The sequence below is a fragment of the Triturus cristatus genome, chromosome 7 (genome assembly GCF_964204655.1).
Source record: "Triturus cristatus chromosome 7, aTriCri1.1, whole genome shotgun sequence".
NCBI classification, from domain to species: Eukaryota; Metazoa; Chordata; class Amphibia; order Caudata; family Salamandridae; genus Triturus; species Triturus cristatus.
Genome location: NC_140590.1, coordinates 1,525,624,017 through 1,525,912,374, shown reverse-complemented (window position 1 = coordinate 1,525,912,374; position 288,358 = coordinate 1,525,624,017). Strand labels below are relative to the sequence as shown.

At 44.7% G+C, this 288,358-nt stretch overlaps 1 protein-coding gene across 2 annotated transcripts; it reads left to right on the top strand.

Annotated features, from left to right (window-relative positions):
- Window positions 1-71,464: 71,464 nt before the first annotated feature.
- Window positions 71,465-280,104, top strand: ZBP1 (Z-DNA binding protein 1). 2 transcript variants are annotated; one of them, XM_085619293.1, is made up of 8 exons: window positions 71,465-71,577; window positions 133,642-133,863; window positions 155,100-155,192; window positions 193,442-193,627; window positions 228,596-228,784; window positions 242,431-242,667; window positions 256,224-256,442; window positions 276,758-280,104. In XM_085619293.1, the coding sequence occupies exons 1-8, from the start codon at window positions 71,466-71,468 to the stop codon at window positions 276,955-276,957; spliced, it is 1,458 nt and encodes a 485-aa protein (XP_085475419.1). In that variant the 5' UTR covers window position 71,465; the 3' UTR covers window positions 276,958-280,104. The 2 variants fall into 2 exon arrangements, with proteins under 2 accessions (XP_085475419.1, XP_085475420.1); XM_085619294.1 differs by lacking the exons at window positions 228,596-228,784; window positions 242,431-242,667; window positions 256,224-256,442; window positions 276,758-280,104 and adding an exon at window positions 199,735-201,702 and having other exon boundaries at window positions 71,476-71,577.
- The last annotated feature ends 8,254 nt before the right edge of the window (window positions 280,105-288,358 follow it).

Genomic DNA, 288,358 nt, shown 5'->3' with positions numbered 1-288,358 from the left:
TGTATAGCTCGAACTTGACCCGAATCGCGTATCAGAGCCCTTTACATAGCACCAGTTTCGTTACATGAGGACACATTCATTTTTGGTAGGCATGGGGAGATTTAGGGGTATATTAACAAGGCGGCGGTAAAAAATTATCGCCGCTTTTGAGGCCGTTTTCGGCCGAAAAGCGGCAATGGTTTTATCGCAATATCAGCAAGGTCACGCTATCGCGTGAATCCTTGCCTTAGCGCCCTTTCCCGAAACACCCACCTTTGCATCTCTAATGAAATGGCAAAGTGGACGTTCCAGTTCAAAATTACTGGAGAAATGTCGCTAACCGACATTTCTCCAATTATCAATGGGCACGCTAACAAGCATAGCGATAACAAACGTAGCGCTAACCTTGGTTATCGCTACTTTCCGTACGCCTGCTTTTAGTTTGACTTAGCCATGATATCCAATGAAAGGTGGATATCATGGCTGAGTCTGCCCTGCCCTATCAGCAAGCTATCGTCAAACGTTGTGCGATTATCGCTGTATTTCCAGCGATAATCACACAATTGGCAGCTTGCGCCTGGAATTTTATCGCTTTTGAGATAAGCGTTGCTAATAGCACTCTATCTCGGCGATAAAATTCGGCGATAGCCGGCGATAATTATCCTAGCACTAAGTGCGCATAGCGATAATTATCACCGGTTGTTGCTGATATGCCCCTAAGTGATTTGCCCAGAATGACAGGATGTTCACAGCATCATTGCCGAGACTCTAACCCAGTTCCCCAGATTCTAGGTTGACCGCCCTAGCCGTTAGGCCAACTCTTCTCCTTCACACATTAAAGTTATTACCTTCTTTGTGGGTTGTTGTAAGGTAGGAGTAAGGAGTAGTTTCTAATGCATCACTTACCAAGGTCTAAAATTGGTAAAAAACTAGTGATTGTTCTTAAGGAAAAAAAGTAATTTTAAGGGCCCTACCTACCAGCTTGAGTCAAATCTCATAAGAGGTGACCAGGAGTTATGAGGCGGTATTGGCGCACTAATGCTGTCCCATGTGCTCCCAATACCAGGGTTATTAGTCAAACTGGGTCTGGGTATAAAAATTCTATTGCAAGTGGATTTTCTATAGCCCAATGTGGAATGGGGAATAACATGCTTGCACCGCTGTTTTTGTAATGATTCCTGCACATGAAACCATAATTCTAGATATTTTTATCATGGCATAAATGACTTGTGAAGCTGTCAAGAAGTTTTGTTCTCGTCTTTTAGCTGATCTTCTAAACTTCTATATGCATGGTTAATAAAAGTCCTTTCAAATATGAGCTCTCTGTCTACAACATGATTGATCAGCTTCAAAGGGACATATGGAAAACACTGTTGGGCTGGAGAGAGAGATGTCATGGGACCAGTAATTGAGCATCACAAGACTAAAACAATCTTAAACACAAAAGTAAACTAGTTTCTGTGGGGAATCGCTGGTTGGTTCGCCCTTGGTGGCTTGGCATAATCAGCTTGGCCTTCTTCAAAGAAAATGATTGTTTACAGGAGAAATAACTAGACACCACAACAATTCAGTTTAGAAATATAGAACATAGAGGGTTCAAAACAAGTTTATTAAATGTAATGAAAACGATGCAAAACAACTTAAGTGTTTAAAAATTAGGAATAAAAGAAAACTGACCTGTAGGAAAGCACTAAAACATATTCAATGCTCTCCTGTAGTAAATATATTAACGGGGAAAAAGTAGCAGATTGTACTCCATGTCCAAAGTTTTTCCACAAATTTTGGCGCCAGGACTACCTTAAAAAAATTCCTCAAATGTTCAGGGGTGATTCATGGTGATTCAGGGGTGATCAATTCCAAGATATCCAGTTGTTAGAAGCTCCACACAACCCTAATTTCAGGTTCAGAAGAAAATGTCTAATCCAGCTTGGACCATTTTCATCCTGTACAGCAGTCATCAGTTTCTTCCATCCCAGGGACCTTTTATAGCCTCCACTCCCAGGAGGGAAGTTCCACAGTGGCCAGTAGACAAATGTCCAGTCTCAAGTGATCAACTGGAGTTCTTCCAGGAAGGCAGCAGCTTCCTCTATCTTGAGACTGTCTACACTCTCCAATGACAGGTTCAACTTTCTATTAGGGCCAACAGGTGAAATGTCTAGTAGTAAATCATTAATTGGAAATGCTTAAGCCAACAGAGGGAACTTCCACAGAGGCAAGCAGGTTTTTCTGGCAGGACTCTTCCCCCTGTTAGTCAAAGGGAAGCTAGCCAACTCAGGGGACTGAAATAACTAATTTTGGTTCAGATTTCTTAAAGATACAAAGACAATTCAGATATAGAAAGTTACTTTAAAATTGTCTACTTTGAAGTTAAGTTTGTTAGGGGATTAAATTTAGTTCATGAGAATGATTTGAACTTGTCAGCACTGGCCAAGAGGAGGCGGGGGCCAGGTTGATCAGCATAAAGAAAGTTACTTCCTCTCAGAGGACCTGTCAATGCATCTAAATACAAAGAGCTGGGAAATGACAAAGCTGGGAAAGAGGAAGGAAAATAGGAATTACAGCTAATCGGGGAGGGTTGATTTGTGAAGGGGCATAGTGGACTTTTAACATCTATAGGGCCTAAATTAGAGTTCGGTGGACGAGTTACTCCATCACAAATGTGACAAATATCCTGTCCACTGTATTACAAGTGCCATAGGATGTAATGCACTTTTAATCAATCCAATGGTGCTTGCAATACTGCAGACAGGATATCCATCACGTTTGTGACAGAGTAAACCATCCGCCAAACTCCAAATCAGGCCTATAATGGATTAACTTGACAACAATGTATTACCTTAATGTTAATGGACAGTCCCGCGTCTGCAACGTAGTGGCTGACGATGTGTCAATATGAGTTGTATCTTGCCAGAAAAATTAGGAGACCGTTAGTTGACTTAGATGTGCTAAAACCAATTATTTAGATCAAGAAGATTAAAAGAATAATGCAAGCTTTCATGGCAGACACCTTTATTTGGTACAACTAGAAAGACTTACAAGCAGGACATGGAGAGTAAATTGATTCACAAGTATAGCTGTAGTCCTCAACTAAAATACATAAGGAGTGCAGTTAGAAATGTATTTCATTGTGTGCACTGTAAAAAGAGAATTACTTTATAAAGAATAGATTCAAGTGGACATCATCTGGTATACTCTGAAAAATCAGCAATCAGATAAAAAAATGCAACTCCAAACGGAAAAACACACTAAAGGGAGTGCCCCAAGAGTCCAACAATTGTACTGTAGAGTTTGTTCTCTTTGTTTCGTCTCTCCTACTTTCATGAAGTACACATAGTTCAATAGTGTCAACATCAATGTACTCTTCTCCAATATCAAAATAACGTGGGAGCTGTGGTATGAAGTCTCAAAACAATTCTCTTTATTATTCTTTAATACATAAAAGAAACAGCCCGGCCAACACATTTCGTCCTCCGAGAGGACTTCATCAAGGTTAATGTATTTCTTTACAGCAATGTCACAGTGAAATCTAAGTGTAAAATGGATCAATACTCCACAAAATTCTTAGAACACTCATATTGCTACTATATTGTTGTAGGGAAATACCTGGTGACCATAGATAAATATCACAGCTTAATATCCACACCCCATTGGGTTCTGTAAGCTCAGACCGGATAATACAACACTTCTCATTACATTGCTGTAAAGAAATACATTAACGCTAATTAAGTCCTCTCGGAGGACGAAACATGTTGGCCGAGCTGTTTCTTTGATGTATCGAAGAATAATAAAGAGAATTGTTTTGAGACTTCAAACCACAACTCCCATGTTATTTTGATATTGGAGAAGTACACATTGATATTGACACCATTGCACTATGTGTACTTCATGAAAGGAGGAGAGAAGAAACAAAGAGAACACACTCTACAGTACAATTGTTGGACTCTCGAGGCACTCCATTTTGGGTGTATTTTTTGTTTAAATGTTTTTATGGTTTTAGAGTAGTTTGATCATTGGAGGGTGACTGCAGACTACAATTACCTTGTGGAACTAGCAGCTGTCTTTATCCAGAACTACTCTTGCTTTGGAATTATTTGCAACTCCAAAAGGAATTTACAACATCATTAGAAGGTGGCAGGCACTGATAAACTTGGAATGCGTCCTGTGCTGTGAAGAGCTGGTAAAACCTGCTCTGCTATCACATACTCTAAACACAAGGCAACACTAAAGTAATAATTAAGTACAAACAAAAAGAAGAGCACTACCTTTTGTGTGAATGTGCTCCTTGTAAAAGAGCAAAATGCGGTCATTTATACTTAAGCTAGCCAGTGGCTGAAGTAGACTGACCCACTGCCCCTCACTGTATGCTGTAGTGGTTGTAAGCAACATGTTACTGACGCACAACAGACCAATGGTTGAAGAGAGCTGGCTGAATGCTTCATTAAGTAAGTATATTAGATATATATTTTTTGTGAAATCAAAAAGTATTGACTAATGTCAGACCTAAAAAAAAGAAGTTCTCTAAAAGCAAGCACTGGAAGACCCTAAAACAACCACTCAAAAAAGATGTAAACAGGCAATGCCCCAAGGCAGGCACAAATGCAAGATTGACAAGCTAGGAAACAATTAAGAAGCAAACAAATTAGAGTGACAAGGAAAGCCCACCAATGGAAGGCAATGGGCAGTCTCAAAGCCCCGAATGTTCTTGAAAAGCCACAATATGTCTTGCACTAGTAAGCTTTGACCTAAAAAGCACCGTAGCCTGACGGAAGAACAAGGAAAGAGTAATGAGTAGGCTTGGTTCCAAGTAAAGGGAAGAGGAATAGGTACAGTTCGGAGGTGTCTTCGCTACTGCGTACTTCGGCTAGTATGGAGGCAGCTTCTCTCCTGTATACATGTCCTGGTACAGAGCCACCTCTCTTCTGCTGGTACTGAGGCATCTTCTCTCCTACATACGTGTACTTGTAAGGAGGCATTTTCTCTCCTACATTCTTCTACCGGCATGGAGGCAGCTTCTCTCCTGCATATATGTGCTGGTGCAGAGGCATCTACTGAAGCATCTTCCCTCTGATGTATAAACTGGTACAGAGCATCTTCTCTCCTTGATACATGTGCTGGTTCAAAGGTATCTTCTTTCCTGTATGCATGTACTGGTCCAGAGCATTTTATCTTCTGCATATATATGCTGGTTGGGAAGTTCCTTCTTCCCTGCATGCATGTACTGGTACAATCACCCTCTTTCCTGCATACATGCCCTGGCACTGAAGCATCTTCCCTCCTGCATGTATGTGCTGGTACAAAGCTATCTTCTCTTTGGCATACATTTACTGGCACTGAGACATCATCTTTCCTATATACATGTACTGGTAATAATGTATTTTCTCTCCTGCTCACCTGTACTAGTACAGGGACATCTTCTCTCCAACATACATGACCTGGAAGAGAATCATCTTTTCTCTTTTGTACACATCCTATGCATCTTCTTTCCTTTATACATATGCTGGTACAGAGAATCTTCTCTCCTTTATACATGTTCAGGTATAAAAGCTTCTTCTCTGCTACATATACATTTCAGTACAGAGCCACCTTCTTTCCTACAACAACGTATTAGTATGGAGGCATCTACCATCCTTTATACATGTCCTGGTGTGGAGGCACCTTCTCTCCAAAATAGATGTGCTAGCACAGAGTTATCTTCTCTCCTGCATACATGTACCGGTATATAGGCATCTTCTCGCCTTTATACTTGTTCGTTAACATTCTGCTCTACCATCCCCCATATCCTGGGGATGGTAGAGCAGCATCTCCCCTCCTCTGTACACATAATGCTAGTGGAACAGCTTCTCCCCTATATCCTAGTGATGGTAGAGTAGCATCTCCTCTCCTTTGTACAAATACTGCTACTGAAGCAGCTTCTCCCCTATATCCTGGGGATGGTAGAGAAGCATCTCCTCTTCTCTGTAAAAGTATTGCTACTGAAGCAGCTTCTCTCCTATATCCTGGGGATGGTAGAGCAGCAGCTCCTCTTCTCTGTAAAAGTATTGCTACTGAAGCAGCTTCTCTCCTATATCCTAGTGATGGTAGAGCAGCAGCTCCTCTTCTCTGTAAAAGTACTGCTACTGAAGCAGCTTCTCTCCTATATCCTAGTGATGGTACAGCAGCATCTCCTCTTGTCTGTACAAATATTTATACTGAAACGGCTTCACCCCATATCCTAGTGATGGTGGAGCTGCATCTCCTCTCCTCTGTATAAATACTGGTACTGAAGTGGCTTTTCTCGTGTATCCTAGTGATGGTACAGCAGCATCTCCTCTCCTCTGTATAAATACTGCTTTTGAAGCTGCTTCTCTCCTATATCCTAGCGGTGGTACAGCAGCATCTCCCCTCCTCCGTACAAATAATGCTACTGAAGTGGCTTCTCTCCTGTATCCTGGTGATGGTAGAGCAGCTTCTCCTCTCCTCTGTACAAATACTGGTACTGATGTGGCTTTTCTCCTGTATCCTAGTGATACTGTACAGCAGCATGTCCTCTCCTTTGTACAAATACTTATATTGAAGCAGCTTTTCTCCTATATCCGAGCGATGATGGAGCAGCATCTCTTCTCCTCTGTACAAATAATGGTACTGAAGCGGGTTCTCTCCTATAGCCTAGTGATGGTACAGCTCCTCTCCTCTGTACAAATACTGGTACTGAAACGGCTTTTCTCCTGTATCCTAGTGATCGTGTACAGCAGCATCACCTCTCCTTTGTACAAATACTCATATTGAAGCAGCTTTTCTCCTATTTCGGAGCTATGGTGGCGCAGAATCTCCGCTCCTCTGTACAAATAATGTTACTGAAGCGGCTTCTCTCCTATATCCTAGTGATGGTAGAGCGGCATCTCCTCTCCTCTGTACAAATACTGGTACTAAAGCGGCTTCTCTCCTATATCTTAGTGATGGTAGAGCGGCATCTCCTCTCCTCTGTACAAATACTGGTACTAAAGCGGCTTCTCTCCTATATCTTAGTGATGGTAGAGCGGCATATCCTCTCCTCTGTACAAATACTGGTACTAAAGCGGCTTCTCTCCTATATCTTAGTGATGGTGTACAGCAGCATCTCCTCTCCTCTGTACAAATACTTCTATTGAAGCGGCTTCTCTCCTATAGCCTAGTAATGGTACAGCAGCATCTTCTCTGTATAAATACTGCTACTGAAGGGGCTCCTCGCCGATATCCTAGTGATGGTGGAGCAGCATCTCCTCTCCTCTGTACAAATTCCTGTTACTCAAGGGGCTTCTCTCCTATATCCTAGCGGTGGTACAGCTACTGCTACTAAAGCGGCTTTTCTTTGATATACTAGTGATGGTAGAGCAGCATCTCCTCTCCTCATACTGCTACCGAAGCGGCTTCTCTCCTGTATCTTAGTAACGGTAGAGCATACCTCCCCTTCTCTGTACTAATACTACTACTAAAGAAGCTTTACTCCTATACCCTACCGATGGTAGAGCCGCATCTCATCTGTACAAATACTGATATTGAAGCCGCTTTTCTCCTATATCCTAGTGATGGTACAGCAGCATCTCCCCTCCTCTGTACAAATACTGGTACTGAAGCAGCTTCTCTCCTATATCCTAGTGATGGTAGAGCAGCATCTCCTCTCCTCTGTACAAATACTGGTACTCAAGCAGCTTCTCTCCTATATCTTAGTGATGGTAGAGCAGCATCTCCTCTCCTCTGTACAAATATTGGTACTGAAGCAGCTTCTCTCCTATATCTTAGTGATGGTAGAGCAGTATCTCCTCTCCTTTGTACAAATACTGATATTGAAGCCGCTTTTCTCCTATATCTGAGCGATGGTAGAGCAGCATCTCCCTTCCTCTATACAAATACTGGCACTGAAGCGGCTTCTCTCCTATATCCGAGCGATAGTGGAGCAGCATGTCCTCTCCTCTGTACAAAGACTGGTCCTGAAGCGGCTTGTCTCCTATATCCTAGTAATGGTAGAGCAGCATCTCCTCTCCTCTGTACAAATGCTAGTACTGAAGCAGCTTCTCTCCTATATCTTAGTGATGGTAGAGCAGCATCTCCTCTCCTCTGTACAAATATTGTTACTGAAGCAGCTTCTCTCCTATATCTTAGTGATGGTAGAGCAGCATCTCCTCTCCTCTGTACAAATGCTGGTACTGAAGCAGCTTCTCTCCTATATCTTAGTGATGGTAGAGCAGCATCTCCTCTCCTCTGTACAAATATTGTTACTGAAGCAGCTTCTCTCCTATATCTGAGCGATGGTAGAGCAGCATCTCCCCTCCTCTATACAAATACTGGCACGAAGCGGCTTCTCTCCTATATCCGAGCGATAGTGGAGCAGCATGTCCTCTCCTCTGTACAAAGACTGGTCCTGAAGCGGCTTGACTCCTATATCCTAGTAATGGTAGAGCAGCATCTCCTCTCCTCTGTACAAATGCTGGTACTGAAGCAGCTTCACTCCTATATCCTAGTGATGGTAGAGCAACATCTTCTCTCCTCTATACAAATACTGGTACAGACGCATCTTCTCTCCACCCTAGAAGAACTATGTGCTCATCCAACCAGGGACTGCAGTAGGTCTCATTAAAGTTAAACCAGGATAAAATTCTCAGGTAGTGCCACGTTCTGTATATTGCTATTCCAGTTCAGTTTTTAACGTCTTTATTTCGAATATTCTTCATAAAAGACAAAATATTTACATACATATAAATAATAACAATATTACATAATCAATGACATTATATGAAAATTAAGCGTAAGGAACAATAGAACAAAAAGAATTAAGAATTGATTAAAACCTCAATTAAATTAAATATGTGCATAAAGACGACAAGAAAAGATTATTATTGAACAAATGAATATAAAAAGACACAACATCAATACTGGTCGGAGACACAATCTAGTAAAGTAACGTACTATATGGGTTTTTCATGACGGTATGTTACAAACTGTCTTAGACCTTAATAACCAAGCCCATCCAAGGAATTTGGCCAATCCAATGGAAAGACATTCAGAGGTGTTAGTTCTTAGAATGAGCAAGGCTTCACTGCTCGACCGGGTCTTTAATCTATAGCATATAGGCTTTAGCCACTTGTGGCGTGGTTCACGGTAAGCATTACAAACAAACAAGAAATGACCTATTGTTTCTTTATGGTCAGTACAACATGGACAAAGTGAAGTCGCCGGCTTCTGCCAACCACTGGTGAAGGCCCGTAATGGCAATGTACCTAGACGGAACTGAAAGTAAAGTTTCCTATCTAAGGTTTTGACAATTACATCCCAAAAGCACTCGGTATGAGGGACTATTTTATGTAGCAGAAACAGACCGGTCAGGTTCGGTTTCTCTGAAAGAGCAACGTGTTCATCTTTAACCATAGACCAGAAGAGAGATTTAAAATCTTTCTTAGAGGGAAAGATGTGAGAGCCCGGCTCAAACCACAACTGGGGGAGGCCCATTCCGATAAGAGTGTTTCTAATTGACTTAAACCATGGAATTTCACCTGCCCCCTGTTGTGATCTAACATCCTGAAGCTCTTGGGCAAACATGGCAAGTTCCGGTGTGGACCATATTCGTCTCCATAACGCCACCATCCTGTACTGGGCTTGATGTTTAATTGAATGGAACCCCATATCCATCAATAGTGGTAGAGCGGGTGTTGATGGAGGAAGACTGACTAGGTTTCGGAAAAATTTGTTCTGTATCCTATCAAGGACAGCCAGGTCCACACAACCCCATATATCAGCCCCGTATAATATGGCAGAGCTGATTTTTGCACTATATATTTTAAGAGCGGGCAATACCCTTTTGGTCAGAGAACTCCGCTGCTCCTTCACCAGACAACCGGACAGACGCGTAAATTTCAAGCTAAGCGCCGCTATTTGCTCTTTCCAGCGTAATCTATAGTCCATTGTCACACCAAGATAGGTCATAACTTCAACCTGTTCCAGACTAGACCCGTTCATCGTAACATTGCCCCTCTGTGGTTTTTTCTTTGTGAAGACCATAAATTTGGTTTTGTTGATGTTAATTTCTAAATCATTCTCATTGCAGAAATCCACAAATTTGTCTATAGCTACCTGCAGACCCTTCTGTGTTTTAGCCAATATGAGCGTGTCATCAGCAAAAATTAAAAGGGGGAATTTAGTCCCACCCAGTGATGGGGCATCGGTAGGGGTTTCTGAGAGAAACTTAACCACTTGATTAATAAAAAGTATGAAAAGGGTAGGGGCCAGGACGCAGCCCTGTCTCACTCCACGAGTCACAGGGAAGGGTTCTGTGACCTGGCCCTGGCGGCCCCACCTAACTCTAGCAAAATTTCCCTTGTGCATCCTGATGGTAAATTCTAGGAGCGCAGAAGGAACTCCCATCTTTCTTAATGCAGCCCACATCTTTCCTCTGGGGACCAAATCAAACGCTGATTTGAGGTCCACAAATGCAGCGTATATCGTGCCACCTCTCAAAAACACAGTTTTCCAGTAGATCATAACAAATCTTAAGATCTGATCTACAGTACTAATGTGAGCCCTAAAGCCAGCTTGTAATGGAGAGAGAATGTCAGCTTCGGTCATCCAGGTGTCGATTTTACCTAAAAGCATTCTAGCCACTACCTTTTGTAGGGCATCAATAAGACTGATGGGTCGGTAGTTTCCTGCATCAGTTTTGTCCCCTTTTTTATACACGGGCAGGATCTCTGCCCCTTTCCATGAATTTGGGATCCTGGTCCCTCTAGCTATCGCATTTGCTAGGGTAGTTATGTACGGAACCCAATGCACCTGGTCATACTTAAAAAGGTCCGCTGGGACACAGTCCATACCGGGGGCCTTACCGTTCTGGACTTGTTTAAGAGCAACTACAGTTTCTGTTTCTGTGAAGACAATGTGGTCAAGTATGGGCACCGCAGTCTGTACACTGGCATCTTCCCAAGTGTGGGAGATCCGTACCGTGTTACTAAACTGCGTCGCGTAGTGCTTGACCCATTGTTCTGCAGGCACATGGTTAACAGGGACTTTCGAGTCCCCAGTCCCACCCCACCTCACAACCTCCCAGAATTTTTGTTGGTTAGATGAGGTGCTAGCTTGGTATAAATCTAACCAGCGCTGTTCGTCCCAGTTGGTTTTTGCCTCTTTAAGTACTTTCTTGTAATTAACCCTAGCTAGCCTAATATCATTGGCTGACTTGGATTTAATAGCAGCTATTAGGGTGCTATGGGCAAGACGACAAGATTTATCATACCATTTGGTCCTAGTTGGTACTGGACCATTATTCCTTCCTTTTGTGGGTTCATTAAAAAAAGTTTTAATCTTGTTAAACAGAGACTCATGGATCGACCCTATTTCTTCCAGGGAAGTGCCTTCATTAACTATGGGTACCATCGAATTGGTGGCTGCTGAGACCTCCACCGCAACCCTTTCTAATACGGTAGGGTTGTCTATAAGCCTAGTCCAGCGTACCCTTCTACAGTCATTCGTGAGAACAGCCTCGGCTGTAACGGTAGTGGATGCAGAATCCAATCTGAGACCCTCATTCAGTAGTAATTTAATTGCCAGGGGATTATGGTCACTTTCAGGTCTTTGGACTACTTCCATATCCTCTAGGATTTTCCAAAACTCTATCTTTATTAAGAAGTAGTCAATACGGCTCGAATGCTGGGAATTGTCAAAAGTGACCTTTCCCATCGAATCTGATTTAGTTCTACCGTTAGCTGCGCGCAGATCCCATTCAAGGCAGAGGCCTAACAACTGCATTGCGGCCTCGGTAACTTTTTTAATTGGAGGGATGGATAATGGTGGAATATTCCAAATTTGATCGATTTCCCCATATCCTTCTTTGTCAAGACTAGGAAAAGGTTCAAAAGAACAATTAAAATCACCTGCCACCATTATACATTTGTCGCTAGTAATATTGTTTAATAGGGAATCTAAATCGCTAGCTGCTCTCGCAGGCTTCCCACCAGGTTGCCCTCTTGCATATATGTTAATCAGAAAAAAGTCCTCGTTATTTTTACCAGACAATTTCAAGGCAAGAATATCACTACTTAAGGTAGGAATGTCTATAATTTTAAAGGCTAGGGATTGTCTGATCCAAATAACCAGACCACCTGAAGGACGACCTTTAGGTCCTTTACAGGCTGGTTTATAGTAGTTAAGATAGCCAACCCGAAAGATGGCATCAGTTGACCAGCTTTCCTGTAAAATGATAACATCAAAAGAGTCCACATAAGAGCCCCAGTCATCCTCAGACAATTTCCCTTTTAATCCCGCTATATTCCAAGACAAAACTGTGAGGGTATTACTTGTTTCTTTCGGCAAGTTGTTAAATGGATTCACAGTCTCCTCAGGGACCAGGGGTCTATATGTGGGATTTGGAAGTTTTACCCTTTCTACCTCCCCTTGGGAATTACCACTCAGCCCTGTTACAATCTCAGCCCTGGGAGATGGAGTAGGGTTAGGGGATCCCATTTAGGATTACATTCAGCCGTGCCTTAGTAAAAAAGATGGCAAAATATCTCATTGGATAACCCTTGGTTTCAGCAGCTCTGCACCGTGTCAGAGCACCAGTGCTTTCCAGGCACCCCCTCACCCAGATAATGTCTATTCTATATGATGCACATGCCCTTCCTCCATGACTCAGTCTAACTGGCCGCTCAGCTCCTCACCCTGGGAGTTTGGCTTCTCTTTCCCAGTTGCGGCTGGTGCAAGTAAGCGCGGTGGGGGGGGCGGGGCAGGGGGGAAGTCGACAGAAAAAGGATTCGGTTTTATTTATTTATATAATTTGACCTATTCTGTCGTCTGTCGACTTCCCACCTCCTATCCCGCCCCACCCCACCGCACTTACCCGCATCCACCGACGCTGCTCTTTCATCATCCTGCTCTCAGACACCATCCCTGCCTCCTCAGACTTAAAAGTCGTAATACCTGTTCCCACCAACCTCGTCGTTTTCTTAGTGACACAGTTGTGCATTAGTTTTATCTCTCTCGCTGCTGTAGCCAACACCTGCAGTTTGTTGCTTGTGACTCATATGTGGAAGTGGCTCACCCCAGCTTTAGGGGGTGCTTTGCCATCGTATGCTTTTGAGGTGGGCGCATTACATTGTATGGGTACAAAGAAGGTACACTGTCAAACTACACCCTTCTTGCAGGATTGAGCTCTCATGCACGAGACACAATTTATTATTCTAAAAAACGGACAATAATTTAGGTTTTGTCCTTTGCTTGTTTTAAGACAATGTATGCTACAGCAGAATAGTTGGTGTAGTGGTGAAGGTTGTTGCTTAGTTAATACTTTTGACCTCTTGATGATGTTACATGTGAAAAATATTAACCAGTAATAGTTTATTACAACTTAGTTAATCCTTTTGAAGCAATGTTAGATTTTTATACACATTTCTTTATCTGAAGTTATAACATGTATAAGTATGGCTTAATTTTACTAGATTTTAAACTGTGCTGATCTCTGGATGCTGGATTCTTACAGCTGAAAACTTAATAAAAAGTGCTAAGAAACACAATTTATGTTGTTCTGTTAACTTGAACTGTGCCATGAAGTTGCAACTCACTATTATGTAGGTAAAATACATTTACCGATTCTTAAATACTGAATTTTACCGATTCGGTATTTATGAATCGGTAAATGTAATGTAGGTAAAAAAATACCGAATAGGTAAGTGTCGGTATTTTAGAATCGGTATTTACCGATTCTGTAATGGCAACTGGCTTCCCATTCATTCCTATGGACCTGGAGGCCCATAGGAATGAATGGGAAGCCAGTTGCCATTACCGAATCGGTAAATACTGATTCGGTAATGGGGGAGGCATCATCATGGGTGGCAGGGTGTCACATTGACACCCTGTTGCACCCCTGATTCGTCCATGTGTGCACATGTGGCGCACATACATGCCCTAAGGGCATGTATGTCTGCCACATTGCATACTTCAAAGTGCACAGAAATGCTTTTTTACACCTATTCGTCATTTACCACCAACTTTTAGTTGGTGGTAAATAACGAATCCCCACACCAACGACACACTCCCCCTACATCTCATTTCAGGATTCGGTATTTACCGAATCGGTAAAATTACCGATTCGGTAATTTTACCGATTCGGTAAATTACCGAAAACCTGAAATAATCCCCCTACATAGCAAAAGCCTAAATACCGGTCGGTAACGGTATATTTACCGAAAATCGGCCGTTACCGACCGGTATTAGGCTTCCTACATATGGCCCTATATCTTATACACGTTTTTATACTGGCTTTTCAGAAGTTATAACCAATTCGCACGAAAGAACAATTTGCATTGTTTTATTTCTAGAATACCTTTTAGAGGTTATATGGGCCATCCTCAACCACAATTTGCAGTAATATTGCCATTGCATTAGCACTCGCCTTCCGTAAAGAAAAAGCATCGACACAATCAATAGGTCTGATTTTAATGCACCAGTGCATAGAAGCAGTCCTTTACAAATAATGTGTGCAACAGGAATAAAATGCTGTTTATCGCATTAAAACCAGCAACTTTGACTTTGACTTTGATGGGAAATGTAGCAACAAAAGATTGCTTTGTGTATATAAAGCAAAGAGGAGATACATAATTGTCTGTGGCAAACAATGTGATGTAAAATAGGCACTCATGAATTCTAATGCGAGTACTTCCTGAAAGGAGGTTTTATACACCAGCCAGCAGCATAAAGTGACAGCAAAATACCCCCCCCCCCAAGTTGGAACCAAAGACCATTCTCTGAATATTTGAAAGAAATGGCAGTAGGTCTCGCATTCAGCTGCACAGCGAAGCCAGACCTAAAAATGATTAATTTATCAAGAGAAATTCAAGGTAGTTGACTTGTAATGTACAGATTCGAGTTCAGAGTTCTCAGATACCAGAGAAGGAAAGACGCTAACAAAGACCGGAGTCATTATTTCATTTTCTTTAATTCATCTCAGTGTAGCGCTGCACAAAAGTAAATATCTGAATTTGTCTTTCTGGGATCTCCTAATAAATTGGAGCTAGGATACCGGGTTTTTTTTTTTTTTTTTTTCCTTTTCCCCCGGGTCCGATGATTATGTCAACTAGGCTCCAGAAGATCCTGGGAAGCGGTCCCCCTCGCATGTAAGCTCTGGGTCTTGTTACTACTGACTGGTGCTTCTCCGTTTTTCTGCCTAATGAGGTAGTCTCCCGCCTTATTCAACAAATCCTGCCTGGAATACGATATGGCGGATAGACCGTCAAAATCAGTCTAAGGCAGACGTCTGGTGGTTGGCTCTCGTGGGTAGATGGAGGTATTGGCAAATGAGGACAAAAAAAAAAAAAAAAAAAAAAAGTAAATATCTGAAGACTAAGGAACACACTGCAACATAAGATTTGCAGATTGTGTATGTGTGTATACAGGGCCGGCTTTAGTGCTGGTGGCGCCTGGTGCGACAATCATTTTTGGTGCCCCGCCCCCCATGACCGCCTCCTCAGATTTTCTCACTGCCACCGGGCAAAAGTGCCCCATTATCTCTACTATCATAAGTAATTACTAAACACAGCATTTCCCCCCCCCCAGATCAGCACCCTCCCACAAGTTAGCATCCAATTCGGCTGCACCGGGCGCACTGCCCTAAAGCCCGACCTGTGTGTATACAATATCACCATAATCAGAATGTTAACAAATAGTCAAACATACGTGAGTCCCGCACACACTGTGCCACTGGAACCAGGCTGTTCCTAGCTGATGAGACCTAATGAGGGCGAAACCAGTCCTGGTTTGCTTTTGTTCCAGTTCAGGAAGGACCTGGCCTGGCAGTCTGGGCTGGACTATTCCCATTAGCCCAGGGCCAAGACTGATTTGTATATGGCTGGCTCCAAACCAACCGTGGCATGGTGAGCAAAATAACGATGGACTGGGATGCAGCACCGAGCGAAATTTACATTGTAGTGTCTTTACTGTGCATTTATCACCACGCACGTTTTTACCACGTATAGGCCTTTATCACACATACCTTTACCAGGCATTTATGGTAAGTATGGGGGTTCTCACCCACAAAGATATACATTCAATATATATTTACATATCTATATGTAAACTTACCTTACTAATACTTATCTTAGTTAGACTAATAATGCATGGTAATGGCATGCGCGTTAAAACCATATGCGTGCTAAAGAAATGCGGGGTAAAAATGTGTTGTAAAGGCATGCAATGTTTTTACCTGCATTGTTCCGTCATACAACCTGCACCGAGTAATTATCAGTGGCTGAGATTAATTCACGCATTCCATCCATTACGTTTTTGGATATGTAGGAGCTTAGATGCTGTCAGCAGTAGAATGGGACAGCATTTCACCAGGGACAAAAACTGAGGGGCATATTATCAAGCACGGCGTTAAAATTATCGCCGATGTAGCGGCAGAAAACTGCCGCTAAAGCAGTTTTCTGCCGCTTAAGCGGCGATAATTTGAACGCTGTTTCTTGATAATATGCCCCCAACAAGTTTGGCCAGAACCAGTGAAAAGGGAATCGTGGCTCAGCGACACAGTCCATCCGTTCCCCTGCATGGCTCTGTGCAGGAGCTGAAACGGTTTTCGGCTGCTGCTATGGACCACTGAACGAGCTTCTCAATTTCACAAGGTTTATTATCAAAATTTAAGAGGCAAGAATTCACAACTTCGCACTTCTTAAACACAAACTACTTGGCTATGAAAAAGGGTAAAAAGGTTACTGACACATTCGATAATTCATGCTCAGTGAAATCGCAAAAAAGAAGCGATAACTAAACTATCTCAGACTAAATACAATTCGGCCCTGATAGCAGGGCACTGGAACCAGGGGTGCAGAGGGAGCTACGGCACCCCCAGAATAGCCTGGTAGGACTTAAAAGGAGGAGCGATCAATAAAAAGACCTTTCAATTTGTTTTAATCTTGTAGCGGTTGCTATAGATTCAAAGACAGAGGTCAAATTTAGGGAAAAGTTTTCTAACATTCTGCTGTTTATGTTTTTTAGCACGGAGATTGGTGTTTACTTTTCTCTTACAGCAAAGAGAGTGAATGTTTTACTTTCAAGCTGAAAAGTGGCACAACCTTCGATGGACTTCTAGCTGGACAGTAGAATTCTGGCACCAGCTAAAAAAAGACATTTTTGACTGGTACTGGTTTATTCAGGAAGGGGTGGGAGCACACTGCAGAGATGCACCTGCACGCCTGTGAGAGGTACTGAGACCTGAAAGGATTGTGGCAGCCTGCTCAGCAACCCCAGATTACATTTGTTTTTATCTCTACTGATGACGGATGATATCCAGAAACACGGGTCTAGAGATTTACAGCACTAACCTGCACCAACTTCGGTGGAATACTCCAGGAAATATTCAAGTAAGCATGTAACATGAACTGCATTTACCACAATGCTAAGGGGTGAACTGTGCTGGGAGGTGAAGCAGTGTGCTCCAACCCCTTCCTGGAACTAGTTCATGTTCTGTGAAAAGTTAAGCACTGCTTGGTGCAAACTCTCTTTTTTGTTACATACATCTTTATTGAGTTTAGTCATAACAACCTGGTGTCTGGTAACACAGTTTGCATACAGGGAAATGCAACAATATTATGCAAATCCATAAGGTCAGATGGTAAAGCAGGTAAGGCAAACAGGTATGAGAATCTCCAGCAGTCTGCTCTAGGAGCCAGGAACCCAGGAAAAACGTGTAGACAACCAATACCAACCATGCAAGGGAACAAGAAAGTAAACTAAAGACCTATGATGGCTTAGCTGCTACTGTGGGCGTATGTAGGCATTAGGGAACATCTGGTGCGTTTTGGAGGATAGCAGTGAGGATATAGCAGAAGTGGTGATCTCGTACACACCATTGCTAGGGGTTCGGAGGGGGTTGCAACTGAGTAAAGGATGAGAGAGTGTTTGCAGGTGGAAGTACCAAATGTTGGTATTCAGGCTGGGCGTTCATCAGATTTGACATTGACTGCGGACAAGTGGCCCTCCCAGTCGATGGTCAGGGCAGAACTCCTAGTGACTGGGCTAAATTGACATGGTGCATCTAGTTTGACAGGGATGCCTACCTTCAGGGCCTTTAATGTAGAGTGTTATGGGGGACAGTAGTTGATTTCCAGGACATGGATAGGCAATACTAAGTAAGCACGAGGGCTAGATCATATGAATGTAGTCAATCCCTTGAGGTTCTGAGTGCGCTTTGTCTGTCCGAATAAACAGTGCACAGCCACCTTGCGTGAGTGCTTGACTGCTGTAACTGATATATGTGTTAGTATCTCGTCCCAATAAACACCAATAGTTGGACAAGTCCACACCATGTGGACAGAATCGGCTGCTGCTGTGAAACAACGTGGACAGGTGTCAGCAGCCCCCAGGAACATGTGACTTAGCTGTTCAGGAGACAAATAGGTGTGGTGCAAATAGTTAAATTGGGTACACCTCAATCTGGAGTTTATGGATAGGTTCTTGACCATGCCCAAGCACTGCTTCCATTGTGTGTCCGTGAAGTCCTGGCTTAGCCTTGTTTATCCCCTAAGTTCTTAATAATGTAAATGGTTGGTGCCTAGTTTGCCGTATGGCAGTGTACAGCATGGTCACTGTGCGCCTGGCAACACCATGTGTAAGGAGGGCCTACAGTAAAGCAGAAGTCGTGGGAGCGTCATAAGTCCTTTGCCAAGTCTGATATATCACATTAGTGAGGGGTGAGTAAAGAAGTAAGTTCCCCGGGGGTAAATTGCTGGCTTCCTCTAGATCTTCAAAAGGTCGGACCATTCCATCTGTTAATAAGTCCCACCATGTAGAGATGCCCACAGAGTCCAAAGGCTCACGTCGTGCACTGAACATGAGCTCGCGTATCTCCGTAGCGCCAAAAGCAGAAGTTCTGGTTTATATGGAATTGGACTGTCACGGAGGGTCGTATAGGTTTTCAAGCAGGCCTTTACTGTCTTCATTAATATATCCCCTTAGCGATCACCCCGGTGGAATCAGGGCCGCACTGGCTGCAGAGGGCACCAGGCGTTTTCCCGGTTGGCCAGAAGGGCGGGACAGGGTCAGACTGGCCGTAGCAGGCACCAAGCATTTCCCTGGTAGGCCTCCAGAGTGGGGGCCGGTTTTGAGCCGCTGGGGGGCGTTTTTGTTAATAGGGGCCATCAATATCAGCCCCCTGTAACAAAATCTGCCCAAACTGGCCCTAGCAAACAGCTCGGCCGCATCCCCCCTAACCCCCAGAGGGGCCAGCCGAGCAGTTTGCCATGTCCGGTTTGGTTCCCATTCCGGCCCGGGGTGTGGACCAGTTTTGGACCGGTGGGTGGCGTTTTTGTTACTGGGGCCGGTTTTGTAGCAGTGCTGCAATATCGGCCCACAGTAAAAAAAAGCGCAGCAGCAGTGTTTCCCACCAGCACCCCCAACCACCAACTCCCCCACCCTACCCCCCCACTCGGACGGTCCAAGGTCATTGCCAGGACTAGTTTGCGTTCCCAGTCCGGCCCTGGGTGGAACCCAGCATCTATTCCAGTATATCGGTTGGACAGGAGCCCTCGAACCACCTCCCCAACTCTAAGGTTCAATCTCCGTCCAGCCCGAGCTTTGGCCACTGAAGCTTGGCAGTGGGGTAGTAATATTCATAATTTGGGGCTCAGAGATAAATACCTTTTACCACAGTATTTTGAAAGCTGATTTCTAGCTGTTGCAAGGTATGACCAGAGCATTTGTGTACATTTGTGGTATGGCATTTTGTTGTAGTGGTGATGTATTCTGTTGTTTGTTGTGCTGCTTTGTTTTTTGAGGCCTTGTAACAACAGAATATAAAGCTGTGTTTTATTGTGATTGCTGTGTTGCGTTTACTGTGATGTTATGTCTAGGTAGTAAAATGGCTAAACTAAAGATACCAATCACCCCAATACTGTGGCAGGAACCGAGTCTTAGGGTTCCCAGATCTCGCTCAGGGCCGGACTGGGAACCAAAACCGGCCCTGGCAAAGTGCTCGGCTGGCCCACCCGGGCTTGGGGGTGCCGCCGAGCTCTTTGTCAGGGCCGGTTTTCGGACGATTTTGTTACAGGTCCGATTTTGCAGTTATGCTGCAAAAACGGCCCTGTAACAAAAACGACCCCCAGGGGCCCAAAACCGGCCCCCACCCGTGCGGCGCACCGGGGGATTGCCCGGTGCCCGCTACGGCCAGTCCGGCCCTGATCTCGCTTCACGGCCCCTCAGCTCTTAACACATGTTCGCACTCTTGAATCTACTGCCCTCTAGTGGCAATCCCACACACCTCTGAAATTAGTTAGGATATTAACTCAAAGTGCCACAACTTGTCTTCCCTGCAACAGTCCCTGAAACATGAGTCTGTTTCTTCTTTTCAAAATGATGCAAATGTCCTTGTAAGCGTGTTTACACCATGCCAGGCTGGGAGGGCACTTTCCTTCATGCAATTATTCTCATGGGAAAACCCTCATTGGTGACAGAAGGGGCGAATTCTCCACCTATTTTTTGTCTTTCTAGGACTTTTCCCCCCCCGAGTTCTCTGTATGATGAATGTCCATGAAAGTTGTTTTTACCCATCGGCCTTTTTTGTTTTAAATAATATTTAAACTTTTACATTGAACATCCAGTATTATACCCTACAACACTTAATTACTTTTTTAAATTACAAATTCAGTTTGTGTTACCGTTCCGTATGATGTTTTTTAAAACACACAATTTTAGTCCTTATCTCCATTCCTAATGCTCCCTCTAGTCTTTCTTCTCTTTTCTGCAGCACACATAGAAAGAGGAAATCACCTCTAATGATTGTTTTTGTTCAGGAAGGGTCCCTTCCTGCACATAAACAATCATTGAAACAATGCCGTTTTTCAACTTCTATGTGTGCAAATGCAGCACACATAGAAGTGGAAAAATTGCATTTCAGATTGTTTTTGTGCAGGAAGGGAATACTTCATGTATAAAAACAATCTCCCCACGATGCATCCTTGCACCAAGGTGCAAGGGTGCCTGTGCCGGCGCATGGCAGCAGTTTGTGCGCCAGTGCAAGGGGAAGCACAGAGATGCGACATATTGTTGTAAATATGTTGCATCCCTGTGCTTTGAAAGTGACTCAGTGCTGTGCAGCCAAATGGCTTGCAGCATGCACTGAGTCACTTTCATTGTAAATCTGCGCCATAGCATTTTTGTGTTTAGTGTAAGGGTGGGCGACAATTTCCGTTCCGCTCACGGAATTCGCGAAATTTTGACATTTTCGCGTTCCACACGGAACACGAAAATGTCGAAACTTCCGCGATCCGCGAGGGAACGGAAATAGTCGCCCACCCTTGGCTAGGCAGGTGTGCTTTCTCCCCATATCTACTGTCAGTAATTTGCTGTAAGGAGGTCTGTGCATCCATGGGTTTCTCGAGTGCAATCCCCGTGTAGTTCCTGAGGTTCTGTCTCCTCATCTGCTGCTCTGGTCGGTCTCTGACCCTTTAGAAACAAGAGGTATGTGAACTGCATAGAAGCACCACCCCACACACTGGCGGTGTGCAACGTCTTCCCGCCCTTTCCCCACTATGATGAACAGCTCACTCGAGTGACCCCGGCGCCCATCGGCGCGGTGGCAAAGTTATAGACACACATGGTCGCTGGAGACAACTCTTCTGGCCCTTTACGCAGCTGTAGTGTAGGAAAAGCACTATACATTTACCCAACGAGGTAGCACTTACTAATTAGCCAGTAGAAAGTACTCCAGTTGAGTAGAGGTATTGCACAAAACGGTGGCATCTTCTTGGGTAAATATGCAGGGCAGGATTCATTCTGGCACGATGCTCCTGTCACAAAAATTAAACCGTCCTCAACAGGAAGCACTTACAGATATAAATAAAGCAGGTGCCCGAGTTGAACTTGAAGCTCAAATTCAGTAACGCATTAATCAGCACAAAAAACATTTGTGAGCACGGTCGAGGCTTGGCAGGTGTGCTGTCTCCCCATATCTATCGTCAACAATTTGCTGTAATCCTTGATGGAGCTATGTGCATCCATGAGTTTCTCGAGCGCAATCCCCGTGTAGTTCCTGACACCAGGAGGTTCTGTCTCCTCATCTGCTGCTCTGATCGGTCTCTGCTCTCTGGCCCTTTATAAACAAGAGGCATGTGAACTGCCCATTGGAAGCCCCGCCTGTTTGGCCCCGGCCCACACACCAGCGGTGTGCAACGTCTTCCCGCCCTTTCCCCTACTAAGATGGACAGCTCACTCGAGGGACCCCGGCGCCCGTCTGCGCGGTGGCAACGTTACGGACACACATGGTCGCTGTAGACAACTCTTTTGGCCCTTTACGCAGCTGTAGTGTTGGAAAAGCACTATACATTTACCCAACGAGGTAGCACTTACTGATTAGCCAGTAGAAAGTACTCCAGTTGAGTAGAGGTATTGCACAAAACGGTGGCATCTTCTTGGATAATGCAGGGCAAGATTCATTCTGGCACGATGCTCCTGTCACAAAAATTAAACCTCAACAGGAAGCACTTATACTGAATTTGACCTTCAACTCGGGCACCTGCTTTATTTATATCTGTTACAGATATAAATAAAGCAGGTGCCCGAGTTGAAGGTCAAATTCAGAAACGCATTAATCAGCACAAAATCTCCGCGATCATGCGAAATTTCGCGTGATCGCAGAGATTTTTTGCCGTTTCGCGATATTTTGCGAAAGGCACTTTCGCAAATTCCGCCCACCCTTAGTTTCAGTGTGATTTCTTGTTTTAGGCATACCAGCATGCCTGGTACAGCACGACTATTTTTCTATACTCAGTAGTCAATATGGTAATATTTATTTCGATTGCATGTCATCTAGACATTTGAGCACATAAATGGGGATAATACACGTGGCACTTGTTACCGCGATAGATGTGTCAAAACGTGGCGATTTCAACGTAAACACTAGGGGGCTGCTAATACCCTTTTGCTACTTCTACATGCTTTAATCCTACATATCCAGCATACAGGAAAGATATCCGCATTCTGGAAACACACAAGTCTGGCCCTTTTTTTGAAGGCAAGGCCCCTATTGAGACCAGATCATATTAGCCAATTTCCTTAATTAATAGAGACACCAAAACGTATTGTAGAAACTTTGGTTTCCGCATTAACAAACCATCTCTGATGCTGTTAGGTCATAGCAGCACAGTTTAATCCCTGGTAGATATATATATTTGTTTTTTAATTTGTTCTGAGCACAAATCATCCCAGAGGGGATCTCTGGGCGCCAAAGCCACCTGAAACAGTTCATAGTTCTATACAATGATTAACCATGGATCATGTCGACAGGGCAGTCACCTTAGTCAGTGATGCTGCTGTTCAAGGCATTGCATTGCCAATCAGCCTGCCCAATGTGGACAAAGCCTTCAGTAGAGTGTCCTATTGCTATCTCTGGATGCTAATGGGTCAGAAGAAATCTGGCTTTCATTTTATAAGCTATATTACTGCACTATTTCATAAGATGATAGCCATAATAATAACGATGGGCAAGATACAGCTATCCAGGGGCACAGACCAACAGGGCCCCTGCTCATTACCCTTATTATTTGGCCTCTATTTGGAACCAACTCTAATAACATCTATAGATATCACCTCTAAATACCAAAGGCTTTCGGACAAAAGCGAGAGCATATACAGTCTAGATATCTTTATTAATTAAAATCTTACAATAAAACAAATTCATACAATAATCCATTATATACATGCATAGAGCATATACAGGCAATTTGCTATTTCAGAACCTGCAGTAATATTGCTATGCCCACCATTGAAGCTGCCAAATGCAAGCCAACAAGTAGTCCCTGTGCCCACTTATTTAGGGAGGGAGCCTATTTAGGGGTGTTCATCAATGCTGATGTGCATGTGAATAAGCTAGGATCAATTATTCCATGAGACTAAGGACCACATGAGGGGGTGGCATCGGATACTGTTTGGACTTTTCCGGTGCTCTAATATAATGAGGATTTTGGTGTTACCAACATTTTAATATCTGTTCGATGTAGTCCCGCTACCTGTTCCTTTCGAATGTTTTCAATCGATAAGACTCGGTGGTCCACATATTTCTCTGGAGTTATAAGCAATCAAGACACACTGTGTCTCAAAGTTCAGTTGAATGCATGCGCGGGAGGCTATCATTGCTGGATTTCAAATTATATTATTGATATTTCAAAATTCCCAAATTAAATAGGTACCCTCCTTTATGGCGTCGTGAATTATAACCAGAGATATATCATGATCCACGCTGCCAAAAAATTGAAAAATGTAAGTATTGGCTACCTAGGACATCCATTGCAAGAAAGGGCAGTTATTTATTTTATGCAGTTGCAAAAGATGTTTCAGGTGCCCAAATCTGCCTTTTTTTAACATCTACAATTGTGAGAATTTACTAGTGCAAAAGGCTTCGAGGAGATCCAGATGATTTGAGATTTCAGTTTGTGAGAGAGATTTGATTTTTTTTAAGTACTCAAATACCCGAATGCATCCAGACGCTGACGACTCAGTAGTTAAAATCGCGTTTTGCTATGGTTTCTAAACAGAAAATGGTCAAATATGAGCCGCAAGGAAAGGGGCGGAAGTTTCCATTACTAGGGGAAAGATCCGCCATCTTACCTAAAAGTTTTATTTTAGTTACATCTGCTAAGTGTAGTGGAGAGGAATGTGCTCTTACTAATGTAGCTAGTGGGGGAGCGGGGGCAAACAACTACCTAACCTGCCTCAGATAGAATTGAAACCATTTGAGCACTGTTTTATCTTCGCCAGTCATGACAGGAGAGTCGAGTGCAAGATGGTGTCCAACGCCGCGGACATGTCTAGTAAAACCAGAGCTGCGGTACCACCTTGATCCAAGAAACTTATGATGTCGGTGATCAACAGCAATACAGTCTTGATTCCATGTGGTGGTCTAAAACCGGACTGCGAGCCATCTAAGAGATTGTTGTTCTGTATACAGATAGCTGTCTTCTTACAGCCTTCTCAACAATTTTACTGGTACAGGCAGTAACAAGAACGGTCTGTAATTAGATGCCAAGGAAAGGACCGCTAAATGCTTTTTTAGTAATTGGATGTTGGGGAGAGGATGTTGCCTTATAGCTAGAGTGGGCGACCTTGAAGCTGGAGGAACCGGGTTCGAGTCTCGGCAACAACGTGCAACATCCTGTGATTCTGGGCAAATCACTAAATATCCCCTTGCCTAACAAAAATTAATATGTCCATCTGTAACGAAACTGGTGCTCATGTAAAGCGCTCTGATACCCGATGTCTCAGGGCTAGTTCGCGCTATATAAAACTCTACAGAAAAAAAAAATGTTGCATACTAGGTTGAAATAAACACCAGGAACCGAGAGCTATGAGCAATAACTCGAGGTTTATTCTGCAGAAGGACCCACGACCACTTTCCAGCAAGTAGCCTCACAGAATGACCACTAATTATCTCAACACATTCCATATGATGTTGTCATCAACTGTGACACATCTACATTCCATTAAATTCTTTACATGTTAAACCTAACTACAGTAATTCTACCAACTATGCATACACAACACCCTCTCCCTTTGCACAACACCACAAAACAAAAAACACACGAAAGATCTAAAGAACAAACTAAATGAACCAAATGCATTTTACAAGAAAAGAATGCAAATTACGTTACGTAGCAAAAAAAAAATGCAGATTACATTACATAACATAATCTAAGAATCTGACAGGGATCGACCGATCTCTTGCACTTCTATTAGCATCTTCACCATCACCACTACCACTCCTTTGTTTGTCATCATTGCCATTCTTTGGGATCACAACACCTACAATCTGTCCCGTTTCATCACTCAATTCCACTCGTGCATCACGAACACCATCCTTCCAACACATCCAGATGAAACCAATCGCTTTTACTTCCATCAACATCATATTCCACTCTGTCTTTGAGATTATTTCTAATAATACCCGTATGTTCCTGACCCAGAGAAATAGTAGCATTTTTATTCCGCCAACCTTTATTTTCCAAAAGCACAGCTCGTCTGGAAACTCTTTGGGGCCTATCTACAAGGCCAAGCGATAATTATCGCTCAGCGCTCTTAGTACGAGGATAATTATCGCCGGTCAACGATGAATTTTATCACGGAGATAGCATGCTATCAGCAACGCTTATCTCCAAACCGATAAAATTCAACGCGCAAACTGCCAACTGTGCGATTATCGCTGGAAATCCAGCGATAATCGCACAACGTTTGGCGAAAGCTTCCTGATAGGGAAAGGCAGACTTAGCCATTATATCCACCTTCCATAGGATATCATGGCTAAGTCAGTTGAAAAGCAGGCGTAAGGAAAGTAGCGATAACCATGGTTAGCGCTACATTTCTTATCGCTACGCTTGTTAGCGATTCCCTTGATAATAGGAGAAATGTCGGTTAGCGACATTTCTCCAGTTATTTCAGGAAGGAATGCCCACTTTGCATCTCATTAGAGATGCAAAGCTGGGCATTCAGAAAACAGGCGCTAAGGCAAGGATTCACGCGATAGCGTGACCTTGCTGATATAGCAATAAAATTATCGCCTCTTTTTGGCCGAAAACGGCCGCAAAAGCGGCGATAATTTTTTATCGCCGCCTTGCAGATATGCCCTTTTGTACTTTAGTGAGTTTGAAAAAGTTCGATTAACCTTTGATAACTTTCATGGGCTTTTTCGCTAATACCCAATCACCAGGCACAACATCATTTTCCTTAAAATGCTTTAGTTCAACAATGTTCTTTTTAACTACGTTCTGTTTATTTCTGACCCGTTCACGCACTTCTCTTAAATTCAGATCACAACCAACATCGCCAAGCTTTTCACTCAGCCACCCAGGATTGAGACTTAAAATGGGCTTCCTCCCTCTCAACAACACAAAAGAGCCATTCCTGTCTCCTGTCGTATAATGTGGCATGATATTATAACTCCAAACCTTCTGCTGTAGAAATTTACTGAAATTCAGTTTGCTTGCAACAGCTGTCTGCACTCCCTCTTTCAACAAATGGTTTTCCCTCTCAACAAGTCCATTGGAGGAAGGCCTATACACATGAAGCCTATCATGTTTTGCAGCCTGTTTCCTATAAAATACAGTTGTTTCCTTCTAAACAAAGTGTGTCTCGTTATCCGTGACAATTTCCGTAGGAGGTCCCTCTATTTGAAACAACCACTCCAAAAACTCAACAACAGCCAAAGAATCATTAAACCTAACAAACACAAAATACAACCATTTAGTAAAGTAGGTCACTGCAGCAATCAAATACTTATTCTCATGTCTTAAAATATTAAACCGTCCCACAAAATCTAAGCCTACTTTCTCCCATGTATTATTTGGCCACCCAACGGGACACAAAGGAGTGGTAACAACCCTCCAATGTTTATCAGAACATAAACATTAAGCACACTTATCAATATAAGCTCTGACTTGGCTATCAATTCCAGGCCACCAGTAATGTTGCTTGATTTGCTAGGCAGTGTCAGTTATACCCAGAGGTCCCTGATGGGACTGTCTTACCACGCAAACCAATACGTGGAACAAACACATCCTTTGTGCTTTGGATGCGTGGGTTCATATCCCATCCTTGTCACCAAATTTATGTTGCATACTAAGGTGAAATAAACACCAGGGACCAAGAGTTATGACCAGTAACTCAAGGTTTATTCTGCAGAAGGACCCGCAACCTCTCTCCAGCTAGTAGCCTCACAGAAGGACCACTGATTATGTCAACACATTCCATATAACTTTATCATCAACTGTGACACATCCTCATTCCATTATCTTCTTTAACTACAGTAATGCTACTAACTATACATATACAACTCGAGACAACCCAAAGTTTTTCCAAGTGATAGGAACAGTGGCATTGGAAAGCTATTTATTGCAGGTGGTCATCAGGCAAGAACAAACCTGAAGATCTGATAGCTAACTGAATAACTTTTGTAGGGCAAGGATTCAGTGGGGAACCACATCTGCTGTTGCTGAGCAGCCGATTAACATTGTCCTCAAATAGAGGTGAACATTCATACAGTGAGGAGCCAGAGCTGCATGCTACCAGGAGATCTGTTAAGGACTGATGACAGCTAATGAGCTAAAAGAGCATTTATATTCCTGATTTTATCGCTAAAGGATATGGTGAGTTCATAACTGGTGACTGGAAAGAGATATTGTGCAGCTGGTCACGTGAGGGTGTGAGAGAGTATGGAAAGCAGTTTTCGTGTGGTGTGCTGGGCTTTATTAAATTTGGATGAATAATAATCACCTTTTGTGAGTTTGATTTGCTCTTTGTAACTTCAGATTGTTTTCCTGTAGTTGAGCTTGGCTTTAGGGTCACCTGCCTGCCACCTGAGAGCTGCCAGCCACTCACAGCTACAGACAGAGGTTTTATTTTGGGACAGGAGAAAATTTACGCTATTAACCATTTATGTCCTCCTTAATGAACCTAGGCCAGATGATTTAGAAATGCAAGCTGCACGTTGGAGCAGAAAATTGAAATCTGAAGTGACGGGAAATTTGAAGCAATAGTCATTGAAGTGGAGCCAGTGCCTAATTTGAGCCAGTGGTTGCAGATGGGGCCCATCGCGTGCATTTTTAGGGACCAGTGTATATGTTTCCTCATGAGGCTTTGGCCCAAAGCAAAAAAAAGAGAAAAACAAAAAAAAATGGGGAAGGAGAAAGTGAAATATGGAAAAACAGTTACAAAGGGAGAAAGCAGGGACTGAAGCGATACTGCAAGAGTGCGAACAAGGTGCGTGAGTATCTTCTGGTGGATGAAAGATGCATGAGGTGGAATCAAGGAAGTCTGTATAGCTTGGGTATTCTGCACCTCCAACACTCAGTTGCGCCAGTCACAGGCCTTTGAGCAAAACATTAGGCTCTAATTATTTTACAAACTAAGCACTCAGTGGGGCATACAACTCTTAATCTTTTCAAAGCTTGAAGCTCCACTTGATAACACACTTTTTAGATTCAACTATATACCGGCCGTGCTGTTTAAGTGGGAATGTGGTAATCACTCAAAATGTTTCCACTGTCAGAGTGGGGAGGCATATAGTTACATATATTTGTAATTGTTTTTGTATTTATGTAGTGCTTTCTAACCCTGATAAGGTGTTGAAGCACTTTATGGCGAGGAACACGCTACTCCGGAACCCAAGGTTAGTAGTTATTCCAGTGGTTAAATGTTGGGTATTGCGATTAGTCATGTGCCCTCAAGAAAAAAATATTGCATGCATGTACTCCAGTTACTTTGTGATAGATTATTTTACTACCAGTGAGGTGTGGTCATTAGCGGGGGCTATGTGGTTTCAGGTGAATGGTTGATGATATAGATAGGCTGGCAGAGATTAAATAATGTGACGCTGCAGGGATAGGGTTGTAAACAGGACAGGTTGTGATCTATAAAATGAGGTTACAGCCTTTTGCAGAATTACATAAATGAGATTAAGGCAGACAGGCATGAGACTGAGAGGAGGCTATACTCAGAAATAGAAAGCATGCGGAGGATTGAAGAAGGTAAGAAGAGGGTCACTCTGAAGAAAGAAAGAGAGGAGTCAAGCTTAAAGGAGCCAAGTTCAGTTTTTCATGCAGGGTTTTAGGAATATAGAGGGAGACAGCTTTCTAAGCTAGCAAGCAATCACATGATATAAGCTGTAAATAGGAAAAAACATTATACATAGTGCTCCATAACTGGGCAGGCAGCTTAAAACATGTGAGTTCAAGTGACCACATTATTTAAACATTAGGAGTCTGGACTGCTGTGTGCCAACCCAAGGACAGACCTTTTAAACATAGTCTGTAGTATGCCAACCAGGGCTGGACTGGCCGTAGCGGGCACCGGGCATTTCCCAGGTGGGCCACCAGGGTGGGAGCCGGTTTTAGACCCCTAGGGGGGCTGTTTTGTTACAGGGCTGCTTTTGCAGCATAGCTGCAATATCGACCTATGTAACAAAATCAGCCGAAACCGGCCTCTGGCAAACAGCTGGGCCGCACCCCCAACCCCCGGGGGGCTGGCAGAGCACTTTGCCAGTCCAGCCCTGATGCCAACCTTGATACCAAGGCTGTGGGCTGCACAAGGGGAGTTGGCTCAGAAAAAAAGAAAAGGTCTAATTTAATGCTCTTTCCTCTGCACTTCAAGCATTTTGGAAGCAAGTATTCAATACATTAATCTTTATCTTTCACAATCATTTCAATCCCTCTTACCCTGCAATTTTCCTTGGAAATGATCAGTCCTCCTTCACAAGCCCATCCAGTTTTCAGGTTTCGCCTGCACAGCGCTTGCGCTGTGCTTGCGAAGTCTCATGAATTTAAAAAACAAATCTTAAAATAGGATGGAAGTCTGTCCTTACTTACCTTTACTTACCTTGGCTGGCTCCCGCATGGCTCCCACGTCGCTTTACTTACCAATGGCTGGCTCCCACGTCGCTTTACTTACCAATGGCTGGCTCCTACTTGGATCATACGTCACTTTGTTTCCTTGCTTCCGATTGGCAAGTGCTTCTTCCTCGTCGCCATCTTCCTCTGCTGGGGATCGAGTCTTTGTCCTGCCATGGAGCCTGCACCAAGTAATGTTTCCCGTGGTCAGTGTCCTTCCACTGCAGGTACTCTTTAATGTTCTAGGCTCGTGGTCTGAGGTTGAAAGGTGCGATGTTAATCTTCAGGTTCTTTCTGCGTAGTTGGAGTAGCTGTGGGAAAAGCTGGGGTTGTGGTAAGGCACCGGCACGCCCGTCTGAAGGCTTAATGTGGATGAAGGACACAAAAAAAGGCAGGTTTATTCGGGAGGCTAGTGCGGTTTTTGGATTTATTTATGTTCACACAGATATTTCGAAAGCCCTTCCTAATAAGATCCTGCTGCAGGCAGCCTTTCGATCCACATCCCTTTGGCCTGCGCGAGCAGGTGACAAAATCAGATCCTCCCCCTTACTCAGCTTCACCGCCCAGGGTATCTCATCGGTTCCTCACACACACATTTAATATCACCACTCTACCCTTTTGGATGCTTAGGGGAGCTGCAGTGAGTGCAGCCAATGCTGTGAGAGACTCTCTACCTCACACTGTGAGATTCTCCTCTCCTACTTTATGATGTGGTGCATTTTCTAAGTCCAGATGTCCCTCAGAGTTTCAGTTCTGTCTTTTCCTTCCTCATTTCCTACCCTGGTATGATCATACTTCTAACTCTACTCCAGCCGCTATTGTTCGTCCTCCCACCATCCTTATGCACTCTGCCACCTCTCACATTGTCCACGTGCCCCTCACCCTCCTTCCCTCTCGTTTCCCCTCACTCTCCTTTCACGTTGCTCTCCCCTAAACCACAAGTGTGTCTCTCTATGACTCTGTAACCTCCCACCTCTCCTGCCCTCTTCGTCCTCGGATCACTCTGGGCCCGATTCACAGAATTAACTTAAGACAAAATCCTAAACTTACTACTTTTGGTATTCACAGAATGCACTTACTACTTTTGGTATTCACAGAATGCACTTACTACTTTTGGTATTCACAGAATGGATTTACGACTACTAACTTTACGTCCGCGCTCGGGACGGAAATTCCGGCCCGGAGGCGGGGCATCTGGCCCGGAGGCGGGGCTTCTGGCCCAGAGGCGGGGCTTCCGGCCCAGAGGTGGCGATTTTGGCAATGGCTAAATCTCTGCCACTGGCTTGAATCCCCACCTCCGGGCCGGAAGCTCCGCCTCCGGCTGGAATTTCCGGCCCGAGTGCGGACGTAAAGTTAGTAGTCGTAAATCCATTCTGTGAATACCAAAAGTAGTAAGTGCATTCTGTGAATACCAAAAGTAGTAAGTGCATTCTGTGAATACCAAAAGTGGTAAGTTTAGGATTTTGTCTTAAGTTAATTCTGTGAATCGGGCCCTCTGTCTCTTTCCTCGCTCCACCTATCCCCAACGCCTTCCCTCCCTCTGTGCCCCTTTTTAGGTTTGCCTGCATAGCGCTGTGCTTGCAAAATCTCTTTTAAATAAAAAGCAAGCATTGGCAAAGCTAATAGGTTTTGTCTATTCAAGATTTTTTGGTTAAAGTGTTTTAGACATGATGCTGTGCAACATGGCTGAAAGTAAATGAAATAATAGCAATATGAGGCGGCCAATGCTGACCATGTAATAGCACCTTTTTTCTGTACTAGGCATTTTGCACTTAAGCTTGCGCTGCTGTGTAACATATCTAAAAAACATTGACACAGTCAATAGATCTTGCATAGATGAAGCGTATTGGCTTTGCCAATGCTTGTTCTGTCTGCTGCTATTACAGTGTGAGCTCATGAACGTCCACACAACGAGTCAATTCTAATCCACTTGCATACTGGCTATGGTAAGACAATATGTGGAGTGTTATCAATTAGAAGCCCCTTAGTATCAGGCAAAGGGTGGAACTAGAGGAAGAAAGCTCCAAAGGATTTGGGGGCTAACTATATCATCTGTTAGTACATAATCAAGGCTCACGGTTTTCCGTTTAAATGGGTTTTTACATATAAATACAGATGGGAAACAATTTTTCCTTTGGTAAAACACTGACAAATGGATTCCAAGAATTGTGTGTTGCAGTCATGCTCCAGCCCAGAGTTGCCTTGCCACGCCCCTCTTCCTTATTTAGGCTTGCGCCTGCCCATGGTGACACCTGCAGGACCTTAAATCAATGAATGAGAATGTGCCTGTGAAATGCTTTTCTGGCAGGGGAAGACATTATCCTGCCACCCGCGAAGGTACGTTTTGCTGCCCAGTGGGCACCAGCGGGGCAACGCGGACCGACAATTCAGCATACGAAGCTTCACCTTGTCCCTCAGAGTCCTCACCCCTGGGGTGCCTTCGGGTGGGACGATCTGCATCCCATTTAGATGGGGTCCCCATCCAGCCCCCGTTGTGTAATGCGCTCCCTCCACAGGCACACTGTGCCATATGTAAAGTGCGGCCTTAGTCTCGCTCATGTGTGTCTGCTGACACTGAAAAGAGCTGGGAAACAAGCGCACGATCCGCCCCCTTCTGCACCCACAAACCACCACTGCTGTGTGAGGTACAAACAATGGAAGGAGATCAGACCAGGCAGAATCATGCTAAGATTCGATGTTATCAGGCAGTTCCCCAACAGAGATGGGCATAGACAATCACAGTGACTGACTCATCCCCAGTCCTACCGGCCATTCAGAGACAAGGCTACGTCCGAACCCCAGGACACTTTTTGCCCATTATTTACACGGACATTGATGCAAAATGATTTTTTTTTTAAGTGGCAAGGCTGTTTTCTTTGAATAAGCAATCGCATCTGTTTGCGATGCCCACTGAAGCCCTTGGCACTTGGCACAATCGCCCCACCCATTCCTCATGCCCCCTCTAAATTAAGGGGTAGCAATTCACACCCATCCCCTCTACTACTGAGAAGTGTCTGGGAAACAGACAGCTGTCATGCTCCCCTGGCACAGTGTGCAACATTTCAAAGGTAGATTCAAAATGAGCTTGGCCTTGAGGCACTTCCAATGCTGTCTAGCTGGAGGGTGAACCAAAACACCAAGGACCACGCGCTCTTGCTTTCTTTCTGCAAGCACCAGCTGCCACTTGTGGAATAATGGAACAGCCCAAATGTACCTGCTATAAACTCAAATGGTGTAACTCACGGTACCCTGTTTGCCATTGCTACCTTAGCATGTCAAATAGAACCTGAAGCCCGTAGATAAAAGGGGGGGGGGGGTAGTGTAAAAAAAAAAAGTACGAGAAATGTGCGTTGTTGCCTTCTATCCCAGCTCTAACGCTGCAGGTAGTACGCACTTGGCAATAATTAAGGGGCGCAGATCACTGATCCACTTTCATTGGCAAATACTGAACGGGTTTGCAGTGGTCTTCATTTCATTTATAAACCAGAAGGAACCTCAGGGGGATATTTACAGAGAAGTGGTGGAATGAGGCGTTAGCCGTCATGGCTTAACGCCTCACTCCGCCACTTCAGAAACGCAAAGCTGCTCCATATTTACAAGGATGTGGTGCGGCATCGCGTTTGCCCCTGTGCTTTCGCTACATTTAGCAGTGTAGCACCAATGCAGACACCCTTGCACCATAGTGCAAGGGAGTCTGCGTGCAGGGGAGGATTGTTTATGTGTAGGAAGGTGTCCCTTCCTGTACATAAACAATCCTGAAATGCCATTTTGTCACTTCTATGTGTGCTGCTTAATGCAGCACACATGGAAGTAACAAAATGTCATCTTTTTATGGATTGTTTATGTGCAGGAAGGGACACCTTCCTACACATAAACAGTCCAAGCCGATTTTCTTTTTCCAGGTGTGCTGCACAAGGCAGAACAAATGGAAAAAGGAAAAACGAGGGGAAATAAAGCATTTGTCTTTGTTTCATAAAGTTAGACTAGGTTTTCCCTGGCCGTAATTTGGGCGCTGCCTCCTATTTGCGCTGCCCTTGTAAATAGGGGGCAAAATCAAAATCAATGGGTGTTGCGGTGGAACTCCCACTGCCCACCCCTTTCACGTTAAGCATAGTGTGAAAGGGGGCCTTATTTACAAGGCAGCGTTCCACGTTAAGTGGATTAACACTGCCTTGTAATTGAGGCAAAGACCCTATCACCACGGAAACGTCACTAAAAGTGACATTCTGTTGCGATAAGGGCTTGTACATATGCCGTTCAATGTCCTCAAAGTCTCTTGAAATGCACATGTGCTTGTACTACAAAGTTTTCATATGAATGTATTAATGTTTACTTAATTTGGCGTATATATAAATATTTCTAAACCCTTTAACAACCGAGTGCAAGCGTCCATTGTGGGTTTAAATAAATGTGACAAAATACAAAAATGTTAAAAAAAAATACCATTAAACCGGAAACCCTAGGCATAATCTTACAGAATGAATTGTCCTCTCATATTTGTTTTTTATATAAATTTGGGAGCTCTCTGTAGTAGATGTCGCTAAAATCATGTACTTTTTTATGTCACCCTCTGTATTTTTCATAAATGTAACTATGTGCCTGTTCTTTTTTTAAATCTTATATACACATATAAAAGTTTTAATAAATATGTTAGCGTCCAGATTCGTATGTACGATGCACAATTGAGTCATTTTCTTCCATAAGGAAAACTCAGATTATAGTTTCACCGCAAGAGAGTTGCCTGGCCAGTTTTCTTGGCTTCCACTGAAGTTTGTAACAGGCCATTGTTAACTTCTGTTCCAAAATTGTTACATAAGTCAGTAAGGATCATTTGACACACATTGGCAGCAAGCAGCGAGCGCCCTCTAGAGGCCTCTCTAAGAGTTTTTCGCCTCACATGGCCCTTCATTTAGGGAGGATAGATTTAATTTCGGAGATTGTTTCTCTATTTAATGTCAGATGGTAATCCTCTGACCTAACCTCAGGGTGCCTTTTCGTTCCACAAAGTCATGTCCAATAATGTCCACAATATTTCCTCTACACGGCGATATTTGGCCTTCACCATTTTTTGGTTGATTTAGTTTGATTCAAAACCTTTTCTCTTGTTTACAAGGTAACTATCTCCTTAATTGTTTTGGGAATTTGAAAAATTTCCAGGCTGGGATTTTCAACCTCATCCCTAATTATTCTGATAAAAATATATTTCACCTTTTCTTGTTTTGTTTTGATATCATCTGCATTTAAGAAGCCTTCCTCCTATAGGGCAATCTTACAGAGTTTTAAGTCTAGTAGCTCTCAGAGCCCCTAACAGGCCCGTGTGGTCCATATCCAAGCCTCTGGGCTGAACATGTTGCTAGAGGCTTGGCGCCCCCTGAATGCTGGGGCCCCAGGGCCGAGTCTGGTCACATTAGGACCTACGTTTGGTGCCACCTGAACGCTGGGGCCCAGGGCCGGGTCTGGTTACGTTAGGGCCTATCTTCGGTACTCCCTGAATACTGGGGCCCAAGTCGAATGTGGTAACATTAGGGCCTACCTGTGGTGCCCCCTGAATGCTAGGGCCCCAGGGCCGAGTGGTCCCTTTAGGGCCTACCTTTGGTGCCCCTTGAATGCCCTATTAGGGACTGCATTTTAGAAATTTCAGTTTTTAAAGAGGATATGTGGTATAGTTACGTTCACTAATTGATGGAAGTGTTACTATCGTGAAAGTGAAATGTTTCCAAAATAATTAAAGGCTTCCAGGTGTGTCAACGGAGGAACCACATATCCAAAAATGCTTTTCACCATTTATAAGGCATGGCAGTAAGAACATGAAAAAAAGACTGACCCCACCTGGATGAAGACGGAGGCCGAAACGTGTCGGGGGTTCTTTTTGAAATGCTGTATGCTTATTAAAGAATGTTGCTAAACTAAGTTTCTGGAAGTGCAGCGTTATCTCCAACTGTTGGACTATATATATATATATATATATATATATATATATATATATATATATATATATATATATATATATATATATATATATATATATATATATATAAAACGCTCCAAAGTTGCCCACAGGCGAGGACGCACTCGGGCTGCCGCAGATTCCCCAAATCACCACACCCAAGCCGGGATGTAGCCTGACGCGTTTCGGATAGATTCCTTCTTCATAGGCCGGTTCCAAAGAGTACACAGCGTTTCTGACCACACCTTTATTTAAACAATAAGCTGCCTTCCAATAGGCCAACTCTGCTCCAATGAACAGTCCCCCAAGGTGTTATGGGATATGTAGTGCGGTGATTCTACCCTGATGGGTGCTGCATGCTCAAGGTCCCCAATCAAAGCCCTCGGATGGGCCCCGAGTTGTGCGTGGTTCTTGGTGCTGCTGCCCCGTGATGTGAGCCTGACTTGATTCCAAGGTCCACGGCCCGCTCCTTATAGCGGTGGTGCATCCTCCACGGCCGGGCTGCCGTGTAAATATAACGCTCCAAAGTTGCCCACAGGCGAGGACGCACTCGGGCTGCCGCAGATTCCCCAAATCACCACACCCAAGCCGGGATGTAGCCTGACGCGTTTCGGATAGATTCCTTCTTCATAGGCCGGTTCCAAAGAGTACACAGCGTTTCTGACCACACCTTTATTTATGTTTAAATCTTTTATTGGCATTTCAAGACATTCCATAACAAATACCGCAGTCAGAAAAATGGACAGCACTCTGTGCAATCGCAGGTTGATGCTTAAGTCTCTCAGTTCTATAGTACACACTGCGGCAAGCGCACCACCACTATGGGAGTGTCATAGAGCTCTCCAGAAGGATGCCGTAGTACAAAAGGAAAAACAGTAAAACCCCCCCCACCCATTCCCCCCCTCCCCTTCCTCCGTTCCGCGTCTGTCAAACCAAGGTTCTCGTATTTCCAGTAGTGCCCTGTCTTCATTCTTCCCTCTGTGTCTCAGATAGCCTCAGTAATCGAAGGTAGCGAGGACAGGTAACTTCCCTAAACTCGGTGGCCAACAGGGACAGGAAGGGCCTCCACAATTCTCCATACCTGGATCCCTCCCCGGCTAGCGTCAATGTGAGTTTCTCCATGCCCAGGACATGCCACAGGCGATGTAGCCAACCTGTGAAGGTCGGTGAGGTGTGGGAGCGCCAGTGAGTAAGTATGTTCTGTGTCGCTGAACCCAGCGCTATGGCCATTAGCCTACCTCTGCGTGACTTGAGTGGGTATGTTAGAGGGTTAGGGAGACCCAGCAGCACATATGCCGGAAATCGCGGGATCGCAGTGTCGAGATGTTTATCGATTTCATCAAGCACCTGGGACCAGTACGCCCGGACTCCCTCGCAATCCCAAAGTAAATGAGTCAAGGTACCTATCTGCCCGCACCCCCTCCAACAATACGCCTCCCTCTTCTTATCCATTGCGTGTAAACGTTCTGGTGTGTAGTACCAATAGGTCGCCACTTATGTTAGGGTATCTGTGAGTCCCATATGGTACGCGGAATGCCGGGCCCTGTAAGATATGCCCTCCCACTCCTCATGAGACAACGATCTACCTAGTTCCCTCTCCCAGCGTAGCCGTCCTGCATTGTACGTGTGTGTGAAGCGGCGCTGAAGTGTTCTATAGAGGTCCGTAATCAATTGCTTGTCTGAGGTACGCGTTAGTAACCACCGCTCGTATGGAGAGAGTCGCCTGTCTGCCCCCGGTCGAACCCTCCCGTCCAGCGCCCAATGTCGAACCTGGAGATAGCGGATGCGTTCCTCCTCCGGCAAATCATATTCCTGCCGGAATTGCTGGAACGGACGTACCCCCTCCGCGTCGTACATGTGATATAAGCAGCGACACCCAGCCGGCTTCCATCTATGAAAGGCTGTCGAGACCATACCGGGGGAAAAGTCCGGATTGTCCAACAGAGGGGTAAACGGGGAAGGAAAAGTGGTGAGCTCGTGGGCCACGCTAGTTCGATCCCAGATTTCCATCAGAACGCGCGTAATATGGGAGGCATAGAGATTGGGGGGCCTGTGTTGTCTCCGCAGGAAGGGGATTTCCTGAAAAGGTCTAGCCGCCACCGCCTGGTCCTGAAACAACCAGTGCTTTTCTGACTCCCACCGACTCCACTCTACGAGGTAGCGTAGTTGCGTGGCTTGAAAATACAGTTGGAGATCCGGGATCCCAAGTCCCCCGTTCTCGGGGGTCAGAGTGGACAATCGCCTCTTCATGCGGGGCTTCCGTCCGTTCCAAATAAATTGGGCTAGCTCCGACTGCGTCTGTTGAATCCAGCCCGCTGGCGGGTACAGGGGTATGGTGCGGAAAAGGTACAGGATCTGCGGAAGGATGGTCATTTTGACCGCCGCAATCTTGCCCAGCCACGAGAGGGGATAGTGTTTCCACTGCCCAAGCTCTCTGCGGATCTTCTGTCGCAGAGCAGCATAATTGGAGGTCACCGTCCGTGAGAGCGTGGAGGCCAGCTTAATCCCCAGGTAGGGGATCGAGTCCGCAGCCCACTGAAAGGGGAGCGAAGCTTCCAAATACTGACGCGTGGGAGGAGTCAGCGAGAGGTCCAGCGCCATTGATTTGTCCGCATTAACCCTGAACCCCGCCACCCGTGCAAAGGCGTCTAGATCCGCAATGCACGCTGGTATCGCCTCCCTAGGGTTTGATAGTGAGAGCAACACATCGTCTGCGTATAGGCTGATGGTATGAGTGTATCCCCCGAACTTGATCCCGGAGATTCCCGGATTTTGCCTGATCTTCTGGGCCAAAGGCTCCATGTAGGCCGCGAAGAGCAGCGGCGACAGCGGGCATCCCTGTCTCGTGCCCCGCGTGATGGGGAAACTAGCAGACGTGTGGCCGTTGACCCGGACCATAGCTGACAGGAATCGATAGCAATTGAAGATGTGGGTGCGGAACTTCTCCTCCAACCCCATCCGCGACAGAACCTGCTCCAGGTAGGGCCAGTGGACCCGGTCAAACGCTTTTTCGGCGTCAATCGCCAGGAACATATATTCACCCGACGTGCGGGAGGCTTTCTCGACTAGATGCATAACCCGTTTCGTGTTGTCCGGGGCTTGCCGTTCCGGTATGAACCCCGCCTGATCCGGATCAATAAGATGTGGCATGCAGGGTGCCAATCTACTAGCCAGGATGCCCGAGTAGAGTTTAAGATCAACATTCAACAGGGAGATGGGCCGGTACGCTCCACAGCGGGTCCGGTCCTTCCCCGGTTTGGGGATCACCGCATTGTGTGCCCTCAAGAGGTCCGGGGGAATCGCTCCCGCCACCGAGAATGAATTGAAAAGCTGAGTGAGCACGGGGACCAGGAGGGCGCAGAATTTTTTATAGAAAATGGCGGTGAAGCCATCGGGCCCTGGGGCCTTCGCCAGCTTTAACCGGGAGATGGCGGCAATCACCTCCTCAGGGCGTATATCCCCATCTAGTCGGTCCGCCTGGGCCCCCGTCAGGGCGGGTAGCTCGACGGAGTCCAGAAAGGCCGCCCCATCGTCTCCCACCGACCCCGACCCGTCGTACAGGGCTGCATAATAGGCCCGGAACGAGTCAGCTATATCTCTGTCGTCTGTTACTCTCGTGCCATCCTCCCTGCAGATCTCGCGCACCCCCTGCCTCCTCCGGACCTCCCGGAGTTTGTGTGCAAGTAAGCGACCGCACCGATCGCCCCCGGTATAATAAGCATGTTTTAAACGGAGGGCAGCGTATTCCGCCCTATCTTGATCGAGAGCCGTCAACTACTGTCGGATGGCCCGCAGTTGGCGCCACGTCCTGGGGGCACCTGTCCTCTGATGCATTTGTTCCAGCTCCTTGGTTTGCTGTGTAAGCTCCTCCCGTTTTTTCCGCCGCTCAGCGTTATCGGCAGCCGCTATGGCAATAAACTCTCACCTGAGGACCGCTTTCAACGCCGCCCACTGCGTCGCAAGGGTCGTGTCAGCGTTGCCGTTATGCGTAAAGAAATCCTTGACCTTCCCGGTGATCTGCTGCATCACATCTTCCCGGTGCAGCAAAGAGTCCCGAAGACGCCATACCCTATCCGGCTGTACCAGCGGCGGTAGTGACAATTCGACATGCACCGGGGCATGGTCTGAGAGGGAGATCGCTCCTATTTCGACTGCCACGGCCATTTCTCGAACCGCGGCCGACGCTAGAAGATAGTCTAGCCGTGCATACGTTTTATGCGCGTGTGAGTAATAGGAATACTCCCGATCCTGCGGGTGAAAGCTACGCCATATATCCTCGAGCCCCAACTCATGCACTCTAGCAAGCCCGGCCGCGGAAATCGCCCCCGTTTGGTGTGTACGCTGGCAAGACCTGTCCCGCACGTTGTCGAAAACAAGATTGAGATCACCCCCTAAAAGAATGAGCCTATCTCTCGTCGTCGTTATCTCCGTGAGTGCGGATTGCAAAAATCGCTCTTGCCCTTCGTTGGGAGCATAGAGGGAGCCTATGGTGAAGGTCAGGGCCCCCAAGGCAAACCTGTATATCAAAAGCCGTCCTCTAACCTCGGCCTCCTTCTGCAGGACCTCCCCTCGAAAACGCTGGGCTACTAAGATCGCGACTCCCGCAGTTTTAGTAAGACTAGAGGAGAAGAGTTGGACCGGGAACCTGCGGGAACAAAGCCGGTGACAGTCCCGAGCGAGCAGGTGGGTCTCCTGAAGGAGACAGATGTCGGCCCGCGAGTTCTCAAGGCACGACAGTATCGCCTTGCGCTTAACGGGGTTGTTGAGGCCCCGAACATTGAGTGTTGGTACCTTAAGTGTAGGAGGCGCCATGTGATCCCACCCCGATTAGCAAGCTATGTCGTGCTGGGGATGCCGCTTGTGCCCGGAAACTGCCCACCGATCGCCGCTTCCCCGCCCCTCCCGCTGGCCTCCCGCTGCGTTCCCCTCCCCGACAGACGCGGAACCCCCATCCCCTGTGCAAACCCCCCCCCCAAACAGCCCAACATCATAACAACAAGAGTCCAGAACCAGTGTCCTCCACTTTCCAGTGGATGGTATCGAAAGGGCGTAAGGCACAATAGTACCACCAAGAGGCCCCTCTCCCACAGACAACCCCTTCAGGGGTCAAGCAGAATTGCCCGCAACAGACATTATACTGCCTCCCCAGGCAGAGAGCTGCACAAGCCGCCGGAGACAGTCTCTAATGCATCCTGCTGCCCTCTGAGGATCTCCGCCGCTGGATGTTTCTTCGTACGTTTACGACGGCCCTGTCGACGCCAGCCGGGTCCCGCCTTTGTGGCCACCGGCGGTTCTCCGTCCGCCTCACTGTCCTCCTGCGGTAAGGTCACCCCCAACAGCTGTGCTGCTTCCGACAGGGACTTCAGCTGATATAGAGTACTGTCAATGCGGAACACCAGTCGGAACGGGTGGCCCCAGCTGTATCGGATGTTGCGTTGTTGGAGGTGGGTTGTGATGGGCTTGAACAACCTGCGTTTATGGAGTGTAAGCGCCGACAAGTCTTGATATAGGACTGGTGCGTGGTCCCGAAACCTCACGGGATGCTGCCGGCGGGCATTACGCAGGATCTCTTCTTTGGTGCGGTAATCCTGAACACACACCAGGATATCTGCCGGGCCGGCCGCCGTGGCTCGCGGGGGGCCCACTCTATGCGCTCGGTCAATGTGCAGCTCCGTCTCCAGTGGGCGCTCCAAAATGTGATTGAAGAGTTCCCTCGTGAAGGTAAAGAGATCCTTCGAGTCCTCCGAGGTACGCACCCCTCGGATCCGGATATTATGGCACCGGGACCGGTTTTCGAGGTCTTCCACATGTGCCTGTAAGTCCACCTGCTGGTCGTGTATCCGGAGGATTTCCTGTTGGAGTGCCGCCAGCTCCGATTCGCGGCCGTCTCCTTTATCTTCCAGCACAGCTACCCGTTCCCCAATACTGTCCACCTCTCTGCGCACTTCCTTAAGCTCCGCAGCGAATTCCTTTTGGAGGTTCTGGATGTCCGTCCGCAGACCGGTGAACATTGATTCCAAAAACGACTTGGTGATGGGCTCGGACCCCTCCGGCTGTCCGGGCGGGCTGCCCGCCGTGTTCGACGCCATGGCGCCTGTCGAGGGCCTTGCCTGGGGCTTCGCGAATAACTCCTTCAGGGTCTTGTCACGGCGGCCCTTCGGGGGGACCATAACGGGCCTCAAATCCACCTTTCTCCCATCCGGGGGTCTCCGTACCTCTCGACCCCCAACCAAGGCCGGCCTCGTGTCCTCTCTCCTGGCTCTGCCGCCTCCAATGTCCGGGTAAGGCCGGCGCGCCCCACCGGTCCGGGGCACCCCAGGTCCACTGCTTCTTCAGTCCTCCTCTCCGCCCCTGCGCTCGAGGGGCCACGTGGTTCCGTCTCTCCCCCAGCAGCTCTGAGGCGCTCGGCCACTGGCGTCCGGAGGGGTTCAAGCGCCCCGAACAGCTCTCAGGCCCGCGCTCAGGCTCTCTTCTTCACGCCCGTCTCTGCCTGCGTCTCTTCCAGGGACTCTCCGAGGTGCCCCCAGCCGGAGGCCCCGCACCCACCACGCACCGCTCCAAGTTCACCTCCAGCACCGACCAGGCCTTGCTCCACCCCGGTCGTATCGCGCCCCGGGCCACCTCTCTGTCCCCGCGCGGCGGGTATCTCGCTCTCAGGGGGGGGGCGATCCGGGGGGCCCCCCACCTGCAGGGCCTCCGGCTCCGTCAGTCACCGGGCCCGGCCTGTACCGCCTCTGCAGGCCCGCCGGCGCGCACGTGGGAGGTCCTTTAAGAGTGTGCCTCGCGTCCCGGGGCAGCTGCCGCTCTGCTGTGGGCCTCTCGCCCTCGCTGGATCCGCCGTACGCCCCGTTGGCCCTCAAGGCTCCCCGGGCTTCCCTCTGTTGCTGCGCCTGGCGGCAGGCCTCTTGCCTTCCCCGGGGGGATGCCACACTTCTGCCCCGGGCCCCCACCGGCAGCACCAGCAGCGCGCTCACTTGCCTGCTTGGTGTCCGCCCCCCGGCAGGGGCCCCCGGCCTCCGCTTCGATCCGCTGCACCTCCGGGCCTCCGGCCCCCTCTCCTCCGTTGCCTGGGCTGTCGTGGTGGGTGCACCCGGGTATGCCGCTCTGCTCCGCTGGATCTGCTCGCCCCTCCGACGTCGCCGCCCGGGGTTAGGCGCCGGTCCCGCTCGCTTCTGGGCCGCCGAAGCTCGGCGACCGCGGGGCCGCTGTCCGCTCTCTGCTTCTTCCACCCGGAGTTTCTCAAGAGCCGTCCGTCCCCCTGCTCGGCAGTCCCCGCGTGCGTCGGGCCGTCCTCGGCTCCGCAACGCGGGCTCATCTGTATTCCGCCGGATAACACCGACACTCCCCCCTTCTCTGTCCGGCGGGCACTCTCTGGGCTATTTGCTGAGGTGCCGGCCAGCTGGAACCGGCCGTACACCGTGCTTTCTGCGAGGTGCCCGCGGGAGAGGGAAAACCACACGTCCACCTAGTCCGCCATCTTGGCCACGCCCCCACACCTTTATTTAAACAATAAGCTGCCTTCCAATAGGCCAACTCTGCTCCAATGAACAGTCCCCCAAGGTGTTATGGGATATGTAGTGCGGTGATTCTACCCTGATGGGTGCTGCATGCTCAAGGTCCCCAATCAAAGCCCTCGGATGGGCCCCGAGTTGTGCGTGGTTCTTGGTGCTGCTGCCCCGTGATGTGAGCCTGACTTGATTCCAAGCTCCACGGCCCGCTCCTTATAGCGGTGGTGCATCCTCCACGGCCGGGCCGCCGTGTAAATATAACGCTCCAAAGTTGCCCACAGGCGAGGACGCACTCGGGCTGCCGCAGATTCCCCAAATCACCACACCCAAGCCGGGATGTAGCCTGACGCGTTTCGGATAGATTCCTTCTTCATAGGCCGGTTCCAAAGAGTACACAGCGTTTCTGACCACACCTTTATTTAAACAATAAGCTGCCTTCCAATAGGCCAACTCTGCTCCAATGAACAGTCCCCCAAGGTGTAATGGGATATGTAGTGCGGTGATTCTGAGCTTGGAATCAAGTCAGGCTCACATCACGGGGCAGCAGCACCAAGAACCACGCACAACTCGGGGCCCATCCGAGGGCTTTGATTGGGGACCTTGAGCATGCAGCACCCATCAGGGTAGAATCACCGCACTACATATCCCATAACACCTTGGGGGACTGTTCATTGGAGCAGAGTTGGCCTATTGGAAGGCAGCTTATTGTTTAAATAAAGGTGTGGTCAGAAACGCTGTGTACTCTTTGGAACCGGCCTATGAAGAAGGAATCTATCCGAAACGCGTCAGGCTACATCCCGGCTTGGGTGTGGTGATTTGGGGAATCTGCGGCAGCCCGAGTGCGTCCTCGCCTGTGGGCAACTTTGGAGCGTTATATATATATATATATATATATTCACTGAAAAAACCATAGGTTTCACACACGTTATAGTTAGGAATTAGCATTTAAAAAACCTTACAAATTCACTGAAAAAACCATAGGTTTCACACACGTTATAGTTAGCTGGACATTTCTCTCATACAAAACCAATGAAATTCCCCGTTATAGTTAGTACAGCTAACTATAACTCGCGCGACCGCAATCCACTGCTGATGACGTCACATATTACATCACTCATGACATGGTCAGTCACATCACTCATGACATCACTGATGACATCTCAAATGACATCACTGACGATGTCACTGATGATGTCATCCAGTGAATGTTTATTTTTCTAAATTTTTTATAAATATAGGGAAAGGCCTGTTTAAGAATGAGTGGGTGTACAAGTGTGTAAAGGGTTGATTTTCTGTGTTGTGTAACTGACTCGACAAGTGAGTCCTTTAACTACATCTTACTTTAGACTAGTGCATAAACTGTATAAATGTTTTGGATGTGTCTGTGTGTTGAGGTATAAGTCGTGGCATGGTTTTGTGAATAGCTATATAAGTGTCTATATGGGTTTTTGATTGCTTGTCTCAGTATCTTTATGAGTTCCTACGTGTTTGTGTGGGTAAAGTGTGTGTGAGTGTGCATAGATGAGTGAGTGTGTGATTCTATGACTGGATGTTATTAAAAGTGCATCTCTGAAGGACTGTATGGTTGAGTGAGTGTATGTATGGCTGTATTATGGTTTGAATGTATGTCTCAGTGGTACATTTGTGACTAACTAAATATGAAAAAGGCATAATATATGTGTGTAAGAGTATATAAGTGGTTAGATGTGAGAGTGTGTAATTGTGACAGTGTCTGTATGGATGAATGTGTGCTTGTGTCAATGATTCTAATTGAGCATAAGAATATGATACTATTTTTGTGAGTGAGTGAACTTGAGTGTGTATAACTGCATTAATGAGTAAATGGCAGTGTGATTAATTGTTTGAATGACTAGGTGTGAGAGTACCTCTATGGATGATTGTTAGTGTGTGAGTGTCTATATAGATATATGTATAAATTTATATGATACTTTTTTATGGACTGAATGTAACTATGAGTGACTGTACAGGTGAGTGTGTGGAGGTGAACGAAGGTCTTAAAGTTTTTTTTTAGGTATGCAGTTATTAGTATAGCATTATTTATGGATTTGAGAATGGAACTGTGTAATTTTCAGTTGGTATATGAATGGTTTTATAAGGGTGTGAGAAGATGTGGTAATTTATCACATTGATGTCTTGAACAGTGACATCGTCAGTGATGTCATTTGAGATGTCATCAGTGATGTCATGAGTGATGTCACTGACCATGTCATGAGTGATGTAATATGTGACGTCATCAGCAGTGGATTGCGGTCGCGCGAGTTATACTTAGCTGTACTAACTATAACGGGGGAATTTCATTGGTTTTGTATGAGAGAAATGTCCAGCTAACTATAACGTGTGTGAAACCTATGGTTTTTTCAGTGAATTTGCAAGGTTTTTTAAATTCTAATTCCTAACTATAACGTGTGTGAAACCTATGGTTTTTTCAGTGAATTTGTACGTTTTTTTAAATGCTAATTTTTGAATTATTAAATTAAATATATATTTTTTTTTATTAAAAAAAAATTCCTATGTATTCATTTATATATTATCTGTATCCTTTTATTTGTTTTTGCTCTTTTTTTTAACTTTCAATTAGGATAAAGTTGAACAGTTTATTTTATTTTTGCAATTAATTTTTCTCCACTTTTTTTTTTTTATATATAAATTCTTGGGGTGCGCGCTCTGAGCGCGCACCTAGTACGTTTTCGGAAGTTTTTTATGAATACCGTCGTACGTTATTTACGTACGCATACATACGTTATAGTGCGCGCTGGGAGCGCGCACCCAGTACGTATGCGTACGTACGTACGCATGCGTGCGTGCGTCGTACGCGCTCCACGCGGTTCACTTCCGCATACGCTTAAATTACGCGCATCCAGATCTCCTTGGAAGATGTTCACAGTGTGGATTGTAGGTCACAGCTATGTCTTCTGGAGTGAAAAATTTGCAGAAAAAAGAGGTATGGTGAGAGACCTTGCTTTGCCAAATGTAGACATTAAATGGATTGGTCAGAGAGGGTTAAAGTGGCACCAATTAATGCCTTTGGTGAAAACCTTTCTACATCTCCCACAGCCTAACCTTATTATTTTGCACTGTGGTGTAATGACCTAGGCACTTTAACTGGGGTAGGTCTGGAAATGCTTATTAAGGACACCTTTGTGCAATTGATGTCGCTTTTTCCACAAACTGCCTTTGTATATTCTAACATATGCCAAAGGCAAAAGTGGAACTGGTCCAACCAATTTTGTCCGCAGATTGACAAAGCAAGGAAGCACGTCAACAAATCTATTTCTGCTTTCCTCAGAGACTATGGTATGGGTTCTATATACCACAACAACTTGCGTTACAACATGCAAGACATTTATAGATGGTGTACACTTCACTGATGAAGGCAACAGAGTCTTCCTCTTGAACTTTAGACTCTGCATCGGTACTTACTTGTAGGTACCAAAAAACACACAATAAACACAAGGGCTCTTTTTAGAGCCACCTTATATCTTTTCACTTAAATGCGATTTTTTATTCTTTTTTTGTTTTAAAAATTTTTTCGGGTGCCCGCTGGGTGCGCGCACTCGGCGATATTTTTTTTCAAAATATAAATATTTTTTTTTGCCCTACAAGGTCCTACTGTGACCCCATTACAATGCCTAGTGGGTCAATATCTCCCCACTCTGCCCCCTTTTCACGTTCTCCCCCTTTGTTTATCACCCCCTCTTTATGCGAGAGACAAAATGGAGGCCGCCGCTTCCTGATTTCCACCGATTCGAATGTTTACTGACATCTAACAACCAATCAGAAGTGCGCTCGCGCACGGCAGGGTGCGCGCACAGGACTTGCTCAGTGCGCGCACGCTGCGCGCTTACAGATATATATTGATTTAAATGCTAATTTCTCAGGAAATACTGAACAGATTTACACCAAACCTGCAAAAGGCACTTCATGGACCTTATGGCTACCTCTCTGCCAAATTTCACATAATTCTGTTCAGCCGTTCGGGCTGTAGCTGCGACTAAAGTCCCTATGGAAAAATCCATGGGGAAAACGTGTTTTGGGACCCCCCCTTTTTCTCGGCCCCCGTTTGATGAATCACCCCGAAACTTTCAGGGTAGGAGCTGAGCGGAGCGCCCCATTAGTTTTGAAAATTTTGCGAGGATTCGTCAACCGGCGCCAAAGTTATTCAAAATAGAATTTTGAGATTTCCTATGGATACACGGTCCTAACTATAACTACCTACTGGCGACGGCCAGTAGGTAATATATATATATATATATATATATATATATATATATATATATATATATATATATATATATATATATATATATATATATAATAGTATAATAATATATATATATATACACACACGTATATAAATAGTCATAAAAGTCACATAGAATAGATAAAAACATAAACAACACATAAAAAGTACAGTAGTTAAAATTGTCCTAAGACATCGTAGAGTTGCGCTGAAGCACAATAGATGAATTGAAGAAGATGAAGCTGATATTGTTACTATCAGGTAAAACATTTTGTTTGAGAAGAAGAACATCAGAAAAGTCGGATTTAGGTCCCTGAGGTCATGCATGAATGGCCTCATGCCTCATAATTAAAAAAGGCTAGATTAACTCTTGCGATTACATTTCATATTGAATCAGGTATGTAGACCAGGCAGATATGTAATAATGAATTTTTAAAAATCAATGATAGGTAGAGTTTATGTATTGCTCTGTTAACCCCACTTACCTTCCCCATTCCCAGCAACATGCTGGTTAGCCCCATTCTCCCTGTGCACTCTTCCTCCCCTGGCTTGTTGGTCCAGTAGGAGCACAGAGGGTCACTAGTATCAAAGACACCATTTCTTTCCAGCTGTTCCAAGGTTCCTGCTGTCTACTAGAACAGCTGCTACCTCTGTCCTTCCTTGTGGACTATGAGGACATGCAATCATGCAGATCCCAAAACAGACCTTCACTTGAGGTCTTAGTGCACAGCATATATTTTAATATATGTCATTGATAAACCTTTTGGCCTACATCACATTTAATTTCAATATTTCACACTGAGGCACTAAGTTACGAAGGCTTTGGGTGCACTGCATGCCTCACAAAGTGCCATGTCCTGTAAGTGTGATGTATGGACCTGAAAGAGGCAAGCGCTGGCATGGGTCGAAAAGAACGGGACTTGCCAATGAGTAACTTTGTGATTTTTTTTTTAGTTTGTGCGGTAGCACAGATCTCCACAGCTTCCTTAGTTTTTTTTGCTCTTGTGATTTCTGCGATCTCTGGAACTAAAAAAGGTACTAATTCCAATTGTTTTTTATTTTTTAATTCTTTACATTGGCCACCTAAGGAAACCCTTTCCAGCTACTTTGGGTCTGATGTGTCATTATGCTGGCTGCAAACAGTGGCTCCATGTTGCACACCATCTTTTTGAGACCTGTGTTAGAATATAAAAAATGTATTTGTCGTGTTGTTATAGATTGTTCTGCATAAGTTATCATTCGCTGCACCATTTTATGTTTAGCCGCCATTTTGACACATGAGCGAAATTAATCTCTCTCTGCCTCTGTGAGAAGCAGCTTTGGTAAATTTCCTTTTCTCCAAGGTTGGGCCCTACTGTACTAATGAATACTCTGTTCTTATTAGCGCATACCTTTCCCACTAGATAGAGGCCTACTCCCACTTGTCCAGTGATGGGCGCATGCAGAACGCCCTTGGCATAGAGATAGTCTGTGCCTGGTCTCAGGATTGAAACTTATCCTTCTGACCCTCCTTTGTGTAGCTGCCGCCATCTGGAAATTTCCAGTCTGGGCGTACCTTCATTGCTTCTGAATCGTACATAATGTATCACCATGTTTTCTGAAGTCAGTCCCCTCTGCAGCACCCTTAAGTGACTGGGCAGACTGGGCTCCGCTCGAGTGTATCTGAATAAAAATATACTTGGTTTGTATTCTCTACTGTCTGACCGACTCTTCATTTGTATGGAAGGCTGAGAGGTGGTCACAAGTCACCCGGGTGGCCCTAATCGGGTCACTTCCTTCACCTGTGCAGAATTTTGCATTATGACTGATGTATTAATCAGTCACACCAGAAAATGTGAGTTTGCAGAATATCGGTAAACCACTAAGCTAAAGAATAGTAATTCAGCAAGAGGCCTTCCTGAACCCTCTGAGAATGTCTACAAGTGCAAGGGACAGCAGACGTCAGACCTTCATCCCTGCATTTATGTTCCTGACAGCAATACCTTTTTACCCCCCAAAAAAGCTGCACATGTCCCATCAAGATAACTGTGCTGCTATTAAAAGTTTTCCTTCTAGGAATGAACTTGGTGGTTGTGGGGCGGGGAATGTGAGGGGGGAATGATCACGGGCTAGCTCCACCAACTTTGGCAGTCATAATTTTTAAAGTGGAAGCTATCCTTTTGCAAATCAGGTACCACCCTGTGTTCTCCATCAGTATCTGATCAATGGTTGCAGACTACAACTGCATAGCATTGATACTTGTAACTGCAACAGGAACCTGTAAACTGCAACTGTGATAAAACTGAAGTACTGATCTTCAGGAAGACCGCCTCCGCATAGGACCACAGCTGCTGGCCTGCAGAACTCAGACCCACACTGACCGACCACGCACGCAACCTCAGTATCATCTTCGACAGCCAACTGACCATGAAATGACAAGTCAACGCAATCCCCTTCTCCTGCTTCCACACACTTCGCATGCTCTGCAGAATCTTCAGGTACATCCCAACCAACACCAGAAAGACCATCACTCAGGTCCTCATCAGCACCTGATCAGCCACATAGTCATGGCAATGTCCTCTATGCCGGCATCTTCACCCAGCTCCTCAGAAGACTCCAGACCATACAGAACTCCGCAGCCAGACTCATTCTGAACCTCCCTAAATGAACCCACATCGCCCCCACCTGAGAGACCTCCACTGTCTCTTCATCCAGAAGAGATGCCAGTTCAAGATCCTCACACATGCCTACAAAGCCCTCCATGACCTAGGACCTGCCTACATTAACCATTGACAGAACTTTCACCAACCTTCTAGAAACCTGCGTTCCTCTTCACTCGTCGTCGGACACACCCCTTGCATCCGTCGCAGCACAGCGGTGGCTGCTCCTTCTCCTACATCACTGCCAAGACCTGGAACGACCTTCCCCTCCTGCTCCATACAACCCCTTCGCTGGCAGACTTCAGAAAGAGACTCGAGACCTGGCTCTTCGACGACGACACAGCACCCAGATACCCCTAGGAGTGACAGTGTTGCGCTTTACAAATGCTGTTTGATTGATTGATTGATTGATTGATTGATTGATTGATTGATTGAAATAGGAAGGGAGGGTGCCACTTACACGACCCCTCCTACCTGCGATTCGTATCTGGCTCCAACACCGTTTTTGTGAATCAGTAAGACTTCTCTGACTAGCAAAAGGGTTTTTATATAAAAATAAAACACTCATTGACAATCCAAATCCTTTGATTTTGTGAGTTGCAGATTCTTTCACCACACATGTGTGTTGTACATGAGGTCCAACTTCCTTTACTATATCTTTCTACAACAGAAACCCTTAAACCCCTCCACAGTGTGCAGCAGATTTATTAAGAGTGGCAGAACCGTGTTAGATGTATTAATGTAACACCAAGAAGCATCAATTATCACCTGCTTGTGTGATCACAGACATTTCTTGCTCGCCTTGAAACTGGTGCGCATCATTTTGCACCAAGGAACCAGTTAGGTGCAGCTATTTGCAGACATACTATGGTCTGACAAGGTGAGTGTGCAGACTTACAGTCAATGTATATAGTCATATAGAATGTACGGATTCACTATGCGTTTTCTGATGAAATGGATATCGAATCCATTTTTTTAAAAATCCTTCAATGTAGCTTTTAATTGCTGTATCTTATTAAATGGGAATCAGGGCCTGCTTTTGTGCTTTGTGGGCGGGGTTACTCGATCAAATCACAGTGCCACCCTGGCAAGTCAGGAAAACAGCAAATGTAGAAAGGAGAAGGTAAAAAATAGGGGGGGACGGACAATATTAATTGAAGATGCATATGTCCCCTTGAAGTCAAGTCGCAAATCAGTGTTCATGGTGGGTTGGTAGTCTCATGGTGGCGTCACTGTGATTTCCAGAAATGATGCTTCCTCCACTCAAACTGGGTTGAAGACTGTGATGCTACACAGTGGCGTAACGAAACTTGAGGGGGTCCCAACATAAAGTACATTGAGGGGGCCCCCCATTCTCTGCGCCAGTCAAGAGTTTGCAAGCCAGCGACCCGCCATACTGCAGGGGCTCACCCTGGCCATAAAAAATGGATTCTGGTTCCTCCATTGGTCACACCCGCCCTCTTATCGGGCGATTTACATACATCAGTTAATACTGCTGCTGCACCCACCAGCAAAGTTACATAACACTGCCTCCAGCCGGCCCACCAAACACATCCTCCTACTTGATGACCCACCTCCAAGCGAAGTCTGCTCAATTAACCACCTCCAAACATAGACCACTGCCCTCGTGCCTGCTACTAACGCATCTATTACACTATACTCTCACCGGCATGAAACCCGCAGTTATGCTTATCTGCCCACCTTTAAAACCACCCCTCAGATGTCACTGCGATCCCGTGACCACTGCCCACTGCTCCTCTGTCCACCAACGACAGAAAGACTGATGGCTGGTCCCCATCTAACCACTGCCTACCAGAACAGATAGAGCCTTTCAGCTGCTCCCTCCCCAATGCCACTGTGTTAGTTTAAAACATATTAAACAATCTCTTTAACTGACCACCCCGAAACACTCCTTCCTGCTAGCCTCCATGGCATCAAAGCCATTCCTGCTACTTTTCATCCTCTGCATGATGCACACAATAATATTAAATGTACAAAGGGTCCGATTTTTGTTTCCTCACACCAACATTAATTTACACTATGTACCTCACTAAACCATACCTCCCGTCAAAGGCAAACCTCATCCCATAAGTAGCACCAGTCAGCAAGTACCCCAAGGACAAACACCAGGGAGAATCTGCGATTCATGTAATTAAACCTACAGTGACAACGTAGCATTTCCCCACCCACTGTCAGCCCAGTGAAGTCTGCAACCGCTCAGTAGCCATCAATACCGGCAACGTCTAAGGTGGCAGCTCCTGATACATATACCTATTCCTTCTGGGTGGCATCTGCCACAGACCACATCATTCTTTGTCTACCTAAGACTAACCGAATGCTGTCAGTGAACTCTTCTCTTCCCCCTTCCCCACTAATAACTAATGGAGGATAACGAAAAAATATATATAGTATTTTCTTATGCAAATAGCGTATTAATCACTTGCTGCCCGCAGTCCTCACCAAATTCACACTGTAGGAAGGTAGGATCTGACTGGATAGTTACCCCTACTTTTTGCCTGGTCTTTTGCTGGTTTTTGACTAGTCTGGCTGGGATCCTGTTAATCAGGAACCCAGCCCATCTGCTTTCTCCCTAAATTGGTTGTGTTATGTACTTAGGTACACTCCAGATTGAATACTGGGGTACCCTTGTCAGTCCCTAGTATATGGCACACATGTACCCAGGGCATAGGTACCCCAGAGGCCTCCCATGGGCTGAGGCATGTATTATGCCACCCATGAGAGGTCATGCAAACTGGAACTACAGGCCTGCCATTGCAGCCTGTGTAAGATGGTGCATGCACCACTTCCGAAAGATATAGGTTTACCATATCTATAGGTCACTATACTTAAAACCTATCAGTCACCCCTCTAGCAGGCCTTGACAAACCTGATGGCAGGTTGCTGTGTTTTATGTGAGAGGGTGGGCCTGCATGAGCAGAGCACCCCTGCAGCCTTCGGAGACCATTCTTCCGGGTTGTCGGTGACGCAGCCAGACATATAGGTAGAGGTGCATTATATGCTCTCGTAAAATGCTATCTCGAAAACGGCTGCAACAAAACTTGGAATCATACCTTCACATCGGTAACCGGTGTGGGAGGTTCGATTCCACCCCTCAGAAGAAAGCTTTGTGGGTCCCCGGTCTTCCCGGTACCAGCCTTTTCGACCTGGAAAGCACAAAATGGATGCTGCCGACCAGAGGCACATTTCTGCCCTCCTGCTGCTGAGCCAAGCTCGAGCAGGGGAAGGCAGGACAATAGGCATCCTATCACAGGGAGGTGTGACTACCTTCCAGGCAGGATTTAGTGTATTGCGATTGGGTGGATGCATTTCCAAAGTGCCAGAAAGTCTGGACGAGGGGCACACTTGGTGTCCCTGTGCATAATCCAGTTTAAACTAGTCCTGGGAGCCTTTGGCTTCTGCTCTGGCACAAAACTGGACAAAGGATAGGGGAGTAACCTCCCCATTGTCCTGACCCTTCCCTGGGAGGGTCCCCTGAATCTGTCCAACCCTCTCCCGTGGGTACTTAAGGGCTTACCTAGACGTGGGACCCTAGAGTCGATGTGGACAAGATTCTGAACAAGAAACCACTGACCTTCGACCGTCTGGGCACTCTGGACTTTGACTGGGCCTGGCTTAATCTCCCTCTCCGTCCAAAGCTTTGTCTGTGCCCGTGCACCATACAGGCTCCGTGCAGGACCTGTGAAGCATCAAGGACAACCAAAGTATCTCCCTTGGAGTGAAGGAATCACTCCTCTGCATTTGCAGGCACTGTAATGCAACTGACCGGTCTGCTGATCCTGAGCTCATGCGGACTCCGAAGGCTCCAGCAACATAGGAGGTGGGTTCCTACAAGTCTGAGGACAGCATCCCTTGTGGGTTCCGCATAACCCGAACCCATGTGCACTGCGTACTTTTGCAAGTGCATATGCTTGTTGGCGCTCCCCAACTATGTGCATTGAACTATTGACAGCCACAAACTCTGCGCACATTTTGTACAAAGGACTTTGGCCTCCTCTCACTCGGTGCCCGGCTAGCTGTGTCTTTGTGAAACTGCTAGAGGTCCCCTCGCAACTCCTGTGCCTTCGGCCTGTGGGTCCGTTTGAGGGACAACACTGATTTTCTTGGGCTCCCCAGGTTGCTCCAGGCCTGCCCTGACTCCCCTTGCTGTGGTAAGTCCTCTGGTCTTTGCTGGGCCAGACCGTAACCTTTCTTGACCTTCTTCGTGGGTTGCCGCTGCCAAGGCTTGTTGGTGTCGCCGGACACCACCCCTCAGCACTCGACATTCTTCATGGCACACCTCGTATCCGGCTCCTGGTCATCCTCAACGTCTCCTGGACCCTGTAGCTGTAGAGTCAAGGTCTCCATCATCACACCTGAAGCACCCGACATCGGTGGGCATTTGTCTACGAGCCCCTGGTCACTCCTGAGTCACCCAGACTCTGTCCCCTCTGCTTTCAGGTACTCTTCATCAGGAATCCACCCTTGGATTCCATCTGACACTTTTCTTCCTTCCCGCAGTAGCATTTCCTTGAAGTCCTCCATTGAGATCGACTACTTTTTCCGACACCACTTCAGTCCTATGCACCCGGCTTCCCTGGGATAGGTAACTCTGGTACTACAGTATCCACAGGTGGGGTGGCTCTTTAACCTCCTCTGATCCAAAGAGCGTCTTTGTAATCCACTGGGAAGGGTCCTTAAAACTGCAACTGCGACTCTCCCATTGAATTGTACGTAGCACGCGGTCGTGTTCTCACACTGCACCCTTCCTCCACAGGATCCCTACTTACTCACCTTGGGTGGTTCCTTAGGGTCCCAGCGATTCTATATCCTCTAGACACTGATTTGACTCGAGTCGTGGCTCTTATACCACTATTTTAGTATATGGTTTGGTCACCCCCAGGAGCCCACTGTGTATTAGTGCTACTTACGATTGTTTCTGTGCTACAGTATTGAGTGATTTGTGTTTATCTGCGTGTAGCAGACACTGTGAGGTATTTAGTGTGTTATATTAATAAATACATATTTTTATAACTACTGTGTGGTTCTTCTTTCATTTACCCAATAAAATAGGGTTGCATTCTGGTAAAACAAGCTGCTTAACATTCCTTCAACACTAACCCTGAAGCTTGCTCTCCAAAGCTACCACTTGGATAGCTTTCTAAGGTTATCTTTGACCTCATAAATCACCATAAGGGTGGTTTGGACTGGTACAAGTTGCCCACTTTAATTAGTGGACAGCATATACCAGGCCAACTTCTCAAACACACGTATCAATATTCTGCTATTGCACCATCCCGTCAACTCTATTATTATTATCTGGAGATTTTTTTTATCCCTTCCGTGAACTGGGAAAGCAATACTTTGGAGGAAAACAAGTCTCTTTAAAACCTTTGCTACTTATACAGGCTGGCAAAGTACTTACTTGTTTTGCTAACTGTCGTTGTAAAGCAAACAGGTAACTCATTCTAGGATTGGAATTACTGCTTAGAATTATGGAAGTTAATACTGAGACGTAGGGTGATTTTTTGCATGTCTGCCAGACACTCATTCTTCCCTGAATGCGCACACAATGCAACAATACAATTTAGCTCAACAAATTGTTCAGAAATGTACCAGAATGTATAGAAACAGCATATATTATTTTTACAAAGAAAAATAGATAATCGTCAACCTTATACCCCATACCCCATGGCATGAAAGCCTTAGCGTGCACAGCTTGTCTAAATACACGCCACCTAATTCTACCATACACAGCACATTTGAACATCTCATAATTCCATGCCACACAATTTAACTATAAATAATTTAACTCTACAACATTCCATACCACATAATTACAATCCTAAAAAATAAAAAACACATATTCCCACTTCACTCCATACCACATAATTCCACATCACATAATAACATTCCACACAACTTAATACCACTCCAAACCACATAATTGCACTCCACAGAACACAATTCAACTACACATAATTCCACTTCAACCTATATAATTACACTTCACACAACATATATTCACTCAACTCCAAAACACATAATTACCCTCCACAAAATACAACTCTGCAACATGCTGCCCAATTCACCTCTGCACAATTATACACCACACCATGCCACATAATTCCACACGTCACACAATTCCACAATTCATCCCCACACAATTCATCACACAACATAGTTACACTCCACATAATACCACTCAGCACCACATAATTAAGCTATACTGCATAAATACACTCCACGTAAATCCAGTCTATGCCACGTAGCAACACTCCACATAACTACACTTCACATCATGCCTCAATATAATTTTCACTCAACACCGCACCCTTCCATGTCACGCAATTCAACTCTACACATTTCCATTCCACACCACATAATTCAACAACTAACTACATAATTCAAACCAACAACACAATTACACAATACACCACATACATCCAATCTACACCACAAAATTCCACATCATGGACTACATTATTGCACTGCACACCATGACACATTATTTCACTGCACAGATTCAATCCACACAACACAATTACACAACTAACAATTCCAATCCAAACCACATAAATCCACCTGACATCACCCACATTTACTCCACTCCTAACAGAAAACGTTTAGGTAAAATACATTGTCCTTTACAATGTCAATAGCTCTAACTCTCACAAATGCATGTTTACCTTGCAATGCGTCCCAGCGGAGTCCTGTTCCTGGAGCTGCAAACCAATGCTCTCTCTGAGGGCCCCCACCCTGTTTTCATGATCCTGAGCAGTGCCCTGTGGGGAATACTCTCTCAGAGGGCCCCCACCCCCATCCTTTTCCCAGGGCTGGCTCTGACTGAAGAGAAACAATGTAAGTTGTTACTTTGTTTCTCTTCAGTCCTGGGTCAACCCCGGAGCTCAGAGCAGGCTGCACACTGCTGCAGCTGCTTTAGAGCAAACCTTTCACAGCTCTCTACAGATAAGGTGAGGGGGCCCCCCACATGTACTGAAGACTGGGGGCCCCCTACACCGCGGGGGGCTGCGGGGGTGTCTGTTACGCCCCTGATGCTACAGAATCCTCCTCCCTTAGAGACAGCCCTAGGAGGTGCATGGACTCGTCCAGAGAGGAGAGTGCCATGGATCTGTGTTTGTGCTGAAAAAGAATGTTGAATGGTAAACTCCAGCGATAAGGGATGTTAAGGCTCTGGGGATGGTCTGTGATAGTCTTGAACAATTTATGTTTCAACTTGATTTGTGGGGATATGTCCTGGTATATTTGCAATGTCGAGCCTTGAAAGACCAATTTGTCTGGGTTCCTAGCTGCTCTAAGAATATCATACTTGATGTGATAGAATTGAATTCGAGCCAGAGCATACGAAGTGAGCTTTTTTTGAGAACTTGGTATGCAGTCATAACTCTATGGACTCTATCAAGTTCAAGCAGTTGGCTGGCTACTGACGGCAACAGGAAGTGGAACAAGCCTTGAACGTATTACAGCAGTTCGGAAGCAGTGATAGTCTCCAGAATACAACCAATTCAGACATTGTTTCTGCAGGATCTATTTTCCTTATCGTCCATTTTGTCCTGAAGAAATTCACAGTGCTTTTCCAATACATGAACTTTAGTGTCCCGGACATCCGTTTCATGTTTCTCCTCTTTCATGTTTCTCCTCGGCGATCACTATCTCAATCTCTTGCACCTTGCGATCCATCTTCTGTAAACCATGGTCCAGTTCAGTGACTGAGTTCTGAAATTCCTTCCTGACCCCTCTAGATCCTTCCAGAATTCGACCATCATATTACAGATGTCGACCTTGGTCGCCAGGGCAGTCGCATCAGGCGCCAGCAGTCGGGGGCGATCTAGAGTTGCCATTGTGAAAGTGTCACTAGGTTTAGGAGTTCACTGGAGGAGTTTCACAACGTTTGGGCCCCTGGGAAACTGTGCCTTCATAGCCACCATTGGACGGGGAAAAGGTTACTTAAGACTGTTTTAGTGAAGCATCGTGTGCCCTCAAGAGCCTATATCTCAGTCATCCGATCCAAACATGCGGTGCTAGCGAGGAAGTGACCCTATGGGCCTGTGACCCTGAGAAGCTAGAAATTGTCCCACGCGTGAGCAGCAGGACAATGTCCGTACCTGTAGTCATAGGGAGGAGACCCTCCAGTCCCCCAGTAAGCGAGAGGTGAGCTTCGACTGGTGGACCCAGCACCAGGTTCCCTGGTGGTCCTTCGCAGAATTACCATCATGGTCCCACCTTAAGCCGCTGCGGCCATTGTGCAGACCATTAGCCAGTACACTACTGGCTGGGCAACATCCAGCACCCAAGGCCGATGGTGCCAGGATGTCGCAAAATGAGTTGCTCTTCACTTCTATTGGAAGTATGAGGAAACTTAGGTCCAGAGAGCAGGAGTTATGCGCCTCTCAAGTTGGGTTCCATTCAGGCCTGCGCCTGGCACAGGCCACAGGCAGCTGTGTTCCTGTGTTACGTGCGAGGCTGGCTCGCACCTCCGACCACAGGCACCGGGTTGACCCGAGGCCATCATCGAAGGAGCCGCAGAGGCCCCGAACACGTCCTCTCGGAGTCTCCCGTCATCTTTGATTTCAATCCCCTCAACGTTATCAGGCGCTCCTGTTGCGTCACTGTTCCAGGCGTGGGGCCGCCATTTATTTGGGGGAGTGGCCGCACCCAGGGCTTGGAACTCGCATCAGCGTTCCTCAATCCTGGCACCTCAGGACTTCACGGAGCTCATAACAGGGTGGGAGAGGTTACTCTACACTATTCTTCGCTTCATTCATCTCCCCCTCTGTCAGCGCACCGTGTCAGGTGCACACCTTCACACAAAGGAAGCTCGGTGAGAACACGTCTACATGGGTCTTCTTTGTGGCCATGCCCCCCTTATTAATCTTTTTCTACTGAACTCATTCTCTGCCTCATTCAGCTCCTTAATATGATTAGACACAGTAGCAAGATTACCCCAACAATGACCAAGGTCCAGATTGCATCAAATCAAAAAGAAGTAAAAAACTCAAACCAATGTGCATTACATGTCCATTTCATTAATTAATCTAGATACAAAATTATACTTCAAAATTCTAGCAACAAGATTGGACACTCTCTTTCTGGGGTTAATTCATCCTGAACAATCAGGTTTATTGAAGCGAGGTAAACCCATGATAATATAAGTATCGATGTCCACCTGGTTGAAAAGGTGAATAAGAAGGCTACACCAGCGATACTGATATCTCTTGATGCAGAAAATTCCTTTGAGTGGAGGACTGGGGCTTCCTGGTTTTCACCATTGAGAAATTTGGCCGCCCACTCCCCATTCCTTTTTGCCTTAAGCATCGAAGTCTTTGCGGCTATAGTAAGAATCAGATGAGGAGATATACGACATTCCTTTCTCTTTCTACAAACATAAGATTAAATTATTTATGGATGAGATTCTCCTGTCCCGTACAAACCCTGCTGCTTCTGTGCCATAACTACTCTGAAAACTTCAAGAATATGAAGCAATATCTGTATTTAAAATAATTACTTGTAAATCTGAACCCCTAAATCTCACTCTGCCAGAACTTTCTGCGCTGCGTTGTGTGAAAGGTAGCGACCAGAAACGTGCCATATTTATTATGATATGGTGCACGGCTACTCTTGCTTTGCCATGGTGCACTTGTGGCAGCCTAACACCAAAGCAGGCACCCTTGCACGGATGTATGACGTAACAACTCGTGTGTTTACAACGCGTGCAGTTACATCGCGGTTTTTACAACGAACGCGATGTAACCACGCGATGCCATTACAACGCAAGTCTTTACATGGACTTGCGCTAGATGGCGTGCTAACATTAGAAAAGCGTAATTTACTATTCCAACTCCAGTCCACTTAACAGTAGGGAAGGTGTTGGGATAGTAAACTACACTATTTGTAATGTTAGCACGCCATCTAGCGCAAGTCGATGTAAAGACTTGCGTTGTAATGGCATCACGTGGTTACATCGTGTTCGTTGTAAAATCCGCGATGTAACTGCACGCGTTGTCAAAGTTTCGTTGTAAAGGTTGTTTACCCCCTTGCACCATTAGCGTACGGGTGCCTGAGTTGTGGTCAAGATTGTTTTTGTGCAAAACCAATCCTTAGAGGCTTTTCCTCTTTTTATGTGTGATGCAAATTGGAAGTAATGAAGAGAGATAAAGATATGTCTACTTGTTAAGCCAGCCTCGGGTAGGCGCACAATTGCAGGTTTGCTGACCTTAGTAAATCTGGGTTTGCATCAAAATGCATGGGAGGATGCATGGGATCACTCATATTTCACCCATGTAATGCCTTCCCGATGCAAGCTAACACGCTGAGCGTCCAGCACACCAGCATTCTGTCTAATTGATGATTCCATGGCCAGGGTGAAAAATAATGGCGAGAGAGGGGGCAGCCATGCTGGATGCTTCGGGTCAGCTTAAACGCACAGCAGAAGCGCCTATTGATTTTAAATCTCGCAGTAAGTGTGGAGTAATTAGCCAAGACAAATTTATAACCATCTGGGCAAAGCCACATTTTCAAAGGGCTGAGCAGAAACACAAGCCTTTGACATGGTAATGATTTTTCTGCATCCAGCAAGGGAAGAGAAGTTTGGCAATCTGATCCAGCCTCTTGTGATAAGTTGACAATCTCTATAGGCCCCCAAAGCAGTTCTACAAGCCGCAGCTCATGGGTCTAGTAATTCTGGAAGTTCGACAATATCACACTGATGCTGATTTCGCTAATGTGACTCCTGATCAAAGACGTACCCTGAAACTGTCTTGCACTGTCCATAAAGCACTAGACACAGACGGGCTTGTGTACAAGCCCCTATCGCCACCACAGCGTCACTTTTTCCGAAGTTGTGGTGGAGATAGGGGCTTCGCCTTATTTACAACGCAGCGTGAAGCCACTTGACGTGGCTTACCTCTGACTTGTAAATAAGGCCCCTTTCACGCTATGCTTAGAGTGAAAGGGGAGGGGAATGGGTGTTACTGTGGGCGTTCCACCGCAACACCCATTGATTTTGATGCTGCCCCCTATTTACAAGGGTGACGTAAATAGGAAGTAGCACCAAAATGAAGACCAGGGAAAACCTGGTCTTAAGTTGGTGAAAGGAGGAGAAGTGCATTATTTCTCCTCATTTTTGCTTTTTCCATGTGTGCTGCCTTGTGCAGCACTCATGGAAAAAGCAAAATGCCTTGGATTGTTTATGTACAGGAAGGTCCCCCTTCCTGTACATAAACAATCTTTTTTAAAAATGCCACTTTGTGACTTCTATGTGTGCTGCATTAAGCAGCACACATAGAAGTCACAAAATGGCATTTAAAGATTGTTTATGTACAGGAAGGGGGACCTTCCTGTACATGAACAATCTTTACCCTGCACACAGACACCCTTGCACTATGGTGCCTGCGTTGGCGCTACACTGCTAAGTGTATCACCAGCACAGGGGGAAACGCAAGGTTGCACCATATTATTGTAAATATGGTGCAGCCCTGCGTTTCTGAGGTGGCTGAGTGAGGCGTTAAGCCAAGAAGGATAACGCCTCACTCTGCCACTTCCTTGAACATATGCCCCAGAGGCTTCTATTTCCCTAGTGATTAAATTGATCATCTCAGGTAGAATATGTCAACGTATGAGCTCACACTCCCTTTTTCTTAAAACCCAGTCTGAAGAAAGAAAAGAATCCTCGAAGAATCCATCTCAGTAAATTTTGCTAAGCTGTGAAACTCCTTCCTGCTATCAGAAAGATTCCCCTCCAATGAAAGATTCAAGAGCAAAATGAAAAGCTACTTTCTCATGACACTTGCAGCCTGGTTTGACAGTCTAGTTCTATGGCTGAACTCCCCTAGAAGAGTTCCCATGCACAATGATGGCAGCTCCTTTAGATGGTTCATTTCTCTCCCTTTAATTTGGAAGCACTCGCGTTTCCAGTACAGTTCGTATAGAGCTAAGATTGTATTGGAATGTGCGTATATTAGATATGTCACCAATATATACTCTCTGTACCCTCACTTTTCTCGTCCATAAATGCTTTATATTTTTCCGACACAGCAGTATCTGAATGTCATATCCTTGGAAGTTTAGTGGGATATTTACAAAACAAATGTCTGAGCGCAATGTTACTTCAAAATTCCTAACACCGCACTGCGTCATTTTTTAAATGCAGGAATGCGCCCTAATAACACAAATATGGCACACCCCTGCATTTCCCCTAGCGCTGGCGCTAAAGAAGCTGCCTAGCGCCAGCGCAGGCAGCCTTGAGCCATGTTGCAAGGGTGCCTGCGCTGCAGGGGTGATTGTTTATGTGCAGGAAGGGACACCTTCCTGTACATAAATAATCTTTACAGGCGATTTGCTGTTTCCATGTGTACTGCAGAATGCAGCACACATGGAAAGAGCAAAATACGAGGATAAATAAAACATTTCTCCTTGTATCGCCTGTTTGAGACCAGGTATTTCCTGGTCTTATTTTCGTGGCTGCGCCATACCTTGTAAATATGGGGCTGCGTCAAAAAGCAATGGTAGTTGTGGTGGAACGCCTACAGCATGTTGTGGTGGAACGCCTACAGCAACACCCTTTGCTCGTCCCTTTGCTGCAGCAGACTGTTGCGGTAAGGAGCATATTTGCAAGATGTCGTTAAGCCATGTTAAGTGGTTTAACGCCAACTTGTAAATATTAGGTTGAGAGCAATGCCACCGGAGCGTCAGAAAAAGTGATGCTCTGGTGGCGTTAGGGGCTTGTAAATATGCCCCTTAGTTGTACCACATTTATATTGTAGGGCAGCAAGTCATCTTTTTTCGCTGTATTGTTCATGTTAAATGTATGCAAAGCACTGCCTCACCATTTGCATTCAGTCTGCACTCTACAAAATCACACATAAATAAATAAATATTTCCAAAGGTTTTTCAATGCCTCTTGAACCTTATCAGCTCAATGCTCATTATATATGAACAATATACTCTATTTGGAGTGGTAACCCCTTTCTATCAAATGTTTACATCATTATTTAACAAGATTATGAGCCTGTGGGATAAGTACTCCAACGGATCCATGATGGAATTTAATAAGGATTTGTAAAGCGCACAAAGGCCCATGGGCGTCAAGGCACTGTAGTGTAGCCCAAAATGCAGAAGGACCTAGAGGATATAGTGCCTATTATAAGGTAAACAACCAGGTTTTTAGTACTTTCCAGAAAGGGAAGGGCATTTTTAAGGATGTGAGATCGAGGGGGAGAGTATTCCAGAGCCTTGTTGCTGCAACTGAGAAGGCTTTGCTTCCCCATTTCTTCTTCCGAGTTCTGGGCAGTCACTTGATTTTGACGTGCTAATCGGAGAGTTCTAGGGGGCACACACCATTTAAACATGGCTTCAATATAGAATAGACTTACCGTGTACAGAGCATTGTGTACTGTACATAAAGCCTTAAAGCATATGTGTTTCTCAACCGGTTTCCAGTGTAGTTCCCGGACTCCTTTTGAAACAGATTGCTTTGCTGAGGATAACTAGAGGTTAGTGGTGCTGGGCGGAGCTGGCGGAGTTGCACTCCTTGGAATTCCATGGAGATACCGAAGAACTCCATCGAATCCCGTGTTGTTCCACGGGCAGACTAATAACTGGCACCTGCCAGGGCCCTGAGAAGCATTGGCGTGTGAAAGGCCGTGTGGTGGCTACGATGCTGAGGAATCACTCTGGCGGGCTGCAGAAGCCTTCACCTGGTCACTCCTCACTCATCTGGCACTGCTATGCTGCCCCAATCCCTCCCCATCAACAACCTGACAATAGGACAGTAGGGCAGACTTGAGGGCACTCACCAATCATGCTGCTGCTTCCTGGTACAGTTTGAGCCCTGGCTGCCGCCACACAGATCTTTTGTCCGGGGCCTCCTGGCAGAGAACCTCCCCCTGATCGCAGCATTGCTGGAAAAAGCTGCAGTGGCACCCGGTGTCCTGTGGTGTGATGGTCGTAAACAATATGGGCGCACAAAGCAGGGGCGCTCTAGGTAGCAGCACGCATCTCTCTGTTGGGTACGATGTAGGAGGCGGTGTTAAGCGGGCTAATTCGAAAGAGGAGGGATGCTACTCCCAACAACAACTCTTGGGGGGGGTCGCCGTAGTGATGTGTGCAAACAAACCCAATGGGCCTGCAATAACGGACGCTCACTCTGCTGCAATGCGTTCATTCAATTGCATGGGTACTGGGGCAGGCGGTCTACCTGACCCTGCCTGCCCGTCCCAACATATATTTACACTCCCACGTGATCACGGGACCACTCCACCAAGACCCACACTGCTCGTAACATTTTAAATCCCCCCCTTCACCATGGTCCATAGTCCAAATTTCCAGGGGCCAGTTACGTCACTGTCATGATGTAACAAGGTGGAGCAGTGGCTCCTGGAGCCGTTTAAAGCGACAGCAGCAGCACTCCTGCAGGTAGACAGGAGTGTGTAATAAATCCTGTGAGGAGAAAGGATTTAATGCTGCTCTCCTCGACACCCATGCACTGTCGGCCCCTGAATGCATATCCCTGGTTGATTTAGCGGTTCATTCACAGAGACTTCCTATGATTATTGTCAGGTCTCTAGCGGAGGCTAGAAGGCACTGGCCGTCTACACTGCTGCTTGTAAGGTCCAGCACAAGCGTTTTATATGAACAATAAACAAGAAGGACCTTTCACCCATCTGGTAAGAGATTGTATACTGCCTGGGTTCACTCAAGAAAGAGGTGTGCACATTATGTTCACTGCTGGCATAATGGTATAGTGCTTATGTTGTCCTTAGACTGCTTTAAATCACTGACACTTTACATGGACTGCTTATTAATGGACACCTCACTCTCTCAGGGTCTGGAAGTGCTTGGTTTTGTTGGTACACAACCAGTCAGTCCATCCCGGCATCTGATCACTCTATGCCCCCAAACCTTCTCTCATCTCCTCCATCTACGTGCAGTAGGAGTATGTCCCATCCCCACCTCCAAACCCTTGTGTCTCTTACAGACGCCATCCTTGTGTCGGATCCGCTTTACTTGCGCAGCATAAGCCGCTTCTGAACCCAGTATGCAGTACATAACAGGTGGTGCCCCGCCCCCACAAGCACCCCACACACACTGGCACCTCAGACTCATGTTTCCCCATCTCATTAATCTGGTCCTGTGGGGATTCACATAATGCACAGTTCTTGTAACTAGTGGAAGAACAGATGGACCAAAGGAGATGAGTTATCCTTTGGAGACAGGAATGAGGCTTCAAAGAAGAGAGGCTGTGGTCCATGAAATGAGGTGTAGGCAATCTTCGTACCTACAATTAGGGGTGGGAGCCAGTAATGAAATAAGCTCAGCTCCGCTGGCGGTTGACAGAGTTTTTTTGCAGAACTCCGCTCTCCTTCGGAGCGGAGATCACCACCCCACCTCTACTTGTTAGTCTCAAGGTAGATCTCATTGCAGTAATCCATCCTTGAAGACACCAAAGCTAGAGCAACGTGCTTACGAGATAAAAGGGCTAAAAATTGTAATATCTTCCTGAGCATGTTAATGGTCCAGCAACATCTGGAGACTGTGTGGTTGACCTGGCGATCCAGTGAGAGCTCACTGTCTAGGAAGACACTAAGATCTTTTGCATTGTTCACTGGAATTGGTGGAAGGGGGGGGGGCGACCACCAGTTATCATTCCAGATCGAGGTAGGGCCGCCAAAAGATAGCACCTCTGTATTTTCTCCAATCAGCTTGAGGTATTTTTTGATCATCCAAAGTGCACCAGGACTCAAAAAGAGATTGAAGCTGTGTGCAATACCCTGAGAGTCTTTGGAGATTGACACAATAATCTGAGTGTCATCAGCATATATATACTGTCTTGAAACCAAAGGAGAAGGCAAGTTTAGCCAATGGGGATGGGTAGAGATTAATTAAGATGGAGCTCATGAACGAGCCCCGAGGAACTCTGCATGGCAACACGAAAGGCTCAGAATGGAACTGGTTCATAGATACCTTTTGGGAGCTAACAGAGAGAAAGTAGGACAGCAAATTCAGAGCAGTTTTTCTAATGCCTAATTCATGCAAGCGCCCTTTCAGCAGGGTGGGGGAGATTGTATCAAAGGCAACGGAACGATTCAGCAAGATCAGTGCTGCTGTCTCCCCTATATCGACAAGATGCCCGATGCTGTCCGTAGCAACTAGCAGAGTCGTGTCCGTTCCATTGTTCTTACGGAAGCCATGTTTCGAAATGTTGAGGAATAGGGAACCTATTGCATTCTTTGTGGTGGATGTGACTATATTAGAGCTGAGAAATTTAACTTAGAGCCACATTATTCTCATTATAAATTCTACTAGTTCTATTTAGCTTTACAAACTAAGGTTTTGCCACTTACTGGCTAGAAATGTCCCAATTAGGGATGGATCAAATAGTTATCTCTGCTTGATCCGGTGTAATATCTGGTGCAACACTACACTCGTCTCTGAGGTTACTTACAATAGGTTACGGTGACTGTATATATTGATGATCCTCTTTTCCACCTGTTCCAGTTGATAGATTTTCCTATTGGGTCATTGAAGACCCTACTGCAACTTGGACCATCTTTTATCTTTTATGAAATAGGCCATTACTCTCTATGCCTTCAGTTAAAAAAAATCCATGATGTTCCCCTCGGCCCCATTGTCATCATCACTTCAAGTTCTTTGTTTCTTATTTATTTTTTTATTCTTTTTTTTAAATACCACAATTATGACTAAACGTCTTCTGCTCCACACAATACCTCTGCAGTTGCTCTTTCTTATAATGAAGCGGGCAGACCTTTGGTAAATTACTGAATAAACAGATTCCGACCTGAAGATTCTTGAGCAATTTCAGGTCACATCATATTCACTGCAAAACAGAATTGCGCCCATTTGACCTTGCGGCAAATGATGGTAAGCCACAACACACAACTGTGTTCAAATGGATATCCATTCCACTTCCTACAGTTCGTTTACTGACAAGGCAAAGCAACCCCACTTGTCTTCTTGTCTGTCTTCAACACACAGTCCTGAAGGCATGAGGTCTGAGGCAGTGTCTTAAAATTCCTGCCAGCCTTGAACACCTGACCACCTAATTTGAAGCTATCTGGACTCAGTTCCTGGCATTTCTTTCTGTGTGGTCCAGTTCTGATGGTCGCTTAGCGACACAGCTTCAGTGGGAGGCCTTGTTTTTTCCAGTTCAAAGCTAGTCTATACCTGATCAGGCTGATTATCATTACAAACTTCAATTGTGTCCCACACTTGTTTTTACCGGGTGATGCCTGGGTGGGCCAATGTGAGGCGATACCTCCTTCGACCAGCCCACAAATTCAGTCAGATATTGCACTACCTCAAACCAGAAACCCTGATCTCTATATATGGAATAAATCTGTTGACTGTATACCACATATTGGGCACGCCATAGGACTGGATAATTTCTATTCAGGCTGTAACTGTGATGCTGTGTATTTTTTTTTTTAAATAACATCTGTTCATTGAGTTTTTTGTTAAATTGTACCTGCATACGTGTTACATATATATAATTTGCACAATTTTACAGGAGCTTAACAGTCTTGATTTATTACAACTAGTTAGAACAGCCATGCTGTCCCCTTTTCCCAATTGGTCATGCAGTGCATTACAACAGCAAGGTTATCGGAGGCTCTATCCGGATTCCATCTGCCTTTACCTTTGCTGAGACCACCCATTAGACAATTGTGCAACAGATCTAAACATGAATAACAAGAACTTCTGAGTATACTAGTACAACCAAATTAGGTTTGTTGTTACCCCTTAGATTTACACAATACTGTAGTAAAAATGCGGGTGTGATGTGCGACATTACATGCATAGTACATTTCTGTCGGGCTTTTACAAGTGATTTGGATCTGAGAGGGGTACGAAGCACCTCATTTACATGCCTTGCCAATGTGTTATTTTGGCTTGTGATTGAGTATTGTGCGCATGTTTATATGCACTGTAATACTGTGTATACTCTTAGTATACACTTGTAATAAAAAGATATTAAAAGAAGTCTCATGTTTATGGAAAGTTTCATCTGCTTCCTTTCTGTGATAGACTGACCAGCCTTTGATGCACAACTTCTCAGTGCTGATCCAATGAGTTACCATCAAACTGGCTCCTGTGCTTGCTCTTGAGCCTCCAAGCACTATTGTCTCGTCACAAGAGCTAATCTTTCATATGTGGAGTACCATGAAGACACATTTTCTTCTAAATTCACCACCAACGTCATAGCGCTGATTCAAAGAGTTACATCGTCTGCTATAATCACGGTGATTTCTGTGGCTTTTCCTGAGGCCCCAGGCACCTTCACCTCCCTTCACGAGCCCACACTTATCTGTGGAGTGCCATAAAAGCAGCTTCTCTGAATTCACCACCTACTTCTTAGTTCCGACTCAAAGAGTTCCACCATCTGTCTCCATCATACAGGTGCTTGGGGTTGCTCTCAAGCCTTCGAGCACCCTTGTCTTTGCACAAGGGCCCCACCACACCTATGGAGTGCTGTGAAACCACATCCTCCTCTTCTGAGTTCACTATGAAATGAAATGAAATGAATGAAATGAAAAGAATTTTTGTTAAGCGCGAACAGCTGCCCTGAGGCGTCCAGGCGCTAGGGAATAGAAAGAACCTTCTACTGAAGTTGATCACAGGGAATAAGTTTGTTTTTAATTAAAAAGAAAAGTTTTTAATTGTTTACGAAAGGTTAGTAGATTGGAATTGGACCTTAGGTGTAAGGGAAGAGAGTTCCACAGTTTGGATGCATTATAGGAGAAAGATCGACCTCCTGCTCTGGATCTTCTTATCTGCGGGACCGCGGCCAGAAAGACTTGAGAGGAGCGAAGCTCTTTCTTGGGATGGTAGGGAGTGACCAGGGAATGGTTAATTACAGGGCCGGATTTCCAGAAGGCTTGGTGGATAATGCACATGGCCTTGAATTTAATTCTTTCCCTAACATATTAGCGCTGATCTGAAGAGTTGTACCATCACGTTGGTTTCTGTGGCTGCTAGCCGGCCTTCAGGGACACTCGTCACCTCACGAGAGCCCATTCCTTTTGAAGGACAATGCTGTCAGTTGGAGTGTATTTCTCTAGACTCCACCACTGCTATGTCGGTAAGTCCACTCCCAGACTTGATCATGATTATTAATTAACAAAATGTTCTCTTTGGTAATGAAAACATAAGTGCATATTTAACTTACATTGCTTCTATTGGATCTCATCCAAAGATTACCTCATATTCTACACTCATTGTGTGCAGCTCGGGAAGAAATGTAGAATTAATGATTCTAGTAGTATTTTTTTTCTCTTTTCTGCTTGCAGTATTGAATCTGAGTCTTTGTAATTCCGGGTGGTACACCTGGGGGCTAATCCTCACAGAGTCTGTTTGCATGTTCCAACTTGAGAAATTTCAACAGGCATCCTAGCTTAATTCATTAATATATTAGACTTTCTAAAAAACCCACATGATATTCTCATATTGATCCTTCACAAGTGTCCCGCAACCTTTGCTCTTCCTTTTAAGACTCCCATGGTCAGGATGAACGCAGCTATTTGATCCATTATGTTGACAATTAATTTTCTGTCTCAGGGACGGGATCTGTTAACCTCCACAAGGGCAGTTCCTACTAGAATTAAGTGACCATTGACCGTACTAATTTTGGTCTCAAATAAGATTCTTCCTTTGTTATTTCCTGCTAAAACATCTGTGATCTTCACAGTTGAGGGACTGCCCATGGGCTTCATGGCTCCGTCAATTCATTTCTCTACTCCAGACCACAGCTGTGTATTAGTTGGGCTGATTGCAAATAGCCTGGTTTTCTTTGCCGTGCATATTAATTTGTCTTGTCCTTTGTCATTATGATCCACTGTTTTATAGCGGGTATATGCCTGCTTTGCCCTTGCGCGATTGATGCTTCAACAGTTGTCCCGTTTGCTTTAGGCGAGATGCCTGTCACGCTGTACTCATAAACTCCTTTTGCCATGCTGATCCACTCTGGTACCAGTCGCTGAGGTCAGATGAGCCGTACTTCTTCCTTTCTGTTTGTGTCGGGTCTGGACCGAGCTGTTAATGGTCCTGCGGATGCCGTGGCCATGGTCCCAGGCTCGTGAGTGGACCACTGTACTCAGTTATGGCTGACTTTTTCTAACCAATAAAGATGTAGCCGGTCCACTTCCCTTGCTTGCATTAGAGGCGATTAAACCTTGGTATATACCATTCTGTCGGGCACACTTGCATCCGGCAATCCCTGGGGGGCACCTGGGAAGACGGACTCCCCATTGGTCACTTGATCAATAGGGCAGTCCTTCAGCTCAGCAAAAGGGTCTAATTAATGACTGTCGCGCTGGCATTTTATAAGTTCAGGTTAGTATCTATATGTCTCCTAATTTGTACATCCGCTCATGAATGAAGCCTTTTGTTAGTTTTGTCTGAAAGCACAAGTTTTTAAAATATAAATATTAAAACATAATATCATTTATTAAAAAAATAATTAACGAGATTTCGGAAGTAAAGGTTCAGTGTGATAAGAAGTTGGTAAGAAGCTGGTACTCACGGGTTAAAGGGACTCCGCATACATTCTTTACTCATATATTTACATAACGAGTAACTGTAAATAAAAGGGTGAAACCTCTTCCCACACTAGATACTAATTTGCTCACACCTTTTCTGACGTATTGTGTGCGGCTCTGGACCGTATCATGTTTCAGGATCTCTGATACTGGGAGTCTCCATTAGTTGAAAACAATTTTAGAGTTTCAGTTTCTATTACTCCGAATGACGACTGCCTGCCCTGCATGTTCTCGCGCGCAGCGTCACTGGAGGAGACGGGCTCTGGCACAGAGAGCCGCAGGGCGCTGGAGTAACATGGCAGCCGCCGCCGACACAGGTAACATTAGCATTTCCTAGAATGTGCTTCATGATCGCCTGGCACGAAGGGGGCTCGCCATTCCCCACGAACCCAGGCAGGTACAAATTATCAATTTAAGGCGTCACATTTTTTGTTTCCATGAAAAAAATATTTTCTGCCTGATGTGTTTCAATGGGGAGCTGGAACATGGCTCGAACTTGAGTGAGTGTGCATTCATAAGCGTCTCTAGTTCAATATCCCTCTAGGCGCCTTTGCACCAATGGTCTTTTTTCACTCTGGGCATCCCTTTCATGGATATTTATTTAGAGATAGCTAGGGTAGAACTGCTAATCCAGGTCCTAATGAAACAATGAGTTTTCTAGACTCTAGGCTGTCTTAAGTCCTTCATTAGAAATCTTGTTAAGTCTGTCTTAAGTCAGGAAAGACAATCGGAAGACCGTCTCGAGCCAAGGCAAAAAGCCTGCTTAAATCAGACCCCCTTACTTGGCTTTAGGAAGTTTTGAGGTGACTTAAGACGGACCCGAATAGAGCGATTGCAGTCCCTTGTTTCAATCAACCTGACCATTTTTTGTTTTGTTTTAGGTCTGGCTGTTTTGAGGCTGCTTTAGCTTTCTAGCCAGACCAATGTTTTACAAAATATCAAACATGATATACATACATGGAGGGGCATTTGGTGAACAGGTTTCATCATTGGTTTGTTGAAATGTCATTCACACTTTGCTTCCGCCCACCACAGCATAAAGCATAGGGCACCGGGTCAGCCCACTTTATCCATTGGCTCGCATCGCTTTGAGTGATTGCGCAATGCTGGTGCACTTTGTTCATATCCACTTAAATATAGTTTTTTTCAATTCTGTGACAATATCTTTTCAAAGTGTTTTATTTACTTTTATTTTTGCGTATTATCATTAAGAAACTGTATTCACTTTGCCTGCATTTCGGGTGCCAAATTATGTGGTGATTTACTTCCTGGCCCGTTTTTAAAGTTGCTGTAAAAAAATGTTTAAGTAACTATAGCTGCCTGCAGTTTGAGTGCATGGTTGAATGATGATTTCTACTTGTAGTCTTCACCAAAAATAATTGTAAACTGCATGGCACAATTGAAAGTGTTTTTTTTTGTGTGTGTTTTTTTATACTAGTAATTCATCCGATTCAATTAATGTTTTTGTAAACGTAATTTTTTCAGCCCAAGTATGTGGTGGCCACATTTATATGGCGACAAATGCAAAAACAACAATTGATGGACAGAATGCAGAACAATGTCATACATTCACCCCAGTACAGAGATCTGGGCCTAATTCCATCGTTTTTTTGCTCACCATGCCATTCCAGTTTGAACCCAGCCATATGCAAATCAGTCTTGACCCTGTGCCTCATGGGAACAGTCCAGCCCGAACTGCCAAGCCAGGTCCTCCCTGGACTGGAAACAAGCATCCTAGGACCGGTTTCGGGCTTTCAGCCCTCGTCAGCCAGGATAGCTTGATTCCAGTGGCATGGAGAGCAAGGGACTCACGTCTGAGCATACCCTTCCCACTCAGGGTGACAAATGCAAAAACAACAATTGATGGACAGAATGCAGAACAATGTCATACATTCACCCCAGTACAGAGATCTGGGCCTAAATCCATCGTTTTTTTGCTCACCATGCCATTCCAGTTTGAACCCAGCCATATGCAAATCAGTCTTGACCCTGTGCCTCATGGGAACAGTCCAGCCCGAACTGCCAAGCCAGGTCCTCCCTGGACTGGAAACAAGCATCCTAGGACCGGTTTCGGGCTTTCAGCCCTCGTCAGCCAGGATAGCTTGATTCCAGTGGCATGGAGAGCAAGGGACTCACGTCTGGCCATACCCTTCCCACTCAGGGTGACAAATGCAAAAACAACAATTGATGGACAGAATGCAGAACAATGTCATACATTCACCCCAGTACAGAGAAGACATGGCTTGGCTGTTCGGGCTGGACTGTTCCCATGAGGCACAGGGTCAAGTCTGATTTGCATATGGCCATGTCTAAACTGGGGTGGCGTAGTGGGCAAAAGAACGATGGATTTAACCCAGATCTCTTGACTGGGGGAGAATGTCTGCATTGTCAGCATTCCGTCCATCATTTGTTTGTTGTAACGCTTTTCGCCCTAAGTGGGATGGGTATTCCCAGACGTGGGACCCGTGCTCACTACGCCACTGGAGTCAAGCTATCCTGGCTGATGACGGCTGATAGCCAGAAACCGGTCCTAGGATGCTTGATTCCGGTCCAGGGAAGACATGGCTTGGCAGTTCGGGCTGGACTGTTCCCATGAGGCACAGGTTCAAGTCTGATTTGCATATGGCCATGTCTAAACTGGGGTGGCGTAGTGGGCAAAAGAACGATGGATTTAACCCAGATCTCTTGACTGGGGGAGAATGTCTGCATTGTCAGCATTCCGTCCATCATTTGTTTGTTGTAACGCTTTTCGCTCTAAGTGGGATGGGTATTCCCAGACGTGGGACCCGTGCTCACTACGCCACTGGAGTCAAGCTATCCTGGCTGATGACGGCTGATAGCCAGAAACCGGTCCTAGGATGCTTGATTCCGGTCCAGGGAAGACATGGCTTGGCAGTTCGGGCTGGACTGTTCCCATGAGGCACAGGGTCAAGTTTGATTTGCATATGGCCATGTCTAAACTGGGGTGGCGTAGTGGGCAAAAGAACGATGGATTTAACCCAGATCTCTTGACTGGGGGAGAATGTCTGCATTGTCAGCATTCCGTCCATCATTTGTTTGTTGTAACGCTTTTCGCCCTAAGTGGGATGGGTATTCCCAGACGTGGGACCCGTGCTCACTACGCCACTGGAGTCAAGCTATCCTGGCTGATGACGGCTGATAGCCAGAAACCGGTCCTAGGATGCTTGATTCCAGTCCAGGGAAGACATGGCTTGGCAGTTCGGGCTGGACTGTTCCCATGAGGCACAGGGTCAAGTCTGATTTGCATATGGCCATGTCTAAACTGGGGTGGCGTAGTGGGCAAAAGAACGATGGATTTAACCCAGATCTCTTGACTGGGGGAGAATGTCTGCATTGTCAGCATTCCGTCCATCATTTGTTTGTTGTAACGCTTTTCGCCCTAAGTGGGATGGGTATTCCCAGACGTGGGACCCGTGCTCACTACGCCACTGGAGTCAAGCTATCCTGGCTGATGACGGCTGATAGCCAGAAACCGGTCCTAGGATGCTTGATTCCGGTCCAGGGAAGACATGGCTTGGCAGTTCGGGCTGGACTGTTCCCATGAGGCACAGGGTCAAGTCTGATTTGCATATGGCCATGTCTAAACTGGGGTGGCGTAGTGGGCAAAAGAACGATGGATTTAACCCAGATCTCTTGACTGGGGGAGAATGTCTGCATTGTCAGCATTCCGTCCATCATTTGTTTGTTGTAACGCTTTTCGCCCTAAGTGGGATGGGTATTCCCAGACGTGGGACCCGTGCTCACTACGCCACTGGAGTCAAGCTATCCTGGCTGATGACGGCTGATAGCCAGAAACCGGTCCTAGGATGCTTGATTCCGGTCCAGGGAAGACATGGCTTGGCAGTTCGGGCTGGACTGTTCCCATGAGGCACAGGGTCAAGTCTGATTTGCATATGGCCATGTCTAAACTGGGGTGGCGTAGTGGGCAAAAGAATGATGGATTTAACCCAGATCTCTTGACTGGGGGAGAATGTCTGCATTGTCAGCATTCCGTCCATCATTTGTTTGTTGTAACGCTTTTCGCCCTAAGTGGGATGGGTATTCCCAGACGTGGGACCCGTGCTCACTACGCCACTGGAGTCAAGCTATCCTGGCTGATGACGGCTGATAGCCAGAAACCGGTCCTAGGATGCTTGATTCCGGTCCAGGGAAGACATGGCTTGGCAGTTCGGGCTGGACTGTTCCCATGAGGCACAGGGTCAAGTCTGATTTGCATATGGCCATGTCTAAACTGGGGTGGCGTAGTGGGCAAAAGAACGATGGATTTAACCCAGATCTCTTGACTGGGGGAGAATGTCTGCATTGTCAGCATTCCGTCCATCATTTGTTTGTTGTAACACATTTATATGGCAGCATGTGTTATTTTTTTTAAACATTTTTTGGGCACATCCTGGAAATCATTTTTAAATATTTTACCATTGCACCTACATGCCAATGCCAGACGCCTTGGCTTTGCCAAGGCTTGTTTTTCAATAGGTTTACATTCAACTTTGCTTGCTCTCGTTTTAGTGGATAGTTGGTTGTGCATTTGATTAAATCTCACTTTAGGAACATGATTACTGTAGCCTTTGGCTGTTTCAAAAATATCTAATGGGTTGCCAGCTGAGCAGAGAGTGATAACGGATTGCTACCCTTACCTCCTCATCACATTTTCGTTTCTTTTATCTGGTTGCAGCCAGAAACGATGCACACAATATTGTTGAAACCTACATTCAGCAGGTTACGCAGAGAACTTTGCAGAAGGTACTCAACCACTCAAGCGATCTCATTGAGACTTTAACCGGTCGCACTTTCGATGGCACGTCATCTCACCATTGTAATAATTGCCTGTTTCTCAGTCACTTTTTTGACAATACACAGATAACTCAATGCTTGGGTATATTGAATAGGCTTATCTCCTATAAATAAAATATATAAGAGTCGATAGCTGATGCTGCCTATAAGGAAAGGTGTCTAGATGAGGCCTTAGTCGCTTGGGCAATCACAGAATGCTCTCCAATAGCTCTAATGTTTGTGGAAAGCATCTATAAGCGGGCCCTCAACATGCAGAGGTCTTCAAACTGGGGAGCTAGTGGCCCTAATTGATCCCAGGGTGGGGACCAGGCACTGTCCAAGACCATCATCATGCTGATATCTGTGATTTGTTGTTATAGAAAGAAAACAGAGGGCCACATTACTAACTTTGTCATTTATATGCAGGCTGGGAATATGGTGTCAAAGGGGGCGGGCTACTGAATGAAACTTTTACACTTAAGTAAGACCTGACTGACCAGAATAGTATGTTGGCAATCATGTATTTGATTGCATTTTTTAAACAGATAACTGCAATGTTTAAATATGTTTATACATATGTAAAGATTGCCAATTGTATAGAATAATTAGAAAAAATCAAATTTCATTTGGGAAGGGGCGGCAATGATTTCTTTTTTACACCACAAGGGGTGCAGCAGTAAAAGGTTTGAAGACCTCAGCCCTACAGAGATGCTGTCCGTTTGCCTCTCGTCTCCTTAACTAACTCGCAAATGTCCCCTTGACATCAGGGTTCCTTCTTGGCTTCCTCACTCTAGCTTGAGATGGATATCTGCTTGGAGACCCCGCACACAATCACTTCATTGGGTGGATGAAGTGGAACTGGCCTATGGAAGTTCTACATGAAACAATACCCTCAACAAGCATTCATCAGTGAAAGCGGCAACACTTTTCCGTAAGCCAACACCTACGCCCACTCCTCTAGCTGGACACAGGATATTGGGAGGGGCTGAGTGGAGATGGCTGTATTTTGATACCTCCAGTGATCACGCAGGTGCTGTGGATAAGATAAAAGTCGTTTGTGATGCAGCATGCTAAATCCCTTCATATGATGAGAAGTGAGAAGATGATTTGGGATTATTTTCCTATAGCCTCCGATTTATTTGAAAGTTTTATACAGCACTAGCTAGACCAGGGGTATCAGAGTGTTTTAAAAGACAGAGTATAGAGAAGGATTGAAGGTTGACCCATTATAATCAGTAGTAGCAAAAACAGTGTAACATAACAAATGTATCACAAAGAGTAACAAATAATCCAACATTGTCCATCTGAGTCATTAGTGATAGATTAAATGCAGAATTGGGTTAGGCTACCGTATCGAGTGATCCTGTTGGTGTAACAAGCTCAGGGGGGCGACTTGCAGTATTTGTTCAGCAGTAGACTTTTGAGATTCCTTTTGAAACAAGTATATGAAGGATTAGGGGTGTGGCTACGTGCTAGACGGCGATGGCTGCGTAGTTGCTTGGCTCCCACAGCTTCACCCAAACTTTCGCCTATCCTGCATACATAATCCGCTCCTCCGTGCTGAGACACCCGCAACAAGACTCCCCTGGGTGCGGCGGTGAGAGTGATAACGGATTGCTACCTTTATCTCCTCCTCACATTTTGGTTTCTTTTATCTGGTTGCAGCCAGAAACGATGCACACAATATTGTTGAAACCTACATTCAGCAGGTTACACAGAGATCTTTGCAGAAGGTACTCAACCACTCAAGCCATCTCATTGAGACTTTAACCGGTCACACTTTCGATGGCACGTCATCTCACCAATGTAATAATTGCCTGTTTCTCAGTCACTTTTTTGACAATACACAGATAACTCAATGCTTGGGTATATTGAATAGGCTTAGCTCCTATAAATAAAATATATAACAGAGTCGATACCTGATGCGGCCTATAAGGAAAGGTGTCTAGATGAGGCCTTAGTCGCTGGGGTCTCCAAGCAGATATCCATCTCAAGCTAGAGTGAGGAAGTCAAGAAGGAACCCTGATGTCAAGGGGACATTTGCGAGTTAGTTAAGGAGACGAGAGGCAAACGGACAGCATCTCTGTAGGGCTGAGGTCTTCAAACCTTTTACTGCTGCACCCCTTGTGGTGTAAAAAATAAATCATTGCCGCCCCTTCCCAAATGAAATTAGATTTTTGCAAATTATTCTATACAATTGTCAATCTTTACATATGTATAAACATGTTTAAACATTGCAGTTATCTGTTTAAAAAATGCAATCAAATACATGATTGCCATTAGGAGGAGCCTAGCGCGCACCCAAGATGGCCGCGTAGGTGCGAGGCTCCCGAGGACCTCCGCGACCTCCTGCATAAATCCTGACCGAATCCTGTCCTAGGTGAGGGGACTGTGTTTCTGAACCCGAGCTGAGGTGACGCCCGTTTTCCGTTTTTAATTCGGACCTCGGACACCGGCGGGAGCACCGATTAAGGTTTGCGGCCTTCTCCACGCCGGCTCCCCGTACTGGAGTTGTGGGGCGATCCGGCGACAAAGTGAATAACAGCGGCGGGCAAGGCTGGGCGGCTCGCGCACCCCGCACTTTCACTTTCGCTTTTGCGCCCTCCTTGCTGCCAGGCGAGGTTGGGTTGCGAAGCGGTGTGCGGTGGTGTGGCCTCGTTGGGGTGCCCTGCCGGCCCGCCGGCTGCGGTCCGTCCTGCGGAGCGGTTGTCGCCCCCCCCCCCCGGAGCCCTTGAACGGGATTGTCTACCCCCTTTTTGAGGAGATTGGCTCGATTTGGGACCGCGACCATGGCCACAAAACAAGATGGCGACCGGGCTAAGGTGAAGTCGACCCGTCGTGGCGCGGCCCATCAATCCAACAATATGGACCGCTACACCCTCCAGAAGGGATCTCCAGAGGTGCTGCGTAGATCCCCTACGGGCCCGAATGACGCTCCTGCTCTGCCCACGGACCTGACCCTCCGGGATGTCATGGGCGCCATCGCCGAGATGAAGGCCTCGGTGGACCAGCGCTTTGACACTCTGGCGCAGAAGATCGACTCGGTCCTCGTGGACGTGGGCCTCGTGAGAGCCGATCTTTCAAAAACAAATGACCGGGTCGATTCTTTGGCCCACTCTACTTCGGGCCTCCAACAGGAGGTGCGCAGGCTTGGCCAGGCGAGCGCCCTGATGCATCGTCGACTGGAGGATTCCGAGGGTCGGGCCCGGAGGAATAATGTCCGCATTATCGGGGTGCCGGAGGGACGCGAGGCAGAGGCAGCGGATCTGTTCGTGGAGGAATTGGTCCTCACCCATCTCCAGCCTCGGGGGCTGAGTAAATTTTTTGCAGTGGAACGTGCCCACAGGGTCCCCGGGGGTAGGCCTAAGGTCGGAGCCCCTCCGAGGCCTCTCATCGCCCGGATTTTCAATTTTCGGGACAGGGACGCTATCCTGCAGACCTCCAGGCTACAAGGGCCGGTCAGACTTGACAATATGGATATCAATTTCTATCCTGACTTTACTCCGGCGGTCCAAAAGCAGCGCCTGAGTTTTCTCGGTGTCAAACGTCGCCTACGGGACCTGAATATCAAATATGCGATGCTTTTTCCGGCTAAGCTGAGGGTGGAGGTGGATGGCCGCACGCACTTTTTTGATCGTCCCGAGGCGGCCGGGGACTGGCTGGACACTCTGCCCGGAGATCGGGGCCGGGGAGGTGGGGGGGGAGCGGTTGGTGGGGAGGGCCCGCCGGATCAGGACTGAGGGACTAATGGTAGGCCTTGCTCTGGACTGTGTTATTGTCACCATTGACTGTTAGGGTAAGTTCCCCTCCTGCGGAGGTCGTGGGGGGTCTCTTGGGGGATCTCCCTCCTCCTCTGGGGGACTAGTTAGTTTTCTTTCCATGGGGCGACAGGCACACTGCACTTTGGGGGGGCTATTTGGGCTCATGCAGGGGTGCAGGGTGGGGGGAGTTCTGTTGGGATGGGTGGGTTGGGGTGGGGTGTGGTTCGTTTCTACCGCAAGGCAAACCCTTTATTGTATTGGATTTTTTGAGATGCTCTCGGGGGGACAAATGATGGCTTCTGTATGTGATGGGGGGTAGGGACCTGACTTTGTTGTCCTGGAATGTTAACGGACTGGGTGATAGGATTAAGCGGGGTGTGGTCCTGCAATATCTGAAACGGATTTCGCCTGATGTGGTCTTTTTGCAGGAGACACACCTCATTGGTAACTCCTATTGTGCCATGAATAGACGTGGTTATCGTTTGGTGGCCCACTCGGGCTTCACTTCGGGCTCGCGAGGGGTGGGCATTATGGTCAAGACCTCGCTCCCGCTAGAAATAGACGAGGTGCGCCATGATGAGAGGGGACGCTACACTGTCTTGGTGGGGAGAATGGAGGGCAAGGTAGTCGTCTTTGTCTCAGTGTACGTCCCACCGGGGTTACAGTCCACCACCTTTGCGGACCTGGGACGCCTCCTGCTTGACCTTCCGGGGGGGCTTCTGGTGGTTGGGGGGGACTTCAACGCGGTGGCTTTAGGGACTCTGGATCGCTATCCCCCTAGGGACCTCCCCCGGGCACAAGCGTGGCTGTCGGGCCTTTTGGACACGCTGGGATTGGTGGACTGCTGGCGTCTAAAGCATCCCACTCAGCTGCAGTACACCTTCCATTCGGGGGTCCATGGTAGCCTTTCGCGGCTTGATTATGTCCTTGTCCCAGCGGCCTATGCCGGGAGAGTGGGGGAGGTGCGCCACCTGGCGCGGGGTATTTCAGATCATTCCCCACTCCTGTTGCACTTTGATGTCTTCCCGAGGGGGGAGGGCAGGGTAGCTCCAATCAATGCCTGGTATCTGCGCGACCCCACTATTCGTGCTGACTTGATTAAATCCTTGCAACGGTACTTTGAGGAGAATGTGGGGTCTGTCCCTGTGGGAGGCTTTCAAGACTGTGCTTAGAGGGGAGGCCCTCTCCCTTATTTCCCATGCCCGGAGGCGCGCACAGGAGGAGGTGACCCGAGTGGAGGCCGAAATCACTGAACTGGAGGGTGGTCTGGGGAGTGGGGTGACTGACGCTGCGCTGCACGTTCTACACCTTAAGCAGGCGGCCTATAGGTCCCTCGTCACAGAGGCGGCCAGGGGCCTCAGCAGAGAGCAACAGGGGCGATTGTATGATGTGGGTGATAAGGCTGGTAAGTTGATTGCGTGGTTGGATAAGAAGGAGAGAGCTAGTCGTGTGGTCCCGCTGATTGAAAGAATGGATGGTGTACGTGTCACTGAGCCGGAAGGCATTGTCTCCTGCTTCGCGGATTATTTCCGCGAGGTATATTCCCCGGTTTCTCCCTGCCCGGAGGAGGACTCCCATGCCCTGCTGCGTGACATCGCGCTGCCCTCCCTCTCAATGGAGGACAGGGAATTGATGGATGCCGCCCCCACCTCGGACGAAATTGCCCTTGCCATCCGCTCGGTCGCTTCTGGCAAGGCCATGGGCCCGAACGGCATTCCTATCGAGCTGTATAAATTGCGACCGGATGTACTGGCACCCCACCTCCGCGCTATGTTCCTTGCGGCTCACTCGCGGGGCTCCCTCCCGCCGGACCAGCGTCTGGCTACCATCGTGGTTATCCACAAGGAGGGCAGACCGCGGGACCGGGTTACATCCTACCGGCCTATCTCGCTCTTAAACGCGGAGCCTAAAATCCTCGCCAAGGTGCTCGCTAACCGGCTGGTCGGCGTGGTGGGCGACTTGGTCCACCAAGACCAGTCCGGCTTCATTCCCCATCGCAATACGGCCCTTAATCTGCGGCGCTTGCACGGGGTGCTCGCGCGTGTTCCGTTCGTGCGGGAGCCGGCCATCTTGGCGTCCCTGGACGCCACCATGGCGTTCGACACGCTCGAGTGGCCCTACATCTGGGCGATGTTGGCGAAATTCGGATTTGGCCCGGGATTCATCAGTTGGGTCAAATTGTTGTACTCGGACCCATTGGCACAGGTGGTGGTGAATGGTCGAGTCTCGGCCCCATTCGTGCTGGGACGGGGCACGCGACAGGGTTGTCCCCTGTCGCCGCTCCTTTTTGCATTGGCCCTGGAACCCCTGGCGGAGTGGCTGCGGTGGCACCCTTCTATCCGAGGTCTCCGTTGGACCCCCGAGTATGAGGACCGCGTGTCCCTCTACGCTGACGATATCCTTTTGTACCTAGCCTCCCCGCGCAAATCACTGATTGTCCTGGTCGATGTTCTGCGCTCCTTTGGCCGTAATTCTGGCCTTGTCATCAACTGGGCTAAATCCTGTGTCTATGTGCTTTCCGGGGAGGCTCCTGTCCTCCCTCGGGGCTGTCCGATCCAGATTGCCTCGCAGGGATTTCGATACCTGGGGGTCTATATCACGCTGGACCCGGTGGCCCGCTACGAGCGAAACTTGCTTCCCCCCCTCCAGCGCTTGAAGGAGGACGTCGCGCGCTGGCGGCGCTTGCCGCTTTCGCCGCTCGGCCGGGCGGCATTGTTCAAGATGATGTCATTGTCGCGCTTTTTGTACGCTCTCCAGAACACTATGGACTTGGTCCCGGCGCGCTACTTCCGTGAGGTGGAAAGCTTACAGCGCCGTCTGTTTTGGGACGGGAGGCCGCGTATAGCCCTGGCAAAATTGACGCTTCCGTGGTATGACGGAGGGATTGCCCTCCCGGATATTAAGCGGTATTACTGGGCCTCCCAGTTAGCTGCAATTAATCACGGCCTCTATGGGCCCGCCCTAAACCCGGCATTTGAAATGGACAAAATGCTCCTGCCCGGTGGCGACTACAATCGAGCGCTCTACACTAGCGTGCCCGATTCCCGCTTGACGGGACCCACGCGTGTCATGGTGCGAGTATGGCACGCGGCTAATGTAGCTATGGGATGGAAGGACCGTTTGACCCGGGCGTCACCGTTGTATGCGTCGGAGAGGCTTGGCTCTTTGTGGACCTCGAAGGGCTTCGAGAGGTGGGACATGATAGGCATCAGTACAGTGGGAGATCTCTGGACGAGGGGAGGATTCAAGACATTCGAGACGCTGCAGGCGGAGTTTCAGCTGCAGGGCAGTGAATACTTTCGCTACCTGCAGGTCCGTCACGCACTGGGTTCCGTCTTCCCAGAGGTGGCCTCCATCCCGGAGTCCTCCCCCCTGGAGGATAGAGTGCTAGATGGTCACGTTCCGGACAGCACGATCTCCCTCATTTATAAGAAATTGATTAATGACCGCTCGGGCTTACTGACTGGCCTCCGCGAGGCTTGGGTTGCCGATGGGCTGGAGTTGGACGACGAGGACTGGATTTCCGCGGTGGCCTCTCCGAAGGAGGTGGCCATCCCGGCTCGCCTTCGCTTCGTCCAGCTTAAGATACTCCACCGGGTGTATATGACGGGGCCAAGGCTTCAACGTATGGGCTATTCTGAGGATGGATTGTGTAAGCGTGGGTGTGGTGCTTTGGCGACTTTTTTACACATTCTGTGGGAATGTCCGAGGGTGGAGCGATTCTGGCGTGGTGTGCATGAGGTCCTGCGAGCGGTTACACAGGTCGCGCTGTTGCCTGAAGCGAGGAGATGCCTGCTGAATGTGTGGGAACCGACTGATTACTCGGTTCCGCAGACGCGATGGGTGACTCTGGGATATATGATAGCTAAACGTGACATTGCTCAGCTGTGGGGATCTCAGAGACCCCCGGCGGTGTCGGCTTGGAAAGAACATATGGATTGGTGCATGTTCCGAGAAAAGGTGGTATACGTGGCGCGGGGTAAGCCTGGGGCATGGGTGAAGATATGGGGCCCCTGGAACGCTTACCGCGGGGGTATTTGCGAGCCGCCGTTGTTGCCTCCCGCTTCACCAGCTCCATCCCCATAGTTGACCCCCTCCCTCAGCCCTGGGCACATTGTTCTCCCAGTCCTGGATCAGTTTCCCTCCCCCCCTCTGGATTTCTTTAGATGGTTGGGGTTCCCCACTTGAGGGGCACATGTCGTAATTTTTGATCGTGGGTTGCCTTGCGGGTGTGGTTTTATGTTGTTGTGTTGTAGAAAACGAAACCGTATTGTGGGTTCAGAGTTATGTGGCCCACGTTGTTGATACCTCCTCCTTTATCGTCTATGCAAAGCCAAGTGCCTTATCGTATGTATGTCATGTGCTTTTGTCACTTTAACGGCCGGCCGGAAGGTTGTAGGCCCATACTTGTATATATTTGAGATTGCAATAAACGGTTTCAAAAAAAAAAAAAAAAAAAAAAAAAAATACATGATTGCCAACATACTATTCTGGTCAGTCAGGTCTTACTTAAGTGTAAAAGTTTCATTCAGTGGCCCGCCCCCTTTGACACCTCGCCTGAAGTGTTGCTTGCGGTCCCAACGCGGCCCGTCACTGGAGAGGCCTGAGCACTGCTCGTGGGCACGGGACTGTGGTGGCGGCCGTGCTGATGAGGACCATCGGAGCATGCGCGCGGCTGTGTGCTTAGCCGCCGGAAGATCTCCTCTGACCACCGGTGGGCGCTAGGTGCTGCGGGAGCACTTCCTCCGACTCCTGCCCTCCTCTTTCGCCCGCACCTGAATCAGACTCACGCAGGCCGGCTCCCTGATTGTGCCGAGCACATCCGCCATAGCTTCCGGGCCCGCCAGTGCTGGGACTCGCACTGAGTGGCGCTGAAACCGTGACTGTGCCCGCAGGCGGTGCTACCCACCGTAAAGCAGCCCACAAGCTCTGGGGCTCACTCCGTCTCCTGCCATCCTTTTTGCCCGCATCTGCTGTAAACTTGAGTCGGCCGGCTCCCTGGCTGTGCCGGGCGCGGCCGCCATTGCTTCCTTGCCCGCTGTTGTTGGGGTGCGCGTTGAGTGGCGCTGGAACAGTGGCTATACCCGCGCGTGGCGCTGACCGCCAAAGAGCAGCACACAAGATTTGGAGCCCTGGTGACATCTGCGTTTAGCGGGCTCAGGAGGCACCGGCCACTTAGACCACCATTGAAGGAGGGAATATCTCTGGCATATATGACACACTTCCACAACATTGAATGGCCTCTATTGCTCCGGATGCGCCTCCCAGAAGTGATCTACGCTGACCGCCTTTAGTGACTTGGGCAACTATGATATTGTCAGCAAGGAGTGCGCTGCGCACTGGGCGCAGTCGGTGGTTGGCGCAATGTTTAATCTCAAAAGCTCCAAGGTATCGTCACAGAACAAACTAGACCGTTTCACATATCAGAAAGCGAGCTCCCCTGACGCAGCGACCAAAGATAAATCGAGCACTGAGGCAGGGGGTCCACCGCCTGAGCACACCCTGAAAGACGTCATGGACGCCATCGCGGGAGTGCGCACCTCTATGGAACAACGCACCGACGCCATTACGGTGGAGATTACTCTTATCAGGGCGGACTTATCCAAGATGAGCGATAAGGTAAAGGAGCTCGAGGTCACTTCATCCAGTCTAGTCGACGACGTGTCACAGTTACAAACCGAACTCCGTGATCTCCGAGCCTTCAAGAAGCAAGCAGAGGATAAGCTGGATGATTATGAAGGGTGCGCCAGAAGAAACAACGTGCGCATAGTTGTGGTACCTGAAAAAGCGGAAGGGCAAGCAGTGGACCTGTTCGTCGAGGACCTCATCACTAAGCACCTCTGCCCCAAAGGCCTGTTGCGTCTATTTGTAGTCGAGAGGGCCCACAGAGTTCCGGGTGGTCGGCCTAAACCGGGGGCGCCTCCACGTCCCATCCTGGCTTGCCTGCTGAATTTCAGGGACCGTGATGTAATCTTGCAGAGAGCTAGAGTATCCCGCCGCTTAAATACGATAATGCCACAATCTCCTTTTTTCCTGATTTCACCCAGAATGTGCAGAAACTCCGACGTTCCTTCCTGGCAGTCAAGAAACAGCTCCGGGACAAGGGACTAAAGTACTCGATGCTCTTCCCGGCTCGTCTGCGGGTTGAATCCGATGGGAAGGCATGGTTCTTCGAACGCCCTGAGGACGTGATGGACTGGCTGGAGGGCTGGCGGGATGCGAGAGGCCATAATGCCCATTGATTTATCATAGCTGGTAGATCGGGGAGGGACTGTAATCGTTGACCTGGTAAGACACTTTTCTACCATTGCACTGATCAGAAAAGGGAGCCACTGATGGGGCACTGAGGACTGGTGCTCCCCCCTCGCGTATCCTGGTCGGAGAATGCTCACACTGAAGGCCAACGAGACTCTGGGGTGGCTTAGCTGGGGACATCATTTAGACTACTTGGGGTTTGGGCCGGCTGTGGGGGCGGTTACTCCCCATTGTTACCTTCTTTTATGGTTAGCAGGTTGGGTGACAGGCACTCTGCACAGTTCTAATGTCCGGGCAGTTCCAAGCTCAGACCACAGGGTAGCAAGGAGGGGGGTTTTGGGGTTGGGAGGGTGGGAAACGTTCGCTGTAATTTTTGTGTGCAGTTTAATTGGTTGATATTCAAGCAGTTCAAGTGGTTGAATTTTGAGACGAGACGGCTGGATATTTTGCACATGATACACACAAATGGTAATACCACATATGTCCGCGCAGTTAAAGCTCCTTAGCTGGAACGTCAATGGACTGGGAGATAGGCTAAAGCAAACATTGGTCCTCCAATATCTTAGGCGTCACTCCCCTAACGTAGTGCTTCTCCAAGAGACTCACTTAAAGGGTATCACCTGTAGGGCCCTCAACCGATGGGGCTATAAGATGATAGCTCATGCTGCCTTTACCACTAGCTCGCGAGGGGTGGGTATCCTCCTGAAAAACTTGTGGCCCTTTGTTCCGCAACATACACATACCGATGACGGGGGTAGATATGTGGCAGTCTCGGGGAGATGGGAGGGACGCACCCTTAATCTAATCTCAACATATGTTCCCCCCAGTCGCCAGCACTCGACATTTACTGACCTAGGCACACTTTTCTTGGGGCTCCCTGAGGGTCTCCTTCTGGTGGGCGGAGACTTCAATGCAGTAGTTTCGGTATCCATGGATCGATACCCTCCAAGAGACCTGACTATGTTGAACCGTTGGTTACTCAATTTTCTTGACTCCTTGGGGCTTACTGACACGTGGAGGCCAAACATCTAGCGAGGGGCATCTCAGATCATTCCCCCTGTGGGTGCAGATGGGGATGGGGGAGACACAGACGGATAGAATCGCGCCCATTAACCCGTGGTATCTGCGTAATCCGCAGGTTAAAAAAGCACTCCTAAAATCTATCCGGTTATATTTCCAGGAGAACCAGGGCTTGTCGATTCTCCGCAGACCCTTTGGGAGGCTTTTAAAACGGTTGTTCGGGGTAGTGCCATATCTCTCATAGCCGGAACCAAGAAAGAGAAACACAAAGAGTTGGAAAAAATTGAATCTGACATCCTAGGTCTTGAGAGGCTCTCAGCGGAGGATCCGTCACCTGACACTCTGCACCTCCTACACCTCAAGAGGGAAGAATACAAACACATTGCAACTGATAAAGCCAGGGAATGGGGCGCGGAAAAAGATGGTAGAATCTACGAATGGGGGGATGGGGCTGGCAAATTGATCGCCTGGCTTGACAAGAAAGAGAGAGCCTCTAGACTGGTTCCAGAATTAACATTGAGGACGGTACCACAATCAGTGACCCCGTGGCCATAACGGAATCGTTCGCAGAACACTACAGTACAATATACAAGTCCACATCGCCCTACAATATACAAGTCCACATCGCCCCTTGGGGAGAAGGACGCTGGAGCCCTTCTGCGAGATATCAGGCTGCCTACGCTTTCCCCGGATGACAAGTCGTATCTAGATAGTTCCCCAACGACTGAAGAGATAGCGCAGGCCATTAGGAATCTTAAATCAGGGAAGGCCATGGGTCCCAATGGACTCCCCATCGAATTATATAAGCTCTGTCCAGACCTGCTCTCCCCACACCTGAAGGCCATGTATGAAGAATGTAGAGAGGGGGGCGCACTCCCGCCGGACCAGCGTCTGGCCTCTCTGGTACTTATTCATAAAGAGGGCAAACCGAGGAACCTGTGCTCCGCGTACAGACCCTCTCCCTTCTCAACGCGGAACCCAAAACACTCGCTAAGTTATTGGCAACCAGACTAGTCAAGGTCATAAATAGCTTGATACATGCCGATCAATCGGGTTTCATGCCTCAGCGAAGTACGGCCCTTAATCTGCAGCGCATGCATAGTGTTCTGGGCAGGGCTACCACGATCCAGGAAGATGCCATTATACTGTCTCTAGATGCATCGATGGTCTTTGATACCATAGAATGGCCCTATCTCCTTGCGGTGCTTGAGAAACTGGGCTTCGGGCCTACATTTATGTCCTGGGTCAGGTTACTATATGCAACACCACAGGCACAGGTAATAGTGAACAACAAACGATCTGGGGCCTTCGAGTTGACCCGTCAAGGGTGTCCGCTGTCATCATTGTTATTTGCTCTGTCCCTCGAGCCTCTGGCAGCCTGGATCCGACAGGACCCTGTTATCCGTGGGCTGAAATGGACCGCGGAATGGGAGGATCGCATCTCGCTATACGCGGACGATATACTACTCTTTTTAGCCTCCCCCCGTAGGTCACTCAGGAGTGTCCTAGACATTTTTGCGGTATTTGGGCGACACTCTGGTTTCTCGATTAATTGGGATAAATCAATAATGTATGTGCTTCAGGGACCCCCCCGATTATTTGATGATTGCCCCATACAGACCACAGAAGGTGGATTTAGCTATCTGGGTATCTTTGTTACCCCCGACCCTAAACTGCACTATGCTAGAAACCTGCGCCCACCTTTACAAAGACTGCGGCGAGACGTTGCCACCTGGGGTGCACTGCCCCTCTCTCTCCTTGGACGGGCAGCTTTATCTAAAATGATGTCTTGACCCCGTTTTCTGTACGCTATTTTAAGGAAATAGAGAGCTTATAGCGTGAGCTGATCTGGAGTGGGAGACCTCGTATAGCGCACAAAAAACTAGTCCTCAACTGGTACGATGGTGGCATAAGCCTTCCGGATATCAGGAAATATTATTGGGCTGCCCACCTTGCAGCCATAAATCAAGCGACCTACAAGATCCGGGCTATGCCATAAATAGATAGCTCCTTCCAGGTGGAAACTTTAACGTGGCCCTGTTCTCCCCCAAGACCAAATTATCCCTCACTGGCCCAACCAACCATGCGGTGAGGATTTGGCACGACGTCCAGAAAAGTTTAGGCTGGAAAGATAGGCTAACCCTTGCTACCCCTTTGTGGAACGTGGAACAACTAGGTCGGCTGAGGTCATCTAAATGCTTTGATAAGTGGGACCTCACTGGCATTTCCCGCATAAGTGATCTCTGGTCCAGAGGAGAGGTAGTGCTGTTTTCGGAGTTGCAACGCCAATATGACATGGCAGACTCGGAATTCTTCTGATATTTGCAGATCCGTCACGTTCTTTACACGGCCATACCAAAGGGCACCTCGCTCCCTGACTCCTCCCCACTAGAGGATAGGCTCCTAGACGGGTACTTGCGTGAGAAAGCAGTCTCCCTTACCTAAAAGAAACTGTTGCATAGCACCTCAGATCCCCTAGAGCGACTTAGGGAACAATGGGTAACAGACGGCCTGGAAACAGATGACGAAGAGTGGCAGGAGGCGGTGGCGTCCCCCCGGGAGGTGGGTATCTCTGCTCGGTTACGGCTGGTCCAACTCAAGATCCTTCATAGGATCTATATAATTGGTGCATATGGGGAGTGCCAGTGGGAGTGAGTGTCGTAGGGGGTGCGGACTGACAGGTACATACATACACATACTCTGGGAATGCGACCATATTCAACACTTTTGGCAAGCGATACACCGGACCTTTCGAACAGTCCTAAATAAGAACTTATTCCCTGAGGCTAAACGTTGCCTCCTCAACATATGGGAGCCCACCGACCTGACCACCTCCCAAAAAATCTGGGTGACACTGGGCCTTACAGCGGCAAAGAAGAACATTGCACAAAACTGGGGATCTGCCACAACACCGACATTGTCAAAATGGAAACAAAATATCGACTGGTGCTTGTTTAGGGAAAAGACTATATACACTGCGTGGGGATGCCCCAAAAAATGGACCTCAATTTGGGGTGCTTGGAATGCCTATAGAGGGGATATATGTGAGGCACCCATTGTGCACGCAGGTGATTCGGACCTATCTTCCTGAGTCCATTGTTATGACGCTATCCTGCACTGTAATATTGAGGTTTGCGATATGTATATTGTGGAAGATTACTGTATGGTATTTCTTTGTTGTGATGCCGTGGTCTCTTGATTTTTTCTCAATAAAAAGAATTTATAAAAAAAAAAGTATAGGAAGGATTGCAGCGAAGGTCTTTGGGAAATGAGTTCTGAATCGATGGAGCATTACCTGAGAAAGAGGGTTTCTGGGATTTTTTTTCTTCAGTTTGGGACAAATGAGAAGGAATAAATTGGAGCTTCTTAGAGCCCGTGTTCTGCCTGCTGTTCCAGGCTGGACTGACCATCCGGGCAAGGGAGATGGTGGAGCCCCAGGAGGCCAGATTGACATTTAAAGGCTGGTTTCAGCCTCCAGGAATGGTGGTGCTCGTTACCAATCACGGCGGCAAATTGAAAGAGTTGCTCTGGTTCTAGCGCACATCTACTCGTCTGTCCATTGGGGCTGAATTTATACTTTTTGCCAGGGCTGTTTTAAGTTTACAATCTGGCCCTATTGCTTTAAGTCGTTTGTTTACTAAATATCTAGGGTTTGCAGTGTGGAGGGCTTTGTGGCTGACACAAGCAGTCTTGAAAATGCATCTTGGGAAACAGTTGAGACTCTTGAGAGCAGGTGAGATGTTGTTGAATCTTTTGGTACCTGTGAGGAGCCTAGCAGCTTCATTAAGTGTTGTTCTAAGAAGCACAGAGGGACTTTTTGGGGTTCCAGTGATTACAGCATTGCCATAGTCCACTTTGGAGAGCACAAGTGTTTGCACTACACTCTTTAGGTCATCAAGTGGGATAAACAGTTTAATTTTCTTGAGATGTTTTAGGGTGTGATGCGCCTCTTTGGCTAAATTGTAGATGTGTTCTTTCATTGACATATTTTTTTCTAAGTTAATTCCCAGGGACTTCACGGAGTAGGAGAGTGTATGGGAAAAGTTAAGTGCGGCCATGCTCTTGAGCCATTTTTAGGTCGAGGACCGTCCAGTCTGCCGAAGGCAGAACCGGAAGTCGGAGATTTAATGTTTCTGAGAGTGGCTCTTTAGCCCGCCTCTCTTTTTGCCTCTCCTCCATTGGCTGGCTTCCTAAACGGAGGCCAGCCATTGGAGGAGAGAGCCGTCCCTCCAAATAGGCTCCGTCTTTTTCAGATTCGGGGGCGTGTTCCGTGCTGTTCTTTCCACTTTTTAGCCACGCCCTTTCTCGAACAGCAGGAACACGCCCCCGAATCCGAAAAAGTTTCGAAGCTTCCATCCGCCATTTTTAGGTCTCGGCTCGAAGACTGGCTGCTGGGCTCGCTCGCCGCGGCAGTCTCAAGGAAGGTAGAGAGCAGGCAGCAGAGGCTTGGATTTTCCGCCGTCTTCCCTTTTTAGAGCCCCAAGCTCGCATCCAGCTCGCGCTCCGGGATCATGGTTCCATTGCAGGCTGGGAGAAGCCCCTCGCGATTTTTGGGGGCCCGTGACTCTTTGGTGAAAATGCCGATTCGGCACTACAGAGGCTCACTCCTCGTGATGAGAGAGGAAGCCGTTACTCGCAGGCGGACAGAAGCCAGATATAATTATTCTGGAATCAGGTTCGCTGCTGCCTGTTTTCTTTTTCGCCACCCGATGCCTCTCTGAAAATAAAGGGGGTGGGGGGTCGTGGGGTGGTTAAGGCGGGAGGGCCGGCGGAGATGGCTTCTGCAGAGCAGTGAAGGTTCCTTTGCACTTGCGGTGTGGAGGCGCTGGACTAGCGCCAACAAACACGCGCATTCATCAGCAGCTGGGTGTGACTTTTTTTTCCCCTTCATTTTCTTTACAGTGTTCCCATGCAGTCAATTGAGAGCAGAGGAGAGGGCGCAGGCTTAATTTAGGTCTATAAAATAACTGGGGGCGGGAAACAAAATGTTCCTTTCATGACCTCTTGAATAAATATGGCAAGTTCATGAAAGACGTCGGAGAATTCAGCGGAACCCGAGTCAGGGGCGCGAGTGTCTGAGGGTGAGAGATGTGCAGGGGAGTTTATATTTGGGAGTCCGGAGAGCGACGCGCCGTCAGAATCACTTTTCACCCTGGACGTGGTGCTTTTTAGGCCCCCCTGGGGATTCTGTGAAAGAAAACTGAGCGCTTTACTGCGCTGGTGAATGAATCGGAAGCAGTGTGCTCCTGCCACTTAATGAAGGTTTACTTCAGAGTCTGCAAATGCGTACCAGATGAGCGGCTGCTGCGGGCCCGGCTCCCCGGCCGTCTGTGTGTGTGTGGGGGGGGGGAGGGGAGGTGATGCTGCATGCCTACCCCTGCAAGCACGTGCACACAGAGGTGGAGGGGTGGAGGCACAGGGTGGTGCACATCCCTGAAAAACTGGCCGAGTCTCGGTGGCGGTTTGGATACGGACCTTACATTCCTATGGCAACCCGCATTCCAGGCGGTACAGTAGGAAGCGGCATCACATGCCAGGCAGGCCCCGCCCAGCGTGCGCATGGCCCCGACACATGGTATGGTGAATATTTGTACAGCACGTGGCGTGCTGAAGAGCAGCTACCCCGAACAGGGGCATAATTTCCACTGGTGCAGCAGGAGCAGTGACACCGGGACACAGGTCAGAGTAGCTCATTGCACTCGGAATATTGCTGTGTTTCCCAGTTCACACATCAGTCAATGGCGCGTTTCCTTACTTCGACTAGGGCCCATGACAAGCTGTCAACCCACTGATCCCAAACCCACTCTCTCCACCATCAGAGCTTTGGTCTGTCATAGACAGTTGTTAATTCCAAGCTGTTTGCGATTATCTTCCAGTACACAGTGCTGAATGTGGCACCCGCTTCAGGGCTTTAAGTGTGCCGGGTCTTGCCGGTGCTAAGCACCGGCGCTTCTTCAAAGCAGTTGCAGAGACGGGTCCCTATCGGGCTCTGCATTTCTGCCCTCACCCTCAGGGTGGGAAAGAAAATCTTAACTCTGCATCAGTACCCCTGCTCAAAGACTTTGATGTAACTTCAAAGAGACTCGTTTTAGTTCTTTCACAGTATCATCATTTTAAAAACTGAAACATTTTCAATATTATATACAACACAGCCATAGTCGTTGCTTATTTATTTTATGCAACTAACAACCATTGACAAAGCTGATAGCCCTGGCTTGTTGTAGGTGTAATGTTACTTGTTGTATTATATATCTGGATTAAAAAATTCAAACATATGTAAAAAAAAAAGCTAATGCCAATAGAAATGACAATGCCATTTATTTAGGGATACAAAAATGATAAAAAAAATAATGAGCAATACCAATAGCTCTACCTATAATATTGCCGAGACCATTGCATTGTAAATGCTTGTTGGATTGGCCATTTGGGGAAAAGAGTAAAAGTTCAGTTTTAGATGATTGGCGCTAAGCCAGGTTTGTATCTTGTTTAGAGTGTTATTCAGATGGCAGATGTCACTGTGGGATGATTGTCTACAGTAAAGTTGTGTGTCATAGTTATATAAGCTGTATTTCACACCTGCTTGTTTCATGATAATTGTGAGGGGTTCCATGTAAAGGTTGAAAATGGATGGGGAATGGACAGAGCCTTGTGGAATTCCTCGTGGAGCTGATGTAGGTTGTGAGCGGCAGATGCTGATTTTTATTTGTTGCGAGCAACGTTGGAGATAGGATGTAAGCCATCTCAGGAACGTGCCATTGATGCCAGTGCAATTTTTGAGGGATTCAAGTAGAGCTTGGTGGTTGACTGTGTCAAATGCCGCTGTTAGATGATCGAGTCGGATTAAGAGGCAAGAGTTGCCTTCATTTAAAGTTCTGAGAATGTCATCTGGTATATTGAGCATAGCAGTTTCAGTGCTGCACCCTTTTCTGAATCCTGATTGAAAGGTGCCATGCAGGTTGAATTTCGATATATGACATTGATGGATCTGTCCTCAGAGGAGGTTTCTTTTGGGGTGGGAGGTTTGGTCAACATTGCTAAAGTTGTCCCACATCAGCTGTGAGAAGCTCATCCTGTCCTTTGTGTTTGCATTTTAGTATGTGCCATTTTGCTTTCTCTACTGTAACTGAAGGTCTACCTGCTATGTGTATAGTTGTTAATTGCAACCTTTATCTCTGAGGCCAATTCGGGGGCCTTCTCATGGAGCAGACTAGAATTTTTAAACCCCTCTTAAACCTATATTCAACAAATTCAGGAAAAGCTATAAAGGTACACTCTATAATTTCTTACAAAAGTGGAGGAAGATTGGGGATGAAGAGGTGGTACCTTAAAATAAAGCCATTTTACTTTTTGCTTAACAAAAGTAAACCCAATTGGGCTCTCTGTTAACACAGAATGAAGCGCAATACAAACAACTGTATTGTGCATCGTCCCAGGGTTTCCTTGATCACAATCAATTTGCATATTTTTGTGATTCATGTGGATTTGTTAAGGTTATCAAATGAAATTTCCACATTTAAGGATCCAGAGTTTCTTTGGACTTCCCAGCCCTGGGTCTGGCAGGGATCAGTGGCGTAGGAAGGGGGGTGCGGTGAGTGCGGCCCGCCCCGGGTGTCATAACTGAAGGGGGTGACAAAATTGCAAAAATATGTGTTTTAAGCACATATTTCTGCCATTTTGTCAAGCCGGGGGGGGGGGGGGGGGACAAGAAACTTTCCGCACCAGGTACCACCTGACCTTGCTACACCACTGGCAGGGATCCCCTCATCTAAGAAGTGGAGAGTTCATCGCTAACATTTTCTAATTTTCCGAAAAGTCCTTCCTCGTATTGGCATACCTGCTACTAAATCCTTCACAGATAATGACCACCACAACCGATCTGCAGAACAAACGCCTGCCACTTCCCTCCTTCAGCTCTTCATCTTGATGTAGTGTTAAAATCTCCCACCTTTGTTGTATATACACCTAAGTGTTTGTCTTCCATGTCATGTCCAATGTACTCTGTCCTCCGGGCGTGTTTGGGACTTTGGTTCTTCCTTAGAACCCCAGGGAGTGTGCCTTAAAATGTTGGACAGTGAGGCTGAGGGAAGTTGGACATGGCTGTTGGGAATCTTTCTGATGAAATAAACCCACGTTTGAACCTCATAAATTATCTTTATTTACTTCATGTAGATTTGTCACTCATTTTTCATTTGAAAATTAAAAACTGTGCCACATCTGCTTCATGGCCAAGGGAAGGGGTAGTGGCTGACCACGCTTTTTCAAATGGCAGGAATTCCTACAGTGTAAACCCCTCTGGAAGTCTTCAGCGCGCACACACACACGCAAAATAAACCATACACACACGTACAAAAGTGTGCATCTTCAGACGGACCATATTTCTAACACTTGTCTATCTTGTTATTTCATAAATATACCTGCAGAGGTATTAACTCACGCAAGAGGTGAAGCAGGATGCATTTGAGGCTCTACCATGAACCTCACGCTTTCTCTCTATTCCCAAGGCCTAGGGGTTCAGCGGGAACACCACCCATGAGTGTTGTACAGAGCCAGACGATTTCCACCAAAATCGGGGAAGCAATATATACAAACTCTGCTATATGCAGATGAGCTTCCCATTTTTTAAAGGACCTTCATCGCGGTGGTCAGGTCAATGAAGTATATGAACCCAAGCCCTATAATGCTTTCAAAGTAAACATGTGAATCCTTGCACCCCTACTTATAGCTATCTGAGGAACTGGCTCAGTGACATTGGTTTTGCCTACTCCACCTAGCGGAAATGAAGAAGCAATGCACTTGTTTATAGTTTAAAAAAAAAAGAAATCCTGGTCCCATCCTAGATGCTGTAATAACAGCTGAGCGCAGTGCTTAATTTGAGTCGGTGGTTTCCGGTGCTCAGCACTGGCACTTAATTGTCAACACTGTTGTTTATGACTTCTGTCACATGGTGGTGCTGTCTGTCTAATTTACAGATGAGCACAACTGTTTTATATTAATTCAATATACATTCAAATTGAGGAATACATGACGCCCAACCATTCTTTTAGCTTTAGGGGCGTGGAATAGTCTGAACTATCAGACTTGTAGGAGTGTGATGCTTTGTAATTGTGCCGTTACTGTCATTGGCAGTGCTGGCAGGGGCAATAGGTAGTGTAAGGTGCAGGGGGATGCTGATGAGGGCCTTGGCACTTATTTTCTTTTTTACAAATTAATCACTAGCTGAGTTGATACCCCATGTGGCCCATCAACAGCTTTTTAGTATCAGTGGTGTAGCTAGACCTATTGTATCCCGGGGCGTCCCCTAAGTATGCTGCCCATTGCAGGTAAGAGCGGGATGTTGGCCGACGGACTACTTGTTCCCGGGAGGCGGGGGATGGTGGTAGTTGACAGACACAACTTGCTCACCTCCACCGTCCCGGAATTCTTACCCCCGTCTACTGCTAGCTACGCCACTGGTTAGTATGAAGAGCTTGGGGTGTGTTTATAGCGGAGGCACAGTAAGTAAAAAGAGTGTCTCGGCTGCTGTCAACGAACAACCAAAGTCAGTAAGACTGGAGTTTGCTTTAGCCAGGCAAAGACTGGAGGTTAAAGTACAGTACTGAAGGCTGTACAGACTACAGTACTACTTGGAGCTCTTGATAATTAGCAAGTTTGTTCATTCTTGCGCCCCGGCTCCTCCTGTACTGCATTCGAGGCGCATCTGTCCAAGCGATTAAAAATATTGTCAAAAGCATCTAGAGTTAAAAAAGAAATCAGGGTATGCTTTAGATTCATATTTCAACTCATCTAAACAAGATTATCGTTATCCTGCAGTATCCAAAAGGGCTTGACACAAAGTATCTGGTTATGCTTTTTACTGACTGACAAATTGAGACTCGCGTGTTCTTCATTTTGGAGCAAAACTTGGCCTGTGTGCTGTGCACATACAGGGTAAGCCCATTCAAGACATAAACAAAAAGCACTCTCCCGCTCTTTCTCAGGGAATGCCCCAAAAATCTGGAACTCTCTCCCTACCCCCATCAGGACTGATCCCTCGTTCACGAACTTCAAGAGACAACTAAAATAATTTCTCCTCAAGCCTCATCTCTATGCATCTGGTCAATAACCTCGATCTATGTGACCTCCAGTATTCTAGATGCTAGTCACTGTATTCTAATGTTTATGCTTCTATACATTTATGCTGTAAAGCGCTCTGATAGTGCTATATAAAATTTCAAAAAAACATACAAAAAAAATGTGTTGTGTTCTCAATCAGGATGCGAGCGGAAGTACTGGTTATGTCCTATTATGTATCATATAGTGTTAAAACTTGTAGGAATGTTGTAACTTTCAATTGTATAATACTTTAAAAACATATGGATACCTGAATCAACTGATGAGACTGCTTTACCCTTTGCAATTGTTTTAACTATAGATTTATTTCTGATGTAATGTTTTGATAATGGTTTTCATAAACAAGTCCATAAATTGGTTGGCCATTGAAGACATTTCCCAAAAGCTGCCAAGGTCAGGGCATCATGCTTAGAACTCCAAGACTGCAGAGTTGACCTTAAACTGCCCAAGTTACAGGTCTCTTGATGACATAAGTGGCCTGTGCCTGGCGAGGTATTTTGGTTTCTATTTTGGACAAATTGGCGGAAGATGAAGATGAAAGGTGCCTGTTCGAGCTGATCTGCTTCGGCACCTTCTGCCACTCCTACAGAAATATAGCGAGCTTTTATGCTTATTTCATTGCTGTGAACTCTAGCTTCAAAGTGCACACACACAGTGGCATAGCGTGGGTGGGGCCACCGGGGCGGTTGACCCATGCGCAAAATTCTTTGGGGCGCAGGGGCATTCTTAGGTGAGCAACATTTTAAAAGAAAAGTGGAAGGATACTACCTTGCCCCGGGCGCTGGCTGCCCATTCTATGCCGCTGCACAAACATGAATTATAGCATTCAACTTCTGTGTCATTGCATCCTCCATCAGGTTACAGTACACGCACATGATGAATTGCAAATATACACAATGGTGAGCAGTCTAAATATCGAGTTTTAAATTTCGACCTACAAGTATATCGAGTTGTAAATATCGTAGGTAAAGAATATCGAAGTCAAGAATATCGATGGACAGAATATCGACCCCAAGGTAAGTATTATCGAAGTCAATAATATCGAAGTCATTAATATAGATGTAAGTAATATCGTAATCAAAAATTTCGATGTCAAGAATATCGATATTTTATTAGTGTAATGTATTTTAATATGTATTTTATTTGTATGTTAAAGATTATTGTAATGTATTTTAATACATTTAAAAATAAATGTTTAGAGATTAATAATTATTTAAAATATAATTTAGCGTTTTAGTATCAGAGCGGGTTGTGGGTTTATAGGGGAATAGGGTGGGAAGTAATTTAATTAAAATTAATTAATTAATATGTATTGTTTAATTGGTATTTATGATTAATTAATTGTTAATTAATTACTAATTGTTAATTAAATATATTAATTGATTAATTAATTGGTAATTAATTATTAATTGTAAATTAATTTTATTAATTGGTTAATTATATAAGTTATAATTAGTTTAATATTCATATTTATTTATTGGTATTGTTACTTAATTAATTGTTAATTACTAATTAATTGGTGATTTAATTTTATTAAGTGATTAATTGATGATTAAATTAATTATGTGAATTTTTATGTGTAGTGGGTTGTGGGTTTATAGGGGAATAGGGTGGGATGTAATTAAATTCAAATAATTACTGATAATTTTTATTTATTTGTAATTAATAATAATTATTTGTCAATTAATTATTAATTGGTAATTAATTGTTATTAGTACGTTAAATATAGTAAATATAAATAATTTATTATTTCATGGTATTTGTTGTTATTGCTAATTAATGTATTGTTAATTAATAATTAATTTGTGAATAATTGTAATTTGGTAGTTAATATGTATAAATTTGTAAATAATAAGTATATTAATTATAAAGAATGTATTATTAATTGTAAATAATAGATAAACTGATATTTAAATGTATTGTGTATTTTGTATGTGTAGTGTGTTGTGTGTTAAAGAGGGAATAGTGTGGGATGTAATTTAAAGTTATTTATATAAATATTTATTTTAAATAATTGGTATTTAATAATACATACTTTGTAAATTAATTATTAATATGCTATTTTTTTATAACTAATTATTTAATTGGTTATTATGTTTATAGAATCCCTATGCTATCCAGTGCTTTCCCAACTGTTTTACTATCTGGAGGTGGAATAGTAATTTTTAACCCTACGCTATCCAGCGCTTTCCCTACTGTTTCACTTACTGGAGTGGGAATAGTAATTTGTACCCCTACGCTATCCAGCGTTTTCACTACTGTTGCACTCTCTGGAGTGGGAATAGTAATTTTTACTCCTACGCTATCCAACGCTTTCCCTTCTGTTGGACTCACTGTAGTGGGAATAGTAATTTTTACTCTTACGCTATCCAACGCTTTCCCTACTATTGCACTCTCTGGAGTTGGAATAGTAATTTTTACCCCTACGCTATCCAACGCTTTCCCTACTGTTGCACTCTTTGGAGTTGGAATAGTAACTTTTACCCCTACGCTATCCAGCGCTTTCCCTACTGTTTCACTTACTGGAGTGGGAATAGTAATTTGTACCCCTACGCTATCCAACGCTTTCCCTACTGTTGCACTCTCTGGAGTTGGAATAGTAATTCTTTTCCCTACGCTATCCAACACTTTCCCTACTGTTGCACTCTCTTGAGTGGGAATAGTAATTTTTACCCCTACGCTATCCAACACTTTCCCTACTGTTGCACTCTCTGGAGTTAGAATAGTAATTTTTACCCCTACGCAATCCAACACTTTCCCTGCTGTTGCACTCTCTGGAGTTGGAATAGTAATTTTTACCCTACGCTATCCAACACTTTCCCTACTGTTGCTCTCTCTGGAGTTGGAATAGTAATTTTTACCCCTACGCTATCCAACACTTTCCCTACTGTTGCACTCTCTGGAGTTGGAATAGTAATTTTTACCCCTACGCTATCCAACACTTTCCCTGCTGTTGCACTCTCTGGAGTTGGAATAGTAATTTTTACCCTACGCTATCCAACACTTTCCCTACTGTTGCTCTCTCTGGAGTTGGAATAGTAATTTTTACCCCTACGCTATCCAACACTTTCCCTACTGTTGCACTCTCTGGAGTTGGAATAGTAATTTTTACCCCTACGCTATCCAGCGCTTTCCCTACTGTTTCACTTACTGGAGTGGGATTAGTAATTTTTACCCCTACGCTATCCAGCGCTTTTCCTACTGTTTCACTTACTGGAGTGGGAATAGTAATTTGTACCCCTACGCTATCCAACACTTTCCCTACTGTTGCACTCTCTGGAGTGGGAATAGTAATTTTTACCCCTACGCTATCCAACACTTTCCCTACTGTTGCACTCTTTGGAGTTGGAATAGTAATTTTTACCCCTACGCTATCCAACACTTTCCCTGCTGTTGCACTCTATGGAGTTGGAATAGTAATTTTTACCCTACGCTATCCAACACTTTCCCTACTGTTGCTCTCTCTGGAGTTGGAATAGTAATTTTTACCCCTACGCTATCCAACACTTTCCCTACTGTTGCACTCTCTGGAGTTGGAATAGTAATTTTTACCCCTACGCTATCCAGCGCTTTCCCTACTGTTTCACTTACTGGAGTGGGATTAGTAATTTTTACCCCTACGCTATCCAGCGCTTTTCCTACTGTTTCACTTACTGGAGTGGGAATAGTAATTTGTACCCCTACGCTATCCAGCGTTTTCACTAATGTTGCACTCTCTGGAGTGGGAATAGTAATTTTTACCCCTACGCTATCCAACGCTTTCCCTATTGTTGGACTCAGTGGAGTGGGAATAGTAATTTTTACTCCTACGCTATCCAACGTTTTCCTTACTATTGCACTCTCTGGAGTTGGAATAGTAATTCTTTTCCCTACGCTATCCAACACTTTCCCTACTGTTGCACTCTCTGGAGTGGGAATAGTAATTTTTACCCCTACGCTATCCAACACTTTCCCTACTGTTGCACTCTCTGGAGTTAGAATAATAATTTTTACCCCTACGCAATCCAACAGTTTCCCTGCTGTTGCACTCTTTGGAGTTGGAATAGTAATTTTTACCCCTACGCTATCCAACACTTTCCCTGCTGTTGCAATCTCTGGAGTTGGAATAGTAATTTTTACCCTACGCTATCCAACACTTTCCCTACTGTTGCTCTCTCTGGAGTTAGAATAGTAATTTTTACCCCTACGCTATCCAACACTTTCCCTACTGTTGCACTCTCTGGAGTTGGAATAGTAATTTTTACCCCTACGCTATCCAACACTTTCCCTACTGTTGCACTCTCTGGAGTTGGAATAGTAATTTTTACCCCTACGCTATCCAACGCTTTCCCTACTGTTCCACTCTCTGGAGTGGGAATAGTAATTTTTACCCTTACGCTATCCAACACTTTCCTTTCTGTTGTTTTTTTTGGAGCTGGAGTAGTAGTTTTATTGTCTCTGCTATTTAATATTTGTTTTATCATTTTAGCTAATGTAGTATATAATTAATTTTAACAATATTAAAATTAAATGTAATTTTTTTAATTTGTTATACATAATTATTTAATTTTTATTTATGTTATTGTTTTATGTGTGTAATGTTTTTGCAATTGTTAACATTTTTAAATAATTTATAATTTATTAAAATAATTATTAAAACATTATTAAGTAAGTATATATATTATATATTATATGTCTATGTTTAATAATTTTTTTATTAAATTATATTTATTAATTATTAATTGTTAACACTGTGAAATATATTTAATTATGTTTATTTTATTTATAAGAATTATTATGTTTATTTTACATATTTTTTATCACTAAAAAAAACGATATTTTTAAAAACGATATTTTTGACATCTATATTTTATTTTCGATATTTTTGCACTTACCATGTTGTAGATAGGATGTCGATATTCTTGACATCGATATTAGTGTTGCGATATTTTTGTAGGTCGAATTTCTGACCTTCGAAATTTTGTCAGAGAACCATACACAATATATCTTTAATAGCGTAACTGTATTCTTTATCCAGATACTGTATAACAAAACCGTTGACATACTTGTGTTACAGTTAAACAAATGAGTTACTGTCAGGGCCACTGGAATTATGTGGCAAGAGAGGGCCAAATTATGCGGCAGGGCTGAGTAAATTATGCGGCAAGAAAAGGCAAAACTTGGTAACACTGTATGGGCATTGGTTGCACCTCATTAGTACCAGTTTAACACCCAAATATAGCAATAGGCACCAGAAGGGTGACCAGTCCTGCTTTACAAAGGGCCTTCCACTGCGCAACAACATGTGTTGCTGCATTTTTAGTAACTTTTGACCCATTTGAGCTATAAACAATTTTGTTTTGTTAACATCTTCCGATTACTTGGCAGATGATGGATTATGTGGCTAATGCGACAAATCTGTAATAATGCCATGGCCATACAATAGCATAATTCCAGTGGTAATGGTTACAGTATAAATCCTCGGGTATCTGTAACCACAGTCAGGTTACTGTCCACAAGATTTGTTTCTTTATTTATTGTTGGTTTGTTAAGTGCCACAGTCTTCATGTACAGGTGCTTCAGTGGTGTACAACCTGGATGTATAGTTTGTGTGGTTCTGCTTTTCCAGATAATTATAGATTTTCCCAAATTGTTATATAATCTATCAACGGCTGCATTTTTAGCAGATTTCACCAAAGAAATTCTTTCTCACTCAAACGGATCTACAGCTGCTAAAAAGGTGCCGCACTTGGGGCAGTGCAGAATTAGGCTCTCATGAAAGTTTAACTTGTCACCTTTCCTGTTGTGATTAATGTATTCAGGTGTTAGAATGGTACTAATGAGCAGAAACCTTAGCCGAGGTAGAGTTAATGTGTGTTAAATTGACATAATTCCAAAATAATACTGCTTGACAATGTGCTGTATTATGCTGCGTAATTTACCTTTTTGTCTTATAATTTAGTCAACACTGATGGATAATTATTGACCTCTGTTGCTGCATATTTCCAGTGGCACTGGCTTTAGTAAAAACACTTTTGATACGGTACCGACTCTTTCACTATTATATGCATAATTTAGTTCTCTTAATACACACAGGGTTGATTTGCAATACACAAATTAGTAAGAAATAAATGCCTTTGTTACAGAATCCACAGTCAAGGCACGGTACACTCATTTGGGTTCCTGTACACAAATTTGGTAAAATGCATTTGTTACCGACACTTTCTTGTACTATGACGCATGCGCATGTAGAGTGCGGTCATCTTGGTTCTCCACTTGTGCCATGTCTGACTTGTACCCTGCCCATAATGTGTGGTTCAACAGACAGAAGAAGTGTTCGAAAAGTTGTGTGGGGCTAGGTGGAGAATCTTGGGACCACCGAAGAAACTCTATTTTTTAGAGGAAGTCTTTATTTTGATTAATCTTATTTCACACCCTGATTTTTTAGGATTCAGGACACAAATGATGTGATTTCTCATTCTTACTTACTTACTAAAGTAATTTATAAAGCACAGATCCAGCCACAGGTGCAACAGAGCACTGTACATTTACAAGGAAGCGAACTAATGATTAGCACGCAGAGCGGACCCTCTATGACATTGTAAAACATAGATTTGGCCTATTGCCCATTTCTGGGTTGAGGAGCTCCTTCTGTGTTCTAAAAGGCATAGGGAGACTCAACATTTAAGCGGCGAAGCCTTTGCTGAGTAAAACGGAATGCCACAGAATGCCTCAGCGGGGCCGTTACCCTCTGCATCTCACGGTGTGGCTTGATGACACTGGCTGGCCAATGCACTGGTAAACATTGCTCATCATGCCTGTTCCAGACCACTGTACAGTCTCTTGTCCTCTCATACCGTATTTCTCAACCTATATCTCTCTCAATATATCCTCTACCTCCACTCTCTGGCTCATCCCAAGCCCCATTCTATTTCTATGATCCCCCTTTCTAGACTCTTCCCTCCTTTACCTGTCCTTGCATCATCTCAAACCTCCTTTACTAGTCAGATCCACCAAACAAGCCTTTCTAAACCCTTCCCTCTAACTCTTCCCCCTCCACCTCCCCTTCACTCATTTCATACCTCCTCCTACTGCTATGACCCCGCCCAAAAAAACGCTTTCTAGACCTTTATCTCTTCTATCCCTCCACTATCTTTTTCAATACATCTAACACTCTCAGTGCATATACAGCTCAGTTGCCTTGCGATATGCTCTTCTCTTGACCTCTACCAGCGTATGCCAATCTGGGCTTCCTTGATGTAGCCTATGCAATGTCTTGTATCATGGTTGTTACTATTTCCTTTTGCGTGATTCGTACTTGTCTGTCACTTTATGGGGCAGAGTCTGATGCTGTACAATCTGTCTCTGTTAGCGCTAATGTTTGTTTTTCTATTCCCTCTCATTGCAATATCCTGTTTATCACGGCAAAACGTCCACATGTTTTCGTCTGTTCTGAACTTTTGTAAATATCTTGCTTAGCCTTGTAAAGCGCCCTGATACCCTAACCGGTCACGTTTACGCTCTGTAAAACACTAAATACATAAATAAATAAATCTTAACAGGCTCACATGTTCACCGCCCAAATGAATTTCATATTTCCCTATCCTAATCCCGTTTGAGGTCCGGAGTAGCGTGCTACCTGCTGAAAAGCACTTCAACACCTTATCAGGGGTAGCAAGCGCTATATAAATACAAACATTTCCCTCTTCTATCCCTCCACTATCCTTTTTGAATCCAAATAACAAACTCACTTGTCCACCGCTCAAATTAATTTCATATCTCCCTATACTAATTCACCACTAATCCTCTTTGGGTTCCGGAGTAGCGTGCTACTCGCCGAAAAGCGATTTGCTGCCTCGTCAGGGGCAGTAAGGGCTATATAAATACAATTAGAATACAATATAATACAATACAATATGATCTCCGTAACAATTCAAAATATGCAGGGCACACCAAACCTTACCTAACTTTATGTAAGTAGGTGCCTTCCTGGCGTTCCTTAAGCTTTTTCCAATACATTGTCACTCTTGACTTAGGCAGAAAATCATATTTCAGAGAACAATAACTGTTCTCAATATTTAGGATGAAAATCAATTGACACTTATTTTATCTGAACTCCCTAGGATGGGACGCACTTACTAACATTCCATGAGACAATAATGCAGTCGTCCCCACACCATCCCTACTGGCGCACCATCACCTCACTCACCCTACAGGACCGCACTAATATCCTCGTCTCCCTCAAAACCACCACTTCCAATGACAACGAACTACCCACTGTGATCATTACATACCTTTCCAAACCAAATATAAATATTTTTAGGATGCTAAATTAAAATACAATATAAATTATTGAACAAACGTTTTGATTATGCAAAGTAGTAAATAGAAAACAATCACACTTTTCTTGAAGGTAATTCAATGAGCTAAAAGAAAATCTAATTATTAGAAATGTTAAAATAGCGGTTTACGAGAGACCAGAAGTTCAATACTGATAATTCTGTTTTGGATGAGAATGCCAATCCTGATCAATTAAATCATCATACGTATGACGATTCGGTCGATATCCATGAGTAAACCCGAAAAACTCAGATGTACATCAAGTTGAAGTTCTCATCAGAAATGGAAATCCGTCATTTCAGGCTCTGTCTCGACCCAATCCACCCAAAGATGCTAATGAATATGGTGTCCAAGAATATTGACAACAAGAATACGGTGGACAGAAAATTGCTTGACAAAATATTGAAAGGTAAGTGCATATACGGAAGTATAGATTTACTATTCCTAACTGAACATCTACATACCTTAAAGCTATATATATCATATGGTAAAAATATGTGGAGTTAGGTATAAGAAATATATACTTATTTACCTTTCAGTATTTTGGGTTCAATATTTTGACTTCGATATTTGCATGCGTCAATATTCTGTATTCAATACACACCCTAAAAATTAATCTAATAAACTAGATTTATTTTTTGATACAGGAGCCAACAAGAAATGTACCTAGCATTTGGGCGGCTTGCAGCCTCACTCACTCAATGATCCTGGACTCGTCGGTGCATATTTACAAGAGCTTATCGCCACCAGAACGTCACTTTTGTTGACGTTCTGGTGACGATAAGTCCTTCGTCTTATTTACAAGGTGGAGTTATGTCACTTAACGTGGCTTAATGCCGTCTCGTATATAATACCCCTTTGACGCAGCACTTAGCGTGAAAGGGGCGGGCAATGGGTGTTGCAGTGGGCGGTCCGCCACAACAAACATTGCTTTTTGACGCTGCCTCTTATTTACAAGGCTGGCGTAAATATATGGCAGCGCCAAAAATCAGCCCAGGAAAAACCTGGTCTTAAACTGGCCCAACGAGGAGAAGTATTTAATTTCTCCTTGCTTTTGCTGTTTCTATGTGTGCTGCATTCTGAAGCACACATAGAAAGAGCAAATCGCCATTAGTGATTGTTCATGTGCAGGAAGGGACACCTTCCTGCACATAAACAATCATTAAATAATGACGAGTTGTAACTTCTATATGTGCTGTATTCTGCAGCACACATAGAAGCTATAAATCGCCATTAGTGATTGTTCATTTGCAGGAAGGGACACCTTCCTGCACATGAACAATCATTCCCTGCAACGCAGGCACACTTTCCCTATGGTGCAAGGGTGCTTGCGATGGCGCTAGGCAGCTAAAGTTAGCACCAGTTCTAGGGGAAACACAGGGGTGCGCCGTATTATTTTAAATACAGCTTATCTCTGTGTTTTCAAAATTTTGGAGCGCTTCGTTGCCAATTGTGGTGTAACACCGTGCTCCGTTATTCTGTTGTAAATATGCCCCATAGATTCTGTATTTACTATGATCAAACTCTTTTTCTAGGACTATGTGAAGGAATAGGCAGAGAGCCCAGACTCTTTTTAATTTTTTTAACCATGTAAAACTAGTCCTTCCCTACATTTTAGGGGGCAGTGCACTACTAACTGTCTGGCCAACCAAAGTCTACTCTTTCTAAACTAGTGGGCGAGCTGCATGTGTCACAAGAGAGAATGAGACCACGTCACCGCTGCCCTAGACTCAAAGACTTGTTACACCCCTACAGTTTGGTCCTCTCCTCCCAAAAAATCTATCTTGCAATAAGCAGTCTATTTTTGGTTGCCAGAGTGGAGCACACAAGCACTCTCCGGCACATCACACTTCAGCACATCTAGTGTGGGTTGTATGATGGTACAACACATGCCTGAACAACGCATGCCTGTACCATGTGGTATTAACCACGCATGCCTTTACCACGCATGCCTTTACCAAGCAAACACAAGGAGATGATGGACGGAGTGCTGAATCTTTTCAAACACTGACCCCCAGTCACAGATCTGGGTAGAATCCATCATAGTTCTTTAACTCACTTCGCCACCCCAGTTCAGACACAGCTATATGAAAATCAGTATTGACCCTGTGCCTCAAGGGAACAGTCCAGCCCGAACTGCCAAGCCATGTCTTCCCTGGACCGGAAAAAAGCATCCTGGGACCAGTTTTGGGGTAATACCCCTCATCAGACAGGCTAACTTGAATCTAGTGGCAAAGTGACCAGGGTATGCCTGGGCATACCCTGCCAACTTGGGGTGAAACAAGCAAACACAAGGAGATAATGTACGGAGTGCTGAAACTTTTCAAACAATCACCTCCAGTCACAGATCTGGGTTGAATCCATCATCGTTCTTTAGAACACTTTGCCACCCCAGTTCAGACACAGCTATATGCAAATCAGTCTTGACCCTGTGCCTCAAGGGAACAGTCCAGCCCAAGCATGCCTTTACCACGCAATTTTGTGGTAAAGACATGATGGGTAAAGAGACATGCGTACTAAAGATTATACTGCTGCCCCCTTCCCGGTAAACTGTCCCTTTTCCCTCTGCCCTATCCGAGCCCTAAACTTTTACCCACGCTAAAAAAAAAGAAACCCCGACCCCAGCCTCCCCTGCCCTGAGCCCTAAAAACTGTCCCCTACTTACTCAAAGTCCCCCGACCCAGCCCCTGAGACCCAAAACTGCCACTTCTCCTGATCCTTCCTCTTCCTTTCTTCCTGTGCCCGCACATCCGCTCTGCAACTAGACCCCGCATTGCCTTAACCATGCATATGCGTGGTTAAGGCATATGCGCAGTTAAGGCATGTGTGGTTCGGCTTGCGGGGAAACGGCATGCTTGTCTGAGCCCGCATTCTTAAGGCTGTTTCCCCTAGTGTGACCACCAGCTTTTGTAGTTCAGCTTCCTCTGCTGTACTCAGGTTGCGCTTAGGGGTCAGGTATGAGCTTTACCAACCCGCCCAGACAAAATGATATAAGTTTATTGATACGGGTGCGGCCCACCAATATTTATAGCAACAACTTGTTTAATGTAGCACTTGCTGCAACATTACTGCTTCACAGCGCTGTAAAAGCAGGCGTTGCCAGTATTAACTAACCCAATGGTAGTCCTCAGGCAAAACAAAACCAATAGACTGCACAGTGACATCATCCAGTAGGCGCTTTAACACATTTATCTATCGTACTAGTTAATAATTCGATATATAAAAGATACCATTAAGGGACTAAGCAAAATACCAAAATAAACCATCTATCCAAAATGTGGGGGCAAAGCAGGACAAATAAAAATCAAAAGATAATGTTCACATTTTTGGCTTTAAAACCTGCAACTGATTTGTGTTAAAAAAAAAAAAACGGGACACATCTAGAAAATGTGGTAGGGCAGCCCTCTTCAGCTGCTGAGCTCAGACAGGAAAAGGCTGTGTAACAACAGGGCTTTTTGCAGACCCAGAATTTGATTTTCATTGTAAACATTTGTACAGAAATTAATGTTTCTGAACTAATGTTTCGCCTCAACAAATGTGTCCAGAAACAATTTACTCTCACTAATTGATTGTGCAGTGTAGCTCGGGTGCACAAGCAGGCAATTATCGCGGCTTAATTGAAAATGCCCTCTTTCGAGCAGGTATTTGCTCAGCTTCGGGGCTCCCGCCTCGGTGGCTCTCAGCCCCGCCTCGGAGCATGCTCTCTGCGAGTCTCCATCTTAATTTATGCTGCGGGATCTGACGAGAATTTAAAAGAGTGCGTGGAAGGCATTGGAGAATCGAACCCGCAGGGCATAGGATGAGTATCATGCAAAAGTGAACACTATTTAAAAAGAAAATTGAGGACCTCAAAAATAATATATATATAGCCCAAAGAAAGATTTTTTAATGCATTAAATGAAGAGATTAAAAAATGAAATTCATTTGCGTATTGTGATCTTCAATTTTCATTTTAAAAGTGTTCAGCTTGGTACTTATGACCCCTCTCGACCCCCTTGTATCAGGGGCATAGCTTCCGTTGGTGCATCAGGTGCAGTGGCACCGGGCCAAGAGGCCGGAGGGGCCCACTGAACTCTGATTATTGCTGTATTTTATCATTCAAGCATCAGCCAAAGGACGCCTCCCCTTCCTTGCACTAGGGTCAATGACACGCTGGCTACCACACTGCCACGTACAGCATGTGGGGAGTGGGCAGTGCTCCCCCCGGCAGCATCTGAGCCTGCTCTGCTTCCAGATGCTCCACCTCTTGACCAGGGTTGGACTGGCCGTAGTGGGCGTTGGGCGTTTTCCCGGTGGGCCGGAAGGGTTTGGTTTTTGACCGCTGAGGGCCGTTTTTTTTACTGAGGTCGATTTTGCAGCAGCGCTGCAGTATCGTCCCCTGTAACAAAAGCGCAGCAGCAGTGTTTCCCACCAGCACAACCCCCTGAAGAGCCGGTCCGATGTAATCGCCAGGGCTGGTTTGCCTTCCCAGTCCGGCCCTGCTCTCGACAGACCCCACAGAGGGGTTGGCGGGGAAGAGGGACCAATGGGCATGTTTGTTTGAGGATGTTTCGTTTCCTGAAGAGAAAGTGCGCAGTGCGTGAACTGGCGTTTGTCCGGAGAGGAGTATTGTTGGAATTTAGTCATAAGGGTAACAGAGGGCTGTGCGGGAGGAACAAGCAGCACAATAGAGCTACACAAACTAATGTTTACCTGGGTCAGGTGTATATACTGGGCCATTAAGAGGTTTGAGGTCACATAGTTGGGTACATAACTATGGATTTGCCACATAATCCGTCATCTGGTGCAAAATCATCAGATTTTAAGTAGTAAAATTGGTTCTAGATCAAAAGTTACTAAAAGCGCAGCAACACATGTTGCTGCGCAGTGGAAGGCTTGTTGCAATAAATGACATCCACCTTCCTGTTCCTTATTCTTTTGTTTGGGTGTTAAACTGGTACTAATGAGGTTAAACCCTTACCCAGGCAGTGTAAACGTGTAAAAATGGTAAAATAAAGGATTAATGTCACACAATGTACTGCACAATTTCTCATTTCTTGCCGCAAAATTTTATTCTTTCCTTCTGTATACGTTTGTCCTCCCCCATCGCATACTTCCAGTGGCCCTGCGTATATAGTAAGTAGAGTAGTGGTAAAGCTGGAGACAGCTTAGGGTTTTCTTGTCAAGACTAGGCAAGGAAAATGTATTCATCATAAAAATCACAGGACATTCAGGCAGTGGTCTTGATGAAGACAAGAAGAATCTGAAAAGGTGCTTTCCTGAGTTTTTAGAATACCTTCAATGCGGAGACGTTGCAAGGCTATTGAAGCTGTTGGCAGACCGCTGAGGGACAATGTAGCAACAATCCTCTTGGCCTCTGTAGAATCTGGCCTGGAATGACCAACCTTTCCACCATCCTAGAAATGTCCTTCCAGGAGGCTTTTTGTTGAGTGTCTGCAAAACTGTAACTTAGAGAAAAGTTTACAACTCTGCCAGTTGTCAAAGATTTCCTTAAAGCACATTTTGCTGTAGAATATTTTCAGCAAAAGGTTTTAGTTTTACTTATAATAAATAAGGCTGCTCCTCATAGAACCTAGAATGGAGAGCTGAGCACGACACTTCATCAGTGGTGCTGCTTTTCATGAACTATCATAAACTGGGCAATTGACCAGACCAGGGCCGGACTGGCTACCGGGCATTTTGGCATGCTGCCGAGCTGGGGGCTGATTTCGTTGAGGGGGACCTGCGTGTGCTGAACGAAATTCGTTTTGCTTTGTTTATTTCGAAATTAGCCCCCACCTCAGTGACACCGGCCCCCAGCTCGGCAGCATGCCAAAACGCCCGGTAGCCAGTCCGGTCCTGGACCAGACCACACATCAACAGGAAAGTTTTGTGGTGTTCAGTTCTGCCCTTGACGGTGCTTGAGGTGGGCATAGAATAAAAAAGTCAGGACTATATTTCCCAGGGTCCAACTTGATTTGTATCATGGCATCTAGAGTGCATTTAAATCTCTTTTTTGACAATTAAGTCTCGTGAAAGCTCTGCGAGCCGAGTGGAAATCAGTGGAGTTAGAAGGGGTTTGTAGTCTTTTTTTTAAAATTTTGTTTTACTTTATTTATTTATTTTTGACTGAAAAGCAAAACATACAATTGGGAAAAGGAGTCGTTAATGCATGAAGTATGTCTAAATGTGGGCAGTGAGTTACATCAATGGGCAGTAAATATTGCAGCTGACTCTTCAATGAGAGACACCGAGTCACATCAACATCACAGACATGCAAGTACATAGGTCACATCTCTTACAATCTTAAAAGGGGTTTGTTGTCTTAGACGAGGGGCCGTGGAATGTGGCCTGCTGCTTCTTGTTTACCCTTGAGATATTAACCCCTTCAGCGCGGCGCGGATTTCCGCGCCACGCTGAAGGTTCCGTGCGCGGGCGGGGCCATGACGGAACGGTTCCGTCATGCGCACAGCGCAACCGACGTGCATGACGGAACCGTTCCGTCATGCGCGTCGAAGGGGTTAAGTTGTGAAGTCGCATCTCCTCAAATATTGAGGTCACATATTCACTTACGCCATCAGTGAACAGAAAAAAAAGTAAAATAATCTCTTGGCCAACAGCCCATTGTCCAGGTTTATCAAGAAATTAAATTTGAAAAAAACACACATATCTGTTTCCCTTTTTCAAAAGTAAAGCATCATCCCTTAACCCTGTCTTGTGTTACTTTGATTCGGGTAAGTGTTACATGGGTGAAGCATGGGCATTCCCGAGCATCCACACATGTTTTTGCCCCTAAATGGTCCACCAACCCCATAGAGGCATAGGGGCCTACTAGGAAGTCCTCACGCCACCCTAGCGGTGCTGGGACCGGCCGCCAGTGGTGCGGCGGTCCCGCACCTGCAATTAGGATGCCACTGTGGCGGTGGAATCCTCCATTCCCAGCATTGTGGCGGGCGGTGCTCACAGCACAGCCCGCCACAATGCTGGGAATGACGTTGTGCATTGTCAGGCACAAGGTGACAGGCACCGCATGGTGCCTGCCACCTTGTCCATGACAATGTAGGGGGGTACCATAGTTACCCCCCCATGTGCACCCCCATACCCCCAATACCCTGGAGGCCTGCAACGGGCCCCCAAAAGCACAATCCGCATGCCTTTCTGTGGCAAAGGCTGCTTCCCGGTGCCTTCCTAATATGGATGGCGGTGTCTAGCAAACACCACCACCATATCAGGCCCCTGTTCTGCCTGGTCACCTGTGTGACCGGCGGAAAACCGGCGGACGGTCTTTCCGTCCGCCGGGGTCCCCCCGCCATACTAATATGGCGGGGGGGGGAAATAGACCCCATAATGAGGAGAACTATCTTCATTTCTCCTCGTTACTACTCCTTTCTCTGCATGATGCATTCTGTAACACACTTAGAAAGAGGAATCTGCCTTTTAGGATTGTTTCTGTGCAGGAAGGTATTCCTTCCTGCACAAAAATAGTCCTGCCCGTAACTCAGACACCCTTGCACCATGGTGGCAGGGAGGCTGCGTTAGCACAAGGCAGCACATAGTGCACCAGTGCTAAGCGAAAGCAGAACTTCACCTTATCTTAGCAGTCATGGTGCATTTCTGCTCTCTCCTTTTCACGCAAACACAGCATAAAGTTGCCTTGCTGCGTTGTGTTGCATGAAAGTTTAGTAAATCTGGCCTTATGTCCACATTATTGAAAACAACTAAATAGATAACAAATTTAACCAGATACATCTGGGACCATTAAAATAATGTATTTAATATTGATGACAACTGTGTGTTTCGTATATTTGCATTACTGCATGATGGGTATTTGTGAAGTATGTTCTGCTTAGCAAACGGCAATGTCCTGTGTGGTTGACGTTTCCTTGTGTGGTCTGGCAGGCTTGTGTCCTGTAGCCTGTAATGTCTTATGATGATATAGCATAGGTAAAGGTAAGATCTGTACCACACTTCATCTGAACGTACACTGGCTAGGTTATTTTCTTGTTGCAAAACATGCCCTGTTTGCCCTTTGGTAGTACCAGTAGTACATGGGTACACCTGTGGGCATGGTGAAGCTGGCAATAGCATAAGGACAGCTTTAAATAACATTGGTAGTGTTAAATGGTCGCGGCAATTTCAGTCGATAACCCTTCAAGTATTGCCCGGCGGTAATCGCCTCTCATACCACTCGACAATTTACCAATGAAAGAGGCAGGCGCCGGAGACTGGAAGGCAGGAAACAAAGTTTTATTCCGTCGGAGCAGAACACATCAGATCAGACAGCAAGGTATCGTCACGAGGTGCTCTAACTGCATCTCTGAGGCCTGGCCTCTTATACACAGGTTTATTGCTTTATTACACATGGTACATTCTTATTGAGACTTTGATGTACGGAAAGACATCCTTGGAACCCCCACTTCAAGCTCGTTCCCACACATATCTACAGTAGAAGTCCCCACCCCATCTACAGTAGGAGATGGCTATCACGCAGCTGGACATTCCGCCAATTCCCGGGGGTGTGTGCAACCGGCCGGGTCTCAGGGGGGTAGGGGCTTTGATCCACTGTAATCCCTTTGATGTGGGGTGTTTCCCTTACAGTAGGGGCAATAAACTGCATCCGCAGGGCTAGGTGATGGCCTGGGATCGGTTCGGACAATGGGGCGCAGAGGAAGGGGGTTTATCAAAGAGAGGCATGACCATGTATGGGATGTCGGTCAGGTGTGGGATGTGGTTCCATGGCAGGGTCGCGCAGAATGAGAGGGTTTATGGCCCGTGTATGAGAGAGCGGGGGTGGCCGGCGCGCGGGGGATGCTCGCAGCGCCAGGGGAACGCACTGGCGATCGAAAATGAGCGGGGAGAGAGTGGGGTGCCTAAAATGGCGGCCGTGCATTCGCTGTGCGTGGCGCTGGGGAGAGGCAAGATGGTGCAGATAATGTTCAGTTACAAGCTAAATTTCCACAGTCCTCCCTTTTAACATATCTCGCCAGCTTGCCTGGCCGACATTCACCTTCGTTAACCTTCAGCTATAATATCGTTAATGTCTGTCGTACATTCCTTAAAGATACAGAGTTTTTTTTTTTTTTTTTTGGGCAGGCAGGAGTAATCTGACACATTTGTACATAGTTACATACAGGTGATAAAGTAGGCGAGGAGGTAGTACATACAAAGTTACATCAGTTGCGCCGCATGTCAGGCCCAGGGGTAGGAAGATGTGAGCTTGTTTGAGCACAAATAGGATACTGTAAAGCAAAAATGTTTCTGGCAAAGCAAGGGATATTTCGTACATTACATAAGGCCCAGACTTCGTGTGGATCAAAAAGATAGTCAGTATAGTCGTGTGCATGGCTGGTGTTGTATGAATGTCATTATACAAAGTTAGATTTTCTAAACTTCTCAGTGTGCAGTCGGAAGTGACTGATGCAACATCATGAAAACTCGATAGGAAGATAGTTAATATAAAAAGGTGGTTGGGAGAGGATTTTCGACTTAACATGGGTTCTTCTTTCCAGTGTCCTTTTATAAAGAGCCATCACTGGTAAGCTCTTATTGTTGTTCTTCTTTCGTTGGCACTGTTGAGCACCGGCGGTGGAGCTAAGGTCCAGCTCAAATCCAATTTCTCACGTGGCAGGGTGTGACCATTCGCTGTTCTCCGATCATAGTCCTGTTCCTTAACACAGTTCATCATAGGTACTTTGAGACAGGGTACCTGTTTTTTGTTCTTCTGTAGTTAAGTCAATATTCATAATCCATATAAAAGGGGGAGAGGGAGAGAGAAGGGTGCGACGTGCTTCGGGATGCCGAGGGAAGAGGGGGTGGAGTGGGATCGGATCAAAATGCGGACCAAGGAGAGCAGAATCTTCCAGCACTGGGCCCATCAATCGGGCCCGATGGGTTGGGACTTCAGGCACGCTGGTCAGTGAGCAGGGGGCCTTGATATAGCTCTTCGTTCTATCACTTATCATCCTGATATTGGTGCCTCGTCTCACGCCCTTTTTGCTTCGATGCTTCCCCCTTGGTCGATGCCATAGATGTTCCATGGTCCGCAGCCAGGCTGTGCGCCACGTCCGACCCCTCTCTTCCGATGGCCGCAGGTTATCTTTGAATGGGTACAAGAAACAAAAATCTTAGAGAGTTGGCAGGGAAGACATTTACATACTTCATCCTCTCTCCCAACCACCGAGTAGTTGCGGACATGCTTTTATCGGTTGCTGTATGATTGGTGTCTATTAACTCTGATGTTAGTGTGTGCGTTACTAATCTATTAATCATTGCTGTGGTGCAAGTTTCTGTGGGTGTCCCTGTCCATCGTCTGGCTCTCTAGGTGCCGATTCCTGCGCCCGATACTGGTTGCAGGAAGCCTGACATCTGTCAACCTTCTAGTCTATTAAAAATTCGAACCGGCTTCTCCGGCAGAGACTCGTTCGTCTCAACACAAGTTTTGTTAATACATATTTCCTTCCGAGGACTGCTAAGTTTATGAAAAAAAAGTGCGAGGTGCTACTGTCACGGGTTCACGAGTATCCATTTCGGGGAGGAACATAAGCTAAGCATTATTTTTGCTGGCGACAATAGGTAACCCTTTATCAGTTTAGGCGATGTATTATTAGAGAATAAGGTCATCAGCTGTTTCGTTCGAAATACTCTGAGGCGGCTAGTATAGGGCTGGGGTTATTTTGGGAGAACGGGGTGCTTTAGACATTCTATTTCGGGGTAATTGGGCGGGGGTGATTCTGGGCGGTGGAGATGGTGTTGTTAAAGCTCTGAAAAAATGGAAACCACTGACATATAGTCCCCGTGATGAGGGCCAAATTGGGAGACATCAGTCGTCTTACCTGTCCTTTCTTTCCTCAGCCAATTAAGCTCAATATTTGTAGAAAGGAGAGGTAGTAACGTGGCAAAGTATGGTCGTTTTGTTTCAGTCAATTTGTTCGAACACCACCGTGCTCCAGGCCAATTATACACTTACCGAGGAGGTATGTGTCGTTAAGTTGTTCAAAAAGAAAGAGGGTAAGAAGGCTTTTTAGTGAGGGAGGGAGTGAGAGAGAGAGAGAGAGAGAGAGAGAGAGAGAGAAAGAGAGAGAGAGAGAGAGAGAGAGAGAGAGAGAGAGAGAGAGAGAGAGAGAGAGAGAGAGCCGTGTGCATCAAGTGGGCTATTTGGCATATGTACGACACAAAACGAGAGAGACATGGGTACGAAAATAGGCCACTTGGTGCACACACAACATGGAGTAGCATGGGTCTGTTCTATGTAAGGAAACACAAGCGGGGGAAAGACATAAATTCGGTGATCACGTACACACAAATACCGGATAGGGTGCAACAGCACATGCATCAAGCGCAGAGACTTAAGACGAAGACTCAGGGCTACGCTGAGTATGGGGACCTCTCCTTTCCTGTCCTCTTTCCTAAGCATGCTGCGTATATTCAGTATTTTTGTAGTTTATCTTGGGGGGGGGGGGTGTTGGACCTTTTTACTCTCCTCCCTTTTGGTCGATGGACGAGCACTTCAATCATACGGTGACGCTCTCTTCAAGTGACCCAAGCATGAAATGCATACACAGTCATACCGTATAATCGTAGCACACACGCACAGTCATATCATACAGTTTTTCATGTTCCCAATGGTGGTCTGCACTTTACGCACTATCTCACAACGTTTGTCTATGTTTTCCCTGATATTGAACTCGGTGCGGTCCATGTCCACTCCACTCTTCAGTCGGAACTTCGTCGTGACCTATAGAGGGAAAAAAAGAGGGGAGGGGATGTGCAGTATTCAAAGTACCCTAGCGCGCGCAGACACGAAAAAGTTCTACTTACCACGTACCAGGCTAGTCGCAGGAATGGGTAATACCACAGACTTATTATTCTTTTTGTCCGAGGCAAAGATGTTCTATTTCCTTCATCCCCTAAATTCGTGTTCCCTGGTCGCGCATGCCTTTCTCAATCGGTCGTGTACTATGGTGCAAGATATCATACCTTGCGTTCGGCCTACACCTTAAGCTATAGTTGACCATCGATTTGACAACTCTTGGAAAAGGACAGGTGTGATGGGTACAAATTCCGTTAATCAAAAAGATTCAGGCAAATGGGGTCTGCATTATCTGTATTCTATTGCTTGGGCGTAACAATCATTTATTCAAAAGAAGAAATCTTTATCAACCTATGTGATTAGTCATGACACTGATTCCGTAATTCTTTCAAGAGGCCCTTTATTTAAAGCAATGTCAGTATACAAATACGGGCCTACAACCGTTCAGGCCGGCCACGGCATGAGAGGCGTCGAATATCATGAGCAATACTATCTTTAGCTAAAAATAAAAATGGGTAGGTCAGCAATCAGTAAGGTTGTACGTATGCTCGGTCAGTACCCTTCCCGTCCCTCTGCTCATCATGTGTGGGAACATCACATTCATATCCTTTTAACACAAATGCCACGTGACTGGAACGCCACAAGGAGTTGTAGGCCTCTCCTACATCGGCGCCATTTTGGGGCGAGGTTGGGCCAGTGTACAGTCTAAGTCTTTCCATGAATTAGCTGTTGGACCAGAATTCCTTTCGGTAGTTCGAGAACTTTCGTTAGCGTCAGCTTGCGTCAACATGGCGTCACCGCGATCCTGTAGCAATGTCGTGGCCCGTTCTTGGGGCGGGGCAGCAGGCGGGTTCTTCCGCCGACGTCTTGAATCAGTCTTTCTAACTGCACCAAGCGGAGGCAAGGTGGCTGCTGTCCGGTGCAAAGGACGATGGCAGCGGTTTGTTCTTACTGGAAGTCCGCGGGAGTCGAGTGCCAATGACTCCCGCAGACCCTGCAAAGCTGAGGGGGCGCCTTGTCAAGGGTGGGGCCCACGCCCGAGCAGACAAGCTTTCGAGTCCAGAATCACCTCACGGTGGGCTAGGCCTGGATCCGGAGAACCGACCGCCGGAGTCCAGGGGCAGCAGTAGCAGCAGCTCTTCGGTACGGCCATCGGAGAGGAGCCAATAGTAGCAACAACAGCAGTTCAGATGGTATCGCCACCGGAGTGGGTCCAGTAGCAGCAACGACAGCAGTTCGGATGGTATCGCCACCGGAGTGGGTCCCCGATTACTTGGCTGCGGGGGCCCACTCCTCGCGACGCGTGCTAGCGGCAGTCCTGGTGAACCCTGTGCTTGGGTGGTTGTCCGGCTGCCGCGTGCAGGGGCGCCAACTCGGCTGGCCGGTGAAAGAGACGGTTGGGGTGCCCTCATCTGCTGGTGAGCCTCCACCTGGGGAGGTGGGGGAGGCCCGTCCGCGTCGCCTCCCCCTGTCAGGGCACCCTCCGTTATTGAAGGAAGAAGAGAATGGGAAGATCCGCACAGCGTGTCAGGGTGCAACTCAGCAGACCGATGAAAAAGACGGCTGGGGTGCCCTCATCTGCTGGTGAGCCTCCACCTGGGGAGGCGGGGGAGGCCCGTCCGCGTCGCCTCCCCCCCCACCAGGGCACCCGCCGTTATTGAAGAAAGAAGAAGAAAATGGGAAGGTCCGCACAGCGTGGCAGACTCCGCCTTGGCGCTGCCAGAACTTCGGCGCTTCGTGTAGCCTCCGGCCTATTCGCACAGTCGTCCGCCACTGATGTCAATGGGTTTTTGCATGGCTTTTATAGCCCAAAGTTGACTAAAAGGACCGCCCAAAACAGGCCAATGTTGCAATTTCGAGGAAGGAGAGGCGAGGACGGTGTCACGTGGACGTTAAGGCTTTGAGATGGAGGTTGCAGCAGACTGTCATGTAAATAGTTGTTTAAAAACGTGTTTTAACCTGTTTACCCTGTTGGTGTGTTTGTTATATCTATAAGTTATTAAAATGTTATAACTATACTACTTCGTTGGAGTGTTTGTATATATTTGCAATCTGGCAACGAGCACAAGGATGTTACTGTGTAATTGGAGAAATAACATAGCCCAATTGAGCGCGATCTAGCCCTAGTTTGGTGACGTCGATGGTGGGTGTCAGCAGGCTTCCGTTTGTGCAGGATTTTGTCATGCTTATTGGGCAGGGTGGGCAGTAGGGCAGACATGTTTAGGTAGCGAGAGTAATGGAGTCGGGCTACCCCGTGGCCGTCTCGTCCGTGAGCTTGGCTCCTTCCCTTGGTTTCATATATCCCACAAAGGGCTATCTTCTAGCGCTACTTTAGTTTTGTAAGGTCAAAAAGGATCTCACCAGTGCCTTTACTATTTTGTCGATTCCTGCTCGTTCATCCTTCGTTAGTCGATTCATTCTGGTGGAATCTTTCTTTCTTATCTCAGGGTCATCCAACGTCGTTGCCGACGTTGTGTTCAGTACAAGAGGCTCAGCCGGCGCAGAGGCCGTGAGGACCGAGGCCCCTGTACTGCTGTCGCTCGTGTTTGTGTTTGGGGGTTGTGGGTGTTGCACTACCGATTGGGAGGGTGCGTATGGAGGGGGCATGTAAATGATTGGGGGACCTAATAGTAATTCGTCATTCGTTCGTTGCTTAGAGGACAACTCAGGGTAGAGCATAGAGGGGGTCCTAACAGCGTACTGGCCTGAGGTTTCGGGCTCCTGTCTTAGTTTAGTTTCCCTTCTCTCCTTTATTTCTTCTTCTAACTTTCTAGCGGCAAGGTGAGCTGCCTTTCGTAATTCCTTTTTCTGCTTTTACTTCTTCCCTCTTTTTCCGTTGCGTTGCTTCTTTGCGCCACATGCCGATACTGTCAAGCATAGTAGGCGTCGTCTTATTGCTACGCAGAGCCATTTCTAGCACTTCTATCTTATGGTCGTCGAAGGATCCAATCAGTGGCCACTGACTCTCGGGGTCCTTCCTTGTATATTTATGCCATAGCTTGCTATAAGCTACGGCGACTAGTCCATATTTAGTGAACATGTCCTTATTAGGGGTGCATTCCAGTGGAGCCGGATGGTCCACCTCTAATAAGCGGTCCGGGCAGAACCAACTACCAATCAGTGGGGAGAAGATAGGCATGACGGGTTTCAATGGGGACAAAAGTCAGCACTACCTATCTTTTCACTGCTTGCAAAGACTAGACAGAATATCTCTATTCCTCGTTATTTGTAAGCAGAGAATACCTCCAAAGAACCAATATCGAACAACTAGTGTTCGGACAATCAATCAATCAATCAATGGGGAGATAAAAATAGGCACGACGGGTTACAACGGGGACAAAAGTCTGCGTTACCTACCCTTCACTATCTGCAAAGGGAGAGAGAGAGAGAGTATTTCTACTCCTCCCCGTTTGTAGACAGCGAATATCTCAAAGAGAACAATCAATGAGCAATACTAGTATTTTCAAAACTTCAAACAATCAATCAATTATTTCGCAATTTGTCGTGTATCACGACCTTACCCGGACCGCGTGGACAGTTTCTCGTCTTCCGCCTCCAGCGCCCGATCGTCCTCTACTCTCCGTTATTGCTGCGGCACTCCTGATGGTTCCCAGTCAGGACCGTAGATCACTCGAGAGAGGTCTGCTCGGAACCAGTGAAGTTCGGATGATCGGCTGCCAGACGAGGGTCTATTGGGCAGGAGCTCTCCCGATCGTTGCAGTCGTTCACTCTGTCGTTAGGACCTCTCCCACTGGATCCACGTGTCTCTGATGGGCCCCACGCTTGGGACGCCAATTGTTAAATGGTCGCGGCAATTTCAGTCGATAACCCTTCAAGTATTGCCCGGCGGTAATCGCCTCTCATACCACTCGATAATTTACCAATGAAAGAGGCAGGCGCCGGAGACTGGAAGGCAGGAAACAAAGTTTTATTCCGTCGGAGCAGAACACATCAGATCAGACAGCAAGGTATCGTCACGAGGTGCTCTAACTGCATCTCTGAGGCCTGGCCTCTTATACACAGGTTTATTGCTTTATTACACATGGTACATTCTTATTGAGACTTTGATGTACGGAAAGACATCCTTGGAACCCCCACTTCAAGCTCGTTCCCACACATATCTACAGTAGAAGTCCCCACCCCATCTACAGTAGGAGATGGCTATCACGCAGCTGGACATTCCGCCAATTCCCGGGGGTGTGTGCAACCGGCCGGGTCTCAGGGGGGTAGGGGCTTTGATCCACTGTAATCCCTTTGATGTGGGGTGTTTTCCTTACAGTAGGGGCAATAAACTGCATCCGCAGGGCTAGGTGATGGCCTGGGATCGGTTCGGACAATGGGGCGCAGAGGAAGGGGGTTTATCAAAGAGAGGCATGACCATGTATGGGATGTCGGTCAGGTGTGGGATGTGGTTCCATGGCAGGGTCGCGCAGAATGAGAGGGTTTATGGCCCGTGTATGAGAGAGCGGGGGTGGCCGGCGCGCGGGGGATGCTCGCAGCGCCAGGGGAACGCACTGGCGATCGAAAATGAGCGGGGAGAGAGTGGGGTGCCTAAAATGGCGGCCGTGCATTCGCTGTGCGTGGCGCTGGGGAGAGGCAAGATGGTGCAGATAATGTTCAGTTACAAGCTAAATTTCCACAGTAGTGTGTCTGTCAGTTTGTACACGATGCTGCACACCCTTAAAGGGCATTTTTGCAGTTATGTAGCCTGATTGTGCCCTGAGGGTGTTGCAACACTTTACAAGAGAACCGGACATTCATTACTTAGGTCCGGGTTACAAATGACGTCTTAAATTCCTGTGCAAATGTCCATTTGTGCAGGGTTGTTATTCCAAGTTGTCTGGGCTTTATTGCACCGTATCCCGTGATAGATTTCGGCCAGATCAAAACGGGCCAAATTTAATGGGGGCAAAAGGCCCGCTATTTACTGCAACATGTATATTTTAGTGCGGTAAGCACCACAATCTATCATATTCCCGATTACCCCAGGATAAGGTATTTACCACATACCTCCTATTCTGAGTTTTCATTTTCAAAATTAGTTATAACATGCAAAATCTGTATTTATCACACGGAATTCCTGATGATTTGCCTTTCTTATAAAAAATTTTCCCCTGATAAATGTTGGCAGGACCTGCCGAAATTTATCGTGTGAGAACTGCAAGGGTCTGTTGATAATCACACAACTCTTAATTACAATCCCTTTGCAAATGTTTGCATGCACAGGGATCACAATTTATATCACTTGCATAGAGGACCTTGGGTCCTCACTATAAGTCGGGCAGAAATGGGTGAGTTATATACCGCACGTGGAAACCCTAAAGTAAGGTATCTATCACATGTGGTAATTACCTCCTATTCTGAGTTTTTAACTCGAAAATGAGGCATAACGTGCTGAATTGGTATTTAGCTCACCGAATTCCAGATATGACATTTTAGCAGATTTGACCGTCCCGTATTTATCAGAAGAAAACTGAATGGATATGATATCGCACAACTCCAAATTACGGTCCACGGAGCCCATAGCTTGGAATGACTTCCTTAGGTCGTCATTACAAGTTAGGCAGAATAGGGTGAGGCATTTGCCACACATGTAAAATACTATTACCCCAGAGTGAGGTATTTACTGTGTGTGATAAATACCTCCAATTCAGACCTTTTCTATTTGCCCATGAGGCATAGGGTGCTGAATTGGTATTTAACACACCAAATTCTCTGTGTTTTGTCTTTTTATGGTCCTTTTTCCCTGATAAATTTTGGCAGGTTTGACCTGCTGGATTTTTTCACAGGGAAACCATACAACCTGCAATTCCGATCGGGATTTTAGGCCAAATGTATTATTATCTGGTCACAAAATACTGGTCCCAAATTGCAAGCAGTGTTTTTGAGGCATTAAAGGTTTTTAGGAATCGTCTTATGTACTAATAGATCAGACCTTAAAAATCTGAATCGTCGTGGGCCGCAATCTGACCTACATCATGAATATTAATGAGGAAGGTAACAAATTGCGGCTCACTACAATTGGAAGCCTTCACTGGAATCTTGCACTTATGTGGCTGGTAGACCTCCATGTCTGTGATTGCTTTTAATTAAACCAAACAGCTTTTTTTTTAATACCGCCTGTTTTTGTTTTTTTAAGTGTGGTTACGAGAGGGCAGTGGTCCTATGGCTCCTCTTAAACAAACAGACTTTTTTTACATTCAGAATGGGGAAGTGGTCCCAAGGTGGCTACTTCCTTTTTGTGAATAGGTTGCCACCTCTTTTGAAGTGTCAGTAAAATGTTCGCAACTGGATTTCGGTTGCAAAACACTGATACATTAGATACTAATTCTGTATTTGAAATGGACACCTAACAACACACCCTTTCCAGATACCGAACTAGAGTTGAAAAATGTGTATGACTCCTAAAATGGAATTAGTACATAAAACAGAACATTTTAACAGTTGGAAATGTGGAATTAGAGCATTTCCAACTGTTAAAATATCTGACCCTTAGCCCTACTGATGAGGGCCGTTGGAGTGAAACAGAAAACCAGGGTTTTACTGTTTCTCAGGATAAACGATTTAAACATATTTTAAATGGTCTAAATTGTCAAAGCATGTTAACTAAGTTAAATGTTTTTTACAGAGACTTCTTTTATTTAACACCAATGGTTTTATTTGATTTTTTCCTACATAAACATTTTTTCCGACAGGCTAGACTATATATTTTTTGGTTATCTGTTCAGCCTTATTCGACATTACCACTGCATGATATCAGTTGTAGTATTTTCTGGCGCCAACTTTTAGAATATGAAGGTAAGTATCCTAAGCATTAGTTATAAGAGAGTTATAACGCATCAGGTGCCTTCCTTTTTAAGACCGTTAAGGCAGCCTGTATGTATTGAAGTAAACAGTATACTATACCATTTACTTTACTGACCTTTGTGTGTAAGAGCTTCTGGGTTTAGTACCAGGCTGTATCAGTTATATTTTGGATCAAACATCCAAGGCCCACTGAGTGCTGAAACATGTATGATAATAGATGGCAACTGAGTTATTAAATACAGTGCCTTATGGGGTTATTTGTGATATTTGTATCACCTGCACATGCTCTTGGTATAGCATCCTTTCCCGAGCTTGCAGGTATGGTTGGAAAGTAGATTAAATGGAGGGTGCAGTGGTACTTGGTACGGCACCCCTCTTGCCTTAATGGGAATTCATCGCCTGTGCCAGAAATTGTCTGGAGGCATGATGGCAAACTCTTCTTGCCAATGCTAAGCTATGTTGACAAGGTTGTATGTTACAATATGGAGTGAGAAAACATCGTCGTGCAGGAACATTGAATGTAGAATATTGACTGTCGTCAAGACAAGTAAAAAAAGGCAAGTGTAGATTTAATACTCTTATCACCACCTTTGCTTACCTTGAAGGAATATACATAGATTTGGATTTAAGAACAGTAAATCTTGACTTACCTATATATGCTTGCCTTCACAATATAAGGGTAGTCCATTACTTGCACTCCATTCTTGTAAAATGATATTAATTACTCAATATTGTGGCACCACACCACTGACAGAAATAGTGTCAATGTGGTGCTTGACTAATAAAGAGCCATAACATTGGGGAAAGGTGTCCGGGTGGGTAGATTTGTGTGATGACTAGGGATTTGTTCCAATTGTACAGCAGCAAACTTGATGCTGTCTCCAGGCTGTCATAAAGTAATGTAGTATATTGTTACAGGTTGTGTTCATTTCAAAAGTGCACTGGTGATGTCTCCAGGAGGGTTAACATAACTTCAGTACTTAATTTGAGACGCTGAATGAAGGTGGAGCCCACCACACTTATTTTTGGGGCCAGCACTCATTTTTCCTGATAAGAGTTTGACCCGACCCAGAGCAAGAGAGAGAAAAACACTGAAAGATGACAAAGGAGACAGACGGAAAAACAGTGGCAAAGTGAGAAAGCAGGGATCAAAAAGAACTTGCAAGAGTTAGATAAAGGGATTGAGAGTGTCTGATGGTGGATTAAAGAGGCATGAGGTGGAATTGAACACTATGGAACCTTGATATTCGTCAGCACGACAAGCGATAGCGCTGTCCGCTGATTCTAAGCAAAACTTTGGTCTGACACTTATTCTTTTACAAATTAAGCACTGCATACCATGCATTGTAGAGTACAACGTTCTCCCACAGGGAGGTCTCCTGGCAGACAACATATGTTTATTGATATCCAGCTCCATGGTACTCTTTTTATTGACCACTGAAGGATCAGTGGATCTTAAGGGAAGGGATCCTGTGACCAGGGGATCAAGCACTGATTCCTGGAGTGATGCAGTTGTCCACCAGGTAACCAGGGCTCCTGTCTGCGGTAGATGTAGTGTTGAGGGTTGCAAAGTACAGGTATTGAAGGGCATAGATGTCATTTAAGAGTTAGCTCAACCCTTGCTACCTCTGGCACTACCCTTGCAACCCCTGGCTTCCGATATCACAATGCCATTGTCAAAAATGGAAGAATCCACAAAGTGAGAGGTGGCACAGCACTGCACTTTTAAAATAGATAAAAACATTTCATGCTGCTCGCTGGTTTGCCATGGGACACATGCACATGCATTCTACAAAATTCTCTCTCTTCATTTTCTAACAGGGAAGGAGCAGGAGGAGGCATGGCATCCAGCACGTTAACAACACCCTCAGGTTCTAGAACGGTGACCTCGGCACTGCGTGGAGGGGGAATTTAAAGTACGCACGTGCTGCTGGCAGAATCGGCCAGGTGAACGTGTGTCCTTCAAAGTCCATGTTTAGAGCTCAGGCGAATATAGAAGCGTGGCTCATGTTTCCATGTAGTGGCACAGAGTTTGCCCAGAGACAACCTGAAAGTCCTAATGCCGCTGATTCTACATTGCACCATTAGAAATGGCTGATAGTGTCCGGACAGACGCATTGCACTCTACTGCGTCAACATAGCAGGATCTCGCTGTCGATCGTACAGACTATGCCCGCGCCACAATATGGAGGTGGGTAAAACATACAGTTTTTTTGGAGCGATAATTGAGACTCAGGCCGATGGGCCATTATCTTCTTGAAGACTCCGACTTTCGACTGGTAATGATAGCTTGCGCTGTGAAATTAAATGAAAACCTTCTGGCTTTGCACAGTTTCTGCAATGTGTGTGGGTCTCAAAACACTGAAGGAAATGTAGTTATGTAGTAGACCTGTCTTTTCATTTCCATTTCTATGCTGGTCAGGGCATTGATATGCTACTCTATAGTTCTGGAATCGGGAGGCCAGGTAGCGTGAAAGCATGGCGGTGAGAGTTGGGCTCTGTACAGATCTGTGGTGTGGCCTAAGAGCCTGTCTGGTATTTTTTAAGGCAACCAATACAACAGCTCACACATTGACCACTTACGCAAGGAAGGAATACTATAGAAACAGCTTCTAATTTATCTGCTGAGAGTATAGTGTAGCTAACAGTCCATCTTCAGCTTGCAACACCACCCTTAGCACAAAACCCTGCTGCTCTTTTAGATGCCAGACAAGTAGAGCCAAGATTTGGGGGGGGGATTAGGCTGCCATTTGAAGTAAAAGTGTGTGTGTGTGTTTGGATTTTTTGTTAGTTACTTTTAGGACAATATGGGTAAATTCCCACTGGCGTACAAATGCGCAAGGCATGTTTTTATTCAGACTTGTCTAATTCGGATGTGTTAATTAACTTCCCACTGAAATTAAGATTTGCTGTTGAAAGAATTAGAAATTTCAAGTCACAGAGACTCATGATGCACCAGCACAGGCCCAGCATAAGAGTCCTGACTAGAAACTAAGGTATTAGAAGTTAATAACAACTTAGCAGGGCCAGGTATGTGCATTTAGCTACTGAATCTAAACTGAACCATTAGCTGGATCTGGTGGCTCAATAGTGTAATGTATGCTCTACAAGAACAATTGTTTTACCCCCGTGGCCACTAGTTAAAATCCAGATTGGCTCACTCAGCCTTTCATCCTTCCCAGGGCGATAAAGTGAATACTATTAACTTGTGGTAAAACACATGAACCTTTGCTTTGCACACTCATTATTTTGCGTGCTATCGACAAGTCCTTTGGCAGAATTATCATTCAATCACCTGGAGAGAGCTACGTTATCCTTAGACCTTGGAGCACACCGATTTCACGGTTGACGGGTGAACCCGCCCGACACCCCGTGGTTCCTAGTTTCAGCAAGCCACTACTGGCCTTTGCCATTTACATTGAACCCGACCAGGCCGGGTTGGAAGTATCACCGGCCTCATGATCCTTATAATCTTGATCCATATTCAGCCCTGAAGAGTCACGGGTACACTGCCCGCTTGACGAAACACATGTCGGCTGTTTTTTTCTTTGATATTCTCCTTCTGAAGAAGGAGTTTCAAATATATTGCGACTTGAAAAGAACCGAAAAACTTGTGTCGACCTTGTCTCCATTTTGTGCCGTCATATCATGTTTCTTTAAAAAGACACTTACGTTTATTTATCTTGAAACATGTGCACAGGACTGTTGTTAGAATTATTATTGCCTGTGTGTGAAATTCACAAGCCTGCGTATGAGAAGGTCCAATATATACTCTTGAAAGGAATAGCCAAGAGTAACAGCGGTTTACATTTATGGGCATATTAATGGCTCCTATGAGTGCAGACTTATCAGGGTTTTTGATGAGCATAACAATAGAAATCCCTAATGGGACAGTGTGCTCATAATCACAATAATTGTCTTGCACATTGTACACATGCCCGTTTACACAAATCCTCGTGTACACATACCTACGGGCTACCACCCTCTGTTTGTTGACAAATACTTACTCCTTGTGGGCAGGGTCCAAATAATTACCAATGTAGCAGTTTTTCTTCCTTGAAAATAATGGTCTCTAATTGCCTTATGGGATTTCTAAGGGGCGGATTCACAGAACTAATGTGAGAAAAAATCCTAAACGTACTACTTTTGGTATTCACAGGGGGCATTTAGTAGTAGTAAAGTTAGGATTTTGTCTTAAGTTTGACTTAAGATAGGCTTAAGACAGACTTAAGACAGACTTAAGACAAACTTAAGACAAATTTAGGACAGACTTAAGACAGACTTAAGACAAAATCCTAACTTTACTACTACTAAATGCCTTCTGTGAATACCAAAAGTAGTAAGTTTAGGATTTTGTCTCAGATTAGTTCTGTGAATCGGGCCCTAAGAGTTTATGTCAATAATCCAGTTTCCTTACAGCATGTATATATATTCCTCATGTTATTGTTATTTATGTGTAGCTGCAGAGATTTATCTCCAGAAGCAGTTCGGGGCCCACGGGGCCAGATGGGGCTACTGTGCCACAGCCCTGGGGAGTTGAGGTTTTTTGCCTGTGATGTCCTGGGATCCTTTCCACTGTGGCTCTGCAAACTGAGCCAAGTACAACCCTTTCAGCACGTGACTCTAAGCGGTAGCGATGGTGCCCGTCCCTGAAATGAGAAGCCTAGAACTTTGTTTGTGTGCTGGGCACAGGGATGGACATGCTGGCCACCTCAGTGGCTGATGCACAAGCCAGCTGACAGTATAAGACAATCTTTGCACCTCCACTTGCCTTCTGTGCGTGCATGGTATTCGTAAGTCCCCACAGGAGCGGCCCTTGTAGGTAAGAGTGGTGGGGCCGGGTTGGGGTTCGACAGACAACCACTAGGAAAAATTAAATAAATAATTTTCCCTTGTCCTCTGTTGAAATCCCCCCGCCCCCCACCCGGCCCCACCAGTCTTACCTGCACAGGCCACACTAGTTTTACTGGGCTTGACATTCATGACGAGGCCTGAATCCACTTAGGAAGTGGAAGTAAAATCAGACTTATAGAGTTTCCTGATGCATTTATCTACTAGACATGAGATGTGAAGGGAACAGCCAGAGGAAAAGACTCAGATAAAACTAGTACCAACATTTAGAAGGCCCTTTTCATGTTGTCCATTCATTAAGTATTTCTATTAAAAAAGCCTCATAACTGATTTCACATTTATACTGACTGGTGGAATGATAGTTACAGTGACGCACTCCAGCTGAGGGTTTCTAAGCACCGGCATGTGGGCTCTTGATTTAATGCACAATAGGAGCAGAAAGGGAGCTAATATTTCATGGAAGACATAGTTATGTGCACATACAGTATGGTTTTAGAAAGAAGGAATGTTTACAATGTTGACAATATACGTTTTGTTGTCTCATACTCTAAATCATAACATGTATTATGTAAAGGTTTTAAATATGTGTAAAGTTTATCCCTTCCCAGTATGTATATGTATGTGTTATTTGTACAGCAAACATGTAGCCGAAGGGCAGTTTAGGGCTGTGTAGAGCCGAAGGCGGAGATACAGAGATTGATTCTGGAGTGTGTGCTGGGTTCTGGGAGGGGTGTGTAGACTATCTACTGTATAATGGTGTAAATAGTCCACCAACTGCTATAAATGGGAGGCACATTCAATGAACTAAGCACTATTTTAGACAGGGAAGTGTTGGTCATGTTTCTGTTTCACTTCCTATTATTCATATGGCAGCTCTGCTGAAAGGTGCTAGTAATATAGCCTTATAGCCCGCCGTAGCGGGCTATACCAGCTATTAAAGGCCCGCTGCAGTGTTAAAGGCCCGAGCCGAGGGCGAGGGACTTTAACAAAGCAGCTCGACTTTAATAGCCGGTGAAGCCCTGCTACGAAGGGCTATAAGGCCATTAGAACATTCTGCCACTAGAGGGCAGAATGTTCTAACAAATAAAACAAAGCCTTCAGGGAGCGTGAGGGGATTGACATCCCCCCAGGCTCCCTGAAGCCTTTGTTCACAGCCAGAGCTGTGAACAAAGAAACATTGGAATGTTGGAGCTCCGGGCTTATACCAGCCATTATAAGCCCGGAGCACTCCATTGTTTTCAATGGAGCGTCCAACATTCCAATGTTCTAATATAGCCTTATAGCCCGCCGTAGCGGGCTATACCGGCTATTAAGGGCCCGCTGCAGCGTTAAAGGCCCGAGCCGAAGGCGAGGGACTTTAACAAAAGCAGCGGGACTTTAATAGCGGTATAGCCCTGCTACGAAGAACTATAAGGCTATTAGAACATTCTGCCACTAGAGGGCAGAATGTTCTAGCAAATTAAACAAAGGCTTCTCAAAGCTTCGAGGAGATTTAAATCCCCTCGAGCTTCGAGAGGCTTTTGTAAAACATTGGAATGTTGCTCTGCGGGACTTTACTGGCCCGTAGAAGCACGGAGCACTCCATTGTCTACAATGGAGTGCTCCACATTCCAATGTTCTAATATGTCATAAAAGGTGCATGAGGCGTACTGGGAAGATCTGGCTTTGTCCATCACTAGTATAACATCTTTGCTAAGAAGTGCCAGTGCTGGGTGCTGCTGGTACTTCCCATTACTAGAATTGTAATCCTGCTAAGACGTGTTGCCACTGCGCGTTGCTATAAACAAGAGCTGGTGGTTCTGAAGACTAAGGCTGGCTCCACAGGGATCTGTGTTTCATCGCCATGCACATACACTTGAATCCCAGCAAACCCTCTCAGTCGTTCATCCTGCGGAAGTGAATTAAATCAATGCCATTTAATTTGGCAAAATGGGAGACTTGATCACCTCAAGCAGAAAATCAAATTGCAGTACGCTCACCGACAAATATGTATTGGAAGCACTGGAGGCTGTAGCATTGCTGGGAGATATCAGATGCGGTGCCAGTGTGGTTGTGTGCTCAGCCGCGGCTCGTGCAGCTAAGAGCGGTGGGGCCAGGTAGGGGGGATTCCGACAGACGAGGAGGACAGAAAATTAAAGAAAAAATTAATTTTCCCTCTTCGACGTCTGTCGAATCCCTCCCCTCATCCCCCAACCTGGCCCCACCGCTCTTACCTATACGAGCCGCGGCTGTGGCTGAGCACTGGAGTTTGCACTGACAAACAAAGGGTGGGACTGTACCCGAGGATGTTGGTCTGGGTAATGGAAGCAGGGTGTGCACATTGCACTCTTCTGGTCTAGACATCATTAGCATTCATCATTCCGTCAGAGCAAGAAGAAGCTCTATGTGATATGTGGTACTGTGTGGTACTGTATAAGATCCTACAATTATAGCAATTTCATATTGTTTAATAAAGTATTTATTATATATAGCAAAGCGTTTATACTTCCACTTTCACTTTCAGATTATCATAGAACATGGCAACAATTTTTCATACAATAGATGTGTTCTGAATTCTTTGTTTAAAATATTGTCATTCACTCTTTGAGCCTGGGTATTTTAGGTTATGGCTGTTTATGACTGTATTCGCATATGCAATTGCAACTGTTTGCAAATGGGTAGGAAGTGGGTGTACTCTTGTCATAGTATGACTGTATATTAGTTAAAATATTTTTGATAACTAAACTAGGCATGTATCTGCTTTAGAATGGATGAATGAATGATAACATTTATAAAGTGCAGGCTTTCACTTCAAAGGAGCATCTTGACGCTGAGGGCTAGTGTCAGAGAAGAGTCGTCTCTAATGTCACAGTGTTGGAGGGTTTAAATAAGAGAAAGGGCCAAACTATCTGGGGCTGTAAATATCCAAGTTTTAAATGTTTTCTTAAACATAGATTCTGACTGTATAAGTCTCAGGTAAGAGGGTAAATAGTTCCAGGCTTTAGTTCCAAGGACAGCCATGGACTTTCCTCCTCTTGACTTCAAATGGAAATGTGGGGGTACTAGCCGGTTGTCTTTAGATGATCTCAGATTATGAACAGGTACATGAACTTTTAATCTGGACCTGAGATAATTAGGGCCACTTTGTTCTACAGCTCTAAAGGTTTTTAAAAATAATTCTCTTGTGTATGGGTAACCAGTGAAGGGTTTGGAGAGCCTCAGATGATGAAGACCCTTTAGGTAAATTCAGTACCATTCGAGCCGCTGCATTTTGCACAGTCTGCAGCCTTTTCTTAATGCCTGCATAGAGACTGTTGCAATAGTCCAATCGTGAGAGAATTGTGGCCACTGCCACGGACTTGCGGACGGACGGAATTTCTTCAGAGTCTTTATCCAATAAAAACAAGTTCCTGCAACCGATGTGGCCTGCTGATGAAAAGAGAGAGAGGTATCAAATCGTATTCCGAGTTTTTTTGCCGTGTCCACAGTATTAGAGGGGGGGGGGGCTGCGTCAGTTGGCCACCACATTTTGGGTGAGAAAATATTGCATTTTCCCAACAGCAGAATCTCCGATTTTTGGCTATTACATTTTAAGTGGTTGATGTTCATCCATTTAAAGACAGCCGAAGGGCAGTGTTGGAAGTTTTCCTCAGCTACAGTAGATTCTTTGTCCAGGGTGAGGATAAGCTGTGTATCATCAGCATAAGATACCGTCTCAATATCAAAGGATGATATAAGCTCAAGCAGGGGTACCATATAAATATTAAAAAGTGTGGGGCTCAGAATCGAGCCCTGAGGTACCCCCGAACACAGCTGCCTCTCAGTAGAGATATAGCTACCTAGTGTAACTGATTGTCTTCTATTTTCCAAGAAAGACAATAACCAGGCCAAAGCCCTCTGCGAGATCCCTACTTTTCCTAGCTGTTTACCCAAGACCGCGTGGGAGACAGTATCGAATGCGGCTGAGAGATCCAACAGAATCAGCACCGCCATTTTTCCCTGATCAAGTGCGAATTTTAACATCTCCGTAGTATGTAGCAGCGCTGATTCTGTTGAGAACCCAGCCCTGAAACCTGATTGCCTGGGGTGTAGCACATTATTTAGTAGGAAGAACTCGTTTAATTGCTTGTTTACCAGTTTCTCTGTAATCTTACTTAGGCAGGGTAATAATGAGATAGGTCTGAGGTTTGTCAGAACGGTTGGATCCGTAAGATGCTTCTTTTGAAGAGGTTTGACCGATGCAACCTTCCAGTTGTCTGGTACTACGGCCTGTCTAAGTGAGGAATTAACAATCTGATTGATAATAGGATTAACAGTTTCGATCAGTGCATGTAAAACTTTAGGAGGGCAACTGTCAAATATTTTTTTTTTAATCTTGCAATTAGTGTAGGGTTCTTAACTTTAGAAATGTAATTCAGGTGATGTCATCAGGGTCACATGTCATGTGACATCACCTGTTGGTTAGACATCGGGTCTTATGATGTCACTTCCTAACACCACTGGAATGAAAAGGGTTGGAATGTCACTTCTGCCACACCTGTCATTTTGGTGAATTGACGTACATGCTGGAGGGGGGCAGACACCAAGGCCTTTAAGGTTCTCAAATCATACAATTATAAATAAAAGCTCACAGTTTACAAACATTGAATGCAATCTATTTTTTTCACCAGATTTATAATGTGGTTGTTTCCTTCTAGAGACACATGTGAGAATTCTGGAATTTTTAAAGAATGGTTCCTCTCCCAAAAAAGCCCTTGACGTTGCTGAACACCTGTCTATTTCAAAGAGTGAAGCAAACAAACATCTGTACACAATGGAAAAAAAGAAAAAGGTGAAAAAACGAGGTTCGAACCACTGGGAAGTGTGTTGTGAAAGTGCCAGCGAGGAACAGTGCCAAGAAACCTCACCACTCAAAAATGGTAAACATCTCAAAAAATGCACTAATCACAATTTAACACGTTTGATGCTCAACTTCAGTAAAATACACATATCACCCTCACTAGCAGGGGAGTAGGGGAGTAATAATATTGGAAATATGCATCTACTAGGAGGCCCGTTTCAAGTTTTTGGAGTGGGATTTCTGCGGGAGATGCCACACCACATGATTTTACGTTTTACCAGTTGCATATAAAACGCATATTTTTGTTCCAGCTGAAAGCAGCAGGAAAATGTGCGTGGAAAGGGCCCAGAGTCAGGAATCACATGCGATAACTGACTTAGTAATTCCAAGGCTAAGGTGTTATTCCCCATTCGGGTCTAGGACTCTTGAGATTGCCTGTATCTAGTTTAAAAATGCCTGAAGAAGTAACTCCATGCCCAGGATCACCCCTCCAGTTATTTGCCATCATGGAAGGTGCTCCTCCAATGTGGAGATGTTAATATCTTTTCCACGTAATGATCTACACACTAGAACTCCTGCAGGCCACTGTGGAAGGCTTCTCCACAGAACTAAGTCCCAGGAATGGTGTGGGTATCCGATAGTTTATGTTGCTGCTGATGCTAGGTAAGCAGGGGCAGTTTCTCTTCTTGGGGAGAAGGGCGTCGCCCCTCTTGCTACGAGCGCAGTGGTGAACACGGAATAATAAAATGGCTCATTACCATTTTATTATCCTGTGTTCCGCTGACAGCGGCGAGAAGGCATGTCAGATTGGCCGGCTGCCTAAAGCCGGCCAATCTAACATGCGTACTTCAAAGCCAGCAATCCGAGCACTGTAAAACAGCCGAGGGAGCGCAGGCGCAGGCCCCTGCCCCAAAATAGGCACTGGGTTAGCCTGCTCCAACCTATCCTGGAGTGATTGGTTGAATTCTGTGGCACCAGGTAGGAAGTCCCTCCCTTTCCTTGCTACTCCTCATCACCTTCAGGATCAGTGGAGAGAATAGTACCTGTTTTGCGGCAGCATTTATGGTGAGTGCCTCACCATTCATTAATATTGCCAGCCGCCACTGTAAATAAGGGGTGTTCATCAGCAAGGATACCATCCTTTGATATTTGGATTCAAGAGCTGATTTCACTAGCTGGTTAGGAGGTTTCCTACAGAAAAGAAAAGAGCACCCGCAAATTTGTTGACGATTGAATGTAATCAAGTTATGGGTTTACTCTTGGAAACTGTAGTAGCTCAATTGGACATAAGTTTGTTTCCTGTCCACTCCTTATCCTATGCCCCTCTCCACTCTCTTTTTCCAAATTTCTTGTACTTCTATCAATGCTTTTTTTTTGGTTGCAAGAAAGTATATCTAAGGGATTTATAAACTAATGTACCTCATTTGTATGTTATCAGGATATTGCAAGCCACCTTGAAAAGTTCATGACCATATGGAGGCACAATGCTTCAGGCCATGTACCTTTATAAGGTCAGGGAATTATGAGTTAGCTGAAATATTTTCATTATATTTGTCATGGGTATTTTATTCCTTATAATGCATAACCCCATAAATATTTTACACATAGATGGAAATAAATAGACAAATGAAATATGTGGTTTCTCTTGCAAAACCACTGATATATTTGAGCAGCTTCTGCATAGCATCAGGAAGAGCAAGGAAGGAAAGGGTGTTAGTTATAAAGTATTACATTATATAAGGTTAGCATCTTGTACTTTTAAACACCACTGAGAATCTGTGCAAGCATTTACGAACAAATTGCTTAATTTAGAATTGTATCTTCAGCTGTTTGCAGTTAGGCTGCTAGGCATTTTCTGCTGGAACCAGTCTCCTGCTGAAAATAATGTGCAAAATGATGCAAAATTTCATAGCTGTAAATTTCACGGGAGTGATAAAAATTCCACACACGCATGTTCAGCTTTGTAGCCAGTAGTTTCTACAGCACTGTCTCCAAAAAGGAAAAGCAAACTCTGCATTTTGCCTCTCTTTCCCATGTTTCCTCTTCAGCCTTATGAGCAGTCTGCCTGTTTGACCAGTGTGCTCCAGCTTGACTTGCATAGGAGCAAACTGCATTTTAACAGCAGAGTTTCAATGCTAACACTGCCTAGCATTTTGCTTTGTTTCTGTACAGGATGTTTTCAGCATCTGCAAATGAAAGCTCGGGGACCACTAGCACGACAGCCCCCTGTCTGTCATCTCTCAACTAGTGAAAGATTACAGGAGGGAGCTGTATGCTGCTGGTGCCTGCAGGGAGCAATGTGATGTACTGAAGTGTCACTAATAAATGTTATAGATGTTTTTATTCTTGTCAGAACTCACTGATAATAAGAAAATATCTGTTGAGAAAACGAGTTATAATTCCCTACGTGACAACTGAATTGTATGAAAAGTTCATAACAAATAGTTGTGATAGTTTCTTCTTAATGGAAAGACTTAGTGGCAGATGTACGAAATTGTAGCGCAAAGCAGCGCAGAAACCAAAGTTGCTGCATTGTGCTAAGGGAAGAGAGTAGCGTAGCGCTATAATTGCTAAATATGACCCGCCGCTGCTTCCTCTTGCTGCACTGGAGTATAAAACCACTGGGCTTATTTATGAAGACTGGCAACACTTTTACGCCACTTTTTGTGATACAGCAGCAACGTAAATAATGCGCCTCGTTGCGCTACATTTACAAAGTGACATATCTAAGCAGGTACGTCACTTTGTAAATGCCTGCACTACATTATACATGCATTAAGTATGATGTATGCAGGATGGGCGTTCCCACGTTAAAAAGCCTCGCAGGAGTGGCGTAGTGAAATCTATCAGATTTCACTGCGCCACTTCTATAACGCTGCTGCCGCACAACCTTACGCTTACCTCACAGCAGGCATAAGGGTGACGCAGTGCAATGGGAATAGGCCTCCCCCATGCATTGCTGGAGGTGTGTCATGCTTACGACGCAACTCCAGCTATGTGTGGGTTTTACGCCGACAGATATGTCAGGATTCCAGCATCCATCGTGTCGCAAGGACGGCGCACTGAAAAGTGTTGTATCGCTGCTTTCACGCAGGGATGCAACACTTTTAATAAATGAGGTCCACTGCCTTTGAACATATACATTCTTTTGCACCACAGTGCAAAGTGGCTCAGTGATGTCCAGCATTCGAGTGGCCCTAGAAGGCATCTTTACAGTCCTGGATGAGGTATTGGTGTGATGTGAGGGCCCCCCCTGCAAAGTACATGGAGGGCCACTCCCCGCCCCCCTCACCCAGTCATGATCTCTCATGTCAGGGGCACACCACCCATGCACAGTGCTGAAGGGGGCTCCCTGGAGCTCAGCAGCGCCCAAGCATCGTGAGGGCTAATGCTACACAACTGGGACGAGTACCCTTCCAGTACAAACTCCTATGCTTAGATGAACTTTAAAACAGTTCATAAATTGGATGTGTGTTGTACAGTGCAGTATATATGCAATGTGTGACATTTTACAAGGAATAAAAAAAAACTCCAACTTTGTGCCTGCCTCATGGAGGCTTTATGTTTTTTTATTCCAAGCCCAGTCGAATAATATTAGGAGGTAGGGCTTTGCATCAAAAGCCAAGGGTGGCTGTGCTGGAAAAACCAAAGTACTAGAACACACAGTTGACACAAAGTAGTGCAAAGCAGAGCAAATCACTATTTGCTCCATAAAAAGGCTCTTTTCCAACACAAAAACGGTTTGCACTGGGAAGTAGGTACTCCATCAAGACTTTACACCTCTTTGCATCACTTCACCTGAGTTTGTTGTGGTGCAAAGTTTTGACAAGCCTGCCTGTTAGAGGCTCGATGCAAGCTGTTTGGTGCTGGTGGCACAGGAATACTGAGTTCAGAATTAAAGTCCGCAGCTGGTATTCCTGGAATTATTCTGCCCATTTCTACAAGTTCTTTCTGGAATTCTGGGTTTTTGGGTGTCAAATTTAGGAAGAATTAGTCAACGAAAATGAAGGAGCACTTACTGGGTCCAAGTCCATACCCGATAAACAGTTAGTTATGTCACTCTGTTCAACTAGTGTTCGGTTCCTTCCTATTATCAGTCTCAAAATCTCTGCAATGGTAAGAATTTCTTAAAACCATGGAAACGAGCATTCTGAATGGATCTTGGTTTCAGAGATGTATTTAGTGCACATGTTGAGCATTTTGAAGGCCACCTCTTACATAGGCTGACCTCTCCAAAAATGCTGAGGAGTGCCGAGCGACTTAGATGTCTCTGCAATTACGACAAGAACATCATACATCATATTCTTTATTGTGCAGAAACTTGTAATTTGGGGAAAGGGCAAGTGCTTTCTCACACAGCCGGTACAGGGAGAGTGAGAGTTAAGTGGGGACACTTCAACTAAAATACAGTTTTGCAAAAATTGCAATTTTGGAGAATGTGACATGTATTATTGGAGTATGACTGAGGTTTAAGCTGTACCATGCAGATGAAATATTGGGATCTTATAAGAATTATAGATGACTGTCTGTGGCTGCTTCTGTTAGTGTGTTAGAATTACAAAGTGGCCGCAAGTGAATCCCTACAGGTTTCTGATGGTTCCTTTAGTTATTGAATCACAGAAGTCTACAATATGGGAACAGCAGAGTCTACAGTGCACCATCCCAAAGCATTGTATCACATGAGGTACAGTAAGGCTTGATTTTTTTGGCAAGACAAGAAGCTAGCATTATGCATTAACCTTTTGTTTACCACTTCTAAGCAGCAAACATTTCAAAGTTCAAAGAAAAGAACACTGTACGACTCATAAACCAAACCGAACACTTCAATCCATATAATCCCAAAACTTTTGCTTCTGAGCAGATAAGTACATGCTGTTTATTTGGGGTATTTAATTTTTTCTGTGAGAGTTGTCAAGTGATAAAGTTCAATTCAAAGTATGAATTCGTATGAGTGACATTTTTGTAGGGGATAGTATGTGTGGTGTACAGTTATTATGTGTTTAAAATAATGGTTACGTTTTTTCCTGTTAATTAGGAAGGTCGATTATCGTCTATTTAAAAAGACCATCTAGAGTTTAATATGTATATTCAGACTCAGGTAAGGTTTTAAGTTAAAAATATGTATATTTTAGAAAGATACCAGTTTAAGGGTTGTTGGTAACGATCCTCGGCTTCAGAGCTGGCTTTGAAATGTGTCTCGAGCTCTACAGTTTGTGCATTCAGGAGAGGGCAAAGTTGCCCTGACAGGCTTGAAACATGTGTGTACAGCAGGTGGCTATCTTTTGTTTGGGCACACCCCGCGTAGCAGATCTTTCTAGAGAAATTTGGCCTCTGCACTGACACAAGTCGAGCTCTCTCAAGTTTGCGCGTTTCAGTAAGGGCAAAGTAGCCCTTGCAGGCTACAGCCATTTGAAAACAGTGGGATGCCATCTTTGTATTGGGCACTGTTGTATACCTAGACGTGATGAAGTATACTGTATTAGGCTTCATCAAATTGGTCGATACACCCTACGTCATTTGGAACCCTGAATCCTTATTTAACTCACGTCACTGTTAAGGCGTGACATTCGTCTTCCCACTGGCTGTTACTTCACTTCTTCTTACTCCCAGCTGTTTGTGGGCCTTCGTAATTATAATAAATGCTTAGTGACAAATTCATGTGTATGGTGTTTTGTTTCCGGCACCATGACACTTTAATTGGCGACGAGGATGGGATGCTGTATGATGGTGAAAGGCCTGCATCAACTGACGTTTCTGGCCGGTAGCAGTTATGATGTCCACAGAAAATTATTTTCAGGCAAGTTACTAAGTAATTTGTACATTTAACAGAAATAGTAAAACCAGAAATAGAGTATTTAGGCCACGTTATTAGTGGTGAGGGTATTAAACCAAAACTCGATTTAATTAAAGCCATTACTGATGCTCCTGTACCAAATGAAAAAGAATCTCTAAGATCCTTTTTGGGTCTCAGTGAATTCTATTCACGTTTTATTGAAAACTACTCCGAGGTTGTCGAACCTTTGCGCATATTGTTACGCAAAGGGGAAAGGTTTTTGTGGACTGAATTTCAAGATGATGCATTTGCTAATATCAAAAATGCTATTGTCTCTGCTCCTTCATTAAAACCTTATGATCCTGAAGGTATCAACATTGTTACAGTTGACGCAAGTTCAGTTGGCATTGGTGCTGTGTTCACACAGAAGGTTAAAGGTAATGTACACACTATAGCCTTCATTTCTAGACGATTGCAAGAAGCAGAAGTTCATTATAGTACAATAGAAAGGGAAGCTGTGGCTTGTGTATGGGCCGTAGAAAAACTCAAAATGTACTTATGGGGAAAACGGTTTGAGTTGATTACTGATCATAAACCATTAACATTCTTAATGGATGGTTATGGCAGGAGAAATGGCAATTTATCAGCAAGGTTGGTAAGGTTATTAGCAAAACTGCAAGAGTACAATTTTTCAATACAACATATTTCCGGTAAATGCAATGTAAGAGCTGACTTCTTGTCTCGCTTACCTTTGAACATTACTGAACCCAGAGTCGATGAAAACACTGAATGGGTTGTGTCTTGTGTTAGTGATTTCAATCAATCAGTACAAGTTTGTAATGAAGCTGAATGGTTGAATGTATTAGATTATGATCCAGTGCTTATCAAAGTTAAGGAATATATATTGAGTAAATGGCCTCCAATTAGAAATGTATCTGCTGATCTCAAAACGTATGTTCAAGTTGCAGATGAACTATGTATTGAAAATGGTTTTCTCCTAAGGGGGGATTTATTAGTTCCACCAACAAAAATAAGAAGAAATTTAATAGATCAGGCACACAAAAGCAATTTAGGTTCAACTATGACTAAAAAATTGTTAAAGCATCATTATTGGTGGCCAGGTTTGGACTCTGATGTTAACATGTTTGTAGTTAGTTGTGCAATTTGTCTTAGATCTGACGAACATTGGAAGCCTCGTGTTCAAGAAATGCAATTAGTTCAAATTCCGAATTCTCCTTGGACGAACCCTAAGTTCACAATTCAAAGTGAAATAAATTCTAAAGTGGTTGAAGTGCAGGATTCTCAGCTTAAAGTAAAAGAAAGAATATTAGAACATCAGTTAAAGTCTAAGGAGTACCATGATAAGATTCATAGAGCAACCATAAAGGACATTCAAATTGGTGACTGGGTGATTATCAAGAAACCTTTTGTAAAATTTAAAGGAGAATCTAAATATTATGAGCCTCAAGAAGTGATGGATGTATCTAATAGTTCTGTTCATTTGCAAAAGTTAGGATGGAGGCACAAATCCGATGTCATCAAACTCAAAGAAAACCAGAAAGACTTGATACTCAAAGAAGGCAGTGTAGGTTCGAACAGTGAACACAGCAACATATGGTATAACTTTGGTGAAAGGGAAAATGAGGTATTTGGATCTGTTGTTCATTCGAAAAATGAGAAACAGAAATCCGGTCCTTCCAAAGTTAGTGAAAGTGCAAGGCCACTAGCACATCACGGTTCTGAGGAGGAGTGTAAGGGCAATAGTCAAAATGTATCCCAAGATGAGATGCAAGGGGCAATCGTCCTGAATGACGAAGACACAAGTAACAGTATTGCATTAAAGAGTGAGGCTCCTTCTTCTAAAATAGATGGGGGTACATGCGCCACCTCTGGAAGAGTATCTAGTTTTCCAAACTTGTATAAAGATTATATTGTTTATTAATTTAGAATTTGGATGTAATGGAGGATAGAGGTTACCACCTCTATAATATTATGCGTTTTCAAAATGTTTGTTGAGGTTATATTGCATTTCAATTTTATTGTTTTAGAAAGGGAGATGTTGTATACCTAGACGTGATGAAGTATACTGTATTAGGCTTCATCTAATTGGTCGATACACCCTACGTCATTTGGAACCCTGAATCCTTATTTAACTCACGTCACTGTTAAGGCGTGACATTCGTCTTCCCACTGGCTGTTACTTCACTTCTTCTTACTCCCAGCTGTTTGTGGGCCTTCGTAATTATAATAAATGCTTAGTGACAAATTCATGTGTATGGTGTTTTGTGTCCGGCACCATGACACTTTAGGCACGCACCATGTTGCAGGTGTTTTTAAAGGAATTTTGACTCGTGCTTTTGACGTGTGCTCTGAGGTTAGAGGAAAGACTGTTGAAGATTATCAAACAAACATCCCTGACAGAATTTGAGCGTGCTAAGGAGCGTTTTGTTTAACAACTTTATTTGGCATTTTCAAGTAAACAAAAGGAATTGCATATGATCATTGTACGCAATACATCAGGCCCACATCCAATGAGGCGAGCATGTCACACATAGTAATATACAATAGAAAGCAGAGGCTAACAGACACCATCCCAAATTCACACAAAATGTTCACATTTCGACAGTCGGCATCTGAAGCAGAATGGCTAAGAAGCATTTTAATGGTGAAGTTTACATTTGAGGAAAATTGTGTGGATGGAGAGTAAAGTTGCGGGTTAGAGTAAGGTTACTTAGGTTTTAAGAAGAAAATATTTATTATTCACTTTCGTCATAAGAATGGTGGAGAATAGTGAGTGCAATCAAGTGGTCAGAGTAAAACAGATTGTCAGAAAAGAATTAAAAGAGGCTGTTAAGGAAACAGTGAGATTGGTTTTGAAAGATGATAGCCAAAGAAGGGCTATTATCAATGATGAATTTTGGTCTTTATCAGATGATGAGGAACTTTTAAATAGAGGTCTAGGAGGTAAGTATAAAAGGAATGAGAGACATCTATCAGTGGATGCGATACCAGGAAGTACTGGATTTGGGGGCAGATGTACGACAGTTTTTGCAGGCGCAAGTGGGAATTCGTCCCGTTTGCAATCGCAAAATTGGGTCTGCCCTATGCACAAACCATATTTTGAGAGTCGGTAACCTGTTACCGAATCGCAAAATATGGTTTGCGACTCTCTATTAGGAAGGGGCATGCCAAGGGCGTCCCTTCCTAATAGGGAGTGCCAATAGTATGTGTTGGACTTGGCCCTTCTGGCAGGTTCACCCCTGAACTTTTTTTCTTTTTACTGATGACTTGGTGTGGTAATTGTTTGGTCTCTGCGCACTTTCCCTGTGTCCCAGGGTAAAGTGCGTGCGTGCTCTGAGTGCATGTGGTGAGATAGGCCTGCCCTCCCATAGGAATGCATGGGGAATGTATGTGTCCCTAGTAGTTCCTGATGCGTGGGGTGTGCAGGCCCGAGTTTGGTATGTGCGGACTCGTGGGAGTGAATGCTGCGCGATGATGTGTGCGGCGTGCATGTACCTAGTGTGGAAGTGCCACTTCTAGAAGTGGGCACTTCTGTGTGCAGTGTGTCTGTCGCGTGATTGGCTGGTCGTGTCATGTGACGGGCTAGGGATTCCCCAGAGTCAGGATGAGTCACCCAGTGGTGAATGGGGAGATCAGCAGCTAGATGGGTGGGAGGAGTACACCTGGGTCCTGAATAGGACAGGGTTTTCCACACACAATGCTGGCCCCGCCCCCTGTGGTGCGACTGACGACCCTAGCCCTGCCAGTGAATAGAGTGAGGGGCTGAGCACATCAAGGGTGCTCCCCAACCAGCTGCGACTGGTTTTCCCCCTCACCCTGAACCCAGAACAAAGGGTTTGCCTGTATAAAAATGGGGCTGTGTCCCCACAGAAACTGTTCTCTGCCAGGATCTTACCTGAGGGGGGCTGCTGCTGCTGCTGGACCAGAGGACCGCCACTTGGATTACCTCCCTGCCTGGAGGCCCAGTGAGCTGGCTCTGGGTCCAGCCTTGCCCCCCTGCTCTTGAAGGACCTTATTGCTGGACTTTGGGCTTATTCTCCCTAGAGCGTCTGGGAGCTTTTATTGGCCTCTAGCGCTGAGAGCGCTCTACTTTTTATCCTTAGCGCTAGGAGCGCTTTAATTCTACAAACCGGTGCCCACCCGGCATTTGCCCCGTGCTTTGGCGATCCTGAAGTCCCCTGGCAGGTGCCCACCCTACCAGGGACATTGTGGTGGTCGTTGGAGGGTGCCCACCCCGCTTATTTAATTATTTAGTTATCGGGTGCCCACCCCGTTTATTCACCTCAAGTAAGAGGGAGCCTACCCCTCGTTGTCCCCGCTTCACCGCCGCCGGCCCGAGCCACGAACGCGGCGAACCAGGAAGTCAGGCAGCCTCGGAAGGGACAGGGGCGTGGCCTAACACAGGAAGCGGACGGGAGCCTACCCCGTGCTTCCCCGAGAGAAGCGGAACGACGCAGAGATGACCGGGGCTCCCGTGAGCTGAGGGAGCCCCGCGCGGTTGCAGCCAAAGTCCTCAAGTGCCGATGCATCCAGGCGGGAGCCCACCCCGCGCTGGATCCTGACGGGAGGAGTGCGGCCGGAGCGGGAGCGGAGGGGGCGCGAGGCACATTGTCGGTGCCTGCCCCTCCGCGCTACGAAGAGCCTGGAGTCCTCCCTTGGAACCCGGTGAGTGGAGGGGGGCTCTCGTAGTGGTACCAGAGCGGCCCCGTAACTGACAGCGGGCCGCTCCAGCATTCGGGGCCAAAATCTGTTAAGGAGCCCACGAGGCTCCCACATTGCTTTGGGGGCATATTTGTTTAGAGTCTAGAGGACTCCAACGACTGGGCATTGCTATTTAAGAGTCCCCCGAGTGGCGCTCCAACGTTGAGGGCACATCGTTCTAGAGCCCACGAGGCTCCCACGCTGTCTAGGGGGCATGAGTATTTAGAGCGCTAGGTGCTCCAACGTTGAGGGCACATCGTTCTAGAGCCCACGAGGCTCCCACGCTGTCTAGGGGGCATGAGTATTTAGAGCGCTAGGCGCTCCAACGTTGAGGGCACATCGTTCTAGAGCCCACGAGGCTCCCACGCTGTCTAGGGGGCATTTCATTGTTTTAGAGCCCAGAGAGGCTCCAAGGGCGACAGATTGTTCGAAGGGCCCAGAGGTGCCCAGGCCCCAGTCCCTACAGCTGCCCAGCACTTAGTGGGCAGCTGCCACGTTTAGGTTGTGCCTTGTGCGCCTGGCTTGCGCAGCCTGCATAGTCGCTCCCTGATATCGCTGTATATTGGGTATTTCTGCATCCTGAGAGGCCAGTTGGCCTGCGGACAGTTTTTCTGTATTGTGCCCTCCCTTAGGGTACCTGGTGATTTTTATATATGTACTTTTGCGTCTGCGCAATGTCTTTATGATATTCTCCTTCCTAAACTGTGTTTATGCATTGGAGATTGTTTTACTAGTAGTAATTATACTAGTGTGTTCTTGTTTCCTTTCCTGCACCTCTGAATGTGTTTATGCGTCATGTGCTTTACACCTCTAAATGTATTTTATGCATCCTGTGTTTATGTGCTTAGACCCCTACAGGTAGAGTGATACTTAGGTGGTTGTTTTTCCCCTAGTACAGGTGGTACTAGTGAGGTCCTAGTTCCCTGCGTGGTATTCCTAAAGGTGGTTAGGGTTGCGTAGGTGGTACGTTCTGATACCAGTAGTTACTGGTTGTGTGCTACATGTTCTATTTTTAGTGCTACAGTGATTGTGTGCTATGTTCTCAAATATTATTCCTACGTTCTAAGTGCTATTCCTACAAAGTGCTAATTCCTGACAGTGGTCCATGTGGCCCTGTCCCCTGTATATATAATCCCTTGTAAATTCTGCCCGTGCCTGTTGGCACATTGTAAAGTGTGTGTTTTTATCTAATGTGTTGTGTATAATACAAAGGTTATTTTTATAGAATACCTTGTGTGGAGTTTCCTTTGTGGTGGGCCTTGGGTGTTGTTGCTGGGTGCGCGCGCAAACGCTTTACACATCGCCTCAGGGATAAGCCTGTCTGCTCGTGCCAAGCTACCAAGGGGGTGAGCAGGGGTTATCTTTGGCGTGTAACTTCCTTGCCCTGACTAGAGTGGTGGTTTCTGCCTGACTTTGGCGCAAGCCTTAGCCAACCAGAAATCCCATTTCTAACAGTATGTACCATTGTTTTGTGACTGCATTTGCGGTCGCTAAAAACTCACAGTTTACCACCTACTTCAAGTAGGTGGTAAATCACTCACAAACGGTAAGGGGTCGCCAGGAAACCCTTTTCCCTATGTGAATGGGTGCGAAAATATTTTTTAAGAGCAGGCAGTGGTCCCAGGGACCACTGCCTGCCCTAAAAAAAGAAACTGAAAAGTTTCATTTTTCTTTTTTAAATGCGTCCTGTTTTCCTTTAAGGAAAACGGGATGCATTTAAAAAAAAAATGCTTTATTTAAAAGCAGGTCTAGACATGGTTTTCTGCTGACCACAGCAGTCCACCATCCCTGTGAGTGCTAGCCATTCCCAATGGGGTCGCAAATTGCGCTTGCCTCATGATGAGGCATGCAATTTGCGACCTCAATGTGAATCGCAAACAGTGTCTGAGACACTATTGTATATTCCCTTTTGCAAGTCGCAAATTGTGAGACGCTATTGGATGCAATTTGCGACTCGCAAAAGTAGATGGTCTTACATCTGGCCCTTGGAGTCTAAAGGAGATCACAGAAGGGAGGTGCCTGAAGTGGTATACAAGAGAGGTAGGTGGATCTTGTAAAAAATTGGGCTTTTACTCATGCCAATACAGGAGGAAAAGTTCATGAAGGGGATAAATATGTCTTTGATCTAGATGCTAATTATTATTCTGGAAATTAATTTTGAAATTTGGATGACATAAAAGTAATGTATGAGAAGACTGAATAGGATCCTTTTTGCCAAACGTTATTTGATTGAGATTGGTGGCCGTTGAAATATGTCTCTGAGTACAAAAGGCAGCGAATTAAAAGACCATTGAAGAGAGACGAAAGGAATGTTATGGGAGCTGAATGCTGCAGATAAGTTGTGGAGGAGAAAGAGACGATGACCACAACTCTGGCCCCAGAACGAATTACTTAGTTGTTTAAAATGGGGAGAGATTCTAACAAAGGTTTAGAATGGGCTCTGAAGCAATGTGAGGACAAGTTGTTGGATGTCTTGAGACAACTGGCAGAGATTTTTGATCTCTTAGAGAAGGCTATTTGAAGAGATGAGATATTAATATTGAGATTCTAAGGGACTGGATCCAGAGTGCTCTATGCTTACTGGGCAATGCAAATACAGTTCTATTTGCAGAAAGGAGAAAAGCTGTTTTGATGCGCATCAGTGGAGAGGTGTGGCTCACTGGTTAGAGGCGGCAGACCCGTAAGCAGAGGACGGCCCGGGACCAGGGTTCGATTCCCGACGCGGCAGGGTCGTGGACCAGGGTCAGCGGGCTCGATAATTCTCGCCTCGGTGCCTACTCCAGTCAGGGACCACACTCGGCAACTCTGGGCATTAGCTTGCCTCATCTTCACAACGGCCCCCCCAGACCGCCGGGGATGCTTGGTCGCACCTTAGAGATACCCATTAGGGACCATCTCTCAGGGTGAGCCAGGACGGGTTCCCCAGCGGTCGAAGCGCGGAGATACTCCTCCGGGAGTCGATTCTAGCGCTATATAAACCCACAATTAAATTAAATTAAATTAAATCAGTCCTGAGTTGGGTGATTTAGCAAAAACAAAATCCTCTGAAGAGGCAAAAGGTCTATTATTTGGAGAGGGGATGATAAAGTCCATTGGAAAGCATGTATCGACTTTTCCAGCTTTGGATAAAGATCAAAATTCGATGAGGAAGGTGTTATTTGAGGGAGCCATTTATACTGTATGGCCAGAAGGTGGAGACACGCTTTCGTCCGTGGATACTTTAAAGCCTACTATAATCAAGGAAGAGGAAGCTACAGAGGCTATCAGTCCGGAGGGTTTTTTTTCCAGAGAGAGATAGAGGTTTTAGAAGCAGTGCCTTGAGTAGAAGCAGTCATCAAACATCATTGGCACAAGGTGAGTGTTAGAAATGGGGATCTCTAGTTGGCAGCGGCTGGCACCAATGTCCAAATAGGGATCCTTCTTCCTAAGTCAGATTAAGGGGGCTACACCCTTTGATAACCCCTGTGGTGACGTAGCACGAGCAGACAGGCCTATCTGAGAGGCAGTGTGTGAAGCATTTATGACCATACACAATAACGCAGTGAAGACACTACAAAGGGACACCACACAAGTAGCTATAGAAAAATGAGTATCTTTATATAGGCTTAACACAAGGCTCAAAAGCGATCAAGAAGCCACAATGCACGTAAATATAGATTCACTTAAAAAGCAATAAAAGCACTCAAAAGCGCGTGAAACGAACTTAGTTTGAGGCCGGGGTCTAGGCGACCCGGTGATGCACAATGTACCTGAGGTTTAAAGGGGCACGGCACGCAGCTTCGTGAGGAAGCCGCAATGATGACAGGCAGACTCGCAGCGGCCACAGCTCCCAGCTGTAGCGGTCCGCAGCGTGCACTCACGATGATCCTGGGATGGTGATTAAAGGCGGGCACCCAGTGGCAACAGTGCTCGGTGGCCCACGCAGGTGATAACAACGATCCTCGATGCAGTGACCAGTGCGGGCACTTAGCGGTACAGCTCCTCAGCTGCAGCGGCCCACAATAGCGATAGCCATGATTCTCGTAGCACAGAGCATGAGCAATTTGCTGACATGGGGATGGCTGCCTGCTAAGCGTACATCCAGATGCAGCATGTAAAACCAGCTACGGTTGGTTCCCCCACCCCCGGCTGGTGTCAAGGTGGGTGTTGTGCACCCCAAGGGGAAGGGGTCTCAGGTCCAATTGCTTATCAGGAGAGGGTATAGCCGCCGCCCCGCCCTGCCCTCACTTGCCGTTCAACGACTGCCTTGCCTCAGACGGTCCTTGCTGGGAAGGCCAAGGAGCCAGATGCTCGAAACTTTGTCCGCTGCTTTCTAGGCTCAGTGCTGTGGGAGATCTGGAGTGCTGTTGGTAGTTAATGTGTGCATTCCACAGGATGTCTTCAGAATAGTTAGAGGTGAGGCCAGAGCACTAGGAAATTGCCACCGCCAGATTCGCTGGTTAAGCAACATCCCCTTATAATTCACATATTACCTGTTTATAAGTTTATGATGTGTAAAGCCCCCCCTAATCTTCTGCCCATGCCTCCAACAAATAAGCATGGGCAAATGAATAATCATAGAGCCATTTATAGCATGTAAAGAAATGTTAAAAATACCCTGCCATTCCCCACCAACCTCAAGATACCCTTAATCTCCACCAAATAAAAAAATAAATGCCTGACTTCCTACCACTCACCCCCCCCCCCTCTGAGTAACCAATACCCTTCCCAAATCCAACTATAAAAAATACATGTTCCCTTGTGAAACTTTGTGCAATACCCTCTCTCAGCAGGAAAAAAACTGGGCCTTCTGCTACATAGCCCACATCAGCCTCTGAAGAAAACCATGAAAAATAATTACAACCCACCTCCCTGTCTGGGGGCCTCAAATTTCTCCTGGCCCGGGCTCTTATTCAGCAGCAACACTAGGGCCTCATGGTAGAGTGCCCACCCTGCTTGCAACCCCCTGGTCTCATAGCCTCCTTTCGGCACTTGCAGGGCACCTGTGTCTGTCAACGTCAGTCCCCTCCTCCTTTTGTAGGTCTCATTTCTTTAGACCAGTCCAAAGCAGATAGGCACCTCTACCCAATCATAGGGTGACATCATCACTCCACCCCTGAGTCAGCCCTCCTCCACAGCATTTTGAGATCTTCCAAGAAGACTCATTCAAGTGATGTGTTGAAAGACCTTCCATAAGAGCATAAGTCCCGTACCTAATTGCCACAGTTGACTTGGTCTCTTCTCTCCAAACATTTAAAGGGGAGCCTTTCCTGTGACTGACTCCAAAGGTTTCGTTAGCATCCTATGTTCCTGTGAGGTTTAGCCGTCTCATGCCAGGTGTAGTTTTAAAAGTAATTAACACATGCAGATTCTGTCACCACCTTCCCTCTCCCAGGATCAAGTATAACCACGGTCAAATGGACCTATTGTATTGAGAAGCCTTTGATCCTCCTGCTGGCCAGCATATCAGTTAACTTGGCCCAGCAGTGTGATTCAAAGGCCATAATCTAATTAGGAGCAGAGAAAAACGATCTGTCTTCAAGTTCCAGAATCATTGCAGATATGGGAACAAAGGAGGAGGCCAGATCTCAGGTGGGCTCATCTTCGAAATTTTGGTAGGAAGGAATCAGGCAACTGTGTCGGGTAAGGGTGGAGCTGGGGCTTTCAGGGGAGGTCTTTCCTCAGGCAATTTGAAGTTGTTATATTGAATTGTCCCTGGATGCTGTCCATGAGGGTTGGGACAGGGTTTGAGTGATGATTCAGCCTCCTAGGATTGACCAGGGGTGCCTGACTTCTACAACTTTCCATCTGCACATAAAAACCCCTGCACAAGGGAGAGACAGATGAGGAGACACTGGACGTGGGAGCAACGACAATGAATACATAGCTGAAAGGAAAAGCCACCTGATGCGGTGCAAGGATGGACTTTGGGGTTTGACTCCAGATGACTCCCAGAACTAGGATGTGTCTCTCCATGGCAAGTGGAACTGCATCCTTTGCGCCCCCAGAGTATCAGTTGGGGATATAGATCAGCTAGGGGACCCTAGATAGTTCCCTCAAACCCTCTGTGGACTGGCCCTTGACTCTGACACACAGTTGCCCTTCAAGAGGCCAGGGGGCTCTCGTACCTGGAGAGTGTGGCAGGGAGGGCTGTCTGCTGTGGGGCTGCGCAATATGGCCCCACAAGCAAGAGAGAGCACCAAGAGGACATATCTGGCACAGAGGGTCAGCAAATCCAGCTCCACATGAAAAGCACACCCCTAGTGGCCAGGAGGCCTGAAAATAATGCTCTTGGTAGCAGCAGGGTAAATAAGCCACAAATCATGAAAATCAACCCCAGGGGGCCTGAGAAACGTGCCTGTGACATCTGCCACCCCCTTGGGGAAAGGAAGAAATCGAACGCATAGCACTTTGCAGTATTCTCTACAATAACTCCCTGGGTTTGGTGCATAGTTATTTTTATAATTTCCCTAGGGGAGGAGGCATGTGTGTATCCCCCTCCTGGAGCCAAATTGTGGCCAAGGGGACCACATTGTCCAGTGACAGAACAAGGCAGCCTGAGTTCGAAAGTGATCCCTAATCATGCGGTATGCCTCCCCATCTCCCTGTGCCTGTGTCAAGCAGTGAGCGGGAGCACACTGTCGCCGTCTCAGTGTGGGAGACAGGAAAACAGGGTTGGCTCCCGTGAGGTGCACAAGAATGCAGCACATGCGGGTAACCGGCTGGGCCATGGGGGCCTTGGGCTTCTCCCGAAGCCTTCAAAGACCCTTACCAGCTGTGGGTGTCCCGGGTGGGACCAGAACACCTGAGAAAAACAAAAAGGAAAAGAAACAAAAACACTGCTGCTCCCTGTCTTAGGCAAGCAGGAAGCAGTTCATCAAGAATACATTAATCGGGCCACGGAGTGCCCCATAATGCACCATAAATTGATGCTTGTGGTAGCCGAGGATGGGCTGTGGCACCGCCAACATTTTACCAATGTGTTGTGTGGGGGCTGCAGGAGGTGCAGCAGTCACAAGCAATGTTTTAAAAACATCATCCCTACCTCTCCCAGATGATTGAATCCCTGACCCTGGGTAAAGGTTGGTCTGATGTTTTAAGCACTCCTGGAGTTGGAGCTTTTGCATTTGATCTCTGAAATGCTTAGAGGGTAGTCCTTGGTGGGTAGTTTTATGACTGCAGTACAATTTAATTAGGACTCTGACGTGTTTTGAATTTAAATTGTTTTATTACTTTTCTTGATGTTGACAATACATCATTTACCATTATAATGAACGCTTTTGACTATTGGTACTGTGCCAGTTGATTTTAATGGTGGTGTAATGTCGAATGATGATTTTGCTGTTTTTACCAATGTGGTGACAGCCTGACAAAGCCAGTAGGTCTGCCCTATTGATAACACTCCTTTATATTGAGATTTTGCAACTGGTATAAGTGGGGGGTATTGAGGTTACAGAGTTCAGGACCCACTAAGGTTGTAATGTAATACGGGGGTATTTGTAAATTAATAAATAGTTTTTAGAGAGTGTGTGTGTGTCATGTGTGTATTGTTGCATCCTAGTGGACTCTGGTTAATAGTCCACACCACCTCCACTGAGTAAGCCTCGGGTTGCTCTGCTTTGCCACCTTGAGAGAGGCAAGGGATAGAATGGGATACTTGGTTCCCAATAAAAAGACTATTGTGGACTTATTACTTGTGAAGGACTCACATCCTGTGCATCTAATAACCCAATTTCTTACAACACCCCTTGCTAGACACACTTGCAGATTGTCTTACCTGGCGGTTGGTTACGCTAGTAGCATCTATTTAGTTTCTCTGTCACTGGTTCAAAACTCATAAAAGTTGTCAGTACCCGATGGCCACAGTCCATCCAGCCTCTTCCAACTGTTTGGTGCCCTAGATAGAAAAAGGTTGCAGTCTCGATTCAATTTCAGTTTGTTATCTTTGTCAGAACATTTCAATTGAAGCACCATGACCAATAGCATCCTGGCCACCGCAGACACCCCAGTACTATAGGGGAATGCAGAATTAACTACACCAACGTATGGCTTTTAATGAGCTGAATAGAGGTGCCTTCAAATGTAGGGCTTTAGAACTTAGGCTGCTTCAGAGAATTCCCTGGGTTCTTTACTTAAGGTTGAGCGTGCGCTTGCAAAATGCAGTGAAATTTAGGGCCATTCTGTTTTATGGGTTGCAAATTGCGATTTTTTGCATCTCGCAATTTGCGACTCGCAAAACAGAGTGTACTAATGTGTCTTAATTCACATTTAGTGATTCCCAAAGGAGACTCAAATTACCTGCCTCGTTAATATTCATGAAGCTGGTCGTAATTTGTGACCCATTGGGAATGGGCAAGAACACAGGGATGGTGGCCTGCTGGGGACAGAAGACTACAATGTCTGTGTTTGCTTATTAAATCAAGCAATTATTTTTTCAAATGCAGCCCGTTTAACTCAAAAGAAAAAGGGATGCGTTTAAAAGAAAAAAAAATAACATGTTTCTTTTCATTTTTACTTACCACTGCCTGCTCTTAAAAAATATTTCCACATACATTCACAAAGGGGAATGGGTTTAAACAATTGTACATACCAGTGCTACTCCCTATTAGCAAGGGACGCCCTTGGCACGCCCGTTCCTAATAGCGACTTGCAAACCCCATTTCGCGAGTCGGTAATAGGTTACAGACTCACAAAATAGGGTTTGTTCATACTACAACCCTTTTTAGGCCCAATTTTCCAATGGCGACCACTAAAAACAGTCGTACATCTGGCACACTTAATTCTGTGCCCACAGGTCTTTAAAATGGTTAGAAATTGACGCTCCGTTTTGTGTCGTGTTACATTGTGTGCCATACTGTGCAAAATGTTAACAAATAAGTCCTTCAGCTTTAGGAGCTCCCATTGTGAGTGGAACTTTTCTTCATCATGAACTCATATTAGAGATTCTCTCTTGTGGCTTGCAAATTTTGACCAATTATACCCTTATGCCAATAATCTACCTGCTGTAGGTGCCCGATAGCTGGAAATGGCTTTCCTTGGACTCCTTTTGCTGTTCCTTGTTAACCACACAATACTAACAAGAGAGCCATGGCTAAGGTTGGCTGCATGGTCCCACTGTAGGCATCATTTAGTCAACACTCGGCCACATGTGGGTGCCGGTGAAGTTTCTGTGTGCTTGCACTTTTTGTTTGCCACCTAGGGGCATATTTGCAATAAAGTGGCGAAGCGTTTCGTTAAACCAAGAAGGCTAATGACACGCCTCGTCACTTTAGAAACGCAGGGCTGCACCATATTTACTAGAATATGGTGCAACCCTGTGTTTCCCCCTGCGATGGCGCTAACTGTAACTGCTTAGCACCAACGCAGGCACACTTGAACCACAGTGCAAGGGTGCCTGTGTTGAGTGGAAGATTGTTGATGAACAGGACGGTCCCCCTTCCTGCACATAAACAATCTTTAAATGCTGTTTTGTAACTTATATGGGTGCTGCGTAATGCAGCACACATAGAAGTTGTAAAACTGCTTTTTTTTTTGTAAATGATTGTTTATGTGCAGGAAGGGGGATTTTCCTGCACATAAACAATCATAGGCAGTTTGCTATTTCTATGTGTGCTTCACAAGGCAGCACACATGGAAACAGCAAAAACGAGGAGAAATAAAAGCATTTCTCCTCATTTTGCCTGTTTAAGACCAGGTTTTCCCTGCTCTTAACTTTGGCGCTGCGCCCTGTTTACTCTGCCCTTGTAAATCGGGGGGTATCGTCAAAATCAAAAGCTGTTGCGGCGGAACGGCTACCACAACACCCATTGCCCTCTCCTTTCACACTAAACACAGTGTGAAAGGGGGCCTTATTTACAAGTGAGCGTTGCCTTGTAAATAAGGCGAGGCCCCTATCGCCATCACAACATCACTGAAAGTGACGCTGTGGTGTCGATATGGGCTTGTAAATATGCCCCTTAATGGTTCTGGCTATTAGAAAATCATGGAACTAGAACATTCTTAACTTTTTCAAAGGGAGTGCCAATTTTCTCACAACCCCTTAATTCTTGGGTCTGTCTTTGGATTATTGTCCAGAAACTCAGACACCTTCCTTTAGCTCCTGCCACCACACCTCGTACCAGTTTAAGAAGCGAGTTTGACTGAAGAAATTTCTTCAGTGCAAGCTTTTCTGAATCATAAAATATGACTGTCTTTAAAAAACTGCCCTTGTTGAGGAATATTATTAGCATGAGCCTTACAGGTGTTCGTTTGGCACTCAGGTGTTTTACGCATCACTGATTAAATCTGCGTTCCCGTCTCCTAGACACACAGACATTGCAGCCAAAATGCTTTTTTAAATTGTTTTCGTTCTTTATGATGGCTGCAGACAGCTCTGCTGTCGTGGGGGCCGGCATGGCATCAGCAAACTGACAGCCAACACGCTCCGCTGCCAGGCGAGGCGCGAATCCGCAACCAGGGCCAGAACAAAAACATCAAATTAAAGCAAACTGCCACCTTTTACGCGCGCGCTTATAGTTCATACATTTCAGAGGATTGGCTGGGTGAGAACATCGACTGTTCTTGCGCGCGCGTGGCGCGCGAGAACAAGACCCACTTATGGATTGAAACAGAAATGCTTTATTTTTATTCTGACCACCTGCTGGAATTAACTCTTTGCCAGGTGTGTTGAATAATGCAGGTCGATCTCAGCAGCAAAGCTCTTTGTAAATTCGGGAGCTCTCAAGCATGTGTTTCCTTTGAACGAGCGCCATTAACGATCGAAGACTTTGCTCTTGGCTTGCTTTTCCGTATAACAAAGGCACCTGACAGCGTTTTTTTCCCCTGTGTTTTTTGTATTTCAGCCAACACTTCCCTAGTCCCTGTAGGATGTACAGCTCTGATCGAAAAAAAAGTGTCTTCTGTGATGACCCTGAATTTTCAACTCACTGAGCTTGGTAAGTATGGGATTTTACATCATGTTTAATTGGATTAATTTAGGCCCTTTCCAATCGCTCACCTACAATATCACCGCCAGACTGTTTGTCATATTAATTTTTAGAACACATTTTGGTCCTTCCATTTCACATTAAAGTCCCACTGCTGAGCAGGATTCTAGAGATAATGTTGTGAGGTAAATGGAGGGGTTTGGGGCTATACATAGCATAACAAGCTCTTTTATCTTTTGTTCTAAAACATAGGGCCTCATAACAATGTCGGTCGGAAAGCATTCTGACCGACTCCTTGTCAGAATGGTTTCTGACCGACTCTGGTCCGGGGAGTACGGCCAACCGATTATGATGGTTCCGAACACCGTTCAGTCAGACTCCCATTGACTTCAATGGGAGCCTGTGTTCCGACCGACTACACAGGCTCCCATTGAAAATATGGGTGGGTGCGGAAAACCCTGTGCATGGTTGGAAAGAGGGGACTCATGGGTACCCCCACAGGCCCCACCTGGAGGCCTCCGAGTGAAGGCGCGCCTGCTACGGGCCCCCAAAGTCAGCCTCTGGCAGCCAATACGTGTCAGACAGACTGAGTCGGAATGGCTGTCGGAATCTGACATCGTAATCGGTTGGTCGGAAACGTGGCCCTTAGAGCTCTACGATTCCGCTCCGACCGACCCAGACTCTCAGAATGCAGGTCGGAACCGATTCGGAATGACCTACTGACTACCTTATATCGTAATCGATCGGTCTGAAATGTTTCCAAGTCGGTCGGAAACATGGCTTCCGACACGGATTGGGTCAAACCGAATGGCATTCGGAGCCTTTCCGACCGATAACGTAATGAGGCTCATAATTGTAACTCTGTATATATACGTCGAGCTGGTTTCCGGTCTTCAATAAAAAAAATAGTTAAAACATGAAATTTACTAGTCATAGTGGTAGCATGTGAAACATAGAAGTAAAGCAGATTTCAAAACGTAGGCTACCAGAATATCTACCTAACATAAATATAACCCTACAAAAAATGGACTTACAACTATGAATGAATATTAGATTTCTACAACGCAAACTTAGCCCAGAGGCGTCAACGCGCTGCAGAAGGGACTGTCATACAGAGAGAAAAGAAGAGCTCGAACTGCCGTCTCTGTAAAGAGCCAGGTCTTAAAAGCCTTGCGGAAAAGAGAGTGAGACATTTGTCCAGGGAGGGAGTTCCATAGCCTGGCAGCGGCAATGGAAACGCCCTGCCTCCCCATCTGGTCTTCTTAAACCTTGGAACTACCAACAGATTTTTACTAGCTGACCTAAGCTGCTTGGCAGGGACATACCACCAGAAGTGCCTTTAATAGAATTCGGGCCTAGGCCATAAATAGCCTTGTGGGTAAGACATAGTGCTTTAAACTAAATTCTTCGATTTAAAGGAAGCCAATGCAGCTTTCTGAGGGAGGTTGAGACTGAGTGGTATTTTGGAAGATCCATCACCAGCCTTGCTGCTGCGTTCTGCACCAGCTGCAGACGACGAACCAGGCTCTTGTTAATGCCCAAATAGAGGGCATTACAATAGTCCAGTCTGGACATCACTAAGGCAATCACCGCCTGCTTTCGGGAGACAAAAGAGAGGAAATGGGAGATTTTCCTGAGAATCCTAATGATCCCAAAACATGTGGAAACCGTTCTATTAATCTGCCGACTCAGAGAGATAGAGTTGTCCACTATGACCCCTAGATTTTTACCATGGGATACAGGGTAAGGACAGCAACCAAGCGTATCTGGCTACCAGTCACTAGACCAGATATTCTGTTGGTTTCCAAAGATCAGGACCTCTGTTTTTTCCCCATTAAGTTTAAGGTAGTTCCCAACCATCCAAGAGGAGACCGCCTGCATGCAATTTTTAAAATTCGTAGCAGATTCCCTAATGCTGTGAGTAATAGACACCATGATTTGCGTGTCGTCAGCATAGGACAGTACCTCCAATCCAAATGATCTTACAACCCTTGCCAGTGGGGCGACATAAATATTAAAAAGGGTCGGGCTCAGAGAGGAGCCTTGCGGGACTCCGCATACCAAGGGGCAGATTTACAAGCCCCTTGCTCCAATTTTGCGTCATTTTTACTATGTTAAAAATGACGCAAAAGTGGCGCAAGGGGCTTGTAAATCTGCCCCCAAATGATTAGGAGCTGAGTAAAATTGACCTATTTTCACAATCTGAGCACGATCACGGAGGAAGAAGGTAAGTAGCTTGAGGGCCATGCCCCCAATCCCTATCTCCTTGAGCCGTTCCACCAGTCTCAAATGAGAAAGGCTATCAAAGGCTGCGGTCAGTTCAAGGAGAACCAACAGCGTGGTGTGTCTTGCATCAACCTGAAGACGAATGTTGTCAAATACCGAGGTTAACACTGTCTCCATACTATGTTCACATCTAAAGCCATGCTGTGAGACATCAAGCAGCTGGTACTCCCTGAAATAGGAACTGAGGTGAGAATTAAAATATTTCTCCAAAAGTTTGGCTGGAACTGGTAACAGGGAGATGGGGCGATAATTCTTTAGTTCCGCTGAATCCAGAGAAGATTTTTTTAGAAGAGGACTAACCACTGCAGTCTTCCAGGGGATGGGGTACTGCCCCACTGGAATACCTGTATTAAGTGCTAAGGTAAGGTGGGGGACAATAACTTCTCTTCCTATTTTCAGGATCTTCAAAGGGCATGACTCCACCGGGGACCCGGAAGTCATCCCCCCTAAGAGGTACTCTGGAGACAGGGGGGGAAGGTGAGAAGCTTAGGTAACTCCTCCGTCGTTGCGGAGTCGTTAGAATAAAGGTGAGAGGGATTTATGAAAACTGATGGGGCCCTCTCAACATTAGCAATTTCCAACAAGGAGTATATATCCATGATTTTAGTGCGGAAAAAATGAGCCATTTTATCGCAGAGCTCCTGAGATGTGTCCATCAAATCAGAGACAGGAGGAGAAACAAGCGAATCAATAACATTAAAAAGCTCTCTAGGAGATTTAGTGAGTTCAGTAGCCTTTGAGTAAAATACTACCTTTTCCTCCATAATGGCCATTTTATATTCCCTCAGGCGTAGTTTGTGTAGCTCTCTACCCGCAGGACTGAGGTCTGAATGCCATAACCTTTCCTGCTTACGACAGGACTGCCTCAAATGTCTAAGTCTTTCGGAGAACCATGGGGCAAACGGCTTTTTCCCTGCTGCGTAATGCTCCTTAAGGGCCGCTAAGGTATCCATGGCTGCTAAAAGCCAATTAGAGAGATCACCAGCCACTGAGTTAGCATCAGAATACATGGGAGCCTGATAGTCTTTTAAAAAGTTAAGAAGAGCCTCTTTACTGACAAGATTAAGATTTCTCTTTTTCTCTATTACCCTGCTTTTGGCGGGGACAGCACTAAGGGCCGTATTAGGATGGCGGGCACCCTAGCGGTGCTGGGACCGTCCGGCAGTGGTGCGGCGGTCACGCACCATCAATTAGGGTGGCGGTCGCATTCACATCTTTAACATTGCGGCGGACAGTGCTGTAGGCAGCACTAGCCGCAATGCCAAAGATGCACGCCTTGCATTGCCATGCACAACGTGGCAGTCACTGCACGGTGCCTGCCACCTTGGGCATGGCAATGTAGGGGGGGGTACCTATAGTCCAGTCCACCACCCCCTGGGGGCCCGCAACGGGCCCCGTGGCAAAAGACCATATGCCTTTCCATGGTGACATCGCAGCCATGGAAACACTGTCTTTACTGCCATCAAATCTGGTGGACGGTGTCTGCTAGGCACCGCCACCATTTTGGGCTCCCTGGGCCGTCTGCCAGGCAATCGGGACGATTGCTGGTGACGGACGGTCTTTGCGTCTGCAGGGGATGCATTCCTGTTCCCACCGAGATCCTAATCTGGCGGTGGAAAATATTCATTTGACGGAGGAAGGACCGCCACCGCAGGGCAGGCGGTTGCCACTGCTGGCCCTGCGGTGGCGGTCTTTCCGCCATCATAATCAGCCCCCTAGTACCGAAGTCTGGAAATTAAAAGGAATGGCATAATGGTCTGACCAGGAGAGGGGTACGGGCTCTCCTACTTTGACTCGTAAATCGTTAGAAAATATGCCATCTAATATATGTCCTGCCACATGGGTGGGGCTCAAGACCAGCTGTGACAATCCACAACAACCCAGAGTTTCCAAGAGGGTTTGAGTATCTTTACATGAGGCTTTATCCAGATGAAAATTAAAATCACCCAACAGGGTGAGATTGGGTTTTGCCAAATACAGTTCTAAAAGATTGCTAAAGTCCTGACTAAAAGATGATCGCGGTCCGGTTTGCCAATAAGTAACAACACCAGTAAAGCTTTCAGTCGGGTGAATTTTTATTGACAAATAGAATGCCTGGTACGTATCAGAAGATGTAGTAAGTGGCTCAGTACGACAGGTATAGGCATCCTTGTAAAGAATGCCCATGCCCCCTCCCATTCTGCCTACCCTATCGAATCTAGCTAGGGCATATCCAGCTGGAATTGCATCCACAAGATCAGGACCTGAACAATCTCTTGCCCAAGTCTCGGTAACAAACACCCAATCTGCCTTGCGAAGTGAGACAAAGTCCCTGAAAGCAATCTTATTTTTAATGAGGGATCTAGCGTTAATGAGAAAACCCAAAAGTGCGTGGTCATGATGAGGGGACACGTAAGCGACGCTCTCTACGAAACACTGCCAGCGTCTAACTGAGGCAGACGGAAATTACAGGAGGGACAAAAATAGAACTGAAAATCAGCAGGGGCCTCCAGGTCCACAAAAAGGCAGCGAGGAGATCCCACCGTTGTAGATCTAAGAGCTCTTTCCTTGTGTAGATATCATTTTTATTCTCATTTACCCTAAAAAGGCCAGGGTTCCTGGCGCAAGGCGCAGTCAGGCGCAGACGGGTGCAGATGGGCTTGCCTTTGGTGCGCCGGCGGCACGCCCGCTGCGTGTGTCCGCTGCGCGTCCGACCCAGCATGCCCTGAAATAGACTGGGTCAGAAATAAACTAGAGCACATCCTACCCCCTGCGACCGAAAGAGAGTCTTGGGAGAATGCAAAGAATCCTCACTTCCCTTGGCAACAAACGGCAAAGCCGCAGCAGACCAACAAAGTGAGGGAAAGCCACCAAGAACAATGGAGAATAAGATGCTGCAACGAAGGAAGGTACATCTTAAAAAAGGTTTAAAAATTCTAAAAAGGTTAAAAGATAATGGCTACAACGTTTAAAACATAGTACCTACACAACAATAAAATCAAGGGCTCATAGCAGCGAGTTAAACAAAAGAGAAGCACAAGGTGATTCTGTCAGAAACAGTCCACTCACCGCTGCGCGTCCCACCCAGCATGTCCTGAAATAGGCTGGGTCGGAAATCAACTAGAGCGCAGCCTACACCATTCCACCAGAAGAGAGTCTTGGGAGAATACAAAGAAACCTCACTTCCCTCCGCAGCAAACGTCAAAGCTGTGGCGGACCGAGGAAGTGAGGGAAAGCCACCAAGAACTATGGAGAATAAGGTGCTGCAACGAAGGAAGGTACATTTTAAACAAGCATTGGCATAGCTAACAGGTCTCGCTTTTGGGACCTTATAAGTATTTAGTTATGCAGCACAATATTCTTTGTGCAACAACATCAACTGTTGCATGGCTAAACACTTATAAGGTCCCAAAAGCAAGACCTATTGGCTGTGCCAATGCTTGTTCCTTTTTCAAATTGGTAATTCTTGCTGATGCGTTTTAAAAATCAAATGTTTTTATACTGAGTACTTTCTGTCTTGGAATGTTTATTTTATTACTGACTTTGACACTTCCCCACAGAAACATGTCACAGGGGAAATATTATTACGCAACCCCAACAACGCACCCTGTGTGAGAGCTCAGCTGCAAAGCAGTGCTCTTATTTAATGTGTAGTGTAATTAGCTGTAGCTGCCGCCCTTTAGAAAGAGAGCTGGAAATGCCTGCGGCTATTTTACAATGATATGCACAGTCCGGGGTGGGAAGTGTTGTTGGGGGAAGGTACAGGGAGATTGTGAAGTGAAAGCAGCGCTACGGTGAGAAAAGGGTGGCAAGGAAAACAAACATGCTGACAGGCAGTGCTCTTATTTAAATAGTAAAGTCACTTACTTGTAGCATGTAGCTGCTGCCCTTTACACAAACAGCTCGACATGGCTGTGGCTCTGGAGTGAGAAGTATAGTTGGGGGAAGGCGCAGGGTGATTAAATGAAGTTGAAGCAACCCCCCCCCGCCCCCTGAAAGGACCATGCTTTAAAATGAACCGCGGTTTGCTGCGCTGATCTTTTGGCAAAGTAAAAAGATGCAGGGGCAGATTTACAAGCCCCTTGTGCCACTTTTGCGTCTGGGAAAAGTGACGGAAAAGTGGCGCAAGGGGCTTGTAAATCTGGCCCGCAGAGTCCAAGATGATGTTAAAGAAGAAGCCACCTGAGCAGTGCTCTTACTAAGTAATTTAGGGGCATATCAACAACAACCGGCGATAATTATAGCAAAGCGCACTTAGCGCTTGGATAATTATCGCCGGCTAGCGTGAAATTTTATCGCTGAGATAGCGTGCTATTAGCAACGCTTATCTCAATAGCGATAAAAATCTACACGCTAACAGGCTAACGTGAGATTATCGCTGGATACCCAGCGATAATCACACGTTTCCTTGTTGATAGGGACAGGCAAACTTAGCCATGATATCCTCCTTCCATAGGATATCATGGCTAAGTCTGAAAATTAGCAGACGTAAAAAAGTAGCTTTAACCGCGGTTAGCGCTGCTTTTTTTGTCTCTAACAGGGTTAGCGACATTCTTGATAATAGGAGAAATGTCGCTTAGCGACATTTCTCCTATTATTTTACTCTGGAACGCCCCCTTTGCATCTCATTAGAGATGCAAGGGAAAGCGTAGAGTAAAAGGGTGCTAACATGCAAATTTGCGTGTTAGCACCCTGTTGTTGATAGGGCGCTAGTTTTATCTCTGCTTTTTTGGCTTTTGAAGCCAAAAAAGCAGAGATAAAGCCCTTGTTGATATGCCCCATAATTAGGTGAAGCTGCGCCCTTTCTAAATAGAGCTGGGAACGCCTGTGGCTATTTAAATGCACAGTCCTGGGTGGGAAGTGTTGTTGGGGGATGCCGGGGAGATTAAGTGAAGTGCAAGCAGTGCCATGTGCTACAGCATTGAGAGGGCGGAAATTAAACACGGCGTGCCACGCTGATCCTTGGCAAAGCAAAACAAGTGTTCAATATGGCAGTGAGCACATAATCACACCAGCTGTGTCAAAATAATCTTATGATAACGACAGCCTGCGATTAGTGCTACTGCGATTAGTGCTATGACTTGCACAGTTTAGAGGGTATCCACAGAATCCTCGCACACAGCTGCCATATCCATTATGTGGCTTGTAGAAACTACAAGCCAATAAACGCTGACTTGCTCTGCGAAGAAATAAGCTAGGCTCCTGAACGCCATCTGCAGCAGTGTAAGAGCTATCCTCTAAGCAGAGCCTAGATCACTGACACAGAAGAAGCACGAGGTGTATGATCGGAGTCAAACGGGTTCAGCTGCCATCTTTAGATACCATAACCACTAGTAAACGAGATGGAAATCAGAAAATAGCTAACATACCTGCTGTGTGTAGAAGTGCGGCAGACAGCCACTCCTTAAATTGAAAGCGGAGCGGAGATAAAATAAAATGAAAGGCGCGGCGAGATGGAAATCAGTAAATAACTAACATACCTGCTGTGTGTAGAAGTGCGGGAAAAACAACACCAAATGCCAATACTGATGAAAAATTCACATCATACTTCAGCCAGGTGGAAAAACTCGAAGTCAATCTGCACCGTTACTAATCAATAGTGTTTATTCTTCGAACCTTATTTTAGTTCATTTTTGACTTTTTTGTCTGAAGACCACAATATTTTTTGTACAAATCACCACAAACGTCTATATGGAATAAAATTCAAAAAAAGAATTATACCGCAATCTAACAATGACCTGCCAAAACTTTTGGCTTACCTACCATTCATACTTGTATCTCATCTATCATACCTCATACCCCATTCATCAACAACTTGCACAAACCCCACAGATTCATTCAACGTCCTTAATGAAGCAAAACATTAAAAAATAATAAAGCAAAACCCAAACAAAGAAAAAAATTACAAATCCAATTTAGTTGTGCATATCAAATGAACAAATCCAATAAATAAATATGCACAATAATGCCCAATTTTGCTAGCACTTTTTATCAAAAACCATGTATATAAACAATTGTTTGGCAAGTAACAGCTGGTCTACGCATTTCGAAACCTCGTATCTCTGTGGTTCTCATCAGGACCAAAACAACTGCAAAAACAAGAAAAAAGAAGAGGAGGGGAAATGTTTTAGTTAACAAGACCTAAACTCTATAATTTGCAAGCGCTTCAACACCGTTGTTTCCACTACAAACATCTTACCAGTATACAGCGTCGTATATAAATGGCTTACAAAGCGTCAATCCACAGGTGGCTCTAAAGCGGAACAAACCACAAGACAAGGCAAATAACTGTCAACTTAAAATAAGGTGTCATGTCTTCAGTCCATTGTTGATAAAATATGACATTTTACAGTAAAACTTACTCAGTGCGATCTTTCGCTGGGGGTTCGCGGTGTACAAAAGAACGTGTCTTGCGTCCTTACTAGTAAGCAAACAGTGGGGAGCCGTCTCTAAAAAACAGTGGTCGATCATTAGTAACGTTCGTACTGTAAGATCTACAAGATCCGCTTGATAAAGAATGTGGGCGTACCTTTACGGGAGCGCGTTTTGCTCCATGTTTGCCCGAAAGTGGTGAAAAACTGTGTTCAGAAAATGATTAGCTGTAACGAGACAGAAAGCGTCTGTTAGATGAGATATTTAATCTAACTTTTCACAATCACGCATCGTGCTGAAAAAAGCCTACCTTCTCTGTTGTCTCTGTACCACCATGTGTGTACTCGCTCGCTCACTGCCGGCCCCGACTGGAAGGTGATTCTCCCGGCGGCCATCATGTAGGTACATATTCCTCGCTCAGTATGCTGGGAATAGCTAGCTTGAATTATGGGAGATGTAGTCTAAAGCTGGCTCAATGCTCAAGATGTGTAAATAAACCCATTTGAGACTCAGAAAAAGGTCCGAAAGAGCGTTTCTACAGTTTGAAAATTTCTGATAATTCATTGAGGCCTGTAGAGGCCGTATCACATTTCAAAATAAGCAGTGCTTCTCGTTGTGATAGTTTCAAATCAAGGTCTCCTCCTCTGAAGTCTCTCTCTACTTTTGAGATGACCGTCCAACGTAAATCTCTTTCTGAATGTAATTTTGTGTGCCAATGATTGACTAGTGGAGCAGTTTCAATTTTTTTTCTGATCCGTGATTTATGTTGAGTGATTCGTTGTCGGAACTCTTGATTGGTTTTTCCTATGTATAACATAGGACATGGACATACAATTCCATAGACAACGTTTTTTGTTTTGCAGTTCGTAAATTGCTCATGTTTCCGATGGATTCCTTGGTAGGAAAACAAGGAACCTTCAATAGTTTGATCGCAGCACATACATGTGCCGCACTTATGATGACCTACGACAGGTGTAAACCCCATAAGTTCTCTTAATGTGGGTTTTGGAGGTTTTCTTAAGGCTGCACTGACTATAGAATTCGATAGACTTCTTTCTTTTCTGAATGCAAATAAAGGCACATCTGCAAAAGATGAATGAAGTTTTTGAATCAAATGCCAATTCTGAATGATAGTCTTTTTAAGAAGATTAGAGTTGGGACAAAAAGTGGTGACAAACACTTGTCGTTGTCAAGGCTGTTTTTCTTTTTTCTTTAACAGTGTTTCCCTGGGAGTCCACCATGCTCTCTTCATGGAGGATTTGACCAATTTTTTGGGATATCCTCGATCAAGTAATCTTTCAAGAAGACTGTTGGCATGTAGTTGGTATTCGTCTTTGTGAGAACAATTACGACGGATTCTAAGAAATTGTCCGTACGGCAAATTTTCTTTTAAACTTCTCGGATGATTACTGGAAAACAATAAAGCTTTGTTCCTGTCTGTGGCTTTCTCGTATAACGTTGTGACCAAACCCCCATCTGATGGATATACTTAAACATCCAGAAAAGGCATTCTATGTAGTGACTGGTTTTTACAAAACTTGATGTCAGGTGATCATTGATTGAGCCACTCGTAGAAGAACTCTTGTAATTATTCATCACTTCCGGTCCAAATCAGAAAGATATCATCGATGAAACGCATCCATGATGAAATGAATTGACTGAAAGGATTGTTGTTTTATAGGAACTTCTCTTCGTACATTGACATAAACAGAACCGCTAGCTCAGGGGCAAATGAACATCCCATCGCTACTCCTTTTATCTGGTAAAATAATTAATTTCCAAAGGAGAAATAGATTTTTTGAAGTGCAAACGCAGCCAGTTCCAAGATAAAATCCGTAGGAACCCTCACAGGTTTTGTCCTTTGTTCCAAAAAATGGGATAGAACAGCCAACCCCTCGTCTTGTGGAATCTGAGTATACAATGAAGTAACATCTAGTGTTACCATTATATCTTTATTTGTTTGAAACGAAACATCATGTAGTTTGTTGATAAAATTGGTAGTGTCTTGTAGGTATGATCGAACATCCATCATAAATGGCATAAAAAAATGATCAACATACCTGGAAATCGGTTCGATTAAAGAATCACACCCGGAAACGATTGGTCTTCCCGGGGGACAGGTTTCACTTTTGTGGACTTTGGGCAAAACGTAGAACACTGGTATCCTAGGGTGTTTATTCTACAGATAGTTATATTCCTTAGGGCCAAGAAACCCTTGATCAAAGCCTGTTTTCAATAAGGAAAATAAATGCCCTTGGAGTTGAATTGTAGGATCACTTGCAATACGCTTGTAGCAAGTTGGATCATTGAGTTTTTTCAATGCTTCCAATGTATATTCAGGGGTACCCCATACAACAATGGAGCCCTCTTTATCCGCCTGTTTGATAGTAACTGAAGAATCATTTTTGAGTGAGACTATAGCTTCTCTTTCAGCTTTTGAGATATTGTGTTTAACATATTTGGTCTTTCTTTCCATATTTGAAATGGCAGACAAAATAGTTCTTTCAAAAGTAATAATTTCCTTAGGGATCTTGTTAGCGGGAGGACAGAAGTTTGATTTTTTACGAAGCCCTGTGACTTCAGCAGAGAAAGTCGTTTAGTCTACCACATTCAATTCTATATAGACTTTTGTCGTGTTTTGTCCAAAAAATATTGTGGTCTGTAGACAAAAAAGTAAAAAAAAAAACTAAAATAAGGTTCGAAGAATAAACACTATTGATTAGTAACGGTGCATATTGATTTCGAGTTTTTCCACCTGGCTGAAGTATGATGTGAATTTTCATCAGTATTGGCATTTGGTGTTGTTTTTCCTGATAAGGGGCTCAGCCTTACTGATTAGAGACATACCCATTATAGTTGCTTGGTTATTTGGCGGGTGCTGACTCGCGAGGTTTTGTCTCTTTAAAACTAGGAGAAACGGATGCTTTTGGATCCCTAGTATATGGGTGTCATTTATGTGATGTGTGGTACATAAAATTGTTTTTCTGATTCAACTTCCTTTTTTCCTTTTTCTTTCTATTTTTATTTTTTGACAATGACTGAAAATGACACTTTCGCGTATAGTGAAGAACACATACAAAAACTTATAAGCGCTCCACCGTTGTTTGCCTCAGCTTCTTTAAGTGCAACTTCCAAAACACAAACAAATCGGACAAACTATTGCGGCTAAAGAAAAAACAAATTAGGACAGACTTGCATGGGCATTTCCTATTGGAACATCTTAAAGCAGGGACAATCCCTGGAGGATTACAGATATGCAACATTCCAGTTATTTTCACTGAAGATCCACTTTACAAAAAGGGTTATAGTTGTATTGAAACAAAATGCAGTAGGGACCTGATGGTCCTCACTGTAGGAACAGCATTAGGAATCTCGCAACAACAACTTGATGAAATAGCTCTTTAGAGACAGAAATTAAGAACAATCAATCTATTACAGACTCAAAAACATTGTTAGATAAGGTTGAAAAGGAAATCTTGGAATTTAAAGATTGCACTGTAAATCAGAAAGGCAATAAATTTGAGAAAGATAAAAAAAGTTTTGTATTGGACACTGTCTATCCATATTTACAGGCAGACTTCTATACTCGAGTAGAATCACGTAGATTTCTGCCAGAATTTCAAGGAAGATCAAAAAAACAGTTCATTTCATTTTCCGAAACTTCATCATCTTCGGGAGGAGAAACTGAGAGTAGTGAAGGACAATCTAATACAAATAGAAGATGGAATGTTCAACAACAATCAGGACCGTCTTTTTTAGGGAGAGGTCAGCGCAAACCAAGAGGACGGACCAGATTCAACAACCAGCCCTGATAAATGACCACCAGGAGACAGCATTACAAGAATTGAGTCCATCACCAATCTTCAAACTTTCTGGACGTCTGCTCACAAATGCTGAAGAAAGCATTTTAAAGAAAGGTTTAACGTTTGTCCCTACAAAACATACAGATTTTATCAAATTAAAAACTGAAACCATTGAATTTTGTCGGAAGATCCGGCTCAAAATGTTTTTTGTGGGAGACGAAAACGACTTTCTCTGATGAAGTCACAGGGCTTTGTAAAAAATCAAACTTCTGTCCTCCCGCTAACAAGATCCCTAAGGAAATTATTACTTTTGAAAGAACTATTTTGTCTGCCATTTCAAATTTGGAAAGAAAGACCAAATATGTTAAACACAATATCACAAAAGCTGAAAGAGAAGCTATAGTCTCACTCAAAAATGATTCTTCAGTTACTATCAAACAGGCGGATAAAGGGGGCTCCATTGTTGTATGGGGTACCCCTGAATATACATTGGAAGCATTGAAACAACTCAGTGATCCAACTTGCTATAAGCGTATTGCAAGTGATCCTACAATTGAACTCCAAGGGCATATATTTTCCTTATTGAAAACAGGCTTTGATCAAGGGTTTCTTGGCCCTAAGGAATATAACTATCTGCAGAATAAACACCCTAGGATACCAGTTTTCTACGTTTTGCCCAAAGTCCACAAAGGTGAAACTTGTCCCCCGGGAAGACCAATCGTTTCCAGGTGTGATTCTTTAATCAAACCGATTTCCAAGTATGTTGATCATTTTTTGAAGCCATTTATGATGGATGTTTGATCATACCTACAAGACACTACCAATTTTATCAACAAACTACATGCTGTTCCGTTTCAAACAAATAAATATATAATGGTAACACTAGATGTTACTTAATTGTATACTCAGATTCCACAAGACGAGGGGTTGGCTGTTCTATCCCATTTTTTGGAACAAAGGACAAAACCTGTGAGGGTTCCTACGGATTTTATCTTGGAACTGGCTGCGTTTGCACTTCAAAAAAACTATTTCTCCTTTGGAAATTAATTCTTTTACCAGATAAAAGGAGTAGCGATGGGATGTCCATTTGCTCCTGAGCTAGCGGTTTTGTTTATGTCAATGTACGAAGAGAAGTTCCTATACAACAACAATCCTTTCAGTCAATTCATTTCATTATGGATGCGTTTCATCGATGATATCTTTCTGATTTGGACCGGAAGTGATAAACAATTACAAGAGTTTTACGAGTGGCTCAATCAAAGATTACTTGTAAATGTAAATGTTGTAGACTTGTAAAGCGCACAGCTACCCCAGCAACGGGGTGTCCCGGCGCTGTAGACCGCTGGGGAACCCGTCCTGGCTATCCCTGTGAGATGGTCCCTTTCTGGGTATCTCCAAGGTGAAACCAGGCATCCCCGGCGTCTGTGGGGGGCCGTTGTAGAGATGAGGCAAGCTTAATGCCCAGAGTTGCCGAGTGTGTTCCTGGTTAGAGTAGGTACCGAGGCGAGAATTATCGAGTCCATTTTGACCCTGGTCCACAACCCTGCCGCGTCAGGAATTGAACCCTGGTCCCTGGCCGATTCTCTGCTTACGGGTCTGCCGCCTCTAACTAGTGAGCCACACCTCTCCACTGACATCAAGTTTTGTAAAAATCAGTCACTACATAGAATGCCTTTTCTGGATGTTGAAGTATATCCATCATATGGAGGTTTGGTCACAACGTTATACAAGAAAGCCACAGACAGGAACAAGGCTTTATTGTTTTCCAGTAATCATCCGAGAAGTTTAAAAGAAAATTTGCCGTACGGACAATTTCTTAGAATTCGTCGTAATTGTTCTCACAAAGACAAATACCAACTACATGCCAACAGTCTTTTTGAAAGATTACTTGAGTTAGGATATCCCAAAAAATTGGTCAAATCCTCCATGAAGAGAGCATGGTGGACTCCCAGGGAAACACTGTTAAAGAAAAAAGAAAAACAGCCTTGACAACGACAAGTGTTTGTCACCACTTTTTGTCCCAACTCTAATCTTCTTAAAAAGACTATCATTCAGAATTGGCATTTGATTCAAAAACTTCATTCATCTTTTGCAGATGTGCCTTTATTTGCATTCAGAAAAGAAAGAAGTCTATCGAATTCTATAGTCAGTGCAGCCTTAAAAAAACCTCCAAAACCCACATTAAGAGAACTTATGGGGTTTACACCTGTCGTAGGTCATCATAAGTGCGGCACATGTATGTTCTGCGATCAAACTATTGAAGGTTCCTTGTTTTCCTATCAAGGAATCCATTGGAAACATGAGCAATTTACGAACTGCAAAACAAAAAACGTTGTCTATGGAATTTTATGTCCGTGCCCTATGTTATACATAGGAAAAACCATATAAAGAGGTCCTACAACAAATCACTCAACATAAATCACGGATCAGAATTTTTTTTTAAACTGCTCCTCTAGTCAATCATTGGCACAAAAAATTACATTCAGAAAGAGATTTACGTTGGACGGTCATCTCAAAAGTAGAGAGAGACTTCAGAGGAGGAGACCTTGATTTGAAACTATCACAACGAGAAGCACTGCTTATTTTGAAATTTGATACAGCCTCTACAGGTCTCAATGAACTATCAGAAATTTTCAAACTGTAGAAACGCTCTTTCTGACCTTTTTCTGAGTCTCAAATGGGTTTATTTACACATCATGAGCATTGAGCCAGCTTTAGACTACATCTCCCATAATTCAAGCTAGCTATTCCCAGCATACTGAGCGAGGAATATGTACCTACATGATGGCCACCGGGAGAATCACCTTCCAGTCGGGGCCGGCAGTGAGCAAGCGAGTACACACATGGTGGTACAGAGACAACAGAGAAGTTAGGCTTTTTTCAGCGCGATGCGTGATTGTGAAAAGTTATATCAAATATCTCATCTAACAGACGCTTGCAAAACATTTTCTGAACACGGTTTTTCACCGCTTTCGGCCAAACATGGAGCAAGACGCGCTCCCGTAAAGGTACGCCCACATTCTTTATCAAAGCGGTACAAAAGTGGGTGATGATGGACGGAGCATCAGAACCAATCAAATACTCACACCCAGTCAACAGATCTGGGTTTGATCCATCACCGTTCTTTAGCCCACTCTGCCACCCCAGTTCAGACATGGCCAAATGCAAATCAGTCTGACCCTGTGTCTCATGGGAACAGTCCAGCACCGAACTGCCAAGCCATGCCTTCCCTGGACCGGAAACAAGCTTCCTAGGACCGGTTTCTGGCATTTCAGCCGTCTTCAGCCAGGCTTGCTTGAATCCAGTGGCAAAGTGAGCAAGGGACTCACGTCTGAGCATACCCTGCCAACTTATGGCGAACAAAGCGGTACAAAAGAGGGTGGTAATGGACGGAGCATCAGAACCAATCAAATACTCACACCCACTCAACAGATCTGGGTTTGATCCATCACCGTTCTTTAGCCCACTCTGCCACCCCAGTTCAGACATGGCCATATGCAAATCAGTCTGATTCTGTGCCTCATGGGAACAGTCCAGCACCGAACTGCCAAGCCATGCCTTCCCTGGACCGGAAACAAGCTTCCTAGGACCGGTTTCTGGCATTTCAGCTGTCTTCAGCCAGGCTTGCTTGAATCCAGTGGCAAAGTGAGCAAGGGACTCACGTCTGAGCATACCCTGCCAACTTATGGCGAACAAAGCGGTACAAAAGAGGGTGGTGATGGATGGAGCATCAGAGCAAATCAAATACTCACACCCAGTCAACAGATCTGGGTTTGATCCATCACCGTTCTTTAGCCCACTCTGCCACCCCAGTTCAGACATGGCCATATGCAAATCAGTCTGACCCTGTGCCTCATGGGAACAGTCCAGCACCGAACTGCCAAGCCATGCCTTCCCTGGACCGGAAACAAGCTTCCTAGGACCGGTTTCTGGCATTTCAGCCATCTTCAGCCAGGCTTGCTTGAATCCAGTGGCAAAGTGAGCAAGGGACTCACGTCTGAGCATACCCTGCCAACTTATGGCGAACAAAGCGGTACAAAAGAGGGTGGGGATGGACATTCTTTATCAAGCGGATCTTGTAGATCTTACAGTACGAACTTTACTAATGGTCGACCACTAGAATCAGCTCCTCACTGTTTGCTTACTAGTAAGGATGTAAGACACGTTCTTTTGTACACCGCGAACCCCCAGCGAAAGATCGCACTGAGTAAGTTTTACTGTAAAATGTCATATTTTATCAACAATGGACTGAAGACATGACACCTTATTTTAAGTTGACAGTTATTTGCCTTGTCTTGTGGTTTGTTCCGCTTTAGAGCCACCTGTGGATTGACGCTTTGTAAGCCATTTATATACGACGCTGTATACTGGTAAGATGTTTGTAGTGGAAACAACGGTGTTGAAGAGCTTGCAAATTATAGAGTTTAGGTCTTGTTAACTAAAACATTTCCCCTCTTCTCCTTTTTTTTGTTTTTGCCGTTGTTTTGGTCCTGATGAGAACCACAGAGATACGAGGATTCGAAATGCGTAGACCAGCTGTTATTTGCCAAACAATTGTTTATATACATGGTTTTTGATAAAATGTGCTAGCAAAATTGGGCATTATTGTGCATATTTATTTATTGGATTTGTTTATTTGATAAGCACAACTAAATTGGATTTGTAATTTTTTTCTTTGTTTGGGTTTTGCTTTATTATTTTATCATTTTTTGCTTCAGTTAGGACGTTGAATAAATCTGTGTGGTTTGTGCAAGTTGTTGATGAATGGGGTATGAAGTATGATAAATGAGATACGAGTATGAATGGTCGATATGCAAAACGTTTTGGCAGGTCATTGTTAGATTGTGGTATAATTCTTATTTAGAATTTTATTCTATATAGACGTTTGGGGTGTTTTGTACCAAACATATTGTGGTCTTTAGACAAAAAAGTAAAAAATGAACTAAAATAAGGTTAGAAGAATAAACACTATTGATTAGTAACGGTGCAGATTGACTTCGAGTTTTTCCACCTGGCTGAAGTATGATGTGAATTTTTCATCAGTATTGCATTTGGTGTTGTTTTTCCTGATAAGGGGCTCAGCCTTACTGATTAGAGCCATACCCATTATAGTTGTTTGGTGTGTAGAAGTGCAGCTGACAGCCACTCCTTAAATTGAAAGCGGAGCTGCGCTAAAATAAAATGAAAGGCGCTGGTAAAAAAACAGCACGCAAGTCAATTAACAGCATGCAAGTACAAAGGAAAGTGAAAGCGGGCGCCGTGACAACCTCAGACAGGCATCACCACCGTACAGCAACGAACAACGACGTCAAGCACCCTCGCGCTACTACTCACCTCCTTTCGACACAATCAATGATTCGAACCACAGTACGCAGCAGCTTACAAGACCTTATTCAAATCCGTGGCGCGTGAAGGTGAAACCTAAAAACAAGTATTGGCCGTGCGGCCGTGAAAGTGACAAGGTAGCGCGGCCCGCGAAAGTGAAAGTGATCGCGATCAAGCGCGGCGAGCAAAGCGATCTGTGGTGGGGGAGGGGGAGAAGCGGGAGTTGTGTGACGGAGGAAAGACAGATGGCGGCTGTGCACGTGCACGCTCGGGTGCACGCAAGCTTGAGGCCACCAAAAGCCTGTGGCAGCACTTTGAAAACCCACACACTAAATGTCTCGCAGGGCAGCCCATGCGCTGGCTCAGCGAGACCTAAAAAGGTTTAAAAAATGTTAAAAAGGTTAAAAGATGATGCCTACAACTATATAGCACTTGCCCTCAAATATGTTATGACGAGTTAGAATAGTAAATTAAATTAGCCCTAAAATGTCTGGTACGAAGTTTGGCTGTATTTATGAATTAAAGGCAGGTTGATATATATGTAGGGAAATCTTGATGTAATGTTTATATTTGTGCAATGTTGGAATCCATAATTTTGAAAAAGATGTAGCTGCAGTCTACATTTTCACGTGTAACCGTGTAGGGGTCCATAATTCTCAGTGTCATAATCCACTGCTCTAGACCTTTGCACCGTGGGACTTACCCTTTCCCTCTGCAGTGTCACGGTTCTGGACTCTCACACGGCTCTCGTCTAAGGTGGTAAGCCACCTCCAGGTTCCAAGACCTTGAAACGTAGCTCTTCTGTTGTTGTCAGCACTTTCAGCATCTCTTTCTTTGCCCCTCGTCCCAAAAAATATTGCATCCCTGCCAAAAGCTAGAAGGCTGCAAAAAGCATGTAATACCTCGTGGAGATGGTGCCCATGTCAGTGAAAGATGAACAGATTGCATTCTTATCATATCTTATGCCAAGCCCATAGCACTGTATTATTTTTATTAAGTGCAATGTGCATAACGATGATAAATTAATAAATGTAGTAAATGCTCTGGTGAAGAACAACTTAGAGATCAAACAACTTTTATGAAGTGAGCGGGTGCAAGAGACATGCCTGCCTTTAACAAAAACTCCGACCGTACAAAATAGAAACCACGTTGCCATACGATTTGGTAATACTATTAGGTTGGATCAGAATGACCACATGAGGTATTGGACTTGCATACTATGAAAAGCAACACATTTAAGCTCTGCCCTGGTGCAGTAAACACTGTCACTGGAAAGACCTCTGTATGGTCCACACTTTTTATTTGCCTGGAAGTCCCAATTCCAGGCGTAGAGGATCTGAGCCTGTTCGGAGGCAAAACTCTATTATTCTTCAAAAACAGTGGTAAGAAAGTTTGGACCATTAAACTGGAGACATTTCTTCAGAGAAAGCGCAAGGCGTCTTTGAGGAAAACCATATTCAAGAATGGACCAAAGCTGGTGCGTGGAATTATGGTGCAGTGCACAAAAATTGATTTATATAAGGAACACCAGTGCCATTCACCACCAGAAAGACAGATTTGGTCTGCTATAATGAGGACTTAGACAACAAACCATTCAAATCAAAGACAAATTCACCCTATGGGTGCCAGACATACAAAAACAACTAAAAACAGATGCATAAAAATCTACATCAATGCATCGGCCTTGACACATTCAAACATGTTGGTGCTATTATCTTTGAAATAAACAAAATCATGTCCAATGACTGGGCTTGACCTGATGCAAGGCAACAAACCAACCATTTAACTTGAGTTGACGACCCAGCGTATTCACCATCCCGGCTTCGAAACACAGTTCTTGCTCTCTGAACGAGGACTCACCTCGAGCTGAAAACAGGCTCCATTCAAAGGTATCATCTCACAGAAAGGAGCATAAGAGGGAAAAAGAACCAGGGCGCACTCCGCTCATGAATTTCAACAACAAAGCCCTGGTTACATATTAAGACATATCTATCTGATTTTCAAATGAGCATCACACCCTTCTCCAGTGAGACAAGGCTTACTATCTAGTCATGCCCACCCATATGTGTTATTTAGGTTTATAAAATCAACCATCCCAGATCAGGGCGGGAGCTCACCATTCTATAGTCCCTAGAAAGGACTAACAAGGTCTCAAAAAGTGTGAGGTGGGTCAGAAAGTGCCTCACGTAAGCAACACCCATGGAGCTACTGGTAGGTACTCACCAGTTGACTCACTCTGTCATCATTGGCACTTTCTGACAGAAAAGAACGTGACCTAACTCTAAATTATGTGAAAAGTGAAAGTGAAAGGTGTATTAATTAAAGTGATATCTATCGGGCTTCTATTTAAAGCTAGACACACACTTATAATGCTAGTGGGTCAGACTTGACCCCAAATAAGTTCATGTATAGATCCTGCAACAGCCCTCATAACTGCTGCTCCATGTTTCGACAGCAGGATGACAAAAGATGGCTTCCAGGTTCCAAAAATATTACATTTGAAGAGAATATTTCAACATCCTGAAGCACAAAAAGACCACAGATACATCAGCAAGGAGGCCATAGGTGCTGGTGTCACTCCTTTCTCATGGAGAGGAGCAAGGAGACACCACATCTACGCTTTCCTCTCTTCCGCGTACAATTCATCCACGACCTATTGTCCTTCATTCTTATCCTCCCGACACGGATCAAGATGGCCTGTTTGATGACAGTCAAGTTGCTGATCAGCGACCTGTTGGCTAAAACATGTGATCACTGGAAACATAATATTGATTCCCCTTACCAAGGATAATTAGATTACTAACCTATTAGAACATTGCAACCAAGCATTACATCTGATACGAGGTGTGGCACGCCCTCATGGTGTTGTAATGCAAGGGGACAGTTTTTTCATCAAGGCACTGACAAGAAAAGAGCAAATCAGTTCCTACATATGGTGAAAACTAACCTGAAGGCAAAGAATGTGTATTTCACAATCCTGGTAAAGAAGACAGTAGGGATGGAAAGAATGCAGTGACAGAGATTCTACACAAAGCCTGTTATACATAGTGTGCCATGGGTACCCTGATTTCGTTGTGGCTCCATACAGTCCACACAGGCTCACTGAATTATGCCAGTGTAGAAGGGCAGTCACTAGATAAAGAGAATAAAATGATTGAATGCTTGGAGTAAGCTCCTTAATGAATGGCCATATGGACAGTAGCTCAGTGGCAAAGGGACAATTCTCAATTTCCACTAACCTAATATGAAGCAGAGTTAATGCAACTTACTTCAGAAGCACACTGAAACAAACATTGTTAAACCCAAAAGCTCGTGTGTTGGCTGCCAGCATTCTGGTAATTCTTGTTTTGTCATGATTTTTGCATAATTGTATTGTTCAAGAAGCTGTCAGGCCCTCGTCAATCTTAAAAAAACATTGGCTAAAGGCAAAAATGTTTTTTGTCTGAAAAAAGCAGATCTTACTATTTTTACTCCTTGTCACTGGAGAGAACTACTTTGTGAGCCCCTTGTGAAAAAGCAGCATGCCATAAGTCATAGTGAAGTCAGCCAAAGACTGAAATGGAGTGATGCATTTCCACTTAATGCATGCTGGAGTTGGCGAAAGAAAAATGTGAATGATGCAACAAAAGACTAATGGATGAAGTCTGTCTGAAAAGCCCTACAAGTAAGTATGTTATACATGGAAGTTAAGTAAAATCCAAAGGTCTTGGCCAATACAGACCTAAAAAACCTAATTGGTCTAGCATTGCCTGTGAGTTTCATACCATTGAGAACGAAGTAAAGAGAGTAAGGGAAAAGGCAAAAAAGAACACAGACCTAAAAAAGTAATTGGTCTAGCCTTGCCTGTGAGTTTCACGCCATTGAGAAAGAAGTCAAGAGAGTAAGGAAAAAAGCAGAAAAGAAAGAAACAAATGAAGAAAATCAAAAAAGAAAGAAAGAAATACAGGGTTGTAAAGATGGATGGAGCACTTTGATTAACGTACATTCAGAGTTCATGTGAGCTGAAGGCAAGCGAGAAAGAAGGAAGGAAAGAAGGACATAAGGAAAGAAAGAATTAAAGGAAGAAAAAAGAAAAAGAAGGAAAGAATGAAAGGAGGAGAAAAGAAGGAAAGTAAAAATGAAAGAAGGTAAGAAGGAAAGAAAGAAGGAGAGGAGTGAAAAAGAATTAAAAGAAGGAAGGAAGGGAAAAGAAGGAAGGAAAAAAGAAGGAAACAAAGGAAGGGAAGAAGGACAAAGGAGAAAAAGAAATAGAAAGGAATGACTATGAAAAGGAAAGAATACAAAAGAAAGAAGAAAGGAAGGAAAAGAGAAATGAGGAAAAATAAAGAAAAAGAGAAAGCAGGAAAAAGATAGAAGGGAAACAGAAGGAAAACAAGAAAAAGAAAAGAAGGGAAAAGGAATGAGAAGGAAATAATGCAAGAAGGAAAGAAAGAAAGACTGCATCAAAGAAGGAAATCAATAAAGAAATAAAGAAAAAAGTAAATAATTGACGAGAAAAGGTAAGAGGAAGGGGGTAAGAAAGAAGGAAGTAGGAAAGAAAAAGGAAACACAGAAAGAGGGTTGCAATGATAAATAGAGCACACTGATTAGCTTATATTCAGAGTTCATGTGAGCTGATGTGAAATAGCAGCAGTCAGAAAAACAAGGCCACTCTAAAGGAATTTGCAACAGCATTAGCAGCAAATGGAATCTGACGAAGCTGGAATGTGCTCTGTGCCTCCTGCTATCACATTAGGCTCTAAACACAAGGACAACACTAAAGACCACATTTTCAGAGTTACGAGACTTTCGGCGATAGCAACAACAGAAGTAGGATTTTTAGTATCAACAATGTAACCCTTGGCCTACATACAAACACAGACCCAATGCCTATCATCCCTGACCATGTGATACTTGTAGGGCGAAGACTACAGTATTTCCTCCCCATTCAATGGAAATAACTAGGTTAATAAAGTTGAATATGATCACCAATAAGTTATTTCTTCCAGCTCAATCAACTGCCCGTCATCATCTGCCATGCAATGCAAATTCTTAGAGGAGACCATTTACCCCCTTTTCTCCAGGAAAAACCGGTGTTACTTTTCCCACAGCAGAAAGAGACATTACATGGTTTAAGGAGGCCACCTGACTGCTGCAGGAGGGAAACTTCAAGGGTACATGCAGCTTACTGACAATTACAGTTACTTAAGAATTGGGGTATGAGCAAACACTCTCAGGTCCCACTGCTCCCATTCAGCATGAAACCTGCTACAAGCCTAGTGACAAAGAACCATTTTATTGCCCTTGCCTCGCGCATGGTGTTGCAAGGGCAACACAATACTTTAGTCTGATTTACCAAGCAACGCAAGGCCACCTTGTACGGCCCTGCATTGCTTGGTAAATCTGGAGTAACGCAAGGCCACCTTGTGCGGCCCTGAATTGCTTGGTAAATCCGGAGCGATGCAAGGCCACCTTGTGCAGCCCTGCATTGCCTGGTAAATCTGGAGTAGCGCAATGCCACCGTGTGCGGCCCTGAATTGCTTGGTAAATCTGGAGTAACGCAAGGCCCCCTTGTGCAGCCCTGAATTGCTTGGTGAATCTGGAATAACGCAGGACCAGCTTGTGCAGCCCTGAATTGCTTGGTAAATCTGGAGCGAAGCAAGGCCACCTTGTGCGGCCCTGAATTGCTTTGTAAATCTGGAGTAACGCAATGCCACCTTGTGCAGCCCTGAATTGCTTGGTAAATCTGGAGTAACGCAAGGCCCCCTTGTGCAGCCCTGAATTGCTTGGTGAATCTGGAGTAACCCAAGGCCACCTAGCGCCGCCCTGCATTGCTTGGTAAATCTGGAGTAAGAAGGCAACAGAAGTCGCTGCTTTGTGTTCATCTTCCCAGTCAAGGCATTCCATGGGTGGAGCATGGGTATTCCCAGGCAGCCACCCATGGATTTTGGCGCATTACCAGATTTACCAAGATGGGTAAACCTGGGAATGTGTCAAAATGCTACGCCAACCCAGGGGAGGCGCAACGAGGAGAAATATCTTTATTTTTCCTTGTTGTTTCCTCTTTCTAAGTGTCCTTCATTCTGCAGGACACTTAGAAGGAGGGAAACGCCTCTAAGGATTGTTTTTGTCCAGGTAAGTGTCTTTTACCTGCTCAAAAACAATCCTGCCAGCACTCGAAGGCACCCTTGCACAATGGCACAAGGGTGTCTGCATTGGCGCTAAGCTGCAGAGTGTGCACCAGCGTAGGCAGGGAGCAGGAATGCACCATATCTTGGTAAATATGGCACATTCCTGCTCTCGCCCTTTCGCACAGTGCAGCACAGGAAAATGTCTTGTTGTGTTGCGTTAAATATTGAAAGATCTGGGTCAAATGACCATGAGCCGTAGCACCACTCTTGCTCCACTAGCCCAGCGATGTGTATCCAGATCTATGTGTCCGGCTGGTGAAGAGAAAGTCATTACAGGAATGCCAGCATCATATCAAGCATACTATTGATTTGCTGCACAAACAACTATTCAGTGCCAAAGTCACATCTCTGACCAGGGCATCGTGACGCCCCCGCTTTAGCAGCTACAGCGGGTGGGATTCTTTATAAGCCTCTTCTGTCTGCAACTCGGCAGATTAAAGCTCATCATTAATGCTGTAGCGACAATAGAAGAGCAGCAGGAGCGAAGGAAAACAACAGCCGGGTAAATAAAACAGGTAAAGAAAGAAGGAATATTGGAAGTATGGATGTATGAGTGGGTGGATATATGAAAATGTGGATGGACGAGTGAGTGAAAGAATGAGTGAATGATAGGTGGATAAAGAGGTTGAAGGATGGCAAAGTAAAGGGATGGGTGGATGGAGGAGTGAGTGAGTGAATTGATAGGCAGATGGACAGGTGAACGGATAGCGGAGTAATCTGATGGGTGGATGGCTGGATGAATGTATAGGTGGATGAAGAGGTGAAAAGATGGCAGTGTAAATGGATGGATGGATGGATGGATGGAGAAGCGAAAGGATAGCATAGTGAAGGGATTGATGGATTAGTGGGTGAAAAGATGAGTGGATGGATGGTAGAGTGGATGGATGGATGACAGGGTAGATGAATGGCAAAGTGGATGGATATAGGCAGAGTTGATGAATGGATGGATGGCAAAGTGGATTGATGAATGGCAGAGTGGATGAATGGCAGAGTGGATGGATGGTAAAGTGGACAGGAGGATGGAGAATAGAATGGGTGGATGTCAGAGTGAATGGATAAGTGGATGGGGGGATGGATAAACAAGTGGATGGCAGAGTAAATGATGGACTGTAGAGTAGATGAATGGATGGCAGAGTGTATTGATGGATGGCTGCGTGAATGGGTGGATGGCAGAGTGGATGAACGGGTGGATAAATGGCATGGCAGATGGATGATGGTAAAGTGGATGGGTGACAGAGGGGATGTGTGGGTAGATGGAGGAGTGGATGGATGGATGGAAAAGTTGATCAGATGGCAGTGTGGATGGATTGATGGATGGACTAGAGGCTGGCAGAGTGAATGAATGGAACTTACCTTGTCTAACGCCGCCACCGCCAGGAGTCATTCAAACGCCGTAAGCAGCGCCGCCACCGCCAGGAGTCACCAGCAGCCACAAACAGCGTCGCCGCCACCACGGGACTTCGATTCCCTGCAGCCCCAGCGGTGGCGCGCTCCATCGACGCAGCACCAGGAGGCGCATTTAAGCAGCATTGAGGCCGGCGGAGCGGGGGGAACTTACCTTGTCTAACGCCGCCACCGCCAGGAGTCATTCAAACGCCGTAAGCAGCGCGGCCACCGCCAGGAGTCACCAGCAGCCACAAACAGCGTCGCCGCCACCACGGGACTTCGATTCCCGGCAGCCCCAGCGGCGGCGCGCTCCATCGACGCAGCGCCAGCGCCAGGAGGCGCATTTTAGCAGCATTGAGCCCCGCTTCGCGGGACGCGCGCGGGCAGCGCCGGGCTAAGTTTGGGCAAAGGGCGGGCCGTCTGTGGTTGTCAGGGGCTGGAAGAGGCCGGGCTGGGCCACCCCTCCGACATTGACGGTGAGTTAAGGTTCTGCTGTTGTGGATAGTGAGTTGACAATGGTGAAAAGGAAAGTCGCCGTACCTAAGCATAATGGGGGGACAGGGGCAAAGGCCCTTGATTGTTCTCCCAGAGGATTTGTCTAATGTCGTTCCCTCCCCAACTGCACCTACCTTAGGCAGGCGCACAAGAAGGGGGGGGGGGGGTGGTACCAGCTACGAAAAAGCAACAATTGGGAAAGGCCTCTAAAGTTGGGACGGCATCTTCATCATGCCCCGAGGTCTTATCTAAAAAACTCTGGGCAAGCATCAAAGAGAAAATTGACACTATCATGGCACCATGGATTAGTAGACTGGACTCTATTGTTGACACGGTTATTGTATTAGAAAAAAAAATCAACCGTATTTTTCCATCTGCCCAACCTCCTATAGATCCTTTGGTTACTTCTAGTGCTTCTGTTCAGTCGGGGTTGTTAGAGCCTACATTGACCACGGAGCCATCTCTTATCAGTAACGCTACATTGATACCTCCTATAGCGGGCTGTTCCAGTGATGTCCTAAAAGCTAATCGTCCTGCTCGAGAATTTAATTCTCCAAATGCTTTTGCCCCTAAGATAGATAACACGATCACTGCTCTAAAACCTGATACCGGGATTTGCTATGAACCAATTCCAGGTAAAAGTTTCACACTGGTAAAGGAAGCCTCGCCCTTGGTTCTTGTCCTCGCTAATGTCCCTCGCTTGAGACCAGATCAAGTAGAGACATCTTCTACCCTGATGGATAAAGTTCTACATTGGTTAACCAATAAAATGAATATCAATGAATGGGGTGGTTTTCAACTAGCTAAAGAGATTATCATGGCTAGACGTGTTCCATGGGTGGGCGTTGGTGTGAAGAAGTTCAATGGGGATTGCATTGTTGTCAACTTTTCCAATGTGAATGTGCTTCCTAATGTACTAGCCAACTTGCTGCCCCCCCAGAAGAGGGCTCCTGGTATAATCCCTCTAACGATGGGTTTCTTTCAACCTAGTCCCATTAAACCAAATGCGAGCTCTAAGTTTGCTTACACACGGAATGGTCCGCCACATAGGAGGGTATTACCAGGTTATGCGAGTGAACTTAGTCTAGACAACAGATTCACAGCTCTCACTGATCTGGAGGAGTGCGATTGACACAGGGAGGTTGGCAGGGTTTTAGTGGTGGACCCCCCTGTAAGCACTTCATTGATTAAGGACCCATTAAAAAATCCACCTAGAAGCAGTTCATTATCCACCCTTCTACTGGATAAAGGGAACTTAGTCTCACTAACACTATTAGGTCATAGCACAGGTCGTGAGATCACTAGTCCCCCCATGCTCGTAAAAGCAAATCCTTCCTTCACTAGCACTAGCAGAGAAAGTAAACTGTCTCTATTATCTTGGAATATTGCAGGTATTGGGCAAAAATCTGTGTCAGAGAATTGGGGTAACTTCATAGACAAATATGATATATGCCTGTTTCAAGAGACCTGGGCAGTGGACCCAGTTCATCGGGTGGGGTATCTTAACTTCTATATCCCCGCCATTAAAAAAAACCAAGGGCGACCCGCTGGTGGGCTGGTGGTATGGGTTCGTCATAATTTATGCTGTGGTATTGTCCCCATACTATTCCCGAATAACGATATCTTAGCTATTAAACTTGTTTGGCCTCATGGGCTAACATTGGCCCTATTTAATGTCTATGCTAGAGGCAGCAGGGGTGGTACAAGGTCAAAGGTAGTAGCCGCCCTGGATACCCAGCTGGATGCCCTCCCTAATTCTATTTCGTCAATTGTGGGGGGGGATTTTTATACCACCTTCGAACCATTAGGGGTCGAGGAGCAGGAGATAGCAGCGGAACAGGATTTGATATGGGGCATTCACAAGCTCGAGATCCCAGCTGTTAAAAAATGGACCGACGCTGCCATCCAGTTCAAGGTATTGTGTCTAGAAAGAGGTCTTAGAGCTGCTAATAGGCGCACTAGATCGGACCCTTCAGGAGCCAATACCTTTGATAACGGATGCAACTCCAGCCGGATCGACTACCTATTGGTAGACGTAAGACTCTGGCGGTGCCTCGAGGATATGGAGATTATATGGCGCATGGTAAGTGATCACAAACCTCTCTGTTCGGTCTTCTTAACATCACCCACAGAGAGGGTTGTGAATCCGACTGAGGGTCTTGTATCATGTAACTTGGTACTATCTAATAATAAGCGCCAGGTGAAATGGAACAAGATCTGTGAATTTCCTATAAAGTTGGCCGCTCTTAAAACAGAGGTTACAGAACAAACGGCCTCTATAGGGTCCAGAGTTAATAGCCCAGACTTCCCACTAATCATGTATGAATCTCATTTATCCTTATTTGCCAAGTTAAAAACCTATTTTTTGCAAGATGCTAGGTCCAGTAAGCAGTCCCATAAATCGAATAGGGCTGGCTGGTTCAATGCCAAATGCAAAATGGCTCGTAAAAAACTGTGTGAAGCGCTTAAATCCAAAGATCTCTTTGGGGTAAGGGAGGCCAGGGATTCCTATAGGCGGGAGCAAAGGGTGGCAAAAAGAGAATGGGACAACGACAAGTGGCAAGATCTAAGAAGAGCCTGTGCAGCCAAAGATTCCAAGCAATTTTGGAACATTGTTAACTGGGACCGGGGAGGGAGCCCAGATACTCCTCAAAACAATGTAGCACAGACACAATGGCTTGCCTTCTTTAAACCACAATATGCGTGTGCCCCCTTGGAAGAAGTTCCACCTTTGTTTCCTTTTAAATTTTATCAAGGTACGGTGTTCTCCCCCAAAGATGTAGATACAGCACTCGATTGTGTGTTGGGAGGGAAGGCCCCTGGAATGGATGGCATTCCAGCCAATGTCTTTTTAAGTGACAGACTAACTTGGTGCCAGTATATTGCCTTTTTGGCCAACGCAGTGGCTAATGGGTCCCCAGTGCCACCTTCTTGGCAGGGAGCGGAGATTATCCCCGTATTTAAGAAGGGAGACAAATCTCTCCCATGTAATTACAGGCCCATTAGCCTCATAGATTCGATACAGAAGGTAGTGGGCCATTTGGTGCGTAACAAAGTTCAAATGTGGGCGGAGCAAGCAAAAATCTTGTCCCCATTTCAAGCTGGGTTCCGTCCCTGCATTAGCATCATAGACCAGGTTTTCCGGTTTATTACAATTTACTGGAAAACCGTGGTCTTGGGGGAAGGTTCATTATATGCTGTCTTCGTTGACCTTAAGTCGGCGTTTGATTTAGTACCACGTGGGAAATTATGGGGAGTGCTAGGGGACATGGGGATTGAGCAGGAATTGCTAACCTTACTCGTCCGCTTACATGAGGACAATTTTGCCAGGATCAGATGGGGGATGCAGGGTGAGGTTACCGACACCTTCCCAGTCGAGCGTGGTGTTCGACAGGGATGTGTGCTGGCCCCCACCCTGTTTTCGCTGTACATCAACGGAGTGGTAGAGTACCTCTCTCGAACGCCATCTGATGCCCCCACACTGGCGGGAACTTATGTCCCAGTCCTCATGTTTGCGGACGACACACTGATTATCTCCAGGACCCCGAGCGGGTTACAAAAGGCTGTGAACGCATTCGGTAATTTCTGTACTCAGCGAGGACTTGAGATTAATACCTCAAAAACCAAGTTTCTTTCTTTCAATCAGCATAAGTCCTTTAAGGGAAGGATATTTTTAAATAATATCCCCCTGGAACAGGTGGATGTTTTCATGTATCTAGGCATCTCCCTCCAAAAAGATATGGGCTGGAAAAATCATCTGAACCTTACAGTTCTAAAACATCACCAGCATATAGGTGCCCTGCTGATGAAACACAAAACGTCGTTTACTAAACCTGTAACTCCGGCCCTGGAAATTTATGACATCAAAGTGGTGAGCTCAGCTCTATATGGAGTTGAGCTATGGGGATTTAGTGATTTAAGACGTCTAGCCGTGGCAGAAAATAAGTTTCTTCGCAGCCTGGTCGGGGTTCCTCAAAGCACACCGATGACCCCACTTCGTTTAGATCTAAGTAGGAAGAAAATTGAGGATTTGGCAAAGTTACGTCCACTGTTATACTGGAGGCGACTATGGTCCACTCCGGAGCTCTCACATTTTGTTCAGGGCCTAAAAGATGTGATTGCTCTGGATCGCTTTCACAAAATAGGTTGGCTCAAAGAGATTAGAACCACACTCACTAAACTTGATTTATTGTGTTTATGGGATTCCCCAGATACTTCTGCCTTTCCAACCAAGTCGGAACTAAAGAAAAAATATTGGGACATGCTATTTACGTCATCATCTAGTGTGATCACAGCCACTAGCTTGTCAGGCCAGTTTTTGGATTTCAAAACCAGGCCCGTTTGTGAGTTGTTTTGGGATCTAATAGAGAAGCCACTTGATCGGAAACTATATTTCCAATTCAGGATAGGCTCCCTCCCTACCAAATCCTTCACATGCAAATGGGATTTATCTATGAGTAGTAAGTGCCACCATTGTCGGGCTGAGGACGAAACTATTCCTCACATATTTTTTGTATGTCCGCTATATCTGGCTCCACGCCGTAAATGGCTGAGACCAGCTTGTTCCTCCTTGGGCACACAGAGCTGTATGTCTGCTTTAAGAATTTTAGGTTCCGACTGTGCTCCTATCTTAGCTATTGCTGTTGCTAAGTTTTTGGGTTGGTCATGGGCCATTCGCACTTGCACTTTAAAATCCCCTGCTGTTGATCAAACTTAAACATTGATATTTTACCTATGCTGTTACGTGAGTCTTATAACTTTTTTACTAAGGTTTTATCACTGTTTTGGAGCTGTATTGGAATTTAATACTATTTTATATTGTCTAGTGTAAAGGTTTTATTTATATTGTCTTGTGTTGTATGTTGTACGTGTTTTTTTCTGCTTTTATGACAATTGTCGAAATAAAGCTTCTGAAACTGAAACTGAATGGATAGATGGCAGAGTGGATGGATGGATGGCAGAGTGGATGGTTGGAAGAGTAGATTGATGAATGGAAGGGTGGATGAATGAATGGCAGAGATGATGGGTGGATGGGAATGTGGATGGCAGAGTGGATGGATGGATGGCAGAATGAATGAATGGCAAAGTTGATGAATGGCAGAGTGGATAGATAGATGGATTAATGGATGGCAGAATGGATGGACGGCAGAGTGTCTAGAGATATGGATCATAGAGCAGCAGGATGGATGGCAGAGTGAATGGACCAAAGGGTGACAGAATGGATGAATGGATGGCAGATTGAATGGATGGATGGATGGATGAATAGATGGATCAATTGATGGAATGGAGAAAGATTGAATGATAGATGAAAAATGAATGGATGGCAGAATGGAAAGGTGAATGGAAGGTGAATGGAAAGGTGAAAGAATGAATGGATAGATGAATGGATTGATGGATGGAAAAGGCAAGGAAGCTGTTTTAGCGAGAGTTCGGCTCACTTGCTTCGCTTGCTTGGTGGTATCAAGGCTTCAGTTCAAAGTGGGGGCTATTTGAATATTCTGGCTTCTGGCTTCTCCCATGTCTCTGACCACAAATGATGTGCAAATAATAAAAGTGGAGACAGAAGCACACTGCCATAACTAGTGCCTGAGAATGAGAACACATATAGCTTAGTAATATTATATTTTCTTATACTAGCACACAACAAATTTACAGTCACGGCCGGGATAGTTTTTGGCTGGTGTGGCGGGTGCTGGTGCTTGCGCGCGGGGGTGAACGGTGGGCAATTAAAAAAAGAATATATAATTTTAAAAAACACCTTGTCGCGCCGGGTCCTGCATCTTCTCTCCTTGTCAGACAGGGACAGGAAGTACAGCCTGGCTCCCCTGACCAATCACAACGCTCAGCGTTGTGATTGGTTTTGAGCATTCTCAACCAGGGAATGGATGCCTGGTTAAAGGGGGCATGACTAGTTTGGACCCCGAGAGGGCCGACCAAACAGTCATTGCACACTTTGGAGTGGGCAAACCACTCCTCCCCTGTCCTGCTCTGTGAGCAGGGCAGCCCCACCCACCCACCTGCGGCCTGCAAAGAGGCAGGAAATATAAAATGATAATAACTCTAAGTTATCATTTTATGTTTCTTATTCCTCGCACTGCTTAAAAGCCCCAGCAAATTTAGTGCGAAGTAACCTTTCCCCGTCCCAAACACCAGCAGTGCATGTTTTTTTCCCATGCAGACGCAAAACACAGGTACAGCATCAATACCAAACTGGCACATTATTGAAAAAGCATTGCAAGCGTTGCTTCTGAGCAAAACAAGCATAGCATGAGTGGCAGCCACGCCTTGCAGACCACGTGCATACACACAAACATATCTTTCAGGTCACACACACATACACAAATACACACCACAAACACGCACATACACACCCACACACGTGGACCAGATCTCCAAGTTGTTAGCCACTCCCCTGTTCCTGGGTTAGGTGTTTTTTGTGCTGTATGCTCGAGCCTCTTCGGCCAGTCCCTAATTGAGAGGGTGAGAGTGGTCCAATATTCTCGCCTGTGGACAGTGACCTTGATGCTTAATTGTGGAGTCCGTGGGATGAAATTCCTATTTTTTGTTTTTTGTTCTTGTTGCAAATTTATATAGCCGAAGGTATCAGAGCGCTTTACACGAGGACCAGTTGCATTACAGATGGACATATTAATTTTAGGCATGGGAGATGAAGTGAATTGCCCAGAATCACAGGATGGTTGTGCCTCCCGCCAGACTCGAACCTGGGGGCATATCAGCAACAACCAGCGCTAATTATCGCTAAGCGCACTTACCGCTAGGATAATTATCACTGGCTAGAGGGGATTTTTATCGCTGAGATAGCGTGCTATTAGCAACGCTTATCTCAAAAGCGATAAAAATCCTAGCACTAACTGCCTAACGTGAGATTATCGCTGGAAACCCAGCGATAATCTCACGAAATGTGGCGTTAGCTTGTTGATAGGGCCCCACAAACTTAGCCATGATATCCACCTTCCATAGGATATCATGGCTAATTCAGTCCTGAAGCAGGCGTAAGGAAAGTAGCGATAACAGGGGTTATCGCTACTTTTCTTGCCGCTATGCTTCATAGTGTGGGGCTTGATGATAGGAGAAATGTTGCTTAGCGACATTTCTCCTGTCATGTTAGGTCAGGAAGGCCCACTTGGCATCTCATTAGAGATGCAAAGCTGGGCGTTAAGACGTGCGCTACTGCAAGGTTTCACTCGTTAGCGTGACCTTGCTAATTAGGCGATAAAATTATCGCCGATTTTTCGGCCGAAGACGGCCGCAAAAGCGGCGATAATTTTCTATCGCCGCCTTGCTGATATGCCCCGTGGTTCCTCAGCTTCAAGGTCTGCTGCCCTAGCCGTTGAGCCACACCCTCTCCACAACCTAGCCCTGTGACTGGAGTGCAGGTCAAAACACTGTGCACTCTCCGCCTCCCAGTTTTAATTCCTTGAAAACCGGCCCAATGTTGCTGGGCCTAATGGAGAAAATAGTTTGAGCCACTCCAAATGTGCCTTCTTCCCTCCCCTTTGGTCCTTCACAGATGGGGGAGAAAAACAAAGGCAAACGATGGACCTATTGCCCACCAGTGTGCGCGATCCATTCACTAATGTGGCTTGGGGCCACAATGTAATTGGATTTTCTTGCATCACTGTGAACCGATGCTGAGGTGGGAAAAGATCAGTCTATCACCTAGGATGCAGTTCGCACTGATAGATGGGGTCAGCTGGATGGGGGAGCTGCAGCTAAGGGCCCTTTTAATAAAACAGGGCAAAATCAATCTGCTTATTAGAGGAGTATGATTCATGGTAATATTTGTGACATGCATGCACTTGTTGCTGAAGGCAAAGCATGTAAAGCTCTAAGTCACTGTAACAGCAGAGCAAAATTGTCCCCCTTGTAACCTGGTAGGCTTATTACACCACAGTAATGAAGGCTATTACAAGCCACTTAACGTTCTCTAACATTGTAATAGAAAGCGGGACTGCCACAGTCGCAGCTGCCTCTTGAACGGAGAAATCCATATGAAGTACCGAAGGGGGTACCACTCGTTGTATATAGTATATGGAACCTTGCAAACTTTGCGTAGAAATCTGCCTCTACTTTCCTTACTAAGGGCCAGATTTTCGAAGATCTTATGCCGTTTTTGCATCACAAAAGTGGCACAAACCAGCGCAAATCTTCTTTTTGGATTTACCTACCAGCGTTAAACTTGTTAAGCGCTGGAAATAACGTGAAAGTAACGCAAAGCAGCACATAGCGCTGCTTTGCATTACTTAGCGCCAAGGGGGCGTACCATGGGTGGTTCATGTGTATCTCCCATGCAACCACCCAAGGTTTCTGACGCTAAACCCAATTTACCAAAAAAAGTAGACCGGGCTTAGCGTCAGAAAACAGCGCACACTTGAACCAGGCGCTATGAAGGAGAAATGCTTTTTTCTCCTTTATTTTCTGATTTCGCTTGTGTGCTGTACGGTACAGGTCACATACAAAGTGGGAACATGTTTAAAATTAGTCTAAGCGTAGTATTTTGTACTGAAAGGGTTCCCTTCCAGTACAAAACCCATGCTTGACTGACAGAGACACCCTTGCACTATGGCGCAAAGGTGTCTCCGTGGCACACTGCAGCTAATTTCAGCACCGGCAATAGGGAAAGGGGAGGAAAGTGCCAAATTTCTGTAAACATGGTGCTCTCATGCTCTCTCCTTCTCACGGAGCGCAGCATTTGCCGCTGCTGCATTACGCTGCGTGAGATACTGGTAAATCTGGCCCTAAGGCTCTTTGTGGCACCTCTACTCAAATTTACTAAGGAGATTACATCACTTCTCTGCTGTAAACAGTTTTGCAGTTAAGGCCATCAGTATGTAAAGCAAATCTTTGAGCATAAAATGAGCCCCCTTAAACACATAAATAGTTAACTTGCTTCACCATTTCATCTAAATTGTCTGTGCTAAAATACACAATCATTATCCCATTAAAGAAGGTTTATGATACACAGTATTGCACTACTGGAGTTAAACACAGCTACTTTGCAGGACTGTGTATTACCACACACTCTAAATTAGGAAATTATCTGTTACTCTGATATGAATTCACTTGCTTACAATATGTGCTTGCAAGAAATAGTGTCTTACATATTGGCGTGTCCAATTTCTCAATATAGATTCAGGGGTACATTTACTTACATTTCACGCAACACAGGGCAGCAAGCAAAGTTGCTGTGCTGCATTGCGTGAAACGGAGACAACAGAAAAGCTCCATATCTATCAAGAAATGGTACGTTTCCGCTGTCTCCTACCTCTGTCGCAATGTGTGCTTTTTAGTGCCAGATCAGACACCCTGCACCATGGTGTATGGGCACCTGTGTTACAGGCACGATTGCTTTTGTGCAAGAAGGGATACCTTCCGCCACAAAAATAATCCTTAGAGGCATCTTCATCTTTCTATGTGCGCTGCAGAATGCACCACACATAGAAAGAGGAAGTAACCAGCAGAAATAAAGACATTTCTCCTTGTTACTCCTGGTTGAAGGAGGCATAGCATTTTGATGCATTCTCAGGTCTACTTAACTTTGTAAACCTGGGAATGCGTTAAAATCCATGGTCGATGCATAGGAACGCCCATGTTCCACCAATGGAACTTCTCCCTGAACCAAAGTAACGCAAGCCAGCAATGTGCTAATTTTTTTGCATTACTTTGTATTTACTAAACCACACAATCCTTGCAAAGTGGCTTTGAGTGGCTTAGTAAATGTCAAAAATTATTTTGCATCGGGTCTGCACCACAAAAGTGACGCAACCCAGACACAAAACCTTAGTAAATCTACCCAATTGTATTTATTTTGTATTATCTGCGACCAGTGAATATATTTTGTCTGAAAAGTAAAGAGAACAATTATTGGAAGGGGTTGGAGTATGATGGTGTGACCATGAAATACCTGCTACTATACTTAAAAGCAGTATTAAAAGTCACTTCCTAGTTTTGTGTCCTTTCAAAAGAACTCTGTCTTTACTATTATTCCTCTAATTTATCACAAAACTTTTCAGTAACTTGTGATATGTGGGAGGAAGCACCTTTCACCTACATTACATGTCACTGAGGAGTTCCTTGGTCATAGAGGAATGAGGCTGAAGGCCGATATTGCTTAGTAAGGTCGCGGAACTCCAAGGTGACTTGCAATATCCTTTTTGCATATGGTGAGGGGTTATTTTTTCCTTATGATACATGGTTGCATTATTACCCTTTCTCCAAAAAGTCAAATTCCCTAGTCTGTTACTATTTCGCGTGCAAGAGGTGCTATGGCTGCAGCTATGTAGAATAAATGTAGAAAACATGTAAATGTAATATATAGTGTGAAGTTTAACCCACCAAAATGTGCCTAACAATTTGTTGTGAAAACATGTATGCAGATTATTGTAGTTAATTTTTAAAAACTTTGTAGTTCATAATATGCGATGAGGTACAGTGATTTTCCTGCTTTCATAAAAAAAACTAGCTGTGAAAAAAATAAAAAATAAACAAACTTCCAGGAATGCCTCCTTTCTGCTAATGCCTATTTATTTCATGAAAATACTGCTGAAAACTGGTAAAGATAGCTATCACATTTTAAACAGCAGTATCTGGTTTTGACTTTGTAAGCAGGCATTGTACCATCACAACTCAATTATAATAAATTATAACAGTAGAGTAGTTACTTCATTTTCCTCTTATGGGAAACTGGTAGATTGCAATAAGAAAATAAGAGACAGGTTTTTTTATATGGGATACAGTACCTCCTGCTGTAGATTATAAGTATATTGTAAGTCACCGAGGAGTTCCAAGGCCATATAGAGGAATGAGGCCAAAGGTTATGGAACTCCGAGGTGACATGCAATATCCTTATTATGTATGGCTAGGGGTACTTTATTCCTTATAATGCATGGTCACCCGTCACCTTTCCCATAAGCCAATTACATTCTTGGTGCATTGCTCTTTCATATGAAAGAAAGAGCATGTTTATAAACATGAAGAATACACATAGAATCGCGGGTGTACAGCAAAATTAAACACATCAAAAAAGTGGTTAGCTAGTGTTGAAAAACAATATTAGAAGCAGTTGAATAGAAGTCATTTTAAAAAAACAAAATACGCAGCAGAAACAGCCAGAAAGATTCTAGCTTTTCTTTGATTTTCCAAGGAGTACAAAAAATAAACATGTTGCTATATATATCTACTTTCTGCTTGGCACTGTAGAGTTAAAAAAAAAAACAGAGCAGGAGAAAAGCAATGTTTCATTTTTGTTGCTTTTAACAGCTGCTCCATGACCCGACCTGCCTTTTACCTGGCTCTTACAACAGGCTTTGTGTTGTCAGAATTCAACTGTAATTAGCTATTACAGTTGACTTCTGACATCTCTCCTTTATAATCTGCGACTGAGGGGCTTATTTACAATAAAATGTCTGAGCTCGGAGTTGCCCTAAATTTGGCAGCACCGCACTCTGATATATTCTAAAACGCAGGGGTGCGCCGTATTCACAAGAATACAGTGCAACCCTGTGTTTCCCTTAGCGCTGGCGCAAAAAAAGCTAATGCCAGCTCCGGCAGCCCGTCGCAATGTTGCAAGGGTGCCTACACTGCAGGGAAGGTTGTTTATGTTTAGGAAGAGACACCTTCCTGCAGACAAACAATCAATAATGGTGATTTGCATCTTCTATGTGTGCTCCAGAATGCATTACACATGGAAAGAGCAAAAAACGAGGAGAAATTAATAATTTCTCCTCGTATCGCCATTCTAACGCCTGGTAATCCATGGCATTCGTTTTTGGCGCTGCCTTAGCCTTGTAAATTTGGTGCAGCATCAAAAAGCAATGGGTGTTGCAGTGGAACGCCTACAACAATACCCATTGCAGGCCCCTTTGCCGCAGAGGACTGCGGCAAAGGGGCATATTTACAAGTTGGCATTAAGCCACGCGAAGGGGCTTAGCGCTACCTTGTAAATATAGGAAATGGCGCTGCTCCACCTGAGTGTCAAACAAAGTGCCGCTCCGGTGGCGGTGAGGGCTTGTAAATATGTCCCTGAGTGCGTCAGAAGTCATCGATTATAAAAAATGTTTTAGAGACAGGTGTTTTTTACAGGGCTTGCAGAATCCCTTGTATTATAAATTCATTACAGGCTTACATATGTTATATTATTATTTTATGCAGTAGGGATACTCCCATGTGTAATGTACTTTATTGTGATTGTAGTTCTTACATTGAACTTATTCTCCTCTGCATTTGAAACTGCTTTACAATATGATTTATTCATTAGAATTGAATTATGTTAAACGTAGCAGTATTTGAGTTGGTAACATTGTGATTTCGTCAATGTTATAGATAATTTACAGCACAATAAAATGTGCTTTCTTGATTTGTAGGCTAATAAGGCTTTTCATATATTTAAGTGGCAATAATCATCTGTAATGTTGTTTTGCAGAGCAACTGATTTTGAACTATCTGAAAGAAAATGGAAAAAGCAGAAGTCTCGAAATTGCAAGAGGTGTTGGGATGCAGACTAGAAGTGATGTGAACAGCAGTTTATATTCACTGAAGGAGAAGCGATACCTTATCCAAGAGAATACAAACTGGTTCATAGAAGGAGCAAAAGAAGCAACAGCTTCAGGTACATCGAATCTTGTAAACCTTTTTCTTCCTCTGGGAATTTAAATGTGGATACAAATAAACACAGATCAGCAAATTTAGGGCCCAATTTGAGTTGGGGGGACGTTTACTCTGTCACAAAATTAGGGTTATCCCAGCTGTTAGATGCACATTATATCTTAATCCACTCGCAATAAGGCAGACGGGATATCTGTCACGTTTGTGATGGAGTACTCTACTTCCAGACGCTACATCAGGCCCTCAGTGTCAATCTTTAACAACTGGGCTCTCGAAAGGCAACACTACAGCATTACATAGCACTGCAATCGACTCAAAGTCAAAGGTGCTTCCATCTAGAAGCATTGCCGCTGCACGGAGGTGCAATCAGCCAATTTCAACGGAGGCGGTCACTGCTGGAGAAACTTCAGGGTTTGTCTTCATATCACGTATTTCAAAGTCATACCATACTATATCATTGAAAATACATCATAAGAGCCTTATGATTTTTACCTCTCTCTCCCCCTGTTGTTTTCATGAAGATGTTTGGTAGAGGACACAGGAGAGTACTTCAAAGAAAAGAAGAAATAAGGCTCACTTGGGGGTGCGGTGTAGCAAGGTTGTTGACTCATTGTGATGGACACGCAGCCATAGAAATACTCAAGCAATGGCTCGTCATACCTTTCAATGGGCTATGATGTAAGAAACCATGGCTCTTCGAACACTCATTGATTTATGAAAGTTACATTCTGGCCATATAAAGATGAAAACCATGCCCTCTCAAATGGGAGCCTATATCAATAGTTATTTGATCTGACGTTTAAACCCGTGTTTGATTATCAACTCTGGCTTTCCTTTTTACCTAGTTTTTACAACATTGTCTATTATTTTCAGTGAGTCGTCAACTTCTTTTAGAATACTTCTTATGCATGTATGAAAATCATAATGTCACCTCTCTGCTTTGAATGGCAAAGCTATCAAGTTATTTTAACATTTCTGCTTGCTTTATTGGTTTGTTTGAAAGCTTATGTTAAAAGTCAACTCTAAAACTGCAATTCAAACAATTAAATCACATTTGAAGTGAATCTTAATTTTATGCGAATTTTGCATGTCTGATCCTCAGACATGCTAATCAACTTGAAAAATTCAAGTACTATCTGAATCAAATTTGTACTTATTAACAATGTCCATTTAGTAGCCAGGGATTGGTGGCCCAGCAAATCAAAAACAAGTGGTGGCAATTTTGCACTTACCAGCAGTCTCCCGGTTTGATCCAGGAATTGTCATGTCTTCAAGTAGGGTATGTTGAAACATGATCACGAGTGTTTTGTTTGAATAGGTTAAGTTCCTGAAATGCAAATTTCTAGTGATAGACCTTCAAGGTCTGAGCCATGTAAAATAAAACGGGGAAAACATATTTAAGAACTAATATACTGCAATTTCATTCTTAAGAAGTCTATATCGTATGCTAAGGTTTCCCACGGCTTACTTTATTTCCTCTCACTAACGCACCAAATAGAAGATCTACAGTGAACATTATTTGAATGGAGTACTTGCCAAGCCATTGACCTGCCTTCTCCCGATCCCGGCATTGACTACATCCTCTACTTTGTTGTCTGTGCCGGTCTAAGAGAACTGCAAAAATTGAGGTGATCAGTGGACAATCAGTCTTCCCTCCCATCTCCTTCTTTCCGACTTTGAATTGCTTACTCCACAGAGTTCTACCTTTTTATCCTTCATTAATTCTCCATTCTTTTTTATATCATTGTATAGCTGTCCCATACCTTTTTTAAATATATCGTTACATCTGTCTCCTGTATATATTTTACTTTGATAGTATATTTCACCATAATGAGTTGAGTTTTCTTTTGTCATTCTCTCCCTCTCTCATTAGTGATCAACATGACACCATGTCACCATTTTTCTTTTTCTTGCCTTACTCTCTTTCTCTCTGCGTAGCTCTTCCTGTGCAGTTTTCCTTCACTTTGTTTTTCTTTAAATCTCTCATTTTTGTGTTGTCTTTTTTACTTATTTGTTTGTTATCTGCTTCTACAGCATCTTGTTCTCCCCGGAGACTTATACTTTTTGTGGCTTCCCACAAGCCACATTCTTCCTACCGGGCACCAGTATTTGGGAATTTTACAATAGGAAATGTTACTGTTAATAACTTTAACAATGCTACCATTCGTGATGAGTGTTCCCTGCAGGTAATATAAGTGCTTTAATACAATAACACAGTTGCCAAAGAGTGCCTCAACCTTTGTTGAAATCATTGCACTCTCATATGAAGTGTTTTTTTTTAAAATTTGAACATTTTATTGGACAAGATGACTATTTTGGAGTGCTACGGTCGGAATATTTAAACGGATATTTTACTTTCCCTACAATTACGACCGGACTCCTCAAATGAGTTCTAATTAAGAGATAGGATTGCAGCCCCACTTTTAACCCCATTTAATCTCCTTCACTAACAGGTTAGACCAAAGCTAACCTGACCACACTCACCCCAGGAGTCCCCTCTCTTCAGACAGGGGTGAAAGTAATGCAACATTTATGTGAACTGAATAAAGTTTTAGTAAAAATAATTAACAATGATATGATCAAATTACAAATCTTCCATTTAATATAAAGATATAGCACATCTTTTTCTGCTAATGTGTGCACACATTTAAGAAGCACATCACTCAAAAGAGGCGCAGGTTCAAAACAAGAAATCAGATGAAAGGAAATAATCAGATTCCTAGGTTGCTACATCCTCTTGCGAGCCCCTGCCCCGGAAGTGATCTTCTATACGACTTCTCGTAACTTTCCAGACTGGAGAGTTGTTGCTGCAGCAAATCACGCATCTGGGGCAAAGACTGGGGGGCTTATTTATGAGAGCCCTGCATAATTTTTGCATCACGTAAAGTGGTATATGCATGCCGCAGAGCTCTCATTTCAATTTCAGAACCCACGCAAAGCCACCCTGTGGAGCTTTGAGTGGCCTCATAAATCATGAGTGAAGCGACGCAGCGCAGATCACTGCTTCGCCTTACTCTGCTCCCGAAAGGCATTTTATGGGCGTTGCGATGGGTTTTGCCACTCAGCACCCATGGAATTTGATGCTGCCCCAGATTTACAAAGTGATGCAAACCTGGGTACGTGCCAAATCCGTGCGCATCCCGAGGTGAGGCGTAATGAGGAGAAATATGCGTATTTCTCCTCCTTCTATTTGTGCTGCATTCTGCAGCACAAATAGAAAGAGGAAAATGCCTCTTAGGATTGCTTTTGTGCAGGAATGTGCCCCTTCCTGCAAGAACAAAAACAGTTCTGCATGCAACGGAGGCACCCTTGCACCATGGTGTATGAATACCTACTTTGGCAGTAGGCTGCCGAAACTGCGCTAGCACAGGGAGAAAGGACAGGAATGCACAATATTGCTTAAATACGGTGCATTCCTGCTCTTTCACTTTGGCGTAGGGCAGGGTAGCAAGGTTGCCCTGTGCCAAAATCCCATAAATAAGCCCCTGGGTACGTTGGAAAATTGCACAGAATATGGGCAGATCTTGTGGCTAGATCCAAGTTTATGCCACTTTGATCTCTGTTTGATCTCTGTTTCCCTAGAAATGCTATTCAAAGAACATATTCCATGTATATTTTCAGATCCTGCTCAATTCTTTGATAGATACAAAAAAGCTCATGAAGGTACATTTGATTAATGTATTATTCTTATCCATATCTAGCCATGCCTTTTATGTAACAATAAGTCTCTGATTTGTTAATACGTCTAACAAGATCCTATGAAGGACACAACTCTCATGTCTTTTCCTGCCACCCCTGTAGCACCATTAGTGAGCCCGTGTGGCCTTTTCCAAATTTCACCAAAACCTAATGAAAATAGATCCCTTTATTTGGGAATGTTTGTTGACCGCGGTTAGCAGTCAACACATTGAAACTCATTAAGAGTAAGAAGTTTGGTATGTATTGCGATTAAGAGGATTGGAGCTGGCACCCACTCCTCAATGGATTAGTTCTTTCAGGTATCCCAGATAATTAACAAATAGACTGAAAAGAATAGGGGCGTTCACACCACTTTGCCTTACTCCTTTTAGAACATCAAAAGATGGTACGAGCTATCTGGGGGCAGCGTTATGTAGTTAATTCCTTTATTAAAACTAAGCAATTTTATGAACTTAGATTTGTTATGCTTTTTCAAAGAGAACCACGCACTCTCTCTATTTACCAGGTTAAAGTCTATTTTTAAGTCTATAAAAGTAGTGTAAATTTTAACTTTTTCAATTTAGAGAATGTTGCACAGATGAGATATAGTCGGAAACCTTGTTCACGTGTGAGTTTGCGGAACCTTACCTTTGCACTGCTCAGTATGCTCTTGCCATCCACTCATCCCGAGATCCTGTTTAAATTAAGAGTGTACCTACTGCATCTAAGAGTGTAGTTGGTTTATAATTATCAGTTTCTCTCTTATTGCCATGTTATTTATTGCCGTTTCTATTGCCCTTATTATGTATGGGTGAGTGCGGCTATCGGCATCTTTTCTTCTTATTACCTCTTGTAGTCAACAACAGCACAATACTAATCCATGAGCCAAGGTTATCTCCACAACTTGCCGTTTCAGTCTTCCCTCTCTTATCATTCTTTTGTTTGTCTTTTTTTCTCTTTTTGTGAGCTAGGCCTTGTCGATTATGACTATCTTGAATGTGCTTGTATTTATCTCCACTCTCTGGTGGTTCTCACTTGTTCTTCACTGCTACAATTGTCTGTCTTAAGGCATCATTTATTAGTTCATCCATCGTTTACTAATCTGACGAGTACCTTCTTTTGGCACCTTCTCTCAATTGTTCATCTTGTCTTTTGTATTCTTTTCACATTGCCATTTAGAAGTATATGTTGGTTAGAAAATATCTAGTATATAAAATGAGTGCTGTATTATTTTACCCGTTTAACTGTTCTCTCGATTGGAAAGTGCAATGTGGTGCTTCGGCCAGAGCGGCTGACTCCAGAGTGCGTAGCCCGCAGTTCGATCGCCGGCGGCAGCTCAGCTCAGCATCATGTGCAATAGCTCTCCTAGGGCCAAATGTACGACCGCTTAATTTTGCGACCATAATTTGCAATAAATTGCGACTCGCATGTTGCGAGTCGCAAATTGGAACCTACGAACAGGAGACAACACATGATTCCAAGTCGGTAATGACTCGCAATGCATTTCGGGTCCCGTTAATTTGCAGTTGCAACAGTAAGGCAAATAGTGACCGACACCAAAAATCACTTTCTTGCCTACGCAAATAGCGCGTGTGGCAGAAACAGGCCAAAATTCCACTCGCAAATTACGAGTTTGAAAAAACACATGGAAAACACTTCCTGCCAGAGCTGAAGGACCCCAAGGATACTCTTGATCAAAATCCTAAGCACATGTCCAGGTGCAGCAGGTCAGTACAGCACTGCTGTGTGAGCATGACTGACAGCATGAGCAGCAAGGCCAGCACAAAGGATGCTAAGGAGAGGCTGAGGAAGCTGAAGTTTGCCGAAAAGGAGCTGGACATCCTAACTGAGGAATGCTGCAACCACCATGAGGAGCTATTTTGGAGTGCCTCACACCGTGTGACAGAGTCAGACAAACGCAAGATTTGGCGTTTTATACAGCAGCGCATAAATGCCCTTGGAGTGGCACACAGGTCCATTGACGACATTAGGAAGAGCTGGTACGATCTGCGCTCCAGGGCCAAGGAGAGGGTGGCAGCATGTCTGCTAGAGGCACAAGGGACCAGAGGTGGGCCATCCTCTGCATCGGCACCTCCAGCTGCTAAATCCATGGTGAAAAGTACCCTTGAGAGGGCGGTTGTTGTAGGCTTAGGGGGCCTTGACACATCACATCCAGCAAAAAAATCCTGGTAAGTGAGAAATGTGTTTGTGATGTGTGAATTCCCACTAAAGCCTATTCTGTGTACGCATACTAATCTTCCACAACCAAACATCCCTTCCCAAACAACAAGCAACACTAAGGTTGCATCACGGGAGATGTAGTCTGTGACATATACAGTGTAGTAAGGACTGACTTGAGCTGATAAACATCGCAACACCACTGAAACAGTGACTCACATATTTTATTTTCTTCTTTCATCTTTTGGCACATAGACACACCACTGGGAGGAGAGCAGAGTTCTGATGACACTGCAGGTAACCCGGAGCTGGCCGAGATGGAGGAAGGGCAGGATGTGGGAGAGACAAGTGGGCCCAGTTCTTCAGAAGTCCCACCAACTACATCACAGGCCACAACCAGTGTCACACCAGCCTCAAAGCCGACACCAACATCCCGACGGTCTCTGGCCACCAGGGTGCGGATGTCACAACCAACCCAGCAGTCCCTTAGGTGGCTGCAAAGTGTGTCCTCTGCTGGAGCAGCCAGTCAGGTCATGTCTGGAGCACTGGATCGGGCAATGTTGCAAATACAGCGCCTGCAACAGAAGACACAGAGGCAGATGAATGAGAGGATGACACAGGGCTTCAGCATGATTTCTGACAAACTTACTGAAAATCACACCCGGCTGGAAGCAAAACTGGATGCCCTCACAAACACAGTTGCTGACCTAGCCAAAGATTGGGCAGAGGAAAGGGCACAGCTTAGGCGCATGGAGCGCAGCAGGGGGCACAAATTGGACACCCTGAGCAGGGCCATCTGCAGGCTTGCTCATGCAACAAGCCAACACAGCAAGCGCACCCTGGGGCTCCAGGTGGCGATGGGCCACTACAGTGGGGATGTTGCTCGTGGCCTGGAGAAGATCACTGCAACAGTGGAAACACTGCAGACAAATTTTATTGTTGGCGAAGGTGCCATGGGTGGCACAGATAGTGAGGTGTGATGCCACAGTAGCGTCTCTGCTACGGAGACACCTGTGATGCACCGTAGCAGCAGCCGGCACCTTGGATTGGGAAGTGGCAGCTCTGAGCAGGCTGGGCGGAGTGGCAAAAAATTATCTGTGTAGGTTCACTGCACAATATTTTTGCCACATATCCTTTCAATGTTGTGGTGATATAACCACACTGGAGTTACTTTGTAGTTTAGGCCTACATTTTCTGATGGGCAGGTTGTCCTTAGTTTGTTTGTGGATGCTTGTACAATAAAGCACGAATTGATAGTCACAATTTGTTCTGTCTTATGTACAGGTGAGTGGGTAAATAATGTGCACGGACCGTTAAAAATAGTTGTTGACAATCTGGTCCCTGCGCCTTCTCCCCTCTGCAGCAGCGCTTCCATCCCTTTGCTGTTGGGCAGGTGGTCCTGGGTCCTCATCCACAGAATTAGTGTCAGAAACATCCATGGGCAATCCACCCCTGCAGGCCATGTTGTGCAGCATGGCACATATTGCCATGATTTTACAGACTGTCTCTGGTGCATACTGCAGAGCTCTGCCACTCTTGTGTAGGCACCTGCAGTGCGATTTCAAGATCCCAATAGTGCGCTCAATCACAGTCCTGGAGCATCTGTTTGCCCTAGGGCATTGGCTCTGTGAAGGCCTGGGATGTGGGGAATCTTGGTGTCAGTTGTCCTGAGAGGTTGATCAGCAACCTGATGAAAGACAGAACTATGCACTGTTTATTACTTGATGTGATGATTCTGGCATATGTGTCAAGTCAAAAGCTTTGACTGGGTTATTATGAATGGTAAATAACACACGTGTATTTTCTGCTACTAATAAGCAGGTGTTTTTTAGTAATCTGATTGTGATTTCCAAAGGCTGATGGCATGATGTTTTTAGGGTAAATAGGTACCATTAGAGGTAACAGGTCTGATATTTTGGTATTGGATAGTAAATGTTAACTATGTTTAATAAAACTACATTTTATGGGATTCTAAGAACATAACAGTAGGCTTTCATTAGTGATTGTTAGCAGAAAGGACACTGTCTGTAGGCCTGACTTTCATTGGGCATGTACAAGTCCCTCTGTAACTGGGCTTTTAATGTTTTATTCCCACCTTCATTGATGTTACTGTTTGGTCTACTATTGTGCCAACTGTTCACTGGATGTATATTTGTGATTCTGTGCCTAGCATTTTCCTTTCTTCCATTAAAGTACATTTTTCTTTTTTTCAAAGAAAAAGCACTGGCTGGAGAATGATGTGTGTTATTATATGTATTACTGAGTTCTGAGTCTCAAACTCACATCACCTCCCTGACGGAGCATTGGACTGCTCTGCCCTTGCTATCTTGAGCATCAACTGCAGAAGGGGTGTGCTGGGTTTTCAATTTAGGGTGACAATAGTACAGGACCCCTTAACGTCGATGGTTAACAACCTCAATAGATACAACCGGGGCCAAATAACCGGTGCATGTCCTTGGCACCCCAAAATGTCCTGAGAGCAGGGATACAATTGAAGGGAGCACAGACTAGTGCTAGCTAATCTGAATTTGTTGCCTGTTTTGTAAGCCCTGTCATCAGTAACTGCTGTATGCTCAGCATATAATGGGCACTAGGTTGCTACATAGTGCAACTATGTTCATTGAAGCTTCGGAAGCAGGTACTTAAAGTTGGAGGAGGAGAGCAGAGGTGAGCAGGGCCAAGAAGAGTTACACCAGTGTGAAGGCAAGCAACCCTTTCAGACATACCTGCCAATAAATGTGTCTCTGGGCTGGCCACAAGGCAATAGTATCACCTCTGTGTCATTAGTTGTGAAAACATAGCCCGCATATTGCCCAAGAACTTCTGCACTTAATGATTTTTATTTGTAAAGCGCAAACATATCACCCCTCAAGGGTTTCATGGCACTGGGGGCCGTTGGGGAGATTAAGGGCCAGATGTACAACCATTTTGCATGCGCAAAATCGTTCGCAAACTGATTTGCGCTTGCAAAAATGGCTGTACGCAATGTACGAAATGCACTCACAAATGTCAAATTTGCACTGTGATAGAATAGCGACTACAATAAAAAGCGCCCGTTACTTGCGCCCCCAAAATAGTGAATCACAAAATGCATCTTGCAAAAATAAATGTAAGGACCAGTCGCAAATTGCGACTTTGTGCAAATAGGCTCATTTGTGCATGCAATTTACCACTAACCAGAAACAGGTGGTAACCAGGCCCATACCTATAAAAATAACCCCAGAATGCATCAGAAACCTTTCTACAATGGCTGCCCTGTACGTGATAGCAAGGACGAGGTAGATATTGGCTGAGGAGGAGACAGGAGAGGATATTCAGAGTCAGGCTAACATTGCCGGATAAGACAGAGGAGGAGATTTATGACCAGTACAGGCGGAGTAGCACTGTTATTCTAGACCTCATAGACACCTTGAAGCCACAACTTGAGAGCAGATCCCTGCACAGCAATGCAATTCCCACACCTGCACAGGTTAGCCTGACTCTGAATATCCTCTCCTGTCTCCTCCTCAGCCAATATCTACCTCGTCCCAATGCCCTATGGATTCTTAAAGTTGACCCTACCTTCTCCTGGGGTTACTAATTCGTAACCCTGAAAGATGCAGAGCTCTGTTTTCTCCCTACAAATGGAAAGGATTGTAGAGGAGAGGGGCTGCATTGGACCAGGTAGCTCCCACAACAACAGAACTATCCTAGTGGTGCCCCTGTCCTTTTGAGGCAACGCCACAGCAAATATACACATTAGAAAACGTTTATTTGCCTTATGGGGTGCACCTTCTCCATAAGGGCTTTTCTTTGTTGCAGCCTTTGAGCTCTGTCAGCTTTATCTTTCTTTCTTTTTTAAGATGGTGCCTCTTGTTCACCCACACTAGTCCACACTACTTCCCACTAGTCCGGCCAAAGCACATGGAATTGTGTGGCAATCTCGTTTGAGCCACTAATCCCCCGGCTTTCACCTCCACTTATCTCTCTCCTTGCTGAAGAAGTGCTGGTAAGCCACTTTATACCGCTCTTGACTTGGGGAGCAGAGAAGTGTGGGTGATGGCAATTTTCATGCTTGGGTGGCTGCACCCATTTACAAAGGACAACTTGAGTAAGTTGAAAGGTTCCCAGGACTGGATGATGGTTGTACTGTTTGCCCTTTCCTTAAATGGTGGTAATAGTAGATTGAAAAGACTTTTTGGTATATTTAATTTCTGGTTACATTTTAATTTTAATTAGAGAGATAGTATATAGGCTACGTATGATTTCCTACGATGGACACAAACAACAGACGTTTACACTGCCTGGGGCTAGCAATGGACATTGCAGAAAGACTTCAGGCTTTGGTGAGAATACTACATTAGATTAGATGAATTTGAAAAGGTAAGCATGAGTTTGTTTGTGCACCAGTGCTTGCCTCATAGAGAGCTAGAACAATCACAAAAGGTTTAATTGAGGGAGGAAGATCCATTGTGGTGGGAACTCCCCCCGGCACACTGACAAAGCTACAGACCCTAGATGAGATGAGAAGCACAAAGGTGTGAATGGAGAGCAGAGATTGCAAATAACTCAAGGGGCTATACTAGGCCAGAGAATAGTTACTTATTTTTCATTTAATGTTTCCTGCAAAGTACAATGGGCCAGAGTGCAACAGAACCTTTTACAGTAATAGATTACAGCCATTGAGTAGAATGACTGTCAAGCAAAGTCAGAACTAACCGAGACTGAAGTGTTGAGATGTGCCATCCTTGATAAACCTCTCTGGCCATGTTGGGTACGGGGCGCTTCATGTGTGCTCACATAGCTTAATTGAGAGTTATCCCCTTGTACTAAACCTCCTCAACAGCCTCATTTCTCAATCCATGCCAGTACATGTGTCTTCTTCAAGTAGGTTTGGTTACCTGTGCTTGAGTCTTAGTGAACATGATTTGTGCACACTGGTGGATTCTAGGCAAACCTAGGCCAGTAGTAATCTTGAGACAGCATGGCAGTGGGTATTTTAGATGTAGCAACCCCCAGCAATGTACTACAATTGAAATGTAGTCTGCAAAGCTACGTAGAATTACAGGTGTTCCCTTGGTACTTATCACAAAACCAACAAAATGTACAACTCATCTCCTTTACCATGCCTTTAAGAGCCTATGACCTGTTCATTATTTAGATCCTTTCAGTCTGCTGATCAGACAGGAAGTGTCAACAAGTTCTCACTTCGATGTGTGACAGAAGGTAGCAAACCACACACCCAATTATTTGTCGTATTACATGCAGCATGGGCTTGGTGCAATATCTGGATAAAAACATTGTCCTTATAGGACTTCCGGTGCTCCTCCTTATGAGGTGCTAAGGTGCCAAAAATATGTTCAGGAGGGGCTGGCGTAGTACTCATCCAAGCATGCACAGGGTATTTCTCTTTTAGGAAAAACATCACCCCAAGTACCAATATCAGGGAAAGCAAAATTATTGCAACAAACACTATTTTACTCTTAGTGGACCAAGAGGGCCAAACAGGCCCATCTGAAGTGGGACGTGGAGCCGCAAAGGGCTGGTCCTCGTCATGGATAGGGCGACCAAAAGGATACATTTATAAAACTTTAAAAGCAGCTTATATGTATCAGATGGAAAAATTCACAAACTGGAGCCACTAATGCTACAACAGTACCAGAGGGGAAACAAGTTAGCCAGTGTCCTTCAGAGCTTCACTGGTAGATTCCTATTGTTCATCAACGACAGTGCTATGAAGCACTCCCTCAGAGGAGCTGCGCGATCGCAGCCCCTGCTGGGAAACAAATCCTCTTCTTTCAGGATAGGGCACCCTCCCTCCTTGGAAGATACCCTCAGCTTATAGTGTCCAGGTCAGTGCACCAATCTCTGTTCCCTACTCTTATCACCGGTACCTTAGGCAGGGTACCTACAACCTGGTCTTAAGTCCTTCCCTAACTCCTAGACTGTCCATCTGATGCACTGAACTTTCGTCGATGGCGTAGATATCTGGTGACTCCAGGCTCTGTCTCATTGGCAAAAAGGGGTAGAAACTCAGGGTCAGGTGGGCATTGAGACTCAGATTCTGGTGTATTGGAAACGGGGTTATCCGGGGTGGCCCTTATCTCTGGTGAGACCGCCTCCAACAAGGCTGCGTCATTTTCTTCGTCCGTCTGCGCCCACCTCAATCGGGCGTCAGAGAAGGGAACGAAGCAGGGCACCCGCTCTCCTTCCTGGTCAGCAATGCCATCGATGACCCACTGATCATAAGGAAGTGGGAGAGGTACCTTCTTGACATGCGTTCCATGGACCCGATGCTTCCGGCCTTCAAGCTTGACTACAGTGCGGATGGCGAGGAGGACAAGCAGTGGCCCCTTCCACCTAGGCTCCAGGCAGTTCTTCCATTGAAAAAATTTCACCAACACGTTGTTACCGGGCTGTAGCTGATGCCCGAGCCCCTCTGGTACTGGTCACAGCGTGTCTTGGTTCTGTTGATGAATAGAACGAAGATCTTTAGACAATTCATACAGATAATCTATAAGCAGGGGGTACTCTATCTCTGAAAAGCGCTTAGGTCTTGGAACGCCCCAGACATTAGCGGGGCGTCCGAAGACCACCTCATACGAGGACAACCCTGTTCTAGAATGCGTTGTCGCCCTGGTAGATAACAAAGCCAAAGGTAACGCATCCGCCATCGCAATCCTGTGCTTTCTTGGATCTTCACTAACTTCAGTTTGAGAGTACCATTGTACTTCTCAACCTGGCCTGCTGACTGGTGATGGTTCGCTGCATGAAACTTCTACTTAATATGCAAGCCTTTGCAAACCAATTCAATGACTTTTGAATTGAAGTAACTTCCGATGTCACTCCAGATCACACGTGGCAATCCATAGCGCGGGAAGAACTCTTTTAAGAGTGCTTTTGCCCTTCTTTTCCCATCTGTAAATATTTATTTTCAGTGAAAAAAATAAAAAATAAAGTTTAAAAAAAAAAAAGAGTTGTTTTGCCGTCACCATAGTTGCATTCTCCTTAGTGGGGTAAGCCTTAATCCATTTACTGAATGCACAAATCACTTCTAGCACATACTTTAAATTGTTAACTCGTTCCATTTCAATGAAATCCATCTGGAGGACCTCGAAAGGGAAGGAAGGCGGTGCAAAGTTACCTGCGGGTGTAGGAGTGCCTTTCCCAGGATTATGTGTCATACAAATAATGCAGTACTTCACTAGGTGTGTGGCTACCTTAGAGATATTATCGTTCTGCCATACTTAGTCCAGTAGTTTACATATTCCTTTGGCACTAAAGTGTGCTGGGCCGTGGGCCATGGTAACAACAGGGAGCACGTAGGCATTAGGCAGCAACCATCTCTGTTTCCCAGACAAGTCAGTCCAGCACCCATCCTCATCCAAATGCCCTGTACTCTCCTCCCATATCGCCAATTCTTCTAGGGACGCCTCACCCTGAATTTCCCTGACATTTTCCAATGTGTCCTTGAACATTCCATTGTCTGGCGCCCACCTAGCGGGACCTGCCACAAACATCTTTTTCATCTTTGATCGAGTTGTCTCCTTAGCTGTCTGGTCTGCGAACGCATTTCCCCTCCCAACATTGTCTGTGATGGCTTTGTGAGCGCTACATTTTATTATTGCCAACTTATCAGGAAGTGTCAATGCTGACAACAGCCTATGTATCAATGGACCATGCTGTATTCGCAACCAATGCGAGGTCAAGAACCCTCTCTCCGCCCAGAGGCGCCCACAATTATGGGCCACCCCAAAGGCATACTGGCTGTCGGTGTAGACATTGACAGTCAGTCTCTCACTCAACTCACACGCCCTAAGGAGGGCAACCAACTCTGCAGCTTGTGCCGATTGGTATGGGATACGGGATGTCTCAACTACAGTGTATAATGTTGTGATTGCACAAGCTGCGGTTTTAGTGCCATCTGGTAGTTTGAAACAAGAGCCATCGACATATAGTTCCCCTTGCGGGTCAGGTAGGGGAACATCAGTCAGGTCTACCCGTCCTTTAGTTTCTTCCTCAGTCTGAAATAAACAATCATGGACATCATTGTCCTTTTCTTCCAAAGGGAGGGGTAGTAACGTGGCTGGGTTCAGAGTTGCACATCGTTTGATAGTAATGTGCAGAGCAAACAAGGTTAATTCATATCCAGTCAGACGCGCACTAGTAAGGTGCTGTGTCTTTGTCTTATTCAATAGCGTATCCACAGCATGAGGTACCATTACTGTGAGATCAGTATCAAGGACGAGCCATGCCAATTGTCTGATAGAAACTGCCACCGCCGCAACAGCTCTCAAACAGCTCAGGAGAGATCTGGCGCCGTTATCAAGAATAGCAGAAAAATAAGAGCAGGGTCTCTGCTTACCACCGAAAACCTGTGTTAGAACAGAAAGCGTGCAACCATCTGTCTCATGTACATAGAGCACATAAGGCTTTCTTGTAATCAGGAGTACCAAGCACAGGAGCAGAGCAAATCGCACCCTTTAGTTGCTCAAAAGCTTGCTGGCATGCAGATGTCCAAGGCAAGGGTTCATGCACCTCTTTGGTGGTGAGGTAAAGGAGGGGTTTTGTTAGTAAGGAATAATTAGGGATCCAGTGACGACAATACGAAGTTATACCAATGAAAGCACGCACTTCGCGCTGGGTCTTGGGAACAGGCATATTTGTATTAGCAGCTATGCTTTCAGGTGTTAGTCTGCGACTCTCCTTCGACAGCAGGTGACCTAAATAGGGGACCTCCTGTTGACAATATTGAAATTTGGTAAGTGACACCTTGTGTCCATGGTGTGCCAAAAGCAACAATAATTTAACTGTGGCTTCTTTGCAACCATCCTCAGTGTCCAAAGCCACAAGGAGGCCGTCAATGTACTGCAACAGCACATTACCAGGGGTAAGCTCTAAAGAATCCAATTGAGCTTTCAAAGCTTGGCTATAGATACTAGGACTTTCTGTATAGCCTTATAAAGCACAGCAGAATCTAAAACTCCTTCCGGCTATTACAAATCCAAACAGATATCTGCTATCTGTATCGAATGGAATGCTGAAGAAAGCATTCTTCAAATCGATCACTGAAAATAATTTAGCTGATGGAGGAATCCTTGTCAAGATCATGGTAATGTCTGGAACCACAGGGTACTGGGGAACCACTATTTTCTCTAAGGTCCATGACAAAGCGGTAAACATCAGGGTGGGCCTCAGAAGAATCCAAGAGTGTCTTTTCAAGAATAGGAAGAATAGGAGTATTAAACACATTCGCCACTGTCTCTTCAACCACACCAGACTTAATCAAATCCTGAATTATTTGCAATAAGGCCTTTTCTCCTGCCTGGTATATCTTGTTCTGGGGAATAAGCGGCAAGACAGCATTGTCTTTGATCTGCATAGAGACCGGTGGGATCTGGAGTAAAACCACATCTGTGTCTCCTGTTGCCCATAATGTGCATGGCACATCGTTGAACTCAGCAGAGAGGGGTGCATCCTTTGCAAAGCATTGCTTAGCACAGGCCACTTGTGGTACAATAGTCATATAAACGCCGTCTGGAGAGCAAAAAATTGTGGCATGCAACCTTTTTAACCAATCCAATCCCAACAAATTCTCCCCACAATTTGACGTTAATAAAAATGGTGAATCAACCGTGAAGGGACCAATAGTCAAAGCAAGAGGTTTGGAAATGGGGCTAAAAACCGGCATGCCTGAAAAACCTATCAATACATTATTTTGGCCAGACAGATCTGCCCCCGGGACCAGTGAACGGTAAACAGAGCTACTCATAGCCCCTGTATCAACGAAAACTTTCTTGGTCGTACCTTGCAAATTCGCAGTGACATAGGGTTCGTGCTGATCTACACCAGAACTGGTCCCTCACACTGTCCCTGGCTGTCCTAGCTATGAGACATCCCTGTCACGTCGTCCATGTCATAGTCGTCATGATAGTACTGCCGCCCTCAGGGGTCGTCAAAATAGTTCCCTCTCTGTCGCTTAGACGATGTATTCTCTGACCGCATCTCCCCTCGGCCTCCTCCTCCTCTTCCACATCCTCTAAAACCCCGACCTCTCGGGGTCTCACCTTTCTGCAATAACTTCGGGCACTCGTTCCGCCAATGTCCCTCCAGCTTGCAATATGCACATTGGTTGAACCCAGTGGGTGCACTCGAAGTCACCCCTGTTAGGCTGGGGCAGCTGCTGGGCGAACCCGAACCTCTTCCACTTCTCCTCGCAACTTGCTGCATCAACACACTTGTCTTCAAACCCTTTTACTTTTTCTCCACCTTTTCTTTGTCCTCATTCTCTCTATGCTCATAGTACTGTGCCATACTCAAAATCACTGATGGGAATGAGGTCGTCCAAGTACTTTCCGAAGCCTGCAACTTGGTTGCAATCTCGGGAAGCAAGTTAGTGACAAATCTGTTAACAAACAAACAAACACCACCCTCCTGTGACAGATCTTGACCACTAAAGTCTAAAAACACCCCTTCAAATCTGGTAAAGAAATCGGACACGCTTTCATCCTTCTTCCGATGACACGTAGTCAACTTATCCCAATCCACTCGCCTCGATGGGTTAAGGGAGTGCATGTAAATGATAATACGCCCCGGCAGAGCTAGGAGCTCCGTTTTCGGCTTCTCGCCGGGCTTACGCTCCTTATCCCTGGCCCTGATCTCATCTCATGTGCCACCCAACTCCAGTGCATGATCCTGCATATGAACCTGCCTCCATATGTCTACCGGTACCAGCAGGCCGAAAAATAACTCTATATCAGCTAATGTCATCACTGTGGAGGAGGCCGCCTCCGTCAATTCTTTATAATATGCTGTAGGGTTTTTCCGAGGGTCTGGCTCTTTAGGGATCGGACCTCACTCCTCTTCCAAGGAGTATAGATCCACTGTTCCTGAAACCGAGCGTATTTCAGGATAGTAAATGGGATGGACCTCTCTCATGGGGCACTGAGTCACCATCGTCGGGACCTTTTGGAGCAATCTGCCTCGGTAACCCACCAATGTTGTTACATTGCTAAAAACCTCATTGGGAGCCATACCTGTAGCATATACCCTGTCCCGTATGTCATAGATGATCTGCGGTGAAACATCCTGTCCTATTAGTGCGGCCGACATGTGCTTAAAAGCATGCTGCTGTATGAAGGGCTCATAATCTTTCATCACGCTCCACACATCTTCCACACTATAGATCGCATTCCAGGCCCACCGAGCTGCTTGATTCACCACCATTTGCTTTTCCTCATCACCCACAGCAGAACGCACCAACACTTTCTCCATGTGGTCTTGCGCTGCTGCCCAATACACTTCATGTATCCCACGTACATTCTGCTGTGCTTGGGGTGTCATACTTGACGGAGAAAGAGCAGACGAAGAGACAGGTATCATCCTGAAAGGAGACAGTGTTGTAGGAGTGAAAGGGGGTGTAGCGACGGATACGGAGTCAGTAGACGGAACAGGAGAGCTAACGGCTCCCGCCTCTGCTACTTGCGTGAGCAGAGAGGAAGCAGGCGGGGCTGGGGCCGAAGCAGTTTGGCCAGAGGCGGAAATAATAGGGAGAGCGGCATCAGGGGCCGGGGACTGAGGTGTGGGGACCTTTGGGTATATCCACTGAGGAGCATAAGGTGGAGGAGGATGAGAATCCAATAGCTCTTCAACAAAAACATCACCTTCCTCTCTAGTAACATAACATTTATCAGTCTGCAATCAGAACTTTCTATCTGCACATTCTATGCCTTTTTCTATCTTTTCTCTTTCATAGGCCACTGCATGCTGCGTTATTGTTTGCATCTGTCTCTTCCGGGACTCTTTCTCTGCTTTCATACACCTTTGCTTTGCTTCTTTCTGCCATACTCTTAGAGAATCAAACATCGACTGCCTGCTCTTTTTTTAGCTAACAATTTGTCCTGGAGAAATTCAATTTTAGTTCATCAAACGAGCCAGTGAGTGGCCATTGTAACTTAGCATTGTCCCTCGTATATTTATTCCACAATGTGCTAAACATAACAGGGCCAATACCATGCTTCATGTATACGCCAAAATTTGGGGTACCCTCCGAAGGCGCAGGCTGGCTCTCTTCCAGTCGAGCCTCGGTAGAACAACACCGACATCCAAAACATCCCAGTTTACTTCGACAAGGCATCTTAATATAAGACACATGCGCTGTCCCCAATGGACAAGTATAACACCAACAAACACAATGAAAGGAAAAATAAATAGGAACACTTGTTTAAGAACCGAACCAAAACGGTCCGAAGACCACTCCCTGCAGTCCAGAGACTGTACCAAGTTCAAGAAGACAGTTCGGAGACTGTACTAACTTCAAGAAGACAGGCTCTAGCCCCAGACCTTTTTAAGAGTAGACCAAATTTCCAGTTGGCCTGGCAGATTGTTCACAGGGCACGCCTTAATCTTCTGAGTTCACCTGCTTTGTTGAACAGAGACACAGGACATTCTGTTGAGCGTAGAAGATCAGGTTTATTAGCTGCAGCTAAGTACAGTTGTCCCAGAAGTACACTCAGTATGTTCTTAGGAGACTGCCACTTTACTCTGTGGCGCACAATCTTTTATAGCACATAGATTCACCAAGAACACTCTCAATGCATACATGGTTATCAAATGAGAAGAGTTTGAAAACAAGATATAACCAATGAGAAAAGTTTGAAAACAAGATATCAAGTAACCCAAATAAACCTCTCTTCCAACTGTTTTTGTCACCCCTCCCCACAAGTTAATCAGTGGTAGTGTCTACAACTCAACTTGCAGGTGGCAGGACATTTGTATGCTTTGGAGGACAGTTGTGAAATGAGAGAATACAAGTAGAGAATAGCGAAGGCCAGAAGATAATATAAAGTCAGGAAAGAATGGTGTGAACCGACAGACAGTTGAAACAGGGTTTAGTCAAACCAGACGAGGATTAGTGGACTCAGCCAGTCCCTGACATCAGTCTTGTAAACAGAGGCAGGAGGTTATTTGACACGTTGCAGTAAGATCAGCAGAAAAACTTCGTTCATTGTGCTGCCTGAGTGAGGGAAACACAAAATGGCGGTGGAACACAAAATGGTGGCTGAATACAAGCGAGATCGAAAATCGAATTTCCTCAGACCCTCCTTTTGCCATAACTCAGGCAAAACACACAGATTCACGTTAATCTGAATCAATGTCAATAGCCATGAGGTTGTCAAACTGTTGCTGCAACATCATTTTAATGTTCTCTGTTTTCTGTGACTCAGGTCTTGGGACACACAGAGTGGCACAAAGACCGCAGATGGCGGGCCACACTGTATACAGAGACAACAGGAAAAAATGATGGACAAAACAATTCCAAGGAAGGTTAGTACCTTCCATCCCCATTTAGATAGTAATCCCCAAAACCATCCTAATAAAGACCAATCTCCTTCGTCTTGATGAATCGATTCGGAGATCATGTGTAATTTGGAGATGGCTTGGTATACCGTAGAGGCGTCGTCAGGTATATAAATACAACAGCTAGATCCGATCAATTTACAGACTCCACCACGATCTGCAAGAAAAACATCTAGTGCAATCCGGTTCTGCAAAGTCATGAGACGATCCGCCTGAAGTTCAGCTGTGAGATTACTCAAGGCTCCCACAGTGACATCTATGGTAGTCTCAACAACACGAACCAGCTGTCTCATGTTTCTGCTGTTGGTCATTGGGCCCCAAAAAGGAATAAATCCTTTGAGGAAATCACTTCCCTCTTGTCCTGACGTGTCTTTAGAATCAATAATCCCTCTGCCATATCTGTTTCTATGATGGCCTGAAGGAGCAGTGTATGTAGGAGGGAGAAGAAAAGCTATATAGCATGTTCCTGAAAAATCCGTTGGTAGCCACGTGTAAGCTCTATTGTGCAGACAAAATATGTGCCCTGGGATGGCACTAACGGCGGTGAATTCTGGGACGTGTAGATGTATGTATGGGAACAAAAGCTTTTTCTTTGTCCAGTGTCAGTAGTCTGGCCATTCATTTGTAAACAGAAATTACCTTGATGAGGGACAGTCCAAATTGGTGGAGATTTTCCCTGTTTAGTTTTATCTGTAAGGCTAGTAATGTAACGAGGCACGTTCCAATTAGTATATGTTTGTCTCTCGTCAACAGGAACCTTATTATTCTCCACAATTTTAGTCATAGCCACCATTCCCTTTATCAGAGAATTATGACTAAAATCTGGCTTACTACCATAGGAACCAACTGGACGTCTAAATCGGCTCTGATATGCATTTGAAAATATTACAAAATAGGCCCAAGCGGAACCTTCATAAGAAATTGGAAGGACTAAATATGGCATCCCTTTATCTGTGGTATGAGGAATAAGTCCACACACCCAACAGTCGGTTGTGTTGACTACCAATTGGTGTTGGTGCAACAATTGGATAAATGAATTATTAAAATATTCTGTTCTCCTGATTAGTTCATGTTGGGGAAGTGTATATAATTGATGTGGGGAGATAGTAGAATGAAGAGGCAAGGAGATAGAATTAGGCACAACTCTTTGCTGCATAGCTTGAATAACCCAACCTACACAAGCCAATAAGATACACAAAAATATAGAAACACACAATGTTACGCCACATCGACTGTACAATATTTTACAATATTTCTTTCTCATCTCTTCCTTATTATCCTTCTTTCCTAATTTAACATCCATCCTCTAAAATTGTTGCTCACAGCAATCTTCCTTACTCAATTGGCTGTGATTATTAGCCGTCCTATGACACTGCAAGTCCTGGGGGCCTAGCCACTATACAGGTCACAAACCAAGACTTCTGCCGTGACCCTGCAACCTGGACAGATGATAAATGTAGCAGAAGAGATGGAAATCTCAGGTGTCCTTGACCAATCTAGGTCTTAAATTGTATCTAGTCCTTGTTGGTACAGTTTGGTCTTGAAATAGGGTCTGTGGCTCTGTAGTGTTTAATCGGAGATGGGAAGGTACGGCTTCTTGTAGAATGTCGTCATCTACTTTCTCCGATCGAGTTCCATCCAGGTGTGCACTACTGAAAGGTATGAATCGGGGGACTTTTTCTCCTTCAGAATCATCTATACCCTTACGAACCTACTGACCAAAAGGCAAGGGCAAGGGCACTTTCTTGCAGTGCACGCCGTGGATCCAGTTCTTTTTCCCTTCGACTTTTACTGCTGTGCGAGTTGTCAGGAGAACTTGTCGAGGCATCTTCCAGCGAGGTTCCAAATTCTTTGTCCTCTGAAAATTTTTCACACAGACCCAGTCTCCAGGTTGGATAGAATGACCTGGGTCTGTGGAGGCTTCTGGTAAAGCGTTTTGAACCTGTTGGTGAAGAACACGTAATTTAGTGGGGAGGTCATGTAAATAGTCAATCAGCATTGGATACTGTATATCAGAATACTTTCTAGGGCGAGGGACTCCCCATACATTAGCTGGGCGCCCGAAAACAATCTCGTATGGGCTGAGTCCCAAACGAGAATGTACAGCTGTTCTAGTGGACAGGAGAGCCAAAGGTAAAGCATCGGGCCAATTAAGACCTGTGCTGGCTTGTACTTTTGCAAGCTTAAGTTTGAGAGTGCCATTATAGCACTCTACCAAACCCGCGGACTGAGGATGATTTGTCGCATGAAACTTCTGCCTTATACCAAGACCGGTACACACCTTTTGGATAATTTGGCCTACAAATTCACTTCCATTGTCACTCCAGACAATGCGCGGCAAACCAAACCTAGGGAAGAACTCTTTTATAAGAACCTTGGCAGTGGACAAAGCAGTGTTGTCTTTCAGGGGATAAGCCTCTATCCATCTGGAAAAGGCACATACCACTACCAGAACATATTTAAGATTGTTACATCGATCCATGTGAATGTAGTCGATTTGCAACACCTCAAAAGGATATGTTGGGGGAGCAAAATAACCTGCCGGAGTTGGGGTTCCCTTTCCCGGATTGTACATCAAGCAAATTATACAATGCTTCACCACATTATCTGCACATTTTGGAATCCCTTCGTTCAGCCACACTGGAGCCAGAAGTTTACATATTCCTTTTGCACTGATGTGGGCTGGACCATGCGCCATAGTAACTACAGGCAGTACGTAGGCGTCTGGTAACAGCCAACGCTGGTGTTCTGACAATTCTATCCAACATCCTGTTGCGTCTAACATTCCTGTACTCTCTTTCCACTTTCTCAACTCTTTCTCTGTAGCGTCTCCCTGAATCGATCTCACACTTTCTATTGTGTCCTCACACATCCCTCTTTCCCTTACCCAATTCGCAGGGCCCGCAACATACATGCGACTTGTAGCATTTCTGCCTGTCCTTTTTGCTACCTCATCTGCAAAAGCATTTCCGCGACCAACATCATCAGTAATCTTCTTATGTGCACTACATTTCACAATTGCTATCTGGGTAGGCAAAACAAGTGACTCAAGAAGATCAGTTACCAATTGACCATGCTGTATTTTAGTACCGTGGGAGGTAAGGAACCCTCTTTCCTTCCACAAACGACCGAAGCTATGCGCCACACCGAACGCATACTGGCTGTCGGTATACACATTCACTCTCTTTCCTTTAGATAACACACACGCTCTGGTCAAAGCTTCAGTTCAGCTGCCTGAGCTGAATTATGTCTGATGCGTGCTGTCTCCACGATTGTATATAAGGTGGTAACAGCATAAGCTGAAGTTGTCTCACCATTTGGAGTTTGAAACAAGACCCGTCCACCCATAGGATCCCATCCGGATCCATTAACGGCGTATCTTTCAAATCAATCCTGCCTTTTGTCTCCTCCTCAGTATGGAGAAAACTATCATGTTGTTTCCGAATATCTTTCTCTTCTGGAAGAGGTAACAGTGTGGCTGGATTTAAAATATTACATCGTTTGATGTGCACATGACTAGCCAAGAGCGTCAGCTCATATCCAGACAATCGAGCACTTGTAAGATGTTGTGTTTTCGTCCTATTTAGCAAGGTATCCACTGCATGTGGTACCATAACAATGAGAGTATTATCTAGCACCACTCCAGCAGACTGACGAATAGTAATCGCTGCTGCTGCTGTAGCTTTAAGACAACTAGGCAATGCCTTGGCTACTGGGTCTAACGTAGCTGAAAAATAGGCACATTGCCGCTGTTTGTCTCCAAATCGTTGTGTTAAGACTGACAACGCACAACCCTCTCTTTCATGGACATAGAGCGTGAAGGGCTTACTGTAATCTGGAGTACCCAACACAGGAGCGGAACACAGAGCAGTACGTAAATCAGAAAAACTCTTCTGACATTTGTCAGTCCAAGGAAGGGGTTGGGGTGTGTCTTTCAAAGTGAGTGCTAACAAAAGTTTGGCCAACAAAGAAAAATTCGGAATCCATTGTCTACAATAAGAAGTGATGCCCAGAAAGGCGCGCACCTCTCTTTGTGTAGATGGCACAGACATTTGCGCAATTGCTTGAATTCGTTCTGGGGTTAATCGCCTTCCCTCCTTTGATTAGAGATGACCCAAATAGGTAACCTCTCGACGGACATATTGTATTTTAGAAGGCGAAACCTTATGATTAAGGTCAGACAAGTGACATAACAGTGCAACAGTCACATTCTTGCAGACATCCTCTGAATCAGCAGCAATCAACAAATCATCCATATATTGAATAAGAGTAGCACCTGGGGGCAAAGGAAAAACATCGAGCTGACATTTCAGAGCTTGACTATAAATGGAGGGGCTTTCACAATAGCCTTGGGGTGCACGCTTGAACCGGAAACTTAGGCCTCCTAGAGAGAAACCAAAAATATCCCTACTCTCTTTGGCAATGGGAATGCTAAAGAAATCATTTTTCAGATCAATAACAGAAAATCAAGCCGCTGAGGCAGGTATCATAGTTAACAGGGCAGTGATATCTGGAACAACAGGAAACTGTGGTACAACAATTTTATTGACCTCCCGAAGATCAATCACAACACGATAAACAGGAGGCTTAGAAGGATCAGTGCGTTTAAGAACAGGAAGAATAGGACTATTACATACATTTCCTCTCATTTCCTCAATCACACCCTTCTGAACCAAATCATAAATGATATCCAAAAGCGCTCTTTCACCTTCATTGGAAATTCTGTATTGAGGAATGCGTGACAATTTAGCATTGGGCTTGAGAGTAACAACATAAGGCGGGATCTCAAGACAACCAACATCATTTGGACCCGTAGCCCAGAGCGTTGCAGGAAGAGAGAGCAATTCAGGTGGGAATTGATCTTTAGACAAATACATTGAAGAAGTCAATTTCTGCCCTAAAGTAAGATGCACACCAGAAGGAGAACAATATATCGTTGCATGCATCCTTTTCAATAGATCCAAACCCACCAGATTCTCGCCGCAACCAGTCGTTAAAAGAAGAGGAGCTTCCATATCATAAGGGCCAATTGAAATAAGCAAAGGACAGGAGACCGGGTTACGAACTGGGTCACCAGAAAATCCTACCGATACATTTGTTAAGCCAGACAAAGGTGCCCCAGGGAGTTTAGAGTGAATGATAGAACTTCTCATCGTACCAGTATCTAAAAGAAATGGCTCTGAAACACCCATTATAGTGACATTGACATAAGGCCCATCCTGATTTACTGGAAACGATACAACTCCCTCACTTTGTCTATGGCTGTCCTAGTTAGAGTGAAGGCTTTCATTTTCACCTTCAACATTATAATCATCATTGTAATACTGTGTAGACTGAGTATTCTGCTGATCGAAGTAGTTCGTAGAATTTGGAGGGGGTAAGGAACGCAGTTCTTGAGGCATCACACCTCGACCTCTACCCCTGTATATTATCTGGAAACCACCACGGCCTTGTGGAGCAGATAGTTCTCCCTTACGTTGCAATAAAACCGGGCAGCTATTATTAAAATTACCTTCCTCTCTACAATAGGCACATTGGTTAGGACCTAATAAAGGTCGCGGAATAAAGGGCTCAGGCTTTTGATACACCCTCTGAAACTGTGGAGGCTGTTGAAACTGGCGCTGAGTATAACGAGGAGGATAAGCTTGTTGCAGAAGAACCTTCCTTTTTAATTCTTTCGTCTTCTTCTCTTGCTTATCTTTCTCCTCTTTATCCCTGTTCTCATAATATTGAGCAGTAGCCAACATCTGGTTAGAAGAAGAAACAGCCCATGAACTCTCGGAGTCTTTCAACTTATGTGACAGTTCGGGAAGCAAATTAAATACGAATTTATCTACAAATAATCGCTGTCCACCCTCCGTAGTCATATCCTGACCACTGTGATCAATAAACGTCTCCTCAAAATGAGTGAAGAAATCAGAGACATTCTCATCTTTCTTCTGCTTACACGCAGCTAATTTATCCCAATTAACTCGCAAGGCGGGCATCATCGTTTTCATTAAAGTAATAATCCTACCAGGGAGTTCTGAAATCAAAACATCAGGCTTAGCACCACCCACTTGGGCTGCATCCGCGGCAGTTATAGCAGCCCAATCGCCACCCAATGCTTGGGCGTGATCCTCCCTACGAATCCGAGCCCATAATGCTTGTGGGACTACATTTCCCATCAACATATCAATATCGGCTAAATTCATAATACAGGCATCAACAGTCTGGGACAACTCCTTATAATAGCCAGCAGGGTTTTTACGGGGATCCGGTAGAGACTGTTTAAGAGCCAAAACTTCAGATCTCTTCCAGGGGAGATGTACCCATATACGCTGGAAGTGCGCGGGAACAGCTGGATTAGCACCTGCTTGTGCAACCGCTTCTCTCCACACTGGAGGAACCTCTCTCATGGGATAATGTTTGGATGTCAGCCTAACAGCAGGATCGGAATCAAAAAAAGTCTGTGAGGAAAATAAGGATCTAAAAGTGAAAGTGACAAGTGTCCTTACGGCATCCTCAACCTTAGAACCCACAATGAGTCCCTTATCGAAATTAGCCTAAACATCTAACAAACCCTGAGGAAGTAAACCCAAATCCATATCCTCCCATTCTTTAGCGAGAGTGTCACACATAACATTAAATACATATCTCTGCGTGGGCGCCTCCCACTGATGAAAGGTGGTCATGATATCTTTCACACTATACTGGGGACCCTTCTCGATCCATTTGCGAGCGAGAGAGTCCAATACCACCTGTTCATCGGAACCTGGGAGTTGACTACGAGACTGTCTTCGAGAAAAAGCCGGAGACATATTCAAAGTCTCAAAGAAAGGAGACAGAAACCCAGAGACAGTATCTGTGATTCGTTTGCGCACAGTAGGATAATTAGACATAAGAACAGGGGACAAGGTATTAGGCGAACTAATAGAAGAATTAACAGTTATAAGGGGAGCCGAAGGCAAAGGAGATTGATGTTCAGGAAACGGAGGCAAAGAAGTCGGTGGCGGAAGAGGTGGGGGTGGCACTACCGGAAGGGGCAAATGCGAAAGAGCCGGAGCAGACGGAGGCGCAACTAATGGTTGTAACAATGGGGGTGCATTAGCACCTTGTACATAGGGAGGAGGCAATCTCAATAAGTGAGACATCAAAGGGTCTTCCTTCGGATCCTTACTTTTATCAGAAGGGGAAATAGGCAACACCGGATAGCATTTATCTATCGCCATACGATGCTGTCTCTCTGAAATTTCCATTTCATGATTAATCTCATTATCTTTAAACTGCTGGGCAGCCTGTATAATCGTCATACTTTGTGTTTTCTTATCTCGTTTTGCCTGTTTAATTTCTCTCTGTTTGGCTTCCTTACGCCAGAGGTGGAAAGAGTCAAACATTGCCGGCCGGGCTTTTCTTTTAAACAAAATTGCTTCCAAATTATCTAATATGTCAGGCTCAAAGCTACCATTCTGTGGCCACTGTAGAACACCATCGTTCTTTGTGTATCGGATCCATGCCTCATTAAAGGCAATGGGGCCAACACCATGTTTAGAATAAAGCTCATAAGTGGGAGTTCCAACCGGAGGAATTGGACAAGAGTCCTCCAGCCGGGAATCCCTATCACAACCAAAACAACAAAACTTTCTAAACTTACTCAGACCAGGCATCGTTATTTCACTGGACTGTTCACAAACATCAAGGGGTTAAATCAAATAATATAGCACAAACGTACTCACCCCTCGGCTTCGGCTTTTGCAATAGCCGAATCAAAGACCCAAATCAAAACAAAAATAGTGGGAGCTACCCACCAATACTTAACTAAGTGTCTTCTTACGCCAACAGAGGCCCGTCTAACGTCTCGCGATACCATACATCTCCAAAAGGGGCCAAAGCAAGGCAGCAGTCAGGGCAGCAGTCGTCAGCAGCCGTCAGGAAGGAGAAACCGCGCTGAAAAAGACATTCGGACCACTTCGACATACAGGGGTCGCTTGACGTGGTTCGCGATTCCTCCAGAATTTTCTTGCGGGGTTCCATACGACCCTCAGGCAAAATCGCTACCTCTGAAGCCGCGTCACAGAGGGCACCAATTGAAGAACCAGGGCCTTATGGCGCAGGGCACGCCTTAATCTTCTGAGTTCACCTGCTTTGTTGAACAGAGACACAGGACATTCTGTTGAGCGTAGAAGATCAGGTTTATTAGCTGCAGCTAAGTACAGTTGTCCCAGAAGTACACTCAGTATGTTCTTAGGAGACTGCCACTTTACTCCGTGGCGCACAATCTTTTATAGCACATAGATTCACCAAGAACACTCCCAATGCATACATGGTTATCCAATGAGAAGAGTTTGAAAACAAGATATCAAGTAACCCAAATAAACCTCTCTTCCAACTGTTTTTGTCACCCCTCCCCACAAGTTAATCAGTGGTAGTGTCTACAACTCAACTTGCAGGTGGCAGGACATTTGTATGCTTTGGAGGACAGTTGTGAAATGAGAGAATACAAGTAGAGAATAGCGAAGGCCAGAAGATAAGATAAAGTCAGGAAAGAATGGTGTGAACCGACAGACAGTTGAGACAGGGTTTAGTCAAACCAGACGAGGATTAGTGGACTCAGCCAGTCCCTGACATCAGTCTTGTAAACAGAGGCAGGAGGTTATTTGACACGTTGCAGTAAGATCAGCAGAAAAACTTTGTTCATTGTGCTGCCTGAGTGAGGTCGACACAAAATGGCGGTGGAACACAAAATGGTGGCTAAATACAAGCGAGATCGAAAATCGAATTTCCTCACCGCGCTGAGTCTCAGCGTCTCCTAACATGGGAGCAGAACTACACACTCAGGTAGGTATGAGAAGGCAGAATGGCCTATTCATTAGTAAGTCGGAAAGCAGCCTTGAACAGAAGAGAAATTAATAGTGAAATACAGTGTGTTTCTGAGGCAAGCAATGTGAATAATGAGGCCTAGTTCAGACACAGTCTAAGTAGCCTAATAGGGATTACGAAATACAAACTAGAGTCACACTCGCTAACTAAAGCTTTGCACGTTACGGGGATAACTCAGTGGGTTGCATAACGTAAATATACATGAAATGTCATTTTGCCTCACACTGCTAACCTACTATGGCACGAAATATGTATATAATAAGAATGGGGTTTCTCAAACCTAACAAGGCAACTGCTATTTTAAAAGTTTCCTGGAACCTCCCATGGGCTACCCTGAGAGGGGTCCATGGTTACAGATATCACCCAGTGTGTTTTACTGAACCAACTTCCCTCCCTCGCATAAGTTAGACATGGATGAAAAGAGGACCATAAAATAGCTTACATTCCTGGTGACCCACCAGGATTCACAACATTGTCAGGATGTAGCTTTGAGGTAAAAAAAGATTGTCCTTGGATTGCCTAGACACATTACTGAAAATGTTGGATGTGACTGACATGTTGTTGCAGGAAGTGTTATAGCTGATGGGAACATGGCAGGAAGAAAACCACTGAAGTTTGTGCTCTTTGATGACCAGATCAACGCGCAGCTGACTATGGTAGTATAACATTGGAATGTCAGTATCTGTCATTGATCACCATGCTCATTGGTCGAAAAACTAGCATCTAGATGTCAACGACAGCCCAAAGACAGAGAGTGCCACTCTCACCGCACTCAGTCTTAAATCTGTACGGTCAGGATAGGAATAGAGATGTCATAGAGCTAGATACATTTTTGTTGAATTAAATATAATAGAGCATATTTCAGCAGGTAGTTCCCTAATAAAGGGAAAAGGTAGTGATTGACTAATAATCACACCTCTTATTTATGCACAAATTATAAAGGGAGTACAGTAATACATACAAAGCACAGTTAATAGTGAGGGGGGCAGCTTCTGAGGTCATCCCACACCCTACTACCAAAGGTGTAAGTTACAGCAGGACCAAGGATCCAATGCAATACTTTAATGACAAGGAAGCCAAAGCACTCGATTGCGTATTAGCAAAAAACGTATAGAGTCCAGACGGTCAGGACTTATGTTGATCTCACCTCAACATAAGTCTTGACTGTCTGGATTCTATGGGGCAGATTTGCAAGCCCCTTGCGCCACTTTTTACATGGGAAAAGTGACGCAAAAGTGGCACAAGAGGCTTGTAAATCTTCCCCTATAGCTTTTTTGCTAATACGCAATTGAGTGCTTTGGGTGTCTTTGTTATAAAAATCATCCATAATAAAGGGCGACATATCCTCTGGAGTCTCATGGTTAATGCACTGAAGGAAATCTGTTGGATGCAGTTTACCTTTTGAACACCTATTTGCATATCATGGCGACATGGATCCTCACACATTAACTTCACCTTCATCCAACATGTAGTTTATTTAAGGGAAGGGCTATACCTCTATTCATAGTGCAGTACCTTTCCTACTTGCAGGCACACACATCAAGCTAGGATTTTGCAAGTCCTTAATTGCGAATATTAAGGATTCGCAGTTAAGGACTTGCAAAATCCTATGCATGTAGGAATCGCTATAATAATAACGATTCCTACATATTCCTTATTTCCGACTCGCAAATAAGGAATAACTTCTCATTCATTCCTATGGGCCTACAGGCCCATAGGAATGAATGGGAAATTGCAAGCGCAATTTTCGAGTACCAATTGGTACTCGCAAATTGCTCATGCAATTTCAAGGGTGCAAGGGTGCAAGGGTGTCAAAAGGACACAGTTGCACCTCTGAAATTGATCTGTGCACAAATGTTGCACACACACATGTCCCAGGGACATGTGTGTGTGTAACCTACAAAGTTTTTGCAAATTACCATGAAGTTCAACTTCATGGTAATTTGCGCCCCCTAGTAGCGAAATCACTGCTTCAAATTGGTTCTTTAAATGCAATCGCAATTTGAGAACTCGCAATTAATTGCGAATTCTCAAATTGTGAGGGCCTTGACCCTTGATGCATCGCAAAAGCTAATTTTGCGATTGCAAACGGCCGATTTTTGTGAATCACACCGTTTGCGATCGCAAAAAGCTTTGATGCATGTGCCAGTTAGTCTTCTATCCATAAAATCATCAGCATTACGTTCTCACATATTCTAGATAAAACTTGATTTCTTTGCCATAGGTATTTTCTCAAGAAAGTTGGATTTTCTGAGTTACAGTCCAAAGCCTCTTTTAAACATTATATTTGGGCTTTAGCCACTGTCTGCTCAGCTGCACTGAGAGGGCGAGAACAGAAGCGTCATAGGCGTATGATTCCCAAGCAAAGTTGGGTGTTTTTCATTTGTGCGGGCCATTTTTAGCATATCAGAAAATCTGTAATAAATGATGAAAACACTATGGGCCTCATTAACAAAACAATTGCGTTGGGGAGAGACACAAGTCCTGTTGCTGTGTTGCCCTGTGCCAATTTGAAAGGGCAGGAATGCACCATATTTACGAGACACAGTGCATTCCTGTCCTTTCAAACCAGCACACAATATGATGCCTAGCGCCAATGCAGGCACACTTGCACCATTGTGCAAGAGTGTCTGCATTGTTGGCAAGATTATTTTGTGCAGGAAGGGGCCCCCTCCTTCATAAAAACAATCCAGAAATGCCTTTTCCTCGTTCTATGTGTGCTGCAGATTGCAAGTAAGGTAAGGTAATGCGTAAGATTTTGGCGCTGCCCCAGGTTTACGTGATTTTGAAAATCTGGGGTAGCATCAAAATCCATTGGTGTTGCGTAGGAACACCCACCGCAACGCCATGGAACGCCCTCTTGACACAGTGCTGCCTTGCTTTACTCCATATCTATGAGGTCATTCAAAACCATGCAGGGTGGCTTTGCTTCTCCTCAAAGATATGATTGAAAGTCCTGCACCACCGGAGCATCAAAGAAAGTGATGTTGCAGCGTCGCAGGCCTCTTGTAAATAAGCCCATGTGAGTTTAGTCGACTATTCTCACAAACTGCTTCAATGACGCTCATCTACTTTTGTCTCTAAGACAGGTTTCTTATGGACTATCCCTTCGTTAAGCTCAGTCATGCTCAGTCGTGTCTGATTGGTGTTTTAGAGGGCAGTCTACTTGGCATGTGATATCCAACATTGTGCGCCCTGTAGCCTTAAAAGTCAATCCTAGGTTATGAAGTCTAATGATGTCCATCAGATTCCTGACTTCTGAGGGAAGCTAGGTAGTCAGGGCCTATCCTCTCCAGCTATTTTTCGAAAGGATTTTTTATTCATGTGATCCAAACATGTCCATGTTTACATTCCACCCAGATTTATGAGGTAAACGATCTTCTATAGGTCCAATCATGTATAGTACTGTGTTTTAAACAGGTTTCTGATGTGCTTTCAAAGCACGTGATGTGCAGTCTAACTTTCAGAAGTAACCCTCTTTGATGCCATCCCATCATGTTGTGGTCTGTTTCCATCCCACATTTAATAGCATACCCTCCTTTGTAGTGTTCATACACATCTAGCTAAGTTTTCGAGGAAAACCTCCATGTCCGATTCAACTGTGTCCAAGCATGTGACAAACCAAAATATCAGAGAGACCTTCTTCATTGTGTACCTGTGCTGGGCAGACGTCTGGTCATTATTTAGTTGTTTATTTATTGAGGGTTTTAATGTAGAGCCGCTTCGACCCCAAGGTGTGCCAGAGAGCTTTATAAAGTACAGAGTATAAAGAACAAGCCATTAAATATAGTAAAGGCATATTGTGTCAGGTAGGTCAAAAAACATATGGCACACAACAATGTACAAATTACATTAGCATAATCTAGACAGTTTATCATATTGGGTCATATTACTTAATATACAGAGGGGGCAGATTTACAAGAAACTGACGCATCTCTACGTTAGAGCAGAGATGCGTCAGTTTCCCTGCGCCTGCGTGTTAAACTCTTGCGCCACCATGGATGCGTCATATTTACAATATGGCGCACAATGGCGCAAGGATTGACAGCTGCGTCAGAAATTCTGATGCATCTGTAGGAGCAAAAGTCATGCATTGCTGGAGTTGTGTCGCAAGCCCAACACAACTCCAGCAATGCATGGGGAGGCCTATACATTTTGTGCTGCGTCACTCCTTACACCTGCTCCAAGCAGGCGTAAGGTTTTGACGCAGTGGCATCCTGGAAGTGACGCAGTGAAATCATGTAGATTTCACTGCATCACTTCTACGAGGCTTTCCTGTGTGGGAACGCCCACCCTGCATACATTATACCTGACTTAGGTAAAATGTGCTGCAGGGCTTTACAACGTGAACCATCTCCCTAGATGCATCACGTTGTAAATGGGCCGCAACGTCGCTCATTGTTTACCCTGCCGCAGCGTCACAAAAAGTGACGCAACGGCGGTGCAAAAGTGACGCATGGGGCTTGTAAATCTGCCCCAGAGTATTCAGAACAAAACCATATAAGACAGATAATTCTATTTAGTACATGATGGGTTGATAAAGTGGAAGGAGTATAGGTAAAAATAGGCTATTGTTGAATTACGAGTATGGCAATTACATTAAAGCCTGTACTGACGTGTTTGATTAGCAGGTCTTTAGACAATAAAGAAATATAAATGGAGGCACCCAAAGGTGGGTTCCAAAGGTTCAGTGGCAAAGGTTGAATATGATCGCATTCTTATCAAGTCCTTCCAGAGGGATGGGTAGGTATTAATATATTTTCTTTAATCCAAAATATTTCTGTTTGCTGGCTAAAGGGCGAAGAAAGTAATCCATTTAAGAGGACTTTTTGGATGAGTAAAGTCTTCATTTCCGGTTTCGCCACCAAGGCAGGGCTTAGATCTGATTGACAATGGAATGGTGTTCCACAACCTGGGAGCATATCCTGAGAAGGCTTGTTTGAGTGTTCTTTTTTTTGGCAGGAGGGATCTTCAAGTATTGGTTATTGGAACTACATAGGAGTTATTGACCTTTTGGAGATAACCAGCTTCTCAGAGAACTAGATTGGGGTCTTTGTGCGAAGAGCTTTATGAATAATATACCAATAATGGACTGAAGCACACACACTTCAATATCTTTCTGATCCTTGATAAGAAAGTCCAATTAGGTTGTGGATGATGATGAATTCTATCTTTTAATTTTTGAATGAGTTCTGTACACGTACAATTCCAACAAGCAGCAGACGTACAATTCCAACAAGAAGCAGCCGACATGTGTTTAGTCCACATGGACTTTTTCAAGGCTGCAAAACTATATGTCCTAATTAATACATGGATAATTTACACCTATTTGTTAAACCCAACCGTGTGCCCATGTGCCATCAAAAAAGAAAAAGAACAGAAGGCTCCACTAGAGGGAAAAGTGTTGAGGCGCCATCACCAATCATGTCTGAGGATAAAAAAAGTCAAACAATACATGATGCTGACTGTGACGATCTGTCAAATGAAACCAAGTGTGTCCACCCATGGGATCGTATAAAACACCAATCCGAGTTTCCCACATCGTGACTTCATCAATTGTGCATTAAAAAGTATTATTGAAGAATGCATGCCAGGTTGAAGATACTTATAGCTTCAATTGGTAGCCAGTGCGTTGAAATCAAGATGGCAGTAATGTGATCGTGTTTCTTTGAGCCTAATACTAGTCTAGCAGCAGGATGGAGAGATTATGCATATGCATGATTGCATAATACTTTTAGTGAATTATAGAGTGATATATTTTTTTTTTTTTACAAATTTCCCCTTTCATATAATCCTTTTATGATGCACATTTCTTTATTCATAAATGGTCTGTGCTTGTTACTCAATAATGAAAGCAGATGTCAGAGGTACAGTTAAAAACCATCAGGAAGAATTATAATACTCGGAAGGAATCTTTCGTTTTCAAGACTTGTGCTGTCTCTTTGTTTTGAAGTGTAACTTCCCGATTGTTGTTTTATTTACAGGTTTTCATGCATGTAATGAGGGCACTTTGCATCCAAGTGAGAGTCAATTGATTTTGTGCTACATGCCAGACATCTTTAAGGAGAACCATGCATAGATTCACCCATCCTGAGCACCTCCATGAAATTTGCAGATTGATAAAAGTAGTCTCCATTTTGGGCTTTTTTTAGTATCTGACATACACTGTTACACCAATGTCAAGCGGTTGGTTGTAGAGATGCATTCCAACTGATGTCCAAGCCAAGAGAATATTCTAATGGAACATCAGGCAATACACAGATCTGGAGAATTTACATAGACCAAGTGGTGGTAGCGGAATTTGATAAAATTGATGTTGTGTATCATTAAAACATATTACATATCTAATGTAAAAACACTGGTCATTTACAGGCTATGGCTATATATATACACATTTACATTATGTAGTTTTATACCGAGTGAACATGGAAACTGTTGTTGGTTTTGAGCGAAAGGCGATAATTTTTGAAGTTTATTTGGACCTCCTGTAAATAGGGGTTACCCATGACGGCAGGTGGAAGGGCCAGAATCAGGAACCCACACATGCGGTTGTGGATATTGTAAAGAGGTGCTCATAGGCAGTTCTTGGGTTGCATATGTCATTTTAAAATATCAAAGAGGTAACTTGGGGATATGATGTTATTTTTTGTAAACAAAGGGTATGGAATCGCATAAGGCCCTATTTTTTGCAACTATCCAGCCTGGTGGTAATAATGAGAAGTGGTTGTGTGCTTATTGATATTTATAGTTCAGTGGGATAGATAAGGCCAGCATATCATCAAACTTTGGCCTTCTCTGGAGGTTTTTTCTTAGCTTTTCAGTTAGGCAATCATTATTACCCAATGACCATGCACAATTTTTCTGCATATGTCTTCATTTGCTGTGGCGGTATTTTCTGATCTGTGTGATTCTTTTTCAGCCCCCACCATAATCAACAATATATACATGCAGAACAATCCCACAAACTTCATCTGTCAGCAAGGGCCAAACAACACCATTAGTATTTTGGAGTCTCAACATACTCAGATCGGAAGCAACAATACCATGAATACTTCTACAAGCGATGTTGTGAACGAAAGATGCTTACCTTCACTGTTCGGTGTACATGGCAAGTATCGAGTATGAGCAAAGTTGTGGTCATTTGTTGATAAACAGAGCCTAATTAGGCAAGGACGACTGAGCACACATCCAAGACATCTATCAAGCATGTGACACCTTTACATGATGTTATTGGTAATTAACCCTTGTATAGCTCATATTCTTTCATTAATATTGCACGGTAGTGCCTTCCAGTAGTCCGGGGTGTCACTTTCTAAACATTTTCGATGTTGACCAGGGTATGATTTGGTGTTGTGGAGATTCTGTCAGTAGAGTAAGCATGCCAGATTTAATTAGTTTTAGGCTTCTTAGTGTGTAGGAATAGAGGTGGTGTGGTATTGCTTGGTGGGCTGTGCGTTAGTGAGTGCGAAGACACCTAATTGCATGACTGTGTTCTTATAAAGTGTTCTCTAGTGGACAACTGCAATGCTTAGGCAGCTTTGTAATGTTTAAATGGAGAAATGTAGAAAAATAGCAAACTACATTATTGCTCAATTTTAAACAGAGTAGAGATTCTCCTTTGTATTGGAAACAGATTGTAAAATCTTAGCACACCAACTTACAGCAAGACATCTTCACTACAATGATCATATTTTCATTTCACAATGTTCCCTGGGCAAATCACAAGGGTATTCTAACTGTGTTAATCGGTGGTAGAGGTCCATCCATGTGTATCGAGAGACTAGCTGATGAAAGGGAATTCACCAAGCCAATGTCAGAAAGACTTGATGAAGACTTTGTTGCATCAGCTGGGGATGACCTTTAGCATGGAAAACATCTTACAATCGTGTAGGTCGACCGACTTCCAAGTGCTGAGGCCGACACCACCAACAAAATACTTGCTTATGTTTCTCGCGAAAGATTTCACAGATGCCCAGTTAGCTGGAGTTACATGTGACAGGTTAGTTATTTGTACAGAGTTTGCTGTCACTGGTCTTGTGCTATATACTTTTCGGAGCTTAACTGCAGTTGCCTGCATCAGCTTTTATATCTTGTTGCAATACTGCATGAATAAAGTGTGTCCATTGTGGGAAGAGATATGCAGAAAGTTGAGAATGCTGAAGTTATCAGTCAGTCAAACAAGCTTTATTCGATTTAACATAAATCATAAAAGCACATCGTACAAGTATTCATCATAAGAACGTATTTAAAATACATATAAAAAGAGAAATATAAAAATACATCACAGTAGATAATAACAAAATAGCAGCACACCCATTTGTTCAATGCACCTTTAAAATCAGAAATTAAACAGACTAATGCAGAATACACAGACCCTCCCTTATCCATATGTCTTTCTTTTTGCAATCGCACCTCTGATAAAATGTAAAACTGCACAGCAAATGTTCATAGAGTCCAAAGAGAGGAGAAACCGTTAACCTTCTATATCAGAACAGGGCAGTAAAGACTTCAGCATTGGGAGTAAGTATTTAACTCTTGCCGACTTATAAAAAGGGCAAAAGAGAGTAAAGTTCAAAGTGCTTTGTTTTGTCAAGTTATCACATGGGCTACGATTATTAGACCAACTATATTGCTGTGAAAAAGTCACCAAAATGTGCACCAGGGACAGACGAAATCTAGTCAGATAAAATCTATGTTGAGGATAAGATCAGATAGGCAAGGTAAAACGCGGTTGATTAGTCACAACAGTTGAAGCTAAATCACTCACTAATTTCTGCTTAATCAGTACCTGCAGGTGAAGTAAATTAGCCCTAGTTACAAACAAGGTTATAATGACAGCTTTGGCTTGATGGGACATATTTGTACGATTATTAAAAAACTTCAATTAAACCCAATTGCTGGAACGTACACTTAAGGTAATGAAAACATGGGATAGATTCAGCATTGGTCAAAGAAAGTTGTCACCACAAGCATTTCAATAGGGGTTGTCATGGTTGTGTGGACAAACGTGCTAGATTAATATGCTTTCACCTTGAAATACTAGCTTCTTTAAAATCTCCTGTCTGGCCCTTCATGAATGGTTCGCGTAGTGTTCGGAGGATGCCGCAAAGATGGCACAGTAGGTAAAGGTGGAGGATATGGTTGGAGGCTAGCGCATGCACTTCACATGTACCCTTGTTGTACCACACAATTGCTGCAGTGATAGATCGAGGTTTTCACAGGTGATGCAAGAGCCATTTTTTTATTGCTCTGTGGAAAAAGAGATTATCTGTGAGTTTTTGATTCAGCCTAGGTGAGGTGAATGTGAGCTATCACTCGTGTAGTGTTTAGACAACTTATGAATGTAACTTAAGGATCCCACTGTTGGCATCATGCTCCTCCTTGGTCTGTAGGTTTGAATAGTTAGCTGAAGCAAAGGAGGAATGATGCCAATGATTGATCGATGTGTCTTGCGAAATGCTTTAAAGTGCATTTTTCTAGCCACTAGAAGCAGTGCAACTCATATAGGATGTGTGATGAGCCCCCAAGAATGGAACATTTTAGCCACGAAGTGAGAGAGTGTTATGACTCGGTGTTATTTGTTTGGCTGATCAATGGAGAACTAACAATGTCACCCACAGCCTATTAAACATAAGATGAGGCATGTTCTGCTGAATATCCAAAACAAATCATCGAAATTATTAAAGAAGATGTACAAGTAAGATGTTTAACCAATAGAATCTTCATTATGGTTATCACATATGGTAGCGCAACAGAAGAATAAGGAACCTAGAATATGCGTAGATTTATGCAGTCTCAATAAATCCATCTAGATAGATGGATATCCTCGACCCCGAATTGATGATATGATTACAACTTCGAGTGTTTCAAAGTTTTTCCCATAACTTGATCTTAGATGAGCGTATCATCAGGCTGTACTTGTAAAAGAATCATTTGATGGCTTTTGCTACACCAGATGGTGTTTTCCAGTGGCTTAGTATCCAGAGCAACTGATTTTCAAAGACTAATGAGTCAAGTGTTGTGTGGTTTGAATAGTGTTTTGGCTTTTCAGGACAATGTTTATATATTTCGGAAGCACAAAGAACAACATTTGGAATTACTGCAGGATGTGCTAGAAGCCTTTAAACAGAAAGGAATAAGACTTAAGAGAGACAAATGTGTTTTTGGATTAAACAGAGTAGAATATTTAGGCCATTCGAATACAGGATGTGGAATTAATTTCAGACCTGGGTTGTTAGAAGGTATGAAAAAGTACTGGCACAAGAGAGTCGCGACCAATTGTTGCCATTCACGGGGATGTATGGGTTTCACATGCAATCTGTTGAAAATGTTGCCACTATTGCTGAACGCATGTATAGTTTGTTGAAGAAGAAGGCACAATTTGTATGTGGCCATGAGCAAGAACAATCGTTTTCATCTATTAAGTATATGCTCATGCTAGCACCATTATTAAGTCCATATGTTTCTGGGAAAAAGCTAAGAATTACTTTTAATGCCAGCAGTGTAGGTTGGGAGCTGTAATGTCAGAAGGGATAGCAATGATCACACAATTGCTTTTCCACACAGCATGTTAAAGACTCATGAACTTTAGTATTTGGTCATTGAGAAACAAATGCTTGCCTGTACTAGGGTTGTCAATAAGTTTGAAGCTTATGTTTGGGGTTCAAAGTTTATATTACACACAGGCCACACTCCTTTGGTCTCCATTCTGAATGGTTATGTTAATCCTACAAAGACAACTGCTAGATTGCTACATCTTACTTCCAAACTATGAGAGCATCATCTTGAAGTTGAACATATATGAGGGGGAAAATAAGACATTTCCTTTTTCAATTACGTATTTCTGATGATTTTACACATACGAAAATGGAGAATGATGGAGACAGAGAATTTTTGGTTGCTAGGATATGTTGGTCTGGGAGAAAGCGTATAAGTGAGACAGAATGGAGAGATGAACTTACCAATGATTGAAAACTGATAAAGCAATGACATTTGTTGTTAAAAGTTGGCCACATGAGAATCCTTTTTCACCTGATAGTCAACCATTTTTTTAAAGGTTTGTTTATATTAATTTTTAATACGAGGATATAAAACAATGAGTCAGAGTGTCCTGTGCAGCCAGTTCACAAGTATTACATATACAGTTTCGCCTGCCTCTCCCCTTGCCCATCTCACCCTTTATTCCACTATTTACTCAGCTAATGCCTATATGCACTTATCCCCCCCATGCCTCTTGCTGTGGCCTATCAACTGGAACGTCCACTATTTTCAAAATAATTTCCCCCCAGGTAGCCAGATGCTCCATCACTCTTTCATCTTTGCTGCTTATATGCCAACGCCCACTCCTGCAGATCCAATCTCCAAGCAAGACCTTTGGCTCTTGGGGCACTTGCGAGCCAATGTCTGAGCCTCACTAAGACCTTCCCTAGTATCAAAACTCAGGCTGGTATTTTCAGTATGTTACCTCCCTGTGGGAGCAGCCCCAGCAAGCACGTTTTCACTGTCTTCGCCAGGATGATTCCAAATGTATGTGACAATGCGCCAACCACCTCTGTCTAGAAATCCACCAGTCGTCCACAGGAGCATCTCATGTATGCAAAGCCAATAGAAGACTGGTCACATCTGCCACATCTGGAAGGAAATTCAGAATATTTCTTAGAGAGCTTCTTGTGGGTTATGTGAGTCTGGTGCAGAAAGTTACACTGTATGAGTTTGAAGTGGGCATTGAGGGACACTAACCAGTCCTGCTTGCAAGCGCTTTGACATTCATCATCTGACAGTGCATCCCCACAGTCTGTCCTTAGCGTGCGCTGTTTCCTCCCTCTTATATGTGAGTAGGGATACATGTAGGTGTGTAATGAGTCATCCGAAACTTGCCAGGTCCCCCAATTGTTGCAGTACTGGGTGTACCTGGGTTCATTTGGTAACATGGTTTAGACTCTCCCGAGCATTGTGTGCCATTCTAGCATACTACAAGAACTGACCCGGAGTGATCCCAAACTCCTCTGGGGCCAGGTCAAAGGTAATAAATCACTTATTGAGGTAGATATCCCCTGCAAGTCCTGCAGCTGCCCTCCCGCCACCTCGCAAAGGACATGTTCCGTAAGAGAGCCGCAAACGGTCTTAGCGCCTAGAGGGGCAGATCCCTCGCATATGGAGCCCTGCACAGGACCACTGTCACCACTCTGTGCCACTCTCGACCCATCTGCTGCATCAAATATGGTAGGGAGTCAGGGACTGTATTTTTCCATCATAATGACCTCTGGCAGTTTATATGGGTCGTACGTTCCTGCTAGGTGGTCCCGAGGCCTCCATTCCATCAAGAGAGCTTGAGCGTGTCAAGCTTGACTCCTCTCCGAACCCCCGCTAAAGCCAATTCTCCAAGTAGTTTATCCAGCTGCACGAACATAGAGATCGGGCACACTGCGTTCTGCAATATGCAGAGGCATCGCAGCAGGTTTCTTTCTGAACTCCTGTCTGATAATAGGGTTCAAATTATATCAGGTTAAATGAGAGAGTTTCTTGAGAATGCAGGTAGCAAACATAAAATATGTAGTCTATATCATCCCTTAAGCAACAGTCATGTAGAAAGGATAAACAGGTTTGTGAGTTCTGGAATGATGAGCCTGGATCAAGTCAGATACAGTGGTTAGGAACTGGATGGGAGCTCTGTGTTGCTATTGCCTTTTTGCTCCTTTTTTATTTTACTAATAAAACATACAGTTCAAGTGAAGTGCCCTGGGCAAGTCTTCCTTCAGATGTTTGAGAGAGTTGGCAAAAGTACAAAGACTTATGGTGCCGTGCATTTATCTCTACCCAATGCGAGATTGCTCATGGTGACTCTTCCCTAGTAGTTAGACATCCAATGGATGCAAGCTCGCTGAAATTAGGAAGATCTACTTGTTGTGCCACTAAGCAGAATAAAGTCCCTGCTTTTGTCTAATAAATGCAGTTGATTTGAGCGAGGTATTCACAGAACCATTACAACAGATACATCCACCATGATGTGGTGGAGGTCACAATTTATTTTTTATTAAATTTATTTGGACAGGTGCAGCAGGGCACTTTACAGAAAAACGTTAGATACAACAGAACATCAGATAACAGACAAATAACATAACTATATTTAGTGTCAACTCTGTTAAGCTCATATGGGCGAACTATCGAAGGTCAGTTTTGAACAGGTGAGTTTTGAGATTTTTGTGGAATATCAAAAGGGGTTTTCTCATGTCTTTGGGAATTTGGTTCCACAGTTTAGGTGCACAGAATGAAAAGTTCTGTTTGGCAGTTTTCTTTTCAATGATGAGGGGATTTTTAAGGTTAGCCTTACTTTCTCTCTTGATATACTTTGGCCCCCAGAGGTGCATAGTTTTTCTTCGCAGGTACCCTAACAGTCCTCAGAGTTTAGCTGCTTTTTTGCATTCTGAGTGTGACTTTAAAAGGTGCACAGATGTTATGCAGCGGAGTTTACCAGCTCTACACATTAATACACACAACACTCATTTGGGCCCATATACATTCATACAGTCAATGAGCTAGTAAATATATACTGGTCATCAATTTTGTTTTACCCTAGGAAACCTTTACACCAGTATTCTTACCATTCCTGTCTCCTGAGTAAATGTGCCTCCGAAAGATCTAGTAGTAGATTAGAATAGGGAGGAAATAATATAATTCATTTATCTTTATTCAAAGAACCACAGACTCAGAAGGAGTTTTAAAAGTTTATCTGAATTAATAATTTTGTGAGTCAAATCTGAATAACAGATATACCAGAATTCTCCATCAGGAAAAATAGTACAGTTAGCTTATAATCAGTTTGCATTAATTAGTACCTGAGGAGAGAAAGAATTTAGAGCAAGTACGGAGCATTTGTTATGTTATGTTATGTTATATGACTTTTGTATAGCGCAAATCACCTCAGGTCTCTAAGCGATTCTAGAGAAAAAGTGAGCCAGTCACTGGTGCAGATGTAGAATAGCAGCGGCGGAGGCAGATGATTACGTGGTGGTAGACGCTTCTTTAAAAAGGAAGGTTTTTAAATGCTTCCTAAAAGTGAGGAGATCCGGTTCCCTGCGTAGGTGTTCCGGCAGATCATTCCAGATCTGCGGGAGAAGAACAGAGAACGCTCTGCCCCCCTTTGATTTAGAGATATACCTAGGGGGAGCTAACCTGCATGCCTCAGAAGATCGTAGAGTCCGGCGGGGAACGTATTTCTTCAGGCGATCTTTTATATACTTAGTTGCCTGGCCGTAGATTGCTTTGTGGGCAATGCATAGACCCTTGAACTGCGCTCTCTGTTTGATAGGAAGCCAGTGTAACTTGTGTAGCAGGGGGGTGGCATTTGTCTTTCTAGGAAGTCCAAAAATAAGCCTGGCCGCATCGTTCTGAACCACCTGCAGTCTCCCAATGAGCTTTTGAGGGAGGCCGATGTAAAGGGCATTCCCCCGTAATCCAACCTAGAGATGAGAGTGGCGGATACAATTGATTGTAGTGACGATGTTGACAGGAGAGAGGCAAGTTTCCGCAGTTGCCTGAGTAGGCCAATGCAGGTTTCTACAACCGTGGTGACCTGGCAAGACATGGATAGGTCAGAGTCAATTTAACCCTACAACTATATTTACCTAGAATGGTGCGAGGACCTCGACATCAGAGTGTCAAGGATTCAGGACCAGTTCAGGACTGGGAAGGTGACCTCTTCTAGTGTAACGCCAGCGTTACACCCCTCTCTGGTGCTACTCGCCGGACCCCTTCCTAGATGTGCCTCCTCGGTTGTTCCGCAAATTTCCCTAGTGTAAGATTCTTCAGTCAGAACGCAGCAAAATCAGGCATCTCAGCATAGCATCGGCATCTCAGCATCAAGTGTGTCTAAGTATCTAGAACTTACCTCTGTTATACCAATTCAAATGTATGATTCACCCCCAAATGTTTCAATTCCATGTTCACCCGCAATTTTGATTGGGCCAGGCAGTGGGGTGAGGCCATCACACCATACTAAGTGCAATATTTTTCTTTAGTCTATTGTCTAATTCTCCGCCCCTGAATTTTAATACTCACAAGCTTTATTCCCACAAGCATTTCATATGTGGATCGATGTCTGTAATACAATGTTGCGTCTTCTTCCTCTCGTAGGGTCAAGAGTTGTTGCTGGGCTTAGGGTTTGGCAGCCATTCAATGAGTTCATTGGTTTCAGGACAAGAAGATGTCGCGCAGGTGTAGTTGCCACAAGGAAACAAAGACGTTGTCACCCTCCAAGGCTTAAATATGAACAATTAATAAAGTTAGAGAAGAACATGTTAGAATACAGAATTAAATGAATTCACTGTATACCACTTACTTCTCCTCTAACTCCATTTACTTAATACATCTTTTGCATTAATAGCTTAGTAAAACTTGCATAGGTTAGTTTCAGCACAGCATGTGCGTTAGTGCGTTACTTTAAAGCAGCCATATTAAAAGCTATTGCGCAGCTGCAAAGATTTCCCCCAAGCGACAGAAGACGTCATACTACGTAGCTGTAGTAGACGCATGCGCAGAAGAGTTCCCGTGTTTTTAGCGGCCATTTTAGGACACTCAGGTTATTGATTAGTGAAGCACATAGAAAAGCTTCCCCTAGATTCAATATACAATATGTGGTGCAGAATTAGTTTTTAAGAACAGGTTGATTACAATGTTAAAGGTTATTCGAGAGGTTTGCCTACAAGCAAGTTTCTTCTTATACGAAACCTTGCTCCATCAGATGTCTTCAGGTCGTCTTGGGTGATCGAAGCTTTGATTTTCTTCAGCAGGTGAAATGAATAGCTTGTTGCCTTCAGGAGATTTATGATATTATCATTCAAGTTTAAGAAGATGTCAACTGAAAACCCAAGGAATTTATCTGTGGATGCTGGTTAGGGGCGATCCCTAAGAGGATAATTATTTATCATTTTTGATTGGTGGTTAAGGATGTTTGGAATGGGGGAGAATGAATTTGGTCTTTGGTCTTGTTTGAATTAAGTGTCACAGAGGAGACAGATGTCCACTTAATCTTTAGAAGGAAGGTTTTCATGATGCTTATTTCCAGTGGGTTGGAAACTGTGAAATATTGCTGCACATCATTACAATATTGGTGATGTGTAATGTTCTCATCTTGTATTATTACTGCCAAGGGTATCAGGTAAAGATTAAATAAGTGTTGGGATAGTGATGATCCTCGTGGCACCCCTCAGTATAAAGTATAACATAACAATTTGAATGAGTTTAGTTTAATGGAATGTCTTCTCCTTGACATAAAGGACTGGAACCAACTAAGTACTGAGCCTTCTCTGCCCATTCTGGTTGAAAGAATTGTTCAGCAGTGTTGTGTGGCTTGCAGTATCAAATGCTGCTGATAGATCAAGTAACACTAGTATTTAAGCATCACTGTATTTTAAGATTTTGAGGCTGTTACCTAACATCTGGAGAGTGACTGAATTAAATCCTGAATTTAAATGCTTTAAATCCTGATTAAGTTTTGTTAAGGAGGTTGTTATTGGATATGTGCTCAGTAATTTGGAGGATGACTGCAGTTTTCAGTGATTTATACCAATGAAACATAATACAGTCACTAGTCATAAGTTTTTATCATTCTTCTGGATTTTACTAAAAAAAAGTTCCTCTATCTTATAAGCCTTACCTTTGGAACTTGGATTTCTTTGCTTTTGGATTTGGTTGGAGAGGAAAATATTGGTTTGAAAGATGAGTCTTGATCAGTTGATATTCTCCTTTCATCTTGAGAATTGAGACCCGAATTAAAGTTTGGTAGACAGGGTGCAGTACTCTCTTCACCACAATGATGCTCCACCCACTCTATTTAGAATTGGGTTTCTGCTGGCGGTGCCCCTGCAGGTGCGCCTGCGAAAACCTCACATCGAGTGCCCAACGGACACAGGGCCATTGGTGTAAGTACATCAGACCATTGACCCTATTTAGAGCTGAAGGTCTGATGTATTTTGTTTTCTTTTTGGCAACACCAGTAAAAGCCTAGCAGTCCTGATGAGAACCTAAAGAAAGAAATTATTCCCCACACTCGGCCCCATCAGGGACATTCATTTTTTGTTGTACAGATACTAGCTCCCACTTTGAATCATGGCAGCCGCTCATCAGATAAATAATGCTTTCAGAGGAACTGTTGAGGGGCAAAGGATGTTGAGCTTGAAGGGAGGGATCAGTGTGAGTGAATCCATATGAGATTGTTCCAATGGATCTTTTGCAGGGATTCTGCACATATACAGAACTATGCACAGAAAAATGCGACCTCAGTGAATAGGGGTGTACCAACCTACCACATTACTACCCAAAATCCCAAACCGACTAGCTGTAGTGTCTCATTCTTTCTCCGACTAACAGCGAAGCTACCAATGATTAGACAACCCAGAACATGTCATTCTCTCTTGGGAATCACGGGTGCCAGACACTCTTTTGCGCACTCACTCATACTTGTCCACAATGAAAGTAATCAGAGACGCAGTATAGTTTAAAATGTTTATTTTAACTAACATGCTCTATGGTACAGTACATGTGCCATTACTAGCCGCAAAATGCATAAACACAATATAGTCAGCATTGTCACAATTCCATAGAATATAAACGGGGATATCATTTTATAAAGACAGTGGAATAGGGCTACAATACCTTACCACCCTCCCCGTGGTAAGAAATAGTTTATTATAAAAAAGAAGACCTCTGGGCTTTGTCAGCAGACCCCATACCTCAAGGCCAAGATGAAAGGTTTGCATCTCAGGACAAGCACAGCTCTTCTCTCTGGAAAGGTGTCTCTCCAAGTACGTGAACAACACGCTTAGCTTGCAATATTAAAGCATACGAGTTCCAGTAGTGCAGCTGTGTGTGTCATGTTATGTCTAGGTGCAAGGGATTGACCAGAACAGAATAACAAGTGGCATTATTGATCGACCTTGTACATCGTGTGCAGACTAAACTTTAGCGCTCAGCAGAGAACATGAAAAGCAGACAATTCTCATGTGAAAAGGGCACAAATAAAGTCTTGCAAAAATAACGAATGTGGCGTCGTGCGCAAAAGCAGCCTCATGGCAGCGAAGCTCATGCTAACTTAGCAGATGTTGACAATGGACCCACGATCTATACTACAGATCTAGGGTGCCATGGTTAGGTTCGGAGGTGTCTGTGTGGAGTGTTTGAGTATGGGAATCGCAGATGCATGATCTTTATGGAATCACATAGTGAAAGGCATAGGAGTTAGGGGTTAAAGCGTTTGAAGAGACCGAGCTGGTGTGGACATGGAAACGCTTGGCTGAGAGAGTTGGAAGGAGGCCCCAAGAGAGAGGATTTATAGTAGGATGCTTACTGAAGGAGTGGAAACCATTATAGGAGAACAGAATCTTAGTTAAGTTGCTGTTAGAGGGAGGATGTTTGTGGAGGAGCGTCTAAAAAATTAATTGTATTGGACCAGCAGTGCTGGTCTAGACAGGGTGGAATCATCAAATGCTGTAAAGTGGCATGGGAACCTTAAGGAGAGGTAGAGAGAAGGTGGTCATCAGAAGGGGTCCATAAACGGAATAACACATATACTCAGTCCGTTGTTGAATAGGGATATCTATTGAACCAAATGTTGAACTAGTTGCTGATGCAAAGTTGAGACCGGTATTGAAGACCAAAGTGGAAGACATTGTGGAGGCTTTTACTTCCTGGGAGCAAGGACGATGTGTAACCAGAAGTGCAGAGGGAGGTATTGGTTATACATGTCTACATACCTTGTAGTACATGTCTGGATGTTTAGAGCTGAAGCGTAAGTTTATTTCTGGTCACCTGTTGTGTTGGCATTCCCTCAAGTAACATATGAGGATTGGACGGCAGACTCAGGTACTAATCCCAGTGAAATGGAATTGCTGCATACGAAGGTTGAAAGTCTATCTTGTAAGGCTACTGCGACTCCTTTGTTTCAGAAAGATCTTAGACAGGGATGAGGACTTCGTCGAGTGGTGGTCTAGTCATTGAAGACCCATGACCCATCCGCACTAGGCGTAAGTGAGGCAGGCTGACACAGATTAGCTCTATGTGGTCTTCCTTTAGGTGGATGAAGCTCCTGCCCCTCCATGGGCAAGTTAAGAGGATGTGCCATCAGCTTGGCGATCGTGGTCTAGCTCTTGGAGGTGGGCAGAACTGTTGTGTTGGTTTTTTAATGTAAAAGCTTACATTCCATCATCAGGTCTGTATTTTAAAGCCTTGATAGAAGCTTTTCAAGCTGTCTCTTCTTCTCTGCTTATTTGGAAAGGACTGGTTGCTTGAGTATTTCAGTATCGCAATGTGAACAATGTCGAGAAGAAGATTGCTCCAAATTCAATAAGCGTAGTTCTCCAGGACTGGGCTTAGACATTAAGGCATTTAGTAGTAGGTGCCAGCAACTGAATTGAAATTCTTCCTATCCTTGGATGTTTATTCAGATAATTTGAACAAGTGAGACTTGTGGTTCTTCTTGATTTAATCCAGAAGTGTAGCTCTGTCTTTAATAGTAACTTGATCTGGAGATGGTCTCCATTGAGATGTCCCGGAGAGACAAGGAAAAGCGCTAAACTTAATTTTCGGGTTACTCAATAAAAGACCCTGAAGCAATGATGCTTGCGGGAGCCAGTGATCCTAGCAGCTGGATGTAGAAAGATTGATGGTAGCAATAGTATTACAAGGTATTTGATGGACTGAGTCCAGAAAAAAGAGGTTGGTGTTTGGGAATGCTGATGAAGATAGCGCCTGCGTGTAGGATATAACAGCAGCAGATAACATCAGAAGGTATCAGATGGATAGAATCTTCTAGGAGGATAAAAGAAAATTCATGAAATTCTGAAAAAGTCGACCTGGATGGGCGAGGAACTGAATAGTATTGCTCCTGGAAGGCTACCATTTTTTCCAGTATATCACATGCAGTAATCACATGACAATGCTATCATGGTTCTTGTTCAGGCTATAAAAAACAGTAGTTATAAAAAAACTAAACACTTTCATCAGAGAAAGGTGATCACATGCTTGATTCATCAATTCTTTATTTAACCTGGACTTGGATGCTAATCAGTGCCAACTTATTATGCCTCACGGTGCCACACTGTTCATGCCACATAAATTGCAGGATATGCTCAAGGCAGTGCTGTATAGCACTCCTTACACAGTAATCAGTTATAGCAATAAATACATCTCACATTTTGTGCATGGGTACCATACCTGGAGCAGTGTTCCAGGCAACTAAGTAACAAGCTCTCATGGCAGCTTAGTAGTATTCAATGGTTTTTGAACAGTTGTCAAGGAACTATAAAGAACACCCCCTGTGATGACACAGATCAAGGGTATATACATGTAAACAAATCCAAGTACTGTCATATTTAGATAATATAAAGGTGCCATATGCTGGCAAATTAATCTTCTGCTGTTAATGTGTACCTGCCTCCTTCATCTAGGGATCTGCAATCCAAGGTGGAATAGAATATCCCCAAACTTTTCTGATTTTCCGAATGACCAAGAATTATATAATTAACCTCCACTGAATCTAAATATATGCACATTTCTGTCACACATACTCATTTTGTATTGGTTAAAAAAATGAGGGCATTTTTCCTATTTATATCAACCCCTATTGTTAGGGAAACTAGCCCAAACATTGGGCTATGTTGATAGATGCTCACATGTTTCTATTTTCTTTCTGTTCTGCTTAGAAGAGTTTGATGTGACAAAATGCAAGAACTGATGAACATTGCTTTCATTATTGATCAGGAGATGCTTCTCACAATGCCCCTGAGTATCAGTCTTCATCAGTAGACGCGGAGGAGGCCGTGCCAGAGAAGGTGACCTCCCGCACTCCATCGCAGGAAGTGAATATTACCCAATCACAGCTTCAGAATTCCATGATTGGCAATAGCAATATAATGGTAGTCAACTATAATATTGACGGTCCAAGGAGAAAAGAGAACAGCATGGAAAGTGATGAGAATTTGACAAGGAATAATTCAGGTAAGAAACCGTTTGACAAGTTGCATGTTTTCATGAACATTAGTGTGAAATCTTAGAGGAGAAACTTCAGCAGATTTGTGTTTCTGAGTACCTTGTCACCAAAGACTCTTTCAGCAAAATCTTCAGTGTTTATGGTGGTTTTGCTCCACATGTCCACCCACATTGTGGCATATTATCCAGTAGGAATATAAAGGCCAAATTACAGTAGAAATGCAAATGTGTGTGCAAGTTGTTCCTCCAGTTACTTGCTTTAGCATGGAATACACTAATCAGCTGGTGTGCAATTTGCCCTTGATTCTAGTATTACACATAGAAGTAGGGAATTCCAAGTAGTAAGTAGCATGTTATTTCCAAAGAATGAAAATTGCACATGCTGACTATTTGCTCCCACAAACTGTGGCAGATTTTGTCCTGAAACGCTATATATGTTCCCGTTAAAGGGATTGTTGATTCCCAATTATCAAGACCGAGTTGAGAGTGAGACACCCTTCACTATTTCCCATTCATTCGATAAATGGCCTGGTGTTGTTTCGCTTTTTCTCTTGAATACATAGACAGTCTACATGCAGGGTATGGAATTAAAAATTAAGTAAACTTACCTACCCCATGCATCCAACATTTTATCTAATCCAAACACTAGTGAGCTACCTGGTTCCTTCAATAAAATTGCCCGTTTACAATTTTCCACTGTTCACTATTCAAGTCTAAGAAAGTACGCTAATGCTCTTTCTTCAGCGTAGTGGAAAGTAGCAAATCCCTGTGTGTCTAACTTGGGTGCATCGTAATGCCAATCGGTCTCCCGACAAGGAGGTACGCAGTGTAGTTCAGATATAGTACTGGGGCCAAAGAACAAGCGTACATCACCATTGTTATCATTAAAGGAGACAGTTGCATCCCTCTCCCCTCATAGCTATGTGGTGCAGTAGTATCTGCATATAAAGGTGCTATTAAAATATAAATTGGCCCATTGCAAACCTGGTCAAATCTGCAACAGGCTCTGTTTTGCTGAATCAAAGGTTTGTCCATGGTCGACGAAAGGTATGGCGGAAGGCTGTCCCACAACCTGACATAGTTCTAGATCAGCATCCTCAGTGCCAGAGGTCAATGCTAGAGAACCTTTCATAATCCAGCCCAGTTAAAATCAGTAATCTCATGTGTTTCTGCCCATTCCTCAACATTGCTATTAGGTTCCTACAGTACAGTTTGATGGGGGGCATCTAATAATGTGTTTAGTCTACAGGACCCTTGGTCATCTTTCCGAAAGAATGGTAGGCCATAAGGGCAATGCACATTTCCAGGTATCATTACCTTGATTTGCTTTGCAAAATTTAACACAGAACGTACTGAAAGGAATTCAGATTAAGAACCCTCCATCAAAAATACCATGTAAAGATGATCCGGCCATCTACTTTGCAGCAGTTTGTAGGATTCAGTATTAGTGCTTGTGGGGATCCTTGATCCAGCTATTAGTTCATCCTTACTTTTCACTACATCAAACATACATTTCAGTCTTGCATGTATTAATGATCCACCCCTCAACACTCCATGGAACTGTCTGTCTATTGTGCACATTTGAATCAGTGCATACCCCTTCCAAAACTCCACTGCGAGGACCCCAAAGGATTCAATAACAGCACTTGGGATGGCGTAAGGTTTGGGATAGCGTAAGGTGGGTTCTGTTATTGTTTTAGTGTTTTAAATGTTTCTGGTGCACCTTCAACCACCATCAAGGCAGCTATTTGATTTCAACTGATATCTTTTTTTAAGTACAAATTCTCTCACTGGACATCCTCAGATGTAACTCTGCAACCTGCTGCTTATTCCATGATGCCTCCCCTGCGAATGTAGACTTTAGGGCATAAAACCTGTGATTGTGTTCCGCCTGCGCTAATATTCTGAATAATTAATTTGACCAGGACACTAATAGACCTGCCAGTTGTAGTCAATTACAGAAGCAGTGCTTCATTTCATAAGTCTGGACTTGCCGCACCTCTTCCCATAAGCCCAATTTTCAAGTCTTTCAACGTGGTTTGTACCAGAATTTTTTTAAATATTTTTTTTATAATTACAAGATTGTTGAGGGCTTCATTACTGTCAGGATTCTGATTATTTTCTGGGCTTTAAAAGTCGGCTTCTTGTTTTTCTAGCTACATTAATTTGATCAAGATCAATGTCTTTGATTGTTACACTAATGGCAACTTCCCTTGTCCGCAGCCCATATATCACATTTACATGCTGTAAGTAAAGCCCTCACTTTAAACTTCCTTCTTGGCACAATTGCCTTTTCAGGGTTATGGACATTATTAAAATTTTGTGCCACAAATAATTAGTGTGCCAAGACGCTTGATAAAATGGCCGTATTTCAATACACACTTGAAAAATATTATATCGAAGACTGCTTTTAAGCTGTGCATATTTGATCCTATGTACATATGAGAATTGGTACATTTATTTTAATAATGATTTAGAAAACAGGGACAGTGGGCCTTTAGAGAATTGGAAACGTAGGATAATGTAGAGATAGCTAATGGAGACCGCATAATAGACCTCTGGAAACAGGAAAGAAAAATGGAAATAGTTGAGGAAAATGGGGAGGAAATTGTAAAGGAAACTCGAAGAGAGAAAAAGATCCAAAATAGAAGGAGAATTATGGAAGTGTTAAATAGTATTGCTTTGTGTGTCACATTACATGCTTGGTCATTTAATGTTATCTAGACAAGTCTCCTTTAATGGTGACTTTAGACTTAACACATGCTTAAAATCAATATTATGTATCAACTGGCTATTTTCTGAAACAGACACAAACATATCTTAGCAAATCATGGAATAATTAATTTTTTAACAGCATTAGATTTTTAGATACATGAATTATAGATCAGAAAACATCCCACCCACAACGCTGTGGGCCTTTTATTTTTTTTAGAGTTTGGCAGATGGAATACTCCGTCACAGATGTGGAGATGTGCCTCCGCTGTATTTCAGTTGCATTAGAGCCTGTGGCACTTTTAAGGCAAACAGGATATCTGCCATATTTGAAGGACTATTCTGTCCACTTTACTCGAAATATGGGCCTATAAGGCAACCTTCAAAAATAAAAAAGACTAGAAGGGAAAACTATTGTCAAAGTAATGTTGATTTCCGAATTTACATAAATAATCTATAATCTGGGGGTACAACGTGTTCTTGTGTAAATAAACCTTAATCAAGAACTCTGGCCCTTATTGATGACATTGTGCATGTGTAGTGAGTGCTCAGCCACATACTGTGGTTTCCTTCTGCACATTCCTTCAAGTACAGTTCTTTACACCCAAGAGATAGATGTCATAGCTGACAGTCAGAGGCTGACTGGCTAGCCTCTGGTGGCCTTGTGTGATGCGTCTGGCAGCTCAGCGGGATGTCCGTTAAGCAAACATATACACTGTGAAGAATGGCCTGTAAATGGTTAGTGTTTGCTCCCAGCATGTCTGAAAAGGAGATAAAAGGTGTGCTTCCCAACACAACTTTTAAAACATGTTTTTACATTAAGAGAAGCTAATAAGGCTGGATGTGAACTCCTACGCTGAAGTGATCGTAAAGAATCAGGGACCAACCCCAAAGCCTTTAGTGCAGTCGAACAATTCAGCATTAGTGAGTGAGCTAATGGTCAGTCTGCTCCTACTGGCAGATGCCTTGCTCTGTTTTAGGCAGTAGTTAAGGAATACAGATGTGCAAACTTTGGGGCATATTCTCAAGCCCCTATCGCCATGGCAATGTCACTTTTTCGTCACTTTTTCTGACGTTCCCGTAGCGATAGGGTCAGCGCCTTATTCTCAAGGCAGCGTTAACCCACTTCACCCACTTAACGTGGCTTTAAGCCACATCAAGTGGCTTAACGCTGCCTTGAGAATAAGGCCCTTTTCACGAAAAATCCTGGTGTTAAGTTGGGGAAACGAGGAGAAATGCTTCATTTCTTCTCGTTTTTAGGTCTCGTTGAGCCAGCGCATACGCTGCTCTGCGAGAAATTTAGTGTGTGGGTTTCGAAAGTGCTGCCACAGGCTTTTGGTGGCCTAGTGCTTGCGTTCACGCGAGCGTGCATGGGCACAGCCGCCATCGGTCTTTGATCGCGATCACTTTCACTTTCGCGGGCCGCGCTGCCATGTCACTTTCACGGCCGCGCGGCCAATGCTTGTTTAGAGTCAGGAGTTGGATTGGTTAAGGATAGCGAAGTCGGAGTATTCGACTTCCTACTTTAAAACCAAGGAAGTGGAGCGGAGTTTTCTGCAGATAACACACACCGTGGTCATAAGCCGGACCTTATTTTGCTGTACATAACATTCTAGTAGTTTGCCTATCAAATGTTGCCCCCATCTGCAGGCCTGCGTAGGGCCAGATATCCAGCGCCCCTGGCTGCTTAAGGGAGCCTTGCTTGTGTCTCCAGGCTTAATTGAATGAAGCGTTTCGCTTCTAGCCGACCCTAGCTTGCGCTGACTGTCGATGTTTCATTCCTGATGTGCCTCCTTTCTATATCTTGCGGATTAATCGCATTGAGTTCTGATTTTTAAGCCAACAGGACTAAACACACTGGGACTTGCAGATTCATACCTGCGCTACGTGGATTGTGAAACTACATGTCCCAGCATGCCGAGTGCTGTAGACTGGAAAGAAGACTGACAAAGAGCCACTCTCTGGCATTGGCCAGTTAATAGCTATGAGAATTATGCAAATATTTTTTTCAACTCTCATGAAAATGTGCTCAGTCGGTACATGAGTTTTAGACTGCGCAATACAAGTCATTTTGAATTTTCCTTTTTTCAATTCTTAAATAAGCGACGTCTGTGTTGTCACTTTTACTACCTTGATAAGAATGTACGGAGATACAGAATGGTAGGTGGTGCAGTAGGGAGGAATCTGGTTAAGAGTTAAGGCAGTTGAATAGACAGGCCACTTGAGTGACTGGCCTGCTCAGGATTTCCAACTAGTACCAAGTCTTTAGGAGACTTTTCATTCCTAGGCTTACATCTTGCAAACCAGGACTAAAACTTTCAGAGTGCATTAGGTTGGCAAATGAATGCCAGGGCCCGCAAACTAGGTGTGCAGTTGGCAAGCATGTAGGTGGAAATCTGATATATTCTTCTTTTCAGTCTCTTTGTGTCAAGTCAAAAGTGACGGAACACTTTGAAACATCTACATCATTATGTAGTAGTTTAAGAATATGCCTTTACCCTTTGTATCATAATACCGGATATAGATTTTGGAAATAGCAGTATGTACGTACTAGACTCATTGCTATGTACATGGGTTTAAGAGTCACGGGGCATACAGGGATCACCTACGTGTCACAAAGAGATTAAAATATTACTGTAAAATACAAATAATTTATTCTGGAGAAAATATGAAATCTGAAAAAATGCAAATGCTTAATTATTGTACACTAAATTGTGCACCAACATTATTGGTAATTAATTACATGCATGGTCACTAAACCAACAAAAGGGTCAGTGCATAGAGTGCTCCGTAGATGCCATTGCAGGGCTTTCCCTGAGTGATAACCGCAAATACTACTATAGCAGCAGTACATGTGCATAGCTCCAAGAGATGCGCCATTCGGCTACCACTGTACAGATACTTTATGTATTTTTGCCGCCCCTCTTTGTGGATGCAAACCCACTCTTGCTTATGTGTCTGCGCCCAAGCAGTCTATGGATGGTCATATAGATGATTATGGAAGGGTAATGCCTTATGGTATAGAACTGGGCAAACTGCAGTACCCATTGACCGCTTCAATCCATTGCACCTCCCAGCCCACCTGTTGGGATTATTGATGCACACCTATAGGAGATGCTTAGAGCACAACACTCTAGTGCTGAATTTGTAAGCTTTTAAGTACAGGGCCAAAAGTGTTTCCTAGCAGACCTGCCACGATTGGTGCAGAATTCTGGGGTTGCTGAATACCCAAGACTTCTTAGTCTTGGTTCCATCTCATGCCTCTTCTTCCAGTCCTTTTATCATACTCCTACTACTTTTTTTTAGTCCATGCTTTCTTCCTCTATTACTGTTTTTCTATATTTTGTTTCCCCTTCCTTCTTCAGGCGTGTGGAATTTTATAATACATCTAACTGCCCTTGGGCCGCAATTTGTCAGAGAACTACAGACCCTGTAATAAAAAGAAATCCACTTGTCCCTGCTGGTGCCAAGTAGTGAGGTGACAAATTATGGCAGCATTCTCAATATGGACGAACCCAGATATGTTGGTACGATCACTGTCAGACAGTGCTTGGGAACCCACTAGGTAAGTTAAAAGACCCCTCACACACCAACCTAGTTGGTGTCATGCTTCATCATTGGGGTCCCAACCGGGTGGCCGAATGCCCCCCGGTTGTACTACGATGCTTGACTACAGCGAAATACAAGCCACGGAAACTCACTTTAAAGCCACACTCTCCTCATTCAAAAAAGACTGGATGAAACCAATAAAGAAATCAACGAATACAAAGAGGGCCTCACTCAAAGCAAAATTACCAAATTCCAGAAGGATCTGAAAAGATTCTCCTACGCAAAGACCTGCCCCTACGCCGAAGCTGACTACCAACCACCCCACCGTGCTGACACGTCAGGTACATCCTCGGACGAGGACTCGTCAGTAAGCAGTGGCTCCAGCAACAACAGCTACCGAAGACGCCAGCAAGGCAGAGGTGGACAGTCAGGATGGAAACAGCCATGGTCCCAAGGACCCCAGGGACCCAATATACTATACCCACCTATGTACCCTCCCGTACATCCACAATTTGGCTACGGTTGGAACCCACCTTTTGGACCCCCACTACCATACATGAACCAGAACCAACCACAGTCGTTTTTAGGGAGAGGCCGACGAGGACGCGGAAGGAGACGCAGAGGGAACATGGTACACTGGCAAGACAATCCACAGCAGGGAGCTCAGACAAGGAGCCAAACCAGAGACCAACAACCAGGCCCGAGCACACGCTGAGCCTTGTTACTAACCTCTCCAAACATGTCTTAACATCTACAGAAGTAGCCATCCTAGAAAAAGGACTTGGCTATGCCCCGACAACCAAACTTGACAAGTTTAAACTGCACTGCGAACTAGCAGAATTCTTTCGTAAACTCAAGCTCAAGGCTTTCTTTGAGAATGCCCCCACACTCACTGATTCAGGAGACCAAGGGGACACCACCCTAAGACTTAAGTCTTCCTTCATACCTCCACCCAGCTCCACACCGCCCGAAATTTTGGTATACGAGCAAACAGTGTTTAAAGAAATAGAAGCCCTCAAAGAACCTCACACGTTCCAAAACACAAGCAAGACAGAACAAATGGCCCTACAATCACTGAAGAACAACCCAGAGATCATTATCAAACCAGCTGATAAAGGGGGAGGTACGGTAATACTCAATAAAGATGACTATCACCGAGAATGTGAGCGCCTATTAAATGACACCAAGAACTACGAGTTGCTCACACATGACCCCACCTCCTCCCTGAAAACTCGCATACAATCTATAGTGGACGATGCGGAACACACTGGCCAGATATCGAAGAATGAGGCAAAATTCCTCACAACCACACAAGGCAGAATACCATATTTCTATACTGTTCCTAAAATCCACAAGAACAAAACTCCTCCCCCTGGACGCCCCATCGTCTCAGGCATCGGGTCCCTATTAGAACCCTTGTCACGCTTCTGTGATCACTTCTTGCAACCATTGGTTCAGTCCACCAGCACATACCTCAAAGATACTAAAGACCTTCTAGGACTCCTAGCGGACATACACTACGATCCTAACACTTCCTTTCTAGTGTCACTTGATGTAGAGAGCTTGTACACTAGCCTCCCTCAAGATGATACCCTTAAAGTATTAGAAGAGGCTCTCAATGACTTCGATGGGGAGCGTTTTCGCCCCCAGCATAGCGGGCTTGTACGTATTCCATTTTGAGACCAAACATCTCCTCAATAACAATTTACCACGCATTCCTCAAATTAAATTTTACAAACGATACATTGATGACATCCTTCTGATCTGGGAGGGATCAGAAGAATCACTGGCCTCTTTCTGTGAGTGGATCAACACATGTGACCCCAACCTCAGGTTCACACACAGCTCAGACAGGCACCAGACCACCTTCCTGGACCTAGACATAAAAGCAGCATCAGGAGGCCTGATGAGCAAGACTCACTTCAAACCTACGGCTCGCAATTCCCTACTACACTTTACCAGTTTCCACCCCCGAGCCCTCCGCGAAAACCTACCGTATGGCCAATTCCTTCGTCTCCGCAGAAATTGCAGTGACACCAAGGATTACAAGGTACAGGCAACCGACCTTTGCCACAAGCTGCACCAACGAGGTTACCCACAAAACATAACCAAGACAGCCAACAAGAGGGCCAGAAACCAAAATCGCGATGGCTTACTGGAAAACTACATGAAGGAACCCACAAGTCCGCCGCTTACATGCGTGACTACCTACAATACGGTTACCAACAAGGTTGCCCAAATTATTAGGAAGAACTGGAGAATCCTGAACACGGGAAATCTCAACTGGGAACCTCCCCTCCTATCAAACAAAAGAGCCAGAACCATTAAGGACACCATAGTATCCACTAGACCTTCTCTCCCTCCCAGACCCACCAACACGGTCCTCAACGCCTGGGGCCTTCCCAACATCAAAGGGCATTTCCCGTGCGGCAATTGCAGTGTCTGCCATATCACCGAGATGACCAAACACCTGAATCTTGAACCTGGTAAAACATGGGAACTACGCAAGCACACGAACTGCAACACAGAAAATGTTGTGTACCGGATAACTTGCCCATGCAACCTAATCTATATTGGCATGACCACTCGCAAAATAAAAACCAGGATCTGTGAGCATCGCAGCACAATACGCTGCAAGAAAAACACCACGAAAATGACCAACCATTTCCTAGAAAAAGGCCACACAACCAATGATATGAGATGGGTTGTCCTAGAGGCTTTAGACCACAACCTACCCAACATCCAGAGTCGCCTCTTGGAACACGAACAAAGATGGATATATCGTCTGTCCAGCCACACCATTGGCTTAAATGACAATATCCCCTGGAACAGCCTCAGGAGATCCTAACCTCGCTTATTTCACCTATTGGTTGGACCTACTTAAGCCACCATACACATATTCCATTCCGGGCACCCAGTCCTTCACATGCCTGGCAATACCTATAGCCTCCTATTTTTGCCTTATGTCCCTCTGGCGCCCTCAAACATGTTGTTTTGCTCCATACTTAGTCTTCAACACCAATACAGCCGTTAATGCCCCTTTCCCCTCCTGGCATCCACGTGCCCGGCACTGTTTCCTTTCACATTGGTCCGCCGCAACCACAGCGCGGCACCAAGGCCCTTCTGTGCACGCGTGCTTGATCAGCGACCACCACGCATGCGCGGTAGTCCCGCTTTCTTCCACGCATGCGCGTGCAGCCAACACACCGGCCTGGCACATGCGCAGGCCTCTTTCCCCAGCTCGCGACCTCCGGACAGACAGCACGTACCCCATGGAGTCAATCACTACTTAAACTCCCACCACCTTGGATCCCTCACCATCCGGGACACGGGAGACCTCAGTAGGTGCCATGCGGGTGCAGCTCCACGACCAAGTAAGGTGACGCGCGCTTTTCCTCGTTGGATTGCATCTGCTTTCCACGTGCAGCCTCTCATGCTCGCCATTACCTCTCTCCTCACAGAACCTGTGACTCGAGGAGCGCACTCCTCCCGCATCCTGAGCAGCGATCATACTCAGCCATGGTGTAATTTTCTTTTACTTACCTCCTCCTTCCCCAGCGCGTCGCACAGGGGTACTCCACCCCTCTCTCATACCCAGCACCTAGCAAGCAACGCGCACTGCCTCCCGGCAAGTGCGGGAAGGGGTACCTTCCTGTACATGAACAACCCTCCCCTGCACACAGACACCCTTGCAATCTGGTGCAAGGATGCCTGCGTTGGCGCAAAGTCGTGAAACGTAGCGCCATCGCAGGGGGAAACGCCAGGCTGCACCACATTCTTGAGAATAGGTTGCAGCCTCGCGTTTACGAAGTGGCGGTGAGAGGCGTTAAGCGTAACGCCTTTCACCACCACTTCATTGAGAATAGCCCCCTCTGTGTGTTCCCTAATTGAGAGAGCTTTGATTGCTGCAGACTAGCAGGGGAGGAACACCTCCACCCATTTCCTACTGGCTGAGGCATTTGTGTTAAGCAAGGCAGTAGAAAAAGGTGTATCGTCTGAAAGCAGAAAGTGCCAAGTCTTCGAGACATCTTAAGAAACTTTTCTGAGGAGGAATATAGAAACAGGGGTGACAATTAACATCAACGAACAAAGGGTAAACGGAATAAAAAGAGTTTTACTCCAAATTGAAAATGCAGATCCTGAATTCTGGCAGCTAATTTAAGAAAATGAGTATTGGACAGCATTGCTGAATTTCAACCATTGATTCATAATTATACTTGTTGAAGTCACCCATTTTAAGGTCTGGGTGGACATTGCATTTGTTTTCAAGACCTGCTGTTTACATTGCACGTAGAGTAGGAGTTGGGTCAGCTAATTCAAGCACTAGCCTTTTCTGGATCAGCCTTTTTCAGCCTTTGGCATACTAGATCAGCCTTTGGCATACTAGATCAGCCCAGAAGAGTATTTCTCTCCCACTGTCATACTATTGGCTGCTTGAGTATATCCTTTCTCCTCCTATGGGGTGCACACATTGCAATGCATGAGGAACTATTTTACATCTAAAAAGAACACATAGCTATCATACATTTTGTCATATTAACATTCATATCTCATAGATGTACTGTAAACAGAACGCACTCCTTTTTTGTATTGCAATAGGGATATATTTTTTTAAAAAATTGTCATGACTCGATACCAGCAATAAGTCACCGATACCACACCACTACCAATATAATCATCACTAATACCATACCACACCACACCACATCAACAGCAATAATACTGCCAAAGCCGCCTACACCAATATCAATACCACTACTACCACCATCATCAAAACCACCACCACAAAAACTACCTTGAGCAAGCACAACTCTCATCCCAGTCACATGGGTGAAAATAAAGCAGTAAGCATCAAGAAATGTACTGGAAGGGTGCTTTGATTGCTTTGGTAAGAAGAATGCAGGTAGAGTTCGCGTTTAATTGAAAGCTCGTTTATGCACCCATTTTAGAGTCTAAAACATTCTGAACCAATTGCACCATGCAGTGAACTCCCTGTCTCCCCCTGTGAACCCTTTCCAACCCTTCCATCAACCAGACCTCTTCTCGCCCTGGCTGTGGTTAGCCGCAAACATTCTTCCAAGTCTTACAATGCAGGATCTTCATGGCCGCCAGCTGCGCATCATGGACACCTGGGTCTGGAGGCATCCATGGCATAAAATAATAAAGAATCAGAAAATAATCTGTTCTGGCACAGACATGCTAGGCTTCTCCTGGGTGCATCATTCAGGTTACAATCCTGCCTGTTTCTGCCAAAGTGAGTTACTATTTTTTCCTAGGATAGATCCTACACAGGTTGTCGACTGCTCACTTCTGTTGCATTCATGGATAATTCATCGCCATCTGTTCTCTTGGTGTCCACGAGACACGGTGCTGAGATGCTGCTGCTTGGCAGAGCGTATTGTACATGACTCATGGAGACAAGGAGACACTTACTTGAGGATGTTCATGACAATCGCAGAGGCATTTTTGAGAGAAACTGGAACACCAAGCAGAGGGCGGATGGGAACACCGCCAGTCCACGAAACGCAGTGTATGACAGACAAACGAGAAGATTTGACTGGTGTATATTCTCTAGAGACCAGTAGTAGTAGTAGTTCTTCTTTTTATTATTCGTCGTCCTTCTTCTACTTCTTCGTAGTAGCAGCTACTGCTATGGTCTTCATTATGCTTATTACTTTTATGGACAAGATCTGGGCTAAAGATCCTGCACACTCTTCTGCCTGCACATGATTTCCTTATTTAGTGCATTAAATGCTCAGCTAGCACTAGATGCTCTGCGTGTTTCTACTGAACTAACCCATTCCTTATTTATAAGGCAAACGAGTTTGACTGGATTTAGGAATTAAATTATGCCGAAATTTATGTAGGGCAATAATCATGCATAGTGCATATTTTGGAGTTATGCCTTTGCAACAGATTTGTTTTAATGTTTTGCACTTTATGTTTTCACTTGGAACTCCCAGATCTATCTTTATGTCCAGTCTTGGGAATGATATTCTGTCTCATGTGCCTCATACTCTCTGAGCATGACTGCATTAAAGTATGCAACCTTACTTGACACTGCCTCAATGGCTTAATACCTCATTGATTTTCAGTGGCTTCTAACAATTCGTTGAATTGATTTCATGATATCCTGCGACTCGTACAGAGACATTTGCCAGAAAAACCCACCTCACTTAGCCACCTTACTCCACCACTGCTGGTGGGAAAAGATATTTCAAATATCCCTGCTGTTAGAAACACCCAAGATTGAAAAACCAGGTCTGTCTACTAGTGTTGAACGTATTCACCGTTTTTTTGTTTTTTTAACAAATCTTTTTATGGAACATAATAAAAACAAAGTGCAGTGTGCAGTACGGTAGTCAAAGAGAAAGGTTGACAAAGACATCATGCAATACAGTTCCATGTCATGAACAATCAATTCACTAGATCGCCGGACAGTACTAAATGGTCTTTTATGAGAGTTCTTGCACGATCTGGTGGCCGGTCTGCTCCCCACCCATACACCCCCTCCCATTACTTTACAGATCCCTATAAGCGACCCATTGATGCCACACTTTCTCCCATTTCTTGGGGCAGCCCCTGCAATTTCCCGACCTCCTCTAGCATATCACTGTCCCACAGTGAGGTACGTTCCGTCAGCTGGTTGTCCCAGCCAAGAAATCTGTTAGCCCCTTTCCACGCATCCAACACTGCTTTTCTAAGGGGGGCATGGACTTTTCAGCACATTTACAAAACAAGGGGGCCGGGTAGCCACGAGTGCTCATCACCAGGTGATCAACCCGATATGCCGGGTCGTCCCGGTCCCCAAAAGCCCAGTCATTTATTACTAACAATTGTGGCGCCCAATAGTATTTCTGAAGATCCCTGCCTCGTTCCCCTGTGCAAGGTGAAGGGGTGGGAAACTGAGTCATTCACAATCACTCTGGTTGAAGGGCAGCTATAAAGCAGCTTGATCTACGATTGAAATTGGGGGCCAAATCCAAATCTATCCAAGACGGCGAACAAGTAGTGCCACTCGATGCTGTCGAACACCATACTCGCGTCTATGGACAGCAGTGCAGCGTCGTATCTTCCATTTTAAGACCACTGCCTTCCTAGCCTAGCGCTACACTTATGAACATATTTCATGTCTCAACTGTTTGTAATCAGAACACTTCTTTAACCAGAGTGAGACTTCTCATGTAGTGAGTGTGGAGGGCCATATTGCAGAGATTATCTGCCCTTGATTGCTAATATCCATGAGTGACTCATAAGTGCAGCCTTCTCACCAAACTATAGCTAATTCAATATGTTTTATGTAGGTTCTGATGCAGATTCACTTTCATGCGACACTGGATCATCATCAGAAGATGCCGATACAACTTACACAATAACAAGGGATCAGAAATCTGCCCAGAACATCACCATAAGAGACTCTGCAGTCAAGAATACTGTCATTGCCAATGATACCCAAGTGATACTTGGTGATGGCTTCGACGACCATCTGTCCCCGCTGCTCTCGAGATTGAGACTCAATGAAGGTATGCATCTATTATCTATGATGTACTATTTCTGTTTAGTCTTCCTCTGAAAATGCTATGAAATGTGATGCTGAAACAATTGCAAAAAAAATTAATTTATTAGGGGTGGGTGGAGTGTTTTGTTCTGCCCACGGAATTGGTGGAATTCTGGTCACTCCTTATTACTCTTTAATGCAGTGTTTGGGTGAAATTCTGCCAAACGCCGTGTGGCAGAATTTTTCTCCAGGGATGTTCCAGAACATATGAGAGAGATTTGGCATCCCCAAGCATGATTTTCTAGTGAGGGCAGTCGCAGTCACAGGACTGCCATTCGAGGAGATCAACTGCTGCTCGAGTGGATTTTTTTACTCAATCTGCAGCAAATTCAACCCGAATGGCTGCACGCTCTTGCACAACACATGGTGGCATTTGCGCTGATTTTCAGCGCAACTCGCGCTACCGGTGCTCAGTTGCAGCAGAAGCAGTGCGAGCTCCATATTTCCTGCCCGTAGGTAGAACTCCCCGGAATGGTGTGGAGTAATTGTGTAACCCCGCAGAATTCTACAGAGTGAAACTCAGAGTTGCGCCCACCCCTAAAATAAATGCTTCAAAGATTATGAGGTAATCATTCTATTGAATTATTTCCGGCCCAGTTGATCCAATTCCCCTTTCTTTCATTTGTGTGTGTTGATGAGCATTTCACCCCCTCTGGCACTTACAATGTTAAGAATCTCATTATCATGTTAAGAATCTCATTATCATATTTGAATAAGACATTACATTTGCAGCAAAAACTTCTTATATGTGGAACACCCTATGAAATAGAGGGCAAAATTCAACGAACATCAAGTAAAACATGAAGAACAAAGAACACAACAGCCCATGGCCACTTTGCAGGAAATCCAACAAAAGTGACACGCACCAACTTTTCAAAATCTGTCTGTCCTGCCCAAACAGACAGAAAACCTTATGAAACTGTGTCTACACATTTTGTATCATTTTTTTCCCTGACATAGAGCAACGAAGGAATGCAAGAAGGTCTGCAGAAAAGTATCAGAATACATTCATGTATAAAATAGCCCTTGTGCAGGTTTTGGGTTGGTTATGACAATGAAACTCCTACCAGTGGGATTTATTCCACTCTGGCCAATGGTGCTGGGACTTGTGGTGCAGGAGGTGCTGCTGCACTCCCATAAAACTTGAAAGAGTTTATCTTGAGAATGACCAACGAAGGACCACTCAATTTTTTTCTGGCATTTGTTGTGTTTACTAAAACAGGCTGCCACCTAGCCCCTGTGCCTTTAGTGGCATGGCGTTAGTTCCAGCACCCCCACGCTAAAAATGGTTCCAGCACCGCTGACTCTGGCATGCCGTATTAACACAAAATAGCAAGCCATCAGCAAAAAGCACATTGTATTATGTGCACAGTGAAATGAAGATGCCTCTCACAATAGAATTTTTGGGAAGCTCTTAGCAAAGTCCAACTGTCCTCATCGCAGTCCTTACGCACGTGATGTGCCTCTGACAAGATTTAGGCAGCACACTTTCCTTTTAATTCATTGTCCCTCCTCAATCCTATGCTTTAAGTACCTATTTTCCACCTCAAAGACTGTCTCGTCTATCCCAAGCAGCCCCCAACTGGTCAAAGACCCACCCAAGCAGAGATGGTGGAAGGTAGAAAGGTACACAAGAACTATGAGGCGGAAAATAAAGGCTCATTGTAATAAAGCAACCCACTAAGCAATCACACAATTCTGCACTAGCCAGCATCAGTCTTTACTTGTAAGGAAATAAAAAGCATTGTCAAATCTTTGACTATACAGCCATCGCCGACCTAACGTTTTACTATACCCATTAAACGTATTACACAGCACAAGATTACTCAGAGCCCGGTACACAAAGGTAAAGTTAGACCAAAAGTGTAACTTAGACCAAAAGTCTAACTCTACTACTTTTCGGTATTCACAAAGGTAAGTTACCTCTAGTAAGTTTACTACTAGTAGACTTACCCCTAGTAAAGTTACTACTAGTAAAGGCACTAGTAGTAACTTACCTTTGTGAATACTGAAAAGTAGTAAAGTCAGACTTTTGACCAAAAGTCTAACTACCTTTGCGAATCGACCCACATACAGCACACGCATTGAGGGACGAATTAATAAAGGTGAACTTAGACAATAAGTGTAACTTAGACCAAAAGTCTAACTTTACTACTTTTCGGTATTCACAAAGGTAAGCTACTACTAGTAATTTTACTACTAGTAACTTGAGTTTCTAGTAGTAAATTTAGACTTTTGGTGTAACTTTACCTTTGTGAACAGGGCACTGAATGTGGGCAGCCTAGAGCCAGGACTACTGGAATTATGAGGCAGTGCAGGACCAATTTATGCACTAAGGTTGACTAAATTATGCAGCGAGAAGCGACAAATGTTGCGGCAATTATGCCATGCCTTTCTGAAGAACGGTAAATACATGTCATACTTGCTATAGTCACTAAGACGATTTAAGACACCGGACCTTAAAAAGACAGCAACATATTTTGATTCGGTCAACTCTGACTGCCCCGTGGAAATAACCGCTGCTTTGAAAACAGGGTCTGATGAGAATAAGAATGCGTGTTGTTTGAAATAAAAGAATATCTTGACCTCTCCATGCGGCAATCCCCCAAAGAGTGATATTTACACCCTCTCTGTACCACTGTCATTTATTTATATGGCTAATTACAACAATCTACTCTTGAATGTGAAGTCTCAGGCATGGCACTGCAAACAATGATTATTTTACTAACTTTTGATCCATTTGAGTTAAAAGCCAAATATCTTTCTTGATAAAAAAAATGCACATTATGCAGCAAATGATGGATTGTATAGTGAGTGCTGCAAATTCATATTTTTATTTATAAAAACACAGCAGATGCATAGTCAAGTTTTCTCCATGGACATGAATGAGAGCTAATTTCTTTGGAAACATCTCCGCCAAAATAAAATCTCTGGTTCTGAATGAACAATGCAATTGGGCCCACTTTTGACAGTCCCTATTCTTTTCAACCCATTTTCTAGCCATTTCTATGACCAATATGAGCAAGTACTGCTCATATTGGCCAAAAAACCCTACAGACGTTTCTGACCAGAATCGTGAAAAGACAATGCGATGGGTGCCATGAAATGGCTGTGCAATTAAGTTAAATTCTAAGCATCCTTTGAACATACATCCTAGTGAGCTATACAACACTGAAGATTCCAGATATATGGAAAAAAGAAGAAAAACTGTCTTGTCAGTGATAAATGGGGAAAATATCTTACGAATGTGTCCATGAAATAATGACAGCTGTGGGTCTACATCCAAACATTTCACAAAGTCTTCAAGAGAAAGTTAAAGTAAGCTTTGCTGATAAGGAGCCTAAGGGTACATACTTCAAGTTCTGAAGATGGACAATACATCTACAACTATGCAATTACCAAAAAGGCAAGAGAGCAGGGCATACACTTGCCTAAGTGCTTGCAAACCTCCTCCACATGTCTGAATGCTTTATGAGTTGTTACCTGTACTGAAAGGAAAGACACAGCTAGCCACACAAAAAACTATTCCTCAAAATATCTAACATCTTCAACAAATCACAAACAAAAGGTAATCGTGATAGTCGTAATTGCCCCATGAAGAAAAGAAGATAATGAACTGAAACAGAATCTACCACCTTTTACTCCTGGATGTCCAAAGTCACCTCTCTAGAACACAAACAATGCAGGAGACCATAAATTCCAGGTTACAAGCAAACCAGGTGAATGGCCTGATGAGGAACAAGCGAGAAAGCAGAGAGAAAGTGTTCTGGATGGGAGTCACCATGCTGGAAGACATGAAATGTGTAATTGAAGGAAAAAACATGACATCCACAACTATTCTTCTATCATGACAATTCTACCCACCTGAACTTGGTGGACCTTCAACCACCATTTGGTGATCAAAGATGATGTAAAGAAGGTGAACAACAATTCCATCAGCCATAAGCATATTGCAATACCTGCCCGGCTGACGTGCTTGTTGGATGGGTGCAAGCTCTTGGGCAAAAAGCAATGGTCTCCAAAGCAAAGATGTACATTCTACTATTGCACCATCACAATGACCACTTGAAGATCCAGGTATAACTCCATCAAAGATGATAATACCAAACTCAACTCACCACTTATGTACATGTGTGGAAAAATCCTGACCCACATATAGGCAAGTATCTTTTCCATTAATTCGCTCATTGTGCCAATACCACCAAGGAAAAAGAAGTAGCACCTACTCGATGATTAATGTAGAACTGGCCCGCTTGCTTTGACCACCGACAAGCACACTACAGCCCCTCTGCAGATTTACGACAGTCAGTAGATCCTGGAAAGTAGTTTTCAGCTCAAAAAATGACCTTCATCAACTGTGAATGCAATTCAAGCTCATAAGGCTCAAATGGAATTAGTCATCAGCACTAACTGGGCACTCCAAGACGTCCTCACATCCCTCGATTGCTGGAATAAGTTAATTACTGTCAAATTGAGCCAAAGAAGTGAAGTATCTGCAATTGATGCCTTGCACAAATGAGAAACTCATCTCCAAGCGGGCATGAATTCTTGAATCCAAGGAATGACTGTAATATGTGCAGAAATGTTTCCTTTTATTGTCAGCCATAGTTGATCCATTACTTGTTTACATCCATTCATTAAAAGGATGGCAACCATGTCTAAAGCTTAAGTTGACCTGCAGGAGGTTCTAATACATGTCCAGGGTTCGTGCAAAAAACACAGCTCAGATAAATTTGACTGTCTCACCGAACCCAAAGCACAGCACATTGCACACAGATCCCTCATTACAAAATCAAAGCCACCCTTAACAAGGCTACCTTCAACATGTGCCTTACAGAAGCAAAGCTCACTTCAAAGCGGTCAACCACTGCATTAGCCCACTACCATTTCATTCTAGACCACAATCATTCAACAAATGCTACACCACCAACTGTGTTATTTACTGCAAGGTAAACACAAGTAGATCCCACTTTGACAACTTGAAACATCCATTCTGGCTTCAACCCTGCATTGCTACATCCACCTGTCGATAACCTTCGGCTTTTGCATGTTGACTTACCAATATCCACAACTCTCGCAAGGCCCCTTCTTTGGTACAGGGAATCATGGGGTTTTCCTTGCATCCCCACTACCAAGTTGGGAATCCTAAGATCCCATAAGCTCTCCATTTTCTGTGGAATACTCACCCGGTCCATCCTCTCCCCATCAACTCCATCCTCAATGTAGAATCACTTCACTTCTTTCTAACCAGGAACTAGATCAAGGTCACTCTGTATGCTGGCAATATGCATACCTCAAAATCTCCTCAGCTCAAGCTATTCAGCAACTCAAATTCTGCGACTAACAGAGTTAGAATGGGATGGTAACCATGTACCAAAAACGTAACCAGACAAAGACAGAATGCCTCCTGCTCCGATTTATGCCTGGCTAACTGTAATGAACCATGCAGTTGATTGTAAATGCAAAATCTATTGAATTCACACTTTAGCGGGATCTGTAATTCAAGAATATAGCATGCTACAACGCATGCAAATACATTGCGTTCTGTAACAACACGGTCGTTACAACAACCGCGTTGTTACAACGCAATGCCATTACTACACAAGTCCAATCCAATCCAAACAGCTTTATTCGACAAAAGTCATAAAAGCGAGACAAAACAAGTACAGGTACAGAATACACAAATAAATTTAGCAGAAAGACAATATAAAAACGATACTGTTTAAAATATTTACAAGTTTTAAAAATGCATATAATAAAAAATCATTGGGTGTAACATACCGGACATCTGACTTTACTAACTGTTACACTTGGTTCTTATAATCCATACCCACCCCAGGAATTTAGCAACAGCCACAACAATTACCGGGTCGGTGCAGGTGCGAAGAAGTCTTCCTGCTTCAGCACTCTGTCTAGTACACAATAGTTGGCAAACGGGTTTCAACCATACACGCCTCGGGGCCAAATAGGCAGGGCATACAAAAAACATATGCGCTAATGTTTCCACCTGAGATTTGCAGAAGGAGCATAAATTACTTTTCTTAGGTTCCCACCGGCCTACAAATGAATTTAAGGGCAACGCTCCCACCCGCATCTGGAAAAATAATTTCCTATCTAAAACTTTGGTTACAAGATCCCAAAAATGTTCTAGCCTAGGGACAGATTTGATATTCATGAATTCGTCAGAAAGCGAAAGGGGTTTAGTGGCAAGAAATACCTTTGTGTTGATCAACTCCCAATATTTCTCCTTCAGGAGAGCTTTAGATGGGAAAGTAGCTACCGTAGGGTTCTCCCAAAGATCGCTCAACCCCAGAGCCTCAAGGGATTTTCTAGTTTCATTAAGCCAAGCAATCTTCCGGGAGCCCACCAGCGACATTATATCAAGAAAACCCTCTGCATGCTGTGCCAACGCCGGAGTGGTCCATAGGCGACGCCAATAAAGGATAGGTCGAAGCCTGGCTACATCAGCTATAGAGTTCTTCCCAAGGTCGTACCTTAAGGGAACTATAGGTGTGCTCTGCGGGAGAGAAGTGATACTACGCAGGAACTTGTTTTCCGAGATGGTTAAGGAAGACAAGTTCTCGTACCCCCACAGTTCCGCATCATAAAGAGCCGAGCTCACTGCTTTAGCACTATAGACCTGTAACACAGGTCTAATAGGCTTCGAAGGAGACTTTTTAAATTCAGCGGCTAATACTCCAACAAGCTGCCTATGTTTTAGAGTAGTCAGATTTCTCTGTAGCTTCCATGCAAAATTGTTTTGGATATTGACTCCAAGATAATTAAAAGCCTGTACTTGTTCTAGTGGATTATTGAACAAAACAAATTGATTTCTAAAAGATTTATGTGGCCTGAATACCATAAGCTTAGTTTTTTTAATATTGACCTCCAGGCCACGATCAACACAAAAGGACTCAAAAATATTTAATGAACGCTGAAGTCCGCCAGGTGTTTTAGCAATTAGAAACGTGTCGTCAGCGAGCATTAGAATAGGGACCTTTGTGTTGCCAAGAATGGGAGCATCAACGTGAGCTTTCAAAAGACGATCCGCTATGTCGTTGATATATAGGGAAAATAAAGTGGGGGCCATTGCACAACCTTGCCTGACACCTCTCTGGACCGGAAAATCCTCAGTCAACGTGCCCTGGCCACCCCATCTGATTCTAGCCGAATTATCTGCGTGAAGCCTCTGGATTAAGGACAACAATCCGCCATGAAGCCCCAGATCTTTTAGAGTCTGCCATAGTTTCGAACGAGGGACTAAGTCAAAGGCGGCCCTTAGGTCCACAAACACTGCATACAAATTTCCCTTACCCAAGACCACAGTCTTCCAATAAAGGAGAATAAAACGGAAGACTTGGTCAACAGTGCTAATGTGCTGGCGGAATCCTGCTTGAAATGGGGATAAAATATTATTTGACGCAATCCAGAGATGGGCACGATTTAAAATCAGTCTACCAGTAATCTTCTGGATAGCGTCAATCAAGCTGATAGGCCGATAATTCTCAGGAAGCGAGCGGTCTCCCTTTTTGTACACCGGAATTATTTCCGCCGCTTTCCATGAGCTTGGAATAGGGGTACCATGTGCCATCGCATTAGCAATCAGCTGTATATATCTCCCCCATTTTAGCTTGTCATCCAGGAAGACATCCGCAGGAACACCGTCCGGGCCAGGAGCCTTGCCAGATGCCACTCCTACCAATGCTAGATCCACCTCAGAGATAGAAAAATTATCTTCTGGATTAAACAACTGGGGGGACCCATAGCTATCAGAAAGATCAGTAGGGGAAGCATACTGCGGTTTAAAATACTCCACCCACTTCTCTTGCGAGACATTGTTTTGGGGACACTCAGGCTGCGCACCAGAACCCCACTTTACAATGCTCCAGAATAATTTACTATCATTCCGAAGACTTGCTTCGAGGAGGTCCTCCCACTTTTTACCATCCCATTGGCATTTAGCCTTAGCGACACAGCTCTTGTAGATGATTCTTCTGTGACGAACCAGGCTTACATCGCCACCCTTCAGGGCAGACCCAAGCGATAGCCTTGCCTCCCTGCATTCTTTATTATACCAAGAGGCTTGTTGGTTAACGCCTCTTGGTCCTGGTCTCGCTTTTGTGAGGAAATAGGATTTCAGACTTGCAAATAAACTATCGTGCGCTGATGTTAGGTCCCTCAAGTTCCCCTCAGAGGCAAAAACTGACTCAATAGCAATGATGGAACCATCCACCTCCTCTATAATTTTTGATAAGGTGGTAGGGTTCCCCATAAGTCCGGACCATCTCAAACGGCGCATGTCGTTAGATGACACCACCGCGGGAGGGGACAACTCCCTGGCCTCAACAGGACCACAGTCTACCTTCCACCATTTATGTAATAAACAGAGAGGGTTGTGATCGCTCTCTGGAAGGGACACTATTTCCATATCAACAAGGGAGTGCCATAATTTCATATCAGCCAAAATTTAATCAATTCGACTCCTACTCAGCCCGTTGTTAAATGTGCAGGCACCCTCACGATCGCTTGGCATCCTACCATTCAGAGCCCTCAGGCCCCTTTCCATACAAAGGGAATTAATCTGAATGGCAACTTCTGGCCATCTTGATATAGGGGACAACTCCAGGGGAGGGATACCCCCACATAACTCTTCACTATCCTGTGGGTCCCACTTATTATCGACAAGAGGTTCAAATGATACATTAAAGTCACCTGCAACGATGATGAAGGTGTCAGCTGAATAAAGATCAAACAGGCGAAGTAGGTCATCAATGACCGAAGATTTTACACCTCTGGAGCCCCTTACGTACACATTATATATGTCGTTTATACCTAGTGATCCAAGATCTAACCTCAACAGTTGAATGTCTCTACTTCCCGTGTGGAAAAGCTTGGTGGTCAAACACAATTTGCTTCTTAACCAGATAGTTAAACCCCCTGATGGACGCCCATGGGATCCCTTGGTTGCCGGGATGTGACAATTTAGGTAGCCCATAAAAAAACGTGGTTCGAGAAGCCAAGTCTCCTGGAATATACAAATGTCCATTGAGTTAATAAAAACTACCCAATCAGAAATAGCTAGCTTGGAATTTAAACCAGCAATATTCCAAGAACAAAGAGAGCCACCAGCCAGAGGAAAACCGGCAGTATCAGGGATGGTAAGTTGCGAATCTGCTAAAGGGCTAATGGCGGATGAATCAAGCCCCTGACAGGATTCCGGGGCAGAGACAGAATGACTGCTACTCAAGGTTATAGCCACTTGGTGGACGGGTATAGAATAGGGGTCAATGCAAGGGTCAGCCATAGTGGACTCCTGGTTCTCAGTGTCCCTCACCCTCTCACCCCTGTCCCAAAAACCAGCACCCCCCTCATTGTATAGTCAGTCATTGATATCCAGGGATGAACCAACTACGTCCCTATCGCTGCATTGGCCACGCTTCGACCCCCATAGATCATGCGAGGGGTAGCTTCGCAGTTGGATGGAGGAACCTTCTGGGGGACAAGTTCTAAACTCAAGAGAAAGAAGATTTTCGGCGAGGTAATTGCTTTTAAGAGTTAGTTCGATGCAATCAACAGAGACCCTGGATGAAGAAAGTCTAATAGCTCTGGAGATATCCTCCCTAATGACTGAACGACAGCCCCTCACATGTCTCAACCAGTGGATCGCCTTGTTAGTCAGCGACTCGGGAGACTCGGTGCCGCCGTTAGATGGCAGTTTGGGAACATTGGTCATATAAATTTTGTTGGAACAATCAACGGCGTAGCCCTTGGGTGGGACATTACGATCACCCCGGCCCACCAGGGACCCCTGTTCCAAAGTGTCAGGGTCACTTCCCACGCCCAGCCTCTTTGTACGACTTGTTCTGTCCTGCAAAGTACATTTGGTATTGACTGTTGAGCGAACCAAAATGTGGTTCGTGTCGGCCTGAACTGCATTACTATAGGTAACATAACCTTTAGAGCGAGGATTAAAAAGTCCTGGCCTGTCAGCCTGCGTTCCTAAGGGTTTTTCTGGAGCTGGAGAGGGGTTAGGTATAATAATGCCAGAGGCGGGGCGTGGGACAACAGAACACAACCCTGCTTTGCTAGTCAAAGACTATCACTAATTTCAGTGCGCTGACTTCATCTCTCAACAAGTTAACCGTTTTTATAAGATCTAATAAGGGATTAACAGATAAGTCGATAGAATTACCTAAGGGGATTGTGGGGGAATGCGACAAAGGTTCAGATGGAACCCCATTGGTAACAACCTGCTCATTCATCAAAGGAGAAAACCTGTTAAAGCAAGGAACAGCAGGAGCACTGCTCTGAGTATCAGCTGGAGCAAACAATGGAGAGCTAACCCCAACAATCGAACCCTCGGGTACATCCACTTTACTAACCCCCTTGGCAACTCTTGCAGTGGGCTTACAACGAAACATTTCCGGCACAATAAGTGCTGGCAGAGAGTTAACATGTCCAGAGTCAGCAGAAGATGGAACAGTGACCAGGCTATCGTCCGCCGGTGACTGGTCGGATCCCAAAATGGCCTCACACTCCCCCACTAGGACACCAATACGTGACAAAGTCCCCTCCGGATCGGGCTGTTTTCCAGCACGTCGCGGCTTCCTGATTTTCCGGACTTTAGGCAAAGAACTATTACCCCCTGTTCCCCCATAGCTCTCGGCTAGCTTTCTCTTGCCCATTCGGGAAGCAGTGGCAGCAACGTTGGAAATGTCAAAGGGGCACAACAGCAAGCAAGCACCACACAAGATATCAAATCACCTTAGATTGGAGAGCCACTCCTCAGAGGCTTTGCAGAATACAGCCAAGGGGGTGGCCCAGCCCGGCCTCCTCCGGCCTCAGACGGCCCGCCCTTTGCCCGGCGCCGCCCGCGCGCGTCCCGCGATGTGGAGGGAGCCGTTCGATTTTAGCGCCTCCGGGCGCGGAAGTGCCTGCGGGTGGGGGCGGAGTCTCCAGGAAACCTGGGAGCCGTAGTCCTGTGCTCCCAACGTGTAGCAGCAAACCAACAGTGGCAGCGTCGGTCGAGAAAACAAACATCAGCCGCCCCAGCACAAGGAAGAGAGCGTCTGAGCCCTCGAGCTCCACTACGATGACCAGGTAAGGAGCCTGCCTCTCGCGCTCAAATTCACCAAGTCATTACATCGATTTGCAATAGATGGCGCTGTAACATTAAGAATGTATAATTTACTATTCCAACTCCAGCCTACGTAACAGTAGGGAAGGTGTTGAAATAGTAAATTATACTATTCCTTATGTTAGAGCACCATCTACTGCAAGTCAATGTTATGACTTGCGTAGTAATGGCACTGCGTTGTAACAACGCGGTCGTTGTAACAAGCGCATTGTAATGGCATCGCGGTTTAATGACCGTGATGTAAAGGTTGTTTCCCGTAATTCAAAGTACACATTGCCAAGAAAATGAAGACAACATAGTAGCAGCTTGCTAGTCTAAATAATTGCAAACCTTTCATACCCGAGTCCACTTTAAGAGAACAATGCATGTCCTGGTCCATCCCCAGTGATAAAGGCAATGACCTACTCTATTTATCTCCACTCAGCGCTCTGTGGTTGACACCAGGATGTCACTAGGAACACTACTTCACACTACAAATCTGTATCACCAGCTTCAGAGCCCTTCCTAGGACAACGCTGGCACCACTGAAAGCATCCTACATCCTACGAGCATGTCATGAGAGGCCTGAAGAATTTCTGCCATGACTGTCCCCCTCCATGCCTTTATCATCTTCAAAACTGGTTCTGCCGCCTACAAAGCCTTTCGAACCAGCACACCAGCAGACCTAATTGACAAACTTTTCCCTTATCCGGACAGCGACACATCAGTTACGTGGACATTGACCGTGGCCAAAAAAATGCAGGTAGGAAAAGGCCATGTAGGATCTGGAACAGCATCCTCACTGTTCCCAGAAGACACCCGCCATCCTCCTACAATTCTGAAAGAAATTAAAGACAAATGGGCCTCATTTATGGGCTTTTTGCCACATGGCAGCACAACAGGCCTTGCTGCTGCGCAGCCCTACGGCAAAAGTAAAGGGCAGGAATTTGCGGTCCTTTTCCCCTGCCCCAGTGCACAATGGGCTGCAGTGCGCCAATGCAGGCACCTTTGCACCATGGTGCAAGGGTGCCTGCTTTGCGGGATGATTATTTCACAAGATAATCACAAGAGGCTTTTTCCCCTTTCTATTCTGCATTTTGCAGCCCACATAAAAAGAGGAAAAACAAGGAGAAATAAAGATATTTCTCCTCGTTGTGCTTCCCTTATGCCTCCCCTGGGGAGGTGTGCGTTTTTGGCACTGCCTCAGACTTACGATTTCTTGTAAATCTGGGGCAGTGTCAAAAAAAGCCATGGATGTTGCTGGGAACGCCCCCAGCAACACCCATGGAACGCCCCTTTCGCGCAATTTTCTGCGTCAAAGGGGCACATATTTATAAGGCCATGAAAAGCCACGTAACATGGCTTTACATTGCCTTATAAATATGCCAGTGGCACATTGCACCACCAGAACTTTAAAAAAGTGACATTCCGGCGGGGCAAAAGGGCCAGCAAATGAGGCCCTATCTGTTTAGAGAATACAACCTCTCAGCATGCACATAGTAGGAACCCTTTTTCCCTTACTATATTGAGTGCTTCCTTGTTCCAAAAGTAGTTCCCTTTATACAAATAGCTCTACATACACACAAATTCCAGGTGTTGTGACAAGGGAAGGATTGAGGTCTTGAATTGGTGAAGTATGGATCAAATGATTGCTCAAGTACAAGTGAACTTATGCCTCATACCCATTCAGAAGACAGCCCTGGAGCACGCAACTTGGTTAACACCAGGAGCAACGGCAGGCAGTACTGAAAAATTATAGATGAGAGCTTAACCAGATTTAGAGCGGTGCGATGGGTGCCACCGCACCGGGCACTGAGCACAGGGGGCCTTGCATTTTAAAATATCTAATGGGCTCTAAAGCGCTTGCTGGGAGTCTTTTGTGTCCCCAGAAATTTTCAGTCATTAATAAAAATGTCAAGATAGCTCTGGTGACTAATGTACCTGCTGGAGAGTTCTGAGTTATGTCTAGCTGCAGCTTCGACTCATGGTAAAGTAGCACATAGGTTTAATGTGACTAATGCAAAGCATGTGTAACATGCAAACCACACAATTGTATTTTATATCGATAGCTCAGTGGGTTACTGCTTTTGTCATAGATTTTTGTTGTCGCTCGCACTTCATAAATTACAATCCTTCTAAAATAGCACAGTGAGCTTATGAACTGATATTTAGAACCTTATGTTTCTTTTGTTGCTGAAAAGAGTTGGATTGGCTAGAAATAAATCTTATTAGTAGAGGCAACCCCAGCCACTGTGTTATGTTTTAAATGCCGAGTTTGTGCTTATTCGGACCAAACAATTTTAAAATATACTGCTTACCGATAAGGGCGACACGTGACTCCTATACCTTGTTTCCGCATTTTCTTATGTAACATTTCCTATAAATGTAGTTACACAGGTATGCCCTGATTACGAGTGGGTTAGTGTTTTGTAACCCCTGCAAAATTTCGGCAGGTCAAACCTGCCGTAATTTAACAGGAGAAAAGTATACAGTATTTACTGTACCATGCAGAGTTTGGTGGGGTAAGCACAAAAATCTGTATGGTATTCCCCAGAATTTTTTGTTATGTGTTATCGCATACAAACCCTGCGGCATCGTTATTTATGAGGGGGAATATTCGCTTCAATTCCTTCAAACTCATAATCAGGGCATTATATGATTCATTGTCTCTGTATAATGTGTGAGTGATAGAAAGTGCTCTAACACCCTACATTGTAATGAGCAGTGCTATAAAAGAAATTAAATACATGTGAGAGAAGAGCTATGAAGGGATGAGGGACTCCCTTGGAGGCTGGTAGTGAGGGAATCCGTGGAGAAGGTCATTGGGAGGCACCAACAAAGATTGTCACACCGGGCACCACCAGTGCTGAAACGTGCCCTGGTGGAGAGGGAGCGTAGGTATATCCACATACACTACTACAAAACAATGAGGGAGGGTAGAGGTATAAGGAAATGGACTTGTCCTCCACGAAGTAATCAGATAACCAAAAGAGAGTCCCTCCCGGAGAGATAGAGAGGAAGTGTTACCTCTTTTTAAGGCAGGGAAAGAAAACGTTTTTTTTAAATAACTCTCACCCCCCAGGGTTGCCCCATGGTGGCATGCTTCATCATAGGGTTCCTCCCTGCCCTACTAAGGACAGGGGCATGCTGCTACAATCCGAGACGTAGGAGCACTTAATAAAAGGATGTTCCTATACACCTATGTGGTTTCTAGTTATTAGAATGGATTACTTATATAAGAAACAAGTGGTGAGGTAAAAATATTGGACTAGTAGGAAAAAATTACTTTATTCGCTCCTCCAGTTTGATATGTTTAAAATATGGGGATTATGGGAAACGTTACTGGTGTTTGACCTACCGTTTCCTTGGTCGACAGTTTCCAGCCTTACCCCAAGGCTTTTCTTCTGGACCTTCAAGAAGAAAATACTCCGACTCCTAAAGTTAGATTTTAACTCATATATAACAATAACACAAACTGAAAAATTAAATATCACACAGCACCTAATTGTTCTGTTTAAATTCCAAAATTCATGCTTTGAGACCATGAATGGGCCTCATGAGTCCAGAGGGAAAAGAGGGATGTCTGTAGTCAAACCTATTTTAAGGCTACTCCCTCGCTGAACAACCTGACCTGATCGCCCGAGAATACATTCACATCATACGGATCATTAGCTGTTGAAAGATAGCTGTAAGTCAACCAGGCCCGTCTTGAAAATTATCCTTGGCAAGGGTTCCACTTTGAAGAGAAGATGGTAGCCAAAACGATTCACTCCCTTCAAGTGCATCACTGGTGAAAATACCTCAACATTCGTCATAATTTGGCGAAGTGAACCATCCTCATGGCATCCTTACCCAGAAATATTGGACTTGCAACAGAGGAGTAGTTCTCAGCTAATCTCTTGAACGGGGAGTTGGATCATCATGTTGTCTTGAGGGAGTATTTAGAACTTGAAGCGACACTGCTTTTTTGCTTGGGGACACTGAGGGTTATCTTTCTTGAGCTATCTTATAGTATTGAGTTCACATAAATGAATTCTGATTAGCAACATTCTTTGAATCAATTTGATTAGAATGAAATAATAAGACAGAATGCTCATTTGTTTGAACTACTTTTTCCAGAATGTAAACTGTTTGAAAACAATGCCCAGGTATTTAGCAGCTTCTTTTGCAAAACAACGGGTCCTATTATTTTTTCAAAGTAAGGAAGGCATGAAACCCTCAGCTACACCCAGGTTTAACCATGCAGAACACCTCACACTGTACCTCACATTTAAATTGTGTTTTCTACTTAACATGCACAAAAGAGATGTTTTATGGCATGGGAAAAGTTGGCAATTGCCCAGGGCTCCCACCTTCTAAGGAGCTCCGTAGTAAGTGATGTTTCGCGGTTTCTATAATTTTTGTATTACTGTTATTGATTTCTCCTTGAGAACCTCCCTCCTTTTCTCTTTCTGCTTGTACCACTCACTCTGTGTCTATACCCAATGCCATGTAAAGGATTTTGGGTACTGGAAAATACATATTTCCTCTGTTTGTATGTGCAAGTTTAAGTTTAATACTGTTGGGCATCATGCTGGCTTGGCAGGATAGGTAAAATACAAATTTACTCTGAGCGGGGGAGACGGGACCTTTTTGTCATGGTCACCCCGACTTTTTGACACTGGTACTGATGTTGTTCAACGGATGTGCACTAGGTCCCTGCCTACCAGGCCAAGTGCCAGTGCTCTTTCCCTATAGTAAACCATGTGTTCAATTGTACCCCAATTGGCAAGCCCTTTAGCACCCCTGTAAGTCCCCAGTAAATGGTACCCCTGGTTCCTAGGCCATGGGTACTAAAGAGGGTCCCTAAGGGTTACAGCATGTATTGTGCCATCCCAACGGACGCACACGCAAAAAGATTCAGTTTGCCATTGCAGGCTGCGTTAAATGGTGCAGACCATCAAAAAAACAACAACATGGCACACTCCTACAGCAGGCCTTGGAGCCCTAAATCAGGGTGCATTATAGTATCTGTGAGGACATATCAGCATGAGCAGATATGCCCGCGTGATGTGTGGTTCCATTGCCACAACATTGCTAGGAAGCCATCTTAAGTGTATGTACTGGGCACTGGTCATTATGAGCTCCCCAATTACATGATTGCTTTACTGAAACCCATTATGTTTTGTATCAAACATCTTGTCCTAATAAATCTGTCCTGTCACCAGTACTAGATTTATTACGACATGCACCCAGAGGTTACCTTAGAGGTGCTCCCTGAAAATCAACCAGAATCTAGTGTGCTGGCTTACTGTCCAGCCTGTAACCAAAAATGGGTTTCTGACCCCCTGCAGGTGAGAGCCTACACTCTGAGGGCAGAAACAATGCCTGCTCTGGAAAAAGGTGTTCACACCACCTCCAGCTGGATGGCTAGTGTTTTAGTATATCAAGGCCAGAGGCTTCTAAGCCCCTACCTCCTTGGATATGCAACTCCGGATTCCCCCAAACCTGGGAGATGCCACCCCCTGCACTGGGGCCCATTTGGCACTAGAACAGGTGAAAAAAGATATAGCTAGTCAGAAAGCGTGTTCACTTTCAGGCTAGTCACACCCCTAAGGTGGGCTACCTGAAGTGAACAACAAAGAAGGGTTCCACCATAATGTTTTTGGTGGAACTACGACCTCTGGGTCAGGTTTATGCCCACTCCCCAGCAAGGAGTCATTTGTGGTTGATCTCCTAGCATGGAGACACACCATTTGGAGTAACCAGGGGCTCTACAAATTGCTTTGTTATTATATAGGTGGTGTAGGTACCCCAGGGGTAGATAGCCCATTGGCTACTACCTTACACTACCTTTAACACATCTAGATTCAGTATTTAGGGGGCTCCCTGACAAAAAGAACTCAGATTTGTCTTACCTGAAGGAACAAGAAGGACAAAGAAGAGCTGAAGATGCAAGGACTGTTGACTAGCACCGAACTTGGTGCAAAACCCTGCCTGGCTGCTGCTGTCCCGACTATCACAATTACCCCCTCATCCAGAGGCAGAACAGCCTCCCCAAACCCTTGGAGGTCTGCCCAGCATTTCATCGATCCAGCAATATCTCCTGTGGAGTGAAGGCGTCACTTCCCTGCACCAGCAGGCACCGACTGCATCTGCCTGATCCACCGTTTTGCTGACCATCGGGTCCACAGAGTGAGTAACTTGCCAGGAAGAGCTCACGGAATGTCCAGGAGGTCAGTCCTGTCGATTCATCCAGCCTTTGAGCTGCTGAGCCTTCTTGGAGCCTCTCTGCAGCAATACCCAGGGTATCGGAGCCAGTTGCAAGCACCAAGGCATGTTTGTGTTCAGTCGGAACACCACCACCACCAAAACTTACCTGCACTGCGAGGGACTTTGCTTGAGACCAGCTCCACACTAAGATTGGCCCTTCTGTGTTTCTTTTTCCTCTTCTGCAGGTACATCAAGAACCGTGAGAGCCTTTAACTTACCGACCTGCCAGAAAAAACACGGTGTCTCTGTAGTCCTGAGATCCTCAAGAGCTGAGCCCCCCCTAGGGTTGTGCCGGACTGGTCCCCCAGTCCCCACTTACAGTCTTTTTCTTAAGGTACTTTTCCTATTGACCTCAGCATGTAGCGTTCAAGGCAACCACCTCGTACAGCACCTCTACACCTGGACACCCCAGGGCAGGTAAACTTGAACTGCTCGTGGTTTTTTGACCTTGGCCCCTACTTACTTTAAGTCCAGAAGAAGAGTCCTGTAAGTCATCTGTACGTGTACCTATGCAGTGATTTTTCTCCCAGAGGATAACATTACCCATTCCAGGATCATGCCTCAAATCTGACAGCTGTGATATTCTACTATTTATCTTGTAAAAATCTATAACGTCTAAAATACTTAACTGAGTCCGATGATCTTGGTGTCTAAAATTATATACAAATCTGTGTTATTGTTCTAAATTGGTCTTGAGTTTCTTCTTTAGCGTGTGTCCCATTTATTGACTCTCTGTGTACAATAAATGCTCAACACTACCCTCTGATAATCCTAAACTGCTCGCCCACTCTGCCACAATTGGAGCATTTGGGATAATTAATTTAAGCCTTGTAAGCCAATAAGAGTCATCTGGACTTTCTACATAGTGTACCTCATTTTAGTGCACTACATATAAAGCCAGCTTCCTACAGGGGGCAAAATATGTCTTGCCTGGGGCCCCAAAAATCCCCAAGATGCCATTGATGGAGAAAAAAAACTCCCAGCCACCTTCACTCCCCTTGCCCTTCTTTTTGGAGATAAACCCACGAAAAAGTCTAAGGGTGTGTAGAATTCTGCTATCCTGACATCAGTAAGTACTACTTGCATAGCACTTCCCCATTCAGTGCCAGCTTTTGGGTGGTGTGCCCAGTGCTGTCATATCCATCTTCAAGCTTGGGCAGGTGCATTTGCTTTGTGACATGAGAGGAGGATAGAGCAGACTGATCAGACGTGACAGGTGAGACAAAAGCAGCCAGTGGGAGATTTTGTGACTGGCAATTTTCAGGGGATAGAAACAATGGCAAGATAACTCTGGTGGTTAATGTACTTGCTGGAGAAATCTGGGTTTTATCCAGTCACAGTTTTGACTCATCCTAATGTAACACAGAGTTTTAATGTGCCTGCTGCAAAGCAGAACTTGCAACACACAGTTTCCAGATTTTTATTTTACGTAAATAGCTTTAGTGAGTTTCTGTTTTGGCCACAGAGATTATTTTGTGGCAATGTAGCACAGTGAGCTATGAACCCTTATCAAAAGTGCTCCGGGCAAACAGTAAGACATAGATTTAGAGCATTATTGTTTTTTCTAAATCATGCCTTACTCTAAGGTTGCTAAAAAGAGTTTCTTATGGTAGTATACATTGTTAATAGCATAAACAAACCCAATCCCTGTGTTACGTTTAAAATCCTGAGTTTGTGGGCGTCATTTATGAAAAGTGTTGTATTGCTGATATAAAAAAGCGATACAACACTTTTCATTGCGCCATCCTTGCGACACCTTGTATGCGCTGTATTTACAGTACGGTGCTCCATTTATTTATTTTTGTTTATTGTTATTTCTTGAAATTTTAAAACATAACAACCCATATACATATTATGCATCCCCCATCTCAGAAGATCAGTACACAGTACGGTGCTCAATGTCTCAAGGATTGACCAGATACGTCAATAATCCTAATGTATCTGGTGGCGCAGTAATGAGACAGTGCTGCAGTGTGCCGCAAAACAGACGCAACTCCAGCAATGTGTCATTACACATCGGCAAGTCCCATGTAAAAGGGCCTGCTTCAGTCCTTACGCCTGCTGTGATGCAGGCATAAGGCTTTGACGCCCACACTACATACATTATACCCGACGCAGGTATGATGTAGTGCACGGGTTTAAAAAGCCATGCATCTGCCTAGATGCGCCACTTTCTAAATATGGCGCAGTGTGGTGCATTTTTTACGCCGCCGCAGTGTCACAAAAAGCGACGCAAAGGCGGCATGAGCGCTTCATAAATAAGGACCTGTGTTTCTACAAACCAAACCTGCATGTATAATGCCTGCCAGTATGGATGCGGGGTGACTCCTACACCTTGTAGATCATTTTCTTATGTAACATATACTACAGGTATATCTCCACACTTCTATGATTTATTGTCTTGTGTGTTTGTGTGTGATATAAAGCGCTCTGACACCCAACATTGATATGAGTAGCGCTATAAAAGGAATTAAATAGGGGCACCACTGGAGGTTGGTAGTGAGGTAATCTGTGGAGAGGTGGTGGGGTGCGATGTCAATAAAGATTGTTGCACCAGGCACCACCAATGCTAAAGCCCTCATTAAATAGCCATAATGGACTGATCCTACAAACCAGTAACCATGAATACGATATAAGTTTTGTGTTTTTGTTCTAAAAAAGGTGTTAAGTTGCTAAAGTAATGTTTTTAAGAAATACGAGTACTTTTGAACCTTTTGCCAACTTTTTCTTGTTTTTTTGGTCTTCTATCAGGATTCGAACCGCCATTTTTTTGTTTTCAAATAAATAGTATTTTTTTAATAACAAATGCCTTCCTAGATAATTCTATTTCATACTGATTGATTGGAACAGTTGTCTTTTCCATAATCATTAAGTACCACATTCTTTAACCTATGTCATGATTGATCTTCCAGAAAGTCATTGCAGGTTGGACCCGACCTCACCCAGCATGCAAAGCTTGGTTTGCATTACTCACTCACGAGTCAAGAATGCTAACGTTGGGAATGACAACTACATGACCATAGAGAAAGAGGAGGCAAGTCCGGAGAACAGCGAGTCTGAGGAGGAAAAGGACGAAAATGAAGAAAATGTGCCAAATGAATGCGGGCATTGATGCAGTCTAATTTTTTTTTTTTTTAAACATAATATTTTTATAATGTATTTTCCACAAAATGAGGACTATATTTTAATTTTTGAAATGTAAGCCACTTCAATCAAATGTGGTTTTGATTTTAGGAATCATGGTGTGCTTGTATCCACTACTTATGACTGACTGTTTTTTTGGTCAGGAGAGTAAGAAGGACAGCCCTGTTCACTGGTACCCTACCCTCATTCACATGCGGGTGCAGAAAACAGACACCCTGAGAGAACAGTACTTTGCTTTTGGCCAGCTTCTTCACGCCCATCAGTTGGTTGGGTGAGGGGCACTACAAGCATTCTTTGTTTGAGGGACCATGCGGTCATTGCTTGGAAAGAGATCATGCTTTCAAGCGGGCAGATGCATTAGTTCTTAAAACCATCCATCGCCATTTGCCCTCGTGACTAAGTAAAGTATCAGCTGAAGAGAATGGTGAAGCTTTTTTGACATCTTTTTTTTATTTTGGTTCCATATAGGTAAGACTTGCAACCAATTCTAAACAAGTCAGATTATAAAATAGTAAAAAAAAAACATCTGCAGCATATAGCTTTTCTACATGATTTTTTTTATAAGAAATCACATTATTTTATCTGATAATCGCACTTTCAATGTGATCTTAAAGTGGAAAGAGAACAAGCAATGGCAAAACCAATACGACTTGCTTTAGCTGCCATCCTTCTGGCTTGGTCAATGCTGGTTTTGTTTGATCACGGTTTATGAAAAACCTTGTTCTTAGAGGGACTATCTGCGCCATTACCAATATAAATAAAATATTGGATAAAAATCATTTATTGGTCTCAAAAAGCACACATTGCCACAACAGGCCCTAGCACTGAAGGGAACTAGTTTGTGTGAAGATGTGCTCCTTGTGAAAGATTGAAATGCTGACACTCACAGTGAAGTTAGACAATAGCTAAAGTGTGCTGACTCTGACCCTTTTCCTCATGCTGTATTCTGTAATGGGTGGAAGAATAAGTGAATTATACGGCAGCAGACCAAAGGATGAAGTGCACTAGCTGAAAGCCCCTATAAGTAAGTATCTCTGATGTATACTTTTAATGAAATCAAAAAGGGCTTGATTAACAGCACACCTAGAAAAACAGTCTAATTTCACTGGCCGTCTCCAACAATACGTATTTCAGAATGTCACTTTGTTTGATGATGTTTAGTTGATATCGGAGATGCATTATTACTCTACCTTTCACCTGTGTAATCGTGGTACACACGAGGTCAGAGACTCAATGTTGGGAAAAGTCACATCCTTTTAGCTACATTGATTAAATAGTATAATTCCTATTTGTAAAGTGCAAACATATCACCCTTAAGGGTTTCACGGCGCTTGGGGCCATCAAGGAGATTAAGTGAGCTATTGCCCAGAGTCACATGATGCTCAGCTGAGCTGCCATCGGCACTGGTGATAAAACCGCGAGCCCCACGCTCCGGAGTCAGCCACTCTGGGCGCTGCGTCCCACCTCTCCCATATTTGCAGTATTCGGAATATTGCAGTTTTCTTGGTGGACTAAAAACTGCAATCACGGTCAGATGACATTTGTTCATAAAGATGTATTGAACATTTTTGCCAAACATATATTTTCCCCCTAATAGTAACATGGATAGGTCATCAACCAGTCTTTGATTTACTTGTATTAAGCTTTCCAAACATTTCATATACGTTTACGCTGTTTTTACATTGGCTCATTATGCTTACTACTGATTTGCATATTTTATTTTTGAAGGTTTTTTCATTAATTTGGAATAGTAATGATGGGGTCGGATTCCCTTATTCCAATTTACTCTGGAACCCTCAGTAAATGGACCGTTGGTGTCTGCTTAGAAGTGTGGAGGGAGGAATAACTTTTTCCGCATCCGGTTCAAAGCACAATGATTTAGGACTCCGAAGGATCACAGACTCCAGGTTCTCAGTTAGGGGTGTATTACAAAGTCAAAAATAACTGCACATAAAAGCCCCTCAAGACTAGGTTGTAGAACATTGGAACTAACACAAAGCCAAATCTGCGCGCTATGTTTAGTCTCTGGATCATGAAAAGAATGACAAATTCCAAAATCAGGACACAGCCAATAAGTGCCCCCACATCAATATCAGACTTCATTGGGTGTTTGTGAGTATAAAGCATTAGTCTGTCCCTACACTACCACTAACGTGACATCCCTACTTGGCATTCCCCAGGCAAGTCAGGAAAAGGTGTCAGGGCATGAAGACTTCCTAAGAAATGCACTCACGGTGTATGGGTCAAGTAGCCAGAGACTACAGAGCTCGTTCTAAGATGCTCCTTTCCTCACCATCCATCTCCTTTCTTCTCCTCACTCAACCCCTGGGGCATTGTCCCTAATTCCAACACCAAAAATAACAAGACACGCCCATTACACATCTTCCGATCGCTTCACCCTGCTGGGCACCTCCTCATAGGTAATTTTCCGCTAAGTTTCGATACTTCCAGCTCCTGGCTCGATGACTTGGTTCCCAGGCCGTCTCCAGTGAAAAAGAACACCGTCCCACATTATCAGCACTCCTTGTACAAATGTAACCTCTCCTCCCTGAGCCTAACTCCTAAAACAAAAGCATTATTCTAACTAACGAAGACGAAATTCTCCACAGGTAACAGAAACGTGAGAAAAGAACAAATCCAACATGCACATAAAATTCAACTAATAAACTCTACCGTGGGAGCATTCAGGGAGAATGCATTTCAGGCCTACAGAACTTGGCCAACATAAGAAAGTAGCACATCTGCCTCACGAAACTACATATACATGAGATCTTTTACTAAGCATTTCTAAGTCAACACGTTACTTGAGCACATCAAATATACATATAATTGTGAGCATCATACACAAATCCTGCATGTTAATGTTTCAGCTAAATATATGTGTATTGCAACGTTAATTTCTTCACGTTATATGAAAAATATACCTAACATCACTTTTCACATTATTACGGTACACATTCTACTGTCACGTTAATACGACAAAAGGATAAATGTGGGTGTGAACTACTCATGATTATAATGCACCCCTGCAAATGAAAGAGCACAGTCGCGCTCTATCGGTAATAAAGTCAATTACTTGTTCATATTGATATTTATTAAAACGTGGAGCCTATCAGTCATATATTTTCTTTTAACAAGCTCTGGCAAAGCACATAGGTGTGGCTTATAACTGAAAGTGGCTCAATGGTTTGGTGACTGAGTGAGTGGTATTATGGATGGACAAGTGAGTGAATGCACATGAGCCGATTGGAATGGGACCGGGATGGAAAATAGGCCTGCTCACAAAAATAAAAGTGGCCCCACTAATAAATTATATTGCTAAAAAGTGTCCCATGTTTGCAAATTGGGGCGGTTTTGAGCCTGTGAAGACATGCTGTATACATGCTTTGCAAGGTATAGGAGACTGCATGGATTTAAGCTTGCAGCAGGCATTATTTGTTTTAATATCAGAGAAATCAACAGTAAACGCCAGCCTGGCAAACTATAAAACAGGCCCACAAGCAGCCTAAAAGCAGCCTTCATACTGACCTGTCAGACCAGCCTGTTGGACACTGCCTGATTGCCCCATAGGCCAGTCTGACCCTGAAGTCAATGAGTAGTTGAATGGATGTTACCAACTCGATCACTCATCATCCATGCACATGGTCACTCATCCCTGCATTCATCCAACAGTTCATCCACCCACTGACTCACTCTTTCATTTACCCATTCGCCCATTTGCAATCAGCGGCGGCTCCTCCATTATTGGTGGAGGAACGTTGCCCCCCTGCCAACAGGCAAACAAAAAATAAAATGATAATTACAGTTTTATTATCATTTTATTCCTTGGGGATGGGGCTATACGAAGAATGGTGGGGGAGTGGTGGGCACTTCTGTCTGCATGTCGGTTTGGGACGGCTGTCTTAGGACGGCCAAACTGACATGCGCACGGACAGCTCTCCAACCCAGCTGCGTTGCTGGGTGGAGAACAGAAGGCACAGGCTGCCAGTACCCGAGGGAGGGCATAACCAGTTTGCTCTGCCCAATCCAATGCTGCTTTCATGGGTATTACCAGCATGAGACCAGCATCCAGATTGGCCGTAGGGTAGTCTGAGAGCCTTAGTCTGTGCACAGCAGAAGAGCGGAGAGCAGACGGTAATTTCTTTTTTGCTGCTTATTTTATTATTGCCCTGCCCCCCTGCTGCCCCTCTACTTTTCCCTGACACCAGCCACGACTGTTTGTAATCCCAAAATCAGTCAATGAAGAAGCACTTTCAGTTACAAGGCAGACTATTCGCTTTGCCATACTCATTTTACTGTGCAAAATAGAAACTCCTGTGGTAGCACACTATATAATAAACAACTAATGTGTGCAGCTCGAATTTCTAGGAAACTCCCTAGTGACCACATTGAGCATATACCCTTTCTGCAAAGCTATGGCATCAATCAAGGTGGTGATGTTAGAGTGGAGGGTGAGAAGCAGAATGTGTTGGAATTGAAGGTCCAACTCATGTGGCTCCGACCTATGCCAGGCTAAGTCGTTGAGATAGCAAGAGTCACCAAGTGGTAGTGTAGAAAAACATGACTCCAGGTGGCAAAGGGGTAGTGCCAGCCCTGGAGGCTGCATCCCACACCGGGCCTTTTTTAACTGAAAAGTCGTAAAAAAAAGAGCCTCAAAGTAGGGTTCTTTTCCACGTTCATTTGAGTTTATATTCTCCCTCACACTACTGCTGCTAACGGAGTAATTGTACCCACAATATGGTCAAATTCTTTTCCCACATGTTTAGTGCATGGGAACCATCTCAGAACTGCTGCTTTATTTCCCACTTATCTTTAAACACTTTACTTCCCTGATTAGGTGTCAGCACACTCCCGCAACAGCCACATTTTTCATTGTTTGTAGGTTTTCCACTAGAATTTCAAGAAAAAAGTATAAAGGCTTAAATTGCGAGATCAAAAATATTGTAAAGGTAAAAAGTATACATAGGTAACTTAAGGTTTGCTATACTTCACATATGTAGCTTGACAATATACATCTATCAGCAAGGCATGTAGTCTTGGAGTTAAGAATAGTAAATCTATACTTCCCTATTAGCACTTGCAGTCACTATATTTTGGTTTGCGATATTTAGCTTCCCAATACTTTGGCCACATTATATTTTTCTTCTGTATTTTGACATGCAATTATATTTATACAAATAGTGTAGTGGCACATTGCATCACATTTGTAGTTCCTGTGCCCATGCCATATTTATGAATATCATGAGGGTGTAATGGGTTCCCATTTTTATGATATATTCACCTGAAAAAACAAAGGTTAAAGGGACGTTATAGTTAGGGGAAAATGTCAGTTAAAACGTACTGTTTTAAATTAACAAAGCCACTGAAATTCACCAACTAAAGTTCTCTCAGTAACTATAACTCATGCCATAAAGGAACTAGAACTCGCGCCCCTACAGTGCATAGATGTAATTTCTATGTTGCATTGATGTTCTCAGTCATGCCATTGAACGTTATGAGTGATGTAATATCTGTGGTATTTAGAAGTGCATGTGTGGGGTAATGAGCAGTGAGGTTATTAGCATTGCATGGCCTTTGGCTGAGGGCGGCATGAGGTCGAGCGGAGGGCTCAGCTCACTGTAGGTGCCCTACCGGCCACACACGCAACCCGCCCGGAGGCAGCCACACACTTTTAGGGTTTTTTTTGCCTCTCCTCCGGATCCGCGAATCCCCCGTGGCTCTCCAGGGGGCTGTGCTGAGTGCTATCTGCAGATCCACAGAACAAATATGTTTCCTTTTTGAACCCAGAGGTTCCCCACATGGCCCAAGGGATCAGGGTATCCCTACCCTGTCCCCTATCATGAGGGTGTAATGGGTTCCCATTTTTATGATATATTCACCTGAAAAAACAAAGGTTAAAGGGACGTTATAGTTAGGGGAAAATGTCAGTTAAAACGTACTGTTTTAAATTAACAAAGCCACTGAAATTCACCAACTAAAGTTCTCTCAGTAACTATAACTCATGCCATAAAGGAACTAGAACTCGCGCCCCTACAGTGCATAGATGTAATTTCTATGTTGCATTGATGTTCTCAGTCATGCCATTGAACGTTATGAGTGATGTAATATCTGTGGTATTTAGAAGTGCATGTGTGGGGTAATGAGCAGTGAGGTTATTAGCATTGCATGGCCTTTGGCTGAGGGCGGCATGAGGTCGAGCGGAGGGCTCAGCTCACTGTAGGTGCCCTACCGGCCACACACGCAACCCGCCCGGAGGCAGCCACACACTTTTAGGGTTTTTTTTGCCTCTCCTCCGGATCCGCGAATCCCCCGTGGCTCTCCAGGGGGCTGTGCTGAGTGCTATCTGCAGATCCACAGAACAAATATGTTTCCTTTTTGAACCCAGAGGTTCCCCACATGGCCCAAGGGATCAGGGTATCCCTACCCTGTCCCCTATATATTCGTTTTCTAAAACTTTTCCAGCTCTCGGGGACCAAGTCCTATAATTATGGCAGCAATATTTTCCTCAGGTTGCGGCCAACCAAGGGGATTCTGTGCTCGGGCTAATGGATCCTTTTTGAATAGTCACGGTGAACTAGTCATGGTGAACCATTCAGAGCGTGGCTGGATCCGCGGATCCACTGCAATGGATCCAAAGTGTTAAATATATTATATTTTTTTACCTTAATTTTTCAAAAATGAATGAATGGATTTACACCAAATCTCAAGAAGCACTCTTTCTGGACAAGTTCTAGCGTTCTGCCAATTTTGGAGTAATGCCATTTAGCCAGTTTAGCTGTAGCTATGTCTGTTTTGATTATGGAAAAATTAATGGGCAAAGTGGATTTTGGGCTCCCTCTGTTTTCTCGGTCCCCTGTTGACAGATCCCCCAAAACATTCCAGGAAGGAGCTGAGGTGGATGAACTTTTGTTTTGGAAAGTTTTGTGAAGATTTGCCAAACAGCCCCAAAAATGTATTAGCAACCCAAAAAATTCCTTTTCTATGGTAACATGGTCTTAACTATAACTACACAGTGGGACCATTGGGAGCAGCAGGTTTTCACATTCATGGACCCTAAAAGGAAGATGTGTGACCAGTGTGTCCAGAGGAAAACTTCACGACAAACCTATTTTATAGTGTGTCTACTGCTTGTGGCCTCATTTTATGATTAGGGGTGGGTGTAACTAACGTAACTTTGTATAGCGTAATCACATGGAATCATCTAAGAACTCAGCAAGATTACGCTTGAATTGAGCAAAAATAGTAATTCGGCATTTAGCGATATTTCTTAGTACCAAAATGCCCCCGTGCATACAAAATGGACGCGTGGATGCACTCTATGCTAAGAAATAGCACTACATGCAACAGAATGCGAATAGCGAATGCAAGCAGGCACTCTGGCTTTCTAAATGTGCATTCTATGTAGGATGTTTTCCCCCAAATTTCTCAATTACTCGAGAAAGAGTAATTACATAATTACTGGTAATTCTGCATCAAAGAACAATGCAGAATTACCAAAATTGTTCCAATTACTCCCGACGTGATCAAAATTCTGCTCAGGCCTAGTCATGATGAGCCTCAATGCAGTAATGGTCAAGTTTTTCACAGGATTATAGGAGGAAGAGTCTGACTGTGGTATAGTTTGAATCGGAGTCTGACTTGGGCACACCTTGGAAAAGACCCAAGGAGCCTTCTAAGCTCTCTACTTTAATATGAAGATCCCATAACTGTCTGTTGTGTTGGAAATGTGAAATGGTCTTTGAAGCTGTAGAGATGACTATGAACTAAATTTACAGATAGACATTTTATTCTTATTGTCTCCCGTCCAAAGGTTGACAACGGAAATGCGTCTGAATCTAAAAACCACCATCTTGGGACATGTAAGCTCAACTCAAGATCTAGTGGCTCTGAGACACTGTTACTATCAGCAGATTTCATAAACTATATCTTTTAGACTGGAAAAGGACTGTACAGGAAGAGCAATCCTCTCAGAACATCCTTTCTAGAGCAAAAAAGGTCTTCTGACCCCCGTCAGTTAAGTAGCAGACCCCTATCCATCTGCTTTGACACTTCTGAAAATAAAATCCGACCCCAAGCGAGCAACTACGTGATTTTGAAGCAGCAAGGTATAAATAAAGAACACTAGGACCGCTCTTGGCCACAAACTATAACCTCCTATGTGTGCATGTATCATTTGGTGCTGGAGCTGCCCAGAGCCTCAATGACACATTAGCCGGGTCCCGGGTAACATACAGTCAAGTCCTTATTACAAACAAGACTCATTGACATATGATATTAACACGCCACATACTTGAAGGAGCTACTCTCCAGGTCTCATGATATGGTGTTAAGAATTAGTTTCTGAAAGTAATTTCTGTCATGGGCATTTCCACAGTGTTAAGTCTCTCTCCTTTGAGTTGATGGTTGTGAACATGCACACCACACTTAAGACTTCTTTAGTACAGTGACCTTGGTTTTAGACCTTTTTGACTGACATTCCAGAATCCATCTCTCCATTCATGACCGAAAGAATTCCAAAGGGTGGGTGCAGGTAGAGAGAAAGCCCTCCTTCCGTCCTCTGCTGTTAAGCTTTACTCATGGATTGGCTATAAGGAGTTGGTGTGAGATCCTTAAACAATAGGATCATAGTAATTTTGTGCATGATATTCAGGGGCAAGCTTCTTGGCACATTTAAACATAATTCGCTACATTTTAAAACAAAGATGGAGACAGTGTGGCAGTTTACGGGACAGACATAGGCCCAGAATTACAGAGCTTATGCAACACAGCAAGTAAAGTTGCTGCACTGCATTGTGTGAACAGGAGTGAGCAGTACTGCGCCATCTACTAATAAGTATACAAAAAGTGATGGATAGAATGCTTGCATTAATCTCAGCCACCGGTAATTTCTCGGGCCGCATCCCAATCAGTCATCATTTTACACAGCATGACACCTCAGTTTGGACCCAGCTTTATGCAAATCTGTCTTGACCCTGCTCCTATGGGAACAGTCTGGCACGAAGTAACAATCCAGGTCCTTCCTGAAACAGAACACAAGCAACCCAGGGCCAGTTCAGCCAGGTGTAGCTTGGTTCCAATAACAGTGTACGCGAGACCCATGTTTGGGCATACCCACCCCACTTAGGGTGACATACTGAGGAATACAAAAAGTGATGGCTGGAATGCTTGAATTAATCTCAGCCACCTGTACTTACTTGGGGCTACCTCCCAATCTATTGTTATTTTGCACATCATGCAACCTCAGTTTGGACCCAGCTGTATGCAAGTCAGCCTTGAACCTGCTCCAATGAGAAAGGTCCGCTCAAGCTGCTAACCCAGGTCCTCCCTGACAAGAACACAATTAACACAGGACCTGTTTAGCCCTTGTTATGGGCTTTTAGGCCAGATATAGCTGGGTTTCTGGGACTCAATGTGCACGGGACCAAAGTCTGGGGACACCCGTCCCACTTAGGGAGACATACTAAAGTATACAAAATGTAGTGGATGCGGTGGCTTGAATTAATCTCAGCCACCACTGGTAATTACTCGGGTCGCATCCCAATCCATTGTTATTTTGCACACCATGTCACCTCACTTTTGGCAGCCATGTGCCAATGCATGCACGCATGGCCATAGTTCAAGGGTGCCTATGCTGTGAGGAGCATAGTTTTTCTGAAGAAAAGGGGTCCCTTCCGGTCATAAACTATGCTTTAGGGCAGTTTCCTTTGCACATTTGCTGTAATGTAATCCTCGTTATGCCTGCCTTAGGCGAGTGCAAGATTTTGGCACAAATCCATGCCTACAGTACTTTGTAGAGAGAGCCTTGCATTAAAACCCATTCCTGGTAGTATGGAAACAATCAAACACCACCCATTTAACGCCCTTTGACACAAAGTAATGCAAAGCAGCACATTACGCTGTGGTAGTGTTCCTTTGGGTTACAATCGAACGGAAATCACAATTTGTGTTGGATTATAAATCCCACTAGTACACTATACATCGAGTCTGTTAAAGTAATGCAAACCCAACAAAAAGCCTCTGTAAATCTGGTCCATAGCCTCTCCTCGTGGGCCTGCAATCAAGTGGATGGTTGCATTCTGTGCGCATTGAGCAGTGTAATTTGTAAGTAGGGTCTTTAACTAGTCATACTTCCTTATCCAGATTCCACGTGACCTTCTGCACTTCATTGCGCACCCTCTTTCTTCAGGTTTGGTACACAGATCTTACTCCTAACAAATGTCGGCTATGGCCATGCTGCCTTATATAATGCCACCTTTCTCTGCTCCTTTCTCCTGCCACCTCCCCATCTCACAGACTCCCCTGGATATTTATGGCTCATTCTTGCATGTGTCCTCCTTCCTGGTTACTCCCAGTTCTTACTATATTCTTCTAACTCAACTTCAGCTATTAACTTCACAGCATGCTTCTCTTTGCTCTTTCACTTAAAAGCATCTTGTTTCCCCACCCTTGTTACTGACTTTTAAAATTTCTTCTCTTGGTCATCTTTATTCATCTTTGTTGAGTTGCCTTACCATGGTTATGGATTAACTGTTGATCTTCGCCCAACCACCCCTTTTCCCCATCCCTTCGCCAAACCCACTATATTGATTACGGTTTACCTGCCACCATTCACACGACCTCGTCCTCTTTACTTTTAACAACTTTAACCCACCCGCTTCTTCAATCTCATAAAATCTAACCAGAAAGGGCACAAGTACAAGTTACGCAGAATTCCACGCAGAGATTCTTAGTGACAGGAGTTACCGATATCTACCAGAGCCTCCACATGGTATTTCTGCAAATATGAGGTAAATCCGAGGGAATGGGGGATACCTGTACATAGCTGGCTTTTTCATGCCTGATCTGTACAGAATTTCTGACTCCATGGAGTACTGTATAACGCAGGCATGTACCTAAGCAGATGGTAGGTAACAGAGAGCACTTGTGCTGGTTTAGGACGGGGGAATGGGTGGGAAAATGGGGAGGGGGGAAGATTCCTTCCCATGCCTTGTGTGGGGGCTGGGAGTGACCGTTCTGCAACCCCCCCCCACACCCTTTTGACTAGAATTCTCAGCCTGTTGAATAGGATCTGCCATTCCGGCTCCAGGAAACTCCAGGTGTGGGAACATCAGTCAACTGTTAATTGTGTGGAGCAGAATTTCACATCCCAATTCTGCTCCACATAATTTGTAATAAGGGCCAAAGTGTCTTCTGTCACTGCCATACAGACTCCCTCAATCACAGATCGGTTTAGTGCTAGGTATTGCACCATCGGATCCCACCCAACAAGGACCTATATTGTATTGTAGCTTTTATATAGCGCTCACTACCCCTGTGGGGCTCTGAAGCGCTTGCCTACATGAGCAGCACCCTACTCCGTGTAGGGTGTG

Bases quoted from the DNA above. Each gene is read 5' to 3' on its own strand.
- ZBP1 (XM_085619293.1), top strand. From the start codon at position 71,466: ATGACGACTGCCTGCCCTGCATGTTCTCGCGCGCAGCGTCACTGGAGG. The intron at 155,193-193,441 runs GTAAGTATGGGA...GTTGTTTTGCAG, and splicing joins TTTTCAACTCACTGAGCTTG to AGCAACTGATTTTGAACTAT. The intron at 193,628-228,595 runs GTACATCGAATC...ATTCTTTTTCAG, and splicing joins AAAAGAAGCAACAGCTTCAG to CCCCCACCATAATCAACAAT.